The 255,000-nt window shown below is 33.5% G+C and overlaps 12 protein-coding genes and 1 long non-coding RNA gene across 19 annotated transcripts in view; 8 read left to right on the top strand and 5 right to left on the bottom strand.

Moving 5' to 3' along the window:
* Window positions 1–16,160, bottom strand: part of LOC133182012 (sodium/glucose cotransporter 4-like) — a 21,919-nt gene extending 5,759 nt beyond the window's left edge. Inside the window, exons 1-11 of the mRNA XM_061316710.1 lie at window positions 15,952–16,160; window positions 15,777–15,848; window positions 15,391–15,495; window positions 15,256–15,315; window positions 14,967–15,071; window positions 14,130–14,235; window positions 13,789–13,869; window positions 3,975–4,180; window positions 3,656–3,791; window positions 3,434–3,541; window positions 3,122–3,272 (exon numbers count right to left, since the gene is read on the bottom strand). Of these exons, the coding sequence (XP_061172694.1) occupies window positions 3,122–3,272; window positions 3,434–3,541; window positions 3,656–3,791; window positions 3,975–4,180; window positions 13,789–13,869; window positions 14,130–14,235; window positions 14,967–15,071; window positions 15,256–15,315; window positions 15,391–15,495; window positions 15,777–15,848; window positions 15,952–16,035 (1,214 nt within the window). The 5' untranslated portion in view covers window positions 16,036–16,160. The remainder of the gene's footprint in view (window positions 1–3,121; window positions 3,273–3,433; window positions 3,542–3,655; window positions 3,792–3,974; window positions 4,181–13,788; window positions 13,870–14,129; window positions 14,236–14,966; window positions 15,072–15,255; window positions 15,316–15,390; window positions 15,496–15,776; window positions 15,849–15,951) is intronic.
* Window positions 16,161–18,576: 2,416 nt separating this feature from the next.
* Window positions 18,577–29,557, top strand: LOC133182018 (uncharacterized). The gene is made up of 3 exons (XR_009720511.1): window positions 18,577–18,678; window positions 23,357–23,494; window positions 28,429–29,557. It is a non-coding gene; the product is annotated as an uncharacterized LOC133182018 (long non-coding RNA).
* Window positions 29,558–32,200: 2,643 nt separating this feature from the next.
* Window positions 32,201–43,538, top strand: LOC133183446 (uncharacterized). Of its 2 annotated transcripts, none has more exons than XM_061318405.1 (4): window positions 32,201–32,244; window positions 38,041–38,090; window positions 41,212–41,331; window positions 43,160–43,538. In XM_061318405.1, exons 2-4 carry the CDS (start codon window positions 38,073–38,075, stop codon window positions 43,343–43,345), a joined length of 324 nt encoding a protein of 107 aa, XP_061174389.1. In that variant the 5' UTR covers window positions 32,201–32,244; window positions 38,041–38,072; the 3' UTR covers window positions 43,346–43,538. The 2 variants fall into 2 exon arrangements, with proteins under 2 accessions (XP_061174389.1, XP_061174390.1); XM_061318406.1 differs by lacking the exon at window positions 32,201–32,244 and adding an exon at window positions 32,793–32,861.
* A 9,816-nt stretch (window positions 43,539–53,354) lies between these two features.
* Window positions 53,355–56,928, top strand: LOC133182531 (uncharacterized). Its single transcript, XM_061317377.1, has 7 exons — window positions 53,355–53,436; window positions 54,829–54,900; window positions 55,730–55,844; window positions 55,949–56,028; window positions 56,315–56,383; window positions 56,639–56,780; window positions 56,888–56,928. Exons 1-7 carry the CDS (start codon window positions 53,356–53,358, stop codon window positions 56,926–56,928), a joined length of 600 nt encoding a protein of 199 aa, XP_061173361.1. The 5' UTR covers window position 53,355.
* Window positions 56,929–80,354: 23,426 nt separating this feature from the next.
* LOC133182019 (26S proteasome regulatory subunit 6B) lies at window positions 80,355–89,230 on the bottom strand. Its single transcript, XM_061316717.1, has 9 exons — window positions 89,141–89,230; window positions 83,268–83,369; window positions 82,871–83,057; window positions 82,594–82,740; window positions 82,294–82,497; window positions 82,011–82,178; window positions 81,223–81,299; window positions 80,890–81,114; window positions 80,355–80,523 (listed from the first exon to the last, which is right to left on the bottom strand). The coding sequence occupies exons 1-9, from the start codon at window positions 89,171–89,173 to the stop codon at window positions 80,410–80,412; spliced, it is 1,257 nt and encodes a 418-aa protein (XP_061172701.1). The 5' UTR covers window positions 89,174–89,230; the 3' UTR covers window positions 80,355–80,409.
* Window positions 89,231–92,273: 3,043 nt separating this feature from the next.
* Window positions 92,274–99,960, top strand: LOC133182532 (clathrin heavy chain linker domain-containing protein 1-like). The gene is made up of 10 exons (XM_061317378.1): window positions 92,274–92,288; window positions 92,981–93,163; window positions 93,369–93,556; window positions 93,766–93,911; window positions 94,041–94,373; window positions 94,672–94,914; window positions 97,953–98,127; window positions 98,383–98,568; window positions 98,735–98,934; window positions 99,048–99,960. The coding sequence occupies exons 1-10, from the start codon at window positions 92,274–92,276 to the stop codon at window positions 99,263–99,265; spliced, it is 1,887 nt and encodes a 628-aa protein (XP_061173362.1). The 3' UTR covers window positions 99,266–99,960.
* A 250-nt stretch (window positions 99,961–100,210) lies between these two features.
* On the top strand, window positions 100,211–106,813 carry LOC133182021 (uncharacterized). The gene is made up of 3 exons (XM_061316718.1): window positions 100,211–100,550; window positions 101,772–101,860; window positions 104,193–106,813. The coding sequence occupies exons 1-3, from the start codon at window positions 100,379–100,381 to the stop codon at window positions 104,607–104,609; spliced, it is 678 nt and encodes a 225-aa protein (XP_061172702.1). The 5' UTR covers window positions 100,211–100,378; the 3' UTR covers window positions 104,610–106,813.
* Window positions 105,996–112,149, bottom strand: LOC133182022 (uncharacterized). The gene is made up of 3 exons (XM_061316719.1): window positions 111,442–112,149; window positions 109,403–109,616; window positions 105,996–106,378 (listed from the first exon to the last, which is right to left on the bottom strand). Exons 1-3 carry the CDS (start codon window positions 111,639–111,641, stop codon window positions 106,253–106,255), a joined length of 540 nt encoding a protein of 179 aa, XP_061172703.1. The 5' UTR covers window positions 111,642–112,149; the 3' UTR covers window positions 105,996–106,252.
* A 354-nt stretch (window positions 112,150–112,503) lies between these two features.
* On the bottom strand, window positions 112,504–210,120 carry LOC133182031 (presenilin-1-like). 2 transcript variants are annotated; one of them, XM_061316737.1, is made up of 12 exons: window positions 210,103–210,120; window positions 121,167–121,360; window positions 119,412–119,632; window positions 118,954–119,104; window positions 118,614–118,681; window positions 117,712–117,932; window positions 116,101–116,199; window positions 114,863–114,946; window positions 114,395–114,501; window positions 114,101–114,197; window positions 113,661–113,773; window positions 112,504–113,160 (listed from the first exon to the last, which is right to left on the bottom strand). In XM_061316737.1, exons 2-12 carry the CDS (start codon window positions 121,308–121,310, stop codon window positions 113,005–113,007), a joined length of 1,461 nt encoding a protein of 486 aa, XP_061172721.1. In that variant the 5' UTR covers window positions 121,311–121,360; window positions 210,103–210,120; the 3' UTR covers window positions 112,504–113,004. The 2 variants fall into 2 exon arrangements, with proteins under 2 accessions (XP_061172721.1, XP_061172720.1); XM_061316736.1 differs by lacking the exon at window positions 210,103–210,120 and having other exon boundaries at window positions 121,167–121,401.
* Window positions 121,627–183,512, top strand: LOC133182023 (ral GTPase-activating protein subunit alpha-1-like). Of its 4 annotated transcripts, XM_061316724.1 has the most exons (47): window positions 121,627–121,805; window positions 123,858–123,968; window positions 124,450–124,499; window positions 124,657–124,714; window positions 126,177–126,220; window positions 126,314–126,473; window positions 127,651–127,772; window positions 127,875–128,013; window positions 128,244–128,382; window positions 128,955–129,201; window positions 130,629–130,700; window positions 132,745–132,858; window positions 133,671–133,901; window positions 137,303–137,376; window positions 137,612–137,726; window positions 138,122–138,244; window positions 138,599–138,719; window positions 138,897–139,022; window positions 139,416–139,589; window positions 140,918–141,010; window positions 155,477–155,593; window positions 156,091–156,252; window positions 156,693–156,877; window positions 158,184–158,282; window positions 158,607–158,762; window positions 159,774–159,905; window positions 160,115–160,240; window positions 160,339–160,397; window positions 161,022–161,130; window positions 161,249–161,428; window positions 161,552–161,662; window positions 161,936–162,118; window positions 162,696–162,845; window positions 162,967–163,020; window positions 163,115–163,265; window positions 163,409–163,563; window positions 165,562–165,743; window positions 170,571–170,678; window positions 172,030–172,101; window positions 172,304–172,427; window positions 172,974–173,129; window positions 173,280–173,438; window positions 173,772–173,899; window positions 175,706–175,821; window positions 176,062–176,172; window positions 178,364–178,382; window positions 182,852–182,990. In XM_061316724.1, the coding sequence occupies exons 1-46, from the start codon at window positions 121,679–121,681 to the stop codon at window positions 178,366–178,368; spliced, it is 5,730 nt and encodes a 1,909-aa protein (XP_061172708.1). In that variant the 5' UTR covers window positions 121,627–121,678; the 3' UTR covers window positions 178,369–178,382; window positions 182,852–182,990. The 4 variants fall into 4 exon arrangements, with proteins under 4 accessions (XP_061172708.1, XP_061172704.1, XP_061172706.1 ...); XM_061316720.1 differs by lacking the exon at window positions 178,364–178,382 and having other exon boundaries at window positions 182,852–183,512; XM_061316722.1 differs by lacking the exons at window positions 140,918–141,010; window positions 178,364–178,382 and having other exon boundaries at window positions 182,852–183,512.
* LOC133182024 (ribosomal oxygenase 1-like) lies at window positions 188,320–204,805 on the bottom strand. 2 transcript variants are annotated; one of them, XM_061316726.1, is made up of 18 exons: window positions 204,698–204,805; window positions 199,766–199,882; window positions 199,050–199,200; window positions 198,505–198,875; window positions 198,240–198,376; window positions 197,757–197,856; window positions 197,328–197,441; window positions 197,028–197,134; window positions 195,767–195,874; window positions 195,581–195,615; window positions 195,174–195,268; window positions 194,984–195,067; window positions 192,322–192,426; window positions 190,890–191,031; window positions 190,336–190,459; window positions 190,095–190,194; window positions 189,851–189,937; window positions 188,320–189,707 (listed from the first exon to the last, which is right to left on the bottom strand). In XM_061316726.1, exons 1-18 carry the CDS (start codon window positions 204,746–204,748, stop codon window positions 189,624–189,626), a joined length of 2,112 nt encoding a protein of 703 aa, XP_061172710.1. In that variant the 5' UTR covers window positions 204,749–204,805; the 3' UTR covers window positions 188,320–189,623. The 2 variants fall into 2 exon arrangements, with proteins under 2 accessions (XP_061172710.1, XP_061172709.1); XM_061316725.1 differs by having other exon boundaries at window positions 188,321–189,707; window positions 198,505–198,878.
* On the top strand, window positions 205,153–212,226 carry LOC133182027 (uncharacterized). The gene is made up of 11 exons (XM_061316730.1): window positions 205,153–205,277; window positions 205,595–205,665; window positions 206,215–206,408; window positions 206,745–206,902; window positions 207,391–207,554; window positions 207,714–207,749; window positions 208,525–208,629; window positions 208,889–209,065; window positions 209,197–209,307; window positions 209,732–209,896; window positions 210,127–212,226. The coding sequence occupies exons 2-11, from the start codon at window positions 205,602–205,604 to the stop codon at window positions 211,320–211,322; spliced, it is 2,370 nt and encodes a 789-aa protein (XP_061172714.1). The 5' UTR covers window positions 205,153–205,277; window positions 205,595–205,601; the 3' UTR covers window positions 211,323–212,226.
* Window positions 212,227–239,514: 27,288 nt separating this feature from the next.
* On the top strand, window positions 239,515–253,094 carry LOC133183447 (metabotropic glycine receptor-like). The gene is made up of 12 exons (XM_061318407.1): window positions 239,515–239,585; window positions 244,188–244,659; window positions 245,036–245,206; window positions 246,463–246,589; window positions 247,973–248,308; window positions 248,565–248,633; window positions 248,949–249,058; window positions 249,901–250,115; window positions 250,240–250,378; window positions 252,428–252,533; window positions 252,620–252,772; window positions 252,958–253,094. Exons 2-12 carry the CDS (start codon window positions 244,196–244,198, stop codon window positions 253,075–253,077), a joined length of 2,010 nt encoding a protein of 669 aa, XP_061174391.1. The 5' UTR covers window positions 239,515–239,585; window positions 244,188–244,195; the 3' UTR covers window positions 253,078–253,094.
* Window positions 253,095–255,000: the final 1,906 nt, after the last annotated feature.

Raw genomic sequence — 255,000 nt, forward strand, 5'->3', positions numbered from 1 at the left:
TTTAAACAATTTTTTATCATTAATAAGGAATGGTATTGTCTACCAACAATTCAACCTTTAAGCCACGTGAACAAATCAGGAATTGACATTATGTCATTTTGTTTGTATTGGAGAGGACAATCTAAGTTGGTAAAAGTTGTGTCCAATCCTATTGATCATTTTTCAATAAAATATATTTAAATAAAAAATTAAAAATTGACATTTTCAAAATCTTGTCTGTGATTTTTTTTCTTCCATTTTCTGTCTATGGGCATTTTTCTCGGCTTAATAATTGTTCGAGACATTAGAGGTAATGTATCAGTTGGTAATTTATATCTTCTTATACGTACATAATAAGATATTCACTTAAGAAACTCCGTCCGTGCACGTTGTTCTTCTCCAAGACGCAATCGTCTGATACAATTTGAAAGGCTACTGGTATACTGTATCAAGAAAAGCCACTCACCATACATGTAACTGTGCATATTTTGCGGGAAAATGATTAGTAGTTATAAACAGGTTGGGGGGAAACGTAAATTCCGCTATAATAGTGGTATACCACTATTATAGTGAGATTCCGCTATATTTTCAGCCGTAGTTGTCCTCGATTTCATTAAATAACATACTTGCTGTTTAAAGCGCAAGTTATGATGGGAATAAAAATGAACAATAATTGGCATCCTTACATATTATGAATTTTATTTAATTTTCTGCCGATGCGTTTGATAATGCGAACACACTTTTTTAAAGCGGAAGTTACATTTTTAACATAGCAACCAGTGATTGCGGTAGTATTGAACAAAGACTGACTCATAATATCTCTCTCACATGTGCACAAATTAGTGCTTATAATAACTTTCAACCCATTTTGGAATACGTTTGTCGATTTTACAGATGAAAAAATGATTTTTGCCTGCATGGTGACGTGTACGGAGATCCGTTATGACAAATGAAAAAAAGCTCATTACATGTTTACTTTATTCTGATGAAACCGATTTGTATAGTTTTTGCAATAAATCGTAAACAATGATATAAGATGTCATTTCTGCAGGTAATTACAAATACATTATATGACGTTAGTTTCGGGAATGTTAAACAAAATTTTGTGAAATATTAATTTTTGTTTTATGACAACAAGTAAAGTTAGATTAAAAAAGAAAAATCTTTTTAAAAACTATATCAAAAATTATATGTATAAGCGATTTTTGTTGGGAATATTTGGCGTAATTTCTCAGAAGAAACATTGGTGCTTAATACATGTATTATGATTAAACCACGTAATGGCGAGACATAAATTAACTAAATGTTCATTTAGTTATGATATAGCTGCAGTTTCCAAAAACTGAAGTATGTTGAAAATTATTAATAAAAGACACCAGGGAGTATGACACAACTGCTTCATATATGGATATTTTGCTAGAGAAAGAGGTTGATGGCAAACTAATAATTAGACTTACATGGTACACGTGATAACTACTTTTTCTATCGCCAACTTTCCTTATTATGTAGCAATATACCATATTACCTGCATGTGGGATTAATGTCTTAAATTATTAATTAATTGATTCGATACACGTTACGAACAACAAGGAGTCTCGGTTTTAAGAGGGTCTTCCACCTATCCCCCCCCCCTTTTTTTTTTAAATCACAAATCCACCTATTCCCGTTTGGAAATAACAAAATGAGTTGAACGTTCATTTGTGTTTATAACAATTATGTTAATTACATCCCAACTTAGATATACCTGTGTATCTCTCTCACATGTGCACAAATTAGTGTTTGTAATAACTTTCAATTCATTTTGGAATAGGTTTGTCGAATAATAGAAGAAAAGGTGAGTTTTGCCTGCATGGTAACGGGTACGGAGCCCCGTTATGACAAACGAAAAAAAAAGCTCAGCACATGTACAATTTATTGGAACCGATTTATGTCGTCTAAATCGTAAGCAATATATATAATATGTCACTTTTCGAAGTAATCTTATGCCCTGTTCACACGGAGAGTTTAATTCGAATTAAACGTAAGTTACTGCGAATTAAATTTGATTCGCGTTCACACGGAGAATTTAATGCGAATTAGTTTAATTCGAATTAGTTTATTAGTTTGCCATCAACCTCTTTCTCTAGCAAAATATCCATATACGAAGCAGTTGTGTCATACTCCCTGGTGTCTTTTATTAATAATTTTCAACATACTTCAGTTTTTGGAAACTGCAGCTATATCATAACTAAATGAACATTTAATTAATTTATGTCTCGCCATTACGTGGTTTAATCATAATACATGTATTAAGCACCAATGTTTCTTCTGAGAAATTACGCCAAATATTCCCAACAAAAATCGCTTATACATATAATTTTTGATATAGTTTTTAAAAAGATTTTTCTTTTTTAATCTAACTTTACTTGTTGTCATAAAACAAAAATTAATATTTCACAAAATTTTGTTTAACATTCCCGAAACTAACGTCATATAATGTATTTGTAATTACCTGCAGAAATGACATCTTATATCATTGTTTACAATTTATTGCAAAAACTATACAAATCGGTTTCATCAGAATAAAGTAAACATGTAATGAGCTTTTTTTCGTTTGTAATAACGGATCTCCGTACACGTCACCATGCAGGCAAAAATCATCTTTTCATCTGTAAAATCGACAAACCTATTCCAAAATGGGTTGAAAGTTATTACAAGCACTAATTTGTGCACATGTGAGAGAGATATTAAGAGTCAGTCTTTGTTCAATACTACCGCAATCACTGGTTGCTATGTTAAAAATGTAACTTCCGCTTTAAAAAGTGTGTTCGCGTTATCAAACGCATCGGCAGAAAATTAAATAAAATTCATAATATGTAAGGATGCCAATTATTGTTCATTTTTATTCCCATCATAACTTGCGCTTTAAACAGCAAGTATGTTATTTAATGAAATCGAGGACAACTACGGCTGAAAATATAGCGGAATCTCACTATAATAGTGGTATACAACTATTATAGCGGAATTTACGTTTCCCCCCAACCTGATGAAAGTAAGCTTCTCTATCGTGAGCAGCTATCCCTTTTGTGTACAACTTATGTAAATTCTATCTTTAATGTCTGTATATACTGTTTTATATTGAGTAGAGTACATATGTACTCACCTGCCCACCAGTAGAAGTTCCCTCTGTGTTGCTTCTCTCCGGATTCTCCTCCAGATGTCCATGGTGAAGATTGTACTGGAGCTGTTAAATATGGACGTCAGCGAGCTCATAACAGCGGAGAACATCACCACCATTAACAAACCACGCAGACCTGAAATAGGTACATCTTCACCTTAAATAATTTCTATAGAACTTAAATGAGTGGACACTTCTTTATCCCAACTTCCAGGTCCACAAAGCACGATGTAGACTTCTTTGTTTTTATTTGACTCAAGTTAATCACAGCAAAGCCAATTACTAGTATCTACTTGCCGTAAGGCAGAAGCTCTAGCACCAGTTTGGGGTAGGCAATGTTGGAGCAGCCGGCTGAATTATCACACACCCTTTCACACACTGACGGCTCTGCACAAGCTACTTCATCTAAAATTAACGTAGAAAAAGAAAAAAATAACTCATTGTCCATATTGTATAATATTGAAAATAGGCTAGGAACCTGCGTCCATATATAGTGCTTTATCTGTAATATCTGTTTACCTGGATACAGAACCCTACTGATCATCCCTGGAAATACCAGTAAGAACATTGGTAAAAGCTTTATGTACCCTGTCATAATGGAGCCGCCCTTCGCATGGGATAGATTTTTGGCTGCCAGAGACCGCTGAACGATCATCTAGTAAAGAGACAGCGATACATGTATGTTTAATAGAAGAACCAATCTCTGTGAAGCAGTAATAAGAGTAGTACTTTAAATAGGTTAATTTCAAGTTCAGAAACGGGTAGGCCATTTCTGTTTCAGAGAAGATGATTGGGGAAAAACAAAGATTAAAATTTTAGTCAAGTTGTAATCACGCACCTGATCACAGCACCAATACCAAGACGCACCAAGAGTTGACATGACCAGAATTGCCGGCCAAGGGTAGTCACTATTCACTGGGTCCAGGAACAAATGGAAGGCATCTGCCTTTGGCAAACCGCAAGACGTATTCTCATTGCGAACGGAAGGGATGGCATTCATATACTTTGCCTGAAGGTTTGAAAACCCACCAACTTCTTCAAAACCTGAAAGATACCAAAATTTTATTCATATTTCAAGGGGGAAACGAATAAAGAAGGTATTAGAAAGTTTTAACAACATCTGTTTGCAATACACTTAGCCCCCCTATGGTAGCTCACAGCGAAGGTAAAAGTTTCTCAAAGTCAAACTCCGAGGTCAAGGTCAAGTCAAAAATGTTGGTATCCAAAGAAAGGTCTTGTCTCAAGTAATAAACCTGTGAAATATGAAAGCCCTAACACCAAACATTCAAACGGTATGGCTAAGATTAAAGTTTTTCAAAAGTAAATTAAACTCAAAGGTTAAGGTGAAAGGGTCAATACTGTTTGTATCCAAGGAAAGGTCTTGTCACAAGGAATACACATGTAAAATATGAAAGCCCCAGCCTGACAGTTCAAATGTTATGACCAAGGTTAAAGTTTTTCAAAAGTAGGTCAAACTCAACGGTCAAGGTTAATGGGTCAAAATTGTTGGTACTCAAGGAAAGGTCTTCTCAAAAGGAATACACTGTTAAATATGAAAGCCCTAGCACCATCCGTTCAAAAGTTATGAACAAAGTAAAGGTTTCTCAAAAGTAGTTCAAACTCAGAGGTCAAAGTCAAATGGTCAAAATTGTTGGTACCCAAGGGAAGGCCTTGTTACAAGGAATACACTTCTTTAATATGAAAGTCCTAGCTTCAACCATTCAAAACTTATGGCCAATGTTAACGTTTATTTTATAAGCGGGTCAAACTCCAACGTCAAGGTAAAAGGGTCAAAAATATTTGTACCCAAAGAAAAGTCTTATCACAAGAAATACACATGTAAAGTATGAAAGCCTTAGCACCAACCTTTCAAAAGTTATGCCCTAGGTTAAAGTTCGGTAAAATCGAAACTATGTCAAACTCCGGGGTTTGACACAGTTAGGTATCAAAATGTTTGTACCAACAAATATTTTGGAACCCAAAGAAAGGTCTTGTTACAAGGAATACACATGTGAAATATGAAGCCATAGCTCCAACCAATCAAACGTTATGAGTAAGGCTGAAGTTCTTGCGGACAGAGACATACAGATGGACAGACAGAACAAAAGCTATATGTCCCCAAATCTTCGATTATGGGGGCATAAAAATTCCCATTTTCTATGCTGTAAAACTAGAAGATGTCTATGTACTGTTAATATCTTAAAGTGGTTTGTTTTGATAAACATTTGAAAATTGTCCCCTGAAGGGCTATGGTTATTATAAAGAAACAATAACTGTTCCGATCATCATGACAGCAGCCTGGAACATTTAACAATAACTGCTCCAATTGTCGAAACTGTTGCAATCATCAGGACCGCAATCAAGAGCACTTACCGTAACCGGTATCAATAACTATATACCTCTTATGCGTTTTTATTAGCTCATTTGCATAGAAACGCCTATACCTAGCCTTAACTCACATGCGTATATCTACCATAAAACATTTTATGTTTTAAAATACTTGATGATTTTTTTTGAGATTTAATGTCAGACTGGTTTTAAGCTGCAGTTCATATTGACAAACAGACAAACCGACAAGATGATTTCGATCCCCCCCCCCCCGGGTATAATTGGTTTTCATTATATTATACAATATCAAATTAGTTTATTATACAATATCAAGTTAGTTTTAATTACTTTTCACCAAGTTCATTTTAAAAGTTAAAAGGCTAGCCAAATAGATTCATTTATTCCTTTAATCCAACGCTGATTCCTTTCCCAAATTCCTAGGAGATATAGATAACTGCTTGATCAGAAATGCTCTACAAGTATTAGCTTTCCTAAAAAGCTTGTCTGACTTGAGCAAATTTATTTTTACGCGAAGAATCAAGAAAAGTTAAATCCAGTCTGAGTAATGAAATGAATTCTTTTGCTAGAATCAAGAAAAGTTCAATTCAGTGGAATCAACATAAATTTAAAACTTGATTATGAATTTATTCTTTATACACTATATTACTTCTAATTTCTTATTCTATGGACGTAGGAACCGGCCGGGGGGGGGGGGGGTGCCCCTATAATTATGACGATTTATACATAACTATTTTATGCTTGTGTCCCCTAAATCATGTAAATATTTAACTGAAAATTTCTGAAATTTTTTCCAACGGGCCTGTTCATGGATACAAAGATATAACCAGTGCTTTTGAAAGAAAAAGCTATGTACAACACATAAAAATCTTAACATCAATTAGAGAACAATTTTGATAATAAATTTAAAAAAAATAAACGTGTTACAAAATGAGCTAACATCTTTGCATTTAGCAAAAGAATATTCAACATCTATCAATCACTTTGATATTTTTTTATCTATGTATAAAACAAACGTCTGTTATGAATATAAATATATCTGTAAATTTATAAAAATTCTAAAGGTAGAGAGACTCGGTATGCATTGAAAATAAACATCCATTAGTTAATCTGATAAGAAAATCGACAAGAGTTGACCTGACCAGCTCATTCCTTCTGTTTTGCTGGACATGAATGATGCACGGTATTCGGGAATGGTCAAATGTTAAGTAACCTGTAATGTATAATGTGATAATAATGACATTAGGTCATATGCTCTGGTTTGTTTGGATGATTAGCATGTTTCCTTTACTCCTCATTCCCTCCAATTGATAGTTAAGATAGTATGAAGTTTCCAAGATCAAGTTAACACAAGAATTCTACTGAACAACTTGACCAACATGCCTTGGCTAAATCTAGTACTGTCTGACGCCATGACGTCAGACAACCAGTTAGTTCCTCACACTAAACTCATTAATTTCTCTCTAATATGACATGTAATTTTCTGTTATCAAAAATCTCCTTGACCAGTGCTTGATGATTACACCCATGGGAGAGGTGGAATTTCTCTTATAACATTACATTTGTTATAGATTGCTGTAAAGTATATAATGAAAAAATATAAGTATTTTCTTGATTTAACATTTTTTTAATAAGGATACAGCAACATTCTTACATATTTGGGTATTGTGTAATTTGATAATATAGAGACACAGTTTTTAAAAAAAAAATTTCACTAAATTAAAGGTCACAGTGACCTTCAAATAGGTCGCGACACACCCAGGGATCGACATTAACGGTTGTCCGATTGCCCGGGACAAGTAAATTCTCAGTTCGGGCAAGTGAAATTGTCGACGTACTTGTCCGACCGGGCAAGTGAATTGTTCTCATACATTTTAATTTACATATTAATTTAGTTTACATTAATTAATAAATAAAACAATAAATGAACACTTGATTTCCGTCACGCACCTGACTGACAATGTTTTTGCATTTGAAATTCCCTGGTAGCGTTTCTGGATTATACCGTTCATTTAAAAATCGGGTTCGTTATTTTCTTTCGTAATAAATATGCTCTATGTTTAACAAAATTTTATTAACTTCTTATTAGGAAATTAGATTATTTATTTACGCACAGAATATATAAGTACAGTATAACACGATGTATTCTGATCAAGATAAGATGTATGTTTCGTAGCAAAATCTTCCTTAAGCGTTGCTTCACAGTTATCTCTGAAAATCACGAATCACAAAAGGATCCTACCGAAAATAATTCTTAAAAATATGAATTTTATTAAAAGGAAATGGAGGGTTAATGCTGCATGGCAGTACGTGTTAACAGGTTAAATTTTACGAGTACAGCGGTATACATTTATGTACAAATGCAACATCGAAATTTTTTCAGGTAGCTCAACTTGCCAAATTGACAGTTGTGTATTTGGTCACATTTTATCTTATCATAACGTCTACAGAAATTAACAATTTTCCTCTTAATTTCTTTCCTAATTTTGGGCAACCAAGTTTAGCATTCGGACAAGTCAAAGTCTAAGATCACTTGCCCGAAGGGCAAGTGGATTTGAAAGTTAATGTCTATCCCTGACACCTTCTACCTAAGATGCATAAATTGGCCAAGTTTGATGATTCTAAGTCTAATAGTTTTCTAGTTATGAGCCGGACAGGATTTTTCCATATTTGGCCATAGCATCTTAATTTTTTTTTTTTAAATGATATATTTATTTTCAATAACATACAACAAAATATTGAGGCAAAACTTCCGCAGAAGCCCTCTGTATATACTTCACCTGGGGTGCCAGGAGCTCCCTGGATCGGTATTTTTATTATAATATTTAATTTACAAAATGATATACATTAAAAAAAAAATACTTATAAGTATACATATCATTGCTGACATTTCATTTCTATACATATGCTTATATATCATTGTATAATATTATTTTTTGTAAACAAAATAAGTATCATAGATGAAATATCTATACTTAATTTATATACTTCTCAAAATACATACACAAAGAAAATCATATTTGGTCAGCTAACTTTTTTAAAAGATGGTAATTTAATTGAACACTTTTTGCATCCTTTGCTATTAAATAATACTGATATAATGATGATTTTAAAAAAGATAACATTGCATGTGCATTTACATTTTCATTTTGTAATCTATATTTCATTTTATACTTGTATATTTTGTAACCTACAATTGATATGACATTATTAAAAATTTTTGTTGTTTCGTTAAACTCATTAAAAAATCCTACAACAATATTTTTCCAGGATATATTTAATTTCAATATTTTTGATATTTTTTCCCATAATCTTTTTGAATCCGAACATTCTAAAATTAAATGTTCAATATATTCTACTTGTCCACAACTTGTACAATTTTTCCCCACCTCTTTATTCCATTTACTTACATTATAATTACAATTCAGCTGGTTATGTAAAAGTTTAAAATTGAATTCTGCTATCTGTTTATCAAATACATTTAATATCTTAGCTGTATAAATATTTTTCCATTGACCATTTGTTATATTGAATTCTTTTGACCACTTCGTTTCCATTATTGGCTTTTGCTTCTTTTTAGAAAGTAGAATTTTATAATAAAATCCTGATTTTTCAAATTCTGGGTTTCTACTTTTTCCTTGAAAATAAAAATAGGGTTTTTGTATATAAGTGTTTTTTACATTACAGTAATCTATATTTAGCTTTTTAATTGCTTTTTTCATTATTAGATATTCACATAAGTAATTACTTTTTGATTCAATGATCTCTTTTACATCCGTAATATCTTTCATACCTTCTATTGTAAACAGATCTTTTACGTATAGAACACCACTTCTTGCCCAGTTTTTTAGATATAGTGGTTTATTGTTGTGTTTAATGAAACTGTTTAACCATAAGTTTTCTGTAATTTTATTACGCGGTGATAACGATTTACATTCGTTAAAACTACAGAAAATATTCTTGTAAAATTTCGAGAATTTGTTTAAAACGTTGAAATCATTCGGATTTATAATATTACTACGTAACAGATATTCAAAGTTTATTCCATAACTTTTTAATGCGTTATCTAAAAAAATTCTAAGCGTAGAGTTTTCATTGTATAGCCTTTTGATCCATCCGGCTTTTACGCTTTTAAGTTTGCATTCGATATCTATTAAACCAAGACCACCCTCATTTATTGGCCTTATAAGTGCATTGCGTTTAATTCTCTCTCTCTTATTCCATAAAAAATTGTAAATAATTTTATTTATACTTTTAATGTATTCGATATCTGGATTTTCGAGAACTGTAAACACATATAATAATTTAGACACTATGAGTGAATTAATAACGGTACATTTTCCGAAAAAAGTTAAGCTTCTTGTTCTCCATGAATCTAATATTTTTTCAAATTCTTTAAGCTTATGCAACCAATTTTTCTCATTATTAGATATTTTGTCGTGTCCTAAGAAAATTCCGAGTGATTTAACAGGTTTATTTGTCATTTTAATTCCTTCTATATCCTCTCGTGTGTTTTTAAGGGGTCCCAAGAGAATACCCTCTGTTTTTTTCTAAATTTAACTTAGTACCAGACATTTTCCCAAAAGATTGTATAACTTTAATAGACGCTTTTAAGGATTCAGTATTTTTCATTGGCAAAGTGCAATCATCTGCATGTTGTAAACATTTTATTTCGTCTGACTGTCCAATTTTGAAACCTTGTATACTTTCAGAGGCATTTATTTTTAATACCATGATTTCAATAACAAAAAGAAAGAGCAATGCTGAGACGGGACATCCTTGCCTAATGCCTCTTGACATTGTACATTTTCTAGTTAACCAGTTATTATTTTTAACATGAAAATAAGGTTTTGTGTATAAAATTTTTATCCATCTTAGGAAATTTTCTCCAAAATTGAATTTTTTAAGAGTTTGAAACAAGAAGTTCCATTCAACTGAATCAAAAGCTTTTTGGAAATCGGCAAACAATAGTATTCCTTCTTCATTATTTTCTTCACAATAATCGTATATATCTAGTATTAACCTTGCATTTTCACCAATAAATCTTCCTTTGATATATCCAGTTTGATTTTTATTAATGAGTTTGTCCATAATCTTTGTAGTCTCTTTGCAAATACGAAGGCTATTATTTTATAGTCGCAATTTGTTAAACTAATAGGACGATAGTTGTCAAGATTTATTAAGCTCCCTTTTCTGTGTATGAGTGATAGAACAGAAGATCTCTGCGTAAATGATAATTCGCCTACCTCGAAAGATCTCAATAGGCTTTCATATAAATAAACTTTTACATATTTCCAAAACATCTTATAAAATTCCACGGGAATTCCGTCTAATCCAGGTGATTTATTCAATTTCATATTATATACAGCTTCTGCACATTCTTCAATTTCAGGAATTTTATCGTAATTTTCTCTATCTTCATCAGATAGGTAATTAGTAAGTTCCGTTTCTTGCAAATATTGATTAATATCGTTTACTGATATATTGCTAGACGAATATAGTTTTTCATAGTAGGAACTTAGTGCGTTTAAAATGTCTTGAGTTTCATAAACACAGTTATCTCCCACTGATAATTTATTTATGACATTATGTGATTGGTGTTTATTTTCTAATCTTAAGAAATAAGAGGTGTTTTTTTCTCCATCGTCAATCCAACGAGCTTTGGCTCTCACTCTGGCCCCTTTTGATTTATATGCATATAACTTATCTAGTTCTTTTTCCAAATTTCTTTTATATATCATATTTATATCATCAGACTTAGACATTTCAATTTCTTCAATTTCTTTTTCTATTCGTTTAATTCTAATTTTTACGCTTTTGTTTTTCGATTTAGAATATTCAATGCATAGCTCTTTTATTTGATATTTGATCATTTCCCATCTTATTTGTGGATCTGTTTGGTTGCTAATATTTTCAGGTAGATCTTCAAAGAAGTTTTTGATAATGTTACAAAATTCCACGTCTTGTAAAATCGACGTATTCATTTTCCAGTAACCATTACCTCTATTATTTTTCGATATAGTACAGTAAAAAATAAATGATCTATGGTCGCTCATTCTAGTATTTGAAACATCTGGAGGTTTTCTAAGTAATATCTTTTCAACCGGATAACATAAATTCTCCGAAGTGAGTATGTAATCAATTCTACTTTTAGGTTTATTACTTGAATCGCACCATGTATTTCCTTCTTTTTCAGGATTAATTTTTTCCCATATATCTATCAGCCGAAATTTAAACTTTAAATCATTAATTATTTTAGAACATTTGTTCTTTGCATTGTACAAGGAATTAAAATCCCCAGCTAAAATTATGTTTTGTTCATTTAAACAATGTTGAGAAACCCATGATGCAAGTTTTTTGAAAAATTTACATCTCTCATTTTCTGAATTTGGTGCATATATATTGACTAGAGTTATAACATTTTTTTCATACTCAATATTAATTAATATTCTCCTTCCATCGTCTGATTTGTGTACATTATGTACAATGATAGGTAAACTTTCATGAAATAAAACAGATACCCCTCTACTATGAGATGAATTAGAAAAACAATGGTAGCTTGAACCATGCCATCTAGCATTGTAAATATTTTCTTTGTCAGTTACATAATGAGTTTCTTGTAGAAAAACAATTTTGCAATTAATATCATTAAGCCAATCATATAAAGTTTGCCTCTTAGAATAGTCATTAAGCCCGCGAGCATTTAACGACAAAAACTTTAAAACTGACATATACAGAAAAGTTCAGTTTGTTCATTCATTTTAACTTATTAATTACCGTTTCTCTGTTGATCTTTTTTTTCCTGCTTTTTCTAAGATTTTCGGCGGCGCAAGCAATTATCTCCCTCATCATGTTTTTTCCTGGCCAGGCCGTTGGTGATGTTTTGATTGTTTCTTCATATGACAGGGCAGTTCCCCAGTAAGGATCATAAACTGGGTGTCCAAAGAACACAGACGGCTTAAAAGAATTCAGTGTGTCTCTCATTTTATCGCATTGTTTTACCTTTTCTGCGATGATTTGTTCCATGACTCCCTTTTCCGTTTCTTTCCATTGATCTGATTTTTGGACAAGATTGCCGATGCGTTTTGCTTCTAGGGCAGTCTTGGCATTACGAATGCGCTCCGCTGCAACAACATCGCCGGATCTTAGCGCCTTTGCTGTTTGGAAGGCTTGCTCCGCCGACTTAAAAGTCTCTCCGAAAATCTTTAACTCACATGGGAAGAAAATTGACAAGACATTGTTTTCTCCCTGAAAAGTTTCCAAATTTTTTGGTTTTACGGGAATGTAGAAATCACATGATTCACACCCTGGTTTATGTCCAGATTTTTTGCATACTGCGCAACATGGCTCGTTTTCGCAATGAAACCTATTGTGCCCACTTTGCCAACAATTAGTACACGTGAGTGCTGGTTTGTCTATGTGTTGGTCTTGGTGAAACAGCTTACATTTAAGCCCGGTACAATACACGTTTCTGGGTAAGCATGCATTAGGCGGCAAGGGTTCTATGTACAGAAAACGGTTTCCGTTTAAAACACTAGTCATTTTCTTTGTTTCCGGATTTCTAATTTTTTCATAATATATTTCAGTTTTCGGTGTGACTTTTAATTTTGAAAGCATTTCGAACACGGCACTATCATCCACTGATAGAGGGACGCCGCAAATTGTGATTTTTAAAGACTTATCATCGGGAGCTTCAAGGCCTGTTGAATAGGGATTAGAGTCATACACCCTGACATGTTGGCCCCAAATATCTAAGCCCTGCAGAAGAAGGCCATCTCTTCCCTCTTTTGTGTTCAGATAGATCCGCCACAAATCCCTATCCAATTGAATACACCGGATGGTATCACCGACAACCTTTGTAGCACACTGCACAAGTACAAAAGTACACAAGTACAAGTGCATAGCATCTTAATTAAAGGTCAGAATGACCTACTTTTAATGCACGACACACCTTCTACCCAAGACGTATCAGCTGACAAAGTTTGATAATTCTAGGCCTAATAGTATTAAAGTCATGAGCCGGACACGAAAAAGCTAACAGACGGACGGACGGACGGACATGAAGCTATAACATAATACGTCCCGTCTTAAGACGGGCCTATAAAAACTACTGCAATCATCAGGACCGCAATAATTAACACTTACCGTAACCTGTAATAATAAGTGCTGCAATCATCAGGACCGCAATAATGAACACTTACCGTAACCGGTAACAATAACTGCTCCAATCATCAGGACCGCAATAATTAACATTAACCGTAACAATAACTGCTTCAATCATCAGGACCGCAGTCATTAACACTTACCGTAACCGGTAACAATAACTGCTCCAATCATCATGACGGCAGTCTGGAAGGTGTCTGTGTACATCACAGCTGTAAGTCCCCCTAAAATTACAAATCATGTAATTATATGATAAAGTGGGATTGAAAATATCAGCATCAGAAATTCGACAACAGAATACATCTTGTTTCAACCATCAATCCCTCAGTTTACATGCAGTGATATATGGAATTGAGAAAAATGTCGAACATGTTGAAAGTTTGAGCCAGATAAAGATGCAGGACATATTCGGTTGAGTTAGATTGTCAAATCAAGATTAACATACAATAAAGGACTAAAATAGTAGAATTGCTTCAAGTTTTACCTAACATGGTAAAAACACCAGTGATTAGTAGAAGGGCAATGATGGAGGCGTACATGTTCCACCCCAAAGCCATCTGTATGAACATAGATCCAGAAAAAATGCTTACCTGTCAAAAATAAGTTTAAAAAAAGGAACTCATAAAAAAATGAAATAAAAATACCTAAACGATCAAATGTTTTTGAAACAAGTGTGTTTTTGTGGAGAGGGCTTATATAGGCTATGTCTGCTGTCCAATCCATTTATGTTTCAGTACATAATAAAATATGTTCAAAGCAAATCAAGTGTTTTTGTTTCTTTGTCATTGCTGCCAACTTCACAATAAGCACCTGGCCATATTTTTCCATGCTATTTCGAAGTTCTAGTTTTTTTTCTGTAAAATATCTTGCTTAAAATCATCCTATAAAGGATATACATTCCTGAAAACCACTGCAGAGACTTGAAAAGTTTGAGGAAGGCATTTTTAAACAATGGAATTTTGGCCCACCCCTTCTTCACAGCAGTCCTACCTCCCAGACTGCTAAAGTTACTTTTGCCTGGTGAAAAGATGACTATAACGGAATGATTGTGCATCAAAAACACAATAGAAGAGATTGTCATTCCTTACTGTAATTATATAAGTTTCTACAGGCTCTCAAAATACTGTACTCAAATTTAAGGAAAAATGAACATACAAAGAGTTTGGCTGGGTAAAAAATTGACAGGTTTGCACATATTCTCTAAAACCACTGACCAAAACTGCATATTTTCTAAAACCACCGACTTGAACTGCATATGGAGTGAGATGAGACTGAGTTTGAGAATGATTTTAAAGGGATATACAAATCGCAATGAACTGACCACAAGTTTGGAGAGAATGTACAGGACAAGCGCCAAAGAGCTGAGATAAACTCTGATCCGCCCCCGTCCATGTCTTCGATGGAGGTATTCAGGTAAAGTGAAAACCTGACAAATACAAACAGTTGTAATAATATTACTAATATATATATATATATATATATATATATATATATATATATATATATATATATATATATATATATATATATATATATATATGCCAATTAATCACTTTTTAAAATATAGATATTTTTTTTAAAATAAACATTGAGATAATACATGTACTTACCCCAGCTGAAATGTAAACGGGAAGGAATACCCATGCACAGGCCAAAATCTCGAATATAACCTTTAAAACAAAATTAATAAATTTACTTTTCTGAGTTTTAATTTGGATTTATTATATTGTTTTGAAAGGACTTACAAACCACTCGTAGAAGACGAGGACGATTCCTGACGAGGCACCGGCCCCTGCCAGACCCACGAAATGTTCACTGCCGATATTACTGGAGAAAAGGGAGGCTCCAACCTACAGTTAGAAATCACACCAAAATACAATATATATATATCAATGTAATTTATAAAGATGAATGATTATCATGTTTATTTTGGCTTAATGGGGAGTTTTAGTTCTAAAGTTAAAAAAAAATTAAAAAGATCTATAATTAATCCTTTCATATTGGATACAAGTTATTTTCCAGACGCAAAATGTCAGAAACTAAAGTACAAAGCCTTGCATTAATTATTTCACGTCATTTACTCAATGTGTCCTTGAACTAGATAAAGATTTAAAAGAAAACACCATCTTACTGCGAACCAGGGCATGGAACGCCCTGCTAGGAAATAGCTGTTTACATTCCCTCTGTTTGGTCTGCACAAAGTCTACATGTTAAGATACAAATGCATCACAGTATATAAACACACACATTTCTTTATGCATATCAATTAAAACATTTTTGTCCCATTCAACTTTATAAACACTTACCCAAATTCCAATTCCAAGAATTAAACAGAAGTAAATGACGACCACGAGTATATCTCCCCAGTGATCCAAACCTTTCGTCGACATTTTGAGGATCACTCTGACCGTTTTCTGGTGCTGAATCCCTCGGTCCTTTGGATTAAGGGTTTTATCGCAGCGTGAGCGATAAGCCGGATCAAATTACTTCAAGAGGTTGCATGCATTAGCATACCGAGTATATGTTATCTGCTTAATTTTACCTCCGCGGTCACTTCATTTTTGTCTAGTTAAGACAAAATATATAAATAATAGTAAAATAATCCACACTTACAGTATTTTTAGGTTCAATTTGTTATCGCGTCTGTGTGGGACAATGCAAATGCATATTAATCTTAGTTCATTTTTTTTTAAACAGTTCATCTTCTTGATGTATTACTGAGCGCAATCAAAGACTGTTTTGCATTCCGTTACTTTGGCCATGTGGTGACTATGAATTTGTTCGTTTGTCAGTCCGTTTACATAGGCGTCGGAAGCATATTGAAACTAGGGGGGGGGGGGGTTAAACCTACAAAAAAAGTTTGGGGGCTAAGGCCCAATTTTCAATGCCTATATTATATCTATCTTTGCAAAAAGCCCCCCCCCCCCTTGGTTCCGACGCCTATGGTTTACTAAGTCCGATAACCATATCAAAGACTATAGGGCCTGCAATAGATGTTTTTAAAAAAATCCAAAAAGTGGATCCAAGATTTTGACACTTTCAGGGGGGTATTAATTACTTGCACTCGTAAAGTCGTTTTAGAAAGTGAGTCAAGGAATGCATATATGATAGTCTGGAAGCATATAAGTGCCAGGTTGACACTTTTTATTTTATTTTCCCCACTTTTACTTGTATATTTTACACATTTACATGTATTTGTAAATTTTACACATTTATTTGTAAATTTTACACATTTATTTGTAAATTTTACACATTTATCTGTAAAATTTACACTTTAATCTGTAAAATTTACACATTAATCTTTAAATTTTACACTTTAATCCGTCAATTTTACACATTAATGTGTAAATTTTACATATTAATCTGAAAATTTTACATATTAACTGAAAAAAAAAATACTGTAATCTGTAATAATCGAACGGTCATATCATGGTATTATACCTATGATATATAAAAATTAGAATAAACCGAAATGTTAACAAGTGGTTGCTTAAAAGTTTATACATGTATGTATTATTAGTAAGGCTTGGGATTTTTTCCATGGGCCTCGTAATTTTCCCTAGCAAATTGTCGGGAATCTACTTTCAATCCAAAGTATTATCCTTTCTGACATATTTCATTTTGTCAAATAAAATCTGCAACATGACTATTTAAAAAAGTCATGTTGCAGATTTTATTTGACAAAATGAAATATGTCAGAAAGGACAGTATGTTTCTTTTATACTATAGTAAAGAGCGATGAACAGTAAAAGAATATATATCTCAAATATTTTTGCCATCGTATTTCTAGTTAATATTGATATTGCAAGTTTATTGGTCTATTATAGTATAATCATGATGTAAAATATAACAGTGAATATTACAGCAATTTCAGAACGTAATGCTGAAGAAACATAATTGATTTGCACTTTACATCAATTGAATTCTGGGGGGGGGGGGGGTTGGGTTCCACCCCTGTTCTAAAAAAAATTCAACACAAGAATTTTTTGACAAGCCAAAAATGTAAACTACTCCTTTCCAAATGTTAAAAGGGGGGGAGGGGTGTTGAGCCGCTTTCCTTCACATCTTAAGCTTCATATGTATGACTCTTGGATCCACGGTCAATTTTTAGTTGCTTTACTATGTACATTAAGTAACTCCGCAAATTCCGAAGCGGTGTGGGGTGAGGGGGTGGTTCTGGACCCCCGACTCCGCGCATGTATATCGGTCATACTAGATTTAGAGAATAACTATCTTCTAATCTGGCATTTGCAACCGTTAATGGTGATTTAACGGTTGCAACCTGAGTTTTCGGCGACGCGTAAGCGCAGCCTGTAAAACGGATGTTTGCGATTGTTAAATCAGCATTAACGGTCGCAAATACCAAATTAAAAGATAGTTGTTCCCATTCTAATGCAATATAAGCATTTTGTTTGATGTTCATGTCTTATTTTGTTGAGTTTTGTTATAAAAAATACGTTATGGAGCATTGTGTTTTCCGTCGCTCTATAATGGCGTTAGTCACGTCACAATGAAAAGCTTTCGTTCTCGTTAATGCTCGTTTTACTGCCTCAGACATCAGTGTATTAGCATATCATTCATGGTCTTATTGGTTTTAATTGTCACTTACTTGTAAATATAAGGTAATAAAAAATATAAATTTATATGCTACTTTTCATGCCACAGCACATGGTTCCAAGAACAGACTGTTCTGGTGTAAAATGCTAAGAAACTATTGATTATTAGACAGCATCAATTTTACAAAAAATGCAGTAAAATTGAGACGAAATGAGAAATCAAATTAAAAATCAGTATGTATTAAATTCTTTTGACTTTCAGCTTTAAAATGATTGCAAAGGATGACTGCACTTAAATGATTTTTATTAATTGGACATTCTTGCTGTCCTCGAATTACCTGAGGACTCACCTGCCATTGTTTGAGGTCACCTGCATTCATTAAACATGGACGACTGTGGCTGTCTGTTTTTGATTTCGACAAAATTGGAATAGTGCATGGTGCAATATCGTACTATTAGACGAAGAAAGGAAAAATGGTATGTAGGATTTATAGGCACATATATTCTCTCCCCTTTATATTTTTGTACCGTATTTTTATAATATTCAAATCATTGTAACGTACATTTCTGTGTCAAACAGTCAATGCTTGTACCTTTTATTGAACTGAAATCTCAACTTTTAAATTAATCCAGTCTTGTGATTTACTTTGATTTATAAGTCATTTAAAAGGATGGTTCAGATAAATAAATTATTGTAAATAAATAAGTAAAAATATTCCTCAAAATCGGGAAATGATTGGTGGAAATTTGAAAGTTATTTCTCTTAGGCTGACATGCCTCAAACGCACATACGGAATCATAAGGAAATTGGCAAAAGCAATATTATACTAATTAGGAAAGGGAAGAAAGTGAATATGTAAGTGTATTAACTTTCACAATTGGGGGGTCTTTTAATTATCTTATTCTGGCATTTTTATAAATTGTACATTTACAAGTGAATGTAGGTCTTTGGCCGTTTGGCCTAAATGACATGTCTGTGTAGTTAGGCATAATCCCTCCGGCAATCAATATTGTATATAAAGTTGTAAACGTACGTGCGCTATCCAACAATTTCATGGACACATGTTGTTTTTAGCTTTACATACATGACACTGCCAAGTGTGTGCGATATTTTTAAAATAAAAATCAGAGCAATACACGTAGCTATTTGGATTTGGATTTTTACAACAATATATGGTATACAATACCGGGTATGTATTTCCAAGACCATTCAGTATGAGAAAAACGTCCTTGTCTATATACGAACCCTCGTATTAGACCTCTTACTACAATACAATTCAACCCGAAATGTTTTGATGGTTTAATGCAAATTATGCCTATTTGGTAAAAGGAAATAATGTGTCCTTTTTCTGGTAACATCGGGTTTTTGGGAGTAGTGGCAGATCTGCAACTGTTTTGCTACTCGAGAAATAAAAACAGAAAGCGTCATGTTTATCAACAATTACCGTATGAATTATCAGTAGGTCTTATATCTATAATTAGCTAGGTAATATATTCCCTGAGGCTCACCATAGAGGAATAATATATTCGTCATGACGAATAATGAAAAAATAACCATATAAATATGTATTCAGGTAAATTTTATAATTTATATCAGTGTATTCAAAAATAGACTGTAAAAAGCAGATTTATTGAAGATTAAAGTAAAAAGAGAAAGAATTTGCATTACTTTAATCCTTTTAATATAGAATTTTTTGTATGATTTTCTATTTCCTTATTCAATTTAATACACAGTTTGTACAAAAAAGTTACCAAGTTTGTGTTCAATCTTTCAGCAATGAATACAAAGTAATCTTAAATTCGACCTTGCACTGAGTAGAAAAATTACACATTCAAAACTAATATATATGTAAGACTCCAAAGTCCGATGGTGACGCCAAAGTCCGATGGTCTCGCCAAACCCCGATGGTTTGTTGTCGGTACGGACGCCGAAGTCCGATGGTGCGGAGAAACAATTAGGGTTGGGACGATACAACTTTTTCTATATCGATACGTATCACGATATTTGAGCCAAGATACGATATGTATCACGATATGTTGAATTGGTTATAAAATGTTTTGTTTGTATTGAAATGAACAAAACATTTCTTCGCAAATAAGAATAATTTATTCATAGAAGTTGTATACCAGTTGTAAAACAAAATAATTTTACACAAGTGGTGTTTTATTATGTATTTCCTTTATATTCATATTTAGCATATTTATTTTATATATTTAACCCAAAAATGTTAAGTAGACAAAGTAAAACATGAGCGAGAATTTTTTGTGTGTGATATTTTGATATTTCTTCATACGTATCGATATGCGTATCCTCACAATGAATCGATATCTCGATATATCGTCCCAACCCTAGAAACAATCAACGTTTATGACGTCACAATTAATTCGTCATCACATACAATTTATTTATTTTGTTTGTTGTTTGCACATTCCAGAGGTATTAGTCCATGGCCGTAGGAACCGGGGGGGGGGGGCACGGGGGGCCGTGCCCCCCCCCCCCCAATAATTTTGCCGACATATAGAGTACTATAGAAAAAATAGATACTATATGCTTGTGCCCCCTCAATAAAAATGCCTGATGACCTTTTTTTTTTTTTGCTTGTCAAGGAATTTTTGGTAGCTGTTAGAGCCCCCTCAACTGAAAATGTATGGCTGTGCCCCCCCCCCCCCCCAAAAAAAAAAAAAAAACTGAAATTGCTTCCTACGGGCCTGATTAGTATTAGTCATCACACATCACTCGACTGATTAGGGTTAACTTAGTCCTTGTGCACTATTGGACTGATTATGGGACAGCTTCGCACCAACCCGAGAGATTTAGGGTTAGTCCTCGCACACTAGTCGAGTGATTAGGGTTAGTCTCGCACCCACCCAAGATATCTAGGTTATAGCTGTTACACACTTTTCGATCGATTAGGGTTAGTTTCGCACCTATCCGAGAGATTAGGGTTAGTTTTCGCATAATGATATTTATTCTTATTTAAGGTAGGTCGCGGGTTTACTGCATAAAAATTCTTACTAGAAAACATATCCTGAAAATTTGATATAATGTTCCTAAGAATTTGCGGCATATTATCTGAAATTTTTATTAGATTTGCCTACGTGGTTTTAATGCTATATTACTGTAAACGTGGTATAGTTTTCGGTACTATTTTTACGCTTTACTATAGAAATATATAGGAAAATGACGTTTTCAAAACAATTTTACCAAAAGAGTTTCTTTAGAAAAGGTCGGATAACTTTTTAAAGACGTAGACGAATTACTCAGAAATTTCAAAATATCAAGATGAGGTAAAATTAAAACTATTGAGGTAAAAAAATTAATATGTCTTCTCGCTATTTTTTTGCTAAATATTTTTAAGGTTTGCTTTTAAATTGGCAAAATATTGCGTTTATGGCGTTAATTTTGACTAAAACGTCATATATTGAACGTAATCGCGTTTACATATTTATAAGTATCTTTATATTTGGAATATACAAGATCTAAAAGGTGACATAGATGCACACTGTAATTTTATTCAGCATTTCACTTATTGCGGAATCATGTTAGGAAGAACAGCCACTTATCTACTCTAGTATTATGAAATTCATATTCTGCCCACGAAGTCAGAATGAACGGTATATTCACAGGCACTTGACGTTTTAAACCTTTCTCTTTATTGATAAAAAATACTTACATACTATAATAGTACGGAAGTATTTTTTATCAATAAAGAGAAAGGTTTAAAACGTCAAGTGCCTGTGGGTATATTGATATAAACATTCCTCGTGCATTAGAATTAATATGCAGCGACAACACTGCGATTGATAATAAATTAATACAATTAATGTTAGGATGTCCAAGTTCATTATTAAGATTTTAAGTATAATACGTGAATTTTATCACTTCATTCGAAATCGGTAAAGAAAGAAAAAAAACACCCCACTACTGAGGAGGGGGGGGGGGGGGTTACCGGCAATGTTCTTTTTAAATCAATCGCAATTCAGTATATAGTCCGAACTCACGAACATTTGTTCTGTCTTGTTTTGTTTTTTTTCTTTATCAATTTTTCATCGGCAATTGCAAAATGTTAAAAACTTGCATTCAGCTTCTACACATACAGCTTGATTTTGTTATAGAAAAAATTGTACTTGATACTTGTATTTCGTAATACATGTAGTAAATTAATATCTGTTTAGAGTGTCATAAAGTTCCGATATGCCGAGTGTTTGTATAAATTTATTTTAACATGTTTAATGCATTTCACTATGATAAATCAATTCCTTGCTAGCCTGCATATAGAGAACGACTTTATCAAATTTATAATAATTTTTTTAAAAAAAGTGGAAAATGCATGTAATTAAATTTCATCCGTTTTAGTGTTGAGGGTTGATTTTATCCTGAAAAAAAAACAAATTTGTTTTTTTTTCGGCTGTGATGAGCAAACATGGTACATTACGCACCTTCCCTTCGTTGCAAATTACGTGCATACATACAGCCTTTCAATTTTTCGGCTTAGCAATTTACGGTAACTTTCATTTTGCATGCCATATCTTTAATTTAACACTGACTCATTTTGATTGACCTTTAGCAGTTTAGTATCATTTACAATATAAATTATTCCTTGAATTTTGCATCGCATTTATTATGTTTTATTAGTTTGTTCTTATACATTACACATATAATCAGAGCAGAATTCAAACTTATAATACTCTAGTTTCATACATTTACGACAATACAATTACGGAAAATAACATTTACTTTCTACGCTTCGTACGGACTAGATTCTATTGCTAAAGTAATTTTCTGAGAGCGGGAAGCAATGCAACGTAGCCTTTGTGACATAACTGACGTCATAATCAAATGTGCACAAAACAACCGCTCGAATCGTCGAAATTGTGTCCTTACATCATGAGTCTAGAGCAAACGTTCTAACCACTATGAACACGCGACTATGAAAACGACATCCTATGAGCTTTATCCAGTGTATAAAGCAGAAAACACGTGATAAAAGTAATACTGATATTATATGGATGTACTCACATTTGTGTCAGCTGAGCTGAGAGCTGAGAAATCAAGATGGATAATAAGAAATTGGTTAGGACGGCGAAATGGGAATTTCGCTGAAGAGAATTTATTTGATAAAATACTTTGTTTCATAATGTTCTACTTGTACAGGTTCCCGTAGTGGTTGAGATAGAGAAAACTCGGGAGGACCATGCCGGATTGCCTTACTGCCTTACGTGTCTCGCATGCTGGGTTGGATGTTGCTGTTTATGGCCCTTATCATTATTTTCTCTCATCTTCGCATGCCTTGTAAGTATGAATTATATTGTGACAAATGTAGTGACAGCGATATTATAATCACGATGTTCTAACTTTTAACTACACGTATATCACTTATTTTGTAAATTGTGTTTTGATATGACCCCCAATTGCTGTAAGACGATGTGCATTGCCAGATAGATCTACAAGTTATTTTCTTTGCTGTTTAAGACTTTAATGTTGTTATGATGTTGAACTAATTGTTATCTATAGTTTCCTATATTGTTTACATAATCACATAATTAAAACAGTGTTTATTTAGCTATTATTCGGTAAATTGTTACCTGGTATGTCTTCGCCGCGTGGTTGTTATTCCGGAAATGCGATTTTTGTTAAGATGTGAAAAGTTGTAAAGCTATTTATTTAATTAATTGAATGTCAATATCTTTAATTATCATGAAAGTTATTTTGTTTATAAAGTAGTAATAATATTTTACTTGTTTCTTTTTTCTGGTGAAACATGTGCACACTTTTTCGTTGCCGTGGGAATTACATCTTCGCTAGCCAAGGGTTTCTGATACGCTACTCTCCTCATAAGCCCTTGGCATACGGTGTTAAAAAAAGTTGGGATTTTTTTCTCAAGTTGTGATTGGAGTTGGTCGACATCGTTTGACCAATCAGCAATTGTTTTTTGTAAATGACGATATTTGCGTTCTGGATATATCTTGACTGTTAATATCGGGAATGAAAAATGCAAGTAAACAACGATCCGTAAGATAACATGCCATTCTATGAACAGTTATATGGTGTCATCCAATCCTAATCTACGTGCAAAATATGTGATTAAGAATCTATACTGAAGGTGTAGATTTGCATTTTAACATGTTTAAATAACAAATTAACATAATTCATTACCTTCTTGTTAATTATTCTTTAAAAACATTATTTTTTTAAATACGCTTTTTATTTCTGTCGATGACGCAATCTGTGCGTACCTGGTAAGAATCGCAATCCCGTCTTTTGTCAGCACCGTATGCTAAGGGTTTATGAGGAGAGTAACGTATCAGAAACCCTTGGCTGGCGAAGATGTGGGAATTAGGGTATCGCGTATCGCCTGTGATTGGTTGATGATCAGGTGCTAGATGTAGTCTTGTCCCATGATCCCCACCACTTCGTTATTAACGAAGTTCAGGGGATCATGGGACATGTTTCTGATCGGTTAACATATTTTACGTCATTTTCGTAGTATTTAATGACGTATCTATAGTAAAAACGCATAGTTGCAGTGATTGTACAGTAGGCTACACCACTGTATCAAGGTGTGTGTTTAATTTAGCGCGAGCGTTAATTTCATTACAACGTGTATTGGTAACGATCCTCTAGTGAAACTAATGTCCAAATAACTGTATCTCACTTCCATTCTCAATGACCGTGTAGTGTAGGGCAGCGCCGCAAGAATTCCATCGGCATCGAAAGCAAGTTTTTAGCCTAGATAGCCGAGCGGTCTAGCGCGTTGTTCCTGTACTGCTAGGAGACAGATTCCGTAGGTCGAGAGTTCAACCCCGGGCTGGGGCGGAAGTGGGTATCCTTATAGTAGTGAATTTCTTTGTACTTATATATATATATATATATATATATATATATATATATATATATATATATATATATATATATATATATATTGAAAGCACTAAAAAAACCAACAACACTGTATATCCTAAGTAACGGATCTACTAAGTAGATACAAGGTCATGGATGGAAATGTATATAAAGCACTAAAAATGACCAACGACACGAACAATTAATTAAAATTGTCAAATTTTTGGGACGCCCCGTCCCTTCCTCAGGACAAAGAAAAAAAGTTAAGAAGTCATAAAATCAAAGGAAACAGAAAAACAAAAAACAAATAGCACTACTACTAAACTACCAATCACTATGTATTTACAATGTTACATGTTTAATTTGAAGTTTATAACCAGCTGTAAGGGACCAGGCAAAATTTATCACAGTGATGGGACCGGTACAAACAGGCATGGGACAATGAGTTTTTTCGTTGAAGAAAACCATGGGACAAAAACATTTATATATAATGCTAACACATTTATTATATTTAAACATATTTTATCTTTTAAAAAAATAAATTCTTCAAAAAGTCATTATATCTTTTAAAGTCAAACAAAGGATACAAAGTGCAATATAAATCTTCAAATTAATACTGCATGCAAAAATAACAAAGTATCAAACAATGTTAATAAGAGTTATGAACATGGCATTGAACAAACGAATTATTTCAATAAATCATTCAAAATATACTGCTAACAAATTCTAGAGTAACATCTCTAAAACAGCCAAAATCAATCATGTATTTTACACGAATGATCTCTGACAAGTTTCATCCATTCAGACACATTTCATAGAACGATTATAGGCATTTATGCCTGCTGTTCAATCTAGTTCATTTATAATGAAAAAAAATATATTTTAAACTAAAACTTTTTTTGAAATATCTGTAATCTGAAAGACTCCTTCAGTTAATATATAAAAGTAATTGTTAGCATTGTACTCTTTTTTCTTTTCTTTTTTTTTTTTTTTTTTTTTTTTTTTTTTGGCTTTTTTGTTTTTGTTTTTTGTTGTTGTTGTTTTTTTTTTTTTTGTTTTGAATTTTGTTTTTTTTTTGTTTTGTTTTTTTTTGTTTGTTTTTTTTTTGCAATAATGTAACATTAAAAGTTTAAATCTAAAGATTAGATAAGAGATAGTTATAGATAAGTTTAAACTTTAGATTCAAACTTTTAATGTAATAATAATCTCACATCAAGATTTAACCATGGGACAGTAACTTTTTTATAAGTCTAAAGGCATGGGAGAAATTTTTTTTTAATACGAAAGCCATGGGACATGTAATTTTTTTCTATGAGGATTTTTTTTTGTACCAGTCCCATCATGGTGATAATTTTTGCCTAGTCCCTAAAGAAAGAAATCCGGACCACTATGAAATACGTCCGGTCTGTCGGGTGTACTCTGGTGAGGTGCGATTTACATAATTGAACGAATTGATTATCGCTAGTTAATAACGACCAAGTAGTAAATCGCTAGATTAAATTTAGTGAAGAAACTATTTTTATAGTTATGATGAACAAGGGTGCCTCTTCCATAATTGTGAGTTTCATGTCTCCTGGGTCAGGGGTTCTGGTGTTAGGGTGGGGCTCTATTGATTATATAGTGAAAATACACAAATTCTTTAATAATCTTCTTCTCTGGTCTTGGGTTTTACCTAAATAAACCATGTGCATGGTTGTGATAATCAGGGTGCCTCTTCTAAAATTATGAAATTCATGGCCCAGGGTCGGGGGTTCTGATTAAAGGGGAGGGATGGTAGTGGCTCTATTGATTACATAGTGAAAAAGCATAATTTCTTTGAAAATATTCTTTTCTGTCCCTGGTTATAAAGTAAAGAAACTAAGTGTAAAGTTATGATGAGCAAGGGTGCCTCTTCCAGAATTGTGAGTTTCATGGCCTCTGGGTCAGGGGTTCTGGTGTAAGGGTGGGACACTATTGATTATATAGTAAAATGCATTAATTGTATTAATTCTATTAAATAATCCTGTCTGCCCTTTGTATTGAGCAGATAAAAAAGTGCATAGTTACATAGTTATGATGAACAAGGGTGCTTCTTACAAAATTTTTAAAACATGTGGTCCCAGGGCGAGGGGTTCTGGTGTTTCTCGAGGGGGGGGGTGCTCTATTGATAATATACTAGTAGTGAAAATGTGTTTATTCCTTTAAAAAAGGTATACAAAGTGTATAGTTATGATGATGAGGGTACCTCCTCCAACTTTGTGAAATTCGTGACCTTGAGTCATGGGTTCTGATGTTAGGGTTGGACTGTGTTGAATCTATATTGAAAATGCATTATCTTTTTTGGAAATCTTCTCTGCTTCTGTCTGGGCAAATCGGAGGCATAGTAAAACATCTTGACCGTTCTGGTCCTGGTCAGGGCTATCTTAATTTGTATTCTACTGAGAGAAGTTTTTTCCCTTTGCCATTCACTTTTTGATAATTAATCATTGTAAATAATGTATTTGAAAGGATAATTGAATAAGTGAATTATGCAAGAATTTTTATTGTATAATACAGAAAGTAATTACTTAGTTTTAATGATCAGGTAGACTTGTAAATAATAGATTTATATATTTATTTAAATAAAAATAAGACAAAAAAATAACTTGTCTTATTAAATGTTCTTCAAGGACCAAGAGAGGCCAATGTGAGATGTTATAATATGGGGTTAAAAATAGTACTGAAGCAATAAATATTTTGTTAATAGTCTACATGGTAATAGTGATAAATGGGGGACAGATTAGAAATATTTTATGAGTTGTTAGTGAATACTAGACTAATTATTTCGTTGATCCTGATCGTCCTATTTCTCTTGCTTTTGGTCAACAATGCTTCATCTCAGTTTATTTTATACTCTAAGGATCCTATAAATTGTTGTATTATACTCAGGTGACCGTTAAGGCCCTTTGGCCTCTTGTTTTAAATTTATGTACTAGCTTTAAATTTTGTCTAAGCCGTCATTTCTTTCTATCATAGATAATAAACTATCCTCAATCTCTATGTTTGACAAATGTAGGAAAGCTTTGTTATAGTAAAATAAACATGAAATTAACAGAAGGCCAATTTTGACAAAAATTCTTGAGTTAAAGAGGCAAGTAAACGATTTCCCCTTACTCACGTTGTTAAATACTTTTAAAAAAAGGTTTTAAAAATTTTGTTTGATACCTCCTTACATTATTAGACATATATATAGATCAGATCATTTGTTACGTATTGTTTTCAAAATAAAATATTTATTATGTGGAAAAGTTTTCCTGGCGATGTATATATATACAATTTTTTTTCAACTTTATTCACAAAAATGAAGAGAAGTACAATTAACAATCTTTAATGAATAGCTGTCTCACACTACAGTTTTATCTTGACAGGCGGACCGTTTCAAGCGGCGTGGGGATGACAGCTACAAAGTGTGTAGCTTGCTGTCCATCGTTATTAGTCTCGTCACCATTGTCGTTGCAGGGCTGTCCTGGGTTTTTTTCTACATCTACATTTTCCCGTTGCTTTATAGATATTATTGGAGGTGGTGACCACTGATATATAGAGTAACGGCCATTCCTTATTTAGACACCGGTCTTGTTAAACATTAGAAATATTCGTAAAATTTACACAAAATCATTTTTTTTTAAAATTTGTCTGTGGTATTTCCTATATCCAGTTAGTTTCATATGCATGTACATGTATTTTATTAATAATGTAATCACAGAATTCATCATACCTGTACCATTAACGTTTAAAGGAGCTTAATGGGATGCTAATGTCAAATTTTCTATTTTTATATGTTTGTTTGTTGAAATCATAGACTGTTCTTTTTTTTTTTTTACATGTTTAATATGTTTTTATCAATTAAGTCAACTTTTTTATATACAGTAGCGAGATTAAACAGTTCCTTTTAGGGGGTGAGGTGGGGGTTAAGCCTCTTTGTGAATATCAAAACTTTTTGGATTAAACATTATACTGGTTCAGATTTATTTGTTGTGCCATAGCTCCATCAGCCTATAAGGAATATTTTTTTTCAGGGAGAAGTAAGAGTTCATGTATAGTATTTAGAGGCATAACACTTTATTGCACTGTTTGATATACTTTTTTGAATGTTTCTGGAGAAGAGGCTGGAAATTAAAAAAAAAAGAGAGAGGTTCATGGGCTTGACGGTTACCTGAGTACCATGAGGTTCTCAGGTTCTCAGGTTTTGAACACTGTGGCTCCACCTATCTGACACTGTAACTCTATATAATTTATGTGACAATTTTTTTTTTACTGTCTGTTGAGAATTTTACAATTATTAGGCTCATAATTATAGAGCTTGTTTCCTGGAAATTGAGTAGTATAGAAAATAATAAATGTAAACGTTTACAAAAATCTCATCATGGGACCTGTTACCTGGACCATTGAGCCATGAATTTTATAATTTTTGTAAAGAACTACACACCGTAGCTGTTCATTATAAACATGCAAAAGTTATCTGTTTCATGTCGATAAGTAATAAAAAATATTTCAAAAGATGACATATACTTTTAATACATGATCTACTTGGCTCGATCCTCCCTGAAGCCCGAATCTTGGACCAAGGGCCATTAATTTGACGATTTTCATGGAGGATTTTGTGTTAATATAATCAAGCAAACAGTTTGTCTTTCGGCACTGAAAAACTGCTTCGTAATAGGAATTTGTCCGCCATATTCGATTGTTCACTCGCTATATCTGAGGGCCCCTATATAAAGCACTGTTCTGTGTAATCAGTCGTTACAGTCAAGTGTAACGAATGCGAAGGGTATACCCCGGTGCTGATATCGTAGATAGTATTATCGAAAATGGCGTATGCCTACATGTATTTACGAGTCGTGTTCAGCTGTTTAAGCTATTCTATGATAAAAAAAAAAAAAAAAAAAAAAAAAAAAAAAAAAAAAAAAAAAAACTTATAACACGTACATTTGTGGTGTCAGCTACCCTTTCTGATTACATTATCTAACTAGTTATGAAAGCTTTAATTTGATTGGTGCTTCTCAATAAGAGAAGCAAGCCCTAAAATATCGAATGAAATTGGCCAGGGGTCCCCAGGCAACATGTTGACTCAGGACCCCTGGCATTACGAGGATGATAACTCATACTTCATACCACACTTCAGAAAAGTACACCCACCATCTTGAATTACAATGTACTTCAAAATATATGCTTATGTTTTCTTCTTGGATCTTTGTGATACGGTGATTTTTACTGTTGACAACAAACTGAGAGGGAGAAAAGCAGCAGCATTCCTGTTATAGGATTCACCAATAAAATCGGTGTTTTAGTGCTAAAATGTACTTATTCTTCCATCTCCATGATAAATAGGCCTCTACATGACTGCAGGAGCTAATACTTTATCAAACAGAGTGATTCTACACACTAAAACATCTCTGTCTTACATTGCTTCCTATTACCACTATATACACAGGGTAATATCAGTATTTGACTACATCAGAGTAGAGATTTAGAGAAACAATTACTTTTGAGGGGAGGGGAGGTTAACCAGCATCTAAAGGAAAATTTACTGTAGCAAAATACTATACTTTACTCGAAAAAAGGGGGGGGGGGGCACTCCTCGCGTTCTACGGGCCTGATTGAATATACACAACTACGAAAAGGAGGTTGAATTATACAAAAATTTCAATAATATTTGCTTGTAGCTTTAGACAAGATGTGTTTGTGAAACACTGATGCCCCTGTATGGCAATTCATAGCAAAGGTTAAACTTTCTCAAATGCAAATCAAGTATGTTGGTATCTTGTCTCGAGGAATATACCTGTGAAATATGAAAACCCTAGCAGTAACCATTGAATAGATATGGAAAAGGTTAAAGTTTTTCAAACGTAAGTCAAACATCAAGGTCAAATGGTCAAAATTAATGGTGCCCAAGGAAAGGCCTTCTCACAAGGAATACACATGTGAAATATGAAAGCTGTAACACCAATAAACCAAATGTTATGGCGAAGGTTAAAGTTTTCCAAAAGTGGATCAAACTCCAAGGTCAAGGTCAATGCATTACAATTGTTGGTATCCAAGGAAAAGTCTTGTCACAAGGAATAGACATGTTAAATATGAAAGCCCTAGCACCAACTGTTCAAAAGTTGTGTTCAAGGTTAAAGTTTTCCAAAAGTAGGTTAAACTCCAAGGTCAAGGTCAAAGGATCAAAGATGTTGGTATCCAAAGAAAGGTCTTGTCACAAGGATTACATATATGAAATCTGAAAGCCCTAGCACCAACCATTCAAAAGTTATGGCCAAGGTTAAAGTTTTACAAAAGTAGGGTTAAACTCCTACGACAAGGTTAAAGGGTCAAAGTTGTTGGTATCCAAAGAAAGGTCTTATCAAAAGGATTACACATTTGAAGTATGAAAGCCCTTGCACCAACCGTTCAAAAGTTATGGCAATGGCTGAAGTTCGGTAAAATTTTGCGAAACTGGGTCAAACTCCAAGGTCAAGGTCAAATATGATAGTACCCAAAGAAGGGTCTTGTCGCAAGGAATACACTTGTGAAATATGAAAGCCTTAGCGCCAACCAGTCAAAAGTTATGGGCAATGTTAAAGTGTTTGCGGATAAGCAGACAGACAGAGACAGACGGACGGACAGGGCAAAAACTATATACCCCCGAATCTTTGATACGGAGGCATGAAAGGTATTGAAAAAACAAAGTATGAAATTCATTTTAACTTAAGTTTTATACATTTCTATTGTTATTTAACTTTCTAAAATAAAAGTTTGACCCCTCCCCTCTCTGGAAATCTGCATCCGCTCCTGGACAGACGAAAAAGAAATTTAACAGAAAATATAGCTTCTATTAGCTTCAGAGAAAATGATTCCTTTTCGTCATTTGAAACCTATGCAATTTTGATGGATTAAATGTCTACAAAAATCTTCATTTAAGACAGCAGTAAGTCATCCATGTAACTACATCAACACAACCAGAATTTACTGCATGTAGTTATAGAATCTATTATATATCAAAGAGCTATTGATGATCTGAACAGACCATCATGTCCATCTGCTATCTCAAAAACTGAAACAATTTTCTTTCTCAAAAAAATCCACCTGGACGAGTTTTGTCTGTTCAAGGTGACCTTGAGTCAAGGATAAAATGTATAAATTTAATTTTAATACCGGATACTTGCACGCTTCAGTTAAAGAGGGAAGTATGCTGTCCTATCATTGTAAGTAAAATCTTAAAGTTTGTGAGGATTTAACTAATTTGTTTTCGTTCAACACTTGTAAATATTTAATTCTAGTTAACCATTGAGCAATATAGATCTAGATAACAGTAGATTTTGTCAAAGAAGTTTCTCAAACAATAAACTATTCAAAAACTTTCTGTAATTTCTTTCTTTTTTTTCTTTTTTTTTTTTTTTTGATCAATTTCACTCTTACTCCTCATTTTTAAATTCATTTTATAAAATTTCTTAGTATAGATAGCATCAGAATAATCAAGATGTAGGAATTATTGCCACTTTTTTTTTTAACTTAATGGTCTGGTAAAATGTCTGTTGAGACTATTCCCCATAGGACGATCCCTGTAATCGAAACCATCTTACGGTTTCTGTTTAGTTAGTTTTAACACATAAAAGTTGAAAAACACGGAAATATGTTATAAAGTTTACGGAAATAATTATCTAAAGACTCCAAACGAAGCCAATTGTAGAGTTTAAAAAAAAATCTGTTTAGAAGAATATCCTTATCTAACAGGAGGGAGTTGACACCCTCAGTACCCCCTCCTCCACTCTAGTCTCTCTTCACTCCATCCCTCTGTGTTGAATATACAACCCCTGGCCAGGTAGGTATTGTTGCTTTTTGCCAACATATAATATATAATGGTTGAAAGGATCGTGGGTATATGTTCTCAGCTGTACACACTACTAAGGAAAAGCTAATAGAATGTGTTTATGTCTATACAATACGTAACATGATAGCTATGTTTAAAGTTGAACGATTTTCATTGTAAATACGTAATAAATACCATATCTGCGTTCTTAGATCGATTACAAAGTTACACCTATTGTACATATACATTTAGTAGCAATAAGTAATGTGCAATTACCAAGCAAAGTCTTCACAAATGTGTCCCCCTTTAGCATAGCGCGTGTTCAAGCAATCCCTCTCCGACAAGATATTTGAATTTGACCCTGAGGCATGAGATAAATGCACCCCTTTCTCCTTTTATTCTTTAGCAAAAAAAGTAACACATACACTCGCGTAGCCTGTTATGTTGCAGTTCTATTTTTAACACTCGGTAGGGAGTGATGCCCTTAACCTTAAGGAGGCTGGGGGGTCAACAAATTAACCACAAATTAACCACCAGATTTAACTTAATTTTTTAGATATGATATCTTAAGCTGTCAACTATCATTTGGCAGAGAAAAAATTTCAAAAATTTTAGTTTTAAAATTTGATCATTTTCTATATCTTCATATGGAGCTCTTCTTCTAAAGGAGATCAATATAGTCTAAAAATGGCCACAACCCCCTAGCCTCTTTAAACAAAGGACATAGGGTACTAAAAAATATGATATAGAAAATTAAACACATTTTGTACAGTCTTTATTATTGATTGAACGCATACTTTTCTCGACACTTTTCTTGAAGCCAGGGTGTATCAAAATCTAATTTACAATTACATATGTAGGACTTGGATAGAAGGCATACGACTCGTTGGATGAAAATACTGTCCCATTATAAAATGGGAGGACCTTATTCTACTTTATCAAAGGTTTTATGATGAAATCTGCATTATTGACGCTATTGTGTATTTACTTTTCTGGAAAATCATATTTAGCTGTCAGAAAAGCTGAAAACTCACTGGTCCCCCCCCCCCCAACTTTCCCGACCCCGTAAGAATTATAAATTTTCAACATGAAATCGGGATTTTAAGGTTGAAATCCAGACTACCCTTGATTTATTTTAAGAGCCATTCTCTGTAATGACTTTAACTTTTATATAGGAGCTGTGGCACGCATAGTCTCAGTATTTCTCCGAAATCTCTATGATAAAAGTCTTTGATACTGTAAACTCAAATTAGGCAAAAATTGGTTGCTACGTGTCATGGTTACCATAGCAACATGTTCTAAAGTTTGAAAAAATGGCATTTTTCAACATGTTCAGAGTCCCACAGTTAACGTTTGCAGCAAAGCAAACAAGTGGCAATGACTGTTTCTGAAAGTTGAAGGCCTTATGTCTTAAATGCATGATAAATATGTTTGGTAAATCAGCTATTACATACGTTACTATGGAAACAAAGTATTCAAAAGTAATAATTTTGTTCATTTAAATTTATAAAGTCATACACTTAAGAATAAAAACAATTATAGGTTGAAATGCAAGCAAATAATAGATAAGAGATCCTTTTTACATATACCAAGGACGAAATATGATATTTCTTATAGGTTGGCAATGGTTGCCATGGTTTTTATACCACAAAGTTATTTTAAATTTACTTTCTTAGTGTTTTAATCTTATCCTATCTTTTTAAAAAGCATATTTCTATATAACTGATGATCAATTTTTAAAGGCGCTAGTGTGACCCTAGTTTTCACATTTCAAAAAATTCAAATTCAATTCTTTAAATATAGCGTTGCTGTGGAAATTAGCCGAAAAAATATGCATAAAAATCTGAAAAATATTTTGTTTCCTTGGATACGTACCCTTGTATGTAGATTCCCAAAACTTTTATGATTGATATATATGAACAACTAACCTGACTTTCAATTTTGACTACCAACCAGTCTCTAACTGGATGCAAAAAGCTGGCACATAGGATTTAATATTGATATAAAATTAACAAAATCGAACATTTTCCCTTCTTGGTAACCATAGCAACAGTGTTGTATTTTTCAACAAACTTTATCAATATATGATATTCAACTTTAGTTCTACCAGATAAGTACTATTCAAGGTGAGTCAAATACTATGTTTTTTGATTAAAAGCTAGGTAAATTCCTAAAGCAGCAAAAAAATATCTCTTTAAACAACTGGTACGTTGTTTCCATGGTTACACTGCAAAGTAACAATTAATCCCAATATTTCTTATGTTGTTGGTGTTGCAAGGTCCTAAGGATGTAAATGTGCCAGTCATGAATTTTATTGTTTTTCCTCAAGATAGTAGCATTAACCCAATCTTAGCAACATATTTTGCATGGCTACACTGTGTTACCAAAGTTATATTTAGAATAATATTGCCAATACCTAATTACTTAAGGTCAAATATTTTTATTGTTTTTCTTTGGTTGTTGATTGAGTTTGATCATGTAACATCTATCATTAGTGAATATTGAGCATTTTTCAGCGTCTAAAATGTATTCCGAATGTGCCCATGGTTACCACTTACTTAGAGATAAATTCTAAATAGTTTCTTTATAGCATAAGTGGCAACAAGGTGTCATGTTTTTGTGAGAATAGTTTGTTTGTTTTTCTTAGTCTTTATTTAGGCTTAATAAAGATTCAAAGTAGCTGAAAATCTCAATTTTTTCAACTTTTCTGGCTGTTACCATGGCAATTAAGACACATAGCAACGAAATTTTATTGGATATATGTTTCTGGTGTCAAGTTGTAATAATGGGCAAAGTTTCATCAAAATCGGTGACCATGCGTGGCAAAGAAGTTTAAGTGGTTACAGAGAATCGCTATTAAATCTTCAATTTTAGCTGTTCTGGAAGTAGTAAAAGAATATGTTGGGAACACACAGCTAGTAATATTTTGAGATGGCAGCTTAATTATAATCAATTATCATGCAAACAGTATTCCTGCTAGCTGCAGATCTGTAGCTCACTCGTCTGAAAAAAAATGCAATGGACGACGAGAGAGCTAGAGTACTAGTGCCACCACTAATTTATTTTAAATCCTCAAATTTAGCTGTCAGAAAAACTGAATAATTCGTCAGCTTGTGGGGCTTCCTCAGACCCCACCAGAAGAAATTATAAAATATAAAAAAAAAAAAATAGCATTTTAAATGTTGAAATTCAGAGTAATTATTTTTCAATCTCCTTTTCTGGACACTCAAACATAGATGTCAGAAGTGTTGAAAATTCACCCACTTTCACCAGCTTCGCCCTGGACCTATTAAAGGCCCCAAGGCGGCTGTCAAACCCCTGGCTTTATTTGCTTCCACATCAAACAGCCCCTTTAACAACGCCCCTGGGAGCCATCCTTATTCTTGCATTCTCTCGAAAATATATCTACTTCCATATCTACTGGTATATTGAAATTTTAAAAAAAAATTAATGCCTCGAAATTTTATTACTTTTTCTGACTAGCGTTGAACTGCTGTTATACTTTAAAATCACATATTTTTGTCAAATTTTCATGGTTTGAGGAAAAAATACGGGTTCATGGGGTTTGATTTCATGGATGAAAAATTGTTGAATAGTTAAATATATGACATTTTACAATTCGTGGACATGAGTTCGTGGGTCTCTTTTTACCTCGAAAACAACTAAAATAAACCCCCACAAAATTAGGGCCGTCCATTCCAAATTTTTTTCCTGCAGTTAGCAAGAATACTATTTGCAGGATAATTGATTATAATTAATCCGCCATCTCAAAATATTACTAGCCGTATGTTTCTAACATATTCTTTTACTACTTCCACAACAAAACATTCCTCAAACCGTTGTTTATAGCCCTCCAGGCCTGGGTTTAAAATTGAAACAATCGAAAATTTTGCCTATTTATACTGCCATTTTGGGTCGCAAGACAATTCGGTCCAAGGTGCTTCGTGCATGACTTGTACATGCAGTTTTGTTGTAGAATTAGTAAAATAATACAGTAGTGTAGGAAAACACGGACAGTAATAGTTTAAGATGGCAGCTTGAATGTAAATAGAGAAACAGCGCATTTTTTATGCGCAATAAATATACACTTTTTTCAATGGGTGGCACTGTAGCTCTTTGGTCGTCCATCCCAATTTTTTCAGACCAGCAAGCTGCATATCTGCAGTTAGGGGACTAGGACCACGAAATTCATAAATTTATTTCCATTTACCCATAGATGCTATATGAATATATGTATACCAAAATGGGTTAAAATTGATCAAGTCATTTCAAAGAAGCAATTAAAAAACGACGCACTGATGGACAAGACTAGGGAATAATAGGTCAACTGAGTGACAAACGAGACTTTATAGATGGGACGATAAAGTAGACTCAACGGCTGTAAAGACCTTTACCTTAAAGAAATAAACTTGACTCGATTAATGTCAGGACACATTATTTCGTAAATAAGACCCGTATCTGAAATATGATCTTTTATGGGCGAGACAAAAAAGGATACAGGCTATATGAAATTGAACACACGAAATGACAAAATGGCAAATGGAATTTTATAAATTACTCTGGAATCAATTTAGTTCATGGGGTTTAATATTCGTAGAATCGTAAAATTTAACTGGTTCGTGGGGACGTAATTTTGTTGGAAATCTTATACACATTAGATTCAATGAATCGATACTTGGACAAGGTTTGTTCGTAAGGATTTAAATTCGTGGGTATGAGTGCAGACCCATGGAATTCCACGAACATAGGTCCCCCACGAACAATGATGGTTCCACATTACACCTTATAAGACTAGTATATTACAGGAAAAGCTTTGAAGATAAAAATTCAATTTAACAACGTGATATAGTCAACAGACTCGAATGCAAAATTAGGAAATGGGATGTCAAAGACCAGCGCTTATCTTCAAACTTGATACCAAAGTGAGATGTTTGTCTACAAAGCTTATTATGCTTGAATCTTGAAGAATCCCATGCATCAATATAGAGTTGAATTCTCTACTACTGATTTTCCTTCTCAAGAACATAATTCGCTCTTTTTATGATCATTGAAACTTTTATTCTCTAATCCTGCAAAGAAAAAGAAAGGCACGTCAAACAACTCCTAATCTATATTACAACCTGGCTAAATTACAACATAATACAACTATTCAGAAATATTTCTTTTCAAAAAACTGTTAATATCTTTTTAGGATATACCTAAGAGGCAACATATATAAGTGTGATGGAGGCTTCCAGAGAGGTACGTCTTATAATAAATATTGATATCAAACTTGATTATCATATATACATGTAAGAGGGGTTTTTAATAAGAAATTTACCAAATTTAAAGTGAAAAATAATCTGAAGAGATTACCTGCCTATTATCGCCAAAAGAAGCAAAAGTTTTTTCGTTGACTCGAAATGTCCAGTAATGCAGGAACCTACACCCAAAGGCAGGACTATCATTCGTAGCTTGTATGTTTCAGAAAAGCATTGAGGAAAGTTAAGCATTTCTTTTGTAAGTGACTTCCAAATACCGGTCTCCGTCAAGTTGGTTTTTAGTAGCTTTAATGTTCTTAAAATGTATGGAGGAAAGTTAGGTTTTACCAAACGTCAACATGCCCAAAAATTTATTTTTCAACAGCTCCAAAACTATGTGAGGTATAAAGTTAAAACGTTTACAGTTTATAAAAATATCATTGATTAACAGATAGAAAGTATCACTTGATAACAAATACTTAAAGAAAGTATTTAACGAGAAAAATTCTTTTTAAAAATGCATATATATATTTTTTTAAAAATACACCTAATTAATTCCGCACTTTTAGTGAAAGTCATCATTGCAGAAACAATATATGTTTATCAATGAAAGGCAAGTTGGACTTCGATAGTCTCTGGAAAGTTGTTTTCCCTGTTTATTTTGTCCAAATATTAAGATTTGAAACCGAAAGTACATTGCAAATGGCGGATTTTATAGGGTACTTGTCTTTATACATGTCATGCTTTCAATAATAGCCTTTCAGAGACCATTCACGTCCAACTTGCCCTTCATTGATAAACATATATTATTTCTTCAATGATGGTTTTCACTAAAAGTACAGAATTAAGCAGGTGCATTTTTTTAAAATGTGCAAATTTTTTGAAATTGTTTTTTCTCAAAAAATATATTTTTTTAAATATTTGTTTTTAAGTGATACTTTGTATCTGTTAATCAATGATATATTTATAAACTGTAAAAGTTTTAACTTCATACCTCACATAGTTTTGGAGCTGTTGCAAAAATAAATTTTTGGGCAGGTTGACCTTTGGTAAAACCTTAAGCATCTATTTCGTAAGTGACTTCCAAATACCGGTCTCCGTTAAGTTGGTTTTTAGCAGCTTTTATGTTTTAAAAATGTATTGAGGAAAGTTAAGCATCTCTTTTGAAAGTGACTTCCAAATACCAGTCTCTGTTAATTTGGTTTTTACCGAGTAGTAGGTTTTATGTTTTAAAAATGTACTTAGGAAAGTTCAACCTGAACACTACTCGTAAATAGGCAACACCATTTTCGATATTACTATCTATGATATCAGCACCGGGGTATACTCTTCGCATTCGTTACACCTGACTGCTTTATTGTCACGGGTATCAGCGTGGAATTGCGACCCGTGCTCATGCTGGTTATCTTGCATTACCTTTGTTTACATTTTATTGCAGTTACGCGTATATTTACAAGTGTTTGTTTGTATACTGCACTGACCTGTACAACTGTTTATAAGTTTCTTTGGTATCTTTCTCAGAATAGGTACACAGTTATATTTTGTCGCTACCGAGTGCTGTATAGCATATATCCTTCTACACAGGTGACAATTGATTACACTGAACAGTGACCAAGTCATCGGCTTTATATAGGGGCCCTCAGATATAGCGAGAATCCAATCGAATATGGCGGACACATTCCTTTTACGAATCGTGTTCAGCTTTAAGCATCTCTTTTGTTAAGTGACTTCCAAATACCGTCTCCGTCAAGTTGGTTTTTAGTAGCTTTTATGTTTTAAATATGTATTGAGGAAAGTTAAGCATCTCTTTTGTAAGTGACTTCCAAATACCTTCTCCGTCAAGTTGGTTTTTAGTAGCTTTTATGTTTTAAATATGAATTGAGGAAAGTTAAGCATCTCTTTTGTAAATGACTTCCAAATACCGTCTCCTTTAAGTTGGTTTTTAATAGCTTTTATTTTTAAAAATGTATTGAGGAAAGTTAAGCATCTCTTTTGTTAAGTGACTTCTAAATACCGTCTCCGTCAAGTTGCTGTATTTAGTTGGTTTACATGACAAGTCTGTCGCAAACAAGCAGAGATGTCAGATCTTTTGTTTTTTAAAAGAAACTCTTGTACAGAGCTTAGCCATCTCTGTATTCTCCAGATCTCAGTCCTTGTGACTTCTTTGTTTTCCCAAAAACTCAAAATTAGATTTGACGGGAAGACGCTATAATCAGATCTGCCTGGAAATTGCCATCCATCAGTGACATTTGAGGATTCCTAAAGAGAGCATGCCGAGACGTTTTAGTCATGGATAAGGAACTGTACATGTAAAACATGTAAAAGTTAATGGAGAGAACTTGAGGGTTTAAAAAATGATAAGAAACAGCTTTTCATGTTTTTCTTTTCTTTTTTAATGACCTTATGCATTGGTTATTGAATGTCCTTCTTGTACAATAATTAAGCATTGAATCATTATTTTTTGAAAGATATAGTCTCATAACTGCAACTGTGTGTGCAAACAAATTGAGTAACGCGCGTTACGCGTTATGAAAATTTGTTTGCACACACCGTTGCAGTTGTGAGACTATATCTTTCAAAAAAATAATGATTCATTGCTTATATTTACATTTTTAACTCCTAGCCTTGACTGAAAATGTGATTTAGATTTCAAAATCTCTATCATCCTTCGGGTAAGGTAAAATTAGTGGAAGAGCCATTGCAACAGCTTCTGTTCAATGTGAGCGTGAATTTTGATTTTCGCATATGACTTGCACGGCGTTCAACGTTTGTAACGTCAAATTAAAACGCATACTTTAACCTATTGACCTCATGTTTGTGTTATGGTGTTTTTAATGCCACAGCTTTCCTCACACTTTATATGTGGAATGTAAATATTAATATTAGATGAGAACCTAATGAATACAATGTATGTTGTATTTCCAAATATAAAAGGATCCTTAAAACCGCCTCACTAGGCTTGGACTAATATAATTAGTATATCGTCGGTGTTCCGTGTACCAGTTTGTTGTTTACTATCGTAAAATCAAGTATAGCAAATGGGGTAACCATTATTACTGTGAAAATCTACCAAAAATGTGAACATGCAGTAATCAATGCTTATGTACCAAGTTGTACTGTAGGTGGTGATAGAAATAGAGAGAGAGAAGGGACCTGCTGATCTTGTATATTGCCTGTCATGTCTCTCATTCTGGCTGACCAGCTGGCTGTGTGGTGCGGTGGCATACATCATGGCTTATAAGGTACTTGCTAAAGCAACACAATTTATTAGGTCACCAGAATCACTCAGGCGACCTATTGCTATCTGTTTTTGTCCGTCGTCATGGGTTGCGCATTGCGCGCGTCGTGTGTTTAAAACATTTAAACATTTTCAGCTTCTCTGGAACTGCTGAACCAGTTTCAACCAATTTTGACATATGACATCTATGGATGAAGGGAACAAAAACTTTGAAATCCATGCCCCCCCCCCTCTTGGGGCCCGAGGGGTGGACTAAAACCATCAAAATTAATACAATTTTTAAAAATAATCTTCTTTACTCCTGGAAATTAAGCAGTCAAACTGTAGCAAGATTGTAATAAGCACTGAGCCCTCTACTAACATTATAAAATTCATGGCCACATGGTCAGGGGTTCTGGAGTTAGGTGAGGATGTATTGACCAAATAGTGAAAAGTATTAATTCATTGAAAATCTTCTTCTCTGCTCCCGGGTATTAAGCAAGCAAAGTGCAATGTTTTAATAAGCATGGGTGCCCTTTTCCAAAATTATGAATGTCATGACCCCTGGGTCAGGGGTTCTGGTGTTAGGGCGGGGCTCTGTTGATTATATAGTTAAAATACATTATTTCTTTGAAAATCTACATCTCTGTTCCTGAATATTGACTATTGAGCTAACAAACTAAGTGCATGGTAATGATGGGCAAGGGTACCTCTTCCAAAATTGTGAATACGTCTTCCGGAGATTCTGGTCAGAAAAGTAACCAGTCAAAACATGTGTCTTTTGTTTGTTTTTTTAACCTAATTATAAGATGTTGTTATGATTACAAGGAAGAAAACACTAAATTAACCAAGAATATATCGAATAGGGACTTTCTTAATACTCTGAAAATCTTCTCCACTTCTGGGCATCTAGGAGGCAAACAAGTACAAAAGTTGTATCAAGCAAGGGTGTTTTTACGAGATTTGTGAAATTGTGGACAACTGGGTTAAGTGTTCTGGTACTTGGCTGGGCTCTATTGATCTTGAGGACATTTTGTACCCCACTGAGAGAAGTTATTCCCCTTTGTATTCACCTATGAAAATTAATCACTGTAAATAATGTAAATGATAGATCATTTGAATAAAAGAATTATCTAAGAATTTTTAATGTAAAATACATGAAAGTACTATCATAGTTTTAATGGTCATATAGACTTGTAAATAATACATAAATTAGAATGAGACAAAAATAACTTATCTTTGTACATTAAATATTCTTCAAAGACTATTAGAGAGGCCAATGTTAGAGAATAAATTGGGGTTATTACAAATGCTTAGGGACTATTGTAATGTCTCGTCTGTATGGTGATAGTGACAACTAGCACATGCAAGTGCAGGCAAGTAAATCTTTTGGGCAACTCATCCTCATCTACCAGTTTATTTTTGATTTATTAGTATTTTATACTCCTATGGATTCTCTACACTGTTGTACTATACTTAGGTGTATTTAGGTCCCTGGGCCTCTTGTTTTATAGTTTCTAAATATAAGACATTTATGGAAGTTTTACACCTGTGTTTCTTACAAATAAAAGTTGGGGATGGGATCAAGAAGATCCAAGTTCTGTCCTCATTTACCTTTATAAAGAGGATCACGATCCTTCGACATTTGGTCATTACTCATAAACCATATTGCCCTAATGTTCAAAATTTATGACTACGATATTTGTAACAAACATCTTCAAAAACTTAGTTGAAGTCTTTGAAGTAGTATATAGGTCTGTTCTTGTAACAAACGTCTCCAAAAACTTAGTTGAAGTCTTTGAAGTAGTATATAGCTCGTTCTTGCATTAATTCTATGTTTATTTATATTCTAGGCAGAGAAAGCTAAGAAATATGGCGACTCCCTTCGTTTTAAGTTGTTCAGCAGTGTTGGCATCAGTCTAGGAGTAATAGGCATAATTATCGGTCTGGCAGTCATCGTTCTTTTCCACAGATTCATCTACCCAGTCTGGTACCGATATCTCTATATGTCGGTGGAGCCAGAGTATGTCTGGGAGTAATGATGTGTGGGCACTTTACTTCCGGAAAATGAGAAGGAGAACGTCGTACTTCCGGGAAGGGTGAACCCTATAAGGTTCTCGTTTAATGTGTAAAGATATGAACTTTTTAAAACATATAATTGATTCATTCAGAAATTTCGAAATAATGTATAGGTTTAATTAGGAATAAACAAGATATAACAAATGACTTGAATTTGGCTTCCAACAGAATTTTATACATAGGAAAATATTAATACCTGTTTCACCCCGGCAACGCTTTCAAAAGGCAATGATATTTTCCAAACTCTAAAAATTAGCTCAATATATCTCAGTCATTGAATCCTATTAGAGTGCCATCGTGTAATATTGGAATTTCCAGGGTGGCAGTAAATACAAAAATTACAAAATGACATGTTCAATTTTTTATATATACATGTAGTTACTGCGCATGCCATTCGGAAAATTAAAAAAATACATGACGAGACTGTACAAATAAGTCACAGTATAGTTCCATTTCTTGGCTGAGGAATTTAAAAACTTCACTCTCGTGTGAATCCAAAGCCGTACCTCACATGATTTGCGTTTTCTATAATAAATACAAGAAATATATATTGGTGTGCGTGTGCGTTTTTTTTTTTAAATTTAGCTCTCATCTGTCGCGCACTGAGTTAAAATATAGGCACCAGTGTGAATGACAAGAAAGAGACATTGCAGCACACCTCCGACAAAAAATGTGGATCATTAATGATAATGCCCAATTAAATTTATACCTTTCTTAAATCTGTGAAAAATCGGTTTTTCATGAGTTTGATACGGTGGCTGGTATAGAACGTGGTATATGGGATTTTTTAGAGATTAATTTTCGGCCAAGAAATGAAAATTCATTGTCACGAAACAGAATTAGTGGCCACAAATTAAAATTTCTGGTCACAAAATAAAAGTTTCAGGGAATGACTAAATTAGTACATGTATATATTCTGTATATAAAGTAAATTTGGAAAGAGTTCTCTCAAGCAAACTGTACGTGTTTTAGTCTAAACGGCGAATTATTTCGATAGAATAAAGCAACAATGCTGTGTTGGCAGTTTTGAAACATCAGATTTAGGATAAAAAAAGAATTGCAGGACCTTCTTAATTTAATTGTTCCTTTTATCAAACTAAAAACAGACTTCTATATCTTTAACAGAGTCACAATTAATTTTAAAATTTACGTCAAATGCAGCAGCTTTCGAAGCATGGATCACTTCCGGAAGGAAGAACGTTTTGTGCATGTCTTGAGGCAGCAAGGGTTGCGGAAAGGGTTTCTTGGATTTGCTCTATTCATCTCCATAGCATGACGAATAATCGAGTTAAGTCGGATTATCATATTGCAGCAGAATTTCTCATGGACACATGAGAAATAATATGTATATTTATCATCACAAAAAGTACTCTAGAATTATAAGAAGGCAAAATGTGTTTTTAGTTGAAATAAATAACCAATCTCTCACCAGAAACGAGTGCAAATTGCAAATTTTTATATCCTAAAGACATATTAAACCTATATCAATTTAAACATTGCATCAGTGTCACAGTATTCAATCATGACAAAAATTATTTTCCTTTCAAACAATAGAAAAAATCACAACCTCGCAGTTATAATAAATCAAACACATGATTTATACAGCGAATCTTACTTCTCTAGAATTAAATGTGCAAACGTAAGTGGAATTTATGTATACGGAAGGCCCTTATATACATGTAGGTAGTTGTTTAATTGCTGTATATAGCTAAAAATCTTCTGCAATACAGATTTATAAATAAAACTTTTGTGTGCTATATCAATGCGTAAAGAATGTTTGCTATAAAATAAAGCTGATATAAATGTAATTATCAGCTTTGCACATAATAAATATTAAATTGTTGAATGTTTAATGTTTTCTTTTTTGACATTTACAATGAATCATATATTTTTAATCAAAATTTTGACCGGTTATCTTGAGTTTTATCTAATATACTGAATATATCTGCTTAAAATTTCGCAGCTTTGCATAACATTCAAATTCAGACATCTGATAAAAAATTTGTTTCATTACCTAAAATATTTAAAAAGTTATATAGATTCGAAATTTTGCGTAAGTCTGTTCTCGGTTTATGGTCGTTGAGCCAGTGTATACGTTTCCATAACGTCTTTTATTCATAATTTAATTGAAAATTAAACAAGAACAGATATGGGTTACCCCATATCCAAGATATTCGACTTTTAATTCATTCGAATTTTCATTACGCTCAGATGATTTCTAATTAAAAAAAACTATTTACTGATAAAACGTCAGAGATACTCAAGCTGTAGAAAGTCAACTATACAATGGTCATAAATATCCTAAAATGACATAATATTTAGGCTACTGAGTTTCAACATCTTTTGTTGATTAAAATATGCATGTACTAAGGAAACTGCATGTACATATATAACGTTACATGCGTGTAGTGACTTATTATCACAACGTTGCAGATGCCTAAAAAAATAGTTTTAATTTCCCATAGAACATAGACTAAATATAATTAACCGTATAATTTTAAAGATGTATTTAACAGCTCACTCATTTTCAGGAATACTTTAATCCAAATAGCATGTTACAGGCCTGTAGCAACGTTTTCAAAGTGAAAGGGGGGGGGGGCTCCGAAAAAATCCCGCGTACTATGGGCCTGTGCTACATGTGTACCATCTAACTTTCCAATGATAGAATCTTCTGTAAAAATTCGAAACAAGTCCAAGCAAAGATCAAAGATAGCCCAATTTCTTAAATAGCAAAACTATAGATCTATCAAGGGTAGATTTTAATTTATTTTTTAATTTTGTGCTATTAAAGTACTATCACTCAAAGTATAGGCAGATGTTAAAGATGGGTCAACAAGAGTAATCAATGAACTCGTCTAGAGATGCATTGACGGCCGTTGTTAAACGCAAAGTAAAGCGCGAGATCGGTTGCGGCTGTGGAGCGTCACTGAACATTCCTTCGTCATAGAATAAAATCCGACATTTAACACTTTATATAGACTTTGAATATAGAGACGTTTTGAAGATAAACTACATTTTTGTTTCTAGAAATGTTTTTATTTACAAAAATAGTATATTTTCGTGTTTATAAACTGAGTAGATCAATGACCTAGCATCGTTTTAGATAACTCAGCCCCTCTAGCCTAGTCTAAGGCTTGAGTAAAAAACCTGCACTTGTTATGAAACTGGTGTATAGTTCTTCCTCATGTCCGTAGCAAATACTGATACCCATTCTACATGATCTAAGCGTCGCTAGCGAACGGTGCACATACCTGTGCTTGCAAGACCAAATAGACTAGGTTTACACACGTGCGAAGATCCTTTCCGACGAGCTCGGCAAATCACGTTGCTTTGCCGAGAAGTTACGATTGCAGGTGTTTAACCATAGGCCTAATATCCATTCCGTTATTTAAAAAAAAAGAGAGAAAAAAAACACACACACAGTTAATGATTAACATTCTCACTCAAAAGAAAATATAGGGCAATTAACGAACAATAATCATGACAGGTATATAATTGGTGAAAAGATTTATCACTATCAATCGAAGGATGACCTATATATTTTCGTGAAAAAGACTGAGGAGGCAGCGAGCGTAGGAATATGAAAACTTTTTATTTCCTTTTCTGGGGAAAAGTGATTATCTTAAAATCATTTTACGTTAATTTTGTTTTCTTTAACGAATTAAATATACATCATTATTCTTAACATTTGTTGTAATGTTGTATCTACTGATCATGAATGGAACTATTTTCTTCGGAGCAATTGTGTGAAGAGTACCTGACTTTAGTAATATATCTTGAATAGATAATATGCACTGATCGAATATAATAATTAAAAACGTAAGCATGCATATGAGTGTAAGTACATGTATTATTAAATGTGATCCATTGCATATTTTTTTTCAAAACCTTTGAGTAGATGATATCCTTATTCATTTTCATGTGAAGTCTCAATCTTTTTCCTAAAAAAAAAAAAAAAAAAAAAAAAAATAGAACTGTAGACTTGTTTGATCGAAACAAGACCTACACTGTATTGTAACATGACGATAAAAATAGACCTGATAAGACACGAGCGCATGGCCTCCAAAAAAATACAACGGATTGGTAAGTAAAACAGTATTTTATAAAGCTGAATCTACTCTCACGAAATCAAATAAAACAATCAAATGTCATTTGCTCTGAATTCTCACAATTACCAGTAAATCTGTAGCTGAAAAACAGGAACGCCATTGTTGTTCTCTTATCAGTGTATTAAAGAATATTGAGAGTGGAAGATCATAAGTCAAAACATTGGTCTAGTTAGATCGGTCTAGCTTATTTTAAAATAAACGGGCATTCTGGGAGTATTATTGAAACAATAAATGCCCATTTTCAGTCACAACCTTTTTTTTTTAAAACAAATCATTCATTCTTGATATCTCAATTTCAACAGAATACAAGAAACCTCAGAGACATAGTGAGTCAAAATCATATATTACTTTATGATATTTCTATCATAAATCGAGAGTTTTGTTTTTAAAATTATAATCTGGGTATTATGAGCAAGGTTTTGATAAACTCAACTGCAATGTAAAGAAACAAAAGAGTGCAAAATATAAGCGCAGGAAAAGCAAAGGTTATATCTACCGCATCGCTGTTGTTATGGCGATGGTCGGGCGACCACATTTTCTCGCATTATCGGCTGAAAACTTGATCGTCCGACCCTAGTATCTGGCGACGCGGAGCAGTCATATTAATTCCTAGAAACATAGATGATTTTAATTAAACGTTTAAATATTTATAAGTCGGTCAATCGTCGTCCGATCATCGAGCGCAGAGCCGCAGTTTGATTTTCGTTTACGAAAACTCAATACGTAAACGTTGACCGACCGACGACCGACTTAACAAACTGTCTGCGGATGGTCGGGGGTTGGTCGACGGACTATTCAATGACTGCTCCAGTAGACTGATTGATTGATTGTATGTTGTTTTACGTCCCGTTCGAGAATTTTTCACTCATATAGAGACATCACCATATACCGGTGAAGGGCTTCAAATTTTGACCTTTACTCGGCACTCAGGGCCATATTGAGCAGCGAGGGATCTTTATCGTGCCAACGCCTGCCGTGACACGGGGCCTCGGTTTTTAGGGTCTCATCCGAAGGACCCGCAACTTTCACTTCAAAGTGCCGAGCGCATGGCGAAGGAACAGTTGTTACCTATCTTTTATCGACTTAGGTCAGTCGCGGTCGTACGGAAGCCCATTTAGGACCTATCAAAAAATATTTTCGAATTCGATATAACGAATTGTAGAATTTGTTATAACAAATTTAATTCGTTATAACAATTTCTTTGAATTCGTTATAACGATTTTAATCTATTATAATAAATTTGTTGAATTCGTTATAACGAATTCAAAAATTTGTTTTAACGAATTAAAAACGAATTCTAAAATTTGTTATAACAAATTTAATTCGTTATAACGAATTCGAAGATTTGTTATAACGAATTAAATTCGTTAAATCAAATTCAACATTCAGGGCCTAAAGAAAAATGTGTATGAATTCGATATAACGATTTGTCGAATTCATTTTAACGAATTTAGATCACTATAACAAATTAGAGAATTCGTTTTAACGAATTTAATTCGTTATAACAAGTTTCAGAATTCGTTATAACGAATTTAATTCGTTATAACAAAATTTTGAATTTGTTATAACGAATTCAGCAAATTTGTTATAACAGATTAAATTCGTTAAAACAAATTCAAAGAAACTGTTATAATGAATTAAATTCGTTATAACAAATTCGACAGTTCGTTATATTGAATTCAAAAACACATTTTGATAGGTCCTACATGGGCTTCCGTACTGCCGAGATTCGAACTCATGACCTTCCGATCACGGAGCGAGCGCTCTACCGACAGAGCTACCGTGAACGGTTGCTTCAATAGAAGTAATCGGCCACCGACGAAGAAAAAAATTATGCGTGGGCCTGAAGAACACAAAATTGGTCAGTCGAAGAAAAAAGAGGTCAAAATCGGACAGAACTGCTGACTGTCGCCCGATGAATCCCATTTTTGCTTCAAGAACATTTATTGGAAATATCGACCATGTCAACGTCACGTGACTTTTATTTATAGCTAAAACTCGAAAACAACATTGAATTGAAGAGTGCAAAATCTATTCGGATCGTCTTTTCCGAGGATTGTATCAAAATTCTTGGTCTATTGAACCGGAATTCCACTTCTAGGCATTGGTTCAAGAGGTAATATTTTGTGTATCATGTGTTTTTCTAGGTGTGTCTGAATAAACTTATTAAGATGAAGAATAAAAATTGCTGAAAGTAGCACGTTTTAAAAATATCTTTTTACTGTATATAAAAAGTATGAAGGTACGTCAGTTGCCATCTTGAGGTGGTGCCTCGGTTCAAACATGATTTTAATCAATAACTGCACTTTTCCTATCGCCATTTCAGCGATTTTTTAATTTTTATTTTAATGAGTGTATTCAGAAACACCTAGAAAAACACTAATACTCAAAATACACCCTCCTGAAACCAAGCGCCTATGCTTCTAGGGACTTGAGACGGTGTTTTTTTGGGTACGCGTACAATAAGGAGAAAGGAGTGAAGCAATAGAATAATAGATCTACAGTGTATTTCCGGCCTTGACAGACAGTAATTAGTTTTATCTCTGTAAAAGTAGGGTTTTTAGGTTTTGAAACCTGTAGTTTTATAAAACCTGATGGTTTCAAGAATTGAACAAAATTTGCATGGGACACACAGAAATTTTATTTAACCAATTTTCCCTTTTTGCACCACTGTGTCATTTTAAAGATTGCCCAGAAAAAAAAATCGTCGTTCATTTGTAAGGTTTGGCAATTCAATCGACATAATAGTGTTCCACAAAATATAGATATAAAAAAAACTCTACTACACACAGCAGTGTGCCAAATTTTAATCTTATGTTGAAAACTTTGATAAAACAAGATGTGTTCGTGAAACACTGATGCCCTTCGTATGGCAGGTTATGGCGAAGGTTAAAGATTCTCAAATGCAAGTCGAAATCCAGGCCAAAAGATAAAAAATGTTAAATTTGAAAGCCCTAGCTGCAACTGTTCAAAAGTTATGGCGAAGGTTAAAGTTTTTTTTAAAAGTAAATAAAACATCAAGGTCAAGGTCAAAGTTGTTGGTATCCAAAGGAAAGTCTTGTCACAAGGATTACATATGTAAAGTATGAAAGCTCTAGCACCAACCATTCAAAAATTATGGCCAAGGTTAAAGTTTTTCAAAAGTAGGTCAAACTCCTATGTCAAGGTCAAAGGGTCAAAGTGGTTGGTATTTAAAGGAAGGTGATGTCACAAGGATTACATATGTGAAGTATGAAAGCCCTAGCATCAACCATTCAAAAGTTATGGCCATGGTTAAAGTTTTTTCGAAAGTAGGTCAAACTCCTATGTCAAGGTCAAAAGGTCAAAGTGGTTGGTATCCAAAGGAAGGTCTTGTCAAAAGGATTACATATGTGAAGTATGAAAGCCCTAGCTCTAACTGTTCAAAAGTTATGGCCATGGTTAAAGTTTTTCAAAAGTACGTCAAACTCCAAGGTCAAGGTCAAAAGGTCAAAGTTGTTGTCTTCCAAAGGAAGGCCTTGTCACAAAGAATAAACATGTGGCGTTTGAAACCCCAAGCACCAACTGTTCAGAAGTTATGGCCAAGGTTAAAGTCTCATAAAATTTTGCAAAAGTGGGTCAAACTCCAAGGTCAAAAGGTCATATATGATGGTACCCAGAGAAAGGTCTTGTCACTAGGAATACACATGTGAAATATGAAAGTCATAGCTCCAACCAATCAAAAGTTATGGGCAAGGTTAAAGTTGACAACAGACAGACAGACAAACAGATAAACAGACAAACAGGTAAACAGACAGACAGGACAAAAACAATATACCCCCGGGATCTTTCGATCCAGGGGCATAAAAATAATATATACGTATCATAATTCAATATTATAATCCCCGTATTCACACCTATTTCATAGATAAGCTAGGTTTATTAAGTAAGCCAGGCTCAGATAAACTTAAATCCCACTTGAGCTGAGCTCACGTAACCCTAACCTGTGGTTTACACTAAAAATTAAACTGGTTTATATAAACTGCAGTGAATCTCATGTTTTGTCAGCATTTGATTTAAAATTACCAGAGAATTCAACAGTAAACACAGGATTAAGACAAGAATAACATATCTTTGTAGAGAAACTTTATTCCATCACTGAAAATTTCTTATTAGGAGAGTTTTCTTATTTGAACAGGTAACACTGGCTCTTATTATCATCCTCACTAAATATGACAAAGGCCAATTCCACTGCATAAATTTTACAATATAGAAAAAGACACAATTCAAGGGAGAAGATCTAGAATTTCGTATTAGTGGTGAAGGGGAGTTCTATATTCACCCATTCACCCTAAATGTTGGTTTCCTTTTTACATATACGTGTACATATATTTGCATGATTTCTCTTATAACTTAGAGAGAGGGATCTGTCTTTCCTGAGAAAGGACTCAAAGGCATTCTTGGATTAATTGACACTACATAAATTTAATAAAAACTATGTATGCAATACATGAATTTCTGACCCTGACCTTTGACCTTTTGACCTCAAAATCCATAGTTTTTTTTTCTAAATTATATTAACTAACGGTATAAAATTTCAATGCAAATCCTAAAAGAGAACGAAAGTTATCACCAGCAAACCATTTTTTGCAATATATGAATTTATGACCTTGACCTTTGACCTATTGACCTCAAAATCAATTGGGGTCCTTTTTAGGCCACAGAGAGTTGTGACATAAAATTTCATTCCAAGATCCCTAAGGCTTTTTGAGATATCGACCGGAAACGAAACTGTTAATCACAGACAGAATGTATGAATTTCTGGCCTGATCTTTGACCTTTTGGCCTCAAAATAAATAGGGATCTTTTTTAAGACATTGAGAGCTATGATATAAAATTTCATTGAAAACGATTAAAAAAAACTAAAGTTATCATCTGGAAACCATTGTTTGCAATGTGTGATTTTCTGACCTTGAACTATGACCTTTTGACCTCTAAATCAATAGGGGCCTAATTCTTTTTGCCACAAGGAGTTGATTAAAAAAAACAGCGTTTTTAGATATAGTACGGAAACGAAAGTGTTCCACACAGACAGAATATATGAATTTCTTAACTTGAACCTTTGACTTCAATGGGGTTCTTTTTTAGGCCATAGGGAGTTGTGATATAAAATTCATTGCAAAAGCTCAAAGGCTTTTTGAGATGTCTGGAAACGAAATACTTACACACAGACCAAATGATAGACGAACGGACAGACAGACCAAATTAATATCTCCCACTTTCAGTGAGAGAGGGGGACAAAAAACAAACAAAACAAACACACACACCCTCTCAAACACACTCACCCTCTCAAACACCCAACATGCACACACACACATAGAGGAAAATGGAATTTTAACTTCATTAAGGTTTTTAATGCTTTTAGTTCCATAATTTCAAAAGAAAAGGCTTATTCCATGAAACCTTAGTTTGATGTGTAATTGGCTTTGCTGCAAAGTATTGTAATTCACCAAATCTTAAACCAATATTTGTTTGTTCAACGTAAAAAAATCTGGAAAACATTATTTTCATTCATTTCCAGTCAATAAGCCATTACTTTAAATGTCAAAAGAAAAAATGCAGGCAAAGTTACCGATCATATCACTGAAGTATATTGATACTTATTATTTTTAAGGGAAATAGACGAGTGCTTCCTTTGTAACAATATATAACGATGATCCTCTTCGCCTTATTTCTTATTTTCTGGCATTTTCCGGACAAAGGTAATTGATTGAAACGTTGCTTTATGGCAATGAGTTTGATTTACTTAAATATCTCTAGGAGAGATAAGCTACCACTTCTATTTTACACTTGTGCATATGAAAATGAGAGTTTTAATTACATGTATGACTGTTTTAGCTGAGATGTCAATTTCCTGCTATTTCTGCCAAGGGCAACCAGCGTCTTTATGTTTACAGAAAAAAGTAACATGTGCGTCAGATCACGTAAGTATAGAATCGGCAACGTAATTCACTAGATAGTATGCAGTTCAAGTATATCATTGAGGGAGTCAGCAAGACTCCAGTTCCCCAAGAGCAAGTTTATTTCCACAGGCGAAGTCGATGGAAATACATGTAGGCTTGCTTGAGGGAAACTGGAATCTTGCTGACTTCCTCAGAGATATACTTCAACTGTTTCATTTTACCTATACAGAAAATTAGACCATTTAACTCGTAAAGTGTTGCATTTCTGTTTTTTACGCAATACAATTATAAGGTGTCCAATGGAAATATAGGTTACCCAGAATGTATACTAATGAAAGGCATTGCATTTGAATTAATGATCTATTAGGCCACGCCTTCTTATACTCGTATGTATCTGTAACTGAGCGGCTAATGAATATTAAGGATTTTATTTGGAACATGTCGGAACTTTTCATATGATTAAAAGAAATTGCGAGATGTTCCAAATATAGGTGAGTATCAGTTCATCAAACTTTTGTAGGAAGTCAGTCTTTTTTACGGTGATTTTCAGGGAATCAGCAAAATATACCGATTTACTCTTATTTAGTGAAAAATCAGTAGAGGTATAATAACATTGAGTATCGACTGTTGGGTTAATTTCGCAAGGACACAATTACAATATACTTTATTCTCATCATAACTGAAAATCAGAGTAGAAAAAATACATGTGTATATGGTGTACAAACGATATAATAAAAAAACAACAAAAAACATAAAATACCGAGGAAGGGATAACAGACTGTAACTAACCGAGAGAGCCAACTCTCTCAATTATATTACTTAACAATTTATAAATTTTACCAAGTTAATTCTTATTTGTTACATTGAAAAGCGTTTCAAATTTCAAAATATTTGTATTCGATTAATAATAACTCTTGAGTTCTTTATAGATACATCGGTGCATCCCCAATTTCATTGCAATTACATAATTTACACATGGTGCAATGGCAATGACGCAACGGCGCAATATTGCGATAACGATACTGCGATGGCGATAGTTTAAGACGATGGTGCGATAGCACGATGGAACAATATAGCGAGCATTGTGGCATCGTCATTGTACCATCACACCATAGCGTTATCGTCATCGTACCGTCGCTTCATAACACTACCACTCCACTGCACTCTCGTCATATCATCATCGCCCCAAAGGGTATTGTGCGTCATTGCACCATCGACCCTAACCTCGATAAAGTGAAGGTGCTATATAGTGAACTACGCCAAATCCGGATTCCATTTATAAAGGAGTTAAGAAATGGAATAAAGCTATAAATGCATAAGTAATGTAGACTAAACTATGTAAATACGTAAGTAAGGCTTTCTTCCATTGATTATACATTTCTTTGAAAATGATTTCCTATGTATGTTTCTCAGATGTGTTTTATGGAGTCGATAACTTCCAGTAGAAATGAGACTTTGTTTGTGGCGGGATGTCGAACTAGGAAAGTGAGTATTATCTAGGGAATGAAAGTAACCTTTAAATCCATGGAAAAAAGAAGGGTTTTATATTTGTAATTTCTTAAATGTGTAAATTGGAATCTGTACTATTACAATTTATTTATTATAACAATCAACTCAACTTGAAAAGTGTAGAATGTTAATGCAAGCTATGTCGATTCGTACAGTTGCAATTTGTTTGACGTACTTAACATTATCATTTATCGCCTGTCAAATTATGTAGGTTACATGTACTTACAATAAAAGATAAATTGTAAAAAAAAAAAGTACAATTTACAATCTCCAAATCAAAGGGAAAAAACAAAAACTAAATGAAAAAAAATTGGAAAAAAGTTTGGATTTCTTTTAACCCTTTGAATACATATTTGTAAATCAGGGAGTCGTAACATAAAGGGTACTTAAGTCTAAGATGCTTAATAAGGACTTTAAAAATACAATCTTAGTCTTAAGACCGTATAACTGGAAGCGTGGTAAGATTTGACAATCTTAGCAAAACTTAGGCGGCCGGTAGAGGTGACCTAAGTATGTATTAACTATCCCATGCACAAAATGTTGAATTTCGTCTTTAAAATTGGTCCTAAGAATGCGCCTATGTCATACTTATGACTCTACTTAAGTCAAAAACTTAGCAAGCTTTATGTTACGAGCCCCTGAGCAATACTTCTATAATAGTTTGTCATCAGTAGTTCGTCTTTCTTTTATGCTTTCATGCTTTTATGAAAGCACAGTTGATAAGCATAGAAAAGTGTGGTACATACTGCAGTACTAGTATGAAAAACGAAAAATGCTGATGATACAAGTTCCATCTTGTTAAAAGTTATGTTCATGGATGGTCTCCCCTGTCGGCAGACGATCAATCGTAGACCAATGTGCCCAATGCTGCGATGCTACGTCATCACCACTTTGTAATGGACGTCTATGTAAATTCAATGGTAAATCAAAATGACTCATTATTTAGATATGGCAGAATTGATATACATATTTAAATTCTAATTAATCAAGTAAGGAGAACTTCTTTCATCTTTTCTTTGATAAGAAAAAGGTAAATGCCGGGTGTGCTCTGGACTCCATTCTGATGCGCATACCTGTCCAATCTCAAAGTGTGCAGACAACGAGGTACATATAATTATGCCGTTTTTTTCTTTAAGGTTCATTGACCCTCTGATAAGAGAGATAACTCTCAGTGGAATTATTGTTCCTTCACATAATTGTCAAGTTTAATTGTCATTTCTGTCAAATTTGGCCCCACGATGTATGCTGAAATTGTAAATGGGAATTTTGAATTGATTATTAATTAAAATACTTTTTGAAAATTATTAGCTAAACTTAGCTAACAACCGTAAGACATATCATATCTATGAACTAATATTTTAATGAACACGATGCCTTTGACTTATTTTAGATGTGTTTTACTGGAACTAGATTTATAGGAGGAACCAAGTTAAGAGTGTTTGGCTGTGAAAGTACGCATGTAAGTTTATTCAAGGATTTTTATATAATTAACACGACACTTTTAACGTGTCTTATGATGGTTAATTCAGAGCTCCTTTAGACCTCTCTCCTGCTATGAATCTGAGTCAATGTTACCGACTTTTCGTTTATCCTGAATGAAAAGTATGACGGCCATCGGCATTATATCTATAATCTCTACACCACAACCACTATAAGGGTGAAAGGGGTTAATGTGTGATAGTGAATTTTATCGTTATCCTCCCTTGCAATACAGATGTGTGTAGCTCTGGCCAAAGCCATTGCTGCCGTTCCTCCTGGGCGACGTAACGTTGATGGCGACCATGGTCTACACACGTGTGATGCATGCTGCATCGGAAACGATTGTAACGTCAGAGAGTGCGAGGACCTTGCCACCGGTAGATAATTATTTTTGTTTAAGCTCAACACTTTATATCGGTACCTTTCTACAGCTTTTTGTCTATGCTTCAGTCTTTTCTTTTGATAAAAGATCTTTTTTTTTCAGAGATGCCTCTTTTACTAAATATGACTCAGGTTACTGGATAACAACTGTATACTTTAATGTTAATATACATTCATATACTTTCATTATATGGTAATAAAAAAATTAAAATCAGGATAATTTTATTGTCTATTTCATTTAATTCTATTTATATCCACAATATGCTTAGGAAATACCATTCATTTACCATTTTGATATGATGATGCCGAGTTTTTAAAATTAGTTAATCAAACAAATCAGAATATCGTAAGTGGAGATTGCGTTATAATAGATCTATGTGAGATTCATATAGTTGAACTTCCTGAAGACTGATATCTCAAATACCATAGATACGTCGAAGTCATCAAGAAATTACTTCTTCTCTTTGTATTTATCCTCAATATCTCGAACCCTTGGGGATCTGGGAGTTTTTTTTTTTCATTAAGTTCGAGATATCGAGGTTTGACTTTAAATACTACTGATGTATTGAGTCAAGCGTAAGCGTCCACTTTGGGTCGCAAACAATTCTTTGCACTAAGTATATCAGTAGTCTTAACACCGTAGAATTTTCATGGAAGAAAGACTTAGTTTACTTCATAACTTATATGATTCTTTGGAAAATGGATAACCCAGTTACACCCATACTATCAATTAGCTTTTTTTTTTTTTAGAGGAAGTGATTTCGGTTTACAACTTTGAAGGTCAAACTTATTGCAACACAGTTGATCGGACTATATATATATATATATATATATATATATATATATATATATATATATATATATATATATATATATAATTAAGAATCAATTCTTATTTAACAGAGCCAAAATTTAGGGAACCTGGTCTCTCAACTGGCTTCATAATTTCTTAAATAATATGAATTCTATGGAAGATTGTGCAAGGCGATGGACCAAACATGAAAAAGAAGATCTTGACACTTTGTCAGATTGGATTAAAAGTATCAGATGGATGTTGAGATTTCGCATTAAGGGATTTAGGGGCAATATGAAAACCATCTATCCTTCTGTCTTCAATAATTCAGAAGTGAAAAAAGAATTAGATAGATTACATGATCAACATGTACTTGTCCCTGCTGACAAAGCAGATAGCAACATTGTTTGTAAGTTCATTATTTTAACTGTATTTTAGAAAAACTGGGATTTAATTCTACAAGTGGTAATCCAACTTATATCCATAGCTCCCTTTCAAAGAAGGAAATTTTTCAAAATCATATATCAGTTTTCAATATTTTTTAATTTTCCCTACAATCAAAATGAATTGGAATTGCCATACCTATACTGGATACCCAAACTTCGTAAAAATCGTTACAAACTGAAACAAAATACATAAATACATCCAATAAATGTTCTACCAGGCCTCTTTCTTTACTCCTCACTAAAATATTAACAGCAGTGAAGGAGAAACTTTAGGGGTACTATACAACAATGTATTCGAGAAGTTGCGTAAATCAGATGCAGATAGAAACGACGTTAATGGTATCCTTAAAACAAAGCTTTGTGATAAACGTGATGACTTCAACTTTTCTATCGTCAACTTCCGTAACTTATGAAATAATATAATGTTAAATCGATAAGCAAGAACATGCTCCACGTACAAACAATTTCTAAAAAAAAGGCCAGCTATTGACAAACAAGTTGATGAAGCAAGGATATCAACAGTCTCATTTAAAGTCACCATTTCGCAAGTTCTATGGTCGATACAATGACCTTGTCAGCAAATACAATCTATATTTAAGTCGAATGCTGACTGACGTTTTTCATACTAATTGTTAGGCCATTTTTTACTCACTGAATTGTCTAAGGATTCTTCCGTTTGCCCGATCATGACAATGCACACACGGCAGGTGTGGCCGGTCGACAGGGGATGCTTACTCCTCCATGGCGCCTGATTCCACCTATGTCGGCGTTTGCTCTGCTCCCTATTTGTATTGTTTCAATGGACTTTTGAGCTTGATTGCTGTTCGTTATCTCCATATTTCATACATTATACGGAAAAGCCGTTTTGACAGAGAAAAGTTAAAGGTGTTGAGAGGAAAAAAATTGACAAATTAATTTTAAAACAAAATTGTTATATTTTTGCAAATATTTAAAAGGGTCAGATTTGAATTAAATTGAGAGAAAACAAATGCACATTTTAGTGTTCCATTTTGTATTCTTGCGCCGTAATAAGGTTTAGAGTGTGTTCAAAGGGGGTTAAATATTTCAGATTTCCAAAGAATTTAAACAAAGAAGAATATACATTGAATGTACATGTAAATATAAAAGATTGGGTAAATCAATATAGCAAGTACCTTAATTAGAGAAAATCAGTTTTATTGACTTTTTCCTAAACAAATCAATCAGGAGTTTGTTACATTGGCCAATTATTTTTTTTAAAATTTTTATTTATTTATTTATTTTTGATATTATATTTTTGAAATTTATGGTATATTTTTTGTACTTTAAGAAAGTAAATGTCAAAGGAAGTCGATTACAGACCCCTTTATATGTTTATCCCCGGTCCAACACACTTACACAGACAAACCGACAGAGAGAGAGAGAGAGAGGTAGGAAGCACCAGCCTTTTAACTCCACTGAAGAAAGAAGAGAAGGGTCTCAGTTACATTTACATCGCTTGATTTTGCTAAACCACTGTATCTAAATCAAATGCAAGTTATAATATCAGAAAATATAAGAACTCAAATGAACTGGTTATATATTGATGCATATGAAGTAGAAATGCTTTCCGTGCCATATCTGCAAGTTAAAGAAGAAGGTTTAATAAATCTTGTAGAAAAAGTAAGCTGCATAAGGCATTTCATAATCAGATTTTTTTCCACGTAATAAAATTTAATTTTTCAAATATGCGCATTGGTTTTAGATATAGTTATAGAATTATGAATTTCATATTTTATCTCAAAGATTTGATGTCAAATTGAATAGACTAAAAATATTTAGGATGACAGTTATTGTTCTCTTCAACAATTTTAAGAAGAGCTTTTATATTCTGAGAGGAGCCGACTGTTTGTGTGTCTGCGTGTGTAAACTCTACAATAGAAAAACTGTGCCAAAATTTACAAGACTTTCCTTTTTTTATGGAGTACTACAAAATATGAGAGATAATTATGGTTTACACAGAAAAAAAATAATAACTTCGAGATTTTCGTTTTTAATACCTTTTCTTTTATAACACTTTGACCCTCTCTTAAACAAAAGGCCCATTGGCCACAGAGCTCACCCAAATCACTTTAGTCCTGCTGTTTTTTTTTCTTCAGGAGAATGTTTTTTTTTTAATTTTCCTTTTTAATTTCTTAAAATTTTTGACTCCATATCTAGCTCTAAGGGAGCTATGATGTAATTAAAGTTGCCTATATTCCCTATATATTCCAATGTGAAAGTTCTATCGTCTATTGTGGCCCCACCCTACCTCTGGGTGTCATGATTTGAACAAATTTATATGAACACTACCTGAGAATTCTTATGAATTATTGTGACTATTCATGGCTTTCTGTTCTTGAGAAGAAAATATCTTAATATTTTTCACTGATCTGCAATCTTTGGAGACCATTTTACAAAAAAAAACAACAAACAAACTTGCAAGTAAGAGCAAAATGTAATTATGCAAATAGCTTTCTAGTAATTTTGCACGTAACTTTCGTTACTTTAATTTGAAAATGGTATTAATCAATTTTAAAAGAGTTTTCAAATATATAAATTTTTTTTTTATAATTTTATGCATTATTTTTAACAAAATAATTTTGCAAGATTTTACATTCAACTTCAGTTTTTGGTCTTAGATATAGTTTTTTTTTTTTTTTTTTTTTTTTTTTTTTTTTTTTTTTGTAAAACAAGGCCCAGGTCTTCCAATAATCTGTTGGAATTCTCATTGGTACTAAGAAATTCTCGGCGATACTTTTTTATGAAGAAAACTTTATTTAAAAACTTCTACTTTTCATGTCGAAGTCTTGCTCTGACTTTCATTAGATATATCAATTAATTAACAATACCCACTTTCATTCATAGGTAGATTAGATATATCCCACTACAGAGAGTCTATCAGAATATACGTGTACACTTTCTACAACTGTGTTTATGTATATTATCAATACGAAAATTAAAGTGTTTTTGGTTTTTTTTGTTTTTGTTTTTGTTTTTTTTTTTTTTATATATATACATTTTTAATCAGTTACTTTTTTTCTTATTTCTTTTCTTATTTCTTTCAGTGAAAATGATACTTTATCAAGAACATACATTTGAACTAAATCCAAAACATATTAATGTAATAAATTGTCACAAAGGAGACCATGGCAGAGATAAAGGATAGAGGTCAAAAAGGTTCCAGCTTTGATCCTCAGATTTACACAAGATTTATCGAAATTATTGCAATCTCTAATTCACAGATAAGGTTAGGATGAAATCATTGAAAATTTGAGGAAATGCCAATTTTGACTTATATTAACCTTCAGAGAGAATCTAGTGCAATTTAATGTGCACGAAACAGATGTTGTAAAAATGGATCATAATATTTTGTAGGATTTGTATTGTTTTTCTTTTAAGTTTAAAAACATTTCTAATTTTCATGAATATATTTTTTTCAATTCAGTATATAATATAATTGTTCTATATATTTTATAAATATTAATCTTATTTATTTAATTTTGATTTGATATATATAATTGTTCTATATATTTTATAAATATTAATCTCATTTATTTATTTAAATTTGATTTGATATATATAATTGTTCTATATATTCAATAATTATCAATCTTATCTATTCATTTAATTCTGATTTGATTATATTTTTGGTAACAACTCAGGGTCCTCGTGATCCTTTGTTTCACGGCGATACAATCCTCTCGGACTCGCTCCGTGGAAAATGCATTCAGTCCAGGTAAATACTCTCATAAAATGAATTTTCTCCAATTTTATTTTGCGTACTGCAGTAATTCAATTCATGAGATTTGGCGATCTGTTAGTATCGTTCGTTACAATTGTAATAATTACTGTACAAGAGAAAGGCTTTAAAGCTAATCTAACCAGTATTTTATTTACGAATTGTCAGCATTCATTAAGTACAGTGTATATGAAAATGCAAAATAGCAACCCCATTTCATAAAATTTGGAAATTCATAAAGGGATCTGAAAAAAATCTGAATGATTAGTAATTATTTTTAAAAAAAAAACTTTCAGAAGTAAAATAACCAGTGTAGTAAATACATGTATATATTGTTATGTACTGCAGTTGATTCTGGTCCTTCCAAAACATCCGAAAAGGACAAACACATCAACAAAAACAATGACATCCCCAGGCTGTTGGAGATGGAGGGAGGCGGGGTCTCAACAACGCCACCTGTAATAATTCCTATTGAATTAGAGGAATCTGGGTTAAACAGGAAGGTGCTGGGACTGCCGGGATGGGAGTACTTTATGGTTTCTCTGGTTGTAGTGGCTGCTGTTGGAGTTGGAGGAAGTGTCGCAATCGTCTGCAAAAAGTGTTGCGGGATAGCGGGCAGAGGAGTTACTGGAAAAAGTGAAAATCACGGTGAAGGACAAATTGGAACATCTTCTTAACTGTCTTATTTTAATTTGTATTATCGTTGTGTGGGGAATAAATTTGGGGAGGGGTCATATTGGTTTTAACCGCATTTGATTCTGTACAATACGATTATATATTTATATGCTATAAGTGGGCTCAAAAGGACAGTTAATCAGTTTATACAAGCGCTGAAATAGCACCAAATACTGGTTTGATTTGGACACGTTATATTTTTCATGATCAAATATGGTGTGGATTAGGATATATTTAATTTTTACTGAAAAAAATTAAGTTGACTGAAGAACTGATGTTTTTGTAAGGTCGGACTCTTTACTTTTTAATTACTTTGAAGTTTATAATGAAAAAAAAATATAGAGGAAATGAAAAAAAAGTGTTTTATCTTGTTTGATTTTCTTACTCTACATGTTTATTTATTTGAGGATTTAGAAATAAAATTAGTTTACCCCCCCCCCCAACCCGAAAAATATAGGAAATGCATAATCCTTATTGCGATTTTTGTGAATGACGAGGTCCTTGTGGAACTATTGCAAGACATGAGCTTTCTGTTAACTTCATTGTCCGAATAATACATCGGAGGGAAGGTCTAGAGAACATGCGCATTAACTTGCTCATAATGCGGTATCTGCCTTAAGGTTGATTGACCCTCTGGTAAGAAAGATGGCTCTCACAGGGGAAATTGAATGACTACAAAATGTATTCTTTTACAAATTTTTCAAGTTAAAAGGTCATTCTGTCAAATTTTGCAGGATATGCCGACTTTTTGTGAATCTTTATTCTATACTACTTCTTTTGGAAAATCATAAGCGTTAGAGCAATTTTCTATATATCAGTGAACAGAGGGGCGATAAACCCTTTACATGTACATATTCAAAAAACAAATACAAAGGAATATACACGAAATTTGATTTAGATTACTGATTTTGAGTTGTCTTTTCTTTCTTAATCAAAACCTCTTACAAATAGTGTAACAAATTTGATTGTTTAAAATGCTTAGGTAATCAGTTTAGGTGACCTGAATGAGAATAGTATTAATGATGCTAGAAAAAGACTAACTAAATGGAAAGACTTGCTTTCTAGAGTTACGAAATACATCAAAAAGCAAACAAACAAACAAAAACAAAAAACTCGACATTTTCTATAAGGACTTGGAAAAGGGGGCTGGGGCTAAAAGGGGAAAAATTTATGTTGTGATTTGTTTGGTTTATCAAAATGGCTTGAAGAGTTAACGGATTTAGAATCTAAATTAATACAAGCATCAGAACTGAAAAGCTTCTTGAATGTGAGACGACGCCAAGTAGGTGTAACTGAATGGAAGGGAAAACCAAGGTATTGAAACAAACAAAAAAATCAGCAATGAATTTTAGGACAGTTTGAATGACGAGAACTTGTGATTTTTAGGGGAGGGAGGGGGATCCAGGTTTAAGGAAAGGCTACTTGAGGTAGTGGAATGAAAGTTCTTCGTGGTCACAACCACGTCCAGTCATAATTTTTTAGGTACTTTTAGTAAAAATACCAAATAATCAATATTCAATATCTTATTAATTTCTGATTCCAATTCCGATTTTAAAAAGAAAAACTTTTCAAATCTAAATATCTAGACGTACATGTGTAAAGTGAATTTCTGAAAAATATACGTTCAATTTGATGTCATCTTTGACCTATAGAGTGACATACATTGAGAATAACTATCCGATCTTTAACTCCCAAATGAGTTTTTAAGTTTGTCTACCGTAAGTAGGGAAAAATAATGAATCACTGGGGGTTGGTGGGTGTGAGAATGTGACGAATTAAAATAGATAGAAGTCAGACTACGATCGAAGGACCTTGTAGAAACTTTGGGCCTAGATAATTAACTGTTTTCGTATTATAAAAAGAAGTATTAAAGTGTATCTAAATGAAATGCACGTTTTGAAAAAGAAAAAAATCCTGTTTATAAAGGGTTAATTGTCACCATACATATTGATCAGAGAATTTGTTGAACAAATATTAAATGTAAAATCTTTTGACACGCACAGTAACTTTGGATTAATATCTTTAAACAGGAACAGAATACAGGTATTATGAAGGATTCGTGATAACAAAGCAGTGCTTTATGCTGAGGAATCGGAGGCTTTTACCCTAATTTGATCAATACATCTTCTATAAGATTGTTTTTCACATCTTAGATTAGGAAATATATTAAAAATTTTGGAACATTATTAGTTTTTGCGTCAAAATTGTTTTTCTGCAGATCATTGCACAAGCAGTATTGTTTAGAACATTTGGCATGGACCAACACTTTTTGTACGTTTCTCTTTATTATATAGCCTTTGTGTATAATATACTAGTATTTGTGTTTTAAATTGGAAATGTCATTTTCTGGCATATCATTATTACTACATGACTGTATAATTATTCTTTAGATTTATTTTTGGCAATTCTTTATCTGACATTTTCAGTTTCATACTTGTGCGTGTTCCTGTTATGTTATTTTATTTTGTTTAATGTTTCCATTAAGACTTTGTATAATGATTGTCAATTTTCTAAATACTCCAGGTTCCTGGTTATCCTGGTTTCCATAGTTACACAATCCACCCTGGCTCGCTCCACAAAGAAGCAGCTGGATTCAGGTAAATTACGTAAAATCATTTTACATTTACATTTACACTTCTTTACAAATAATTTTAAGAAGAAGGAAAGATACCAAAGCTCACCTCTACGAATGTTGTATACCATGTAACGTGTTACACGAAATGAATGTCCAGTAAAATGCACTGGCATATTTTCTCATTAAAGGCCATTATTTAAGCTGAGTAGATTCAGATTTGTTCCCAAATCTTACGACGCAATAAAACCGGTCTTGTAGAGTAGGCTTTCCCCTCTAAAATCTAAAACCGGAAAAATGGCTCTGGAGTAGGACACCCCCCCCCCCCGACAGAAAAAAGACTCTAGAGTAAGATCCCCCCCCCCCCCGAAAAAAATTACTCTGGTGTAGGATTTCTCCTACGGAAATCCCACACCAGATTCAATTTTCCGGGGGGAAATCTTACTCCGTGTATTAGTTATATAGTGCTATTTCCCCCATTGCCAATCCACCCCATAAAATATCATAGCTGCTCTGTATGAGGGGGAAGGGGGCAACATATCGTTACAAGTGTCACTTCTTCAAAATGACGACCAGTTCCATTGAAACATACGAAGTATGAGAAATAAAAATTTTAAATCTAATTTTTCTCAGTAACCGTCCAACTAAATTTTTGAAGCATTAAAATTTTATTCTTTTCACTTGGTAAAACTAATTTCGGAAAAAATGGTCCTATGTGATCGGTTGGACAAACCATAGTTCTTAACAAAAAGAACTTATTTTAAGGATAAATAACACAAACAAACTTTTTTTTCGGAAATCAGCAATATTTCTCAAAGATTTATATTGAAATAGGTGACCTGAACAATGTTTCCAAGGTAATGTGAGAGAATTTAGTAAGATTTTGTCATAATGTTAAAAATATGTGCAAAATTTGTATAGAATTACATAGAAAACTACACAAAGTTGCATATCTAAGCACCAAAGAAAACTTATGATTTCTTAATATTTTTGACGTCGCGCACAGAATTGGGGACCATTTTGTAGCGTCATTAAAACGCTTAAAGTTTACGTCCAAGTGAAGTACTGAAACATCCCAATCGGAAATGTTGACTTTTTCTTACGATAATCTTTTTTGTATTATTATCTTGTCTTCTTTCATTCTCTTTTTTTCTTTTTTTTTTTTAACTAATTAATATTTTATTCTGTTGATGACAGATTTGCATTTCCCTTTAAAATAGCAAGTTTGCAAGTAAAACTATTTTTGACTTTACGTTGTCTAAGCACGAAAACGTTAAAAATTGAATGCGTAACAAATTAGACTAGACATCCAATTTTTGCTCCGCTTTCTTTAAAAAAGGTTTAACTTCTTTCTACTTTTTGATATAAAATTTGATTTATTGACACATTTCGAAAACAAGATTTTTATCGACAACAAGTATTCTACTTAAAACAGAAAAGAGCTCACATAGCTGAAATACGTCTCGTAAAATATCATAATACGCTTATTTGTGTCAGAGTAACAAAACCGACTAGACATCAACATCACTCTACCATCTCTTCAAATACTTGCTTATATCTTTTTAAAGAAACATGTGTCTACTTCTTGATTTGCACATTTTATTTCTCATATTAGTTTTACCAAAAAAAAAACAAAAAAAAAACAAACAAACAAACAAAAACTTGTTATATGCATATGGGAAAAATTCTTTACCAAACATTCCATTACTCCTTGTTACTTGTCAAAATCACGGCATATTACGGAATGCTATTATTCTTACGAACAGTCGGAATCGGCAAGTATTGGAAATTTATTAATGAATTTTGTATGATATCATCATAGGACATTATAGAAGCTTTGTGCAAATTGGCGAAAAGATCCATGTGGCCAAAACGAAAAACTGACTAAAAACTACTAGCGCCCGTCGTTTAGTGTTGCAAGTTTCGCAATTACGTTACTTAATACTATGCACGACGTCTTTAGGGATTTATTATTTATGTCATTTCTATTCAAAATCAGTCAAAAATATATATTAATCCATGCATAAAATTTTTGTTTGTGTTATGTACCCTTAAATGGATTTTTTTCTCAAATTGTATTTCAAACTATATGTTTATACATATAAGTGTCTCTCCAAACTTGTGGTGCTTAAATACTGTCATGGAACTAAAAAGTTTGAAATTTTGCAAATCATTTAGAGAGTATTTGCTCTCTGCTCTCAAATCCAATATTACATCGCTGAGGTCGAGGTTACATATTTATGCTTTGGCTTGCAAAAGCAGTGTTTCTTTTATTGTTGTGTTTATGGTTTTAGCATTTTTTCTCTTTCAAGAACTGTTCAAGTGACTAGTCAAATACATATGTACTCACAAAATGACACGTGGGACCCATCAATAGCATAACTTTTAGAATTTTTTTCACACACTACGTAAAAAGGAAAAAATAGAAGAAATACTGGGCGTTTAGAGGGCAAGCAAATTATCAAATTACTAAAAGCGCCCTGAATTATTTTTGTTTAAATTCGTGAGCTAATACGTTCTGCTGCGCCGGGAGAGGGTGTTGAGACATCTCGTCTTACGATTTTTGAAGTGACTAATTTATAATTTCCCGTAAGTTAAAATTTTGGGTTGACACTCAATGATTTAAACTACATATATATTTTAAAATTTCATTTCATTTCAAATTATTTAAATTTTTTTCAATACAAAAAGGTCAGTGGCTACACACGAAACACGTCTGGTAGTGTCTTCCATGCAAGTTTAGTCCAGATGGACATCATAATTACTTGGGAAAAGGAACTGCTTCAAAAACTTAAAATTAACTTGGTCACTCATCCGAAAAATATAGGCCATATACGGTATCCGTAGATGATTCATTCCAAAAGGTTTGGATCAAGCTGGATTTAAAGTTGAATACATATTGGTATTTGCACCTGCTGCAAAGATTTTAAAAGTTAAACCTGAAATGTCTAAACCAGGGATTAGTTAAAAAGAAAAGTTTCTAGTGCTAGAATAATTCTTGGTACTAAAAAAGAAAGAAAGAAAAGTAAAAGAGGCCCAAGGGCCTTAACAGTCACCTGAGTTATTCATTATCATACATGTAGGTGAATAATCAAAGGGGAATATTTTTTCTCAAAAGTACAGTAAAAATTTCCCTACATAATTATTGGAACTCTGCCCTAGAATCAGAACTCTGATCCAGTGGGTATGAATTTCAAATACCTGATAAAAACAACCTTGCTCATTACAACTACTCGTATGTACTTGCTTTGCCTGCTCTTTGCCTACAGAACAGAGAAGATTTTCAAACTAAGTCTCTAACGAGACTAGCTGTAGCTCTACTGGTTTGTACTAAAACAAAGGAAGAACAGCACTTGGACTTGAAACTTTGCAACACCAATAAACAGAAAAATGATTCTTAGTTTAGTCTCTTTTGGCAAGATTTACTGCAATCAGACTAAAACTATGTTATATTCTTTAAAGTGGAGATCAGATATGATACATTCTTGCTTATAAAATTATGATTGATTACCAACATACATTGTAGGTGTCAGTTTAAATAAAATCAGCAACCAGCAGGAACTACGTGGTTCACCTCTTACAAGCAAAGATTCCACTCCCCAGATATCAAAAGACACCAGCTACGACTTCAACGATGAAGTTATAGGACCATTTGAGATGGAAAAAGGAGGGTTATCTACGCCACCTTACATTCCTATTGAATTAGAGGAATCTGGGTTAGACAGGAAGGTGCTAGGACTGCCGGGATGGGAGTACATTATGGTTTCTCTGGTTGTAGTGGCTGCTGTTGGAGTTGGAGGAAGTGTTGCAATCGTCTGCAAAAAGTGTTGCGGAATAGCGGGTAGAAGAGCTAGTAATAAAACTGAGAAATGCTGATGTTGACAGTAAAACACTCGCGAATTGCTTGTTTTAGAGTGTGTACTAAACAAATAAGAAAAAAAAAATCTAAATTCCAAATGTTAATTTAATTTGTGTTGTGTTGCAAACTTTATATATGGATATAGCAATTAAAATTTTAGTCTTCAATCTAAATAAATGCCCATTGTTTATGGTTGACAAAACAACAAACAATTGGCATTCATTTAGCATGACCACTTGTTGTCATATTAATGATCGTACAGGTGCGCAATCTACCATTACTGAAGCGAAAGATTGCTGTTTATTTACCGGAGTGATGTTTGTTAAAATGATTGTTTTTCTCTATGATGTAAATTTTGAAATGTTAAGTTTGTCTGGATGAACATGATACGCCTGTCAAGAAAAAAGGTCACCCTTAATTATTTGAGATCCTTGGTATTTTCATGCCTGAAAACTTGTGTAACTGCATAACAAAGTTTGATAATTTACGCCTCACAATGTGGAATTTACATGTATGATCAAGCACGATTTAAATATACATAACTTATTATATATATATATATATATAACTAATGAGGCTACAGCGACCTACTTTTGGTTGTAGCGTCCCTCCCCCCCCCCTTTCCCATCATTTACACAACAAAGAAAAAAACCCCGCATCAAATAGCCATCTTTGGTGAATTAAATCTTAGTATCACACTGAGCAAAATATTATCAGGACACAGTTTAACTTATGCAGTTTATATATATATATATATATATATATATATATATATATATATATATATATATATATATATATATATATATATATATATATTAGGGATGTCAAATCGGTCAATTTTTGATAATCGGTTACTCGGACGTTTTTCCGATCGATTACCCGGGTACTCGGTAAAAATGTAAATACAAGCGTGTTAATTTTCTTGAGCCCTGTTAAGCTCTGATAAACCCAAAAGTTGTTTTTATCACGTTTATACATGTATATAAACATCGAGTTCAACGGAAATGATTTTTGGGTTCTAAATCTATTTATCAAATAAACACAAATTAAAGACACAATTAATGCATAAAAATTACAAATGGTTTACAATTCTTGTTTAGGATCTATTTCATCAACGCTAAAGGAGCTAGGACAATCTGTTACGTAGGATTGTGATGATAAGAATAGCGAAAGAGAAGGAACATACCTTGTTACATGTAGGATTGCTAGTCTAATATCATTACATTTCTTAGTTGTTTCCCCCTGTATACACTTAACTTACTACGCAAACTGACCTTCAACTTTTTTTTTTTTAAAAATCTTTAATTATTTCTAAATATTTCTTCACTTTTGAAGTGGGTTATGCATGTCGAATTTTGCTGTCGTATATTAACTAAATAATTTATAATGATTTGAAGATAATAGACCATACTTAAACGATATTCACTGAAAATAATCATTGAAGCCATCCAAAAATTAAAGACCACAATTGGTGAGATCAGCTGTGTACCAGGTGATTGGTCACTTATTACTGTATGTACACAGCCACAGGCGATAACGGGTGTTTTACAGGTGTTGATGACGACATGCTAATTACCGCGTGCATATTTAAGTTAATTTTTGAAAAGTTTTTGATAAAAATATGTACTTTGAAATAAGAAAAAATACACATCCGAGTAACCGAGTACCATTTTTAGTATTCGATACTCGGACGTTCGATCGAGTACCCGGTTAACCGGGTACACTGTACTCGTTGACATCCCTAATATATATATATATATATATATATATATATATATATATATATATATATATATATATATATATATATATATATATATATATATATATATATATATATATATAAAATGAAAAATCCAATTTTTGGTACAGTAAAGTATTGATATATCCAATGAAAAAATCAAGAATCACAAGACTCGAATAAACATTTTAACTGTAAGCGCTTTCTGCCTTTTAATGGCTCTTCAGACAGTTACACATATATATACTTTGTCAAACATATCCTGTGGTCTTTAAATGCAGCAACTGACAAAGCCTGTTCATCTTAAGCCTCTTAGTATTAAAGATATATAAGGATTTGATGATTAATAATAATAAAATCAAAAAGTAGGTCACTCTGGCCTACTTTTGTATGGACAAATGTCGGGCCATAAAATTTATCAACTTATAAGGTCTGTTGACAAATTGTCGTGTTCAGATATGTAGTTTAAAATACTTAAAATGATTTGCCATAAAATTCTGAAAGTAGGTCACAGTGACCTACTTTTTTCATTGACAAACCCTGGGGCCCCAAGATGCATCAACTGACAAGGTTTGATGATTCTAAGCCTTTAAGTATTTGAAATATTTAGATAAAATGTTTAGAAAATTAATGGCCATAAATTCACACAGTAGGTCACTGTAACCTCTTTCTTCTTTTTCAAACTCTGAGATCCCAAGATGGATCAACTGACAAAGTTTGATGATCTAAGGCCTCACCATGTCCAAGATAAGCAGCATCTAAAACAATTTGAAAATGAATAGCTGCAAGTTTCAAAAAGTAGGTCATTGTGACCTACTTTTGAGTCAACGTAACGTGAAGTCCTTAGATGCATCAACTGACAACATTTGATGACCCCAATCCTCACAGTGTGTAACATATCAAAGTTTTAACAAAATATCATTTAGTTCGACTTTGAGGCCACGCCCTTTGCTCTAGGGTGATGACTTGTACAACATATCCTCATCATTCGTCGTAAGTTTAGTGAAAATCTGCATAGTGGTTCATGAAAAGATTTTTTAAGCAATCGCTACTTTTTTTTTAATATTTCCCCAATTATCTCCCATTGTTTAAGTGTCACATCCTTAAAACTCTGAGACTTTTGATACAAATTGCTCAAGGGGTTCTTGAGATATGGCCCACATTCCAAAAAATTTACACACACTGCACGCCAGGCCATAGCATTAGCTCTTTGAGTCTAGAGAGAAGTTTCCAAGAGACCTCTCTAGACTTTCCAAATTCCGGGACGCCTCTACACTTTACATAGTTAGAAATTATCACTTCTGTTGCCTTCAGTATCAGTGCAACATTTAGGTATCGAAGACGTTTTGGTTCACTGTATGTTTTAGCAAGTGCAAATCGGCAGACGATAGAAGGGGGTCATTCAATCATTTTTTAAAGCTAGATCTTACCCAAACCGGCATGAAAAGTGTAGATATTTATTAAAATCAAGTGTGAACCAAGGCACCCCCTGCAATACGAAATGGCGAGTGCCACACCTTGCGGTTTTTTTTATATACAGAAGTATTATCTTTAAAAAATACTGATTACAACGATTTCTAAAATTTTATTTTAAAGAGCGTATTACAGACGTAGAAAAACACACATTATAGACAAAATACAAGCGTCTATGCATTAGATTGCCTCAGTGCTACACAACTTTTAGGCTAAATTTCAACAGAATAAAATTCATACAAAATAAACAATCACAGGTCCATAGCAACGGTTTCAAAAGTGGGGGACCAACTCCCCCCCCCCCCCAAAAAAAATTAAACTGACCAAAAGTGGGGGGTCAACTTCCCAAAATTATCTGACGGGCAAAAATACAAAAGGGAATTTACTGTCCAAATCCGAGAATTTGGCAGTGCTCGACCTTACAACATCAAAAGGGGGGGGGGGGGCAACCTGCATCTAAAGGAAAATTTACTATAGCAAAATACTACACTCAGAAAAAAAGTGCCCCCCCCCCTCCGCGTTCTACGGGCCTGAATAATTTGCACATTAATATATATCTACAGTGAAATAAAATATATGTATAAATTTTAGATTCAATTCTGTCCAATTAATATATCGAAAATACATGTATATATACATAATCTGTCTCGTTTTGTTGTCCACTTGTGACTTGGAATATCACTGCGCTCTGTGATTCGGTTCATAAAAATAATTCAATTTTCCTTATTGTAATGGATTTCTACGGGGAGATTGTTCATTCTCAACCAGGAACGATAATTCTTATAATTATTTTTGAATTTCCATTGTTCTATAATTTTTTATTTGTATTGTAAATTTTTTACAATACAAATGAAAAAAGTTTAGTCTAAAATTCTCCTTTTGTATTGTATAACTTTTTTATTTGTATTGTATTTTCCATTTGAATTGTATATTTTTTATTTGTATTCTACAATTTTTATTTGTATTCTATAATTTTCCATTTATTGTATTGGTTTATTAACGGATACCATTTTTGAAGAGGGGGAACGCATAAAATACAAGCCAGTTTCACTTTTCCGCGATTCGACACAGCTTTTTCACGACAAAAATCCTGCTTTTCCGCGACAAGTTTTACTGCTTTTCCGCGATTATAATTTTTAGCTTTTCCGCGATTTTTTTTTCGTACCTCTTCCGTTAGCCAGGTAACACCTGCTTCCCCCTGCTTACCACGGGCAGGTGGGAGTAGGATTTTAAGCATAATAAGTCTTGTAAAACACTAGATAAGATAATTAATTTCAAACTATTAGCACCATTCTTTAAAACATTTACTTTTCTATATGTAAATCCATCGTAGATCATTCATTTGTTCCCCCGCTTCGTTTCTGTATGAACAATTTCAATATTGTATAAAACATCTAAATCCTATCACCGCAGGCCCGTAGAACGCGGGGGGGGGGGAGGGGCGCCCCTCCACTTTTTTTTCTGAGTATAGTAAATGCTTTAGTAAATTTTCCTTTAGATGCTGGTCCCCCCCCCTCCCACTTTTTGATGTTGTAAAGTCGAGCACTTGCAAATTCCAGATTTGGACAGTAAATCCCCCCTTTTTTTCTTGTCAGATTTTTTTTTGGGAAGTCCCCCCACCACACCCACTTTTGAAACCGTTGCTACGGGCCTGCACCGACCAGTGTGAAATGCGAGATCCATGATTCAATTTTTATCACCATGTGAGTAAGTACTCACAACCGAGTAGGACGCTTTGGGGAAATACTGGTAAATACAAATAAATATCGGCAACCGTTTGATGTTAATTGTTATGCGTGACCTAAAAATCGCGGAAAGTAAGTATCAAAAAAGGAGATGACACATAACATAGTAAACACAGGTAATCAGAGATTACAGAGCTCACCACAACGAATGTTGTCTTTGAGTAAGGAAAAGTCCTACACCAAACTAATAATCTAGTAGTGTGCATCCCTAAATGCAACATTTATGCAAATTTGGTCTGATAGGGCTTGCAGTTACTTGGGAATGGACTTATCTAAAAACTTTAAACTAGTCACTCATCCAGAAAATGTAGGTCGAATCCAGCATCCGAAGCAAGTTTGAAAATGCTCGTCCCTTGATGCATCGTCCATGCAAGTTTGGTTCAGATAGGCATTATAGTTTCTTGGCAATGGACCTGCTCCAAAAACTTTAACCTGGTCACTCCTCCCAAAATGTAGGTCAAATCCAGCATCCGAAGCAAGTCCAGTAGTGTGCATCCTTAGATGTATCAGCCATGCAAGTTTGGTCAACATAGGACTTACATTTACTTAGAAATGAGATCTGCTCCAAAATCTTTAACCTGATCACTCAACCAAAAAAAGTAGGTCAGATCCAGCGTCCAAAGCAAGTCCAGTAGTGTGCATCCTTAGACGTGTCATCCATGCAAATTTGGTCATTATAGGATTTAAAGTTACTTGAAAATGAGATCTGCTCCAAAAACTTTCACCTGGTCAGTCATCCAGAAAATGTAGGTCAGATCAAGCATCTGAAGCAAGTCCAGTAGTGTGCATCCTTAGATGTATCATCCTTGCAAGTTTGGTCAACGTAAGACTTATAGTTACTCGGAAATGAGATCTGCTCCAAAAACTTTAACCTGGTCACTCCTCCGGAAAATGTAGGTCAAATCCAGCATCTGAAGCAAGCCTGGTAGTGTGCATATTTAGATGTATCATTCAGACAAGTTTGGTCAACATAGGACTTATAGTTACTTGGAAATGAGATCTGCCCAAAAACTTTAACCTGCTCCAAAAACTCTAACCTGCTCCATTAACCTGGTCATTCTTTAGCTGAAATTGCAGCATCTGAAACCTTGACTGGTACAATGAAACACACTAGAGGCATCCTCCATACACCTCTGATTGATATAGAACATAGAAGTATTTGAAAAGAAATCTGCTCCAAAAACTTAAACCTGGGACGCCGATGCCGACACCGAGGGTATTACATAAACTCCCCCAACTTCGTTGAGGTGAGCTAAAACCCAATCGCGGAAAAACAGTATACAGTAGTCGCGGAAAAGCAACAGGGTTCCGAAAATAAAATCGCGGAAAAGCAGGTCAGCCAATGCAAAAAATAAAACTCGAGAAGCGAGCAACAAAAAAACGCCGCAGTAAATCGACAGTTTTTACAATATAATGCTTAGATCTTTAGCTCTCTGGTTTATCTGTCCGAATTATCTCAAACAGAGAGCTACAGTTCTGCTGCTAATCTGTGTCACTGTTCGCATGTGCGCTGACTGAGAAAAGAAACAATGAAGGTGACAAAGAAAAGAAATATCCATTGTTAAAATTGATCGGAGTTTCTTTACGTTTAAAATTTCTTTTCGTCTCTTTAGAAAAATAGTTGTTGAAAATGTCTATACCGGTAGTTCCAGAATTTGACATTCGCCAAGTCAATTTTATCTAGTCGCCAATTAGAGCCCTGTTGCATTATTACAATACACTCGTACCAACAGTTTAACTGCTTCATGTCCAGAAGTAAAGAATATTTTTGAAGATTGCATTAATAATTTTGACGCCGGGTTTTGGTCCCACCCCTCAGGCCACATTGGGGAAGAGGCCAAGAGACTCAATTTTTTTTGTTCTCGTTTGCATATATAGATGCTATACATTAAAACTGGTTGAAACTACTGCAGCGGTTCCAGAGCAGAAGCTGAAAATGTTCAAATGTACGGTGGTACATTTAGGACACGTAATTTTTTTTTTTAAGATACCAGGAAAAAATTTATCTCGTAAGAACGATATAATCTCGTGAAAAAGACATATTATCTCGTAAAAACGACTTATTATCTCGTGAAAACGACATAATATCTCCTGAAAACGAGATAATATCTCGTGAAAATGACTTATTTTCTCATTTTCACGAAATATTATCTCGTGGAAATGAGATATTATCTAGTGAAAACGACATTTTATCTCGTAAAAACAAGATATTATATCGTGAAAACGACATTATCTCGTGAGAACGAGATATAACCTCTTGAAAACAACATATCTTGTAAAAACGACTTATTATCTCATACAAACGACTTATTATCTCGTAAAAACGACATAATATCTTGTGAAAACAAGATAATATCTCGTGAAAACGACTTATTTTCTCGTTTTCAGGAAATATTATATCGTGAAAACGACATTATCTCGTGAAAACAAGATATTATCTTGTGTGAATTAAATTTTAGAAAATCTTTTTTTCCCCCAAAATTGCTTATTTTTCCCCAATTTCACTTACATACTTATTATATATGAATCATGCTTTCTTTCATTACCAAGTACATGTAGTTTTTTGCAGATTTTAGAAACTGTTTCTACTGGTATATTGTATTGTGAGCTACATCAATTAATGATGTCATTTCAATGTTTTGGGCTAAAGTCAAGATTTTTTTTTTTTATTAAATCTCCTTCTGACAAGACAATGTGCTATCCTGAAATACTTTTTATTTCTATTTGTCAGTGACTGAGAAAGATGACAATAAATATGTTAATATAATATGATATGAGCTTAAGATACAGATCAACTTTGAGTTTCATTCCTGATGACCAAATTAAAAAGAGTTATGGCCATATTTGCCATTATGTTCAAACTGTTCTACATAACATACATGTGCTGAATATCAATGTTAGTTGGGATCTAGTCTCCTTAATACGGCAATTTTTTATCAAGCAGCTGTAGTTTTTGTATTCTGAAATTTCTAAATATTTTCTTAATGATCTCTGAAACCAAGATGAAAGCATTCCTTAATGACATCCTCTCTTGTACACTCTTCATCCATGTTTGACAACGAATAGCAAAATACTAAATCAGGTAGTTTAATGTATTTAACAAAATTAAAAGTCGAAAAAATATGTCGTTTTCACGAGATAATAAGTCGTCTTCACGAAATAATAAGTCGTTTTCACGAGATAATATATCGTTTTCACGAGACAATTATTCGTTTTCACGAGATAATATCTCGTTTTCATGAGATATTATGTCGTGAAAAACGAGATAATGTTTTCACGAGATATCTCGTTTTCACGATATTATATCGTGAAAACGAGATAATGTTTTCACGAGATATGTCGTTTTCACGAGATATGTCGTTTTCACGAAATATCTCGTTTTCATGAGATAATATCTCGTTTTCACGACATAATATGTCCTTTTCATGAGATGATAAGTCGTTTTCACATTATATATCTCGTTTACACAAGATGAATTTTTCCTGGTATCTTAAAAAAAAATAATAACTAGAACTGTCCAAAAGGGACAGATACCCCCCGCTGGGTTTTTCAGAGAAAGTACCAAATCACTAATGTTTTCTAGATGTGAGAGGTGTTCACAATTTGCTTAAACATTTACAGTGAAAATTTAATAACTCATTATATTTTTATACGCCCGTTTTAAGACGGGACGTATTATGTTATAGCGTTCATGTCCGTCCGTTAGCTTATTCGTGTCCGGCTCATAACTTTAATATTATTAGGCCTAGAATTATCAAACTTTGTCAGCTGATACATCTTGGGTAAAAGGTGTGTCCCACATTAAAACCAGGTCGCTCTGACCTTTAATAAAGATGCTATGGCCAAATATGGAAAAATCCTGTCCGGCTCATAACTAGAAAACCATTTAGACTTAGAATCATAAAACTTTGCCAGTTTATGCATCTTTGGTAGAAGGTGTGTCGCGACCCATTTCAAGGTCAACGTGACGTTTAATTTTAATTGAAATTTAAAAAAAAAACTATGTCTTCTAACCTTTTAATTATACAATCCCAAAAGATGTCAGAGTATTGCAGTATCTTTATTTAAAAAGTGTTAAATCAAGAAAATACTAGTCTTATTTTTTTCATCATGTTCTTTACAGCAATCTGTAACAAGAAAAATTCCACCTCTCCCATGGGTGTAAATATCAGGCACTGGTCAATGAAAATTTTGATAGCAGAAAATTGCATGTCAAATTAGAGATAAATTAATGAGTTTAGTGTGAGGAGATAACTGGTAGAGCATCTCTGATCAAGCAGGTATTATCTACATCTCTCGGGAATTGGGCAAAAGGAATCAGTCTCTTAATTGCTTGTGTTGCATTGAATTGTTCTGGTTGGCTAGTCTTATTTTCAAGATAAATTTGATGTAATTACAACTAATTTGATATTGTATATAATATTTAAAACTTATATGATATTGTACAATATAATTTAAACTAATTAATTATATATTTTTTTTTTTAATTTTTATATCTTTACAACAAATTGCAGACTGCCTTGTCTCGCTAAGATGTCATTCGAACAATTGAATCTAAACTATTTATGATAATATAATTTAACAATATTTGATGGGTGTATCATGCTGTGGCGGGGCACTTTATTTAATGAATGAAACTAAGGTGCAGCCTAATAAAACATCAATGCTAATAATTACAGTGTTTTTTATTACACTGAAAAAATAGTTTGCAACTATCTGCCATCTTTGTGAGACATGACCCTCTGCAAATTGATTGTTAAAAAAAAATATCATAATTAATTATACAAAATCAAATTGATCTTAATACCTTTATATCAAACTCATTTTAAAAATAAAAGGCTGGTTCCAGTAACTATGTATTTTGACAGGCATAAATTACAATTAAGAGACTTAGACAACAGAGATCTTTATTTCTTTCTGCCCAATTCCTAGGAGATATAGATAAGACCTGCTTGATCAAAGATGCCCTAACAGCTTCCCACACTGAACTCATTAATTAATCTTTAACTGGATGCATGTCCACTCATTACTCCCAAGAGGCAAATGGATTTACACTATCTGCTGTGTTATGTAAAAACTGTTTTTAATACCTTGTGATTTTTTTTTTTAGTTCTAATGAGTATTTTAAGCTGTAGTTCACATTTTTGTACAGATGTTCTAGATTCTATGTCTCAAACCTTAGACATGAACCCGAAATGACTAAGTCAATAAAAATAAAAAAAAAAAAACCACACCTGTAAAATGCAGAAAAATTACCAAATAATGTTGAAAATACCAGGTGCACATCTTCATAAAGTAAATAATAAGTGTACAAAGTTTCATACAAATCTATGCAATAGTCTCTGGGAACAGATCCGGACAAAACCACAGAATAAAAATGAAAAAAACACCTGTAAAATGCAAAAAAATTATCCAATCATAATGAAAATACCAGGTGCACACCTTCATATGGCGAATAATAAGTGTACAAATTTTCACACAAATCCTTGCAACAGTTTCCAAGAAATGGTCCGGACAAAGTCTCCACTACAGACAGACGGACATGCTGATTCCAACATAACCCCCCCCCCCTAAACTTCGTTTGCGGGGGGTATAATTACGTGTCCTAAATGTACCACCGTACAAATGGACAATGACGGACAAAAACTCATAGCCATAGGTCACCTGAGTGACTCAGATGACCTAAAAATGTTAACGGTTGTTATCTCCAAAAATGCATCATCCTCTATACTTCAGGGCAGAGGACAACCTTTGCTGATGAACCTTCCCAATGAACGACCTCTACTCGAGTTGTCATTTGCTTTCTTATATACATATCTGATATCTTTGGATGGATTGTGCAAGACAGATTCACAAATAATGTATAAGTTATCTTAATTCATTTATTCTTTATATCAAAAACAAGTTTAAATTCAAGCAGTACCTTAACTTCACCTGTTGACTCTGATATGTTTTGCTATTAATGTCGTTTATCAAGTATTCCTATGTTACGAGTATATCAAATAATTATTGTACATTTTTTCAGAGAGATTTTGAACTTGAACGGCCCATTATATATTTACACTAATACAGATTTTCATGTTGCATTACTTATCAGTAATGAACCCTGGGCTGGGCATTCACATCCTATGGACATATTTCTAGTCTGATTATGAACAAGAGGGCTGAATGTTCTCTGGCAAAGTGACATTATAAAGTGATCCCCATGTGTCTACCATACTAAGCCAGAGACACAAAATAAAATGTGGTCTTGTTTACAAACACAATGATATACAATATTAGACATAAGAACGATCCAAACACTGATTACTGAATATGTTTGGATACACCTTAGGATTTTTGTGTAAAAAAAAAACCTTGAATGTTTCCTTCTAAAAACTAGGAGCATCTTCTCTAGCCAAGTGTCTGATTGGTATCCCTTCATCTGAACTGGGAGATACAGGGAAGTTTTCAAATTTTCACCAGATTTTAAACCAGTACAATAATATTACTAATCGTTTGTTGTAAGTTTTAAAATTAAACAATACACATTGAAAATTTTATTTAATATAATACAGCAATTCTTTCCATCACACAAAGTTACTTATAGAACTCGTGTTCTGTTTCATCCTTCTTGATGTTGTTTTTGTAACCCTTTTCAAAGTCTTTTGCCAGCACTATATATCTGTTTTCTCTGACAGCCTGCATTCCTGCCTAAAGTTATAAAATAATTATATTCAAATAAAATGCATTTCTTTGGAAAATTATCATTTTGAAAAGACAAGCATATTCATTGATCAGTGTGATCTTGGCATTAAAGAACTTGATGTCTGAGCTATAAATGTTGAATTTCATATGTCATGACCCAATTTCTTTTTTGCTTAGGAAATTATTTTTTTTCTAGTTCTTCTGCATTGGTGCACTTCAATGATATTTACATAAAATTCTGAATTGATTTTCAATGATAAGGGTATAAACTAATAAATAAACATATCTTCATGCATATTTCTTCCGTTTACAATATCTACAAAAAGCAGCACTTTGATGACATAAATGAAAGGTATCGTGACACTGTCTTACCTCCTGACATATAGCATTGATATCTGCACCACTAATCTTGTCAGGTCTGGCCACATAATCTTCTAGATCCACCTCCTCACTGACATTCATTTTACTGGTAATGGTGGAGAAGATTAATCTTTTCTGTCGACGATCAGGGATAGGAAATTCAATCTTCCTATCTAATCGACCTGGTCGAAGGAGTGCAGGATCCAAAGTATCGGCTCTGTTTGTTGCCATTATAACCTATTATTAAATGAGAAATACACTTGTGTACAACTTAAACAAAAGAGAATGCTTTTTTTATTATATACATGTTTAACACATTGTACACAGTCTCGACAAACCACTCACCTTAACATTGACTGTCTGGTCAAACCCGTCCATCTGGTTGAGTAACTCTAATAAAATTCTTTGTACTTCTCTGTCAGCTATTAAAATCATAACATTTATATCATTTTCTTCAGTTTGTGAATATCTAATGCTGCAGCATATTGGTAATTAAAGACCAAATTGATAATCCACAGAATACACTTCACTTCAGCATGTAATGTACATGAATTTAGCACAGTGAAAACAATCCTCCCATTAAAAAAACAAATCTAGTGAATCTGCAGTTACATTTATGCTTAACTTTTTACAATAATATTCCATTAATGCTTTATTTTCATGTTCATTTTGTGGAATCCCCCCTTCCCTCCCCAATAAGCAAAAGCTGTTTAAGTACGGTTTCCATGAATGACATTTGCATAGTGACAGATAAAAAGTAAATACGGTAATCATAATCATACAGTACAATATTCTATTCTATGAAAAACCCACAATAAGATAAATATTTTCTATAATAAAGATCTTCTTAAAACTTCAAGTGTCTTTTCATGACAACTAATATGCATTATTCAATTCGTACGCACATTATCGGTATGTCTGATATTTTTTATGACACAATGCAATTCGCCCAATGGTATCTAAATGTTTAAATAAGCCATTATAGATATTAGAAAGTATACTGTATATACACGTAATCATTTTTTAAAATATGTTACTGACCCTTTACATTTACTGTAAAGTCTTTCAATGTACTATTCCAACGCCCTCCCCCCCACCCCTGAAAAAAAAACAAATTAATTTCATATGCATACCTCCAGTTTGAGCATCAAATCTTTTGGTTGCTATAGCATCAATTTCATCTATAAATATAATAGCAGGGGCATTTTCTTTGGCTAGCCTGAACACATCTCTGACCATACGAGGGCCCTCACCTAAGTACTTCTGCACAAATTCTGAGCCCACCACTCTTATAAAGGCAGCTAGAAAAACAAAAACAGATTGAATGTAATCAGTTCCTGGGTCAATAATGTATGAAAGAAGTTCCAATTACAGATTTTAATTCTTATAATTCTCTGCAACAGAGATCATCAGTACCTGTTGTGTGATGAGCCACAGCTTTTGCTAACATAGTTTTGCCACAGCCAGGTGGACCATACATAAGAACCCCTCTGGGTGGGTCTATACCAATCTGTTTATAGAGGTCAAAGTGAGTTAGGGGGAGCTCAACTGCTTCCCTGACTTCCTGCTTCTGGATGTCCATTCCTCCAATGTCTGAGTACTGAACATCAGGTTTCTCATCTACAGATTAATAATACATGTAACAAAAATTGAACATCAAAATGGATTGAAACAACTTTGTTGTGGTCCATCACCAACATTACCAACTATACGTACCAGCTTGTAACATAGTGATGCTGCTGTCAGCTTCAGGTGGTAATACATCTACTAGAGCATTGCTGTGTTTATGAAGAGCTACACTGGCAGATGGCTTCAACAATTCTCGATCAATAGTAGACAAAATTCTTACATAGTAATTTGATCCTATAAAGAAATAGTCAGTTTAAACAATTATGGACAGAAAAAATATTCAGTAAGAACAAAGCCTGTCTGTGCTTCCAACATAATGATGAGTGACATACTTTACATATTGTGATTAAGTTTAATTTGGTACCTGTAGTAGAACCAACAATGCCTGTGTTTTGGTCCACTGCTTCAAGGAATTGACCGATGACCAGAGGCACACTCTGGATCCTCTTCACTTCCTCCTGAGCATGCAGATATTCCTTCTTTAGATTCTTCTGTTCATCTTTGATGTATTCTTCTTGTACCTCAAGGAATTCTAATTGTCTTTGCAGTTTCTATAATAAAATGTATAAATGTTGATTCTTATTCCATAGATTTATAAATATATGTATTAACTTTGTACAAACACAATAAAAAGAGACATGGAATTAAACACATTAAAATGTTTTTACAGGTTAGCGATTTGTTTTATTTTTATCCATTCAATTTATGTAAAACACCAGAATTAAATATACTATTGCCACATTGCTGTTTTCTATACTTACTTTGTATTTGACATACAGATCTTCCACATCTGAAGCAAAAGGATCTAGATGACTTGCCGTTTGAGATGTCCCTGGACGGGACTCCACCAATATTGAATCCTCCTTAAATTAATGAGGCATAAATAATTACGATTACAATGAACCAGGGATACGATGACAAAAAAGTCAATCAATTCTAATGATCAGATTTAGAAGTTTTACCTGTAAGAGGCATTTGCACGATAATCTTTCATTCATTAACAATATCAAGCTGTACATGATAGATCAATTCACAAACTTACACAAGTAGTCATGCAAACAAAGATAATTTAGTGTAAATCTTTTTGCTTAAGTTTTACACTGACAGTTTCAAAATTAGTGTCCTCAAGTAGGACAGTTCAGAGGTAAGAAACTCCAGCCATAAAATAAAATAAAATGTTCTTGGAAGAATCCTGCTCAGTATGTAAAGAAGATAACCCCTTTGCAATAATCATCAGGTCCAATACAATCACTACATTTAGCTATATAGCTTGAATACGCGACTTCCGAGATACGTTTCCGACCCGATTTTTACATCACGCAAAAGTGAAATGTAGGGCATGTTTACTTCCGTTTTCATCGTAAACGATGGCGTCATTAGATACAGACTGCGATTACGACTATAATTTCAATTCTTGGCAAGTGCCTATGCTGAAAGACCTTTTATCCTTTAAAGGAATAGCTTTTTCAATATATTAAAATCATCATTTGATAAGACTTTGTGAACTGGGAGTTGAAATTCAGAAGTGGCAGATGATTAGGCCTACAGGGTGGTGATGTCAAACTGTTGGAGATAAAGTTTTCCGAAATATAACAAGTGTTGATAGGTGGTCTGAAGATCTCATAAAACTGCCGAACATTGAGATTTCCGATGTTTTCATAAAACTTTTGAACGATGGCTGGAGTACGTTATTCTCGGTTGAAAACATAGACAGAGACAAGACAATGGATACAGACTAAAACAACCACGTTGATAAAGTGAAAGTGTCCCCCCTGTCTGATGATTTTCAGTACATCAAGTGTGACACAGTTCCTGAGACTAGCCAGATGCAGATCCGTACAAGACCTGGATATTTGTTGAGGGCAATGAACAGATTCACTAAGGTGGATGTAGTGTAAATATTCTGGTTTTCACATTATGACTACAGATTCTCCAGTAGAATTTAAAGCAATAATTATCAAAAATGTTATTTCATAAAGATATACTAATGCTTTTTGTTCATAAAAAAAACATACACAGAGGGAGCCCTGTCTCAGCCTACAAGCATTTATGATTATGTAAATTGCTCAATACACTATTCATGTCATGGAATTTCATATTCAATACTTCATCACTTTGAACAAAAGTTCTCTTGATTTTAGAGATGATGGGTCGTGTAAGCACTGTACAGCTTCGATATTTGCTGTGGCTTCATTCTGTGAGAGGCACAAAGACTGTCACACTCAAGTCGGAACAGATATTCCATGTGTTTGGGACAATTTTTTAAGCCTCGTGTCATCTCATCTTGTATTGGCCAATTGCATAAAACTACAGGACTATACAGGAGAAGAACCTGAAGTTAGCGCTCACCATTCAATAAACAACCCATGCAAGTCCTTGAACAACAACTCTATTAAAGAAATTGAAGAAAAAAAATTGTTTCAACTCCTGTGTTTTTACACAAAATGTGGATTTTTCTGTGAGCAAATACATTATGATCCTTTGAAATTTGAGGAAATAGTACAAAAATGTGAATATCTCTTCGACAAACATTTGAAAGTTGCAATTATGTCTCTCTAAGTATAGCAGAGCAACAAATTTGTAAATGAGATAAGCATGTAATGCATAATAATTTATGGCATTCTTGATTATAACAGTGAGGAAAAACTTAAAACACTTTTGGTCTAAGGTACAGGATTCATTAATATTCATAATTTATTGATGGCAGAATACCTGAACTGATAAATATATTAATTAGGAACAAACAATAAAATATTTCAATCATCATGATCATATGATTAAATTCTTTCATAAATAAATACAATATTTACATTAGAGTTTGTATCAGACCTGGGGTAATGGTAATGCATTGTAATCATTACATTTTTTCAAAGTAATTGGATGTAATGTGTAATGGACTCATCTTTCAATGACAATTGTAATGTTTATGCATTAATTTAAAAAAAAATGTCAGTAATGACCATTGCCTTTCAATTACATTTTGGTTTTAAATCTCTCTTCATTATTGAATCTGAAACAAATAAAGGTCACTGAGAGGTTATTTTTTTTTTATTTATAATGTTAAAGTCTTAAAATTAAAATCCTATATCTTACTTTAAAAAAAAAAATGTTTATTCAGTGGTGATTGACAGACATACTACATGTAAATAATTGTTTTAATGGAAAACTTCTTGACAAGACAGTTATAAAATCAATTGAAGAAAGCCAGAATTGTTTTGAAAAAAAAAGAAGAAATCATTGGGTTTCAAAGAAGCCACAAAACAAGTGACATTAATACATTTCTTTAAAAAAAAAACGGAGGAACTAACATCAGAGACTGAACAAAACTGCAACATTAAAAGTGTTCCGATCCACTTTCTTTGTCAACTGTAGATCATGGTAGATTGGTAAACTACATGGACATGATAAATGAATACAAAATCCAAATACCACTCTGACTTACAGACATGAGGGAAAGCATATCAACCAAGCACAAAGTGTGAAAAGTATAGATATAAATTGTGTGGTCATAAAATTTGTGTTTTTCTCTTATAAAATGTAATGTGTAATGTAATTCATTACTTAAACAAAGTAATTGTAATTTAATTAATTACTTTTCTAAATGAGGGTAATGGTAAATGTAATGGTAAAAATTTCGAAGTAATTGTAATTTAATGCATTACATTTAAAGTAATTGACCCCAGGTCTGGTATGTTTTAGATGCCTTTATGGAATGAACATTCAGATACATAAAAAAGATCTTATTCTTTTGATTTAATTTACATGTAAGCACTTGTTTCAGATGTCATATTATGTGCATAGCTACTATTCATGATCATAGAGCATTCATGAACACATCTTTGGATAGTACAATTACATGCATCATATATAGATCATTATTCGTTTGTCAAGTGGTGATACAAGAGGGAGTGATTCCAACAAGGCACTTTAATGTGTTATGGCTCTTATAGTTATTGTATGTTTGATGCTGTGCTCTAGGGGTACGTGGCCGCTGAACAAACATCTCTGTTCAGTTGACTACTCTGAACTCTTGTCCAAGGAAAAGCATTCTTGAATGAGTGTGGTATGAATTTCCTTATACTTGTGCTCTTGAAGGCCATTTAATTTGAGGTCCAAATACCTATATAAAATACAGTTACTTAGTAATACTTTTCAAAGTCAAAATACTAATATTCTGTGTGAATTATATTATTTGTGAATCTAAATAAATAAATATATATATATAATATATTTACCAATTACCAGTAATTAATTTATTTAAGGAAATAAACCATTTGTAATATAATAAAAAATTAAGATATATTCATAAAATATTAACAATATTTAGATTTTTATTTGAAACTTAGACAAATTAGTGAACTTGCAGTTTGAATCTAATATTTCTTAGTAACACACCCTATATATGAGATTAATCCATGTGCTAAATATTTGGTATACCTGACTCTCGGCTACCCCAAACAAGTTAGCAAGTAAAGAGGTGTTGACACCAAGTCAAATTCTAAGGAGTGTGATCAAGAATTCTTCGAATCTAGTCAGCTTCCTGGATGGCCCTGTTTTTTTTTTTTACATTGACCCTTTTCACACTTCTTCTCTGTTGATGTAGAGGTATACATGTATATTCATAGCGGTTGTACTCGCATATGCATGCTGAGGTTTTTCAATGGAGGTGGTTTCTATTTTGGAATCTTGAAATTGTAGCGACTAAATAGGGTAGGGATAGGATTGTTTTCAGTGGGACAGCCATCTACAAAATGTAGGGAACAAACGGAGTGGTATCGTCTAGGGGAAAACTCCTCATCTCGAAAGACCTGCTGAGGCCGCTGCCTTCGTAATTTGAGTTTCCTCTTAAAATTGGACGCCTTGCATCCAAGGATAAGTGGCTCAACTGGCCTCCCGTCTGCTGCACACCCTGACAAAGAACACCAGTAGTGGCTGGGAGTATCTGTGTTCTTCCTTTTTTTCAGACGTCGAATAATTTCGTCTGCTCAATATTTCGTTGCGATGTAAACATTCGCCATTACAATGCCCTACATTTCCTTATTATCACGTGACTGCTGTGTGTAAAAGTCAGCCGTAAACCACGATTCCGGCGTATCTCGAAAGTTCCGTATTACCTACCAGTACATAGTGATATTTAGCTACTTTAAGTAGCCTTATTTAGCTATTTTAGTTTTCACAAGTTAGCTTTTTAATTAAAATATCGCATGTGACTACTAATATTTCCACTATGGTGTACGACAAAACCAGAGACCTCAGAACAAAAAAAATCGGAAGTCTCTGGTTTGGTAACGGGATGTTTCGCACCTATGCATGGTTCGCCCCAAGATGTTTCGCGCCCATTCTGTTTCGTGCTGAGATGGTTCGCCCCACGATGTTTCACTCCAAGTACATAAATGTGCTACTGAGTTTAGTTCAATTAACAAAATTTTACATTTCAAATATATGTAAATATAGATATTTTTTGAACATTTTTTTTTAATTTAAGATTATATTTGAAGCAGAGACGTAAATTATTTATGTCTGTGTTTGAAGTGTACATACATAGCATAATAACACTGTGCTAATTACGTATATATAAAGTAGATAATTATAATACCGCCATCTAATTAAGTAATTATTGCTGGCTTGGACAACCCACACATCAACTTAAATTCTCACCTTTTGATCTCCAACTTATTACAATTAAATCCTCATTCAATCACTGTTGAATTGTTGAACAGACACGCTGAGCAAACGGGCACCGTACGATCCGTTAACTATGGCAGTGCATGTCATTAAGTCATGAATTAGAGTACACAACATATTTATATCTTATATTTGATAAATAATTTAAAACAGATAAAAATGTAATGAAATATTCAAAATAAAACGTGAGGTGTTTCGCGCCGAATTCGGCGCGAATCATCCTGGCGCGAACCATCTCAGTGTGAAACGGAATCGGCGCAAAACATCCCGGATTCTCTGGTTTTATCCTACATTTATAACCCTGGGTCTTAAAATGCATTGAGGTAATTTTCTAGGAATAAATGAGTGATTAGCAATAAAGAGACTCAACCAGAGATGTCTGAAAGGATTTATATGACAAGAAAAAAGTCTCTCAAAGCAAACAATGTCATTTTAAAGTAGGTTAATGATTGATATACTAACAAAATATGAGCTTGAAGCGGGGTTGCGTGAAATTGAGTAAAATACCTTGTGGAAAGAAAGAGAAGGGGTTAATCCCTTATACGAAACAAGTGCCTGTGATTCCCAGTCAATACTTGCCCGTGGGCAACTGGCTTTTAAAAAAATTCTAGACACCTGTATCGAAACTTAATAAAATTGGTCTTTCTCTGTTAGATCCGCCTCCTATCAAACCTTAACCTGTTCCTCCTCCACCCATTGATGGAAAATCAAAATTATTCCATTTTTATGGACAATAAATTTGATACTGAAAAAAATAACATAAAAGTGGACAGAATGACAAAGCTTTTTTCAAACATGTGCATTGTTGACAGATCTGCGAGAGCTTTGTTTATCATATAAAATAATAAAACAACTGATCTTGTAGGTCTCGTAGATACTGTACAATACTTAAATGTATATACAAAGTAATATCTAACTTGAATTACGCTAAAAAAGGCAAAACCGGTACCTTCTCTTGTGGTTGCAAGCCAATCTCCTCCATCTTTTCTTGTAATAGAACCAAATAGAGAAAATCTAAATATTTTAAACCGGAAAAAAAGAAAAATAATTAAACAATTATTCGAGCAAGATTTTCAAAGACGATTTCCTTATCTATAATAAAGTTTAATATATTCACAATTTTTCAAATAAGTCCTTTTGACAGAATTTCTCAACTCACTTGAATTTTGCACTTTCCTAATCAATTTTATCCGAAAACAGTTTGCCCCTTCAGATAGAAAAATTACGTCACATCCTGCCTACCACTTGTTTAAATATGGTGGACAGCGGATAGCAGTAAACCGAAATGGTGCGTCTTTATTCATTATTACTATTTGTTCGAAATGTAAATAACTGTCGATACGATAAATCATTTTTTGTATCTTAAAATACTCAGTTCTGATAAAGTCTGTCTATTTATTGAATGCATATACTTTATCAGAACTGAGTATTTTATGAATTTTGTAGTTCTTTTCTTACCATCATTTAAAGATAGACTTCAAAACAAAACTTTAAACATTTGTAAAACTTACTTGTAGATGTGCAGTTAAAGTGTATAAATGAAATAATTATTTAAGATGTGCAATGAATCTGCTTTTTATTTATTTCATATTATTTATGTTTTATTTCGAAAACAGTCTAATTCCTAGTGATTGAAATTTCCTACTTTTACACAAAATTTAGGAACAAACTTCTTGTCCAATATATATTAAAAGTTAATATTTCAATATGATACACTCTTGAATATTGATACATATTGATATATCCATATAGTGATTCAGCCCAAATTGGTATATGGTAGCAAAAAATCAAATTAGGCCAAAAAAATAATAGTCTTGTTTCCTGCTACCAGCCTGAAAAAATGGGGTAGGTAGGTAGGAAAATTATTTTATTTTATTTTTTTATTTTATTTTTTTCCGATGGCATTTTCTGGATATGAACTAATAAAAGATCAAATTAAATATGTCACAGGTCAATATTGTCTTTTAAAATTAAATTTCATGTCCTTTTATGCACAACTCAAATGGTATTTTATGAAAGTCCATATTCAAAACAAGAATTTCATGAAATGCTTGTTTTGTGTTAACAACGGAAACCGATTACAGTGACAGAATGATGAAATTCTGGAAATTCCCAATTTCTTTTCTTCCAAAACTAAAAAAAAAACAACTTTAGGGTCGGGTGCAAAAAAATAGGGTAGGTCGGGTAGCAAGAAACAAGACTATTATTTTTTTTGGCCTTAAGAATGAATTGTAATTCTTGATGAGACTCTTTGACTTTATTTGAATTAGTATCATGGTTGCAGTGTTTTTTGGTTTTTAAATCAAGCATACAATGATTGGAGATATAATACATGTTAACTCTACCGGACTTTACACAGAAGTCTGTAACCACTTTTTTACTGGAACCATCTCTCACCATCTGCTTTTATTTTAAAAAAAAATGTACTGCTTTTCTACAAAATCCATTTCTGGTTCACTTTGGTAGCCATTTTTGATGCCACTGGGTCATAAGATCTTGTTGGCTATTAAGAATTATATTATGATTGGAACTTGGAGCATACAAATGTTGTTTTTTTTTTTTTATTTGTACCAATGTTGAGTCTCTGTGGTCACGTTAGTTAAGATAAATTTCAATGACATCCCCAACAAAAAAAAGAAAAAAAAAGAAGAAGACTGAGATAGAATTTAGAATTCTACAGTTAGAAGCTTGATTAAAACTTTTGACGTCATTCATTAAAGTAAAAATGGGAATCAGCATTCATTTGATACTTTTTTGCAACTCTACTTTTGCTTTTGGCCATTACAGAAAATAAAAGTCTTAAAGGTGCTTAGACACAGATTTGAAGTTAATATTTTCTCAAATTTTCTGTATAATATCACGACTTATATATTGCAATAGCATTTCACACGAAAATATAATTAAAAACTTATTTTATCTGGCAATTATTGGAGCTACGAATTCCTGGACGCGTTTGATTAACACATCCTTGCACTTTCACAAATTTTATGTTTATCCTTAATATTTAAGAAAAGAAGCTATTTTTTTGTGTATTAATGAAAAACATTACATCTATAATCCAGAAAATTCAGAGTAGAAATGTGCGAAAGCAACCCCCCTCACTAATATCGTCAGCCCGTGCTCAGTGTTGTGAACAGAGTTTAACAAATTGAATACACCCGTGAAACATAAACTGTTTTTGTAAACAGGGCACGAGCTCTGTTATTGTTAATGTTTACGATTCACCGGGTGTGTTCAATTGTTATAGTCTGCACACACCACTGAGCACGGACTGACAATACTGTGAGTGGATTTTGCTTTCGAACATTTCTACTCTGAATTTTTTCTGGATTATAGTTTTAATATTTTTCATTAATACACAACAAAATTGCCACTTTTTTTAAGTATTAAGAATAGAATTAAAATTTGTGAAAGTGCAAGGATGTGTCAATCAAATGCGTCCATAAATTTGAAGTTTCAATAACTTCGAGATGAAATAAGATTTTTATTATATTTTAGTATGAAATGCTATAGCAACATATAAGTCATGAAATTATGCAGAAAATTTGAGAAAATGTTAACTTCAAATCTGTGTCCAAGCACCTTTAATGTTTAAAGAAACACAAACTAGTTTTAGATCTGAATTGTTTAAAGATATTGTTTGCTCTATTTGGCAGTTAAACAAACAATGACAATTGTTGCTTCCAAGCTAGAACATTAAAGCAACCACTTCAAAAGCTTAGATGTGATGAGCATTTAAAAAAAATTCTTTGTATTATTTACTTGTATGTAAATGTTGTTTTTAATATGTCTTCTTCATTCAGTTGTTACTAATTTTAAATATTACAAATACATGTATTTCATCCTCAAGTCATTTGTTCAGATCTAATAGGTTGAGACTGCAATAGGGGATCAGAGTTTTACAAGACAGTACATCAGTGAGAAAGAAAACTTTAAAAAGTGTTGCAAGATCACACTAAATCTTACTAATAAACAAGACATATATAAGATATGTATATAATGAGCCTTGGGGTTATACTTGAGCCAGTTTCAGAGATCCAAATTTTACATAATGCATGAAGAAAAGAATTATCTAAAACAGCATGACCATGTTAATGGTATTGATATTGAAGCAATATCCCAATGTTTCGTTGATTTAACTTAGATTTTGGTCCACATCATGGAGTCAAAATATATTTTAATTACTAAATTAAAGAGGGAAATTAAAAAAAAAACCTCTTGTTTTTTTTTTTTTTTTAATTTTTAGTATTCTTGACAAATGTTCGAAAGGTTGTAGTTCAAGTTCATGATATCCCCCAAAACGCTAAGATTTTCATGACTACATTCACACTTAATAGGAAGTCTGAAGACATGTTTCTTTCTTACATTTTGTCGCTGTAGCCACATGGGCAGATCTAAACAGATATTTTACACAAGATATTAATAATATTCAATTTTATTACATGTTAACGCAACAGCATAAGGTCATGTAGTTTAATGATGATTGAAGTAAAAAGTCTAAATCAGAAAAATTTATCATTTCAAATGCCATGATTCAACACCAATTGTAATACAGTACTAATGCTTGTCAACCAGACCACAGTCTGCATGTGTCATTTTAATGATCTTGAAATTCTAGAGCATCTAACGTAGATTTTAAAATATTGGAAATTGATTTTACAGAGAATTAAAATAAATATGTAAGATTTGTAGAATGTCTTTATTTTATTTGATATAGATTATTATTTCCAGTTCAAATACATGTATTGTTTTGAATTGCTCAGGTTACTTTTGTTTGTTTCATTTGCAGAGTCAGGTATCTAGTCGTGCATCAACACCTGGGGGCTATCCCAAAATTCCTCCAATCATTACCAATGAATGTGATCGTGTTTTCCTTTCTGACTTAAATGAATATATTGAAGATGAAATAAAGAAAGTGAGCAGTGAGGAGGCAGAGCAGAGATACATCATATACAGGAATGCATTTAACAAGGTTAGAAAAATAAGCATAACTTAGAAAGAAAAAGTTTTCTGGAAAAAAAAAGGTGAAATCAAACTCATAAAGTCTCTGTTATATTTTTATAACATAATTTAATTGATTTGAGCTTTACAGTTGTGAGAAAGAGATCTTTTGTATTTTGAATATATGAGGAAATTATGGTCAAGAACTTCAGATCTGGTTTTTAAATTGTTTTCAGATAATTGAGTATGTGACAGCATATAAGCCCTTACTAACATCCATCAAGAAGGAATATGAATACACTATTGATTCAATCAGAAAGGGACAACGAGAGACTGAATATTTAAATGGCAAACTGAAAGCCATGGCCTCTGAACCATCTACCATTAGAAATTACAAAAAGAGAGCCGATGAACTTGAAGAGAGGTATCTATAGAACTTTGACCTTGAGTTTATTTGATTGTCCAAATGTAGAAAGACAAGCAATGTGAAGGTCATACTAAAGTTGTAGTAAGGGTTTGACTTGCTAACCTATTTTTAAAAATGAAGTATGAGTTTAACATTAGCATATGTGCAAGATTGTTTTGTTAAATAAATACCATTATTTATTTCTTACATTTTAATGTATTTTTTAGGATTACTATAATTGAAAAGGACAATGAAAAACTGGAACAACAATTACAGGAACTGAGATCTAAGAGACAAAAGAGAGAAGAGTTAGAAAGGGAAGTGGCAGAACCTCCTAAGAGAGAACTGAAAAAAGACAGAAGACTTATACCAGGTTAGACTGTCAGTTGTATTAGAAAACTAATTGAAATGGTTGAAAATAATCAAATTTTTAAAAAACTCTAAAATCTTTCTCACTAGAGAAACATTTATAATACTGACTTATTTCCTTTGTTTATTGTAGGATTATCATTGGAGGAAGCTACTGATTTAAATCTGCTCTATAAGAATTTGGATATATTAGATCGACAGCTAAAAGATTTAAACATAAGTTTTAGGACTAGATATGTGCCTAAATCTCAGAAAGTAGACTTTAAAAACAAGCTAGATACCAAAGTGAATACCAGAGATCAATTGTTACGTCAAGGTCTGATCTACAGAGCCAAGAGATATAGACTTAAAATAGCAGTGGAGGCTGCTCAGGCCTACAACCGCTTCAAACCACCTCATCAAACTGTTGGGGATGCTGTTACATTTGCTATTGCACAGGCTACTGGACTCCAGGTCCAAGAGAAAGGTAGTTATTTTTAAGGTTGTTTTTTCAATGTCATTTGTATATTTTGATTCATGAGAATCCCTTTTAATTATATGAACATTTTTTTTAAAATCATTACTTGAGCAATTTCCACATTCCACTGAGCAGACCTAATATGATGGGTTATTTGAACTTATTTCCTATAACAATATGGATCCAGTATAACATGATGGAGTTGTTTCCTACTGTATTTTTCAAAGATAATAATATTTTAGTGTTATCTATATCTGCTCAGAACTATTTAGAGACAAAATCATATCTTTAATTTGAATTTACACAGAAGCAGGACAAGAACAGAATCAGGGGGAGGGAGAGAAGAGAGATGGTTCTCCAAGTGCCACCACTACCACCACATTTGAAGATGATGACCCCAACAAGGAGAAAGAGGCAGAAATGATGCTTGAATATATTGAGAAATTCAATGAACTGTTTGAAGATGGGAAATATGAGGAGGCGGCTATTCATGCTGCCAACAGTCCTAAAGGAATCCTCAGGACTTCTGCCACTCTAGCCAAGTTCAGAGGTAAGGGATTTCTGGAGAAGAGCAATGTATGACCAAGTCATTTAGTAGACTTTCAATAAAAAAAAAAACACTTCAAGATCACATCATGATACTCATGCCTCTTGACAAGGTGCTTTATCTATATTTAAGTTTTGAACCACAAGCTATAAATGGTGTGAAGCTTTTAAATCATTAGATGATGGATTGGGGTCCCTAAAAGGAGATGCTGATAATTTTTATCTTAAATAGGAAATGATAACTTTTACCAGATTTTTATAGTTAGCATAAAATATCAATGAATGAGACTAAATTGAATCTCATGATGATTCAATGGTCAAAAAGTAGACATTCACATACTAAAGCTGAGCCATTTTAATACAAGTACTGTAGGAGCCTCATGAATTTTAATAAAATGATTGCCTGTGTATTAATTAAAATGCTACAAGTAATTGTACTCTTTAGTGTAATTATATTAGGATCATTTTGCAAAATTTGATACTCACAGCTATGCTTAATTGATAAATCATTATTTGTCTTATAAATTGTAGCAAAAGATAGGTAAAACTGAATCAAACAGTGTGCAATACTGCAATTCATGATCAATAAACAAGATGTTTTTTGTATAAAAATACAAATCTTTTATTTTTCTTTGATATTTGTTTTGCACCATTTAAAAGATTTCTTGAGTAAGGCCATTTAAAAAAAAAAATGTTGATTAATTTGGCTGCTCCTGACTCAGGATGAAAAAAATTGGGTAGGCAGGAAGGAGAGGGGAGGTTGAGAATTGTTCAAAATTTATTGAAATTTAAGGTATTATTCAAATTAAAGTAGTTGTTGATGGGATGAGAAAATTCTGCATGTTGTTAAAAATCACTTTGATTCAACACAAAAGTACTCTGAAGTTGATATTAAAAGGATGCTGGAGTTCCTTATTGACAAGCAAGCTGTTGGAATTCAGATGGGTACTAATTGTGTCCCTTTATTGTTTGGAATGTTACATCAAGCAGATCAATACATAGGGCTCACGGCAGACGTGACTTCTCAACAGGGGATGCTTACTCCTCTTAGGCACCTGATCCCACCTCTGGAATTTCCAGAGGTTTGTGTTTTATGTCCTGTTCACAGATTTGTATTGTTTTTTGATAATTGAGATTGATCACTGTTATCTTCACTTTTTTCATGTTGCTTATTAGTGTTGTACCGGTAATCAGAAAACATTGATTGGTGACGAAAAAATGCTACTGATTCCGATGATCGATTATAATTTTTCATAATCGATCATCGGAAACATACTTCTAATAAAATACATTCAGGATTTATCCATTTCTGGTTTAAAATTTATTTCTTCTTAATGAAAGAAAATGGCGTCTGCATCTGATACTAGCCAACTAGCACGAAGCAGAGGTGATTAAGAACCAAAAGGTGCATATATAGAAAGTGTAAAAGAAGCAGAAAAACAAAGAAAACAATATATTATATATTTTATATATTCATGTTAAAGAAAAAATATGAAATAATTGTAATAGTCTGCTTTTTATATACAAAATTATAACATCCGATTATAATCGGTAAAATCGCATCGGAAGCATTAACCGATTCCAACCGATGATCAATTGTGAAAATTAACCGATGTCCCATCACTATTGCTTATAATGCAAACTTTCAGAGCTTTTGAATGATAGTTCATATACCCTATGCTATAAAGACAAAAGAGAGGAAGAAAGAGTTCATATTGCATAACCCTAATAATTACAACAAAGTAGTTTGCTAATATATGGCATTTAATTTTGATTCAGTAATTCATCCCAGAATGCAACAGTACATTGAGAACTCCATTTAATTATTGAGCTGGGTTGGGTACAAATACACATGTATTTTACTTCATGCTATTTAAATCCACCTGATTGTTATCTGTGGATTTATAACAGCCCTTTAAATTTTAAAGAACAATAGTTAAGTAAAATGCCATATGCAACTATTGCAAATCACATTGATCTAAACTGCTCTGTGTGTGAAAAAGTACCTCTGAGATAGACCAGTTTAATTGATTGGAAAAATGCACCTTGTAGTATTGATTTCTGGGTGCATGTTTGGATTAATAGAGTAAGAGTTGCTTCAGTATTTCTCCTGTTTTATTGTTTTCAGCAGAGAAAGACGGTGGGTATTTATTCATGTTATTTAATCCTCTCAACTTTGTTTTATGTCAACCAGTTTTGAATGCACAAGCTAACTTAATAGTCACATTAAATTTCTTATCAAGGATTGTTTGCAACAACTAAGGTATGGTTTCTTAAAGACAGAATATATTTTAAAAGGGTGTTTAATTTTTTAATGAGCTAGTCAAGAAATTGTATTTAGGTGTAAAATCAAGATGATTACATATTAAAGCTTAGACGAGAGTTAAGGGTATGTATAGATATGTTTGGTTTAATGCACAAAATACCAAGTAAATGTGACATTGAATTGATAAAATTTATATGGCCTGACCTTAAAGGAGAAATACTCTTGTTTGATTGCCAAAATTAATCTTTCACTTTTCCCCTGATTTTTTATTTTGCAAAGCTTTTACACACATTCATTTCTTGTTGTTTCAAAATACTATGTACATGTACAGTTAAACTTTGATATCTTGAATACTGATGTGTGGAATGTAATGGTGTCATCTAGATGTGTTGAATATCTCACCCTGACTCCATTATAAATTCAAATCTGAATTTCAATATCTGAAACTCTCTAATGTCTTAACGTTTGTGTCAATCCCATCAAGTTCAAGATACTGAAATTTGGCTCTATGATCACACAGTGATATTTGTCTCCTGCCTTGCATCTACGTAGAAATAAGAATTATTTATGGAAAAAAAAGAAAAGTAGGCAACTATATGTTTGAAAATAGAAAATTAAGTAAGTGCTATACAGAAAATATTTGTTATCTGTCCTAGTGCTACATTTAATAAAGAAGGAAATCTTTGTTGTTTGGCAGATGAAACAATAATGCAGAATATAACTTTTGAAATGAATTAGAAATATATATGTAGATGCAATCTTGTATGTGTTTATAGATGTGAAGGTTAGACTGACCCACCGATCTCCCCTCCTGGCCTTCTGTGATGCCATCATGGCCTCTGTAGCAGCTGTTGGGACCAAGCTAGCAAGTGGACTCTCTACAGAATGTGTAGAGTGTGCCTTAAATGAAAACCGACTAGATCTTTTGTCTCATTGGATATCACAGGATAGGTATGTGGAGTTTCTTCAAAAGTTCTTCTTTTTTTTTCCTAGTATATTTCTGTAGTAATGGTGAGAACTTAAACTGGATATTTTCTAGGGACTGTAATTTGAGAATACACCATTATTATTGTAGGCTGTTTAGTATTAATTGGAAAATGTTCTAAGGTCATTGTTCCTGTTACCGGGGGTACTTAGCTATTTTATATTATATATAAATTTTAGCCTAGCTTGTTTTAAAGGACTCTTTCTTTCTTCTTTGTAAAGACTGATGTTGAGTCATCAGATCGGAGACTTGATAAGTGAACACTGTAGCTGTAAGGTACCCTGTAAGTGTGGCTGCCAGGCCCTAGCTCAGAATGTCTACACTAAACTCCACCTCCATCACCAGGCCATCATCTGTCTCCTGAAGCAGGGCAGGGTCCATGCAGGAATTGAGTATGCCAAACACAAGTAAGCAAAAGTTACCAGTACTTATTCTGCCAGGCTTATGGCAAGTCAAGTCTTTTACAGTGGAACATTTAAAAAATAATGAATTTTCAACAGTTATTTTGTTACCAGCAAGTCTAAGCGATATCTTTGCTAATTATGTAAAGTAAAATCTGATGTTTTGTTGTAGGTCTCCTTTTACAAAGGAGATGTATGTTGAGGTGTTAAGGATGTGTCCATCTTTACAACTTATGCAAGCCCTTGTGGCAGAAGATGACCAGGGATCAAGACCTTTACCTATTGGAGTGGTCATTTTGACCGTGCTAGAAAATAATAGCTTTGATTTGGTTTTACCATTTATTCAAGAATTACAGAACACAAATACAGTCGGTGAGAATTGAAATAATTCATTTTTGACTTTGCTTGCAATATTTTGCTAAGAAAACTTCTAAAAAATTTAGATGTTAATACTGTATAGAATATTTTTTTTTGCATTTGTGCAGATGATCCAAACACTAGTCTGTTTCATGCAGCAGTACTAGATGACCTTGAAACCAGTACAGATGAGTGGGACAGTTTGGTGAAGATTTTACAGGACCAGGGTTATGAAGAAACCGCCACCAATGTCTTGTCCACTGTCACTGTAATGACTGCCATGAAAACTGTTCTGTACAAGAGCCTAGCAGATGACAGACCTGATAGTGCTGCCACCCAGGGGTGAATGCAAGGTGCCTCCATCTGGTGGTACATAATCCCTACTTTCTAGCTTCCAGAAATGGACGTTTCTGTGATACTAGAAACAGTGAAAAAGTGAACTTATATGACTGGACAGTGAAATAATGAGTGCCAGGCATTCAAATTTGATTAAAGACACTGTTAAACTTTCCAACTTTGTTTATTTTAACAGATTAATTAATTTATTAATCATTACTTTGCAGTACTACCTTCATGATCTTGGTCAACCTTTATTTTGTTCCTTCTCTACATTAAATTAAGCTGGATACACTAAAAAGTTTTAATCTGTATCTTGAAACCAGTGTCATTTAATTCTAAAGTACTTAATATTTACCACTTAACTACTTACATTTGAGTTCATCATTATGCAGTCATGTCAATTACATTTCCTTAATAATGTTGTTATTTCCGTTCACTTTTTATGAAATATCAAATTGAGTAAGTATTAGTATATGATTACAATATCATGTTATAGAATGTGCTCTACAGAAAATTGAGAACATTCGGTTTAATTTACAATACAAAACTGTGCATTTATTTATTTTTTCTCTTAACGTTATGTTGCAACCATTGAGAAGCATACAGCCATTATACACGGCTGATCAGTTATCGATATTGACATGTAGGTGTGTTATTCAAAATGTGTATTCTGTCAATAAAACAACGAACTTAAACATAGAATAGCTGTATATAAACATTTTATTAGCTCGGTAAGTAAATGTGTTAAAGGAAATATGTTGTACAAGTCACGTGATTTTTTCCGGAAGTTGATAAGGATGAGACGCGGGGGTTATTTGATGGAAAACTCGGGTCATGTTCAAGTGTTCAGTCCTTAGATGAGCGCTGTAGTAAAGACGCGACAGAAGGTTTAGTGACTGTATCGCACGTCCTCCCTATTTTAGAACCTTTACAATTGTCTGGAAATAAACTGGAAAATAAACCAAACTTCTCTTTGGGATTTTTTTTTCTGGAACAAGTTTGTGATTGATACATACATATTTTAAAAGGAAATATTTGTTGATGGATAATAATTGTACGGAGTGAAAGGAAGGTATACATGGATAAGTAGGAGGAAGTGATAATCTGCTCACATCAAAACATGGCTGAAGATCCCTCAGCCACGGAGGTTAGCAAGGCCCCCCAAAAGATCAAAGTAACCGCTGTGGGCGACAGTGGCGTTGGTAAAACCTGTATGTTGATGACGTTTGCCAACAAAGAATTCCCGTCCGACGGAAGGATCCCATCTCTTTACGAAAGTGGTACTATAAAAGGTAAATAATCAAGTTTTAATTATTACCATTTATGTAGTACAAAAGAGAAAGATACCGCAAGTTTATGATCGACAAGAAATGACACATCATGGAGGAAGTGTCACGTTTTACTATATGTCACACTACCCCTCAAGCCAGCTTAGACGTCGATAGATAAAAATGTGCACATATATGTGTTCATTCTTCAGGGGTTGATATCAAGATAGTGATGGATTAAAATGTGCATGAGTTCAAAATAGTGTAAAGTTACTTCTTGAATCGTTGAAATGATGATTAAAGATGTTGACTAGGGCAATAGCCACAGTCCAAATTTTACATGCTTGAATATTTTCGTCATAACCCGCATTGGTGCAAACATATCTGTAAAGTTCATGTTTTTCAACACAACTTCAAAGGGACTTATGATTCTGATGGAATTTCTCCGATCCAGGACCCCAGTACAGGCTTTCTATTCTATTAAAAAGTAGGAGTAACCTATTCAAAATAGTGGGGGAAAGTAGGAAACTTACAAGATTAAAGCAGGGGTTTTTAGAGAGATCATTTATAACTATCCAAATACAAATCTAGTCTTGTTCTGTAAAACCACTCAGTTTGACCACTCAGAATTAATCACACAGTTTGATTTTTAATTTTCTCTGTTTTAGTTTAGTTTTGCTTTCTCCTTGGTCTTTTCAAATACAATATCTTTTACCTCTGTGATTAAAAAGTAGGAATTGTAGGAGGAATTTAAGAAAAAGTGGGGAAACTAAGGATAAAGGAAAAATAACAGGAGAAAGTGGGAACTGTAGAAAGCCTGTCGGTAAATATATGGTCATGTACTTATAATATATCTCTTCTCAATTGGTACATATATGCTAGAGTGTCAATAGATACTTTTTAGTCTGTCGATTATAAACTCGATTTTTATGTATTGTATACATTTTCATGAAATTTTGCCAGAAATAATACTAGACAATAACAGAAGACACCCATAACAGTTGGATTTCGATACGATATACTGTTTCAGACCATTCAGAAATGTTAAACTCTCATACACTGAATAACATCAGCTGTTGGTAATGACAATAACCCAATTTGTGGATATGCTTTATAAAAAAAAATTGACATTTCTTATGCAAAAAATTGCCTAAGAGATATTAAATTTCTTGTAAAGGGCAGTATGTTTTTACTGGCTACCTCTTGTTTGTATCATGTTGTCGACTTAACACTCTTCTGTTTCAGCTGGTAGGAGTGACGCATACGAAGTTCCGGTGACCATTGAGGTCTGTGATAGCTCTTATACCTTAGGATTGACCGACACAATAGGCGAGGTAAGTAAAACGGGAGAAAAATTTACAAAGTGGTTTAAAACCTTCCGCATTACATCAGCATTGAGGTGTGACGTGTAACTCTTCCATCATTGACTGATGGAAATAAAGATAGCTAATTTGCTGTGTTTTAAGAATCATCTAATGGCCAGTTATTTTGAAAAGCATTTATTGCTCACCTGAGCTGAAAGCTCAAATGAGTTTTCTCTGTCAAATCTTTTTCATCGCGTCGTTCCGAACTCTCGGGCCAACGTACGCCACTATGTATCCTTTGGTAAAGGGATACTAGTACAATCTACTTCGGTGAAGGCCTAGAAACAAAACTTAACTGAAAACATGTTTAAAGAGTTGTTTAAGGAATCAATCTATGTGTGTTCAAATTATAATTTAACAGGGATATATAGAGAGAGTTGTCTTTAAATATTCTGAGAAAATTACTGATCCAGCAGACAAATTTTACACGAAACTGCGTTATATTTATAAACTGGTTAAATTCATTGCTTCTGGGGTTAGGGTGGGTTTACATTAAATTGATATATAGATCTTTGGGGTAAAATTCTTGAATTAAAAATCTTCCCCAGAACAAAAAGGTTACAATCATGCGCGGATTAAGAGGGGGAGGGGGGACCCCCTGGGATTTTCAGAGTTATAAAATATCCATATAAATTAAGGAAAAATTACCTTGGACTTCCTATAGGACACACGGGTCCATGATAAGGAAAGTAATATACATGAAAAAAAAAGACTCTAAAAAGTGATCTGTCCTACCCTCTTTGAACATATAACACCCCCCCCCCCTCATTTCCACCACTGAAAAGATGACCAAAAATAATATATCATAGTTAGTATAATAAATAGTTGGTCAATTTTGATTGGTTGTGCACACGAAAATGACACAACTTGTTAACTGACATGACTGTGCTAGAGAAAACAATGGGAAAAGCATGTCGAATACCGTTTGCTACCTGTCATATTAACACCAGAAAATTCCAAGACAAATTTTTCATTAATTTCTTCTTATCAGAGTATTGTAGTTTAGCTATAGTTGCATCACCACCGACCTTTTATACTGAACAAAAATACACAAAACATATACCGGTATGTTACATATGTACATAACATTTTTATGTATTCTTTCAATGGATACCTCGGTATTCAATTATACTGATTTGATGAAAAATGAAATATATACAGTCCAATGTATTTGTGATGATAGGTTACTCAATAATAAATTATTTTGATATTATTTGTCATCAAAAAAACAAAACAAAACAAAAACAAAACACTTTCTCTTAAAAAATTCCTTTGCTATAGCTTAGAGCATACAGAGAAAAGTTGTAGACTAACCTATTCTATTTTACGAACAGAGAACAGAAAGCACTTTGTCGTTGTATTGTATGAACAGGATAAAGGTTACAATCCCGAATATTCTGATTTGATGCATGTGTGCTGTTGAACTGTTAATTCGGTGTATATCTATAAAACAAGAGACCTTTATAATTATTTAGATAGATATGCCGGTAGTTGTATATCACTATCCAAAAACATTTTTTGTGAACGAGAATACTTCTTCATTTTAAAGAGTTAGGGATATCTTTTTTTTTTTTAAATATAAAACACATTTTAATCTTGAAGAGATCTCGCTCTACAGAGTTAACATTTTTTTTAATGCTAATAAAATTTTATACATCCATGATTAATTTAGTTTCTTGAATTTTTGAACTTCGACATTTTCTCTCTTCGCAACTTGGTCTTCGATATGCAGGAAATGTGGGAATTTCAACATTCGCTCCGTCGCTTTTGAATAAATGATCGATGAAAGAAGAGCGGGATTTTTAAGATATAGTTTTAAACTGTGGTGCTGATTTTCTTTATTATAAAAATCTGTCTCAACGTATATCAGGGTATCACAAATCTTCTAGAGTTACTGTTTGTTGAAACCTAAAATTTGGGCAAATTTAGACACCCGTGATTAAGTGACAAAAGAAAAAAAATAAACGATTACCAATATTTGCCCCCCCCCCCTCCCCCACTACCACCACCACACCCTACTGTCATAACTTATGAAAGAAGTTGATGTCAAAATTTATTATAAGGTCCATCTTCTTTTTGTAATAAATGCAAGCTTAATCACTTTAAATAAACACGTACGTTTTTACTAAGTCTTGTATGTCGATTATTTGTATTTGTATTTGAATTGCATGGTGCCAGATGTTCATATTGATCATATGTCAATAATTTCCACCAGTTGGGAAGTTTTGAAAACATTTCTTTTTAATTTACCTGATCTCAGAAAAGACTAAACAGATTTAATACGCACTGTTGTTTTTCACAGGATGAGTACCGGAAGCTGAGAGAGTTATTCACCAGTGGAACGGATGTGTTTCTGGTGTGTTTCAGTGTAATAGAACCGGAAACACTGGAAAATGTCAAACGGAACTGGCTAACAGAAATACGGATATTATCTCCCAAGGCTTCTTATATTTTAGTAGGAACAAAAACAGACATGAGAAACAATTTAGACGTTATAAATCAACTGAAAGAGAAAAACAAACGACCAATTTCATCACAGGATGGCATCAAATTCGCAAATGCTAATGGCGCCAAAACCTACGTAGAATGTTCTGCATTGAATAAAGTTGGACTGGAAAACGTTTTCGAACAATGTGTTATGGCGGCCACGAATAGGCAACCTATCAAATTAAAAGACAAGAATAAAGATAAACACAATCAACAATGTGCAATTTCGTAACATATCATAAGTTTGTTGCAGTTGACTGTTTTTCTAGAATTCTTGTTCGTTCGTGTTCGGTATATATATTCTCGCTGTTTTGGAGGGTAATTCTCAGCAGCCATTCTTCAAGAAAAAAAAATGTTTTTGAAGAGTTTTGATTGAATGATATCAGATAACTGGATTTATCCCTAAATTCAGTTTTAGAGAAAGCCGCCCGGACTCGCGAACATATCACATCCTTAGAACTAAATGCATTAAGAAATCCACATTGCTCTGTCCTATTCATATCTTAATTTTTTTTAAATATATATATATTAAGATTTCTTAACATGTATAGATTGCGTTTTCCAGTTTTCATTTCTATGTCATATATTATTGTAAAAGTATAATTTCTAATGATGTTAGATATTCTATAGTGACTCTCCCGATTAGTTGTTAAATTTTCCATTATGAATCTTTGCAAAGCATTCTACCATGTACATTGTGCAAAAGCGATATTGCTTTTACAATAAAAAAAAGTTGATAATTCTGAAAAAGAACAAGTAAACAGAGAGCGGGATGGGTGTATAACTATTGTTACTATGTTTCCAGATTGTATTTTGTGCAGGAGTCGAGCTTGGAGGTTCATTTATTTTTAACTAGTTGTGTAAATATACTGATAATTCTAGGACTGCGTACCCCCCCCCCCTTTTTTTTTTGAATCCGCACATTTTTGCAATAGATATCTGGCCTTGTCGTAAGACTTCCTGACTCTATAGCCACATATCCTCTCAGTATAGAATTATTGTGTATTGTATTTTTTGGTTAAGTTAATCTTAACAAGGAGTATGGGACACTTACTAAATATATACAATAACTTATAATAACACTTGGCTATCACTATGATAAATATTGGTGCTGATACATTGTTACACTAGAAGAAAAAAAAAAACACTACACTCCATCAATGTTCACTGGTGCTTAAATTTAAGTTCACTGAATAAGAATACTTGTACTTCCCATGCTCACGGGAAAATTCCGTCAATTTCAGCTTTTCATTCTTAACATTATCTGATAGCTAAAAAAGCTGAATTACACATTTTTATTCTGGCTTTTCATTTAACTGCTTCATATCAAAACTTTACAATCAAATCAAAACCTTGATATCAGAACACTCTCTCTGTAGCAATACCATAAGCCAGATTTCTCCCGGAAGGAAAAAACACTATATACATTTTCCGGGCGGGCTACTATGGAACACTGATGTCGTTTTTTTTCAGTTTAAGTCCAGATAAGCTTGCTATCCATCTATATTCCCACGAGGGAACCGGAAAACATTTGTTTTAACACCTTGAAGTATATATCTGTTCTTACACTACTTTATTTTTGATGATTTGAATCATAATTTGCAGAAAATATTCGAGTACATATACACATAGTAAAATAGGTTGAGAAGAAACAGTTTCAATGCTATCATATAATGTTAAATACTCATATTAAACAAACGCCAATCTTTATTATTATATTCAGTCTTAAGAGAAATTGTTTGTAACCAAAAAGAAAAGTTCATAGTAAATATTCAACTAGAGAACGCACTTTCTATGAGAGAACGCATTGCAAATACATGTACATGTAGAGTTACTAGATGTGGTAATCGGTGCAACATTACAATATATAAGTTGTTACGTATCTTGTGGTATATTAGACTTGATGAATCCGTACAGTAGGCGGTAATTCTCTTGCAATGTCTCTGTATATCGTTCGTCTAACACAAGATGTAGGGAGTTCATAAAGCAATCCTCCAGATCCTGAAAGAGAGGAATCAAGTACACCATTAAACAATGAGGAATCGTACGCCATTAAACAGTTTGGAATTAAGTACACCATTAAACAGTGAGGAATTAAGTAAACCCGCACCATTAAATAGTGAGGAATCAGTTACACCATTAGACAGTGAGAAATCAAGTACACCATTAAACAGTGAGGAATCAAGTACACCATAAAACTATGAGGAATCAAGTACACCATTAAACAGTGAGGAATCAAGTACACCATCAAACTGTGAGGAATCACAGTGAGGAATCAAGTACACCATCAAACAGTTAGAGGAAAGTAAACACCCGTTAAAGTCCACTGAAAACACATAAGTGTATTGACAGATATAAATATAAATACGTGAAACTAAGGTAAAATAAATTAATGTTTGTTTTGTTGGTACATGCATTAAATTAGTAAAGAAAGGACATATCTCTTTAGATTAAAAAATAAATTAATGGAGTGGCTGGGTACCGTATCTTACATTCATTGAAAAAATTTATTGTGTCAGTTGTGATAAATCGCCAGTGAATTTTAAAAGCTAGAGTTTTCTCATATAGACGAACAGACCTTTCCTTCCCCTGAAATACCCCCGTGTTTACAGAACTTAAGTCAGTATATATGAAAACGTGTCTTGCGTCACGAATGATAGCCTGAAATCAGTCTGTAGCTCTAGCTGTAAAGTTAGACCTCGACTTTAGTGTTGATTTTATGACATGATTTCGCCCCGTGACCTTAATCTTGAAATGACAAAATGGTGTATGGGCAACAAAATACCAAGTCTGAATTCGTTTATGTCAAGGAGTATATTAACCTTTGTTAATGAAATGATTCATGCCAACCAAATACTCTTTTGATGTTGACCTTAAAAACAAGCATTCTGAGAGTATTGCATTAGCAATACTAGTCCCCTACTGGCAAGTGTAATCTGGTTCCCGCTAAAAATTGAAAATGCCATTATTCCATAAAAAAATCAAAGAAGCGGAGTGAAATGCAAACTTGATCTATAACTCATCAAGGTAAAGTCACATACCAAAAATCAGCTCAATATCCGCAAGAGTTTAGAAAAAAATTGCGGAAAACCCTGAAAATTGAAAAGGTCGTAATTCCGCCAAAAATCGTTAAAGCGGAACGAAATGCAAACTTGATCTGTAGCTCATCAAAATACACTCACATACCAAAAATCAGCTCAATATCTGCAAGTATTTAGAGAAAAGTGCGGAAAACCAAGTGGGACAGACTGATAGAGGGACAGCTAGACGGACGGACAGACTCAGAGGAAACCTATACATCCCCTCCGGTTTCACCGGTAGGGGACTAATTAGAGGGAAACATATACATAAGTTTAAATCAAGTCCAAAGTATAGTTGTGTAGTAAGGAAGGGTGTTTCTGAGTTTCTGCAAGCTAGATATAAAATCTACATGCATGATCGTGAGAGATTGCTTATTGCAAGAGAATCATTGTTTTTCTGCAACACTAAGGCCAAATAAAAAAATATGTGTGGTTCCGGTTACCCGACCGTCCCTATTTTATACCCCCGACCCTAAACTTTTTTTGGCAATTTTCATATTTTTTCTGGAATTTTCCCCAATTTCCATCAATGGCTCCGGTTTAAGTTTTAGTTTCAGCAATGACGGCCCCCTTGCACAACATAGTGCAAGTGTTTATTAGTGTTAAATCCAAAGCAAGGTAGCATGTAGGTGTCCCCTACCAATATTGACAAGTATATTATCACACCACTTCTAAATGTCATTTGCAAAGTAGTGATAAGTATTATTTAGAATAATTAAGAAAATCATTTTGTTATCATTTTGTTTAAAAAAAATAAAAAAAATCCCTACCTACCTACCCTAATTTTTTTGGAGGTGTAACCGGAACCACACATATTTTTTTGTTTGGCCTAATAAAAGATACCACAGAGTCTGACACATCTGTTTCATATTTGCATATTTTACTAGAAAAAGACGTTAACGGTAACCCAACAACACAACTTTATGATAAACGTGATGACCTCAACATTTCTATCGTCAACTTCCCTTACTTATTAGCAATATACCATTATCACCTGCTTATGGGGTTTATATCTCCCAGTTGATTCGATTCGCAAGAGCATACTCCAGGTACGGATAAATTCTAAAACGAGGCAAGGTATTTTACAAACAAGTTGATGAAACAAGAATATCAACAGTCTCGTTTAAAATCATCATTTCGCAAGTTATATGGTTGATACAATGACCTTGTCAGCAAATATCTACCATTAGGTCGAGTGCTGACTCACGCTTTTCATACTAATTGTCAGGCCATCATTTTCACTCTGTATTGTCAACGGATTTTTCCGTTTGCCTAATCATGACAAAGAGCACACGGCAGATGTGTGATCGGTCGACAGGGGATGCTTACTCCTCCAGAGCACCTGATCCCATCTCTATTTTTTAGAGGTCCGTGTTTGCTATGCTCTCGATTTGTATTGTTTCAATGGACTTTTAAGCTCGATTACTGTTCGTTATCTTCATATTTCATTACATACAACAGTTATTCGCATCACTGCTAAGGGAGAAACAACATATCATAAGCCAGGTTTAAGTTTAAATATTTTATATTATAACAACATTAAGTCAAGATGATAACAAAAATAATTACATGATGTAATGTTGTTATTTCATCTTATCATTTTTGTTATCACCTTGATTCATATTTAGACTAAAACCTGACTTCTATATACGAATGACTGAATGTAAGGGAATCACTGCTCCTGCGCCGAAATTGTGTCTGATCTATAATTTTATGACTTGTAGAGACTAGCTGCAATAATATAGTTCTCTCCGATATTTTTAATATGATGTTTTCGGGGGGGGGGGGGGATGGAGAGGGCTACACTATTGCAACTAGTCTCTCAAAGTCATATTATAGATCAGACAGGTACAAAGTACCATGGTAAAATGAAATTATACATGGAAACATATATGACAGTGAGTGTTACATTGTATTTTGGTTTAAAATCTGTACTCAGATTTACCGTTACTAGCTGTGGAGTAAGTTGTTTTCCGGTGTGTTCGATTTCATCAAGCGCTGCGTCTACATTTTCTAAATTTTGTATGACCTCGTCAAACATTCCAAAAATCTGCATAGCGTAGGTCTCAAACTCCAAACTCTCCCTCATTTCTTCTTCCGTGTTAAGTCCTGCTATCATGGGGTATTTTTCCTTGTATTGAGGGTGTTTTTCTAAAAGTCTGTAAAAGAAAAAAAATTCAATGTATAATTTTTTTTATGAAGGAAGGTATTTCATTTTGTGTGTGTGGGTGTGTGTGTGTGTGTTTGTATACAGAGATAAGGTTAGCTTTGCAAGTACATGTATATGATGGTATGTTCATACAAGATTCAAAACCAGTAATGATTCACTCGTCCATGTTAATTATGTGCAAGTACAATGTGCATTCCCCTGGCTTGTTCAAGGAAGGAAAAAATATAGGGTCTCATGTTTAAGGACGAATCTAAGACACTGATATCAGTTTGGACCCTATAATTACATATAGGTGAAACAATTAATATTTGACCTTTTTTTATCGGCAAAATTGTGTCAGTCTTTCCTCGACACCCTCCTGAACTCTAATCATTCGAGTTTTCTCAGAACAATTTTCGTAAATTAACTTGACACCCTCGGATGTTCACTTGAAAATGTATTTGTGTCATTTTTATTTTTTTTGGGGGGGGGGGATAAGGATTAGATACCACTCCCATCTTTAAGATTCTTTTTAGGGGATGGGTCAAAGAGGCTCGCCAAGACGATGAGGTTGGGGGGGGGATCTTTTTCAAGAAGGTATCAGATGTAGAACGCACTGTCAAACATATTCTGAAATAATGCAATAATGCATTGAATATTGCACCTGTGGTTTGGTTCAACATTAGCTTGTGATAAACTGGGATAGACTTCAACAATGCTTCTACTGACATGTCTACAGATGGTCGGACTCTTCACCTCCCAACTTCGTTGCAGGTAGGAAGAGAGAGAATACTTATGGATTTGAACTTTTGTACCACTACAAAATCTATTGGTATATTTTTGTGAGTTTTCAGTATATTTTCCAAAACTAGCATGCTTGCCTTCAAATAAGGAATCTCGAGTTGTACATTTTGTAAACTGGGCGGAATTTCCTCTCTTCTTTTTTCCCCAAGTAGGGGACAGTGGAGAAACCCGGAGAGATTTTGTATAAATTTGCCAATGTTTTGAAACTCCGCTGAAATATTGTTTTTAGCAAAGGAAAATTTAAGGAAGTGTTCAATAGCTCCGAAAAAAATCCTTTATAAAGCAATAAAACTGAAAGTTGACGCGATTTAAATTTTTTTTTAACAGCTTTCCTGGCGTTTTAAAGGAAATATGGTATAATAAAACTGCATTTTCTCTGAATGGGTAAACATAGAAAAGGTATATTTGGATATCAAAATCTTTTGAACAAACAATGATAAATTTACCACTAGAATAGATTTTAATTTATTCTATCTGCAAAATTTAAAAGGCTTGGTAATAATGGAGAACTTTAACAAATAATTTGTTTGGATTAAGTAATGAGCATAGTTGTATATACTCTGACACTATTATTCCCAGAGCCTAATATATGTAACCACTGTCAGGCCCGTAGGAAGCAATTTCAGTTTGGGGGGGGGGGCACAGCCAAACATTTTTCAGTTGAGGGGGCACTACCAAAAATTTTCTGACAAGCAAAAAAAAAAATTTAAAAAAAAAAGGTCATCAGGCGGTTTTATTGAGGGGGCACAAGCTTATAGTATCTATGTTTACTATAGTAATCTATATATCGGCAAAATTATTGGGGGGGGGCACGCCCCCCCCCTCCCCCCGGTTCCTACGGCCATGGACTGTGTCCCAAAATTGGGGGGGGGGTGTGACTTTCTTTAGCATTCATAAGTATCGCATAAAACTTGCAAGAATTTAATGGAAGTAGCCATATAGTAAGACTAAAATAGTGAAATTAAACTTCAACTATGTGCAGACTTTAACCCCCCCCCCCTCCGTTAGAATTAAAGGCCATTAGATGTTACCTGATAAGAGTCTCCTTTGCAGTATCCTCCATCACGCGGGACACAGATTTCCAACCATTACGAATATTAAAAATCTGTCGATAATTTGAAAAAGGTAGGCGAGGATCTACCGCTTTTTTAGTGGAAGTGGAGTCTGGCAGATTGGTTGATTTTTTGGATTTGCTCTTAGAGCGTTTTAGTTTAGATTTCAGATTGCCCATTTTGCTTTATCAGTCTGTCATTTCCCCCAGCAAGGTCACAGAATTGTAAACCAAAAGAGCAATGGCCTTCCAAGTATCAACAGAAAAGAGGCTTTTTACGTGTAGATATGTACGATAGAATGACGCCCTTTAATAAATATGCACATTCATTAATCACAAGGAATTGGTAATATTAATGAAACACTGCCAAATCCCGTGAATATCTTTCCAAGTTCGCCGTTTTTCTTTGCACCTTTCCCCCCTCTCAAATAGATAAGTTTCCGACACTAGTAGCAGTTTTCGGTTCTGGCCTTTCGATGACTTGCACGTCAAACAAGATTTCCAATGGCCAATTTCAGCCAGTAATCCACTAATAAGTTCTATTCAACCAAATCTGTGCCTCGTTTAATCCTTTCAGTATATATGCATTGTTACGGTTCATTCTAAAAGTGCGGCCTTTAAACGAAAAGTTTTCCAATGTAATGTATTCGTAGATGTTTACCGGTATACTAGTATATTCGGCAATTTAAACTCGACAAGTTTTGGCAGACAGAATATTCTCCTTGGATAATTTACATCAGCAAAAATGAATGTTTTAAAATCAAAGTGTATCGTTTGAATTTACCTGCTGGAAAAAAAGAAACAGTTCTGTTTAAGAAAACCTGTTGAACTTTGCGGCGGTCTGGACAGGTGTCCGTTATAATCACCTTCCTGGTGACAAATTGGGCACTTCCGTGAGACAAGGTTTAATGTTGATGTTCTCCTTAATCTACTTATCACAGGGCATGTTTCAACACTTGTCATTTCCTAATTAATCTGCTGATTATTTTTTTTTTCAGCTAATGTACTTTGAAATTCACAACCAATATCAAATGAACACTAATGGAATTTGTTGATTTATTGACGAAATCAAAACGAAGACATTAATATGAATGAACATGTGATCTTTTCAAATAACAAAGCTACAATGTACATGTTTAGTAAGACTGTAAATATACGTGTCAGATAGATATTGAACATCAAGAACTGAATATTTACTCTCATCATGTAAATGAATACAAATTTCATTCTTCGGCATTTGTAAGTACTGCTTGTACTTAAACATAAAACTAAATAATTAAAAATAGAGTGCTTTGCTTTGAAAGCAATTCATGTAACTCAACAGATGAAAATACTACAAATATTTCTCAAGAGCATTTAAACTAAATGATGGCTTGTTCAAAAAATATTAATAATGTTTATTAGTGATGATAATTGTGACAGAACAGAGTTTTTTTAAAAATAATTTATGGCATAGAGTTCTTGCCACTCGTCTAGTTTCTGACCCCTGATATCAGATGTACACTCTGACCCCTGATATCAGATGTACACCCGACCACTGATATCAGATGTACACCTGAGATGCAGACAGCCGGTCTGCAAATGGCTGCACCAGAAGACTAGTGGTAAAATTAAATATCAGTCCAAATGTAATGGAGATGGGTAAAGCTGGCAATGCTTTTCTAAAAATAGCAAGCAGCAGAAGAGTGAAACACAGGCCCTGAAAAAAAGACAAAATAGTAGTCAGTGTCAAAGACTCGTAAAGTATTGACTGTAATCAAGTCAGCAACAACAACAACAAAAAACACCTAATGTCTCCTTACAATGATAAATATATATACAAGTAGGATAGGAGTGTTTAAATTTGATATATAAATGTAACCTATAGAATTTCTCTTATCACAGTATTCCACTTAGTAAAATCATAATAGAACATAGACACTAGTACAGGCACTTCCTTCTTGTTTTCCATACAATGAACTAAATTTATATACAATAATAAACATTCAAATACTCTTGAAATGTTACTTTAAAACAAAAAAGAACTATATAACATTTGAAAATCTCATAAAAAAATTATAACAATCAAGCTAACATATGGAATGTGACAATACAGTTGTGCCAGTGAATAACATGAGCTTTAAGTGTTTTGGCACTTTACTCATGGGTTCCTCCCAAGCCATGAACTGATGTACAGATTGATATTGAAGATATACTTACAATAAGAATGGCTACAAAACAGGCAAGGGTGGTGTTCCAATCTCCGTTGGAGGAAGCCTTGCCAACAAGTACACCATAAAATATAAAGTCACCAAGCCCCAACTTAACTCCTCCTGATAAACAAACAGTTTAACTGTGTTAACTACTTACATTTATATAAGGTAACCACTATGGGAAACATGCACACTTCTACATTGAATATGAGCAATCACCTTTAAAGAATGCAATTTTAATTCTTTCTTTTTATTAAAAAAAATATGCATAGATGAAACTAATAATATATAATGCCTGAAACAAACATTTATCTATATAACAAACAGATGAAAAAAGAAACAAGATAAACAAAGAGCCTGGAATCAATCTTTGGATAAAGTATAAAATCCTACACTTCTATTCTAAACCTACTTCTGTCTACAGATATTTTTAGCTGTTGGTCTTACTTTCTTCTTCCTCCTCCTCCTCTCCTGACTGATTTCTCTCTGTACTTCGTCGCTGCCCATTTTCTGAATCTCCTAAAGTTCTTGCAGCCCGTACTGCCTGTAAAAGAAATGGTATTTTTAGCACTGATAAAAGAAATGGTATTTTCATCACTGATGTTTAAATACTAATACTACAACAATGTAAGGTACTGTGTCGCCTGAACACTTCTTTCAATGAAATAATACAAATATGAAAGCCTGCTAGACTGTACAGATTTAGTGGTACAACATAATGGGGGTTTCTGATTAACCAACCCTGGCAGTTTCTTCAGAGCTCTGAGACAAATGTCTGGGAGGTCTTTCCTCTGAAAATCCACCATCGTCTTCTTCTGAGTGATTGGGATCAGCTGTGGCTGCTGGAGCTGCAGTATAAAGTATTTCACATTTGTAACCATCATGAAAATAAAATAGTCTCAATAACTTTACATCTACTTTTTAAGAAATGTTTACCTCTTGTGCTACTTTTGCCAAAACACATAAAAAAACTGTTTCTGTCTAATCACCAAAAGTTATTTTATCACTTGAAAGATATTCATTTTAACCTATTGGGGAAGATGATCAAGTAAGCAAAAATTAAATGTGGCTCAAAACTTAGTGGAACCTAGTTGCTTAATAATCTGCCTAATCCTGTTTTCAAAGAAACAAATTTTCTTAAGAACATACATGTTTACTGTCTAAATAAAATGAAACTTTTAGGGTTTAAATGAGTTAAAAAGGGGTCACCTTGAGTTTTGGATTTCTTTTTGTTTTTCTTCTTTTTGTCAGATCCATCCTTAGCCATTCCAACAACAGACCAAACCACAGTAGCTTAAAAACAAAATATCAATCGTTTTAAAAATTCACACTGAAAGGGATATTCAAGATAAAATACCTCTGTTTATGTAATTTTTTTTTTAAAAATCAGGATTCCTATTTTTTTAAGATTGTTTCAATTGCAAGACCTAATTCAATTTAAGTTATCTCATGACTATCTAGGACTTATATACTGAAACACAAAAGAAATGCAACATCCTATTTTAGAGGGGAAAATTATATAAAGGATATAATTTTGTATCTAAAAAGTACGGATATCTTCAACTTTTTAAGTATCGATAATTTAACGGTTGAATGATTTTCATGCCATAAACGGCAGTTGAGTTTGAGCCCGCTTAACAGAATTCAAAAATTGCATGTTTAACAAAACATTTGACAAAAATATGGGGTTTTAAAGGTTTGTATCTGTTAATCATAAGTAATGCAGCAAATATTCTGCAAAATAAATTCTTCTTTCGTTTCCGGAAGAGATGCCAAGGCTTCCTGAAAATGACTTAAGTACGCATTTCAAATGCTCTAGCTGGAAAATCTGAAAATAAAGGTGATGGAGAATTGCAGATGCAAAAATGCACGACAACACGCCTCAACAGGCTCATACGTATCATTAGCACAAATGATAGTCTGTGGACCGGAAGTCCAAGTGTTGCTACACTGCGCTATGTTAGAGAAAATTCGACTTCGTCATCTGAAAAACGGACTTTTAAAAATGGCGAAGAATATTTTTTTTCTCTCAGATCTTGAGATTGATGAATCTATTGCATCCTGGAAATCAAGCTGCAATTGTTGTGCATGGCAGTCTTCCACGTTAGAATGGAATGGCTGAGAAGGGGGGTGTTTTAGCAGTCATGTGTTACTTTCTAAAGTTAAAAGATAATCATTTAACATTGTTATCAAATCTCTGATGTTTATAAATCGAGTTTAACTCAACTGTAATCAGTTTTAAAAATCATTAGTTAAAAGGTTCAAATATTTGTAGATTACTTCTTGTTGCGTTTCTTTTGCATTTCAGTATATTATACATTAAAGTGCAAGGTATAGAACATAAGGCTAAACATAACTGTTTAAATACAAGTGTATTGTGTTTGTTCAAGACACATGTGTAAAATCAGACACATACCAGGTATTTGTCATCTTATATTTTTACTTACACGAATAAATAAGTGCTGGAAATATTGGTTCATTTCTCTCTTGTGCTGTTTCTACTAAAATTCTAAGAGGGCCCTTTGGACAAAGCACTGCTACTAAATCTGAAGAGGAAATACTTCCATAAGTTTGTATCTTCTTGTGTTTAAAGGACAGAAATGAACAATCGTTCAAATGCAAAAAAAAAAAAAAAAAAAAAAAAAAAAAAAAGATTGTTGGACTTACTTAACACATTATTACATGTACTGATTTTGTTTGCGGAATTGTTTAACTGTTCTTATTTTCACCTTTTTCATTTAAGGAAGCTCTAAACAAATTTAAAAGTTTTTCTGGACTTTGATAAAATTGTATCTTTTAAAGGTGTACATATTTAGTTTATCTTGTTGATTTTTAACATTGGGTACCTAACATATTTCCTCAGAAAATATGTTCCAAGTTAATGAAGTATTAGTGAACAGAAATTACTGGTGTTTACTTATAGTAAAGACATAAACAGATCACCATTGTGAGAATGCATAGGCAAATTTATTTTGTTGACCAATTATGGAGAGAGGAGGGATTATCATAACCGTTATGAATTTTCTATGGGTATTTCTTCTTATCCTTTGATGCTTTTGTTGATTTTTTCTGGATTTTATTGTTGTTCATTGAGGCTGGAATTGTGGCCTATAAATTGTTAATATGTTACATTTCATTAGTGTTTTCTTTGTTTTTTTAAGGTGTGCTTCTTCCCAGTTTAGGAGAAATATAGCAATGAGGTCTAGGATTTGAGGGGTGATTTTGGCTCATAATTTTTTTGATATGAGGTCCTTCTGTTAGCATTTATTCAGGTATGCATCATGGTTTTTTTTTGTCCTGTGGAGTTTAATATGGAGTTTTCTAAGTGTAAAAATGTCTGCATTTTTTCTGATATTTTTTGTTTCTTGGAAGACACGCCTGGATCAGGCATGGTTGCAGACTGGGATTCGATGGAGGTTTCTTTTCCTGCAGTCTCTGTTGAGATTTGTTTGGTGTTTCTGGATATTCTATATTTGTGTCAGATTGAAATGAGTTGCAGAATCTTTTTTGGGGGTTACTGATGTCTTTCTTGGACTTTTCATTCACTTTCTGTTAAAGGATTCTTGAAACTTTGGATTAGAGTTGGTGGCCATAATGTATAGCAGTGATCAGAATGGTGGACACCTAATGGTATGCAGGGGTCCCAGTAACAATGTAAAATCTTTGTTTTGTATTTACTTACTTAAAATACATGCAAATAATGTTTTCAATTACGTTTTCTTGGTTAAATATAATGTAAAGAATTTTTAAATGTATTTCAAATTGCATCATTTACTGTAGATTTCTATTTATGTCATTTTCTATCAAAGGGCAGATCACTCTAACTGCAAAAAAAAACCAAAAAACCAAAAAAAAAAAACCCACCATGAAATTAGAACTCTTCAGTGAGCAGTGTTTAGAGCTTCCTTTAAATTGAATGTAATGTTTTTTGAATTATAGTCAATTAGGGAAACTTGTTCTTATTTTTAAATCAATTTTAACTTTAATATACAACTTAAATGAACAATAAAGAGCAGGAAAATAGAATTTTTTTTATAATTTTTACAATTACCACCTACCCCACACAACCATGACTCCAAGCACGACCCAAGTCGTCCAGTCAGGTAGATATTTAATGAAGATGAGGGCCATCAGTGCAGAAATGACAATGAGATAGGCCTGCTGTAGAAATAAGGGTCCCTTCCAGTGGATACAAATCATGCCCACCACCCCAAAATTCCACATCAATAGAGCTACAGTGATGTAATCCATGGCAACATTATAGGCCTGTAGCACCACCCTAAAAAACAACAAGAATATTACATTTCACATTATTTTCCACTATTTTTATCACACCACAATGACATTGTGTAAAGGACAAATGTGATTATGATTCACCCAAATCACCATTAGTTATTTTGTCTTTCCCTTTTCATAGAACTTAAAATACTGAAGGGAAAAAAACTAAAACAAAATCACACAGGGAATAAAAAAACCAAAATCACGGGAAAAAAAACAACACCCCCCCCCCCCCCCCCCACTGCCTCCCTAAAACAATATTTCACTGTTTCTCATAACATTTTTTCTAAGGACCTTGAGTGTGTGAAATTATAATTATATGCTGGCACTTTTTAAATTTTACTCTGGAGAAGAAAAATTTAAATGAATTTCCTACCTACTAATTTAAAAAGTGAGTTACAGAGAGGGCAGAGAGGAAACAAATAAAATTTTAATTATAGCCTTACATAACCATTAGTGTGAATACCTTATCATAACAAAGTAATGGCATTTCAAAGGAAAGCAAAAAATTGAGCATATAACTAAGTGATTCTTCCCTTATTTTTAATAACAAAATTGTATGTACAAGCATCAATCTGATGAGTGATGAAGCTAGTTGTCTTCTTCGGCTTATCAATTCATATAGCAATTCTGATTAAATAATCTCTGATGAATAAAAATCAGGAAAATGAGTAAAACTTACCCCAGATAGATGTAGGAAAATAAAAACAGAAGCATAAGTGATGATGTAATCAACCAGCCATGAATTACCTACAAAATAGATATTCAACACAGAGTCAACACTGATACAATAAATATCATTAATATTATACAGTGTTAATAAAATTCTCAAGAACTTATGTTAAACAGTAGAGTTATTGAAACCAGAAATACCTTTTTTTAGTACAATGTTTTTGATGCATCTGTTTATAAATAACATTTCTGATAATTTGATGGCTCATGCATTATACTTCCTTAATAGCTAATTCTATTAGCATTTATTCTCTTATAGTATAATCTAAACTTCTATCCATTGATCTCACCTTATAACATCTGAATTTGTACAGCAAAAGGAGTACAATGGTCATAACACATATAACTGCCAGTAGAATGAGGGCGTTGGCCACCGACTGCCAGACTTTGGTTCCAGTGTCAGCATCAGCTTTGTCTCCATCATGGAATGGTGTATACACTCTGAAATATTGTCAATGACACTTGTTTTCATTCTCTTCTTGTAAAATATTTAAGATTCTTCAGATATGTGCAAAGATAATGATCACATTATTATATTAGCTTAGTTAATTATGAAACATCAGTTCACAATCTAAGAGAAAAAAATCAAATGCAAAGAAACTACATCTGAATGCTATGTTACCACTAACTACAACATACAGATTCTCAACTAAAATTTAGCAAAGCAGTATACAGTAACAGAAGTCTTAGAATATATAGATTCTGAACTAATTTTTATCAAAGTTGTGTACAGTAACACAAGTCTTACAAGTAACCTCCTTTATCTGTGTAGAATGTTATGGAGCTGATGGTAGCTACAACTACTGCCATACAGAGAGTCACAGGTACAAACAACATAATGACATGTTTGGCACCATAGAGTAATGTATCTTCCTCTTCATCATCATTAGACCTTGCTGACCGCCTTTGGACAGTGCCCCCATCTCGTGTCGGGCGAGAGGTCACTTGTCTGTCATGGTTTTCCTCTGCCTATAACAATAAGAAAATCAAAGTAAAATATGATTTGTCATCAACTGTCTTAAACATAAACCAAAATCACTACTAAAAGATTCTATAAACATAGAAAATGGTATACTGGTATCTCCATATATCACAGTACTTATTTCTTTTGCATAAAAAAGTTATTCTAAATATTTACTTTTCATCGAATGCTATTCAGAAAACCTTACAATGAGCCAACTTTCTTTTTAGTGGCATAATATGTTGACAGTGCAACCGTTGGGGCGAGCGCATTGTTCACTTAGATCCGCCTCTTCAAACCGCACGAGATATTTGGAATGTCTAGACTTAGACGTCACATCATGTCATATGTTAGCTGCATTTCCAAAAATGAAGTTTGAAAAATGCCAAAATTTTAACAAATTTTAACAAAGAACGTTTAATCTACTATCTGTATGCAAAATCCTATGTATCCTAATTCTTGGAAAAAAACCATGATACAATGGAACCCACAATATAATGAGAATGGAGTATACAAGGTGACCAGGTCTTTACATACATACATGTATAACAACTCTTGCATACAAAGAGAAAAGGAAACTGGAAATTTGTTTAATAATCAAGACAATGTACTCTCCCATCCTATCTATTGCTGTTCATTTATTTAAACTTTACAAATTATCCTTAACTAAGTCAAATCTGTTACTTCATATTAATAAAATAGATTATTAGGACACAGGAAAAAGAGCGGCTATCTGTCACATGTTTCTTTACTCTCTTTTATACACAAATTATCCTTAACTCATCTTCGCTAGCCAAGGGTTTCTGATCCGCTACTCTTCTCACAAACCCTTGGCCTATGGTGCTATCAAAAGACGGAAATGTTTATGTCACATGATCTCGAATCTTACCACATACGCACAGATTGCGTCACCGACAGAAATAAAAAGCAAATTTAAACATTAAAGTTTTGAGAGAATAATTAGCTAGAAGGTATTGAGCGATTTTTTTTTTTGTTATTTAGGGTGCAAATCTACATCTGTAATATAGATTCCTGATCACATTATTTGCACATCAACTTAATTATGATTAGATGACACCATAGCTATTTATAGAATGGCATGTTATCTTATGGATCATTGTATACTTGTTTTTCATTCCCAAGACTAAAGAGTCAAGATACATCCCGAACGCAAATATTGTCATTTACAAAAAGCAATTGCTGAATGATCGAACTGTATCAATCAACTCCAATCACAACTCGAGAAAAAAATCCCTACTTTTGACAGCACCGTAGGCCAAGGGATTATGAGAAGAGTAGCAGATCAGAAACCCTTGCCTAGCGGAGATGTCCTTAACTAAGTCAAATCTGTTACTTCATATTAATAAAATAGATTTCACATTTTGATGATTCATGTTTTCCTTTTGCTTTCAATTACTAAATTAGGTCACAGGAAAAAGAGCGGCCATCTGTCAATACGTTCAGTTTTTCTTTAACGTGTTCCTTACTCTCTATTATACACAGTCATTATTATTATTATTTGAGTCAAACGTTTTTAACAACCTGATCAGTTCCAGTTGCTGCTGTGTCATTAGATCTAATATCTTCGTACAAATGCCTCCGAGTTGAGTCCACACATCCATCCATTAGTGGTTTGGTTTCCGAGGCCCTGTCGGACTCTGCTGAAGAATTATCGTTCCAGCTCATTCAAACCTCATCTGTCAAAATTAGAACAACATTCAACTACTCGTCTCTTCCTTCTTAAATCGATCTCAGTTATTTCCCCTATTATTTCCGCTTTCGGTTGACAGAAAGTTGTTCACTGACTTAGTCGCTTTTAGGAAAAAATAAAATAGAGCACATGTTTATTGAATATTACAATTGATATACACATCTATCTTTTTACAATATCTTCTTTCTTCCACATAATATGCATTAGCTCAACAAGTTAATTTTTTTTCCCTCTTCATTTTTTTTTTACATCGGGTTTGGTATGCTAAATTTATTTATACGCATGCGCAAGTAAACAGACGAAAATGTCAGAAATTGCAGAAATTTACTTAAAAATATTTTAAATGTCTAGTGTTTTGGACATGTTTAGGAAAGGCACCAAAGATGGGGACTTAAAGAAATCCGTACAAAAAGTATCGGACCCGAAGAAAGATGCTCTAACGAGATTGAAACACCTTCGACATGTACTTGGTAATGTTGCAAATATGTAAATATTCAAGGTGGTGCCATGATATATCCGAAAGATGTGAATACCCTAAAATCTTTATTATGAGAAGAAAGAATACACGGCAGTGTCTCTAGGTCTATTGAAAATTCTGAAATAAATAAGAATCCATTAGTTAGTCGTATTTTACATTGCAGTATACTTGTAAGTAGTTGAGTATTTCAAAAAACATTCACACTGTATGAAGTAACTTCTCCATGAAGAGTATATAAGGTCATTAGCTAATAAGTTCATTGATTACAGCAGTGAGATCACTGGTATGGGTGCAACAGTCAGTATTTGATATCTCCTCATCTTCCTCCTCTAGTTTACTAAAGGTCAAAGGTCAGCAGTGTTCACATCACACTAATGTTCATCATACTGAAGTTCAGTTCTTATTTTACCGGTAGATAGTAAATGAAATTTTCAAAAAACAGGAAATTATTGTAAATGGTTTTGGAAAGAATTTTTGTTCTTGTTTGTTTGTTTGTTTTTTTTTGTGGATAATTTTTCAAACAGAGAACATTGGTACTGTACATTGGTTTTACATACATGTAAATATAGAAGATTGAGTATGATAAAAGGGCTGAGATAAAAACAGCAAAACAAACTCAAATAGTTAACATACTCAAAGTATTTATTACTGCTGTTACATGTAATACAACACAGAGTATAATGTGTATTACTGTTGTATAATTTAATAGTGATTAGCGAGGGAAAAAACTATACACACACACACACACACACACATATATATATATATATATATATATATATATATATATATATATATATATATATATAGGGGTATACTGCGCTGTACCTGTACTGCTAGGAGACAGATTCCGTAGGTCAAGAGTTCAACCCTGGGTTGGGGCAGAAGTGGGTATCCTTATAAAAATGAATTTCTTTGTGCGTTCTATATATATATATATATATATATATATATATATATATATATATATATATATATATATATATATATATATATATAATATTGTGATTTTATATGATAATTTGAATTAGATTTTGCGTCAGGATACTGTAAGTTGTTTTCTTTCCATGCATCTAAAATTTCACAATATTTTACAAAGGTACCAATTGCAATGGTTTTAATTTCAGGACAAGCATGTGCCTTGTGACATATACTGGCACTTTATTGTGTGATCTATTAACCTTATTCACTAGTTTAATTTCCAGGAAAAGCGATAAATATAAAACCATTGTATTTATCTCCCAATCTACAGTATGATATTTTTCATTCTTATCAAGACTATGTGTTCAAATAGTTATGCATACTGTGTATGATAGGGAATAAGTCAGTGAGTAAATCTCCACATGCTCATGAATGAGAGCTTATACTGCTTTATGAAGGTCATTTAACTTTTTTGCTTTTAAAAAAATTACATGTAGTTTCATTTCCGGTAAAATGCCAAGGAAGGAAACAGGAAAACAAATGACCTTGCATGGATCAGCTGAATTTAGTGTGTAGTTTTGTGTATGTGTATATAAATGAAAATAAACAGATAAAATCTTGTTGAATACATGTATTTAGATGACAGTTTCTTTAAGAACCATGAGGACTTCCTGAAAGGAATATATATAAATATTTATGTCAAGTGATGTTCGTTAAAATAAAACCAACTTTTGGGAAGTACAGCAGGATGAATAGAATATATGTATATGTGGATATCAATCAAGGCTTATTTGACCTTTTTTTGGTACAGGGTCTTGTTCTCTTTAAATTTAAATTGAAAACATGAAAAAATGGAAGATATTGATGAATTGTATAATGTTTTACTACAAAATAAAGACAGTTAAATTGTAAGCTTATCCTCTCTTCACATAGTCGTGAACTATTATAATTTGAAAATCAATAAAAATCACTGAAAAATTCAATTTGCTTGTTTTTTGGAAATTTTTACCTCAATTTTGGGGGAAACAAGAGTCTAATTAATTGTGACTGGGTCTTTTTACGAGACCAGCATGTAATGGTATTAGAGCTTGTCAATATATATTTAAAACTTTTTTCATTTCAGATAATTACAACATATCAGAGGCAAAGAGTTTCTTTGAAGCCAATTACTCACATATCTACTTCATATTTAATGACAATTTTTCAACAGTAGAGGCAGATCTGAAACAAAGAGGTATTTAACTGCAAATGTGAACTTAATTTAGAGGAGGTTAAAAAAAAATCAGGTTATGAAGATACTGTATTACTTAAAGCATATAATATGAGCTGCATTTTTGAGAATTCAATTTTGTTGTTAAAATGTGCTATTTTGATAAAGTTTTATGTAATTTGAACCTCTTTGATCAATTTGACTTAAATGAAGTATTAAACTGTTTCAGAAGAAAGACTTATGTACAATCAAATATATAGTACATGTGTATTATATAAGAAATCAATACTGTACAGGATGACAATCGTGTAATTTTGCTTCAACCAAAGCTTAAAAATAGTTCTTCCATCGCAAATATGAACAACAGAAGTTTATAAACATTCTTTTTTCTGTCATTGAAATAGTTAATTTCAGTTTTGCAACAAAAATTCCGACATCAAAGTTGCAGCTCATATTGCTTTAATGTTAGGTGTTTTATTGAGTTTTATGTCTGTATCATTCACAGCCAACAGAGCCCATCGAGAGGAACTAGATGGAATTCTGTTTGTCTTTGAGGTAGGTTAATGTATTTGATATATTCAATATGTACATTGAAAGTCTATGCTGGAGGAATTCTTGGCTTATATAAAAAAGGAGAGATTTGACTCGGGTGAAAGTTGTAAACCTTTTGTTTCTCTTCAATTTATACCGGTATATTTATAATTTTTTTTAGAAAATACTCACACTCTTACCTGAACTGATACACAAAAGATGGATGTTTCACAGCATTGGTAAGATATCATATTGAATTTTCATTTTTTAGGTCACCTTAGTCACTCAGGTGACCTTTTGTTATCTGTTGTTGTCCATCATTATGTGGGTGTTTGTGATGCATGATCTTTTCACATTTTCAACTTCTTCTCAAGAACCACTGGACTAATTTCAATTAACTTGCCACAAAGTATTCTTGGATGAATGGATTCAAGTTTGTTCAAATGAAGGGCAGTGCCCCTTCTAAGGGAAGATAATCAAGAAAAGGCAAAAATATACAGTGGGAACATATCAATAGCTTCTTCTCAAGAACCACTGGGCCAGATGAGTTGAAACTTATATGAAAGCTTCCTGACATAGTGTACATTCAAGATTGTTGAAATTATGGCTCCCCGGGAGTAGGATGGGTTCTCAGTGGGGGATGAAAGTTTTACATAGGAATATATAGGAGATTTAACAATCTTCTTCTCAAGAACAGCAAAGCCATGATTAGTTATATTTCTATGGAAGCATCCTCAGAAAGTGTGGATTCAAGTTTGTTCATATCATTACCCCCAGGGTAGGATTGGACCACAATGGGTGATCAAAGTTTTACATAGGAATATATAGAAAAAATCTTTTAAAAATCTTCTTCTCAAGAACAGCAAAACCATGATTGGTCATATTGATATGGAAACATCTTCAGATAGTGTACATTCAAGTTATTCAAATCATGACCCCTGGGGGTAGGGCGGGGACACAATGGACAATGAAAATTTTACATAAGAATGTATATAATTAGGAAAAATCTTCTTCTCAAGAACAGCAAACCCATGATTAGTCATATTGATATGGAAGCATCCTCAGATAGTGTAGATTTAAATTTGTTCCAATTATGACCCCTGGGGATCAAAGGTTTGCATAGGGATATATAGGAAAAAAATCTTTAAAATTCTTCTTATCCAGAACAGTAGGATCTGCCAGCATCCTCAAGTGATGCAGATTTAAGTTTTTTCCATGCAATCTTGGTCGGGGGTGGGGGTGGTAATTAGGGATCTACTGGTAAGTAGGAATTGAAAACAATCTTTAAAAATTGTTTGTATGTTGGTGGTATTGGGGGTGGGGGTGGGGGGTTGTCATATATTGAAATATACTATTCAATGTACCTTATTTCATTTACTAATGAATTTATGAGGGCAAGCTGCTCAAGTATGATTATGAGTAAAGAGTTCTCATGAAACTGGAAAATGTATGTGATACAAGTGTAAACCATTCCAAGTGGGTCCAAATTAATCATAGCCTGACAAACTCATGATACTCAGGTGACCATTAAGGCCATGGGCCTCACTTTTGTTTTTTGGTTTTTTTTTTGGGGGGGGGGGGTAAGGATTATAACATGCAGACTCAAATTCCATAATGAAAAGAATATTACAATTAATGAATTCATGTATAATAATACATGTATTAAAAAAAAAACCTATTGTATTCATGTTATTTTCTTAGGGAGAATACTAAAGAAATTATTGCATCCAGGAAATGGTTTAAAGGTATGTATTAAATTTATTTATCTTCAAATGACATCTAATTCTTATTTATGCAGCATGTAAGTCGAGACTTTTAACTGGTTAATAATATTATAGATTAGAAAAGATGGCATCAGACTGTTCCTGCTCTGGTATCAGATATTAAATGAGAATGCTTCAGAGGAATGCCATGATATATTCCTGCAGCTAGTGCCGGGCCTGGGAAATGGCATCCACCAGGATGTTTTATATGGAAGATCCCCTTCAGCATCAGAAAGTAAAGATTATTTGCTAGTTTGGTTGAAAGACAATGTAGGAAATGTATTCACTGACTTTTTATTGATGTAACGAAATGGTAACTTTTGATTCTGTCGACATGCTAATTCAGCTGCCATACAATGTTACTTTTTATTTAAGCAAAAGACACAAGTATAGATAAATATTATAAAAGTGTTTGAAATAACCATCTGCCCACCTGAGACTCACAAATTTCGCTGTGGGCGAACAAATTTGCTTGTAGTAATGGTTGACTGGATGTTTTAAAATTTACAATGATAAATCTGTCTTAAATGGAGAGATTGTATCAGGAGTGAAGGGTAACAAACCATGTGACAGAACTTGTCAGTCTGTATAATCGGGATCTAAGTTATGCTAACTGGGACATAGTCAAATAATCACACTTTCTACCATCAGCTCATGCCTTCACCTCTGTTGCTGGCTTGCGTATATCACAGTAATAAGCACGATAAATGATGCATTTGTTTTACCGGTAATTCATTATATTTAAATGTGTGCGCAAATGTAAATGTAGATATTTTCTAAGTTGATTTAGAACTATAAGTTAAATTTAAAATAATCCTTGGAATATCGTATTTTTTATTTTGTGTCAAAAATCTTGACCTGAGACCATTGCAGAGGTGTATGAACAAACAACAACTCTGCAAAGGAGATTGACATAATCGCACAGTTGCATGGAGGATGACTTAACAACTTGGATGGTTTTTCTTTTGTAATCAATATAATTTTTGAAAAGACAATTACTTTCTTGAGATAGTAGATTTTTGACAGGGCTGGTAACTTTGATTAACAGTCAGTCCTGCATTTAATGGTGAAGTTTATGGTGAATTTCAAAAATTGATTATAAATATACTTTGAAAACTGTCTTATCTGACACCTGTGCTATTGGTGTCACTGTGAATTCTGACTCTTATTTCCCATTTTAGTGTTTTCTATGTTCTTTACAGTGTGTAATCCGACACTTGCCTATTCTGACTCAAAATTTGTCTCCCAGTGCATTTTGGATTAGACAGGTTCTCTGTATTAAACATTTGTTAGATATGTGGTATAAGTACATTTGTAATACATTTATTAAAAGAAGTGAGTTTTTTAATTTCATGAAAAGTGTATTTGTATTATCTGCAAGTAATATTGTGAGAAAAATGATGTAATTGCAGGTTGCAGTGGGATGATTATGTCAGGGGACATAACTCCAATTTTACCTGGTAGTGGAGAAAAGTTGCCAGAAAATATAACAAAACATTATTTTGATGCTGTACTTTACTACATGGTTTCTGAGGTAAAAGTCCTTAAATCATAGAACAGAATTGACAAAACGTTGAAATGATAAAGGGTTTAAATGATCAGTGGTGAAAAAGATAAAATTTCCTCTTTTTTTCAGGTGATCAAAATTGAGTGGGAAAATAAAGGCATGAGGGAGACCTGCTTTGTATTTCTATTTGATAATTTTAAGTCCTCCTATTTAATGTGGCTACTACCAACCTTTGATAAAGGTGGAGATATTTATAATCCCAAATTAGGTAGGTAATGCTTTGGTATATGACACTTGTAAAGTGAGTAATGAACTTAGTTCTTATACAAACAAATGGCATGCTGTATTTAGGATCGAAATCTTCTTGTAAAATATATCAGATGTACTTTGACTTTAAAGTATTTTCATAAAAAAATTGAGTTTTTACACATAAATTTAAGCTGGATACCATGTTAATGTTAAATGTCAATGTAAGTTGTGTACTGTTTGTGCCTGTAGATTTGCCTGAGTCTAGGAGAGTATCAGAGCTGGAAAGCCATGATATGCCTGGTAATGTATCAGACTGTCGCTACTCATTCATCAAGTGGTTGGCTCACTTTGTCTTCATCTCCAAGCAAAATGACAAAGCCATAGAGAGGTATGAACTGAGTTCAATATTTGTATTGAGCTAAGAATCCAATGATTTTTAGACAAGAGTTCTTATTCTGTTTCTGAGGATTTCAGTCTATGCGAAAGTCACATGTTTTTTACTGGTAAAATTTGGTTTAGGTTGGTAAAAAGTGTCAGGATTCAGGACTGATTGTCTGATAAAAAAATAAGGCAAAAAATATCTGAATTTACATGTGCACATGGTCTTATTTTCCACAGATATCCTTTATTTGACCTATTTAACAGTAATACATAATCAATGATGTATGAATTCGATGAAAAAAGGTCGATCTGGTAAGTAAATGCTTGGTCTGGTAAAACAATATTTTAGCCAGACCTTATGTCCTGTAAAAATTTAAGACTTTCACGTAGACTGGGATTTACATGCACTTACCTTGTTCTCAGCTTTATTTCAGTAAATACTAAAACTTTGCAGCTTATTCCATTAATTAGCATAAAATGGGAATATACTGTAAAATTTTTTACTGTTCGAAAAAGATGTATGTATTATTTTCTTTTTATAAGTTGTGTAGTACATTTGCTGCCTTTTATACTCAATAGTCAGGTTCCTGAGACAGTTGGTTCAGAGGAGGACATAACAGCCACTGACCAACCAATGGTGACAACAGCAGAAAACATGCCAGGAAGTAACGCAAGCACACTGTCCACGGGTTCACATCACTCTGAGCTCGATTCCATGACATCTAGTCTCTGCTATGAGGAGTGGGAAGATGAAAATGAGATTGTTCGATCAGTTTTATTTTCCAGTCGGGAGAACATTAATATTATTCATGAATCCTTTAGACAGGTACACAGACAAGACAAGCACCACATAAAAGATTTTAAAAATTGACATATGATGATAATTATTACTTATTTACTTACTTTGCCTTTATTTTACATATTTTAAGAAACGATAGTTTTATTTTGTCTTAATTATGTATAATTGAAGAAATTTGAGTAATGTTACATTTACATGTAATTAGTTTGATAGTAATATTGAAATGGCATTATTCACACAACGACTTCCAAACCTCTCTATGTAAAAAATATATGTGTGTACCAAAAACAACCCCCGATAATTGCAAATACTAGAAGTTGCAAACTTTCAGGCACATGCTAACTATTGTGACATTGAAGTGAACATTTGTGTACATAATATGACCGCTTAGGTACTGTAAACATATTACATTTGGCTGTGTATTCTTTTTAGTGGTTTTGGAGGAAAGCAGCATCCGCTTAATCAAGTACAAAGCTTAATGTTTTTATAGGTAGATTTATACATGTATATCTAGCACATTCAGAAATGCCCTAAATCAAAACTATGCCAATTTGTTGAATAATCAATTTCCACCAAATATCATACATGCTAAATATAATACATTTACAGTATTTGATTATCACCAAAAGATTTAAAATGTGGGTTTTAAATTATTTAACCCATTTTATTTATCTATTACAGTGAAAATGCAGGTGTTCTTAGAATAATCCTGGTCAGCTTAGGCCATAATAAAAAGATTTCTAGATTCTCATCCAAATTTTTTTGTTTTATATTTTTTATTTCTTTCATTGTAAAGATTTTTTGTTGACGTGATCAGTCAGTGCAGATTTATCTATTATGCCCAAATAAAAGTCATAGTAGAGGTCCATTTACATATACATATCTCTTACTACACATCCTCATCAATCTTTCACACTGATCCTTCTTTAATACATATTACAGCAATTACCACTTTATCAGCTGTCAAAATCACGCTGAAATTCATGGAATATAAAATAAAAGTTGAATGGTAAATGGACTACCGATCCCGATCAAAACTAAGATGAAGAAAAACACAAATAAAAAAAAATCGAGGTTGGGGTAAAAAATTGGGGCGGGCAGGGATGAGAATTAAGGAATTTGTTTATTATGGCATTAATCTGGTGTTTGAAACTTCAGGCCAACATACAGGATGTTGACATTCGATCAATCTAATCATGTTTTGCAATTTATAACGTATTAAGTTGTTTTGTACAAAAATTGACCTTGCAGTTTTGTTTTCATTATAATTATAGGTATGCGCTCCATCTCTCATGTAATTTCACCATATTCTTAGTTTCATGGTTTTAATATGCAGCAAAACAAGTGGAGGTTAAACTATGAAAAAAAGATACATGGCTTTCAGAACTTGAATCAGTCTTTAGTTTGTTAAGCATTCATAATCTTATTAAAAATGGCCATTTTTCTACTTCCAGGCATTTTTGTTTTCCTTGAACCAGTCTAAATCAATCAAAACAGTCATCAGTGTTTACAAGGACTGGTTTCAGGTAATGTATAGGCTGTGTAGTGTGGAATGCTAATGATCAGGCATGTGTTTGGAATGGGATGATTATTTCATATGTGTGTTTAAACAAGAGAAGAGTGTCAATATTGTCTTACATTGACTCATTTCTGGCTCTAATTTTTTTTTTAGGAATAGAATATTATTCTGATTGAGAACAATTTTATAAATCCATTCAAAGGCTTTAGTTTTGTTAAATTTATTAAAAAAACGGATATACGGAGGGGCATTTCAAAAGTTCTGGCAACTGGTATATAAAATTTTAACTACGTAACGGATTAAAATGACTCTGATACCACTGTAAAGCTTTGCATATATGCATTAGTAGTGACGTCATTTTACATTCAAAATGACGTATAGGTCTGCTAAAATGACGTCATAATTAGGTATACTCTGTATACTGGGCGTAAAATTGACTGATAAGGAGAACAATTTTTTTGTTGAGCAAAGAGTGTATTGCAAAATTCGCTCATTGCTTGGCTTTACGGCAACAGAAATAAAAGCCGATTTAGATGTAGTATATAGAGAGCATGCTCTTTCATATCGAGCAATAGCAAGATGGGTAGTTCAATTTAAAGAGGGTAGAAAATCAATTGAAGATGACCCCCGTTCGGGGCGTCCAGTTTGTGCATATGGCGAAAAAGAAATCGTCGCTGTTCAAAATACGATAGCTGATGATGCTAGATATACAGTTGAGGAAATAGCAGACTTAACTGACATTAATTCGTCAGCAGTTTTTCGTATTTTAAAGGAAAACTTAAAGCTTAGGAAAGTCTGTGCTAGATGGGTGCCGCATCTTCTCTCGGAAGAGCAAAAGCGCATCCGGGTAGAAATGGCTTCACAGTTACTAACAATTTATGAAGATTGTGACCAAAGGCGAATAAATGAGATTGTAACTGGTGATGAAACATGGATATATTTTTTTGAAGCGGAACCTAAGCTCAATAATAAAGTTTGGATCGGTGAAAATGATACAAGGCCTCAAATTGCACGCAGAAACCGGTCTGTCCGGAGAGTAATGTACGCCTTATTTTTTGATTCTAAAGGCCCTGTTACTCAAGTTCCAGTTCCAGAACACAGCAGTGTTACTGGTCAATTTTATGCAGAGAATGTCTTGTCTAAGGTTGTAGAGCACTATAAAACGACCTGACCAACAACCAGCACTAGAGGAGTAAAGCTCCTCCATGACAACGCACCTGCCCATAGATCAGAGGTAGTAACCAAATATTTAAAGGAAAATGGTATTGCCGTTTTACCACATCCACCCTACAGTCCTGACCTAGCTCCATGCGATTTTTGGTTGAATGCCGTTATCAAAGAAGCCCTCCGAGGACGGCGATTTGAAAGTCGTCATGCAGTCGGAAGTGTCGTATTCCAGTGTATGAAGCGTATACCGAAAGAGGACTATAGGGCAGCATTTTCCATGTGGATTTCAAGACTGAAAAAGTGTGTCCAGGTCAACGGAGACTATTTTGAGGGATTGATATAATTTAATTTATGATAATGACGCTCATTAATTTACCGCACACCAGTTGCCAGAACTTTTGAAATGCCCCTCGCATGTGTATGTAATTTAAATAAATTATGATTTGTTTTTTTTTTAATGAAAGATGACATGTATGGGTATTTCATTGTTCCCATTTAGAACATAACATTGAAATATATATCATGAAAAATAGAAAACAAGGTCAATGACATTTTCCTCTTCTTTGACAGAGCTTAATTATTGTGTCAGAATAAATTATTTTGAACTGTTGCCAGAGGAAAGGGAGATGGTTGAATGGCAATGTGTGTAAAATTATACATTTGTAAATGTATAGCATGATTTATTGGAATGTTAGAAATAACTGCATTTTACTTACAAAATATATTGCACGGATGTTGTAAATTTAGAAATATTTAGTCTAATGCAAGTACCTTTCACTTTAACATGATAGATCATTGGACACTATTTACTAACATTTATCAGCTCTTAGTCTTTTTTAATGAACCTCTTGTGCATAAAATGAATGCTGTTTTTCCTTACATAGCATGCTGACCAAAAACCTATCTTCATGCAAGAACCCTCCGATATAGGCTTTGGTCATGCACCAGAATATCACCATAGCAGCTTATCTGATATCTTGGAGGAGGATTCTTCAGATGTATGTATGATGATCATTGCCTTGTAGAGAATGCTGTTTCCTATTTCATTTAACATCATTCATGTTTCTTTATAATGTGATACTTTTTTGTCCAACAAGAATTTTTGAATGTTGAATCATTTTGATTTAAACCTTGTGAACTTCCTATCTATAACATACATGTATATAATACATCTATAGTATCTGGTCAACTGAAAACAGTCATAAAATTATGGAAGGGGGAGGGGGTCGTGAAAAAATACTGCTACTAAAAAAAATTTGGCAAATTTAGATATGTATGAGATAGAGTTTCAAATTTTAAAAATGTTCAACCCAGAAGAAATACCCAGTAGTGAAAAACTGTAACAAAGTACAGTCATATCTCTTTATCTCGAACTTGATGGGACCAAGAAAATACTTCAAGATATCTGAGGATTCAAGGAATCCAAGGTAAAATACTTTAAGAAATAAGTGTTTGGGACCTCAACATATCCATGGTATTCGAGATAGTGGTGTTAGAGATATCCAAGTTCAACTGTATCAAAAGTGTACATTAAGAACTCAGTGCTAAACATTTATACTGTAGGTTTACAATAGTCTAGAGGTGACCGTGTAATAACTGAGAAAATATTGTATAACACTATTTTACCAGCTACTGTTCACAAGTTTTGTAATCAAGAAACATTGCCTTCACAGAAATTATATCAATAATTGCAGACTTATTAAATCCATGGTGGAGTGAATTAGCCAATATGTAGTTTAACTTATAGACTTTCTTGCAATGTGATAAAAGTAATTATGGTAAGTATCTGTAGCTTATCTCTTTTTTTCAGGAATCTGCTCCTCAGACTAAAGATCTCTCCAAGTCCCTACCATCACTAGATTCCATTAACAACTCTCGTATCCGGAATGCCTCTTATCTTGGGGCCATCTGCGACCTTGCAGATGGAGGAAGGTTAAATGATGTCAGAGCAGGAATACAGAAAGTCCTGCAAGTCTTCATTGTTAATTCAGCCAATGTGTTTCTACTGCAAACTGATGACAAGAATGCAATGTCAGAACAGGTGAAAAAAGTTTTTACACTTCCTTGGGTACATTTTTGTAATATAAAGAGATAGTGCATGGAAAAGAACATTTTCAAAAATATCTATTTTGTATGAATTTCATACATACATAAACTTGTGCAAGTCAATTTTTTAGGTCACCTGAGTCACTCAGGTGACCTATTGCTATCTGTTTTCGTCCGTCGTCGTCCGTCGTGTGTCGTGTGTTAACATTTGAACATTTTCAGCTTCTTCTCTGAAACCGCAGAACCAATTTCAGCCAATTTTAGCATATGGCATCTATGTATGAAGGGGAACAAAATTTTTGAATATCATGGTCCCTGCCCCCCTGGGGCCTGAGGGGTGGGGCTAAAACCACCAAAATTAATGCAATCTTTAAAAATCTTCTTCTTTACTCCTGGACATCAAGCAGTCAAACTGTTGGCATGATTGTAATAAGCATTGAGCCCTCTACCAAAATTGTGAAATTCATGGCCCCAGGGTCAGGGGTTCTGGTGCTAGGGCGGGGCTATATAGATCATATAGTGAAAGTGCATTATTTCTTTGAAAATCTTCTTCTCTACTCCTGGGTATTATTGAAACAAATTAAATACATAGTTATGTTAAGCAAGAGTGACTCTACCAAAATTGTGAAATTCATGGCCCCAGGGTCATGGGTTCTGTTGCGAGGGCGGGGATATATATATCATTTGGTGAAAGTGCATTATTTCTTTGAAAATCTTCTTCTCTACTCCTGGGTATTATTGAAACAAATTAAATACATAGTTATGATAAGCAAGAGTGACTCTACCAAAATTGTGAAATTCATGGCCCCAGGGTCAGGGGTTCTGGTGCTGGGGGGGGGGGGCTATATAGATCATATGGTGAAAGTGCATTATTTCTTTGAAAATCTTCTTCTCTACTCCTGGGTATTATTGGAACAAATTGAATACATAGTTATGATAAGCAAGGGTGACTCTACCAAATTGTGAAATTCATGGCCCCAGGGTCAGGGGTTCTGTTGCTGGGGGGGAGGGGGCTATATAGATCATATAGTGAAAGTGTATTATTTCTTTGAAAATCTTCTTCTCTACTCCTGGGTATTATTGAAACAAATTGAATACATACTTATGATAAGTAAGGGTCACTCTACCAAAATTGTGAAATTCATGGCCCTAGGGTCAGGGGTTCTGGTTCTAGGGTAGGGCTGTATAGATCATATAGTGAAAGTGCATTATTTCTTTGAAAATCTTCTTCTCTACTCCTGGGTATTATTGAAACAAATTAAATACATAGTTATGATAAGCAAGGGTGACTCTACCAAAATTGTGAAATTCATGGCCCCAGGGTCAGGGGTTCTGTTGCTGGGGGGGAGGGGGCTATATAGATCATATAGTGAAAGTGTATTATTTCTTTGAAAATCTTCTTCTCTACTCCTGGGTATTTTGAAACAAATTGAATACATACTTATGATAAGTAAGGGTCACTCTACCAAAATTGTGAAATTCATGGCCCTAGGGTCAGGGGTTCTGGTTCTAGGGTGGGGCTGTATAGATCATATAGTGAATGTGCATTATTTCTTTGAAAATCTTTTTCTCTACTCCTGGGTATTATTGAAACAAATTAAATACATAGTTATGATAAGCAAGGGTGACTCTACCAAAATTGTGAAATTCATGGCCCCAGGGTCAGGGGTTCTGGTGCTAGGGCGGGGCTATAAAGATCATATAGTGAATGTGCATTATTTCTTTGAAAATCTTCTTCTCTACTCCTGGGTATTATTGAAACAAATTAAATACATAGTTATGATAAGCAAGGGTGACTCTACCAAATTGTGAAATTCATGGCCCCAGGGTTAGGGGTTCTAGTGCTTGGGCGGGGCTATAAAGATCATATAGTGAATGTGCATTATTTCTTTGAAAATCTTCTTTTCTACTCCTGGGTATTATTGAAACAAATTAAATACATAGTTATGATATTAGCAAGGGTGACTCTTCCAAAAATAGTGATTTTCATGACCCTTGGATCAGGGGTTCTGATGTTAGGGCCGGGCTCTATTTATTATATAGTGAAAATGCATTAATGCTTTAAAAATCTTCTTCTCTGCTCCTGGGTATTTTTGAAACAAACTAAGTACAATGTTATGATAAGCAATGATGCCTCTTCCAAAATTGTGAAATTCATGGCCCCAGGGACAGGGGTTCTGGTTCTAGGATGGGGCTTTTATAGATCCTATAGTGAAGGTGAATTTTTTCTTTGAAAATGTTCTTCTCTGCCCCTGGGTACTATTTAAACAAACTAAATACATTGTTATGATACACAAGGATGCCTTTTCCAAATTTGTGAATTTCATGGCCCCAGGGTCAAGGGTTCTAGTGAAAAGGTTTTGGAGGGGGGGGGCTCTTTTCAATATATAGTGAAAAAGCAAAATTTCTTTGAAAATATTCTTTTCTGCTTCTGGTTAAAAAGCAAAGAAGCTAAGTATATAGTTATGGTGAGCAAGAGTGCTTCTTCAAGAGTAGTGAATTGCATGACCCGGGTCAGATGTGCTGGTATAAGGGTGGGGCTCTTGATAATATAGTGAAAATGCATTAATTCTATTAAATAATCCTGTCTGCTCCTTAGTGTTAAGCAGATAAACAAAGTGATTACTTATGAGCAAACTTCTGGTCCCAGGGTGAGAGACTCTAGTGTTCCTTGGTGGGGAGGGGGCTCTATTGATAATATAGTGAATCTGTAGTAAAAATGCATTATTTCTTTAAAAATTTTCTCTGCACTTGGGCATATCAGAGGCAAAAAGATTAAAAGTTTTAACAAGGAAGGGTATTTTTACCTGATTTTTTAACATCTGGACCATTTGTTCAAGTGTTCTGGTCCTGGCCAGGGCTCTATTAATTTGTATTCTGAGAGGAGTTATTCCCCTTTGCCATTTACTTTTGATAATTAATCACTGTAAACAATGTACTTGAAAGGTTAATAGAATAAGAGAATTATGCAAGAATTTTTATTGTATAATACAGAAAGTATTTTCATAGTTTTAATGATCAGGTAGACTTGTAAGTAACAGATAAATAAAAATGGAACAAAAATAACTTGTCTTATTAAATGTTCATCAAAGATCAAGAGAGGCCAATGTAAGAGATTGCAACAAGAAATTAAATAGTACAGAAGCACTGATAGGTTTTTAATATACTGTATAGTGATAGTGATAAATGGGGAACAGATTAGAACCTAATTTATAAACTATCAATGAATACTAGCTTAATTATTTTGTTGATCCTGATCATCCTATTTTTCTTGCTTTTGGGCAACAAAGCTTCACCTTTCAGTTCATTTTATACTCTATGGATCCTCTAAATTGTTGTATTATACTCAGGTGACCGTTAAGGCCCTTGGGCCTCTTGTTTGGTATTTCTTTCCAGGTTGATTTATGCAAGAAAATTATAAACATCTACAGATATCTAGTCATGAATATTAAGATGGAACAGAAAACATGGTAAATTATTGGAACAAATAGAATACTTTGAATTTTTATAGTGAATGAGTGATTTGAATTTATGTTACTGAGTAAGTGTATATGTACAGAATTTATTGTATATTAATCAAATTTCTTCTATGATATGCAGAAAAAAAATATGCCTACATGTACCTGTATATAGTTTTTTTTCTTTAAAGTTAGTTCAAATTTTGAGAGGGAATGCCAATTTTATCCTTTATTTTTTTTTAATTAGGGAGAAGATGCTACAGGTGCTGCTGTGTATAACTACAGGGGTTTTGGGAGATGTTCCTATCTTTGACAAGAGGGCCACTGATCTTCAAAAAAGACTGGCAACACCAATATTTCAGGTATCTTTTTGAAGATCAAGATAATAGCAAGTATGCTTTATATCTATTACATACATGCTCTATGTATTGTGGTTTCATCTGTTCAAAAGAAGGTAGAGGAATTCTTCTTTTGAACTGATTTTAAACCTAGAAAAATGTGGGGTAGCCTCAGTGCTTTGAAAAGACACACTAAGTACTGGCCGAGAACCCATACAATTCTAAAGGAAATACATATCCATGTGCATCTCCTTTCACATGCAGTTCTTTCATTGAATACAAACTTTCTTCCAGACTTTGTTTAGCTTAGTCAATTGATAAAAGATTTACCGGTATGTAATATTATGCCAATGTTGAACCTCATTTGAAAAAAAAATGTTTTTAAATGACCAGAAATAACGTAATGTAAAATATTTCAGACAATCATTGTGACATGGATAAGAGCCAATCTGAATGTGTGTGTGAGTGGTCAGTTGTGGGACCAGTTCCTGGAAGTATTGTCCTCTCTATCTGGCTGGTCGGAACTCATCAGACAATGGGCGGTTAGTGTCATTATATCATACTTCCTGTACTGATAACAGTGTTGTAAAATCATTATATATAATGTTGCATCTCAAATTCTTTTTTTTTTAATATTCATGATGAAAAAGAGGTTTGCATAGGTAAAATTTGGATTTTCTCAAAGAAAAAGACATAATAAATGTGTCATTTTATAAAACAGTACCAGAACATTCATCCTGTTGAAAATGAGTGAAAATTGCAAAAAAATTTTGGAGTAAGATGCAGAGGATTATATATTTAGAGAGTAGTGAAGTTTGAATTTATAGCATAAACATATACCGGTACATGAAGTTGAAGGAAATGAAGAATATCAGATAAATTGCATTCATCAACAGAACACTATGGACACGCTGACCAAAGTTTTGGCCAAGCAGGTGTATGGACTTGATCTGACAGATCTGCCACTGCAGCGACTGACGGAACAAAAAGAGAAGAGACGGAGAGGAAAGAGTCAAGGTGCATAACATGAAAATATTATCATAAATTGTATCTGTCCTTTTTTCATTTTTTGGATTGGGTATATATAAACTTGCCCTGATTTTTTTATGTATTGAATGTCAATATATACATCACAACTCTATTCTTTCAGAATACATTTCCTGAAATTCAATATTTTTATATAATTTGAAATAGATATGCCAAGGAACAAGAACAATGATAAAAGTTTTTCTCGCTCGTGGGGTAAAAATGAACCTCCCAGTGACAAGGCTTTTACCAATACTGCTGTCCCATTTGAAAGGGGAAAATACAAAAGTGATGGTTAGTATTATATCAAACTTAGCAAACAACTGTCCGATCTTATAAAACAGTAATCCAATATTGGTAATGCTGCTTACACATTTTCTACATCCTTGATATTTTATTTAAAGAAAAATTGAAAATAAAAAGACTTGAACTAGATTGATTTTTCTTGAAGTCAATTTTAATGTCATGGAATATATATATAGTAAGTATTTTCATTTGGTTTCTCTCAAATATGCAAAACATATACAGTTGAACTTCCATATCTCAAACATTGATATCTTGAATGCCATTGATATGTTGAAGTGATTTGGAAGTCCAAGCTTTATTTTACTATATAAAAAAGAGAGATTCATCAGGAAAATATTAACAGATAATAAATGAATACAGAATTACCTTGCTTGTGTTAAGGTGCTGGTGGTAGTAAGGCTAGGCCTGATTTAAGTAAGCAGCGTTCCCTGAGTGGGGAGCCCTCCCCCTCCCACTCCCGCCAGCCCTCCAATGCCTCAGACTCAGCACTCTATATAAAGAGCAGCAGTGATGGAAACCTGGCTGATCCCAAAGATCTGGTGGAGAGACTCAAAGGTACAAAACAAGTCTCGCTCTCTGGGTTTATTTCACAACATAGTATTTCTAGCATTTACATGTACTTGTTGGTTCAAAATCTCTTTTTTTCCTCGGAGGAGTTTACATCTTTATACTTATTGTAATTTTTCACAAAATGCTGTAATAAATTTTGCTCTCTTAAAAGCTTTCTTGAACCAAAAGGGTTTCTCTGATCAAAATTTGGCTAGATTTTGGCTAGATTTGGGTGCAGTAGGGAATCAACATTTTACTAAAAGAACATATAAAATCTTTCAAAATCCTCTACAAGAATATTGGGGCCTTGATGAGTCATGTTTATATGCAAGCATTCCTTCTTATTGCAAATCTCGCTTGAAAGTATATTCTACGACCAAAATAGTGATGCTTTGAGTGACAACACTATTAGATTTGAAATTTGAATCAAGGGTTACATTCTATAAAACATGCTTAATTGCTTAATTGGAGCCTGCCCACTCTCTTATGGTATACTTTGCCTATTTATACATGTAGTTTGAAAGTGTCTACCGGCCTAGCCATATTTGATGGTTGTAAACTATGTCAAATTTTTGAATAAACAAAAACAAAAAAACACAAAATCGTATTTCAGCATGTGATATTCTTTTCACAGATGATACTTGTAAATTGTTATATGGTACAAACTGTTCATCAAACTATATTTCTGCTGAGTTTCTATGCAATAAATTGACAGCATTTTCCATTTTTGGTGTTAAATTGAATAGTCTGTGCGACTTGTCAGTGCTCTCAAAATTGTTTTCTCTGTTTCAGTCCCAAGTGAATGTAGACAAGTAATTTATTAAACTGGATAGGCAAATTGAAAATTTGGGTATTATTATAAAGCATATTTGAAGCACTTTTCATTAAAAATATTATTCATAGCCAGTAACTACAATGTGAAACATCAGAATAATTCAAAAGTTTATTGGTTAATTGCCACAATTGTCAAAAATACCATAAAACCTTAAAATGTGTGTTTGCTACTGCATACCCATTTTACTAGCCATCATGGCAATAAACAAGCTACAAGGAAATCAAAATCCTTGAGTTTTTCAGTGAAATTTTTATAGTGAATAAATTATTAATCTATAACGAATATAAATATAAGAAATTTCAATTTTATTGATGAGTACTGAAGAAGAAAATTGAGTGAAAAACAGGTGTGTTTTTCAATCGCAGAAATATGCCTTGGCATAGCTTTGCAAATTAAATAATGTGTTTATTTCAGTATACTGGCTTTTTTCATTCTGTTTAGTACAGGAATAATATGTTTTATTTGATAGTTAGAAAATGAATTGACCTGTTTATGTCAGGTGTGACCTCAGCTGAGATGAGAGAGAAGCATGATATGATCACAAATATACCTGCATGTACAGTCTCTGTATCCAGCACATCTGAAAGCATAGGTATGCACTTTATCACTGGCATTTTGTAGAAGTGTATTTATTACTGGCACTACTAGATTCCAAGTGTGATATTTATTTATATGAAGTATGGATTTGCATTCATAGGCAATTTTATTATCACATTTCATAATAAAGTCATCTTTTGACATTAAAGGTGCTAAGACACAGATTTGAAGTTAATGTTTTCTCAAATTTTCTGTATAATATCTCGACTTATATATTGCAATAGCATTTCACATGAAAATATAATTAAAAACTTATTTTATCTGGAAATTATTTAAACTACGAATTCCTGGACGCGTTTGATTAACACATTCTTGCACTTTCACAAATTTTATCTTTATCCTTAATATTTAAGAAAAGAAGCGATTTTGTTGTGTATTAATGAAAAACATTACATCTATAATCCAGAAAATTCAGAGTAGAAATGTGCGAAAGCAAATCCCCTCACTTATATCATCAGCCCGTGCTCAGTGTTGTGTACAGAGTTTAACAAATTGAATACACCCGTGAAACGTAAACTGTTTTTGTAAACAGGGCACGAGCTCTGTTATTGTTAATGTTTACGATCCACCGGGTGTGTTCAATTGTTAAAGTCTGCACACACCACTGAGCACGGACTGACAATACTGTGAGTGGGGTTTGCTTTCGAACATTTCTACTCTGAATTTTCTGGATTATAGTTTTAATATTTTTCATCAATACACAACAAAATTGCCACTTTTCTTAAGTATTAAGAATAAAATTAAAATTTGTGAAAGTGCAAGGATGTGTCAATCAAACGCGTCCAGAAATTTGAAGTTTCAATAACTTCGAGATGAAATAAGATTTTTATTATATTTTAGTATGAAATGCTATAGCAACATATAAATCATGAAATTATACAGAAAATTTGAGAAAATATTAACATCAAATCTGTGTCCAAGCACCTTTAAGATAAGCTGCTTTACCACAGACTGCAAACACTATTGATACTGGTAAAATAGTTTTTTCCCCTAACATGTTTATGTAATTGTGCATGCCTCAAGATGCCTGGATGAACATCTGTTGGCAGGATTATCAGAAAATGCTGAGAAATCCAGGTTGTTGAGATTTCACAATTGAGTACCTGTATTTGCATCCAAGGTTTCACAAAGTAAATTTTGCTCTTAAAAGTGTTAATACATGTCAAGATAAAAGGGGGGGGGGGGTTACAGGGGTGGGGGTGGGTGTAGCTGGTATTGGATGGTTAACAAATCCAAGTTTCTATATAGTATTGAAATACTATTACAACCACTTTCAGATTTTAACATATCCAGGTTGTAGACATAAACAATTTTGAGATACCAAAATTTACCTCTATGGGTATCTTGATAAACATATCATATTCATTTGTAGTCGACACATATTATAGTTATTGATTTAGTGCACTCCAGAGCAAGGAGCTCACCTACTGCATTTAGATTTTGTAGTAGGCCATTCTATAGTAATTTCAAGAAATATATAGAATGATTTGTGATATCAGTCATGCTTTGGAAACTGTATATATATATCACCTAAATATTCTGAGTGGATATCAAGTTTTTTGGGCCCATTCTTTTTTCACTAGAATCCTGCATTGATCAAGCATATAAAGTTTATTGTTTCAGGACTGTTCATATATGTAAAAGTATCAATTTACTGTGGGATAGTATATGCATGTACATTTTCATGCCAATCTATGGATGGCTTCTTGTGAATTTCTGAAAAAGTGAAACTGCTTAGTTTAAGTTGACAATGCATTAAGTATCATTTAGACCATTGGTGATTGTGTATCTATCAAAAATGATGTAATTTTCTGGCTAGTGATTGCATTATGACGTCATGAATTGCTTCATTTTCATCATATCCTAAAAAAATCTACAAAAACAGACAATCTTTTAAGCTATTTATCAATATTTCATATAGAGTGCAACCTCTGATCTAAAATATGCAATTATAAAATGATAGAACTATTTCTGAGGATTATTAAACATGATTTATTTTTTAGATCAAGGAGTGCGCTCATATTATTTTTAGCTCACTTCGACGAAGTCGAGATGAGCTTAGGCTATACCGTCGGTGTTAGCGTTGGCGTCCCAGTTAAAGTTTTATGAGCAAGTCCCATTCCCAAGTAACTATTAGCCCTACCTGGACCAAACTTGCATGGATGATGCATCTAGGGATGGACACTACCACACTTGCTTGGATTGCTGGATCTGAGCTAGATTTTCCAGATGAGTGACCAGGTTCAAGTTTTTGGAGCAGGTCCATTCCCAAGTAACTATAAGCCCTACCTTGACCAAACTTGCATGGATGATGCATCTAAAGGATGGACACTACCACACTTGCTTCGATTGCTTGATCTGAGCTAGATTTTCCAGATGAGTGACCAGGTTCAAGTTTTTGGAGCAGGTCCATTCCCAAGTAACTATAAGCCCTACCTTGACAAAACTTGCATGGATGATGCATCCAAAGGATAGACACTACCACACTTGCTTTGGATGCTGGATCTGAGCTAGATTTTCCAGATGAGTGACCAGGTTCAAGTTTTTGGAGCAGGTCCATTCCCAAGTAACTATAAGCCCTACCTTGACCAAACTTGCATGGATGATGCATCCAAAGTATGGACACTACCACACTTGCTTCAGATGCTGAATCTGAGCTAGATTTTCCAGATGAGTGACCAGGTTCAAGTTTTTGGAGCAGGTCCATTCCCAAGTAACTATAAGCCCTACCTTGACCAAACTTGCATGGATGATGCATCTAAAGGATGGACACTACCACACTTGCTTCGATTGCTGGATCTGAGCTAGATTTTCCAGATGAGTGACCAGGTTCAAGTTTTTGGAGCAGGTCCATTCCCAAGTTACTATAAGCCCTACCTTGACAAAACTTGCATGGATGATGCATCCAAAGGATAGACACTACCACACTTGCTTTGGATGCTGGATCTGAGCTAGATTTTCCAGATGAGTGACCAGGTTCAAGTTTTTGGAGCAGGTCCATTCCCAAGTAACTATAAGCCCTACCTTGACCAAACTTGCATGGATGATGCATCCAAAGTATGGACACTACCACACTTGCTTCAGATGCTGAATCTGAGCTAGATTTTCCAGATGAGTGACCAGGTTCAAGTTTTTGGAGCAGGTCCATTCCCAAGTAACTATAAGCCCTACCTTGACCAAACTTGCATGGATGATGCATCCAAAGGATGGACACTACCACACTTGCTTCGATTGCTGGATCTGAGCTAGATTTTCCAGATGAGTGACCAGGTTCAAGTTTTTGGAGCAGGTCCATTCCCAAGTTACTATAAGCCCTACCTTGACCAAACTTGCATGGATGATGCATCCAAAGTATGGACACTACCACACTTGCTTCAGATGCTGAATCTGAGCTAGATTTTCCAGATGAGTGACCAGGTTCAAGTTTTTGGAGCAGGTCCATTCCCAAGTAACTATAAGCCCTACCTTGACCAAACTTACATGGATGACATCCAAATGAAGGACACTACCACACTTGCTTTGGATGCTGGATCTGAGCTAGATTTTCCAGATGAGTGACCAGGTTCAAGTTTTTGGAGCAGGTCCATTCCCAAGTAACTATAAGCCCTACCTTGACCAAACTTGCATGGATGATGCATCCAAAGTATGGACACTACCACACTTGCTTCAGATGCTGAATCTGAGCTAGATTTTCCAGATGAGTGACCAGGTTCAAGTTTTTGGAGCAGGTCCATTCCCAAGTAACTATAAGCCCTACCTTGACCAAACTTGCATGGATGATGCATCTAAAGGATGGACACTACCACACTTGCTTCGGATGCTGGATCTGAGCTAGATTTTCCAGATGAGTGACCAGGTTCAAGTTTTTGGAGCAGGTCCATTCCCAAGTAACTATAAGCCCTACCTGGACCAAACTTTCATGGATGATGCATCTAGGGATGGACACTAACCAACCTGCTTTGGATGCTGGATCTGACCTAGATTTTCAACATGAGTGAATTTAGCCATATTTTAACCAAATTAGCATGGATGATGTATCTAGGGATGGACACTACCAGACTTGCTTTGGATTCTGAATCTGACCTACTTTATCCAGATGAGTGACCAGGGTAATTTTTTGGTGTAGCTATATAATATTATGGCCTGTTATGATTAACTTGCATAGATGGTGCATCTAAGGATGAAAACTTCCAGACTTGCTTTGGATGTTGGAACTGACCAAAATTTTCTTGATTAAACAGGTTAAAAGTTTTTTTAGCAGGTCTATTTCCAAGTAACTACAAGTCCTACTTAAATCAAACTTGCAAGGATATTGATCTTGGGATGTTCCCTAACTAGAAAAAAATATGATGTGAAATTTGCCTTACTTATTGATAACATTCGTCGAGGTGAGCTTCGTAATCTATGATTACTTATGTTTTTTCTCTGAAAGTACTCAAATATACCTGTTTTCCATAAAATTCAAGAACATTGCAATGTCATAAAGCCTGTTTTCCAATACCCGACTTTCTGGAGAAAAATTTTTAATAGGAAATGAAGCACTAAGTCTCTACTTTATCTTGATGTTTGAAATGGAACATAGAATGTTAGTCAATGAATTAGCATTTCTACAGGGCCATTTTAAGCATAAAGTAAACCTAGCTCTTTTTAGCTCACCTGAGCTGAAAGCTCAAGTGAGCTTTTCTGATCACCCGTTGTCCGTCCTTCTGTCTGTCTAGCTGTTCGTCCATCCATCTGTAAATTTTTCACTTTTTAGCTCACCTGAGCCGAAGGCTCAAGTGAGCTTTTCTGATCACTTTTTGTCCATCGTCCGTCTGTCCGTCTGTAAACTTTTCACATTTTCAACTTCTTCTCAAGAACCACTGGGCCATTGAATTCAACCAAACTTGCCACAAAGTATCCTTGGGTGAAGGGGATTCAAGTTTATTCAAATGAAGGGCCACGCCCTCTTTCAAGGGGAGATAATTAGGAATTAGTGAAAAAATAATGGCATCATTTAAAAATCTTCTTCTCAAGAACCACTGGGCCAGGAAAGATGAAACTTATGTGGAAACATCCTCAGATAGTGTAGATTCAAGTTTGTACAAATCATGACCCCCCGGGGGTAGGGTGGGGCCACAATGGGGGATCAAAGTTTTACATAGAAATATATAGGAAAATATCTTTAAAAATCTTCTTCTTAAGAACAGCAAAGCCATGATTGGTCATAATTATATGGAAGCATCCTCAGGTAGTGTAGATTCAAGTTTGTTCAAATCATGACCCCCGGGGGTAGGGTGGGGCCACAATGGGGGATCAAAGTTTTACATAGAAATATATAGGAAAATATCTTAAAAAATCTTCTTCTGAAGAACAGCAAAGCCATGTTTGGTCATATTTATATGGAAGCATCCTCTGGTAGTGTAGATTCAAGTTTGTTCAAATCATGACCCCTGGGAATAGGGTGGGGCCACAATGGGGGATCAAACTTTTACATAGAAATATACAGGAAAAAATCTTTTTCTCAGGAACAGAAAAGCCTGCATTAGTAAATTTGATATGGAGGCATCCTTGGGTAGTGTAGAATGAAATTTGTTCAAATCATGACCCCTGGGGGTAGGGTGGGGCCACAATGGGGGTTCAAAGTTTTACATAGAAATATATAGGAAAATATTTTAAAAAATCTTCTTCTGAAGAACAACAAAACCATGATCGATCATATTTATATGGAAGCATCCTCAGGTAGTGTAGATTCAAGTTTGTTCAAATCATGACCCCCGGGGGTTGGGTGGGGCCACAATGGGGGATCAAAGTTTTACATAGAAATATATAGGAAAATATTTTTAAAAATCTTCTTCTTAAGAACAGCAAAGCCATGATTGGTCATATTTATATGGAAGCATCCTCAGATAGTGTAGATTCAAGTTTGTTCAAATCATGACCCCTGGGGATAGGGTGGGGCCACAATGGGGGATCAAACTTTTACATAGAAATATACAGGAAAAAATCTTTTTCTCAGGAACAGAAAAGCCTGCATTAGTATATTTGATATGGAGGCATCCTTGGGTAGTGTAGAATGAAATTTGTTCAAATCATGACCCCTGGGGGTAGGGTGGGGCCACAATGGGGGATCAAAGTTTTACATAGAAATATATAGGAAAATATTTTAAAAAATCTTCTTCTGAAGAACAACAAAACCATGATCGGTCATATTTATATGGAAGCATCCTCAGGTAGTGTAGATTCAAGTTTGTTCAAATCATGACCCCCGGGGGTAGGGTGGGGCCACAATGGGGGATCAAAGTTTTAAATAGAAATATATAGGAAAATATTTTTAAAAATCTTCTTCTTAAGAACAGCAAAGCCATGATTGGTCATAATTATATGGAAGCATCCTCAGGTAGTGTAGATTCAAGTTTGTTCAAATCATGACCCCCGGGGGTAGGGTGGGGCCACAATGGGGGATCAAAGTTTTACATAGAAATACATAGGAAAATATCTTTTTAAAAATCTTCTTCTTAAGAACAGCAAAGCCATGATTGGTCATATTTATATGGAAGCATCCTCAGATAGTGTAGATTCAAGTTTATTTAAATCATGATCCCTGGGGATAGGGTGGGGCCACAATGGGGGATCAAAGTTTTACATAGAAATATATAGGAAAATATCTTTAAAAATCTTCTACTTAAGAACAGCAAAGCCATGATGTCATATTTATATGGAAGCATCCTCTGGTAGTGTAGATTCAAATTTGTTCAAATCATGACCCCCGGGGGTAGGGTGGGGCCACAATGGGGGATCAAAGTTTTACATAGAAATACATAGGAAAATATCTTTTTAAAAATCTTCTTCTTAAGAACAGCAAAGCCATAATTAGTCATATTTATATGGAAGCATCCTCAGATAGTGTAGATTCAAGTTTGTTTAAATCATGATCCCTGGGGATAGGGTGGGGCCACAATGGGGGATCAAAGTTTTACATAGAAATATATAGGAAAATATCTTTAAAAATCTTCTACTTAAGAACAGCAAAGCCATGATGTCATATTTATATGGAAGCATCCTCTGGTAGTGTAGATTCAAATTTGTTCAAATCATGACCCCCGGGGGTAGGGTGGGGCCACAATGGGGGATCAAAGTTTTACATAGAAATATACAGGAAAAAAATTTTTCCTCAAGAACAGAAAAGCCATGATTAGTAAAATTGATATGGAGGCATCCTTGGGTAGTGTGGAATGAAATTTGTTCAAATGAGGGACCCCGGGGGTAGGGTGGGGCCACAATGGGGGATCAAATTTTTACAATTGAATATATGGGAAAAAATCTTCTGCTCAAGAACAGCAATGCCATTTGTTATATTGATATGAAAGCATCATCAGGTAGTTTAAAATTCAACCCCCCCCCCTTAACTTTTCAATACTTAACTGATTTTTGCTTTTTTTTTCCCTAGCCAATCTGTTCAGGTGAGCGATGTGGCCCATGGGCCTCTTGTTTTACTTCTTCTCAAGAACCACTGGGCCAATTTTAACCAAAGTTGGTACAAAGCATCCTTGGGTAAAGGGGAAGTTAAATTGTTAAAATGAAGGGCCAAGCCCCTTTACAAGGGGAGATAATCAAGAAAAGGCAAAAATAGGGTGGGGTCATTAAAAAATCTGCTCTTCGAGAACCAGTGGGCCAGAAAAGCTGAAACTTAGGTGGACGCATTCTGGAGTAGTATAGAATCTAAATTGTTAAAATCATGACCCCAAGGGTAGTGTGGGGCCACAATAGGGAATCCAAGTTTACCATTGAAATATATAGAAAAAATCTTCTTCTCAAGAACCAGTGGGCCAGAAAAGCTGAAACTTACGTGGAAGCATCCTGGGGTAGTGTAGATTCTAAATTGTTAAAATCATGACCCCCAGGAGTGGGGGGGGGGGGCACAATAGGGAATCAAAGTTTTAAATTGAAATATATAGAAAAAATCTTTAAAAATTTTCTTCTCAAGAACCAGTAGGCCAGGGAAGCTGAAACTTACGTGGAAGTTTCCAGGGGTAGTGTAGATTACTAATTGTTAGAACCATGAACCCTTGGGGTAGGATGGGGCCATAATAGGTATTACATGGGGAAAGTCTGGTGAAGAACAGCAGGGCCAAAATTACTCAGGTGAGCGTCATGGCCCATGGGCCTCTCGTTAAAAAATTCTCACTGCAAATTCTTGCAATTTCACACTTTTAAAAATATCTATAATTATTAATATTAGACATCTGCACATTTTATACAAACACACAGAATGAGGGGTATTGTCATGCATTTTTAAAATAAAATCAATTACTGGTGTAATAGGAGTTTCACATTCTACTTAGAAATGTTTAATGTGTGTAAATGTTAAAGTTTAACATTTGAAATAGCTTTGCAGCATGTAGAATCTTTATTTAGAAATAACAATTATATTTGCGCTATGATTAAAAACAAATCTGTGTGGAAGAAGAAATTTACACACCAAAACTTGGCTTAATTTAAACATACATGTACTGGTACATTCTCAAACAACCAAGTTTGTAAGCTTCAAATATAGATATCATTGATTATGATTGTGAATGATAGAATCTTTGGCTATTATAGGGCCTTATTAAGCTACTAATTCATTGTATTTCAGTGTATATTTGTAATAACCTTTCTACTTGAATTTTAAATTTCTACTTCATGCTTAGCAGGTGGTAGAATACATGTCGTAGTTGTGCACTATTATTGTAGGGAGAATTGCTATGAATTGGTATATCCTGTATAACTATGAGGTACACATGTTGGTCTTCAGTGTACTAAAATCTGCACATATACAATGTAGTGGTCAGTGTTTTGGGTTTTCACTAAGTTACAGTCATCATTTAAATGTGATTTAAATATTACAGGTAACAAAATTTGGTTTCTTTAGCTTTGACAACTAGGGGTCAGTGAAGTTAAATCTGTAGGCATTGTAGCTATAGATTAAATTTGAAGTTCAATACTTTAAGCCAATTCTTTGTTTATATTTTTAGCTCTGCTGGAACTTATGCAATACTAAGGTGTCTGTCTTCCATCCATCTGTTTGTTTGTCTGTATGCATTTTTTTCAATATGCTACTCCTCCAACAGTTGTGGTCCAGTTTCAATATAACTTGGTACACAAGTAGACTACCTTAAGATACATTTTTTTTTAGCCTTTTTATCTGTTTTTGATATCAATAAACAGTGTTTCCATGGTTATTAAAAATGGAATTTCTATGAAATTCTTGCAAAATGCTACTTCTCTTACAGTTTTGCTCTGATCTCAACAAAACTTTATATGCAAATAGGCTACACTAAGATATATAATTCTTATATCAGTTTGTGATTTTGACAAACTTTTGTGCCATGGTGACTGAAAAATGAAAAAAGGAATCTATGTGAAATTCTCCCAAAATGCTACTCCTTCTACAGTTTTCATCTTGACTTCAATATAACTGGGTACATGTATAACAAGTAGGTTTATGCTAAGGTACATGATTCTATATATGGTTTGTGATTTCAATGAACGGTTTTGCCATTGCTACTAAAAATAAAATTTTCTGTTTAAGGAGGTTGGATCCTGTCATCAAAAGTAATGAGAATTTTTTATCAAGTGTATTTTTGGAATCTACACACATAGCTTAATTAAAAATCAAAACCAAAAATGGGGGGTAATGCGCTTCTTTTGGTGCTACAGAGCATTTAGTTTGACCTTTTTGCACTTTAAATACATCTTACACATGATTCAATTTTCAAAGTTTTTCTTCCAATATTTTATTCAAATAAATTATGGGAACAAACACAGTCTTATTTCATCTTGAATAGATACATTAAAATTTGTGACAACAAAAATTTTTAATTACTTTGCATGTTTAATTATTTGACCTTTTTGCACTCAAAAATATAATTTTTCTGGAATTAAAAATTATAACAAGCAATAAAATAATTTGAAAGTAATGACATTTTACTGAATTTAAGAGGAATGGTTAAAAGTATCTTAAAAAAGTATCAGAAAAGAAAATAAAAAGTGGGGGTCTGTGATGTTAATTTTTAGATAATACTAAAATAGTGCTAATTTTAAGCAAAAGTTAGGGCTATTTTTTCTGGATTTTCACAATATATTTCCTATATTTATCAAATATGATGATAGAATTCATGATAGTGTATTTAATATATAATTTAGATATAATTTAGGACCAGCATGAAATTGTTCGCGGCACAGAATAACTCTGTGTGCAGGCTGTATGTAAAAATAGGAATCCAAACTTAACATATTTTAAATACTTCGAAAGAGAAAAAAAAAATGATCATTTTCTTCTAAAAATCCATCTGCCACAAAATATAGTTCCTCACTTAATGCTTTTGGTATGGAATTTAATCATGGAGTTTAAACTGGATATAGTTTAATTGGTATGGTAGAATCCAAATTTATTGTAAGAACTAAAATATTATGCAGAATTTTTGAAATATAGGATAAGACAAAAATCTGCTCAAAAGCTCAGGAGCGAACCTCGTTAATTCTTTCAAAAAGACTACTCTTCCTACAGAAGTAACCTTTTTGAAAGTAGATACACTATACAAGTTTCCTTTTTTAATTTTTGATTTTGATGAAAGGTTTTGCCATGATTACTAAAAATAGAAATTTGTGTGAAATTCATTCAAAATGCTTTGCCACAGTTCTGGTTTAATTTCAGATCAAACTTGCCACAAAGATAGACTAAACCAAGGATCATTATTTTATTTATTGCCATTGCCATAGTTTGAAGTCCAAGTGCTTTTTTTCTCTTCTTAAAAATGTTATGTATTAAGAACAAACCAATAGAGCTATAGTCTTGTCAGAGACTTCTGGTTGTAAAATCATATTTTTATGCTGCACAGATAATTTTATAAATGTTTACTAAAATGACAATTTTTTTTTATTCATTCTTTTCAAGTTATGAACTTTGGAGATGCTGCATATATAAGAAATCGGTCAGGCGACGTGTTCCTCGAAAATATATAATTTTTCCCAAGAATTTGTCATTGAAGTATAGCTATTTAAACAAGTTTCCTCACCAAAAATTCAGGTACCTTACCAGGCATTTTGGCAAGATACCAGAGGGTGATATTTCTTATATAATAATTATGGATAATCTTTTGAATTGTCACTGTCACAATTTTTGGTGTACTTATTTTTTAAAACATACTGAAAACAATTTAGAAATCACAAGGGAATGACAATTATGAATAATTTTTGATATACATGTAATACATGTACTAGTGTATACAAAACATATACTTGTATGTGAGGAATGTGTCGTCTGACCTTAACTTTATTAGATTTCAGGGATTAATTGTATTTTGAATTGATTTTATTTTGCTCTCTGCATTTACTCACAAAACTCACTGTATGTAGATACTTGAAGGCATATGTCCATCACCACATGAAGAGTAATACAGAGTAGTTATGAATACTTATTTCAGTTTCTTACGTAATTATATAGGATATGATGGTAATAAACATGATATATAGATACTAATTTATAACCAATTTATATCTAACCATGACTGTTGGTCAGTTACTTAAAGGAAGGAAATGATGCATAATATTGTGTGTAAATTTGGTTTCAGTTAAACATGTATTCAATAATTAAGAGTGACATTTCCAAAGAAGATTTTATATTTTTGTCCTTAGTTGTGAATGAGATAGTGTTGGGATATTTTTTTTCTGTGTGTATGTGTGTGTTGGGAAGTTAATGACAAGTCACAGGATGTAATCTTACACTGAACACTAAGTAATAGAGGAAACACTACAGTACGAGCCAAATGACATGTCTTAAGGGACAGATTCTGTGTTGCTGGTCTTTTTTAAGATGTAGGTAAAAAAAAACAACAACAGATAAATGAACACTCTTTTTACCATATTGTCAAAATATTAGTATGAATTAAAAAAAATTAGTATTAAGTCTAATTCTCTTATTGAGATGGGACAAAAGAGAGAGAGAGTTTTAAAATATATCTTAAAAATTGGGGGGGGGGGGGGGGGGAGTGAATGTAAATATTTAATATGCACTGAAACAGATTAAAATTTGTTTTGATTGGCTTAATTATGTTTAATCAAGGATATCCAAATTAATATAGTATACCTATGTCAGATTTATTCTTTTTTTAAAATAAGAAATTTATAATGTCCTCACTTGTGTACTTACATAGGGACACACATTGATACAGTAGCTTGCTTCTATGCATGTCTCTGTGTTCATGAATTTTGTTATAAATGTTTTGTTTGTTTACAAAGACATAATATAAACTCTGAATTGGTATAGTTTTATATATGGAGTTTTGAAACTGGATTAATTTAATTCTTAATTTAGTTAATTTAATTCTTAATTTATAGAACAGTTTAATTGTAATTGGAAGTTTGAAAAAGAAGCTGGATTCTGAAACCTTGAGTCTGCCTCCATAGATGGTATCATTTCTTAAAATTCATGGGGGCCAAATTTTGTGGATTGCCTAAATTTCACAGGTTTGAGGGGACCTTTTCGTGCCTTCACTCATTTCTACAAAAGGAAAGATGACTCTTAAAACCCCAGTTATTAATTTGTTGAGGATGTGAATTTGTGGATGCAGGGTATACCCATGAATTCCATGAATATTGAGCCACCACGAAATCTAATGATTCCACAGTAGTAGAAACTTCATGACCAAGTACCGGTATCTATAGGCAGGAATTCTTTTATCTATTAGGTGAACAAATAAAAAGAAATTCTGAATCACTGTGATCCTATAGATATGTAAGTTGTAAAGTGCAGATTTGTGAATCAGGAGTTTTTAATCTTGATCAGTTTTTATTGTAATGAAGCACGTCGTTGTTGTAGACACGACTGAAATAATACCATTGTTGGCCCTTTCAGACTTATACCTTCCTCCATTGATGGTCAGAGAAACATCTACCGAGTATTCATTTATATGTCAAAAGATCAGATTTTTAGAACAGAATTATTTAGAATTTTGACATTGGTTTTGTCAGTGTTGTTGAGACAGTATATAATAATAAATTACCATGCTATAGAGATGTACAGTGGTCAGAAGATGAAGGTTATTGATCAAAGGGTCATAAACATCAAATCGCAGACTAAGGAAATGATGTGAACACAATTTGAAAAAAAAAAAGTTTGACCATTCTGTTTGGAAGAAAATGTTGTATTTGGATCAGAAATTCTCATTTCAGTATACTGGTCATGGTAGCCTTGTGGTAGGACATTTGCTTCCTGATCGGGAGGCCTGGGTTTGATTCTCATTTGCGGCATCAAACCTAAGACATAAACATAATTAGTAAGTGTTCCTTTGCTGAATGCCTGGATGAGAAGTGAAAGTCACAGGTCTTTTGAATGAGACCTTAAAATCGGAAGTCCTGTTTCACAGTAGGCATTGGCAGGATAAAGAACCCACACTGCTCAATGGCCCTGAGTGCCGATTATAGGTTTAAATATGAAGCCCTTAATCGGCATACAGTGACATCTCTATATGTGTGAAAAATTCTCGAATGGGATTTAAAACAACATACAATCAATCATTTAATATCAGTTGTAGAATTTGAAGATGTTGAGGACGCTATTTTTTTTAGATGTGGCAGTCTCATGCTTGCTATAGGGATACTTAGTGTCTAGTTTAAGAAGGCCATTGATATAGAGGTCAGAAATTCAAGATCAAGGCAAAATTGGTGAAATATTTTGATTTTATTCTTAATCTTTATCAAAGGTTAAATTAGTATGTCTGAAGGCTACATGTTCAGTTGTAAATTAATGCATATTGTGAGTTTGTTTCTCTTCTTTTCAGTAAATGTACCTTGATTATCGGATGTTTCATCAAAAATACATTTGTTTTGAGCTATGTAAATTTCAGTGTAAATACACATTGTTTAAAATTTTAAACTTTGCACAACAGGTATACATATATATTATCTCTTATTTTTATGTTCTTTTCATAAGCATTTGTTTTAAACATTTACTTCCTAGCCTGAGAAAAATGTATGAAGTATACAGATAGATAGAAACCAATTTGAAAAAAAAAGTTTTAAATAAACCACAACCTCTAAAGGGAATTTAAGGACAATAGTAAATTAAATAAGAAAAAAGGAATATACAATGTAGGTAATAAAGTGTAATATTACAGGACCGTTAGCTCACTGTGTGCTGCTTGGTGTAGTTATTGACTTTAAATTGAAGGTGATACTTTTGTATAACACTGTATTTAAAACATTCAAAGCTTGCACTGTTAGGTGTTTAATAAGAGTTTCAGTGGTCATTCAAGTAACATCCTTTTTTTAAGAGAAAAGAAATGTGGAAAAGAAAAGTGTTTCGAAGGCTTCAGTCTTTGCGATGTAGGGCTTATCATTTTATAGTTTTGTATTTTATGAACAAATTGTTCAACTTTTATGGCTATATACTTTTAGAAAATATATGTTTTATAAATATTCATAAATGTTCTATTTTTAGATTCCCCTGCCCCTGAGGACCTGGAGGTGGCGAAGTTGAGTATGCAGAATCTCCAGAATGAGGCAGACATTGACAGTATCAGTCTAGAGCGCTCAGAACAAGATGTCTCCTTTAGATGTAGGACAGCTTCTATTGTTTCTAGTGAAATCAAGTCTATTTATTTGATGCCCATTTTTTCAAGCAATGTGTATGAAATAAATTTCTTTTGAGTATGGCACTTTTTGAGCTCTTTGTAAAATCTGAGAATTTTTATTACAGTTAGTTGATTAAATATAAAAACTAGCTGCAGATATTCAGAATGAAAGGGGAACACTACAGTTAAATGATATTTATTTAGTGTTTTTGGGCATTCATGATTTCTGTGGAAAAACTTTGAAGAAAATTTCATTTTACAGATTTTTTTTAGGGAGGGGGGATTTTTGTTAACAAATTTTGTTTGAGAAAGGAGAATATTTTCAAATAAGTCATTTTGTTTCAAGTTAAACATTGATAGGAAATGGTTATTTAAATGACTATTTCAACGGATAAAATCTGGCTAATTATCACTCTTTGTGTATTTATGATGGTCTTTATTTGATGCCAGTTTGTCTGATGATAACTGATTTATCCAACAGATTCTAGATCTCCCTCCCCAGCCTCCATCCACTCAGACAGTCCCTCCCCCATAAGTGAGCTGACTGTACACCAACAACAGAAGGACTGCCCCACCCCAGATAGGGACAGTCTACACATTGAGATGGCAGCTACCACCACAGATGGTTCTATAGAATCCAAAGGTGAGGGAATAATTTTTTTAATTTTAGGAATGATGAACTGCTTTTCAGAGGTTGTTCACTACTCTTGTACTTTTAATTAGTAGAGTGAAGAGTTTAAATTAGCAAAATTGAAAGATGAGGAAAACTTCCAGGTGTATCAATGATATTATACAAACTAAAATCAAAGTCCAAAGTATGCAGTATATAGGATTACGTTAGACAAGTGATATTTGTTTGCATGATGTCTGTCATAAACAACAATACTAATTTGTGTTAGGAACATTAAGGAAGAAAATTAGATGTTTGAATTTTGAACATACAGCAAATATCACATTTATCTTTTCTAAATCATTTTTATATCATGAGCAAAGTGCAGTGTGTTAAAAACTAGTGTCGTAAAAAAAAATTTTCATTTGTTAAAAAAGAGTAATATATGACAAAGAGCTTGTCCACTTTCATAGAATGTACAGATGACATGAGAAGTGTGTTAGCTGGAGGGACAGTGCAGGGCTGGCTACCAGATAATTCTGTAGTTCTGTGGAGGAGAATGCTAGGAATTCTGGGAGATGTGAACCAGATTACAGACTCTGAGAACCATGTCATGGTGTTTGAAGAACTCAGTAAAATTTTAGACACACTTCATAAGGTAACCTAGTCCTCTCTGTTGAATGTATAAAATTAATGTTTATATGAAAACACTGAGGGTGAATGACCCTGCATTTTATTTTTATGATGCAGAAAAGAAAGATTTTATTCTTTATGTGTAATGCAAATGTTTTGTGTGAATAGCCAGAACCGGATGCCCATTTGGAGGAGACTTTTTCAATAGGCAGAAAACTAGGCATAGGTTGTAAAAATGGTAACCACAGGGTATGTGTTTATAGTGTAACTACTACAAATTATCTTCATATATGTGGCGTTATCCTGTGTTCAGATATTTATCATATAGCATTACAGTTGTACCGTTTCCATGTATATACTTTTTTCTGTCACTTGGGTGGCAGATAGATTGGGATCACTTTGTCTTAGGTGTTGTTATGTCTGTCTGTTGTGCTGGAGTGATAATTTCATACAGAATATCCATCTTATTCCATAATGTTCATACATTTCCTTAAAATTTAATGGAAATATTTAAGATCTTATTGGATAAAAACCATTTTAGCTGCATATTCTTTGAACACACTTCGTGTTCTACAGAATAAGTATGCATACACATTTACATGTACCTTAATATTATCAAAATTTTGCAATATCATTCACTGCAGTAAATAGGTTAAAAAGCAACCATTGTAAACTTTTGATGAAGACATTAATTTTTCTTGGGTATAATAGGCCAAAAAATTTCCTGATAAAAGACGAGAGATTAAAAAAAAGAATGTGACATGTGAAGTTTTGTTACCCTGAAATCAAACATAGTGTATATATATGTGTAAAGTGCGGGCACATTTTGAGAAAGATGAAAAATAACTGAAGGGTTTCTATTATGGGCAGAGTGGTTTTAAGGCAGTTGTGTTGCATCTTTTTGTCATACAGGACTTAAATGTACATAAGAGCTCTCAAGTACATTGTATAAAAACTTACTACATATATCATATTAGTATGCATGATTGAAAATGAGTTGAGAAACTATCAGTCTCAATCTGTTAAATGATATTTAAATTCCATAGCCATTTCAATTAAAACAATTATAGACACATAATGTTTTTGATGACAGCTGCACTTTAAAGAACTGATAAAATCTTATTCATAGCTCATCATTTGACAGTTACTGTTCATAACAATTTTTTTTTCATATTTATTCATATTCATATAATTATAAATATGTCACATTTCCAGTTGTGGATGAATTATTATTTTGGATCTTGGTTATATTTTTTAACAATCAATACTTTATGCTTTTAAGGAATATATAATACTCTGTCAATATTTACATCATTTTGTTTTGGTTGTAGATTCGGAATAACTTAGGTGTGTCAGAGGATAACACATTTTCTCCCCCGACCCCTGAATACATCCCTCCCACCACGACGATCACACCTTGGGAGTTTGAGGTCTGTATTTAGTGTTTACATTTGGAGAATTCTTAAGTAATGGGGCAAGTAGAATAAAGTATATGGGATAATCATAAATCAAGTTCATATACATCTAAATGAAGTAGGATATGCACTTTTAGAATTTATAAACTCTGTCGTATTTACCAATTTATTGATTTTTTCTGTTTGCTGATTCTTTTTGCTGAACAATGCTGAGCAATGAAGTGCAGAACAGCTTTTTGGATAAAAAAAAATGACAAGCTAAAAGAGAAGATTTTTCTTTTGTAATATTCCAACACATTGAACTAAATGCACTGGTATATTGTGACTTTTCCTTTTCAGTGTTTGACATTATCAGATGACTTTAAGAAAGGTAAACTCCTAGCTTATCAGCTTCTGTGTCAGACAGTGGTCAGAAGACATGACCTCCCCCTCCCTCCAGAATTACTTTCCCAGTTCTACATGTGCCTCCACAAAGGGATTGGTTCAACAGACCAGGTAGGTGTCAGATGTAGTTAATAGGGCTTAGTATAAAAGGTGGGTAAATTGTGATACAGAAAAACTGTGCAAGAATTACCTGGATGAGATAAGATTCAAAGAGAAATAATTGATTTTTAGTTGACTGTGAATTGTATTTGACATGGGTATTGGTAGTATCGTTGACTGCAAATTCTATTTGACAGGAGATTGTTAATGTATTGTTAGTTTCATTGACTGTGAATTCTATTTGACAGGGTCGCCCATGTGGCGCAGTGGTTAGAGCATCTGCTCTAGAGTCGCGGAGTAAGGAGTTGATCCTTACGTCGCGGGTTCAATTCCCACTGTGGGATGTGGAGACCGGTCCTTCGGATGAGACTGTATAAACAGAGATCCCGTGTTGCAGTAGGTGCTGGTACGAAAAAGATCGCTCACTGCTCAATGGCCCTGAGTGCCGAGTATAGGTCAAATTTTGTAGCCCTCCACCAGCAAGTGGTGGCGTCTCCATATGAGTGAAAAATTCTCGAAAGGGACATTAAACAACAAACAATCAATCAATCTATTTGACAGGAGATTGTTAATGTATTGGTAATTTCATTGACTGTGAATTCCATGACAGGAGATTGTTAATGTATTGGTAGTATCATTGACTGTGAATTCTATTTGACAGGAGATTGTTAATGTATTGGTAGTATCATTGACTGTGAATTCTATTTGACTGGAGATTGATAATGTATTGGTAGTATCATTGACTGTGAATTCTATTTGACTGGAGATTAATAATGTATTGGTAGTATCATTGACTGTGAATTCTATTTGACTGGAGATTGATAAATAAATGTATTGGTAGTATCATTGACTGTGAATTCTATTTGACAGGAGATTGTTAATGTATTGGTAGTTTCATTGACTGTGAATTCTATTTGACAGGAGATTGTTAATGTATTGGTAGTATCATTGACCGTGAATTCTAATTAACAGGAGATTGTTGATGTATTGGTAGTATTATTGACTGTGAATTCTATTTGACAGGAGATTGTTAATGTATTGGTAAGACACTGTGGGCCCCGATTCTTCTCGATGCCATTACAGAGCTCCACCTTACTTATAAAAAACTTCATCCAGGCAGCTGGAGTGGTTCTGTCATCTCCAGATCTCAGACAGGTTTGTCATCAAACAAAAGCAGAATCAGTAGTATAAGTATTCCCATTAATAGATCTATATTTATCTTTTGGGCATAATTTTCAAGGTTTGGATTTTTATTATAAATTCACAAAATGAGCTTTCAGTACAACTTGATACTTGCTAGTTGCCATGATATTTTTCTGATTAGAGATTTAACCTGACATTTTTAAACCACTTCTTGTTTTCAGACTCCTAGATCAGAGGCCCTTTCTTTAATAGGGAGTTTAATGTGTTTCCCTAACCACTACCAGGACATACAAGTACTGAATGTTGGGGATCTGTCTGTAGAGTCTTTGTCCTGTAACACATTCAAGGTAAGCCTTCATTAAAGAAACAAAAGAATAATGGTGACAAATTATAAATACAATGTTCTTCAAGAAACCTTAATACTGAATTTTTTTCTCTTTGATAGGAATCCATAATTAATCAACTTTTACACAGTGGAAAGAAAGAATCAGCAGAAACTGCCAGGTATGAATTGAATGTTGTCAGGTTATCATAAATATAATATATACTTTGTGCATGTCTGTCCATCTGTCTGTCTCTCTGTCTACGCCTTTGTGACACAATAAACAGCATCACTCAACTTTTAGACTTTTTTCTTATTTACTATATATGGACTGTGTTAAGAGGAAGATTTTGGGAGCTGTTGGTCAAAGTTCAGAATCATGATACATGTAATTGGATGTGATGATATCACATTTTTGAGACATTTTGGAGTCACCTGATCCAAGGTCAAGGGTTAAGATTATTGAAATGACTATTGGGATGCAATAATTAGAATGTTTTTTAAGCTATAAATTTCATATTTACTACTTAATTTGGGATTCTTTGCTCTAAGGTCAAAGTTTAAAGATAGTTTATTCATATTAAGCAACCACTGAGCCCCTTTAAACGTTGTCCATGTTAAAACAAATATTTGAGGTGAAATGTTCTTGGCGACATTAGTAGATTCTGGACATACCGGTAAATGTTTAGATATGACTTCAGTAACAAGTTTCTGCTTACATGAACAGAAAGGTTTTTGAAAGTTAAGTTTTCTTAAGAAATTCTGGAAAATGTTACTCTTTCAACAGATGATATGTAATGTTTCAGGTGTATAGCTTTAAGCAGTATTGGTATATATTTATATGAAGAGTTGTGTCATCAGACCCTTCATGCCAAACTTCACGAGGCTGTGATTGTATTACTTGGAAACCTTAGGGTATGACACTGAATAAAAGTTAATAATTTTTCCAGATATTAAGGAAACTTGAATTTTTTTTTATTATCAAGTCACAATTTTATTGTTATTATCATAGTATTATTCTTTACTGTTTCAGTGCAAAAACAAAGTAGTTGCTAAAACAGCAACTGATGTGCTATCAATGTTGTGTGATCATACCGAACAGTTGTTAAACTACCATGCAGCTTTACCAAAGCATATAATAGAGGTTGTGACTGCTACAGTGTCTGCCTTAATCCCCCTGACAGGACTGGAGGTGTCCCAGGATGAGAGGAGGGTAAGTTGTGAGACAGTAGCAGATTCATACAATGGTGGAATTTCTTCACATGTTACAAGACATAAAAACATGCCTTTGGTGATGGTGTGCTTGCTTTTTTACATTATTTACTTTGGATTTCAGCTGATAGTTGGCATGTTATTCTGTGTTGTGGAGTGGTGTATGAAGATGCCAATCTCTCTTGTTCTTGAAACAACAGATACAGACAGAAGTTGTGTATACAAAGTGTTCCAGGTTTGTGACAACAATCAGTTTTTAATGTGAAAAATTTTATATATGTAGCTTTTGCTTTAAGTTTAATAACGATCAACTGAAACATGACATTAAAAAACACAGGTATAGTTTGTTTGCATAAATGTGCTTTGTTTCCACATACTGATAATTAATAAATTTAACCCAGAAGTAAAATACATGTATAATAATAAGAATGGAATTCTAAGGACTCTTGTAATCTGTAGCAGTTCAGCTTCATACAATGTTGAGCTAGATTTTGAACTGATTCTCCAGGTGCTGGATGTGGCCGTGAAGGGCCATAGTACCGAGTCCTTATCCCAGGCCAGACAGGTCCTTGCAGGGATGATACAGGATGCAGATTTTGATCACTTGAGGGAGCTTCAGAGTCCAGTAGGGGATTATAAATCAGACAGGAAACCCTCTGACTGTGACTCCATACAGTGTGCTGCTAAACTGGTTAGTGTCTTTAGTAGCTTCATTTTGGTAGGAAACCAGCAATATTACTCTTGAAATGAAACATGGTAGGATAGGATACACAGAAAATAAGAAGTTATGAGGATACATGCATAATGCCATAGGATGAATGCACTTCACATTAAAAGCAAAATATAATACTGTAGTTTCTCAAATATACACGAAGAACCTATTATCTTGTTATTTCATGAGAAGCACCTCTCACCAAATAAAATTACTTGCCTTTATTCTTATAATGCTGAAATACATGTAAAAACTATCTTCAGTAAACTCATGAATTTATGTTATCGCGATTTGACATCTATGATTCATTTCATGATATTGATTATAGACAACTTATTCCAGAAAACATGCATGTCAGTGGGGGCATTTGTGTCACCCTGACACGTCTAATTTTTATATACATGTAGATGCACATATATATTTATTGTTGTTTATATTACAATAAATGAATAACCTGTATATCAAAATTGGTCCAGAAAAGTGTTATAGTTTATCAATGTATTATCTTATAGTTAATCAATGATTCTTACTTTGATTTTTCTCCTGTTTCTTTCAGTTAATCAATCACATGGTGAATCACATGTGTCATTTCCCCATGGGGTCTGGAGCATCACGTCTGTCATCCTCCATACAAGAACATCACGATCTGGAGGAAGTAGAAGTTAATGATCTAAAACAGGACATCTTCTATTCCTCCAACATACAGGTCTGTTATTAATCAGCTGTTCATAAGTTTGGGCACAGTTATACTTTAAGAAATACATTTTTTTTAAAATTTCTGCCAGATCTACTTGTAGGGATTAAATCATGTAATTTTATTATTTCAGTTCTTTGTGCAGAATAAGAAAACCTTGATATCATTCATTGAGTTACCTGCCTTGGTAAGTTCCTCTACATCTATATGTTTATTAGGTTATTCATGACAACATTTTATGGACTTGATTCTGGTAGTCACCTGCTCTTTATTTTCTATAGGTGGACTTACCTGGGGGTGGTGTAACTGTGGGACTGACCACAGCTCGTACTGTGTGTAGAGTATTGCTGAGGGACCTGACGGGGAAATATGCCTGGGAATCTTCTATGTTGTATGCACCTCCTTGGTGTCAGGAGGGATCCTCTGTTAAAAGTAGGTTGTCACCAGAGACATGTTTTAAAAACACTTCTCACTCTCTGAACTTTGTTATAACTTTTGCTCATATGTCAAGTGTAAACGGAATATTTGTTCAGATACATATATGTCAAATGTGAATATTTGAGGTTCCTTTACAGATGCCAAAGCTTTGTTAGATATGTCAAGTGCAGGTGAACTTGAACCTTTGTTGCTGCATGATGACCAGGATATTGCCCACAATGAGACAGAGAGACCTAGTTCTGAGATGCCTCTGTATAACCTTTCACTGCCTCATCAGGACAACCTGAATGATGTAAGTCAGCATGTTATGAACTACAGGTGACTCTCATTGGTTCAAACTTTGATCTCTCAAATTTCTTGATCTCTCAATCTCTCTCTCTCTATACCTGTGATACCTCAAAGTAGATATGGGTAAGCAAGCTAGACCTAATTAGCACTTTTAACTGGACATTTAAGTAGTTGAAAACCTGGAAAACTTAAACTCTTGATCATTTGAAGTACTTTGAGTTATCAAAAGTCACCTGTATTACAGTATATACTGAAAGGAAAAAGAAATGCATATTTTTCATTGATATACTACAGTTGTGTCTATTCATGTTTCAAATACTAGTTTTGAATTTATCCCGAAAGGAAAAAGAAACCCAGGGTAACCTAATAAGCGCAAATTTTTGGACTGCCTAGCCAAAAATTATAAAAACTGGTCTGATGAGTACCTTGGTTACTGAGCACTAAAATCGGTGTTCAAAATTACTCAACAATGAAATGTTTGATGTCATGTAGGAAAAGTGGTAAAAAGCAAAAAAAACGTGTGCATATTGATGATGACAAATTTGTCAGCACAATTTTTAATACCATTTGATGCATTAGGTGTATACATATCATTTTTTCAATATTCATAGACAATTTGAATTTCTTACAATCATGGTACAGCTGACGGAAGTTCCATTGGGTCTGCCTATTGCATTGCCAGAATAAAGGAAATGCAACAACAGGTTGCTGTGCAGTTTGAGGTAACTTTTCCACCATAGAACAACTTATCCATCATTAGAGAGGAACTGGAAGGGTTTCCAACCAACCATGATGATGTAACAAAGCCACATAAGATTGGGCTATTCATCCTGCCACCTGTGTAACCGCCACCTCACCACCACTGAAACTGCTTTTAATACAGGAGACAGTCATAATCATTACATTCACCAAAAGACTGAAAGAAACGTATTGTGCAATTTTAGTTTGTGAGCTCACCAATATTATGTCAGTATTCCTCTCACTCGCGCACACATGCGATGTATGTCTAATTTAAGCACGTTTGCCTCCAGCTCAATGTAACCAGAGTTTGTCAAAACTCTCTTGTGAACAATCATATTTACCCACTCAACTGGCCTTACAACCATGTTCCAAGGGTATGCTGGGATTTCCATGTGACCAACAATGTACGGGCACAGAATGGTCGCCATGTATTCCCGAATTGTCTCCAACTGGGCATTTATAGGATGAAATGAATTGAGGTATTTGATTCCCATATCTCATTTCAAATGCCACCAATGAGCTGAAGCAAGCATTAAAGGAGGAGTGAAATCTCATCCCTGTTGAAAGAATCAACCATCTGATCGATTTTATGCTCAAATTGATACCAGCTGCTGTAAATACGGGATGAGGACACACACACAATATTGACTTTTGAAATATTGAATTATAAAACTGATCCATACTATAACACAATAACAATACCCCCTATACTTGATAACTGCGGTGCTAAAATGTCATTTGATTCAATTATGCCTTGATTAATGACAATTATGAATGAAATATTACGTAAAAATGTATTTGGTTATCATTGTGTCATATAGTAATAAATTCTAACCTTTTATATTTAGGTATGCATTTCTTTTTCCTTTCAGTAAAGTATATCTGCCAGATCTGTGCATGCTGTATTACTGTAAAGAGGGTTATTTTCACCCTGGGTTATTTTTGCCCTTTCACACATGTAAACAATTTTGTTTAGTTTTAAATTTGCCCAATCACAATTCTGTTTAAGAAATTATACAGTGTTCTTTGAATTTGCCCCATTTTAAATTCACCCAACTGAGAGTAGGGCAAAAGGGGCAAAAAAAAAAAACAGGGGCAAAAATTTCCTTGTATACTGTAATAAAGTATTTTCTTTGTTCTGAAACAATGTTGAAGAGGGCAGAAACAAGGAATGACTGACTGGCTGACTCTTCAGCATACATTTTTATCCAATTGTTAAATTTACTTAGTGTGTGAATATTTCCCTAATCACCTTTTGCAGATGTTGAGGTATATAGGTCACACCAGTCCTGAATGTCATTTAATACCTGGGGAGCCACTGAACCTGGAGGCATCCACACCTGAAGGATTTAGTAGAGAGAGTGAAGAAGCCATAAAGAGGATGGTTCTACATCAGAAAAACAATGAACTGCAGTACTACAGCAAACATAAGGCAGACAGAGGGTGAGTGATTCCTGATAAGACACCATTACAGTATATATACTAGGTTTAAAACAGACACAAGACTTAAGAACTTTTCCAACTAAAGTAATTTAATGCTGGAATTAGTCACTACCATTTCAAACAAAGGAAATATTGGAAAAAAAGAAAAAAGTATAAAACTTTAAGATGTATGTATGTATGCAAACTTAAATATATATATACATATATATATACATATAAAGTGTATGTGTGGTTATCAATATCAAATAACATTCCAAGAGTTATTTAGTTGGTCGGCATGTGCTATTTTGAAATAGTTTTTGAGCACATATGAAGATATTTTTTAGCATTAATTAATTATGCCCATTTATAGTTAAAATTTAATACAGCTTTTTTGCATGATTTTATTTTATTTGACTTTTTCCTGTGGATTGCCAGAGGTGTGGAATTGCAGAAGTAAGTGTGTGTTGTTTTAGGGCCAGGTCTGTAGTTGTTGTACAGTTGTTTCTGTAGAACTCTCAATACCTCTATCAAATTATAGCTGTTTTAAGAAAAATCACATTCATCAATTTTTCTTTACCTCAATTTCTCAATAATAAAAGCTTTTTTTTAAAAAAATCATTTAATTTTTATTGCTTCTACATGTAGTTCAAAGCACCACCATTTTTTTCCCTCTGAAATTCTGACAATAAAATGTATACACTTATCTATTTTACACAGAAGAGTACTTTCTCAGAAAATCGCTTTTTGAAAAAATCATTTGTTATATATTTCTTTTCATTCATAGCACCATAATTTTTTTTAAATTTCAGTCTGAAATTAAATATACATGTCTACAACCCAATATTTTGTAGCACAATGTGACCTCTTATAGAGTAGATGTAATCATCATACATGCAATGACAACCAATCATTTGCTTGTTATGGTTTCTAAAAGTTAATTAAAAAAAATCACTGTATTGGAGTGTGAAACATATAGCACTGCAGTGGGAGGAATTTATTTAAGGCGAAGCCTGTTATGTTTAAATTATCCCACATTTCCAACTATTGTTGATGTCCCTGGCATACTCTACTAACTAGACAGTGATTCCTTATATTTCCATTTCAATGTGAAATAAAATTGTAAATTTAGAATTTAAAAATGTAGTCTAATAGATTTAAATTACACAAGGCCTCCCATGTCAATTTCAATAGTCCCCGCCCACTGACGTCAAACACAAAGACAGCCACACGAGATTTACATGCATATTAGGCCTCCTTAGCGCCAGACACAAAGACAGTCGCACGAGAATTACATGCATATAAGGCCTTGTTAGATCCTGACCTTTCGCTTGGCGAAATTTACATTCCGGTAGAATTATCAAGAAATCAACTCAACTAACTTTCAGAGAGTTATCACAGAGAAAACAAATAGAAATGGAAATATATGTATATAAAAAACTATATATTCATCTGATTTACACATAGGGCACCTCTTTTCTTATCACATTTATTACGATTTATGACTCTTTTTTTTTTCCTTTTTTTTTTTACTTTCAATTTATGCTTAACAGGTCTCACATTCCTATTTGTCAAGATAATTGGTAATTTAATGCAATTTGCTTTTGTTTAATTTATATGTAGATTAATATTAAATGCTATTTTAAAATGCACACTAACTTGAGCTTTTTCGAATTTTCTCGAATTTTTTCAGAATAATTACTTTACTTTGAAAGAGAACTTTAAATTATTTCATTGTAGAGCAGTAGTTTTTTTTTTTATTTATTATTTTGCTACATCTCTTTGAAACTCATGTAAAGGACAAGAATGTCAATTTTGATTGAGTTTTAAACTTATAATTTAACATCACATATGTAGTAAGTAATTAAACTGTTCTGTAGAGATTTAAATAAAGAGTACATATAATATGCACTAAAGAGAAAAAATGCACAAAACAAACCATACAACTGTTATTCCCAGAGCTACCAGTGCATATGCAAGGTGTGTCCCTGTAAATTGTAGAATTCTGTAATTAATATTTTTATTTTTATTAAGTAAAATATGTGACATTCTGTTGATACAGTTTGTGTACAGTTAAATTGTTTTACTGCAAGCTGAAAACATCCACCAGTGTAAACATAGACCACCATTAACCCCTCCACTTTTTTAATGTTTTTTTGTTGATATGATTGAAGTCATGGCTTATCCATGTGTAATCCCTTTAACTTTGATCAAGTTGGTGTCTTTTATCAAACATTCAACATTACAGGGGGATGCACACACATTTTGTTATTTTTCTTGATGTCCTAAAGTATGGAAACTTTTATAAAGGCATCTTAGAGGATTTATGAGGAAAAACAGCCATCCCATGTTACTGTAAATCTGGAAATTTTTGCTGTAGATAAATTTTTAGCAAATTTGCTCATGCATTACATTTGCAAAAATATTTTTCTTAAAAATAAATCAACAACAAAAAATGTTTTTATCTAAAGATTACTTTAAGATTACACTGTACATCTTTATGTATATTTTATGTACATGTGTGATTTATGAAAATGTTATGAAAACTTTCAACACTTTGGATGATTTATCTTTTCTAATATTTTTATCTGATTATTGAACGTTGGCGTAGTTTAATATTGTATGTTTTTTCGTAATTTATTGTATGTACATGCATAACTTACAAACGTTTAAGAAAATTTTAAGAGCTTTTTATATTTTAGTTCAAATGACGATTCGCAAAAATTTTAAACATAAAAATAAATCAACAGACTTTTGACCCAGATTCGCAAAAATAAATCAACGTAAAAATTTCCAGATCTACGGTAATCACTAATATCCTATTTTAAGCAATGTCAAGTGGAAAGATAATGCAAAGTCTACTAAAAACAAAATAAAACAAAACTAATACTCCTACAATTCAAAAATTTCTTTCAATGAATTTTCAGTTGAAAGAGATCATTCATATAAACAATACCTCCATATTGCTGAATTATTTGTCACTGATGAACATTACAAAGCATTGTTGCAAGCCACGGGTTTTGTGTCCATTCTGTTTTTGGAAGTAGAATGGACACAAAACCTGTGGCTTGGGACAATGATTACAAAAGCCCCCCCCCCCCCCCCCTCAAAAAATAATAATAATAAAAAAGCAACAGAAATGAAACAAAGAAAAGGGATTAAAATACACAATACAATCTGCAGTTAGGTATGATTTTGTGATGTTTATGTTAGTTAAGTTGGCCACTGATCTGGATATACGGCGTGTACTAAGGGAAGGTATAAATTTTGTTAGATGCACATGCTAGTTCAATGTTCAAAGGAATAGTACATTGTCCTGTTTTTTATTTTTTTTAAATTTATTTATATATTTATTAATTTTTTTTTTTTTGCATTATTACTGATGGTAAAGAGTCCATTTTCTGGGATATTTTAAAGCAATTGAAGCAAAATTGGAAATGAAGTTAATGCAGTTTTCATATTCTACAATTTATTAGGAACCCCACATAAATGCTTTGAAATGAATTTTTTAATCTGTTTCTTAACAAGACTTACAATGTAAAAGAAAGAGTTGCTTGTGTGTGTGTGTGAAACAGAGACTAATTTTCTACTTTTTATGAAAGTTTTGACAAAATGTGATATGAATAGTCAGAGAAAATTAATCTATTCAACCTCAATATCTATACTATTTGTTGTGGGAAATTTGTGTTTACCATATATTGGTGGTGGTTTGAAGAATAAAGTGATGATTCTCTTAAATATCGAGATTGTTTTTTAATTTCAAACAAATTATAAAATTTAGTTATATCATCAACATTGTCAAAAGATATTAGCTGTTATCAGCATGTGTTAACTATGACCATCCCTCAACAAGGAAGAATATAACTCTGAAATTTTCAGAAGCTTTTAATGTGACTAGAAATAAAATAGGCTAAATCTTTTTTGTAACAGTTTAATTTGATGCTTCTGAATATACTGTAATTCATAATATATTTGAATCCCATTGTAAAAAGATTAAATGAAAAGATAATTTTTGCTCCTTTATAAATGCATATAAGTTGATATTTGAAAAGAAAACATTTTCTTTTTCAAACGTATTCAAGGTTCATTTCCGAAAGATTTGTTAGCAAGTGAAATAGCATATAAGGCAAAGATTCCATAGGCAATGTAGATTACTTGAATACATGAATTAGGTTCATGCACAAAATATGCAAATAAAACTACTACTTTCCAATATGTAGCTAATAAGTACGATTCATATAGTGTGATTAATACCTGTCTGTTTTTATGATATTTGGATTTTTGGTATTACCATAAAAGCCCTTTTAACCACCCTGGGCACTTAGAAAATTGAGAATGGGGGCGATTATTTTGGTATCTTTAAAAAAAATAAATAAATCAGAGAACCACTAAATAATGTCTTACTTTAATTTACCATAAGTTATGCTCAGTGATTTATTTTTCCACTGAAAAAAGGGAGAAAACACAAGGAGAACAAATCATAGGTAAATTTCACTTTCAGAAATACATAATGATTAGGTAGTTCTAAGAATCTTTCACTTTCAGGAATACTTTATGTAAGAATTACCCAGTAACCAAGTTTCATTTTTACTTCAAATTATGGCGGACTTTCGATACGATTCTTGTATAATCATTTTCATTTTTACAAAGATATATGTAATCACAGGGGGCCCTTATTGCCTGACAATTGAAAAAGGCCTTAGGGGCAAGGGCAGTTAAAAGGGATTTTACGGTTATTAGTTTATCATAAAAATTCAAAGACAAAAAGTGTTTATTAATTAAATACTCATTTTGAAGAATAAAATATGGGGATTTTTTTGTATGTAATAGTTTTTTACCTACTTGTAGTATGTTGGCCAAACCTCAGGTTCCCAGTGAAGCTGAAGAGACAATGCCTCCATTCCAGATGTGTAGGATGCTGCTGGACCAATTAGGACTGCTTGCATGGGAACAGAGGTATGACATACAAGTTCTTCAACATTGGTAACTGAAAGATTTGTAATAGTATCAAAATGCTGGTAACCATATAGTTACGACTGTCTTTTGGCATTAACATATTTTATGCAACAATAATTGACTACATTTTGAGGAATCAAGTACAGACTTCATATTAATTACTTTTTTAGCTCACCTTAGCCGAAGGCTCAAGTGAGCTTTTCTGATTTAAGTTTGTCCGTTGTCTGTCATTGTAATCATTGCTGTGGTCATTGTAAACTTTTCACGTTTTCGACTTTTTCTCCAGAACCAATGGGCCAATTTCAATCAACTTTGCCACAAAGCATCCTCGGGTGAAGAGGATTCAAGTTGGTTCAAATAAAGGGCCATGCCTTATTTTCAGGGGAGATAATTAAGAATTGGTGAAAAGTTGAGAACATCATCTTCTGAAGAACCACTGTGGCAGAAAAGATGAAACTTATATGAAAGATTCATTACATAGTGTAGATTCAAGTTTATTCAAATCATGACGACCCATACATAGTGTGGGGCCAAAGTAGGTGACCAAGTTTTACACTGAAATATGTAGGGATTAATCTTTGAAAATATAGTGTAGATTCAGATTTGTTTAAATCTTTACCCCGGGGGATAGGGTAGGGCCACAATAGGCGATCAAAATTTTACTTAGGAATACATTGGAGAGTATCTTTAAAAAAATCTTCTCAAGAACATCAAAGCCTTGATTGGTCTTATCAATACAGAAGCATCCTCAATTAGCGTAGATTCAAATTTAGTCAAATCATGGTCTCCAGGGGTAAGGTTGAGCCACAATAGAAAATCATACTTTTACACAGAAAAAAAATTTGAAAAAAAAATCTAATGCTGAAGAACAGTGGGCCAATGTGACTCAGGTGAGCAGTGTGGCCTATGGGCCTCTAGTTTTAGATGTTTTACCCGGTAATCAATATTAACTGATATGAACATTATACATTTGCATGAGATGAGATAACTTGCAATTTGTGACAAGCAGATTTCACACTTACTATAGAGATGGGGAAGGGTTAACTGAAGACAACTCTAGGTTTTGGGATTAAAATCAATGCATTGAGAAAATATATCACATATTAATATGATACAAAAAATGAATATTTTTGACTAGCATAATGTATAGGCTTTATTTTCACTATGTAAGTGTAAAACAGGTTATTTTAACCCAGATTCATTTTCATTATATATTGTATGTAGAGGAATACTAGATAGAGATCTATAGATGTTTTATTTATCTAGATTTTGCTTTCAGTTGCTCATAGGAAAAGGTCAAAGTTTGTATGTATGATGTTTCAGTTCTATACAGTGTTAGTTGTATTTGCAGATGCCACTTTGACCTTTTGAGGAAGAGTGATAAACTTTTGAGAGAACTGAAAAATCTGGACAATCAAAAATGGTATGTAACCAGTTGATTTCTAAATGTGTGTGTTAAGGAATAAAAACAAATGTAAAGAATTTCAGATTTAAGATTAAAAAAGGTAACGCATTGCATTAAGGAAAAAATATATACATGTATTATTTTTTAATGATATGTATTGTATATAAATGAAATCTTTTCTTGCATCAGATCTTTATTGCATAAGAGTTGTTATTTTCAGTCGTGAAACACATAAGTTTGCTGTGATATATGTGGCTGAGGGCCAAGAAGACAAGAATTCTATCCTCTCAAATTGTGGAGCAAGTAAAGCATTTGAAGACTTTGTAGCAGGGCTAGGATGGGAGGTAACTCCTGGTGACATTTTATGTAAAAGTTTTGATGTGTTCAGTGTAGGTCTCAACTTCATCTTGTCATTACAAATGTTGTGGAGCTTTTATAATTCCTTTGGTGGCAGTCATGGTATCTAAGAACAGCAGGTTTATTAAATTTAAGTCACAAAGTTCTTATATTGACAAGGCATGTTTTTTTTTTTAATTTGAAGGAAGTTTTTCTTTTTATTAATTCATCTGCAAATCAGGCTGAAACCTTTTAAGAGTATTTCTAGCTATTTGTATACACAATATAAAACAATTTATACAAGTGAAGTGTATCAAGCTGATCCACAATATTTGAAATTAACTTGAAGTTGGATGTAGTGTCAATAATCCCAACTTCTTTTCAAACTGAAAGAAATGATGGTAAACAATTTTTTTTTGGTAACAAGATGGATATATATGTATGTACATGTTTTTCTGTTTTATTATATATATATATATCTATATATATATATATATATATATATATATATATATATATATATAGATATAGATATAGATATTTCTTGAATTCAGGTGGACTTAGAGACTCATCAGGGTTTTTTAGGAGGACTCCAGCAAAACAGGACCACTGGAGATACAGCACCATACTACGCCACGTCACTCACAGAGTGTATATTTCATGTCTCTACAAGGATGCCTTCAGGCTCTGATGATGCAATGCATATAAAGGTATTTAACTAATTATATAAAGGTATGAAACCAATTACAGATATTTAGGGAAATATGAAAGCCATTGAGCAAAATGCATGAATTTCTTGATATTGTTTCTAATACTGTGTGCTTTTATTATGCATTCATGAAGAGGGGTTTTTTTTGCAGATGAGACATTTAGGAAATGATGAGATTCACATTGTCTGGTCAGAGCATACCCGCGATTACAGACGAGGAATTATTCCGACAGAGTTTGGGGATGTCCTCATTATCATTTATCCACTACCCTCAGGGTTGTACAGAATTGAGATTAACAAAAAAGCAGAGGTAATAATTTATCTATATAAACTGTTAATGACTTCTTTAAAAAAACATCTTACAGGACTTCATTTCTAAGCCAATCCAAAATTTTGAAATTTTATCTCTGAATCTATAGAATTTCAAACTCTTTTCAATGGTGGAATATATTTGTCCTATTCATGTTCATGTATTTATGCTAGAGTGATAAGACCCTGTATTTAATATCCATCCATGTCCTTTTTTTTAAGCTCAGTATGCACTTTATTGCTGATTTTATTTGTTGTTCCCTGATATTCTGTATACTCTATTTGACATTTTTTTAAGCACTGTTCCTCTCACACTGTTGGATATTTTGACTAGGTTCCTTTCTTTGGACCTCTGTTTGATGGTGCAATATTAGACAGGAAGGTTCTACCAGGTCTAGTCAGGGCTACAGCAATCAACGCTAGTCGTGTCAAGCGATCCTTGCTGCCATTTTATCATTCATTGTATCCTTGTTTATTGCTTTTTAAATTCATACATGTTTATAGCAAATATGTTAATCAGATTTTGTGATCAAGTAACATAAAATCATGAATATTAATTAGATACAACAAATCACATGTTCTGTAGAGCAATCCCTGATGATGTACCAGTAGTCTTGTTCTACCAGACACTTGGCTGTCTCTGTAGACTCCGATGAGCAGAGAGTCTGGTGACGAGTCACAGTAGTGTTTGTAACTGATAGAGGGCATTACCTTGTTTTAATTTTGATGACCCATTTGAAAAGGAATGTTATATATATGATTTTTCTGTTGGATTGTGATTTTTATATTAATAAACTGACCCTTCTTCAGGGATCCAAAGGATAATTATTATACCTCTATTAAGAATACTCAAGTTTGATTGGCTTGTTGGAAGGCTTTTAAACTCAATAATGACTCCAAAAAGTACCGTTTACAGCAATAATGACCTAGGAATCATTGCACGTGGGGTATAATGACCCGGTCATTATAAATAATGACCGCTAAAAATGACCTGTTAATCCAAATTCCATTCAAAAATTTAAAAAAAATTATGCATACAGTAATGATTGTACATTACAAAAAATGTCGTTATAAAAATATGTATAGTATTTTTAGGATACGGAGCACGATTGGCCTTTAGATGCGTCATAACCTGATAACATTTATCATGTTTATTGTTTTCATTGAAACAATGTCAAATTCAACGAATGCAGACTCGGCTCTCTTGTACAGTAAAAGTCTGCACCAGATTGTCATTGTACTCGGGAATGGTATTTGTGAATTTATAAAAATGCATGTTACTGACAATCACAGAGTGTTTTAATAAATCCGCGGTGCAAAAACTTACAAGACTTCCAGGCGAAAAGTAAACAACTTCACTATCGAATCCCGATCCTGATGGAACACGATAATAACAGTTCGTACGTCTAATACACAATTGATTATTTTTGTAATTAAGCCTACAAAAATTGCATTAACTTATATCGATATAATAAAACAATTGATTACCCGTTATGAGTTCAACATGGTGAAATAAGGACCCTCGACCTGGCCCACTCGCTGACCTGATCTGACCTCAGCCGCTACGTGGCCTCGGTCAGGTCAGGTCACCTTGTGGGCCAGGTCTCGGGTCCTTATTTCACCATGTTGACCTCATAAGGGGTAATTAATTGTATAATAACAATAACAATCGACAAAATAGTACATGTAGTAGCATACACTATAGAAAGTAGTGCGACAGTAGAGTACAGGTACACTACTTTTACTTTTGCTTCTGACAATAATTTTTGCAAAACAAGTGTATAAAACACTCACCCATAACCTGTGGGCAATACCGCAAACAATTCCTTCCTAAATGCTACAACTAGTAGACATTCAACTTTTACATTTTTAAGTTGCTTTTCTGCCAATTTATATCACCTATTTTTTTTAAATTTTGAGGTGCGTTCTTTTCAACCAATCAAAAATTTTTACAAGAATTTTGGTAAGCCTTGTTTTGGTATTATAAACGTGATCACGGGTCTTTACCAGACTCTCTGCTCATCAAAGTTAAGGGACACAGCCAAGTGTCTGGTTGAACGAGACTACTGATTACGTGATGCATACATGTACTCCTTAATTTGTACATATGCATTAATGTGTTTAAAAAAAGTCATTTACTGGAATAAATGATATAAATTTCTCTTAGTATATTTCAACAGTGAAAATGTACATATGATTATTAGCATCTGTTGATAAAGGTGTACAGCTTCAAATGGGTTTACTACTAGCTTACTTAATTCTGCACAGTTATGAAGAACGAGCCAAGAACTTTGAGACAGTCATACAGCAGCATGTTGCTTTCACAATGTTTGAAGACTTTGCTGCAAATGTGTTCGCACCTGTCCTCCCTCAGAATGCCATGAGTAAGTTTTACATTTACCTCAGTAATGTGTGCTGCACTGTCCATTTTTGTATCACATTGCATTGTACATAATTATGATATGTTAGATAATGTAGTATTGTTTAAATTATAAAAAAAAATTCCATCTAATTTTATTAAATATTCGTCACAACTCATTTCTGTCAATTTGAACATACATTATGGGAAATATACAAGTATGAATTTTTTATGTTAGCAAGATCAATTTTTTTCCATTTGACAGTTATGGACCAATCCCAGGACCTAAGTATCACTGCCAGCATGACATCAGTCGATCAGTCACAAAACAGCATCGGGGAGCAGGTGTCCCCTGCCCTGCCCAGACAAAGCAGAGGTAGGAAAGCCCAATCAGCCCTCTGGCATAAGGGCAAGGAGAATCTGGTTTTCTACTGAGTTACCTCCCTTTGTTTGTAGCTTGTTATGTTAAAAGACATCTATACACAGGCTGTTGATCAGCAACATGGATTGTTACAAAGACTAATAGTTCATTAAATTCAAACTAACATGTTGTGGTTTCTTAGTCTGTTTATGAAGATTGAAGTATCGTAATTAAGACTGAGTTTGGAGTTTGAATGTGAAGATGTGGATAAATCTCCAAACTCAGGACTTAGTGCTTTCCAGTCAGACTGATAGTCAGATACTGGTGGTAATCATTAAGCATGATGTGTGCCTAACCAGATTGTTTTGCATTCAATTTTAAGATCTCAGTGATTTCTTCTTTTTTTTTCAAATGATTGCTAATAAGAAGTAAGAAAAACAAATGCCTTTGACTTTTGTCCAACAGAAAACTTAATTTATGGCAGATCAAGTTTGCTTTTGATGTAAACACACACTCAAAGAATAGTGATAATGTGTGTGCATTTGTAATACCACTTTTGAGAAAGTTATTTGGGTTCATCAGAAGCTGTTACTTATAATTTTTTTAGTTGGAAAATTAATGGAGATAGTTTTATACACAATTAATTGGTTCAAGTTTTATATGGAATGGAAATGCCTTGATGTGCTTATTTTCTGATTGGGTGTATGCTTTCTGTGGTATCAATTTCTGTACACACTATTGTGATTTGATTGGATGCTCACTGACCAAGGCCAGCCAATGGTGAGAGGTATTAGTTACTCCAGAGTGGTGGTAAGTATGGCATGAAGATTGCATGAGATGTTGTGGCTGGAAGAATCAGAGTGCTAATTTTGCGATTTCCCTACTAACTAGTGATTGTTACTGTTAGACTGTAGCATCTGAGTTCTTGCTTGTTACTTAGAGTACTGTTTATTTTACTGTACTGAGTTGTGTGGCTTGTTAGAGATTGTTGAACTTCATTCAGAGCATGAACAATGACCACTCCCTAGCATCAGAAAATTTCAGATTCTCCAGACTGGGGGCCCTTTCAAAAGTAATTGTTATCTTGAAATTCAATGTAGAATGTGATTGAATGTGAAAAACACTATTATATAGCTTACCATTATCTCACAATATTCACAATTAAGATATGACTGTCTCTTGAATAACTATCATGATGAATATGTATAAAGTTCTTATCAGGTATAACTTCTGAAACATTACCATTGTAATCCTGATTGCTGGTATAGTCTTCATTTTAAAACAAATACATGTACATAGACTTGTTTTTGGTATTGATTTCCCCTGCTATCTTGTGAACAAACATATCACCATTGTAAGCATGTAGCAGTTTTATATTATGTGAAATTCAAAAACTTCACATATGTATCTTTGTATGATCTCAGCTCAGTAAGGTGTAAATGTTTTTTTTTTTTTTTTTTACCCATTGTTCTGTCTCCTCCATAAACAAAGGAGAAATAAGCAATTAAATGGTACATTGAGCTCACCTGCATAATGGCCATTAAAAACAAAGCAGGTGTCTTGGCAATCTGCTTGTTTATAATAAATAAATTTGCTCCTTATCTGATTTCTTGCTTTCAGATTTTTCAACTAGCACTATTCTAGGCTTAAAAAATTAACAAGTGCCGGTATCACACAACTAAGGGGTGTTAACCCATGATTTCACTAAAAACTATTCATTTGCTGGGTTTTTTTTAACCTACATGTAATATTTGACAGTTGAACATAATTTAAGCTCATCTGTCTATATTCTCATCCTTTGTAATCCTGCTAATAAAAGTGATTCTATTCTACAGTGTTGATGTAAAATGAACATTTTTCATCCCAAATTGAACATATCAGATACATGTATGCTTATAATCACTCTCTGTTCCCTCCTTTTGTGACCAGGAATCCAGATACACAAATGACATCATCTAGTTTTTGTGACGAGGTTTGAAAGCACTGGTCCGTGTTGTTATGAATGCATTAATGTATCACTGGTGTTGTATGTGTATATGATGTCCTAATCACACTGCTATTGTGATAGATCTGTACTTAGTTGTACATGTACTGTTTTTTTTTTTTAAATCTGCACATAATATCGGTAAACAGCTTGTACAAGGATGTACACGTTTTATGTTTTCTGTTTCATCATCATGTGTAACATAATCTGCCTGTTTCTTAGCCTGACAGGACACATCTTGGTGAGTCAAACTGCATGTTTTAGGCTCATTGTTTGTTTATTTTCCTTTCTTATTTTTGTGTTTGTTAAATGTTTATATTTTTCACATTTGGTTTTAAAGTTCACTGTTTATACTCATGAGAATGACGTCTTTTGCTGGGTTTGTCTTTATCCATATGTACCTAAAACAGTAAGTTCTGGTAAAAAGATTACAAGTTTCTTGCATCAAGGGAAATGTCAGTTAAATTTTTAGCTCACCTCAGCTGAAAGCTCAAGTGAGCTTTTCTGATCACATTTTGTTCAGCATCTGTCTGTAAACTTTTAACATTTTCAACTTCTTCTCAAGGATACTTGCATGGCCAATTTCAATCAAACTTGCCACAAAACATCCTTTGATGAAGAGGATTCAAGTTTGTTCAAATGAAGGACCACACCCTCTTTCAAGGAGAGATAAAAATTTAAAAATTCTTTGAAAATCTTCTCAAGAACCACATGGCCAAAAAAGATGAAACTCTTTGAAAATTTTCTTTTCAAGAAGCACAGGACCAAAAAAGATAAAACTTAGGTAAAAGCTTTATTACATAAAAGATCGTTCAAATCATGACCCTGGGGCTAGGGTGGGGCCACAATGGGCCATCTTTTACATAGGATTAATTAGGAAAAAATCTCCTCAAGACAAGCAAAGCCATGATTGGTCATATTATTTATACACAAGCATCCTCAGGTAGTGTAGATTCATACTTGTTCAAATCATTAACCCCCCCCCCCCCCTCCCTACATAGGGTGGAACCACAACTGGCAATCAAAGTTTAACATAGGATTATATAGGAAATATCTATTAAAAATCTGCTTCTCAAGAACAGCAAAGCCATGATTAGTCATATTTATATGGAAGCATCTTCAGGTAGTGAAGGTTCAAGTTCCTTCAAATTATGACCCTTGGGGTTAAGATGGGGCCACAATGGTTGATCAAATATATAGGAAAAATCTTTAAAAATTGTCTTCTCAAGAACAGCAAAACCATGATGAATCATATTCATATGAAAGAATCCTCAGGTGGAGAAGATTCAAATTTATTTAAATCATGGCTACCAGGGATAATGTGGGGCCACAATGGGCAATCAAATTTTTACATAGGCAAATACAGGAATAATCTTGTAAAAATTTCTTCTCAGGAACAGCTAAGCCATAAGTCATTTTTTTAGGGAAGCATCATCAGATAGTGAAGATTCAAGTATGTTCACATCGTGATCCCTGGGGCTAGTGTGGGACCACATTAATTTTAAAGGATAAAAGCTTTACATAGGTATATATAGGAAAAATCTTTAAAAGTCTTCTCCCTAAGAACAGCTAAGGCATGACTATTTAAATTCATGAGGAAGCATCCTATGGTAGTGTAAATTTAAGTTCCCTAGTGAGGGGTGGGGGATAACAATCAGCAATCATATTTTTTACATAGGAAAATATATACATGTAAATAATCTTAAAAAATCTTCTCAAGAACAATATAGCCATGGTAGTCTTGTTTAATTTGTAACACCCATAGGTACTGAAGATTCAAGTTCAAATCATGACCCCCAGAGATAGGGTGTGGCCACAATGGGCGATCAAAGTTTTAAATAGGAATATGTATCATCATCATTGTCCTTTACACCCTGTGGTGTGTAGGGCAGCAACAAACTTCCTCCACTCTTGTCTATCCTTGGCCAGCCTCGTCAATGATCCCCAGGTCTGGTGCATAGCTTTCATCTTGCTAGGAATATACATATATAGGGGAAAAAATCTGATGATGAAGAACAGAAGGGCCATTGTGACTCAGGTGAGCATTGTGGCATATGGGCCTCGTGTTAAAGGGTTGCAGGTTTCATTAGGGTCAGTATACCAGCAGTTTTGATGGTAAATATATACATAACAAAACTGTTCTTGTAACGTGCCTTAAGGAAATTCCACCCTCCTGTGATGTCATAGGTTTCAGCAAAAACTGTTATTAATTGAAATCCATACCCAATAGAAAAATATCTTTCGAAAGAATGTTTTTCAATAAGTGAAATGGAAAATATTGTAAAGTAAAAGAGTTAAAAAAAATTAAATATTTTCCTTATTTAATCAGTTATTTCATCCTTAAAAAATGTTGCTAAGGGCAGTAACTCCTGCTGATTTATCTTCATTCAGGTATTTTCTATATTGTACTTCTAATGTAAAATGGTTTCCCCGATATTCACAATTCAAACATATTTATAAAGTAACAATTATTTTGGAACTTTCAGCATCAGAATTATGTATTTGAAGCAGTTTTACATAATTTTTGTTATACTGCTTACTAAAATGTGCAATTTTTATGCTGACATATACTTCTTGTGTATGTATGTCTTACGTCTTAAAAATATGGCAACCTACACATTTTTGGTGATTATTAATTAATTTAAACCATATTCAGTGAAAATAAATGCAGTTTTCCTATTTTGAACCCATAAATTCATGAGGGTGGAAATACCTTAATTTGTTAGCTGTTGCAATTAATTAACCCAATTGGCCGAGGCATTAATACACACCTGACTAAATTTTACCTGAACTCTTTCATACTATTTTGTTTGTTTATTGATGTATCTAAAAAGATATCAGTATAGATTCAATTTATATAAGATAGAAATTAATACTTGACTTGTATATTTATGCCCCCCTTCATAGAAGGGAGGGCATATTGCTTTGCAGCTGGCTGTCTGTCGTTCTGTTGGTCCACCAACAGTTTCCGTTCATTTTCTTCGCAGAGGTTGCACATACTGAAATGAAATTTGGTATACAGGTTTATCATAAGAATATCTAAGTCAACTTCAGTTTTGGGTACTATCAAGCAATTTTTGACAGAGTTATGCCCCCTTGAACTTTGAAAAATTCCAATTATTTGCAGTTTCTGTTCATTTTCTTTGCAGAGGTTGCACATAGTGAAATGAAATTTAGTATACATATTTATCAGAAGAATATCTAGGTTAAGTTCTTTTTTGGGTACAATCGAGCAATTTTTGACAGAGTCATGTCCCTTGGACTTGGAAAAATTCCATTTATGGGGGGGGGGGGGGGGGCATAAGTGTTTCATACACATCTCTTGTTTTATTTTGTAAACTATCAGGAAGCAAAGATTGCCATATGTTTTAAGTGTTTTGAAATGAGAATAAAGCAGACAAAATTACTGGATTCCTTTTAATTGTTCCTATATAATAAATCTTTTGTTTTTGGAAGAATGCATGGGATCATATTCTTATAGCATGATCATATTCACTTTTTTCCTTTTTATAAAGTTACTATTTACATGATTTTTTTTTAAATTCTCTATGATAATATCTTGGATCCTGTTATTTTCAAAGAAATAAGCAAATATTACAATTTGCATATTAAATTTATCACAGTAGAGTAAAACTCAGTTATAGCAACATCCTAGGGACCTGTTCATTCACTTCACTATATCTGTAATTTGTTATATCTGCATAACAAAGTTGTTAAAGTATATATAAAGAAATTTACAATATACAAAGTTTCCTTTAAGTGTGACTACCCAATTTAAATTCAGAATTTACCTTGGAGAACTGAAATTTTCTGTTGAATTAAATTTCAAACATAATTACTTATGAAAAAATAATGCCATAAGTATTTATGACATTCAATATTTAGAATTTTGAGATCTTAAAGAAATCGCTTAAAAGATGTTAATTTTACTTTTTTAAACTTCTGTGGGACACAAAATCCATTCACTCTATACATGTATTTTTAACTTACATAAGAGTTCATTCTAACCCTAAAATTTTACAACAAATTGTCAAGAATTTTGCCAGGGATCCCCCCTATACTTTGTTATATCTGTAAATTCACTATATCTTTGTTCATACTAAACTAGTTTTACTGTACCATATACATTGTAGATATGTTGATTAATTTTTAAAAGCTTGTTATAAATCAGAACATTTAACTTTTGAATGAAAACAATTCTGTAGATTTCAACCAAATTATCAAAGAGGAAATTCTGGAAATAATTACAGTAGAAATGTCACGTAATGTCTACTTGATACTAACTAATATTTTGTACATTAATGAATACAAGTGAATCATACAATTCTTTCATAATTTTAATAAATAAGGTTTTATATAGATAAGATACATTTATATATATAATTCATCTACATGTTCCTGAATTTGTCCACTATTTGTCCTCAATCTAGTCTGTCAACTTTATCACTGTGGTTTTAAAGACAGTGTACAAATATAACAGGTGTTTGGGAAAAAAACATATACATTTGTATATCAATCATTTTTTTTTTTTTATCCTGACCCTGTATTGAGTTTGTCAAAGAATGTAGGAAAAATAATACTAACATTGGAGTATAATTTTCTTCATATGTTGTAAGATGTCTCACGGAATTGTGAATGTCCATTATATTGTCTTGTGTTAAAATGAACACTGATACTGATAATCTAATATTGCATTGATTATTTTAATAGCTGGGTCGAGTGATACAGGAATATTTGAGAGAACAGCCAGAAGATTGTCCCTAAATCGGAGGAAAGCCTCAAAGACTAGTCAGCACCAAACCCCTCCAGAGAGTCCCGAGGCCCGTATTAAAAAGTCCTGACACCACAAGGCATCACTAGTTCTACATACGCCTAAGCAAGACCACAACAGAAGTCCAGGAACATTTCAAGAAAAAAACTGTGATATTCCTGATTTTACTCGTGACCCACATGTGCCAAAGATTTAAACTCAGTGCTCGAAATGGCTTGTTTATTTTTTTTTTTTTTTAACTTTTCTTGTTATGGATCATTTATTTGATTTTTCATTGAAAAATAATGTATTAATCTTCTATTGTTTTCATGGAGTATTAGAGAACTTGAATGTCCCATTCTCTATTCAGGCAATAATCATTAACATAATTTTAATAAATGCATATTTTATTTATTATATTATATAAGAAATAATAAAAATTTGATGTGTGGAACAAGCCTACATACACATTTTATTGTTGTCATGGCAGCAAGCATTCATATTGTTATCTGTGTTTGTGTATCTGTGTTTGTGTATGTATGACTAGGAACAAATAATCAAACTTGATGTGCAATAATTATTTCTGTAATTTACTTATGAATAAAGTGTCTTTGCCACAGAGCTGTTTACTTTGAATACTTTGCCACACAATTGTTAAATGATGCAGTTTTTATATCATCTGAGCCAGTAGGTTAAAAGACTTAATGCTATGGCCTTTTGTGCAGTGAGCATAAACTTTTTAGCTCACCTGAGCAGAAGACTCAAGTGAGCTTTTCTGATCAAAATTTGTCCGTTGTCTGTCATCATCAGTTGTTATAATTTTTTTACAATAACATCTCCTTCTCCAGAACCACAAGGCCAATTTCAACCAAACTATCACAGGATATCCTTAGGTGAAGGGCATTTAGTTTTCTTCAAATGAAGGGCCACACCCTCTTCCAAGGGGAGATAATTAAGAAATGTTTAAATTGGGTGGGGTCATTTAAAAATCTCCCTCTCAAGAAAATATGTCTTATGTGAAAGCTTTCTGACATAGTGTAGTTTTAAATTTGTTCAAATCAGGACCCCTAGGGGTAGGGTGGGGCCACAACAGGGGATCAAAGTTATACATGGGAATTAATACACAGGAAATATCTTGAACAATCTTCTCAAGAACAGCAAAGTCATGATTAGTCATATTTAATTCATGTTGAAGGATCCACAGGTAGTGTAGATTCAAGTTTATTCAAATCATGACCCCAAGGGGTAGGATGAAGCCACAACAGGGATTCAAAGTTAAACATAGGAATATAGGGCCACAATAGAAGATAAACATTTATGTAGAAATGTATAGGAAAAAGTTTTTTTAAATCTTCTAAAGCCATTAGTCAAAAAAAATATGGATGCATACAAGTTAGTGTAGATTCAGGTTTGTTCAAAATGTGCTGGCTGGGTGGTTGGTTGGGACCAGTTATAAATCAGGGATGTAGCATCATTTTTGAAAGTGGGGGGGGGGGGGCGGCCAGAGAAAAAAATTTCAACTTGCCTGAAAAAAAACTTGACAAGCAAAAAAAAAAAATTCTCCGAACTTGGGGGGGGGGGGGGGGGGGCTGTTGCTATGTGCCTGTATACTTAAACATTTCAAATTCCTAGCCAAAGTGCTCAGATGAGCATTGTGGCCCATGGATCTCTTGATGGTATTAGGGCCATATCTTACAAACCTTTAAATTAAATTTGTTGTAGAGTATCCTTTGGCCAAGGGTATTCATTCATACTAAATACAGGGATGTGACCCTTAAACAAGGGAAGGTAATTAGGGAAATATAAGAAAAAGTAGTGGTTGCTAAAAAAAAATCCCCTCCTCAAGAGCCACAGGGCAGATTATCGAAAACTTGTACATGACAATTAGAATAGTACAGTTAAAAAATTCAAGGCATCATCCTAGGTCAAAGGGGTCTTGAGATACTTTGTTAAAATTCTAACATTTTGCCTGCTATGAGGCATAGGATCATCAAATGTTGTTGGTTGATGCATCTTAGGACCTCAGAATAGGTTTACACAAAAGTAGGTCACTGTGGATACCATGAAGCCTAGGGTCAGTTGATCAACTTTGGGTTTTTCAAATCAAAAGTAGGTCTCGATGATTACCTTTCTGAATTTGATGGCATTCTTTTTCAAAACTATTTAGCTAAATATCTCTGATACCAAGATACTTAATCATCAAACTTTTGTCAGTTGATGAATTTTGACGCACATTGCATTGTGTTGACTTTAAATTACGTCACATTGAAGTATTCTGATTTTTTATTGCTTAATAATTTTTGAAATCAATTTTGAGTGAATTAAGTTTACCCAAAAGTAGAGCACTGTGACCTGCTTTATGAATTTTGTATCTATACATTTTCAAATTGTTTTAGATGCATATCTTGGATGCTGTGAAGCCTTGGATAATATGAGATTTATAATCATCAGAACTTGTCAATTGATGCAACTGAAGACTTTAGTGTTTATCTACTCTCTGAATTTTATGACTTTTTGTTACAACCTAAAACTAGGGCACAGTGACCTATTTTTCTACATTTCATCATAATTCAATTCCATTTCATTTTAGCTTGGATACTAAGGATCATCAATCCCTGTCTATTGATACAGTGAAACTTGTCTAATCGAGATATTTTGTATTCAGAAATCTTGCCTAATGCAGCGTAAACTTGAGGTCCCTTTCAGTAAATTCAATTGTTTAAAATGTTGTCTAATCTGGAATGTCTAATCTTGCCAATTTCTTTGGAACCAGTGGTCTCTGGATAGACATGTTTTATAGTATATCTTTGGACCTAGGGATATGTTGACCCAAAAGTATGCCATAATGACAGTGTTGTAGAATTTATCAGAAGAGCAATTTTAAGCTGTTGGGCCTTTTGTCATAGAGTATCCTCAGTATCCTTTCATTTATATTCACATGATGTGTTTGTGAAACATTGATGCCCCTATAGCAACCTTTTCAAAAGTAGGTCAAATTCAAAGGTCAGGGGGTCATAAATGATGGTACCCAAAGAAAGGTCTTGTCACAAGGCGTACACAAGTGTAATTAGAAAAGCCCTAGCACTAACTATTCAAAAGTTATGGCCAAGGCCAAAGTTTTACAAAAGGAGGTCAAAATCCAAGGTCAAGGACAGAAATTTTGGTACCCAGAGAAAGGTTTCTGCACAAGGAATAAACAAGCGAAAGATGAAAGCGTTCAAAAGTTGAGGTCAAGTTTAACGTTTTACAAAAGTAACTGAAACTTTAAGGTCAAGGTCATGAGGTGAGAAATCTTGTCACCCAAAGAGGTCTTGTCGCAAGGAATACACGAAATATCAAAGCCCTAGCACCAACCATTCAGATGTTATGGTCAAGGTTAAAATTGCTTTTAAAAGTACATCAATACTTCAAGGTCAAGGTCTTCCGGTCAAAAGTGTTGTTACTTAAAAAAAAATCTTCTCACAAGAAATGTACCTGTGAAAAATGAAGGCTCTCGCACAAACCATTCAAAAGTTATGGCCAAGGTTAAAGTTTTACAATAGTAGGACAAATTCCATGGTCATGAGGACAGAAATGTTAATAAGAGAGATCTTGTCACACGGAATTTACAAGTAAAATATGAGAGCCCTCTAGCACTAACAGTTAAAAAGTTATAGCTAAGGTTAAAATGTTTGCAGACAAAAGTACAGATGGACAGACTAAAAATTATATGCCCTGAATCTTTGATTATGGGAGCATAAACAATTTAACAAATTAACATTTTTACTGTTTTTTGTCTGTATGTTCTTCTATGAAAATTCATATAAATATCTATATAAATGCATTTTTACATGTTGTACCTCAACATGCCAAAAAATTTTACCCCAAAATTCAGGAAACAAGACTCCATACTGTTCCAGTGGTCAGGTCATTTGCTTTGCTAAAGCTAATGTGAACACGAGTCTCCCGAGTATATCAGTTTGACACCTCAAACTCCTCATACTCCACGAGTCCAGGAGCATGCCAGCTAGCTCTCCACCGACATGACCAGACCTATTTCTCAAATCAACTTCCGGTTACCGCAGCACTGTTTGGCACCTCAAACATCACAAACCGAGCTGTTGAGCTCTTCATCAGAACATGCAGCAGACTACCACTTGACAGAATAGCACACCTCACTGTTTTGCTTCAGGTGGACCTCTAGTCTGCCACATGGTTCTGATGCCTCTGTGTATCTTGCATAGCTGGGTTTGCCCCTTTGCCAAGTATATTTGTTTTAATTGTCAGTTGTATATAATCTGTGATATGTTTGTATATATGTTTTTATATTGCATAATATACTTTAAAACTCAAACTGTCTCAGTTGTTTGTAGACACAAATCTATATAAATACATATGTACAAACAAGAGGCCCATGGGTCACATCGGCCATGCTGTTCTTTACCAGATTTCCCCCCTTTTAATATACCTATTGTGGCCCCGCCCTACCCCCGGGGGTCATGATTTGAACAATTTAGAATCTACATTACCTCAGGATGCTTCCAAATAAGTTTCAACTTTATTGGTCCAGTGGTTCTTGAGAAGAAGATTTTTAAAGATTTTTCTTATATATTTCAATGTAAAACTTGGATTCCCTATTGTGTCCCGCCCTACCCCCGGGGGTCATGATTTGAACAATGGATGCTTCCACTTAAGTTTCAGCTTTTCTGGCCCAGTGGTTCTTTAGAGAAAGATTTTAAAAGTTTTTCCTATATATTTCAATGTAAAAGTTGGATTCCCTATTGTGGCCCCGCCCTACCCCAGGGGACATGATTTGAATAATTTAGATTCTACCCTACCCCAGGATGCTTCCATATAAGTTTCAGTATTTCTGGCCCAGTGGTTCTTGAGAAGAAGATTTTTTTTATATATTTCAATGTAAAACTTGGATTCCCTATTGTGGCCCCGCCCTACCCCCGGGGGTCATGATTTGAACAATTTAGAATCTACACTACCCCAGGATGCTTCCACATAAGTTTCAGCTTTTCTGGCCCAGTGGTTCTTGAGAAGAAGATTTTTTAATGACCCCACCCTATTTTTGTCTTTTCTTGATCATCTCCCCTTGTAAGGGGACTTGGCCCTTTATTTTAACAATTTACACTTCCCTTCACCCAACGATACTTTGTTCCAAGTTTGGTTAAAATTGGCCCAGTGGTTTTTGAGAAGAAGTTGAAAATGTGAAAAGTTTACAGACGGACGGACAACGGGTGATCAGAAAAGCTCACTTGAGCTTTCAGCTCAGGTGAGCTAAAAATCATTCAAATGTGTTAGTTTTGAAAATTGACTTTGAAGTAGGCGGGAGAACAATACTATCATTCACAGTTCTTTAAAGTTTCTGCTGCTAATTCAACAACTCAGTACATGTGAATTCTTTATTTCATTCATGAAAATTTATAGGAAGCATACTACACAAGCATACTGACATAAGTCATTTGAAAAAGAATAAGATCCATGACCAATATTAAATAATACACATGAAATTTTATTTTCACTTTTCAATAAACAAAGTCTTGATTTTCACTTAGAAAATTTTGAAAAGGGCTTCTTTTTCTAAATTGATTATTCACTGCATCCATTGTATTGTGAAAAAGAAAAATGAAAAGCACAATATTGAGCTATCTGCTCTGTGTAGAAATAAATATAACTATGGTACAAATGCATGTATTGATGTATACAGGATCATGTCTGAGAAAAAAAATGTTTATTTGAAAAAATAATTCTGCAGCCTGAACATAGAATGCATAAAGTGTGATGCCATAAATTTACAGATTTTTCCCCCTAATGTATTGGTACATGCTATCGTATAGTACAGAATAATCTGGACAGAGTCTGATCAACTCACAACACACTTATTGGATCAGTCTAAAAATTATACAGTATGGAAAGATTGCTCCAAATGAAGTAAATTTAATGAAAACTTCTACACTCAATATAACTTCAAGCATCTGAGGATAGATTGGAATACTTTATGTTGTCCACAACAAATTTTTAATTATTTTGTTTCAATTTTTTAAAGTTTCACTGAATTGTTAATTCTGATTATTGGAATAATTTTAATGTATGTAAAACCACATAAGCAAGCCTTTGGAGCAACATAAATACCCAATAAGAAACCATTAATGAAAACAGTTTCAAAATGGGATCTGGTCAGCAATCATTGGTTTAATATCCATGACTGTCATGACCTACAAAGCACAAAAATGGCCTCATTCTAATATTTAAATCCATCCTACTACATTGAAGTGCTCTTACCATTGTACATATCATTTTCACAAACAAATCATTCATTTTTTTAATAAGATAGGCCAGTTTTGAATTTTTCTACAATTATCTTAATCACTTTATTAAATCATGTCTCCTTAAATGACCGAGATATGAATGTTTATTGAAATGTTGATTAAAAACTGTCAGAAATTTTTTAAAAAGCATATATGACATACACAGTATTGCAATTTCCAGACTAAAAAATATTTTAAATCCACAATCATAAAACCATAATATACTATTATGCACCTGTTTTTACAAACATAATTAGAAAAAAAAATTATCTACAAATTTCTCATATTTGCAAGTGAACATTTTTTAAGCATCTGCAAAGTGAGACTGGGACATATATAAATAAAGTAATATTACACAGCTTCTGAAACCTTTAAAGTTGGCATAAAGGAAATCCTGCTGGAGTACAATACGTTGATTCCTTGAGATGTACTGTATTTAGCTGGAGTCTTCATCTGTTGCAAGAAGTGGCTCTCCTGTAATCAGCAAACCTTTCTCGTACATCATGCTGGCTACGTCAATCTGAGAAATAAATGAAATTTCTGTAAAAATTTGTACATTTACATGTCCTTTTTTCAGCTGCAGAATAGATCTCTAACTTTTCATTATTACATTCTCAACAATATTTAAAATCAAGAAACAGCAGTACATTTTAAATGACTTACTCTTTGATCCAGGGTAGGTAATGGCAAGCTATCCACTGGGACATACTTCGGGTATGAATGAATCAAATATTCTACTGCTGGAGCGGCCTAAAAAAAACATCATTCTGACAAATAATGGTGCAACAACTGCTGAAATTGATATTTCTCCAAAAATTACAAAGAAACAGATTTTAAATGCTCTCTATTTTACAAGATACAATTTGAGAGAAAATAAGAACCACTGATAGACAACAATCATATTTACTTCTGCAGAGATCTGTATAAAAGTGGGCTCCACTTCGTGGTACAGTCTTGTGTTCTCTAGGGAGTGGTAGATGCGCACCTCATCTTCTTCTGTTAAAAGCCTGCATTAAAATAAGAAAATGTCTAAAACAAAGTGGAGTCCTTTGAATGCACTGAGCATTCAGGTCTCTAAAATCCAGAGTCTTAATGGTAAAAAATTTCCATTTCTTCTTCAATGAGATTGGAACTGGTGAGAATTTAACCTTAAGATGCCTTTGCGGATAATTTTGACGGTGGTATCTGGTTCAATCTCCGCTGTACCCGCCACACACATCTTCTCCTTGTCCCAATGCTCTCCACTACCATGAACACTAAATGCTTTCTCAGCTACATGTATGTAAAATATGTTAAAGAAGCCATCTCTTTTGTAAATCTCATTTAACATAAGTTATTAAAAATCACCATCACACCAATGATATGATATGATATGGCATTATTAGTGATACAGGTGCATGTTCAAATAGAAATTTATATATAACAAAAGATTAAATAGTTTATGACAAATTTATTACTGAAACATTCCATACTGGACACTGGGGACTGACAACATTTACAGCTAATGAATAATCGGCTAAAATGAAACATACTGAAAAGATAACACACCCAAAAACCAGGGTGAAATAAACTTAAGCTGAATTTGAAACATACTGTAAAAGACATAAAAGAACACTCAGAACGAGTGTCAACAGTAACTACACGGATTACTATTCCCCTCAAGAAAACATAGGGGAAGTTCAAACAGAAATAAGATCTGTACCATCAGAGAGAACAGGAGGCAGGCTGTCGTGTATAAATGACTTTGCCATTTGATCACAGGCTGAGTCTACAGGTAAATGCTGCACCATACGAATCATCAGCTGCTCAACCTTCTTAAGGAACAAGTTTCTGGGGGAACTCTCCTGTGCAAAGATATTGTATCTCATCTTATATGTGAATAAAACTGTGAATAAAACTTTAATAAGGTGCAAGGCCTTAACGGTCACATGAGTATAATATCACACTGTAAAGAAAATAAAACAAAATAATGCATTCACAACAGATTCAACACAACCCAACCCTAACACTAGACCCACGGGCCTTGAGTTCACGATTTTGGACTTAGCACCCATGTTCATCATAACCATGCAATTAGAACGTTTGCTAAATACCCAGGGGCAGAGAAGATTTTCAAAGAAATGATGCTTTTTCACTTGGGATGGCAATGGTAACCAGTTAACAGATTACTTGGGTCAAAACAATAGTAAATGGTAAGAAAATCTGTAATCAATTAGTCAAAAAAAAATGGAATATGTGTAAATTTCTATAAAAAATTCTTTAAAATTTGATTTTAAAAACCAAGGTTTTCACAGAAATAATGCATTTGCATTATATACAATGTAATCAAAAGAGCCGCCCTCCCCCAACATAAAAGCTCCTGACCCTAAGGCCAAAATTTCAAAATTTTGGAAGAGGTATTGTGCTTACCATAACCAAGTGCTTAGTTGATCTGCTAAATACTCAGGGACAGAAAAGATTTTCAAGGAAATAATGCATTTTAACTACCGGTATAGATTCAACACAGCCCCACTACAATACAAGAACCTCTCTCTCAGGGCCCATGAAATTCACAATTTTGGAAGAGACAACCTTTTCCTGTCAAGAAATCTTTGCTTGGTAGTGCCCACCCAAACTAAAAATGCCCCCCCCCCCCCCCAAAAAAAAAAAAACTGCTGAAATTGCTTTCTACGGGCCTGCAGATCATTTTTTATTGGACAAAACTTTCTGAAATAAAAGCATCTGATCATTATTCTGTTGGTTGAATGTGTATCATTAATATTTATGAGAATAACTGAATCTTGCAGCCACAGGTTTGTGGAAATAGGATGAACACAAATCCTGGGGCTTGTAACGATGCGGTATTAAGTCTGTAGTGAGAGTAAATGGAATGTTCCTATACAATTCAGTTACCGTATATATTCGCCTATAAGTTGGTTTTTTGGGAGTTAAACTTTGGTCCAAAACTCTTTATCCGACTTATACGCGAGTTATAAAAAGATTGGTATTTTAGCAGGTCAATCCCTCTTATTTAAACTTTAAAAATACACAACCAACTTATGGGTGGACCGACTTATATGTGAGTATATACGGTACTTCACATATGCCTCTGAATCCCACATTACATTACTGAAGGAGGGTCTTATTGTACCTACCATATCAGAGTGAGCTATTCCCATGTATGATGAATACTCTCTAGGAAGTCCTCTTCTGAACTCCACATCTTCATCAATAGCAATCTGAAGAGCTCTGGGAACCAACTGAAATACATGTAGATAGTAGTGTGGGTATCTTTTGTATTTATAAAGCATTGTGATGGTTTTTTCTTTTCATTTATAATTTCATTATGTCATTTCAAAATGTAGGTCACACTCCAAGTTAAAGGTCATTAGGCCAAAATGTTGGTACCCATAGAAAGATTTTGTCACAATGAAAACACAGGTGAAATATGAAAGCCCTGGCACCAACTGTTCAGAAGTTATGGCCAAGGTTAACTTTTTGGAAAGTAGGTCAAACTTCAAGGTCATGAGGTCAACAATTTTGATACCCAAAAAAAGGACTTGTCAGAAATCCAGCATCAAGGTCAGGAGGTAAAAAATGCTGATACCTAAAGCTCTTGTCACAAGAAATACACAGGTGAAATATGAAAGCCCTGGTGTCAACTGCTCAGAGGTTACGACCAAGGATAAAGTCTTTCAAAAGAAGGTCAAACTCCAAGGTCAAGGTCATGAGATCTAACATAGGTAATCAAAAAATACAGAACTTACCTCAATGAATATATCTTTAAGTAGTGCAAAGTTCCCAAACTAAACTAATAATCTAGTAACATGAATCCCATTTATGCAATTTTGGTCCAGGTAGGGCTTTCAGTTACTTGGAAATGGACTTGGTTTTAAAAACTTTAAACTATTCACTCAGCTAGAAAATGCATTTCAGATCTACCATACAAAGCAAGCCTGTTAGTGTGCATCTCTTGATGCATCATCCATACATATTTGGTCCATGTAAACCTTAAAGTTACTTGGGAATGGACCTACTCAAAAACTTTAACCTAGTCATTCATTCGGAGAGTATAGGTCAGATCCAGCATATGAAGCAAGTCTAGTAGCTTGCATCCCTATATGTATCATCAATGCAAGTTTGCTCTATGAAGGGCTTAAAATTAAACTGGAATGAACCTGCTCAAAAACCTTTACATGTAATTTGATTACTTATTCAGAAAATGTAGTCAAATCCAGCATCCAAAAGAAGACTTCCTAGGTGCACCATTAATCACAGTTTCGTCATGGTAAGACTTGAATTTATACTGGATTGTACCTGCTCAAAAAATTTAAACTGGTCACTCATGATCAACTGGAAAATGTAGGTCAAATCCAGCATCCGAAGCAAGTCTGAATGGGTGCATCCTTAGATGCAAAATCCACACAAATTTGGTAAACATAGGGCTTGAGGTCACACTGAAATGAGCCTGCTCCAAAAATGTTAACCTGGTCACTGATCCAGAAATTCCAGGTCTCATGCAGCATCAGATGGAGGCCTGATAGTATGCATCCCTAGATGTAAATTCCATGCAAGTTTGGTCAAGATGGGGCTTGAAGTTAGGCTGGAATGAGTCTGCTCTAAAAGCTTTAAGCTGGTCACTCATCTGAACAATGTACATCAAATCCAGCATCCAAAATGTCTCTAGTAGTGTGCATTTCTTATACATCATCCATGCAAGTTTGATCCCGGTAGGGCTTGTAGTTACTTGGTAAAGGACCTGATCCAAACATTTTAACCTGGTCACTCATCCGGAAAAAGTAGGTCAGAGCCAGCATCTGAAGCAGTAGTATGCATCAATAAATGTATCATCAGTGCAAACTTGGTCAGCATAAGGTTTATTGTTCCTTAAGAATGAACCTGCATCCAAAGCAACTCTGGTAGTGTGCATCCCTAGATTATCATCCATGCAAGTCTGGTCAATATAAGGCTTTAAGTTACTTTAGAATGAGACCTGCTCCAAAAAAATTCACCTGGTCACTCATCTGGAAAATGTAGGTCAGATCCAGCATTTGAAGGAAGTCTGGTAGGGTGCATCCTTAGATTATCATCTCCGCAAGTTTGGTCAATAAGTGGCTTACAGTTACTTGGAAATGAGACTTACTCCAAAAACTTTAACCTGCTCCAAAAACCTGGTCATACTTTGGCTGAAATTGCAGCATCTGAAACCTGACAGGTGCAATGAAACATACTAGAAGCATCGTACATTCATCTCTGATCAATATAGGCACAGGAGTAATTGAAAAGAAATCTGCTCTAAAAACTTTAACCTGGGACATTGACACCGTGAGTATAACATAAGTTCCCCCAACGCCCTTAAGGTGAGCTACAAATGTTGGTACTCAAAGAAAGGTCTGTCACAAGGAATACAGGTGAACTATGAAAGCACTAGGACAACCATTCAGAAGTTAATGACCGAAGGTTAAAGTCTGATTACAGTTTTTTAATGAAGGTTAAGCTCCAAGGTCATGGGGTAAAATATGTTGGTACCCAAAAAAAGACTTGTCACAAGGAATACAAATGTGAAATATGAAAGCCTCAACACCCACTAATCACAAGTTATGGCGAAGGTTTAAGTTTTCTTTTGTGGACAAACAGACAGAAGAAGGATAGACCAAAAACTATATTCCCCCATATCTTCGATTACGGAGGCATAAAAAGATGCTCTTTTCAAAGTCAAAAATTTTGTGGTGGTACATGTACAAAGTAATCTCAATTAAAGCTATAATGTGATCTTTAAATTGTGAATATGTTCCACCACCGTGGAATACAACTTACCTTTTCAAACAGATCCCCCCAAGTATTCTTCTGATAACAGGACACTGTTATGTGTAGCGAATGTGTATCCTCCATACAGTTACCCTACATAGAACACAGCAATTTAAGACATCCAAAAATCATTGCCATAGTTATCTAAAAATGTTTCACGTAGTAAGAGTCTTACTTATCTGAAAAAAGTTAATGTTACCTGATGGATTGTCCCTCTGGGAAAATACAACAGATCCCCCGGATCCAGTACTGTGTCCAAAATTGGCTTCCCTAGATCTTTTTCTGTAAAATTCCCTGTGAATACACACAAAATGGGATCAAAACAAAGATTCTAAACAATTACATGTACAGTGAAATTTTTCTAATCCAGATGTTGTGTATTCCGAAATCTCGTCTAATACTATGTAAACTTTAAGTCTTTTCCAGTAAATTCAATTGTCAAAAATGTTATTTAAAATGGAATGTTGTTTAATCCAGCAAATTCCCATGGAACCAGTGGAGTCCGGATTAGACAAGTTTTACTGACCTTATGTAACTCAACAATTCAGATACCACACCAGTTATTTTTATGTGTCAAACAAAACTTCACTTTCTAAAAATGCTTACCACTGGAAAACCGTGGGAGAACTTCATTGTCTGTCCTAGAACATAATATTTTTAAAAAGTAATAAGTTTGTTACCATTGTCTATAAATTTTTTTACAAATATGTCAAACAGGGCAAAATCTAGAAAACTCTACATTGATAAAGATATGCTGGTTAATATAACTCATAATATTAGTTAAAATCCTACCTAGGGCTGTATAATCTCCAATGCTTCCTGCCCTCCAACTGCAGAATGAAAGCCTCGATATCATCATAATGTGGAGCAAACCCTTGTGTGCCAGGTGGAGTTAAGTATCTGAGACAGAAAAATATATATTCTAAAATCAATGAAAGAGGATGAACTGATCTATAATTAATAAAAGAGGCCCAAGGGTCTAGAATCACTCTTCTGGTAAATTGTACAACACTGTCACCTACTTTTGTTTCAACATATCCCGAGACCCCTAGACAAATCAACTGACAAGGTTTATTGATCCTCGGCCTATTAGTATCCAGGCTAATAAGATTTGACAAGATTCTAAGCCCTTTAGTACCCTAAATATCAAGATATAGCTAAATTTCAAAAGTAGGTAACTGTGATGACCTACTTTTTGGTTAACACACCCCTAGGATCCAAGATGCACCAACTAACAAAGTTGGTGATTCTAAGCCTTTCAGTATCCTAAATATTTAGATATAGTCATGAAATTCCAAAACTAGGTCACTGTAACATACTTTGAGGCCTTAAAATGCATGAACTGAAAAAAAGGTTTGATCCTAGACCTCTTAGCATTCAAGATATAATGATATGACTCTGAATAATGATAAAATTAAAAAGTAGGTTGCTGTAACCTACTTTTGACAAGACATATTTTAGACCCTTTGACGTATTTAAGTCAGATTTTTTTTTTTGGCATTAAATTTTGATCCAAAATTCTATGTCTGACTGTCCTAGAAAATTTGATTTCTTCCTGGAAAAGGAATTGATAATTTTGTAAAAATTGCTAATATAATCTAATGCAGGAAAGGAAGATCTAGAGTTACCATATAAGCATACGCATATAACACAATTGCTTAAAGATTTTAATGATCTTATACTTTTGAGGGTCACATCCCCATTTTTCATATAAAAGAAAGTGCTTGGGCCTATGGTACTTTGTGACAAATTTGATAAAAATTGGCCAAGTGGTTCTTGAGATATGGCCCACATTCCAAAAAGTTGATGCACACTGCACACCTGCACAAATGGCCATAGCATTAGCACTTTGAGACTTTGGCTAAGAAGAACTAAAAAATCAGGTATTTTGTCTTGTAAATGACTCATCTATCAAGAATTTTGAGAGGAAATTCTGAAAAAGTGCAATAAAAATTTTAAATGTTGTTAATACAAAACATGTTAAATTAACAATAAATAATGACATTTTTTGCAATTTCAGTGTTTCACTGCATGTAGCCTTAGGGTTGCTTACATATTGGCTCCAACACAACAATTAAAGTACTCCTGAAGCACAGAGAGAAGTTTCCAAACATTCCTGGAGTAGGTCTGTGGATTTAAAAGTCTTACAGAACAACCAGTCTGAAATTGTAGTAAAACAATTAAACAAAATATGCATTGTACAGTACATAAAACAAATTTAACCTCCATATAATTTGACAAAGACACAGCAATAGAAGGTTCTCTAAATAACTATGTGATTACAACAGGTCAAGAACCAACATACAATTTACTAATGTCTACAAATTAATATCAAGTGCACTTATCAGTTCACCTGATAGAAATCCCAAACAGTAGAAGGATAGGCCCTGCCCACTGGGTTATGAGTTTCTCTTTGTCCATTAGTAAATGTTGTCACGTCTAAATTGGTTGTAAACTGTATGTTTTCCTGAAAAAAAAATTACACACATGTAAATAGCTTTGATATCTTTTTATACTGGTTCCCAAAAACTTTTTAATAAAAGAAATTACATGATTAAAAAAAAAAATGAAACATTGGCACGTACATAAACAACAAGTATAGAGTCACATCAGTTCTATGTACAGTAAAATACAATTACAGCAAACACGCTTGCAATAAATAGATTTTCATTCCCCATAGTCTTAAAATGTATGATGATATTACAAGACATGACAAATTTTATAATAAATCTATTCTTCATCCCTGGCACTTTGCTATAAGAGTGTTTTACTGTATAGTTACCTCTCGAAGGATCCTGTCTAACTCTGACGTGCTGAACCAGCCATCATTGTACTGAATCATGTGTCTCTGTACCAACAAAGGCTTCCTCTCCCATAACTCTCTGAAATGTCAGAACTAGAACCTCTAATGTATCTAGACACAGATACAATACACTTCAACCCTTAGTGTTTCTATGCACAGAATTTTTTATAAACATTTTGAAGGAATAAAACCATTTTGAGGTGTTATTTCCGATACAAATGCACTAGAACCCCTAATGGATCTATATGCAAATTAATTTTTTTTTAACATATTGAAATAACTGTAGAGCCGTTTAAATTTATAGGGGATTTTTTGTAATACATACATTTATACTTTAGAACTCTGAATGTATCTACATGCAGATTCAATCTTTTTTAAAATATTGAAATAATTGAAACATTTTGTGATGGATTTTTGCTACATCATAGAATGAGATTGCCACACAAACAAAATAGTTCTCACTTGAAGAATTTGTCTGGTTTTACAGGGTGAATGAGGCATTCAAAGATTTTTCTGGCTTCTTCTCCACTGTTAAACATGTAGGGCAGCTGGGAACTAGACACTGACTCCTCCTCAAATGACAGGGCATGTTCCATTTCCTGTTCAATATACATGTAATTCTGTAATGCTGTAATTCAGCACATGAATGCTGCATTTTAATTGACTCAGCCTGCCTATTTAACACAATTTAGAGGTACACCCAGTGAAATCCTTTGTTGATACATACCTCAGTACTACAGTCCTGTGTCTGAACTTCAGAGTTGTCCCTCCTTTTCTTTTTAGCTGGTTTACTGTCCTCATCATTCTCCAGTCTTTTGTTCTTTCCTGATTGTCTCCTCTCGCTGTCTGACACCCGTGGACTGGGTGTCTTCTTGGTTTTTGTGGGCTTCAGGATTGATTTCGGTTTGTTGCCAGCCTCTGCCAAAGGCGTGGCAGTTTCAATGGAAGATCTGTCTGACTGCTTTCCAGGAGATTCTTTGTCAGAAGGAGGGGGGTTTGGTGTATGTTTACCAGAGGGAGGAATGTTTTGGTTCCTAGTTGGGCGAACAGCAGAGATCTGTTTAGGTATAACTGGTGTGGACAATGGCTTCCCTCTATCTACTGATTATTATATATTGTACATCAAAGAAACACAAAATAGAACTTACTGATGCAATGGACACAAGTAAATTAAAACTATCATGCACTGCACTAAAAAAAAATAGATGCGCATTTCATATGTCAAGAGAAATCCCAGACTATTTTGATCTACAGAATACCAGTATTCCTCACCTTGTGCTGAGTTTTGTTCTTCTAAGTCTGAGGTGGATCTGACACTCTTCAGGCTTACAGGTTCTGCCTTCTCTGTTTCAGGTAAAATTGTGGGTCTTGCTTTGGGGGTACTTCTCAGGCTGGATCTCAGACTTCCCCCTTTTAATGCTTTCTGTTAAAAACAAAAATAAATTTTGAAAAAAGAATATTCTGGTCTTGACAAATGAGTGATCCTCTTGTCATAAGTAAGTTCAATAAGAATTATTTGTATGAAGCAATATCAGTCTACAATATAAATTCAGTGCTGATATCATCAGTTAATTGTGATCTTCTCCAATGGCATGTCTTGCTCTGGATTATCATAAAACAAATCACAGTTTAAAATAAATAAAATAATGCTTCCCAACAACAAATAGCGATGTCATTTAATGAAATCACAATTGATTCACACAATTGTAGACCTACTCTAGGTTTTATCAAAATCAGAGAATAAAATGATACGCCTGTCAAGAACTACACAAAGCATTGATAAATGAACCTCATCAATATGAAAATCAATTCAAAGAATTGTTGCATAAGTATTTCTTCATTCTTTCTTTTCCCTATGGATTTATTTCTATCTCTGTAGAATTAAGTAACCATAATCCATTAAAAGAACTAAAATTCTAGTTCAAATGAAATATATAAAACATTCATAAATTTGAAGTATCCCAGGTCATCTGCTATTTCTTCCTCACCATAAGCTTCTTCCCTTTTCCATCCAAAGCCTTTTTAACATCTTCTCTGATAGACTGGGAACTTGATGCTTTACGCATGCTGGCTCTGCTGTCCAGGCTTGACACACTCTCTCTGTCCTGCCAAAAAAAAAAAAAACTTATATTACAGCAGAGACATAAAAACAGAGATTCCCAACTCTGTAATTAACAGGTTTGCATGATAAAGTAATATATATATATATATATAAATATATATATATTTTTATATATATATATATAAAATTTTTAAAATATTGATTGATAATAGCAAACTGCTCATATTAAAGTGGTCAATGAATGGCAGAAGTTGTCGAAATTTGGAGATACAGGCATTGTATAAGGCCATAATAAAAAAATTCCTAGATTCTCATCCCCACCCGCCCCAATTTTTTACCTCTGCCTAGATTTTTTTAATTTCAGTTTTTTTTCCGTCTTGATTCTGATCGAGATCAGTATTCAACTACCATTCAACTTTCGTTTTAAATCCCGCGAATCAATCTCCTATGCAGAGTTGTCGTTCGTTCCTCTCTCAAACACCTCTGCAATGGGCTTTCGTCAGGATTTTTGACATAACGTGAAAAACATAATATTTCAAGGATTATTTTAAATTAAACTAATATTTCTAGATCTACTTACTGGGTAGTAAATATCTAACCTTAAAAGACAAACATTAGTGAAGAACTTTAATTACAATGAGTTAAAACAAATGCACTTTCTTATGCTTAACACTGTGATATATGTGAGCCAACGACAGAGGTGAATGTATGAGCCGATGGTAGAGAGTTCCCACAAATGTCGGCATGAATTTGACAGCTGACAAGATGGTTATTGCTGTAATATGTATTTAACAAGGATCACTGGTTGTGAAAGACTGGTGATGATGAGTAGTAAGAGATGTGCATATTTAAATGCACCTAGAATCTACTATGACTTTTATATGGGCATTATAGGTAAATCTGCACCGAATGATCAGGTCAATATACAATCTGCAGAATGGAAAAAATGAAAAATATAAAATAAAATCCGCCCGCCCGCCTCGATTTTTAAAAAAAAAAAATGGATGAGAATCTAGGAATTCTTTCTATTATGGCCTAACACTGTGTAAAACAAGGAATAGCTTTGTGTGAAACATGTGATAAAAATAATCTCCTAAGGTTTGTGGTTAGATATGATTTTATATTATAAATAAATATATATATATATATATATATATATATATATATATATATATATATATAGATAGAGAGAGAGTCAAACCTTGTTACCTCGAACTCGATGGGACCGAGAAAAAACTTCGAGATATCCGAATGTTTGAGATATCAGGGGTAAAATACTTCAGGAATAAGGAATTTATATATATATAAAATTTAAATAGTGCTCAATTTGAACAAAGTACCCCGGGTAAACAATAGGGCATGCGAGAAATCATGATATTTCAAAAAGTTGCAATTTTCTGTTAGTCATATCTCTGATTAGAGCCAATCATTTTCTTCCAAACATTTTATCATATGCCATATATGTGAATTCTGGACTTTTAGGCACAGCAGTTTTCTGGCATCCGGACGGTTTGGCACCCAATGTATGACATTTCAGCATCTATCTAAATATGGAGTTTTATTATGGAGACTAATATATTAATTTAACATCATCTAACTTGTGGTTATATGTTACTGTAGGAATAGGTAAGGTTTATTTACATATCTTAGATCATTCTTCAGGTTTGCTATGTATTTAACAGCATAACAGAGGAAAATCGAGCTAAAAGATTAATATCACATTTTGCTACTAAATGAGAAACATAGGTAATCAGAGATTACAGAGCTCACCTCAACGAATGTTGTCTTTAAGTAAGGCAAAGTCCCACACTAAACTAATAATCTAGGAGTGTGCATCCCTAGATGCAACATTTATGCAATTTTGGTCTGATAGGGCTTGCAGTTACTTGGGAATAGACTTATCTGAAAACTTAAAACTAGTCACTCATCCAGAAAATGTAAGTCAAATCCAGCATCCAAAGCAAGTTTTGAGATTGTTCGTCCCTTGATGCATCATCCATGCAAGTTTGGTTCAGATAGGCCTTATAGTTACTTGGAAATGAGATCTGCTCCAAAAACTTTAATCTGGTCACTCATCCAGAAAATGTAAATCAAACCCAGCATCCGAAGCAAGTCCAGTAGTGTGCATCCTTAGATGTATCATCCATGCAAGTTTAGTCAATATAAGGCTTATAGTTACTTGGAAATGACATCTGCTCCAAAAACCTTAACCTGGTCACTTATCCATAAAATATAGATCAGATTCAGCATCCGAAGCAAGTCCAGTAGTGTGCATCCTTAGATGTATCATCCATGCAAGTTTGGTCAATATAGGGCTGATAATTACTTGGAAATGAGATCTGCTCCAAAAACCTTAACCTGGTTACTCATCCGGAAAATATAGGTCAGATCCAGCATCTGAAGCAAGTCCAGTAGTGTGCACCCTTAGATGTATCATCCATGCAAGTTTGGTCAATATAGGGCTTATAGTTACTTTGATATGAGATCTACTCCAAAAACTTTAACCTAGTCACTCATCCTGAAAATGTAGGTCAGATCCAGCATCCGAAGCAAGTCCAGTAGTGTGCATCCTTAGATGTATCATCCATGCAAGTTTGGTCAATATAGGGCTTATAGTTACTTGGAAATGAGACCTGCTCCAAAAACTTTAACCTGCTCCAAAAACATTAACCTGGTCATTCTTTAGCTTAAATTGCAGCATCTGAAACCTTGACTGGTACAATAAAACACACTAGAAGCATCTTCCATGCATCTCTGACTAATATAGGCCATAGAAGTACTTGAAAAGAAAACTGCTCCAAAAACCTTAACCTGGGACGCCGACGCTGAGGGTATTACATAAGCTCCCCCAACTTCGTTGAGGTGAGCTAAAACATGGGTATCTAGTATAATAAATTATATAACCTTGTTTCCTGATTTTCTGTAACACTTTTGATTAAAAATATATATTTAACAAATGAGATCAAAGGTCTTTATAAATATAATAAACTTCAGAATTTCCTCCTAAACATAAAGATCTATTGAAAATATATATATTTAACAAAGGAGATCAAAGGTCTTTATAAATATAATAAACTTCAGAATTTCCTCCTAAACATAAAGATCTATTAATAGAAAGTGCAGTGAATGGCGCAATGAGACACCTGGGCGAAGAGAAAATTCAGACTTTGCACATTGATCCTAATGAATTTTTTTTCGCAGTAACCTCTGGACCCATAATCCTTTGCAAACTGCATCTCACCATAACCTATGTTTTCACGGTAACAACAAAAGCTCACCAAAAAATAAACTCACCTTGATTTAATGGATATTGCAGATAAATAGAAGATTGCATGTTCTTCGTTAAAATTTGCACTTTTCAGACTTGTGGTAATGCAACTAACATACAACATCATGTGAAGTCAGAGTCTAGACATTCCAAATGTCACGAACAATTTGAAAAGGCAGATCTAATTTAAAACTGAATACGTATCTGTGCTCGCCCTAACAGTCACATTGTCAACACATTAGAAGCCTTATAATTAATCTAGATATCTTAACAATTATAAAATTATAGCATATTTTAAAATGTTTCAGAGGACTTGAAAATGTGCAAACTTTGCATAATGTGCATAATTTTAAATATCTTTAAGACATTAAGTAGATGCAAGTGTAAATCATATGTATATATGTAAATCATATATATTACACGTTATTTATACATACCAATAAAAATTAATGCATACCAGGTTTAATTAGATTTTTTTCTGCAAAAATCTGAGATGCAGAAACTATCTATATCTAGAATGCCAACTGTTGTGGTGCCGAAACATTAGGGTGCCGAACCATCATGATACTGAAGTGCTGAACAATCAACTTGAAGGTGCTGAAACATCATGCACCCTGTTCTCTTTAGAGAAACAGACAGGTTTTTTTGCTTTCATCCACCAGAAGATGGATCAAGGTTACAGTCTGTCCACTTCTCTACAGCTCTAAAGAGAATACATCAGGTCTGGTACAATCACTAGATTTAGCTATGTAGCTTGAATTACCTACATAGCTTTATCTACCTACCTGAAGTAGCTTTATTTAGCTACTAAATCAAACTTATTTCTTAAATTAGCAATTTTCCAAGAAAGTGCAGAAAATTGCAATTTGATGCAGTGATAATTTTCAACTTTGAACTCATCTGAAAACAATTCATGAAAAAATAACCCTTGGAGATGTGTCTTTTTCTGCACAATTGCAATCAAAGTTCTAGAAGTTTTGGGGCTATATCCAACGGTTAATTTGTGACCTAACAGTTACTTCTTGAGTGAAAAAACAAAGAAAACCAGTTTTGGTTAACATAAGCACAATGTGAAGTAATCATACTTATCCACGCCTCATCGCACACAAGGTGGTGTACAGTTACTCAGACAATGGAAATACATATTTTCCTTACAAGTGTTCAAACGCAGCAATATTAAAACTATCCCTGCTTTAGATTGCTTTTCAAATAACACCTAGAATAAATATTAGTTGTCATTCACTTGCAACATTTTGTCTTTTTAAAATAAAAAGCAAAATCATGAAAAGTTGCCTTGAAATAGCTAAATAAAGCTACCTGAGGTAGGTAAATAAAGCTACAGTAGGTAATTTTAGCTACGTAGCTGTATGTACTGATTGTACTGGACCTGTACATGCACTCCCAAAAGAGAATACATGCACCCCTACTATACAACAGTGTTAAAACTTTAAACTGCTGTTTGTGATAGCAAAATAGTTACAATTCGGAGACTATTTCCCCAAAGTTTTTCCAAATCCTTAGTTGTTGAATTCAATCATCATCAGCATACTAACCAGAAAAATGCAGTAACATTAAACACTTCAAAATTACCCTTTTTCCTTTAAAGACTGAAAATGCTGAAACTTTCTTAGAATGGCTCATTTTATATATCAAAAGCTATGTCGACACTTATTCAGATGTATATCATCCCTTTGCATTTAAATATTTCATATGTTTTCCTTTGAACGCGCCTCACACATGGATAGGAAACAGCCACAGCGCAGTAAATTAGAAAACGAAAACGTGCACTCATTGTAATCCGGAATGAGATGTAACTTTTTACACTAAGATTTATATTTTAACTTTACAAAAACTTTGACCCATTCTTACCCAACTGATAGAAACATTTTTGGGGGAGTATGAATTCTGTAGATAGAGCAAAAATACGAAGCTATTCATTTATATCCTCAGAGGAGTGGAATATTTATCCCATGGGAGCCCCTCAGGTAAGACAGAGGAAATACACAATTGACGTTTTGAATGCGGAAGACAAGAGGATATTTCAGACTTTCACAATGGATAAAAATCACCGTTGAGTAATAAATGGAGAAATATGTTGTTTTTCTATACAAAATTTAAAAACAGTAATTGTGAATTGTGAAGGGATTGCATGTTTTGGGTCCAACTTCAGGTAGGACAATTACTGAATAAGCTACCGTGCACCTGTACGCGGTAACATTCACCTGATAAACCATGAAAATTTATCCTATATCTCATTTTACTTGATTAAACAACGTTTATCAAAATTTATATTTCTATAAAAGTTTGGTTAAATATTCATGATTTAAAAGACACCGTTATGTGTTTTCTTTCTATTCGGTAGTATTACGTCACGATTGGGGGTCAATTTAGGTGTGATTACATGACTCATGGGGATATTTCATGAAAATGTTATAACATATAAGCATTTATAATGTCTCATAACGCATGTTGTTGGTTTTTTTTCAGAAGAAAAATGCAGTCAACCTCTTTTCTACAGATACTTCTTGCATTTGCGTTGATAGTGCATGAAACAAAATGTAGGTTGTAATTTTTAGGTAAAATTGTGTAGTTTTAATATCTTGACTGAATGAATATAATAATAGTAATAAAACAGTGTTCAGTAATCGAATTCTGTTCCTATATTAGGTATGGTGTAATCATGGGCTGAACCAGGAATTTTTTCCCTAAAAAAAGGGGGGGTTCAACCCATTCCAAAAGAATCGACTCAGATTTTTTGACAAGCAAAAAAAAAACCAAACAAACAAACAAAAACAAAATAAAAACTTTTAATTTTACACGAAAAAGTCTTCAAACGCAAAAAAAAAAAATCATATTGGGAGTGGGTGTGGGGTGTGGACGGGGTTTAGCAATTTTCATAGGGACCCTCTGACCCCCACCACCACCAGGATGATTCTTCTTCTGGTGTTTTGATCTCCAAACATCTCATAGTTCTTGCAAACAAGGATTAGGAGAGGGGCACCATCTAAATTATATATTTGTAATTTTATTCAAAAGACGTATATAACGCACTGTCTCGTAATATTCCAATACACAATATTGTTTCTTTTCCAAAATTTGAATTTTAGCTTGGAGAGTGGTTCTGAAGGTAGGGAATGGGAAGACTATTTCACCCGCCACTAGTATCGAGAATCTCTGGCTATCTAACGTCACTGTCAATGATGACCGAAGCACATACGTCTACACACGTGACACAGTTGTGAGTAGGTATGAACCTACTTACAAATCTCACTTCATCAACAGCTGGTATGGGATCAAGCAGGTAGGCATTATTGTACATCTGATACCATCGTTATATTTCTTATTTATTCCCCCACCTCACCCCCCCCCAAAAAAATAAACTGAACAACAAAAACAAAACAATAATCAAAAAAATCAAATACAATTATAGGGTAAAGCCATAGAAAAATTACACATTCTGATAAAATAAGTGAAAGTTTTAAAGTTTTGTAATAATTGTGAATTTAATGTATATACATGTATACTGTATTTGGATGTAACTTCAATGTATACAATAAATGAAGGAAAGATTAACATAAAGCATACACTAATATTTTAAGTGAAACAGTAAATTTAGCCACAAACTGTATCCTTTCAGGTTAAGATTGCTATGTATAAAGATGGCAAAGAGGGGATGTTCCTTATCTTCAATACAACTGGACACAACCGCGGAAACTTCTTCAAAGTATCCAACATCATCAAAAGTTCATTCACAGATTTAACAGAGTCTACCAACTATAATATGTCAATATCTGGGTAATTTGTTTCCCACTACCCGAAATCTTTATTCCCTTTTCACCAAGTAAAAGGAATTTTTGAAATGCGTAGAGAGACGTGAAACAAGTTAAAATGGAGCCTTTTGAATTATAAAAAATAAGGTTTTTCAAGAATAATATATTATAGCAAACCTTTAAAAAACATATTATCAAGAAATTCCATTGTATTTTATAACAATATCTTCATGGACGGTGTACTGCCAAAAAAATCGAGACTATTCATATCCAAACTCATTTTCTGAGCTTTTACTTATTGTGTGCTCAATTAAAGTACATGTAATTCAACGACATCATCTTTCTTAACAGAGGGACCTCCAGCCTTAAACTTTTGGAGGCTTTTACTGATTTCTGGCAAATTCCTTCAACAAGATTTTCCTAGGAACCAATCTTTCTTTCTTTCTTTAATTTTATTTTATTTTATTTTATTCCATAGAGGGATACAGTGTAGTTTTACTTTTTACATTATAGACACCGGAATCGTAGTTTTGAAATCGTATCAGCTGATGGCGGTTATTGTACCAATACCACTGGATGGACGGCAGCCATGAACAATGTTGGAATGAGCAGCTGTTTCACCAAGGAATCCGCCCCTTACTTCCTGTTTGCAAAGAAAACTAAAACTATGTTTAATAGTAAGTTTCATATCTGCGTTTTAATTTTTATATACATTGTATTTGTGCAAATATTGACAGTTTTTTTGTTATCTTTTTCTTTTATGTAGATTTCAAACTCTACACGCTTTTTTTTCAGAATGTCCTTACTCTTAAATTCTTTTTTTTTTTCTATTATAGATATGACCGTTGCAGATGCATTCGCAGTTTTTGTGGGTAATTTTTTTTAACCAAATTATGTTAATGTGCTCAAAACCTTTTTTGTTGTTTTATAACATTGTCATGGTAACAGTTTTAGCCTTAATAAACGAAGGATATCTGACTAAACAATAGAAAATTTGCTTGTGTTACGTTACGTGCTGTTTCTGTATTACGAGTTAACTTTATCATCCGTCAGTATTTGAAATTTTATTCGATTATATAGTTGGTAATTGTAAATTAGTTCCTTTACAACATAAAAAAACCCCACATCGACACGTAGCATATAGTGTTTCAAGGTTAGGGAGGGAGGGATAACTTAAAAAAAAACATTGACAAGCAAAAGGAAAGTATTGCAAAAACTCAAAACTATCTTAACTGCAGCAAAAAAAAAAAAGGGGGGGGGGGGGTAAATGACATTTTCCATATAAAACTTACAGCAAAAGACTATTGTAAAAAAAAAAAATGGCATAATAATCTTGAAGAATTTGACCGTAACTGAGGGGGAGGGGGACAAGGGGCATTGAAGAACAATTTTTATAGAACTTTAGCAGTAAAAGACTATCCTCATTTTAGGCAGAAAAATTTGATGACGATGAAGATACGGGGGGGGGGGCAGAATTTTCGTACAATATTAAAGCAAAGGACTTCTTGGAAAAGGGGGAGCTTCTCTCCCAATACTACAGACCTTAGACCTTAACTAAGAAAATCTGAGTAGTAACTAAACTTTCTCTGGATTATGAAGTTTCAAATTAAATAAATATACCATCATCAAAATCGTTTTCCGATATAGGTGACTGCATTGATCAGCCCTGTAACTACGGAGGGGTGTGTATAGAACATCTGGAGGATTTTACCTGCCAATGCCCATCACAGTATTACGGCAAAACGTGTGATAGTAAGTATCCGTCATTCTGATAGTAAGCATCCGTCATTCTGTCAAATTTACGAAGGCAAGTTGTATTTTGGTAAAATGTTTGTTTTTATTCTACAAATTGTTTCACGTTTCTTCAAAAATGTTTTGATAAACGTTTTACGCAACCCAGCAATAAACAAAGTTTTAAAAAAATCCAGAAGTATGCTTGTGGTTGTAATGCCCTGCATTGTATATTAAGTAGTTCTTCCAAAAAAAGTATTAAAAACTTAATTTTATTTAGTTGACTGTCCATGTGCATATGGAACATGTCACGAAGTAACCGAAGATGACGTCACACCCTCTGGTATTATCATCAACGGGACGTTTATAAATAACTCCAGCTTTACCCTGGACAATGGACGTGTTCGGTTGGCATGCCAGTGTGTACGGGGTTATGAAGGTGTTAACTGCGATAAAAGTAGGTCACTTAAAAAATAATAAAATTACATAAATTATAAAATCTTTTTTCAAAGAACAAAATTTTGATTTAGCATCAAATACATGTAGTTATTGTAATAGATTAAAATATTTGTTGATTTTTTTTCACAGACGTTGATGACTGTATCGGTAATCCTTGCCAAAATGGAGGAGTGTGTGTGGACAAATTGAATGGTTACACGTGTGACTGCCCACTGACGGCACACGGTCCCACTTGTCAGTGTAAGGGTTGTGTAATAATGTTATTTTTTAATCCGCAGAAATTTTATGATCTACTAGTATTTGATTTTGTTGTTTTAAGTTTAGGATTAAATGACCGAATTGGAATTTGTGAAAATTGGTTGTCTTCGTAGAATCAGTAATTGAAAACTTACATATCACATCTGTAGTGTTTGTAAAATAAATCCATACAGCCCTCCCTAACCCAACAAGGATAGAAAATATAATAAAGCAATTTTTGATTGTTATTGGATTTTTACTTTGTTCGATTGCTTTTTTTCAATTCTAGAAATGGTCTTATCAACTTAAAATATCCTCTGTAATACTTTGTTATGAATTATGACACAATGACGACATGAAAACTATATATGTGCACACATTGTAGGACTTATCTATCGCATAATGTTGTTATTATCCCTAAATGCAGACATAAATCCGGAGCAGGACAGTACTATGAAGACTGGCGGGGTAGTCGCCGTTGCCGTCACGGTGCCCTTGGTACTGATCCTGCTTGGCGCCATGATTGGTTACGGTGTATACATTTACAAAAACCCTGAGGGATTCGGGCGATCTACCACATATAAGCAGTTTGGTGAGTTACACAGTTGATGCATATGTTAGAATATATAGTATGTAATCAGCAGTATACAAGAGTTTTATACAAATTTAATTATAAGTTGCAAGGTAAATACTCTTCAAATTTTGGGGATTTATTTTTTTGCAACAAAACTATCAAACACAGGGGGGAAAATGAATTATTTGAATTATGGTTGATATCGATAGAAAATCAGTTATCACATTGTTCTTTTATTTCCCTCGCAGCCATGGCCAGAGATTTTGTACGACGAAGTTTCCGACGAATGTCGGGACGTAGACCGAAACCTCCAAGAATTCTCCGGGAGAATTCCAATGGTCAGGAGGGATCTGGTAAGAAGGATGAAAAATCCGGCTTCGATAATCTAGGGTTTAATGAACCTACTGGAACTGGTGGCTCCGTCCCTGTTTATCGCAGAGAAAATTCGGAGATGTACGAGCTATCAGCAAACGATCAGTCAGTGGTCACAGGACCTAATGCGTCATATGAAAAGTTAAATATTAACAAGGGACGATCGGAAAACCAATACCAACAATTAAACCAGGCCAAAGAAATAGGTGGTCGTGAACGTCCCCGTCAGACGGGTCGGCAGGGTAGGGAAAAATATGATGACTTACCGCCAAAATACGACGAAATAAAAGATCAATCAAGATACGAGTCCTCCAATACTGGATTTATGGAAAGAAGTCCCCAAATACAACAGCAAAATATTCCGCCACCTAGTAAGCCTAAATACCAACCGCGAAATATGGAAAATACGAATTCAAATAATGTCACAATTAACCAGAACCGATCACAGCAGCTAAACACACCTGGACGACACGAAGCCTATGAACCGCGTAGCCAACGCTTAGGCAGCAACAACTCGGCCAATAAAAACATTCCCTACGATAGGTTTAGGAGTGGTCAATCCTCTTCCGCGCAATATGAACAAAGGCAGGAACAAAGTGCCCATATAAATGAGGGAAACCGGGACTCGTATGATGGATACAGAGGCGATGTTTCTCCGTCCTCAGCTTATGGACAGAAACATGGACAAAAAGTCTACGGCAGTTCACAAGTTGTTGACAACCAAACGACAGAAGACATTCCGTATGACAGATATCCGAATGATCGCTCCCCCTCGTCACCTCATGGACGGCAAGAATATAGCGCAAAAGGCCCTCACTTTGGCAATGTCAATAAGGCAGTTGATAATACTCCATACGATAGATACAAAGATGGCATTTCTCCCACATCTCCCTACGGACAGAACCAACGATTCCGAGACTGGGGAGGTCATGATCCACAGGACCGGTATAATGACGCCCCCTCTCCAGGTTACAGAGGGGTGAATCATAATGCACACGATACTTCCGGAGTCAGTAGTCCCGAACAGGTTGTGTTTGTTTCCAAAGACCACATGAAAGAGGTCTCAATTTAAGGAGATAAAGTGCATGTTGCATTTAAGAAGATGAGATATATTCAGATACTCAGATACTTTTTCTGAAAAAGTCCAATTAGTTATACAACTCTTGCCCAAGAATGATTTCAAAAGGCTCAATGACCTGAAATCCTGATTGAACCTGGTACATAGTACGTATGGTAGCTTCTATACCTATGTATAGGAGTAATGATATGAAATGTGATCAAGATGGGTTATGATTTTTTATATACAGTGTACATGTATTTTCTCGTCTATGCAATTGTAAATTTAGTTTGCGAATTAATTCATATGTAGTTAGTGATCTCATTTTTGCAAACCAGTAAGATTTCTGAATTCCATAATGAAAAATAATATTCCTGTAAATAAACTCGTATTCCTTAAAACACTTTTTCCAAGGTGCCACATACTAGTACATGTATATGATCATGTAGTAAAGGAAATCGCCACAATTGTCTTTTAAACACGTTATCCAGATTAATCAAAATTTGAATTAACTTGATGAAAATTAAATGCAATATTTACAACATTTGGCCAGTGAATTCAACATTTGCACTCTAATATTAGATCTAATTTCAAACCTTGTTAAATTGCAGTTACCACAATAAATTTTGTAATGAAATTTTATATAAAATTGATGCTTAAAACGGTTGTACAACACATACTGATATATATCTCGTCTGTACAAAGACTGAATAAAACAACACAGCTTTACAGTACTTTATGAATTCACTGTTTTGATACTTGTACGAGGTCGTTCAACACGACGGTCACTGGCAGTAACCTTTGCTCCCCTCCAACTGTTCCACCCTCACTGTTATGGTGTTAAAGGAGAATTTCCATCGTAAATGTATGTGTTGCAATCTTAGTATTTTTATACTTTAGCAATGAATGTTGAAATCCACTTATTTTTGTTTTTGTTTCTTAAACTGTAATAATTGGAAAGATAATTAAAGGGGGGGGGGGGTAAAAAAAACTCATACTGGAAAGGATGTATTCACTATTACAAAAGAATTGACCTATAGGAGAGAACAATTTCCCGGAAAAAGTGACATTTAAAAATCAATCTTTATTTGTTGTTTTTTACCGTATATATGTCTAGATTTTTCAAATTTGTATTTTACAACTAAAATTTATTATTTACAACTTTACAATAAACCTCCAAAGTTGGCCGAAACACCATTTTGTCCGTTAAAGCGTTGATTTTTGCATGAATTTTGGCCTAGAAGTCCTTCAGGGCAAGCCTGCCCCCAAATGAAATTGTTATATTTTGATAGGTTGGGATGTAAGGAATAATTTAAGATAGGATTTTTTTAGGGGCACCCCTGCCCTAGGGTCGAAATCCACAAAAACCTACAAAAAATAAGTAAACTTGATTTTGACAATCTGCTTCAAATTTATACCTTTCGATCTTATAGTCAGAATAGCTCAGTTGATATATGAACTGACTATAAAATCGGTGGTACTTTCTTTTTAAAGTCGGGGGTTCGAATCCACCTGGTGCCACACTTTTATAGTTTTAAATTTTCACCTTTTCAAAGACTATTTTAAATTTTTTATAGGCTTGTTTATTTTCCTTCAATTATCTATCCTTTATGCATTTCCATTCTTGATATAAGAAACACTAGAGAGAGATCAAATCGTAACATTCCAATGTACAGTTGTCAGTCAGGTGGAACAAATCTCAGTATAAGCACACTTTCTCCGAGGACAAGAATAACTCACTCTGTGTTACTCGATACAAGTATTCTCGGCAGCATTGAGCTGCGATGAATTTCAATTGTATACATGTATATTCCTTAGCATTTAATCACATTGCTTTTATTCTTTCTGTGCTACTAGTGCTTGTCTGGGTTACATGTAATATGTTATGTATTGCTTGAATTATTTGAGCTTAATACATGCATATTTAGAATAACATACATGTACTTTTCTTTTCAGTCAATGTTCTAAGATCTTAAGTTTTGAAACAGTAGGGCTACATATATCAGTAACTGTACTCCCTAGGATTTCATTTAGGCCTGTATAATTTGCACACATTAATGGCATGTTTTATTATATCCAGCGGAAATGTGTTGTAAAATAAATAGCCTAGACATAAAGAATAGAATTCCAGAGACAGTAGACATTACCATTATGGACAATGAGAAGTAAAGAAAAATATCAATTATTACATTTGGAGATAACAAACTCAGAATATCAAGTGTTCCTCCTACCTCTACTCAGTGAAATAAAGATTTATGAAAAACAAATTGTTACATGTATTCAGCCTAATGTCATTAATCGGAACGGAAATCAACAAGCTTTTTGTAGAGAAAAAAAACCAAGCCCGGCCCTATAGGTCAGTTCCCTATTTATATAGAAGTGAACCTTTTAGTTTGTATATTTATATCTACATGGCTCGATATTAAATATATATTATCCTGAAAAATGTGTTCTTATTTTTTAATTTTTATCGTGATGAACCGTGATTACCCTCTAAGATCTATACGCAACGTACATGTACTTTGCAACGTACCTTTTCCACTGATAATATTCTGATATTCATATAAAATCATAATACCATACAAATGTTCTTGGACAAGAAATCAGCATACATTATGATATCAAAAGATGAAAATCCTTGTGTTTTTAGGTCACCAGAGTCACTCAGGTGACCTATTGCAATTGTCCGTCGTCGTGCGATGTGCGTCCTCCGTAAACATTTGAACATTTTCAGCTTCTTCTCTGGAACTGTTTAATCAATTAATTTCAAGCAATTTCGGCGTCTATGAGTGAAGAGAAAAACAATTTCCCCCGTGGGGAGCCTGAGGTATGGGGTCAAAACTATCAAAATTAGAGCAATCTTCAAAAATCTTCTTTACTCCTGGATATCAAGCATTGAACTGTTGCCATGATTGTAATAAGCAGTGAGCGCTCTACCATAATTCATGGTCCCAGGATTGGGGGTTCTGGCATTAGAATGGGGCTCTTAAATCATACAGTGAAAATGCATAAATTCTTTAGAAATCTCCTCATCTCCCCCTGTATATTTTAGCAGATAAACCAAGTACATGGTTATGATGAACAAGGGAACCTTTACCAATATTGTGAATTAGTGGGTCCATGGTCAGGGATTCTCTTAAAAGGGGGACTCTATTTGATTATATTGTGAAAATGCATCAATTCTTTGAAAATCTTGTTCTCTGCACCTGGGTATTAAGCAAGTGCATAGTTATAATGAACAAGGGTACTTCTTCAAAAATTCTGTATTTCGTGGACCCTGGATCAGGAGTTTTGGTGTTGGGGGAGGGGGCTCTATTTATTATATATTGAAAATGCATCAATTATTTGAAAATCATCTTCTCTGTTCCAGGGTATTTAGCAGTTAAACTAAGTACTAGTTTTGATAAGCAAGGGTGCTTCTTCTAAAATTGGGAATTTGATGACCACTGGGTCAGGGGCTCTGGTGTTGGAGGTTTCTTTTGATTACATATAGTGAAAAAGCATATCAGCAGCCTCGTTTAAAGTCATTTCGTAAGTTCTATGGTCGATACAATGACCTTGTCAGCAAATACATTTATCATTGAGTCAAATGCTGACTGACGTTTTTCATACTAATTGTTAAGCCATTATTTACACACTGAATTGTCGACGGATTTTTCCGTTATTTCCCGATCATGACAAGGAGCACACGGCGGGTGTGACCGGTCGGCAGGGGATGCTCACTCCTCCATTGCTCCTGATCCCACATCTGATGTTTTGGAGGTCCGTGTTTGCTCTGTTCCTATTTTGTAATGTTTTCTGGACTTTTGAGCTTGAATACTGTTCGTTATCTCCATTTATTTCATTCTATGAAAATCTTTTCTGCTTTTGTATATTAAGCAGATAAATTAAGTGCAGGTGCCTCTTTCGAATTTTTTGACATTTGTTGCCCTAGGGATAGGGGTTCCTGAGTTAGGATGGGGCTCTAATTATAATACAGTGAAAATGCAAAAATTCGTTAAAAATCTTCCCCGCTTCCCCTGTATATTTAGCAGATAAATTAAGTGCATGGTTATGTGAATTTTAAGGCCCCAGGAACAGGGTTTCTGGTGTTAAGACGGGGCTCTATTGATTATAGTGAAAATGCATCAATTTCCTAGAAGGAGGCTCTATTGAGTATATAGTTGAAAAATCTTCTCTGCCCCTGAGCATTTAGCAAACAAACTAAATTCATGGTTATGATATTCAATGATGCCTCTTCCAAAATTGTGAATTTCATGGTCCCAGGGTAAGGTGTTAAGGTGAAAGGTTGGGGCTCTATTATTATATATTAAAAATGCACTTCTTCTTTTAAAATCTTCTCTGCTCCTTAGTAGTAAGCATAGTTCTGATAAGCATGCATTTTTTCCCAAAATTTTTAAATTGGGGCCCCAGGGTCAGGGGTTCAGGGGCGGGAGGCTCTATTGTTTTTATAGTAAAAATGCATGAATTCTTTGAAAATCTACTCTGCATATGGGTATTTAGCAAAAAAGAATTTTTTTTAAAAATAGGACAAAATTATGATGAGGAAGGATGCCTTTTCCAAAATTGTGCATTTGATGACCCCTGGATCAGGGATCCTGGGGTTATTCTGGGGCTCTGTTTAGTATCTAGTGAAAATGTTTTTTTTTAAGGATCAAGGAGACATGTGAATAATAGATAAATAAAAATGAGACAAAATATATAATCTTGGTACATTAAATGTTTTTCAAAGACCAAGAGAGGTCAGAGGGAATGAGATGGGTTTAAGGTAGTCCGATCTTCAGGTTCTGAAAATCAGCTTTTAAGTTTTAAGTAATTGAAAATGCTCACAAAAATGTCTCTGATTTCACATAGTAACGTGAATTTACCCATGATATTTCTTCAAAGTTCATCATTATAGTTAATCATATTATACAGGGAAAATTATCAAATCTCAAATATATTTTCAGGAAATGCGAATAAGAACATCAGCTGTGCATTTTCTAATTGAAAATTGATCGACTAATATAATTTAGGATTTTAAAAAATATAGGTATCCAGGCATTTGGGAAAAAATGCATCTTTTTTATGCTTACACAGTATTGTAGTTCTTCTCTTTACTTCAAGTGCTATATAGAGAATGTAAAAAGCTTGTGCTATCATCAGATCATTGCTAGACATCACATATCACGTCTAATTTCATATCATGCTAATAAGCATTGGTATCTAATGCTAAATTAAAGGAAATTCGATTTCTTTAAAAATGATTTTTTTTTCTTTTATGGAGTACAAATGTCAAATTTTTACATGACCGTTTCTAAGACTTCAAAGAACCTTGAATCATATTGAGATGCGTAAAATGAAAATTGCTGCAAGAGAAGATCTCAATTTCAAGCTTCATTTTGAGACTTTTTAAATAAAATTATATATTTAAAAGTTATCCTTCCTGACTGAGGATCGGATATACTTAATATAGTGCTTAAGAACTACTATATTGTTTAGCTTACATGGTGATAGTGACATATAGGGGCAAGTACAGGCAAGTAAATGTATCTACTTTAGGATTTGTTACGGAGTACTAGAATAATTATTTTGTTGATCTCTGATCATCCTCTTGCTTTTGGGCAACATTGTCTTTATCTTTTAGTTTATGTTGATTTATTTTATACTGTGGATCCTTTACGGTGTTGTATTATACTCAGGTAACCGTTAAGGCCATTGGGCCTCTTATTTGAGGTAAAATTAACCAAAAAAGTTATAGCAGGTATTTCCTCATTTGATTCAGAAAATGTAAAAACATTACCAAACATAAAGTTCTTCCATTATTGTAACTTTTAGATTTTACAGGGAATAAGAAAATAAAGTTCAAAACTACGTTGCATTTGTCATTGGTACCAATTGCGCCCCTTCATTAACATACCTATTTTTATATTCATATGAAGCAGAATTTATTCAGAAACTTATACATGTGAAGAAGAAAACACTTGCTGTGGCCTTCATCTCGACATTTAGATATATCGACGACGTATTATCTATTAACAATAGTTACCTCCTTTCATATGTCGACTCGATATATCCCAGTGAACTTGAAATAAAAGATACCACAGAGTCAGACACATCTGTTTTATATTTGGATATTTTACTAGAAAAAAAACGTTAATGATAAACTTACAACAGGCATTATGAAAAACGTGATGACTTCAACTCTTCAATCGTCGACTTCCCTTATTTATGTGGCTATATACCTTTATCACCTGCATATGGAGTTTATGTCTCCCAGTTGATCCGATATGCAATAGCTTGACCTGCGATCGAATAATTTCTAAAACGAAGAAAGCTATTGACAAACAAGTTGATGAAACAAGGATATATAGTATCTTTGATGTTTCACGAGTTTATGGTCGAAACAATGACCTTGCCATCAAATACAATCTATCGTTTAGTCGAATGCTGACTGAAGTTTTTTATATTAAGTGTCAGGCCATTATTTAAACACTAAATTGTCCACGAATTTTTCCATTTGCCGAATCATGAGCATTCGGCGGGTATGACCGGTCGACGAGTGCTTACTTCTCCATGATACCTGATCCCACCTCTGATGCTTTTGGAGGTCCTTGTTTGCTCTGCTCCTGGTTTGTAATGCTTCAATCATTATGGACTTTGTGTTTGCATGACTGATGTTCCTTATCTCCCTATTTCATGCCCTTTTAGCTGTGACATCTTTGTATAAGAAAATGATCTGGCTTGGAGATTGAGATGATCAAGGAGGAGAAAGATCAGATAGATTTACTTGCTGCATAAAACATATATTGATAATAAAATCCTATTTTACTAGTAAATATCTTCTTCATCATTATTCTTTGCTTTTTAAATATTCGCTCGATTTATTGGTTACCTGAACAATGTCCGATGAATGTTTCCTCAAATTTTAATTAAGCTTACATTATCAGGAATGACATAAAAGTTTTGATAGTATAGATACAGAGAATAATTTCAAGAATTTCAATTTTTAATTAAGTTTTGTTTTAACTTCACCAATCTAGAAAAGTCCCAAAGTAATATTACGTTGAAGCATAATTAGCACATGCCTCATTACATAATTATCTGCTTACCATCTCTACTTGAATTTAATTTCATTCAACTAAGGGGAGAAAGTCCGATGTCGATATAATTCTTCATCAAATAACCTTCTTATTACTTAGCTCATTTAATGAACCAAAAATACATTGTAATTATTTCAAGAAAAATGTTAGGGAAAATTTTGATTATAACGGTTCATCATAGTGCTAATCAAATCGAAGCAGTAAAAATGGGTATAAAACGTGATCAGAGAAGCGTCATTATTCAAAATTTATTTAATGTGCTCAAACAATACTGAAATTATTGTAAACTATGAATGAAATTGCTATCTAACGTATTTGCATGTGTGTTCTAGCAACAAGTGTGCGTGTTACTTAGTATAGCTAAAAGTGTATGTGTGGTGTGTGTGTGTGTGTGTTTGTGTTCAGCTCTATGTGTGCGTGTTCTAGCTGTATGTTTATATAGAGGGGGATCGGAAGCAAATAGAAAATAACTTTGGACCCCCCCCCCCCAAAAAAAAAAAAACCTGGACCCTACCACCACCACAAGAAAATATGTTTTTATTTATTTATTTTTTAATTTTCTTTATCTATTTATTATTATTATTATTGATTTTTTTTATTTTTTGCTTGTCAAGAAATTTTCTGGGTTTGATACTTTTGTGAAAAGAGTTACAGTATTTTTTTCTAGCATGCCAACTTCCCAAAATAATCTGACAAGCAAGAAAAAATGTTTGCATATCAATATGATTCATCAATGCCCTCCTGTTCTTGAGAAGAATGTTAGAGAAATTTTCCCCTATATGTTCCAGTAAAACTTATCTATCTCCAGTTGTTGCCCCCTCCTATTCTTGGGGCCATGATTTGAACAAACTTGAATGTACAGTACCTGAGAATATTTGCATATTATATGACTAAACATGGCCTTGCTCTTCTTGAGAAGAAGATTTCATTTTTTATATATATATATATATATCCCATTGTAATATTTGGCTCTACCCTATCCCGGGTGGTCATGCTTTGAACAAACTTGAATCTACACTATGCCAGGATAAGTTTCATCTTTTCTGGCCCAGTGATTCTAAATTTTTTAATTGACACCACCTATTTTTGTATTTTCTTGATAACTTTCTCTTGAAGGTGGGCTTAGCCATTCATATTTGAACAAAGTTGAATCCCTTTTACACAAGGAAACTCTATGCCGGTTAGGTTAAAATTGGTCAAGTTGCTCTGAAGAAATTGAAATTAAGAAAAGTTTACTACGACAACAACGACTACAGGCAATGAAAGAGGGTGTGCAAGGCGAGGATAACCCCCCTCCGAGACAATATATTTCTCAATTTGCAAAGTTCCTAGAAAAAAATTTTTTTTTCAAAAATTATATTGCCAGTAACGTTGTCTTTAACACACTTGATTCATTTATTAAATTTACTTATTTATTGATTGATGATATGGTTTAAAAATTGACAGTTAAGCATATTTATAGAAAATGGGTTTATTGGAGACATAAAAATGATTTTAAATACATGTATGAAGAGTCAAGTCTCCATTCTACATTAACGTTTAAATGACGGAATAATGAATGTAAAATCATTTTTAGGTTTAAAAAAAATGGAGTCTGAACCCATTCTGCATGAAAATCGACCATTTCTGAAAAAAAAATATATGCTTCAACAAATTTGTTTATTTAAAAGACTGACACACTTCAAAAACAAGAGGACTTCATAGGGTAGCAGATAACGCGTTTAGTCATACGCCTAACCCTGGACTTTGGAAAGAGTTCGATCCGCGAACCATATGAAGCTCTTTTGTTTTCTTTTCACATACCTTTAAACACATCTAAAAATAAATAACTTATCAATAAGTTATTCAATAAAATAAAGGAATCAAATGTGCAAAAGATGATATTGACAATACAATTTTTGACTTTTCACGAACTTTCAGAATTGAGAAATGTCTTTTCTTAGAGTGGGGGTTGTCCTTTCCTTGTACGTCCCATTCTTTTTATCAAAGAAGTTCACTTGAACCTTTGACTCAGATGACTTAAAAAGGAATTATATAAATAAAACAGCAGGTGTAGATGTGTATTTCCTTTGTCAGGCCCTATCGAAGGTTTTTACATTGGATGGATCTGTTGCTCTCTGATATGTCTGTCCGAATTTTCTGTCCAAGAGAGCTGTAGAAAAGATGAATATATGAGTAACGACGACAATACAAACAACGAACCTATTTCGATCAGAAAGCTTTAGTTCAGGCGAGTCTAAAAGCACAATCTAAGTATCTCTTCTTGTTTCATTATGTAGTGTGTTTTAGTACTGAACCGAAAAGCAAAAGAATTAGTTCAACCGGTCATGAAGACTTTAGTTAATTCTTTCTAACTGAATTTTTGTTTACTTCTAACATCATTAAGCATAATTTGATACTTTTAAAATAACGTCAGATGATTGTTTTGTTAGACAATTAATTTATATTAAAAGAGAAATTATATTTTATGCTCTAATAATACTGCATGAATGCAGGCCCGTAGAACGGGAGGGAGGAGGGGCGCCCCCACTTTTTTCTGACTATAAATATTTTGCTACAGTAAATTTTCATTTAGATGCTGTCCCCCAACTTTTTATTGTTTTAAGTTCGAGGACTGGCAGAATCAAGGATTGGAAAAAATGTACCAAAAAGTAAGTGAAAGGTCCAACGGTTCAACATCCCTCCCCCTTGAAATAGTTTGTTTTTGGCTTATCAGATTTTTTAGGAGGTTTTCCTCCCTTCTTATTTATTTTTTTTTGCTTTGTCAGATTTTTTTCGGAGGTTGCCCCCCCCCCCTTTTAAAACTGGACTGGAATGAAATGTAGGGATAGAAAAAACACAACTAATAGAAGGCACACATATATTTCTTTGTTTAAAAGGGAATAAAACTCACATTTCCAGATATGTTGACGATAAGCAAACAAGTTTTTTTTTATATTACATGTAAGTCATAGTCTAAAACGACTATTTGTAGAAGTCCCCAAAAGAAAAAAAAGTACTAGGACATTCCTCTTACTCTCTTCCATACCTCACTGACAGTTCTGTACGCCCATGTTCTTGTATAAACTTTCACCAGCTTACTTAAATTCTAAACTGAGGATGAATATGTAATTGACGAATAATTGAAAATCCCCTTTACAACAGATTTCCACATGTTTTGACTGTGTTTAAAGATTGATATCGAATCTGGATATGAATCGCTTTTCAGTTTCAATGAAAAATGTGAAGATACCGAGCAGTGATCTTTCTAAAAAGAAATCCGTTAACGGGGAATAAAATACAAACCCACGAAATTTCCAGAAGTGGGATCAGGTGTCTAGGAGGAGTAAGTATCCCCTGTCGACCAGACGCACCCGCCGGGAGCCCTAGGTATTGACCAGATAAGTATCCTTATTCCCTGTAACAAGAACATATCCCTGAGCCAAGCCACACTGCATGTTAACGAGATTTCGCATTCTGCCAATATTTCTGTCTTTGTATATCTCAGCATTCTGCCAATATTTCTGCCTTTGTATATCTCAGTTTGTATTTGGTGACAGGAAAAGTGTAAAGGAAATGAAAACAAGATCTGATTTCCCTCAGCCATTGAAATTAAATATTAAAAATCTAGTATATGTGGTCTTTGATCTGCAGGTCCGCTCTTGGTATCCACCATGTTAATCTTAATTAATATTGCAAGATATGTCAGTACGACACACTGGAGGCTATCGGTAAACTATTTCATCAATTCAAGTTTCAGATCTGATATCGACAAATCATGTTATTTTTTTTATGAATACACAAGATACATTAAACATTCTTGACAAGTGAAAATCATTTGTGAGTTTTAATCTATTGAACAAAAAACGGATCTGGTGGTTTAAGAATAATTTAATTAAAGCAATATGAGCTACATTTTTGAGCATTTTACTTTGCTGTTAAAATGTACTGTTGTGATAAATCTATATGTAATTCAAACATTTATGATAAATAGGACTAAAATAAAGTCGTTGTTTTTTTTTTTTTTTCAGAAGAAAGATTTCTGAACAATGGGATGTATAGTATTATGTAAGAAATCAATATTGTGCAGGACGACAACAATGTAATTTTGCTTTAATTAAAGCTCATAAAAAGTTCTTCGCAAATATGAACAACAGAAGTTTATAAAGGTATTTTTTCTGCCATTGAATTAGTTAATTACAATACTGCAATAAAGATTTCCGACATCAAAGTTGAAGCTCATATTGCTTTAAGTGAAAAGAAATTCTTATAGCACAAAAATACTAGAACAATCATATGAGGTCTCAAGTGTCATAGTAAGTGTGAATAGGCTTGTGTTATTTAAGAAAGGTTGTGACTGTCGTCATGTTTACCTTAGTTTATACTATTATACAATAATTTAAATGTGGATGTTCTAAATTGTGAATAGAGAACAATCATATTCCAAAAAGTAGTTCAATCTGTATATGGGAGAATTAAAAAAAAAAATGACCGGACACTTATTTATTAATCTGCTAAAAAATACAGACAATGTGAATAAATTTCTATGGCTCAGCATATGTCTTTTTATATTGTCTAAATACCTGCCAAACATCTCATGGATATCCCTGGTCACAAAAGAGTTATGCCTCAAAATTATGTAAAAAATGTCAGGAGGGCAGCACACATAAAATGTAATATTTTTCAAAGATCTGTGATATTAAATAATAATTTTAATGGTTTATGTTGGAAATAAAGAATTCCTGATAAAAGTCAATGTTTGTTTTTATTGTTTAACGTCCCTCTCGAGAATTTTTCCACTCATATGGAGACGCTACCACTTGCCGGTGGAGAGCTGCAAATTTTGACCTATACTCGGCACTTAGGGCCATTGAGCAGTGAGGGATCTTTTTCGTGCCAGCACCTACTGCGACACGGGACCTCGGTTTATACGGTCTCATCCGAAGGGCCGGTCTCCACGTCCCACAGTGGGATTCGAACCCGCGACGTAAGGATCGATCCCTTACTCCGCGACTCTAGAGAGAAAGCTCTAACCACTGCGCCACACGGGCGACAATTCAATCTTTAAATTTATACTGAAGTAACTCTTTTTTTCCAAGTTATGATTATGGCTGATGCTGAAAAAAAATGTTATTCCATATCAGGAGTGTAACAGAAAAAAATGTAATGTTGCCAAACAATCACTGATCTTAAAAAATCTATGACAATTCAGCCAAAAAAGAATTTTCAAAGTGTACATTAATAACTATAATTAATAACTAATATCATTTAAAAGTGAAAAAAGATTATTTGAATCATAAGCAGCATTAATGAGAGTCAAGTATCTATACATACCCATTTATGTCAGCAGTGTAGCATTTGATCTTTCGCTCCCTAGCATGGAAAAAACTTTTACCAGTGTATGATTCTTTGCAATCTATTTTGGAAAATAAAGACACAGAGAACATTTTTTTTTTGGCCAAATAAATATATCAATTACAGGATCTGCTTCTGTTTCAGATCCATAATTCTAAGTTCAGAAGTGCAACACATTTTCAGATCCAATTTCAATGATGAAATGACTTCTATTCATACTAATAAGAATTCTGTGATAAATAAGCATCTATTTGAATCGTTTAGTATTAAATTATTGACAGTTTTATTTTTGAAATCTGTATCTTTTTCAGTGTTATCAATCCAGATGTGTTTTATCTTTTCTTTTAACTTTTTTTTTTATAAAATTAAAAATGACAATGAAAAATTGTTATAAAATTCAAGTAATTCAAACGCAACTTCACTGAAACAACAGAACACGTTCTAATGCAATTCCTGCTTCACAATTCCGCTAAAAAGACTCCTATGCTCTTGGCGATGAGTGCAACAAAAATGTTAAAAATTATCGTTGATCAAATATAAATAACTATAAAGGGAAAACATGAGTAGAATATTTCTGGTTGATCTCAATTGCTTACAATGTTTGTCACATGAAGTAAAATGTCCTAAAAATATACTTTGATTTTCTACACATATTTTTAGCTAGTTTTGTGACATTTATAGGGAAAAATTCAAGATATAAAGCCAAGTTTAAACATTTTCATACATGTTAACCAACTGGGACTATAAATATTGAACAATTTCATCACCACTTGATGTTGCCATAAATTTTGAATTTTTTGTGTTCTAGGGTCTTAATTTAAAATTTTACTGCAGTTAGGAGTGCAACAAAACTGTTTTACAATTATCAATAAACATCTATCTTTACTAAAAAATAAATTTCAGAAAATGTTTGATACTATTTAAAAGATACAATAACAATTAAAACATGGCGCATTAGACAATGCAGTCATGTACCAAATGTTGAACGTAACCAGAAACTGAAGGCTTTTTTCCCTTTTTTTGCAAAAATGTGGAGTTGTGATAGTCCCATGACAAGAGTTTGGATTGTCCAACAACAAGAGTTTGGATTGTCCAAACAACAAGAGTCTGGGTTGTCATTTTAACCGCCATAGAATGAAAAACACACTTCTGCTTAATCATCTTCTGATTATATGAAACAGAACTTAATTCTGCATTTATTTTCCAAATGTAAATTTTTTTTAAGACCTTAATATTTCAGTCAAAGATTTGTGTGCAAATATGTATATTCACTAGTGAAAATCTTACTTTTATTCAAAGGATAAATCAAAGGATAAATTGCAGTATTTCAGTATTCCATTTCTGAAAATGTAATAAATGACATTATCAGGGGAATAAATTGTACATTTATATATATGAACATTTATTTTCCTAGGTGAACAATATAAACTAATTGCTGCATTCTGATTTTCTTCTGATACGTAACATTTTTTGCCACTAACTTTTGACACTAACACTGACTACAATCTATCATTAAGTCTAATGATAACAAAGACAGCAATGGTTGCAACCTTAATCTTCCTGCATCATTAAGTCAAGCATCCGTTGATCCTAGTTTTGATTCTATAAATGAGTTGGATACCTTAATCAAATGTATTTACATTATGAAAGTTTTCTTCCAGAAAAAAAGAAGAATGGGTGCAATCGACTGCCATATAATATAAAATATTTTTCCACTTAGATGCAATAGCGCATAAAACAACATTGTAGTTAAGAATAAATAGTTAATGGCAAACAAAGTCAATTATATTTCTGGCTGTGCTTAGCGGGTTTCTTTATAGATTTAATTTCTGCTAGAAAGAAAATCTTCTATACATGAATAAACCTAATATATCAAATTTTCTGAACTTTTAAGCATATCACACTCAGATTTCCGAATTTGATATCTTGTTATTGAGGGATTAGCGTTCATTACCTGAAATGTCGCCATTTTGTTGATAAGCACTAATGAGTTAAAAAAAAATGTTTATCTTATCTCGTGTCTTAACGTTTCAAAATAATATTTCAATGTTCATCAAAACATAACAAAAATACAATGTAAGTGTTAAGTTCATCATCCCTTTGTTTATTCATATAGAACTTTATTTAGAAAGGAAATCGGATTCATAATCAGTGGACCTTTGTTTATTCATATAGAACTTTGTTTAGAAAGGAAATCGGATTCATAATCAGTGGACCTTTGTTTATTCATATAGAACTTTGTTTAGAAAAGAAATCGGATTCATAATCAGTGGACCTTTGTTTATTCATATAGAACTTTGTTTAGAAAGGAAATCGGATTCATAATCAGTGGACCTTTGTTTATTCATATAGAACTTTGTTTAGAAAAGAAATCGGATTCATAATCAGTGGACCTTTGTTTATTCATATAGAACTTTGTTTAGAAAAGAAATCGGATTCATAATCAGTGGACCTTTGTTTATTCATATAGAACTTTGTTTAGAAAGGAAATCGGATTCATAATCAGTGGACCTTTGTTTATTCATATAGAACTTTGTTTAGAAAGGAAATCGGATTCATAATCAGTGGACCTTTGTTTATTCATATAGAACTTTGTTTAGAAAAGAAATCGGATTCATAATCAGTGGACCTTTGTTTATTCATATAGAACTTTGTTTAGAAAAGAAATCGGATTCATAATCAGTGGACCTTTGTTTATTCATATAGAACTTTGTTTAGAAAGGAAATCGGATTCATAATCAGTGGACCTTTGTTTATTCATATAGAACTTTGTTTAGAAAGGAAATCGGATTCATAATCAGTGGACCTTTGTTTATTCATATAGAACTTTGTTTAGAAAAGAAATCGGATTCATAATCAGTGGACCTTTGTTTATTCATATAGAACTTTGTTTAGAAAGGAAATCGGATTCATAATCAGTGGACCTTTGTTTATTCATATAGAACTTTGTTTAGAAAAGAAATCGGATTCATAATCAGTGGACCTTTGTTTATTCATATAGAACTTTGTTTAGAAAGGAAATCGGATTCATAATCAGTGGACCTTTGTTTATTCATATAGAACTTTGTTTAGAAAGGAAATCGGATTCATAATCAGTGGACCTTTGTTTATTCATATAGAACTTTGTTTAGAAAAGAAATCGGATTCATAATCAGTGGACCTTTGTTTATTCATATAGAACTTTGTTTAGAAAGGAAATCGGATTCATAATCAGTGGACCTTTGTTTATTCATATAGAACTTTGTTTAGAAAGGAAATCGGATTCATAATCAGTGGAGCTTTTCACAAAATATTTTACGACTGAGACAAAAATTATCCCAATTATCCAAAAAGTATCTAAACTACAGTCACAAAAACATATTTCTATTACAAATAAAAATTACAATATATCGTGAACGATCATTTAGGGAGAATAAATAACTTAAGTGAACGAAGAAATTACGGAGTTGTCAATTTTAAATCTTTGTCGTAAGATTTCTTGTGAAATGAGGTACAGATTCCGGGCAAAATTTGAGAGAAATGGCCTGTTAACTTTACAATTCTATTTTAGGAATGACTCTAATTCTTGGCCAAATTATTCGAGGATAACCTGGTTTGGGTCAGTTTACGCTTTATAATCCGCGAAGCGGATTATAAAACAGCGTAAACTGACCCAAACCAGGTTATCCTCGAATAATTTGGCCAAGAATTAGAGTCATTCCTTATAATTTAATTCTAAAATCATGAAACAACTCTGGGTGTAAAATTTCGTTGCTTTTTATTAGTTCAAATTTGCCGCTCAATAATACAACCCTAGTAACGGAAGTGATGGGAAGCAAGGGGAGGTAAAAACTGATACATAGTCCTAGCAGCCATGTTTTTTGTTTACATGTGGTAAGATCCGAGTTACTGTTTGAAGTTAAAGGTACATTTATTAAATCTGGAATTTTCCATGAATCCCGAGGACTGGAAATGAGAGGATTGCATGGATACAGACGATTCAGCTGGTTGTCAGGGGGGTGTGTCCCTATACCAAACCAGGTTATACAGAAATAATTTGTGTTCCTTTTTGGATATTAACCAATCAGAGGCTAGAATACAAACAAAATTAAATTATAAAGGAATAATAGTCATTTATCCCATTGAGAGTTATCTGTCTTATCAAAGTATCGATGAACCTTAAATTAAAATGCTTCAGAACAATGTGTTGCTTTCATCTTAGTATCATGTTGTAAATTTTGAATTTACTAGGGGGCCCTAGTAAATTCAAAATTTACAACATGATATTAGTATCATTGCATTATACAGAATAATCATGTAAACCGAAACGATAGCTTTATTTTCTTACAACTGGTGGGTTTCCCCCCTTTACACTTTTCCCTCTTCTTTGATGGAATACTTGGTATTTAGATTTAAAAAAAAAACAACCTTAAAGTATGTTACTCGTCAGCTTTTGAGAAAAGTTTGGTCAGAACCTCTTACTTCAAAATTATTTATTTCAATTCAATTTTTATGACAACTTGAATTAAACAATGCAAACTATGCAATATTCAATTTAAAAACTGCTCACAAATTTGTAAAGAAACAAGATTTATGGAGGTCTTTTTCTTGTAATGGAAGGATATTTCGAAGAAAATTCTACAAATCTATACATTTGTTTGATTTATTATCTTGAAACTTTAGCCCTACATATTTTTACCCGGAGAATTTTCTTCGTTATTATATGCTAGGAGTATTAAATATTTGTTCCCATTAATATTTTTAAAACAAGTTTTACACATTCACTCAACAGACTGTGCCAAAAAATGAAGATATATTAAAGAAGTCTGGATAAAATTTACAGTTTTTTTAGCCTGAAAATCGCATATTTCTCAAAATTTACATCATGGTCCCCAACCTTTTCTTTCATTATTTGAAATTACACGATACTTTCAACCGATCAGCACTAAAGTCATGAAAAGCTTGATATAAGAACAATATTTTATTGCCTATTTAGATTTTTAATACCGAAAATATGATATTTTTTAGTGCACAATAATTCACAAGCATTAATTTGCAGGATTTTTATGCCCCGGTATCGAAGATTCGGGGGTATATAGTTTTCCCCTTGTCCGTCCGTCTGTCTGTCTAGCTGTCTGTCTGTTTGTCCGCAAAAACTTTAACCTTGCCCATAAATTTTGAATGAGCTATGGCTTTCATATTTCACATCTGTATTCCTTGTGACAAGACCTTTCTTTGGGTACCACCATATTTAACCTTTTGATCCTGACCTTGGAGTTTGACCTACTTTTGGAAAACTTTAACCTTAGCCATAACTTTTTAACAATTGGTGCTAGGGCTTTCATGTTTCACATGTGTAATCCTTGTGACAAGACCTTCCTTTAGATACCAACAACTTTGACCCTTTGAGCTTAACCTTGGAGTTTGAACTACTTTTGGAAAACTTACACTTTGGCCATAACTTTTGAACGGTTGGTGCTAGGGCTTTCATACTTCTCATATGTAATCCTTGTGACAAGACCTTCCTTTGGATACCAACAACTTTGACCCTTTGAACTTGGAGTTTGACCTACTTTTGGAAAACTTTAACCTTGGCCATATCTATTCTATGGTTGCTGCTAGGGCTTTCATATTTCACAGGTTTATTCCTCGAGACAAGACCTTACTTTGGGTACCAACATATTTCATTTGCGTTTGAGAAAGTTTAACCTTTGCTATAAGTTGCCATACGGGGGCATCAGTGTTTCACAAACACATCTTGTTTCAATGATAACTATTTTACATGAAATAGAAATATACAGTATAAGCAGAATTTTTAGCGAGGATTCAATTTTGGCATTATTACTGAGGGTGTAGAGCTCGCTAAAATTGCATATGGGTAACAATTCATTCAGCACTCAGGAGGTAAGGCTATCTTGCAAGATATCGTCAAATCGCTAAAATTACTTCTCGCGAGTTTTTTATGGCGAAATCACTAAAATTCCGTCTTACTAAAAATTCAGCATATACGGTATTTATTGCCCTAATTACATTTGATAAAATACGATAAATGTTAAAGTGATGGATCTTAAACTTACAATTTAACTGCAAAAAGGTCAAGTTAAATGTATCGTAGCTCAGTAAGATGCACACTGACTCCCAATTTTCTTTGCGATTTTTAGTCGTTATCTAAAATATGCTTCTCAAAAAATCCTTGATATAACTCGTGTCACGAGAAACATACCTTAAGCAATACCAGATTGTCCATTTATACTGAACAATACTATATAATATCAATATAGTATATTGATATACATGTATACTATATATTTACAATATAATTCCAACAACGGAGCAATAAAAATGGACTGATATTTTGTAACATTTTGTCATGACAACGGACATAATATAAAGTAAAGCAAAATGTTCAGTTTTTATCTCACCTGAGCAGAAGGCTCAAGTGAGCTTTTCTGATCCCATTTTGTGTGCGGTGTCCGTCTGTCTGTCTGTAAACTTTTCACATTTTCGAGTTCCTCTCAAGAACCACTGGGCCAATTTCAACCAAAGTTGCAACAATGTATCCTGGGGTAAAGATCTAGGGGATTAAATTTTATTCAAATGAAGGGCTACGCCTTCTTCCAAGGGGAGATATTATAAATTCACCTAATTTGGTTGTGCTACATTATTGTTACAAAAACATAGAGAAATAAGCAAGTCCAAATGTTTTTTTAAAGGATTTATTATTGCCAACGCAAAGTATTCTTTATATTCTGCTTTAACCTGCGATTAATGAAGCAACAAAAATAATGTCAGTCCTGTTTCCAATTGCAATTCGAGAGATTGTAAAAATGTAATAACTGAATTCGATTGACAACTGAAATAAAACTCATTATTAGTTTTCTCCACCATGATACCGGACGGATGTTGTCTTTAAAACCCCCGTGTGGCCAAAACAACGAACCAGTTGTAGTGTTTTAACTTTAAAGGCCTCCGACAACGATCCTGAAAAGGAGTTTGATGTTTTCCTGGCTGTAGTCTACATTAATTTTTTATGACTTTACAATGATTTGGTCATGTGACGAAGAGCAATTTTACAGTGATAGATATACGTACATTACTTAAATAGTGTTCTATAATTGAAAACATTTGCATATGTAAATATTAGCTGACATCTAACATCCATTAAAGGTAACTTTCTTCAGTTGACATTAGAACATTAGGTATATTTAAAAACAGTTTGGACTATTTACTTTTTGAAAAATGAGACTGCCTATTAAGGACCTTCTATCAGATATTTTATATACCACTCAGCATTCCTGGTTGTGGCGATACCGTGAGTCTTACATGCTATGAAATGTTACCCTGAATATGGAGGTTGGAACTGTCAACGTACACTAGAAAAGATAACTACAGAATTATGTTAGATCAATTTTTAGTACTGAACTGATAAACAAAAGGATTAATATGGTCGAGCTGTTATTTACAAGGAGATTTTTTTTTTACAACCTGATTTAATTTTTTTATTACTCTTACATTTTTTAGCATCAATTGATTATGAAGCGACAGATGATTTCCGAATTTGCTACATGTACGTGAAACCATATTTACTGATCCAAAATAGTACTAAAAATTTATTTAGCACTTTTGACAAAACTGCATTTGTGTTTTGGTTGAAAACTTAAAATCTACTAATACACCCCCTTAACAAAAACTTAAGGTCACAAGCTCGAACCAAAGACATATGCAGAATGAAAATGTTCCTTTACATGAGACAATTATATATACTGTAAATATGCCATGCCATAAAAATACAGTTTGAATGAATTGTAGAGGAGAAAAAAACTTGAAACCTATAAAATGGTTTATCGGTTTTTTTTTTTCAAAAGGGGATAAAACTCGGTCTTTGAATGTCAGATTACCATTAAAAGTTGGAAGAATTTTTCGATAACAAAATTAAGACATAGTCTGCTATAGTTATTGGTAACAATAAGTAAAAGAAAAAGTTATAGAACACTGCCCCCTCTTGGCTTCTACTATTCATCACTGACAGTTTTGTGTGGCTATATAATACAAGCATGTCGACCACTTACTTAAAGTCTAAGAAATTGTAGAGAAGTAAAAATCACTTTTATAACAGATTCCTATGTTTTGCTGTTTGATATAAAATCTGGGTATAATCCTTTTTCCTGAGTGAGTAGGTTTCAAACTATCCTTGTACTGTGTAATAAAAATACTTCCGGCCATGAGCTAAGTCACATTGAGTGTTAACGAGATTTTGCATTCTGCCAACATTTCTATCTTTGTATATCTCGGTGTGTATTTGGTGAAGGAGGAATTGTAACGAAGGTTATAACAAGATCTGATTTTCATAGCCATTGATGTCTGATATTAAAAATCTAGTATATGGGGTCTTTGATCTGAAAGTCTGTTCTTGTTATCGACAATAGAAATCTTAATATTACGACATTTATCAGCACATGACACACTGGAGGAAATCAATAGACTTTTTCATCAATCACTTTATTTGCATATAAAAAGTTTTTTTCAATCATATCGACAAGCATTTCATCTTTTTTTTTTTAATTATGAATATACATGTATAAGACACTTTTAGGAATCTGGACTTATTATGGACATTTTAAAGCTTAATCTGTTACTTATTGGTCAAAAAGCAGGTCTGAGGTTTTAAGAATAGTTTACTGAAAGGAAAAGACGAAATTCTTATAGCATAAAAATACTTGAACAATCGTTTCAGGTCTCAATCGTTTCAGGTCTCAAGTGTCGCAATGTGCACAGCTGTATGTTAATAACTTGTAATTTAAGAATGGTAATTATTGTTGTCATTTTTCTCAGAGTTTGTTTAAAATATGGAATAAACAATGTGTATGCTTAAATCGTGTGCATAAAACAATTATGATCCAAAGGACGGTGCATGTTTCTGATACTGACAGAAAAATTGCAAATTTGTGAGCCAAAATCTACTTATTTACGGGCTATACATAGGATTATTTGAAATTCTTTTTATTGGCAATTTTAATCAATGAATGTCCAAATAATTTACTAACTATTCATCAAAATGGATATAGAAATAATGGACGAAATCTAAAAAGAAACCATCATGTAAGAAGCAGAGGTTGAAAAGAATATGAAATTGAAAAAAAACACTTGTTTGAAACAAATTGGAGACTGGGTACGAAGAAATGAGTTCGATCTACCCTACCTATACTGGATTCCTGAACTTTATGAAAATCCTTACAAAGATACATTGCCAGGTCCAGTTAATGCTCTACCAAGCCCCTATCTTTACTCCTCACAAACATATTAACTGCTGTAGAGGAGAAACTTCAGAAGTACTCTGCTACAGCATATTCGAAAAACGGTGTAAATTAAATGTGGATTCTCAAAAATTCCAATTAACTTTTAGAAAATCTAAAATCGCAAATCTTTTTTAAAAAAATCAGTGACATCAAAACATATAACTATTAGACACTTTATACAACTTTTCCTCGTGATTAAAAACTAGGCTTTTTTATCATAGATAACTGCTTCTTCATTAAAAATGGAACTAGGAAATTTTCTTATCTTGTGAAAAATTACTTTGTAAAAAATCACTCTGATTCTATATATGAGATTTCTGAGATTAATATTAAAAGGATGCTTGATTTTGATCATTGATAACATCTATGTAGTCTTTGGAGAAGAGGTCTTCCAACAATCTGTTGGAATTTTGATGGACACTAATTGAACTCCTTTATTAGATGACATGTTTTATAATCATATGAGGTAGGATTTATTCAAAAATTTCTATATGAGAAGAAGAAAACCCTTGATGTGGCCTTCAACTCGACATTCAAGATATATCGACGACGTTTTTATCAATGAACAATAGTTACGTCCATTCAAATGTCGACTCGATATATCCTAGTGAACTCGAAATAAGAGACAGCACAGAGTCTGCCACATCTGTTTCATACACGTATTTGGATGTTTTACTTACTATAGACGATAAGGGCCAACGAACTGTATAACAAACAAGATAAATTCAGCTTTTCCATCGTCAACTTTCCTTGTTTATGTAGTAATTCCACAATCACCTTCTTATAGTGTTTATGTCTCCCAACTTATTCGATACTCAAAAGCATGCTCTGAATACGAACATTTTTTAAACCCAAATAGGCTACTGACAAATAAGTTGATGTTACAGGGATTTCAACAACTGTTTAAAGTCAGCATTTCTTAAATTCTATGCTCTTGTTATAATGATCTTGTTAGCAAATATAACCTATCATTGGACCGTATTTTATACCAATTGTTAGGCCTTTGTTTTTACACTAGATTTTACTACGGATTATTCCGTCTACCTAATCAATATTTAGGGCTCACGGCGGGTGTGACTGGTCGACAGGGGATGCTTACTTCTCCTAGACACGTCCATGTTTTATTCCCCTTTTAGCAGGTTTATATTGTTTCTTTTAGGGTTTTTTTTTTAGACCGAGCACTGCTTGAATTCTTCACTTAATTTATGGCCACTTTGCATTGTAACTTTTACATATACAGACGATGTAAATATTCCATAGGTTGTTCAGAAGATTGGCTTTGGGGCGCAATAAAGACATTTTTATAAGTTGTGGTTAAGAAATGTAAGGCCTTGGTCAGAGTGAAGGCTGTAAGTCTTGTTTTTTCTGTAATAACAATAATAATATTTGTTTGTTTGTTTGTTTGTTTTTTGGTAAAAGGAGCTGTACAAAAAATGAAGCAAATGACAAACGTGCTGAAGCCAGATAAAAAGTTTCCATATTTTAATTTTTGTTTAAATAGAAAAAGAACATATTCCTTAAGGACTCAATGTTCTATAATACTACCATAGTCAGACTCATTAATGAATGATAAGTTGAAACTGTCCCAGTCCTGTTTAAATGAAATTTCATTTGTTTGATGTTCGTATGATGTTGACTTTTTTATTCTGTATCTGTGATTATAATACCAGATTTAATATATGTTGATTAAGATATTGGAATCCATTTTTATGCTGTTTTAGTATTCTCTTTGAGTGGATAGGTTCAAATGAAGGGGTAGTTCCATCAATTTTTTTTCCAGATGAACGGATTATGAAACAGTTTGCTACATGTACATTACAGTTCAAATTCTCTGCTTATTGACCTGTTTATTTTAAATGAAAGAACAGCCTAAATCTTCAAACTGGGAGGTTTGTGAATTAATGTAGGATATTTATTGACATGAAAACTAAAATTTAGAATACTTTGTTATTTCTCAAAAAAAAAAAGTGAACGGGTTGTAAATTCTGAGAACAATATGTTCGTTGTTAAGTTTTTTTTTCCCTTTGGACATTTTATTATTGGTCAATTCAGGCATTCCATTTACTGTGTGGTTTGAATATAAGCGATAGTTATTTTTTCAAAGATCTACATATTCTGATAAAGGTATTTCTGAATTAATAAATACTTAAACAGCTAAATCGTTAAAGCACCAAATGAAAGCAGTAAATTTGGTACAATTGTATATTTCTCTGATAAGCAGTAAGTATATTTCTCTGATATTTGTTTCATAAATTATGTGCTCTATTGGGGAAATGAAATATCGTCCTTTAAATTGTGCAGATTAATTATACATTTCACATATTTAAGATTGTAAATTAATATTCCTTCTTGTACAAAATTGTTGTCAGTATGGAGAAAATCGGTTTTCTACCATAGATACTTAGGCCATACACCAATCACACAGCACAAACTAAAGTTTATATTAAGTAAATATCTCAATATATATTGATATCTGACTCATAGCGGTCGACAGATTGGTGTTTTACTATTGTAGGAAAGCTTTAAAAAATATCCTTGATTAAATGAATAGTGTATGCTTTTAAAAAAATTATTGAGTTTTGTTAGAAATTTTGGAGAATAACTTAAAGGTTGTGATATTTTTGTTGTAAATATCAGAAATTAGTCCGAATTCAGGGAGATCCATATTAAAATCTGATAGCATTTTTGTAGAGCTATAGAATTATATATCTCACATCAATTTCACGGGCTTTCTGTTAAGTAATGATTGATAAATCGAAACATTCCCGTTCCTGTAATGAAATTCCTTTTGATTAGGGATTGAAATTGATTTTTTTTTATGTGTGATCACTTTACTGAGGTTATTATATTTTGTATCAAATATTGGAATTCACTTTTATGCTAATTGCGCATCCACTTTGAGCTCGATACATTAGAACGCATGGGAAGTTTCATTCATTAATTTAATGTCTTCAAATATTTAATTTAATTTCTTTTCTATATACTACACATAAAAATACAGCTCGCGTCTCCAAACCGGGTGGGAATCTTACGGATTCTAAAATTTAAGTCGTATATCATTTTTTTTAAAATGAAAACTGAAATTTTTGAATAATTAAATGTGTATTTGGTCCAAAATGTAAACAGAATGTGAATTATTACAATTCTAAATCAAGCTTTATATTCCGGGCTAACTAAATTGTCGTAAAAGGATAATTCAACCATTATTCTATAAGAAAAGGAACATTTGAATGACTATTTGTTTTTCATTTGATTGACATTTTTATATAAAAAAAAATCGTTAAGATTTTTATTTTAAAAATCGTTAAGATACTTCCAAACCCAAGGTATTTTATGCAAATTTTGATTTAGCGATGATTTGTGACTTTATGTCAATCGGGTGTTTCCAGATCAGTAAAATTCTATGTCTAGCATTGATAAAGTTTTTGTAATGATAAACGTTTGTTGCTGTATGAAGCAAAATGTGTGATATTCAGAATTCATTAATTTCAAACATTCAATCACTTTATGGTTCGATTATTGCAACAAAAAAAAAAAAAAAAAAAAAAAAAAAAAAAAATGATGATAATAAAAAAAATAAGTGAAAAGTTCATGCTTTGATTGCAAATACAACCTATCGTTGGGTCGGATTTTGACTGACATGTTTTTAAACCATTTTGATTACAGATCACTCAATAAACTTCATCAATACAGGGGAATTACGGGGCGGGTGTGACCCATCGACAGGAGATGTTTACTCCCCCTAGGCACGTGATCCCACCTCTGGAGTGTTTCTGCCCTATTCACGATTTGTATTCTTCACTGGACTACAGAGGTTGATAACTGCCTTGTACATGTTGTATACATCCAAATACATGTAGTTACAATTACATGTTTTCAAGATTAGAGATTTTTGAAAAGAAATAGAGACCTTCTCTTGGAAAATAGATATTCAGAAAAAGAATTTAAAAAATAAACTGTTGGAGAAAAGAAGGGTTGTATTTTCATAAACTAAACCTGGTCTCAAGATATTAAGGTTCATTTGCTGATTCTTATGTATACATACAAAGTACACAAGTGATACAAAAATCATGACAATTTATTGTTTTAGCTGCATTTTATAGTGGAATCTCTATAGATGGTGTGTGTACTTGAAATACTCGTAGTCTAGACATGTTGGATGCAAGTTTCATTAAACTTAAATCTAAAATCTTGAGCCCCCTTTCTTTAGGAAAATTGGCGCCCTTCTAAGCATGTAAGTATTTTTTAAAATTCCTTTCACTTGCGTGTTTCTCTGAGAATTGAGGTCTTTCTTAAACTTATAAATAAAATTTTTCGTCATTGTGTTCGACTTCTTTTATCTTTCCTTTTTATAATAAAGATCTTGAAAGGAACACCAACTTTTTCACGTGATATGGTCTCCCGTCCCCCTACAACAAAATTCTTCATCTGCCAAACATTTTCTTTGGCATTAACTCCTTTTGGTCTTGATAGCACTTAAAGACAGGAAATGTAACAATAGCATATATTAAGTTTCTCCAATATAGCAGCTTATATATTAGTAAAGCAAAATGACAATAGTTTATTGTACAAGGAAAATACATTACACGAAGGGAAAAAAATGATTATAACGAACAATGGTCGATTTCAAAAAATCTATAAACAATACAATTCTGTGAAGAGGGCATAAAACACGGACCAAAACAAGAGAGTGAGGTGTTTACCTCTCCACCCCACTGCCTGACATTCTGGCATCTTCGTGTTCCCTCACGCTGCCCCCTCCCCCCGAGGGATTCTTGTTCCCTTGTCCTAAGGATGAGCGGGCATTTGTATCATTTGATTATTGATATTGAATATGTAAGTTTCCTTCTCAAGAGATTTAACGGAAATCTGAGACTGTTTAAAGTAAGATACCTTAAGTATTTGCTCTACTCTCATTTTCGCACATTATGGATTCACTAATGAGTTTGGCTTACTTAGATGTATACGTAACACGTGTACGTACCGTCTACTTTAATCTGTAAGAACTAGTCGGAACTCATTTTGATAATCGATATGCTTTCGCTGATACAGTATTAAGTTTCTAAACATCAGGGACGTTGTCTCCGATGAACTAATTGACCATTAAAAAGTCATTTGTTTCTTCTGATATTGAAAAAAGGCCTCTCGATTCATTCTCACCTTGCTATGTCACAGATCAGAACAGAGTGCGTATTATGTTTTGGACATTAATTACTTTTAGGTTTGGTGTTGTTCGTTTGTCAACTGATAACAGAATCTTAGATAATTTTTTCACCGACATACAGTACATAGTAAAACCGTTATAAACAAATCACTAAGGTACTAATTAATGTACTTTTTTGTCTAGATAATGAAAAATAAGGTTCTTTACAGTGCTTTTCCTTTATGTGAACATATTAATTAGACCTACTTCTTCGTAGCTTGTGATATTTAATCAAATGGATTAATTAAGATTAATAATATTGAATATTCTGATTTATTATAAACATGAAAAATGCAATTCCGTTTGATTAATGAATTCCGACGAAGAAATTAGACCTTTATAATCCGTCTTACCTGTGTAAAAAAAATATAATTTGTCAAGTGACCCTCAAATTATCAGAAAAAAGAACCATCTCTTATAATGGGAAATACATATATTCGTTTCAGCGCCCCAGAGTAATTTTGAATTAAGGCTAACAATGTTTCAAAACTCAATGCATGCCTGCTATTTTGCCTTGTAGTGTAATGATGAAGATAAACACATATCTACGGAAAGTAAACAATTCACCTTTGCCAGAGGACCAGTAATACTGTTTGTGCTATTGATGCACACAGGAGACAGTTCAATGGAAAATTCAGCCTGCATAATGACCGAAAAGTAATATCACTAACGATAATTGAAGTCAAGATAAAATTTGAAAATTTTTTAATTTCCTCCTGTGTGTAAAGACGGGAGATCATAGTCATTCTAGAATTCAACTTCCATAAGCATCAGTGAAACTGGGTCTTCAAGTTCCCGGGATTGAACTCTATTTGAAATGTATAGACTGTAGGGCAAGGATACAAGCAATTCAAAGCAATTTTCCTGAAAATTCTGGGTCACCTTGTGTACTCTACACTAAATATTGTGTTCTTAGCATATAACATAAAACATATATAACATAAAAAACTGCAGGAATTCGATGGGTTACATCAAGTCAACGATTTTATCCTAGTGGTCAATTGTGTTGTAATAAAAGAGTCAGTTGTATTGAATTTTCCACTACCGATGTGAACAATATTAGACTTGATTTGGTGTAGGTAATGCTATACTGTTTACAATTGTACCTATAAATGACATGAAAAAGCGATGGATTTACCTTTGTTCAAAAATTAATTTATCGCCATCCACCGGTAGAAAATTTTGAACCAATTACCGCGCTGCTGTAGTAGTAGCAGAATCGATAAGGGAGTGACAGAAGTCTAGATGTGTATAGATGGGGACGCCGACGATACGACAGACGATCACACTAAAATGGTGCGAGCTAGACTTCTGAAATTTCCTGTGCTTCTTGTTTTACAGGTGCTTCTTATATTGCAGGATAAATATGCTCTGATTTATGCAGGTAAAGAGTTTAACATTTTCCTATATCACAGTAACCTTATGCAATGTATTGCAATTCATATTCAAACACTCTGGTACGAACACTCTTGTTTGATCGAATTTTGGACTCAATATTCATAGTATGTAAAAGTTCAAATAGACACATCTTAATTATGAAAAGGTTTCTGTTAAGCTTGTTTATTAATTGCAAACAACCAGTTGTTAATTAGAACAGAACTATGTTTTATGCTGCAAAAACATTTTATATTCAATGTTAATGATTAAAATAATGTCTACAACAGTTACATGTAATTCTAAAAGAAGAATCTTCTTCGAGTTCTAAATTCTGCGGAGAGAGGAATGTCTAAGATAGTTCAACGGTAGGAATTTTAAGTTTAACATTAGCTTGTAAATATGGAAATTAATATTTAAAAAAATTACAAGCATGATAATTGAACTTGTGAGAATTGAAATGATGCAGGTTGTCCATAAATACATTCATGGATAGCGCCATTCGGACTTATAAAACTGTGTGTTAGGAATTCTTTTTGGAAGTCGCAACGCATTGGCCCTTTTCACAAACAATCTTAAAATTTGACAACTCTGTAATTCTTTGTTTAATGAAGATATTTATTTTTTCTAAAATATTGACAGTGTAATCTAATAAAATAGAAATATAGGCTTTTTGTGACATACTACAACTTAGATGCTTGTTGGAGATTTTGAAAAATTTTGTCTTAGTGGTAAAATTTATTTTTTTGAAAAGGGCCACAGATTTTTTTTTAATGAAAAATAGACAGGTGTTTGAAGAAATTGCAGATATTCTATTTTATATGCTTATTTTCATAAGAAATGTTGAAAATTAAACTTAACCTAAAACTTGTTTGGTAAATTAAATTACAAAATTTTGATATTAAGGTTAAAATCTGCTTAAAATTTAATTCACGCATAAGCTATATCCTTAAGTTACCGTCTTTCAAGCTGCCAATATAGTGGTAATTCATTATGAGCACTAAAATATGACTTTAACATCGACAGCGCTGATTACTAGTAATTCACGACCTACAAAAATACACGCTAAGCTTTGAATATGTAAAAGTAAATACGCATTCAGTAGCCTTTCAGAAAAATTAACTCATTTGCCACGGGTACCAAAGAAAAAAAAGCCTGCTTCATCGAAGTTTACTATATATTTCATTTATTTAAATGAGTTTTCTTTCAAGGTCTATTCTGCTTATGAATGTAACTGATATCGAACTGTTTTCTTGTTTTACAATTTCAATCAATTGAATCCAGACAAGTTATTGTCGTTCACTTCGATGTATCTAAAGGTTCAGAGTAATTTGATTCTCACTCTGGACGTGGATATAATGCATCTCATGTTTATAATGTTACGGTTTGTTCAATTGTAGATGGTTTCTATCTTTTTTTGTTTTTGGTATCTGTATATAGTCAGTATATACCTTTACCATAATGAAATGGTACAATCTATTTTATTATATACTTGTGTATATTGTTATCATCCTGGTCGGCCGTCCGTCTCCTCCTTTATCTCCTTCCTCTTACATTTTACGCAGTAGCCAAATCATCTTTTGAAATATGTTTGATGATGTCCTGTACATAATGTTTCGGAATTTTCGTTACCATAACCGCTAATCGGGGGTCGACGTTTTTCAGCGAAACCTATGTTCCCAAAAACGCTTCTTACATTTTAAAAAGTAGCCAAATCATCTTTCGAAATATTTGGTGGTGTCTGTATATGTGCAATAAAGTTTCGGATTTTTCGTTACCCGGGGAGAGGGGGGGGGGGGGCGAAAATGACTTTTTTTTTGCTACGAAAACCATGTTCTAAAAACTCCTCTTACGTTTTACGCCGTAGCTAAATCATCTTTTGGTATAGAATTGGTGTTTGCCCTGTAGTACATGTGCAATAAAGTTTCGGAATTTTCAGTTTGACCCTTGGGACTAATTAGGGGCCAAAACAACGTTTTTTCTACGAAAACTATGTTCCCAAAACTCATCTTACATTTTACACAGAAGCCAAATCATCTTTTGGAATAGAATTGGTGTTGCCCTTTAGTACAAGTGCAATTAGGTTTCGGAATTTTCAGTTTGACCCTTGGGAGTAATTATAATTAGTAGCCAAAAATAACGTTTTTTCTACGAAAAACTCATCTTACATTTTACGCAGTAGCCAGATCATCTTTTTGAAAGTGATTGGTGGTCATACTCTTGTGACCTCCGATTGGTGGTCACACTCTGGTGACCACCAGTACACACTGGTGGTGTACTGAAGGTTTTGAAAATTTTCATTTTTATCCAAAGCATTCTCATGAGACTGATATATTCTGTGTCTTTTTATGATATTCTTTTTATAATATTCAAATTGATTAGGCAATATATGATCTTTGGAGTGTATGTATGTTGATAAGGAAAAATGACTACAACATATGGTGTCCGATCTCTTTTTATCTGCTTTGTGACAGCCATTCAAAATCCTGAATTCTACATAAACACATTTCAAACATAAACTTCATAGCAATCAATAAATATGAGAGAACAAAGTCAGCATATGTTTCCTCATAAAGGAGAAATGCCCATTTTCTTTTATAACAGACTTTGCTTCATTTGAGGAGGGAAAAAAATCTTTCAATTCACATGCCATAAACCATTCGAATGATAATCGTTTCACTGGAAGAATAAAGTATCATAATGATGGATATTCTGGCTAGTGTCTCATTCTATGTGCTTTAGAAAAGAACCACATAAATCCATACAATAATACCCTCCAATTTATCTTCCCCGAATCAAATCTGTCCAAGCAACACGCTGTTAATATGACTGACATACATTTTTGTAAATGGACATCGCTGAAAATTACCTTTAAGACTAATAATTCATGTGAATTATTCCATAGATCCTGGAACATGTATTTGTGTAAGGGTGTATATTAACAATGGTTTTTCTTGATAATCCCTGGAAAACTCTCCCGTCGTAGTCATTTACTAAGTTAATCAATGTTATTAAGATACAATTATTTACATTAACGATTATTAATACCAGTACTCTCAATTCTGAAATCCACACTGTAATTAATGAGTGGTCCATTAAGATTTTTTTAAAAAATAATATGTATCGTTAATCCATTTTCAATCTAAAGTTGAGAAATCATTTCATGAAAAGATTTTCAACTTCAGATTTGAAATGAATAAACGACACACATTTAAAACCTTTTCAACAGTATTTAAAGTTGTATTAAATATCAATGATATTCCAATTTTATCATGGAAGAAAATATTTTGTTTTCTTCACAGCAAAAAAATATATACCCACTATAAATGTTACAAATTCGTAATCAGTGGGCAGAAACGAACAACAAATAAACATTGTAAATCTATCTACTGCACACGAGGGAATAATGTGATGTTTGATTGATTAAAAAAAATCAGTCAAGGTTCATCATTATTCTTCTAGGTACATGCTAAATGAAGCTTTACAAACCTTCCGAGATTACTGGTATCAACCCAGGTCTGAAATATCCAATCATTATAAATAACTGATTTAATGTTATAGAGTGATAATATATGTTGAAAAAACTGCTAATAAGTTTGACAAAATATCCTTATGAAAGCAAAGTACTTCTACCGTTATGCTTAGGGAAAAAAAATTCTTCTTCTATTCTGGCAACAGTACCTCAAATACTGACACTGGGAGAATAAATACTATTGTTTATAATAATAATAATAAACAGTACTGTGATGTAAACAAATCGTCAATAAAAACATTGAGATACCACCTTGTGATATAATCATTAGATGAAGGCAGTTTTGATGTGGCACGCAGTTTTGATGTGTTCAGGGGATGGCACTAGTGAAGGTGATAAGTTGTTTTTTTTCTTGATGACGTGCAGAATATCAGTCAGTTAATGACAGGTCCAATAAATACAATTTATGTTATTTAATAGAAATATATGTTTAGTCAACGAGCTAATAACTTGAAGAGATTAAGAATTCAACACCAGATGTTGCTGTAAATTTTGAATTTACTGGGTGGAGGTGATTACAAAATTTACATATAATTGTAAGAACATGCAATGTTTACAAGACTGGATATCGACCCAGTAGAATGTATGTATCACATACGAAGATGTCCCTATACTAATAATAAATATTTATTCAACTATGTAAAAAGACAATTAAAAATGCTGTTTGAAATTTCTAAGAGAAATATACATGATGATAAGGGAATGATTGTGACTATAATTCATTTGTAAATAATTGTTAAATAAATCAATCAACCTTTATTCAAAAGGTGACGTACTTCAAATATATCAACCGTGGCACATTACTCTTAATTAATTTAGACTTACTGAAAGGAACGATTCTTGTCTTTCGCACCCGTTATTCCTTTATTCTCTAATGTCTATGAAGACGTGAGAATTCTTTCGTCATATTTTAGAATCGAAATTAAAACACTAACTATGTTCTGAGGTCCCCACTAGGGGGTGGATCAAAAACATTTTGCTAACGAAGATGGTACTTGGTAATCTATTTCTAGGAAATACAATGACTTTAAAACTTAAAATGAAATTGCCTGCATGTTATATTTTATTTTTTTTTTTCAGAAAAACAAATGACAGCCCGACAGGCATTGGAGTACGTAGCCTTTGTAGAAAGCCATAACTGCACCGTAGGAACAGGAAATTCTCTCCAGCTCCAGTTCGACGCAACAGCGTGGAGCACATATGCCCTTGCTGCAGTGCGAACCGCCAATTTTCTTTCAAAACTTATTACTTATAACAACAACACAATGTCCGCACTTTCTGACAATATTCTATACTCTCTTGTGAGGAACAATGTCCATTTGAAGTCTGTGATATTTGGATCTGCCATTGCCTTTGAACCGGACCTCTCACTTTCCTATCCTCTCTACTGTCCTTATGCATACAAACAAATAGACAACTCCACGGTAACTGTCAATGCCATGGATCTCTCTGTCAATTATAACTACACCGACCCTGACACTGAGTGGTACCACACCCTCCGATTTTTAGACTATTCCAATATTTCCATAGTGACTGACCAAGTTCAATTTAGGTATATCTACTAGTATTGCATGTAATTCAATTCACAGTTTGGGAGGCTATTTTTTCAGCCTTCCATATAATATTTTCTGTAATTTGGCAGACATTTCATTCTGCGATGTTCATTTTTTTTAAAAAGTGATGTTCTTATATAGTTCATCCATTCATATGAATAAAAAGATAATTTAAAACCAGTATTAACTTAATAAGATTCTCTGTACCAAATTCTAAAACAATCAAGAAAAGCAATGCAAAGATCAGTTTGGAAAGTTATTTGTTTACCCCTTTCCCTAGAAAATGAAACGCAGGATCTGGCAGGATTATTTTTTCTAGGGTTAATTTGATTTTCAGTATGAAACCCAGTTATTTCTATGTACAATTATTTACAGGAAAGGAAACGCTCTACAACCCGCTATTGACGTCATTCAACCAGTGGCGGATCTAGGTGACGGACGATGGACCAAACCCTATTATGATTGTGGAGGGGGGAACATTTGGATGGTGACTTATTCTTCCCCATTCTTTGGACTAACATCGAACCAACAGTCTGTAATATTTAGGTAATTCCTATCTTCCTTGGGAATATTTCATTAGCACTAGCTGCTTCCTCATTTCGGCCTTTTCTCTCAAATTATTAAAGCTATTTTTGATAATTATGACAGCATAGAGGAAAAATGACTTTTGATTGATGGAGGACTAATGAAGTATAGAAGACTACACAAGCTTTTTAATTTCCTCGTTTAGTATTAACAATGGGTTAAATTACGCATACGTCTGTTGTATAATCGGCAGTCGTGTTTTATTTAGCATCTCTTCAGTGAGTTATCTACATCTTAAACTAAGACAAATTTAAATTTATGGCTTGTATTTCATTTTCTACTTTTAAAGGAGAAGGCTTGTAAAAATACCACGAATTAAAGTATTTTCAACAGAAAAGCAAATTAATTCAAGGTTTATAGATCTTGCCAATTTGAAATGATATGAACTTAAAATTTAAAAAATATATATATACAAGCAAATCTATCTTATGTGAAATGTGGTTCCCTTTAGTTTACCCCCTTAAAATTGTTTCTATGAGCGTTACTGGTCTTTGTTATCCCTTGACTACAAGTGGACTTCTCAGAAGGATTATTTTCATGCAGGTTTTATTATGACGGAACAAAGTTATTCTAATTCATACAAGTTAAACTCATTAAAGAAACCTGTGAGGTTCGTGTCAACTTCTAGCTGTTTTGGACAGCGGTCTTGTTGAACTTAATCTTTCAGTAATCTGGGTTTGTCTGAGTTTCATACTAATTGTAAAAATGTTACAAAATGTTATCAATTTTTAGCATCTCGCGGAAAAACATCAATATAATATGCTCTGAAATCCTGTAATTCTCTCCTATTACAAAACGCAGACTAGAAAAGAAGCTGGTGCCTTAATAGGAAGTCAGAGGACGGGGGAAGGCATAAATCGTGCAGCGTAGTCATTAAAATGTTCAAAATGGAAATAAATAGCCTATTAAAAAAGAAAGAAAAGAAGACTTTCATAAACATTACAGAGTATTTAGAGGATTTAATGGGTATTGTAATTGAAAATAACATTATAATCATAAAATATCTGTATTAAAAAACATGTTGTTCGATCACTGAAGTTCATTCCATTATCCCTATTATGAACCTCCAATTTTTTATCCTCATTAAGGACATAACCAACAAAGGATGATTAGTAATTAAAAAAATATCCAGCGGTAAATCTTAATGAAGAGATTCACGTTTCGAAATAAAAAATGATGTGAACAATGTAATAGCACAAACCATATTCTAATTTTAGAGGCGTGGCTACCATTGATATCGAACTCACCCACATTGACATCAACCAATGTGATGCGGATCTCTCTTCTTCTGGGGGTGCCCTGGACATCTTCAGAGGAACGCACAACTGTCAGTCAACAACTGTAGTATGTAAAATAACTGTCAGTCAAAAAATGTAACAACCTGCCAATAAATGTAATCAGTTAACACTTTCCAAATGATAAATACTTGCCAACAACTTTAATATGAAAATCAACCGCAGTTAGTAAATGGCGAATGCCTGCTAATCAACAACTGTGATTATAAGAACTTTTCAATCATTACTGTAGTAAGTAAATGTCAGTCAACAACAACTGGGGTACAGCGACAATTATTTATAAATATCCGTTAATCAAAATCAGTAATTAGTAAATACCTGTCACTTAATAGCTACAGCAAGTAAATTCTCTCAAACTACAAGTGTTAAGCAAACAAATGCCAGTCAACAACCCCAATAAGTAAGCACACTCTGCAGCTGTTATTAGCAGATAACTGTAATAAGTAAAATCTTGTCAACCAAGATCTGTGGTTAGCAATTATGGACAATCAAAACTGCAGATAAACAATTATAATAACTTATTGCTGTAAGGAAAGAGCATTCATAAGCATAGATATGACATATTATCCAAACCAATTCTATTGATTTAATTAACGTAACCGTCTGTAGAAAGTAAGCTAGGAGTAGATACAAAACAACGTTTACAAATAGTGACAAGGCCTTTGTTCATTTACAAACAGGGAAAGGCCTTTGTTAAATATACATAAATGTATCTGTGACAAAAAAGTACCTTGTTACTATCTTGATATCTTGCAGGAAAAGTGAAGTTTGTGTGACTTTAACATATTTTGTTGCAAATAAATATATATAATGGGATTGGGCTAAAACTTTAATTTGCCGTCCACCTACATAACATGTCACAAAAATCAAAACACATGTTGCCACAGTTTGCACAGAATAAAATTAAGTTAAATCAGCACAAAACATGAATATATATATATATATATATATAGATAGATAGATAGATAGATAGATATACAGCTAAGGTATGGCTGATACACAATATTAAACAAAAAGATTCAATCGAAACTACCAGAATATTGAATATACGAATACGAATGTTCAATAGCAAAAAATGTTCATTTTCAACAGAAGTGAGTGAAGTATCTCCCAAGAGTAAAGTATGGGTATCAACAATATAAACTTTATCATCAAAGTTCCAAAAAATATTGAAAAACTCTTGTTCTGAAGTTTGTCGTTTCCATTTTTTTGTCTCTCGATTTTTTTTTATAAAGACAAGCAAAAGCGTATACATAGAGTTGATCTAGAACATTGTTTTTGACCAGTCTGTCAAAAATGAGTTAGAGATTTGTGCATCAATAGTTGAACTATGATAATATTTTATTGTGAATTAAACATATTTTAAAAGAGTAAAAATGTGATAATGTATATTTTGTAGCATTTCGTGTGATAAAACTAAATTTTGTTTCAGTGCGTTTTCACGGCAGGTAAAGGTTTTACTCGTGGAGCCTACAGATGTGAGTGTGCTCCGGGTTACTTCTTTCCGGATGTTCACGCCAAAGAGAAATATTATGACGGCAGCGTAATCGAAGATGACATCACGAAGAACAATGTGACGTTTCTGGATTCATCCACACGCTACAGATGCAGTCGTTGCGCACCTGGGTGTGAGAAATGTGTAGACGCGTCCCCTTGTCTATTTACAAGGAATATTTACATAAAAGCTGTTGTTCTCGTCTTGACAATCCTCACTATTATTATAATTATCATCGTTTCAGCGATGATATTTCATCTGAGAGAAAGCAAGGTAGCACCAAAATGTTTCTTTTTAATGTGATGAGCCATGAGTCAAACTGAATAATTATAATTTTAAAAAGTTCTAAGGATGCGGACTAGCCTTCTTAATAGAAAATTCTGCGCCATTTTAACGATATTCGGTTCATGCCTGTGATATAACATTACATCTGTTTAACATAAATGGATCTGTGTTGACAATCGTTACCTGTAACCGCGAACAGCACCAGTGACAGATATTTGTAATGTAATGTAATTGTCCATTTCAGGTAATTAAAAGCGGAAGTCCAATTTTCCTGCTACTAATGTGCGCCGGAAGTGCGTTGATGTGCCTTCAGGTAACATGGAATCATTTGGATGCTGGTATTGTTCTTATATAGTTGTCTCACGCTTTAAATCATGCTTCGTCCATTTCTCGGATTGGTTGTTAGGGAAAAAAATATTACTGCTTGATATTTCACATTTAGCCTAGTAAGGGAAATATGACAAAGTAGTTTTGTTAGGTCTAATCGACAATGGATCTTGGATTGTACTTAGAGGTTATTAAATTCAGTCTCTATAATTATCATTGTGTATTATTCAGATCAATATGTTTGTTTTTAATCTATGTGTCTTCTAAAGCATCAACTATAGCAGTTGTATTGTCTTTTCAGCTGTTTGTCATGTTTCCTGATGCAGACGATATTTTATGTATGGTATTGCCATGGCCTTATCATTTGGGATTCGTCTTACTATATGGATCCCTTCTCCTCAAAACTTGGAGGTCAGTTTACTGAGGATGTACCAATCAGTGGTTAGATTTTCAAAATCTTAAACAGAGTATATTACAACCTAACTCGTTATGAAAGAACTCAAAGTCACTTTACTGTATCATTAAACAACTGTTATGATTTCTTTTGGGTAAACTTTGAACTGTAATATTTTGGCAAATAGACCATGTAATTAAAATATTACACATTTCATAAAACATTGCCTGAAATATTGAATCTACAAACATCACTGGCTTTGTCTTTGCTCAAATAATGGAGAGTCACATACGTTTTTAGAGCCTTCTAGTGATTATTTGTGAATGTTCTGTCAATATTTGTTTTTCTCCTGTGATCTTCATAAAGGGGTTTACATACTTTTATTTCTTAGCAATAGAACATAATTTAATGTACTTTCATTTTGATGTGAGTTTTAAAGGTACGATGAAGTTAGGCTGTATATTTATTCAAGCTTAAGAGTATTCATGTCATTCACTTTGTAGTGGACATTTTTGTTCTTTGTTAATTGTTAACATCAAAATGTTTTAATTAAAGTATCATTTTACACACGCAAACATCACTTTAATGATGTACTTGTAGAGCTCTTGTAAAGCACATTTCTAGAAAACATTTAACACAACCAACAGTATTTACAGTCTAGGAATCTGTACACATTAAGATTTAGTTAAATACTACGAAATATCGAATATTAAACGGTACTTTTGTTAATTAAAGAAATAGCTCTTTTATGTTAGTGTCCTAATTGTCCATTAAATACTGATGTCAACTGCGTATCATTCAAATTTTTAAAACATGTAACGCTATTTCTTCATTTCTTCATTTTTTTTTTTTTGGACAGGATATCTGTAATATTTAGACAGGGTCAGTTTAAACGAGTCCATTTGCCAGACAAAACTCTCATTCGTCGATTCGTCCCCATCGTGGCCATAGCAATAGGGTACTTGGTGGCATGGTCCTCTGCCAATAGGCAAACAACACAAACTCGAGAAACCAATTCCGGGTTAAAGTTCACTATGTGCACAGAAAATTGGTGGTCATATTCCGCCTATGGAAGTAAGAGTATTCACTAAACAGTGTTGATATTTGTTAGCCTTACTCAGTGAGATAATAATAGAAACTTCCTAGCATAGTCCACTTGTTATACTCATTTGATTTCTTCTTCTTTTTTTACCTTCAGTGGAGGTACTAATGCTTTTATTCGGAGTCTACTTGTGTTTTACTGTGCGGAAAGCTCCAGCTTCATTCAACGAAAGTAAACACATCACGTGGTCCATATACAACGCCATCATTCTCAGTACATTCATCTTAATCATTGTGTACGTATTTTTAACATAGACTGTAAAATTAAATGTGGATGCGTGAAATTTCTCATTTACTGCTCGAATTTCGTTCCCTGTGCTATCGCGATGCTCTGTCTTTGTAGATATACCGATTCTTACTCTTTTGCAGGTTTTAACCTTTGCACTTTTCATATATTCAATGAAAAAAATGAAAAAAAGAATTGAAATGCTAGTCTTTTTCAATGGAACTTGCATACACCTACATACCAGTCTTTCCTTGATTAGTTCATCATAATATGAACAAGAAAAGAGAATTAAATGCAAATAAAAAATTCCAGGTTATAGTAAAGTGATATTTCGGGAAAACTATCGATATACGTTTAAACTATTTGAAGAAACCTCCAAAAAATAACTCCACAACTGAGGTGGGGGAAAGACTAATACCTGGTATTTGTACCTCGAGATACTCGTATCTAGAGGCAAGACAATAGAAATCTGTTTTAATCTGGATATCCGTTGACAACACTCAAAGGTTTTCCAATCAACAAATATTCCTTATATCTGTATAATATTTGTATTTACTAGACTGATCAACAAAAACTTGAGTTAACGAATCTGGAGAGCATCAGTTTGGCTGTGTTGCACGTTATACATGTAGTTTGTTTTCATTAAAATCACAAAAAATATTCACTATTTGAAAACTGATTATTTCATTGGTGAAATACATTTAGGACTAAACATAAGCAAGAAGGTAAATGTTCAGTATTAGCAAATAAGGGCGCATGTCCTTGTGGGAATGAAATTCATCTATATATATAAAAATTGAACTATTTAGGCTCTTCATTTAAAATTAACCCTTTGTCCTCATTTTCCAGCACATTGACAAATACCATTTGTTATTTAAAAAAAAAAGAAGGAAAAATCTATTTTTTTTTATATGACAATTTATTTTGTTGCAGCTTTTAAACATCTAAATCATCTGTTCCCTTTTTATTTGTTATATTATTTTTATTTGTATTTTTATGTTTTATACTTTGTTTCGATTGTGTTCTTTATTATGGCTTCGAGCTTTAGTTCGGCGAGCGTCATGTATTCATGTAGAAATAGTTCCTTTACTTCAGCACTCGGTTATTTAGGCAATTTCCTCCGCTAGGCTAAAAAGTCCATCATAGCATTTTCAATAAAACTTAGAGGAAATGTTTATTGAAGCCTTTTAAGTCGACTTAAAAATGTGGGAGATTTTACACCCTGACCAGTTGTTCGTTTCAGATTCGGTTCCCCAGTCAAAATTTTGAAATTTTTATCACAGTTTAGTCTTATTTGACATTGTTAGCAAATATAACATATCATTGGGTCGTATTTTGACTAACATATTTTATACCAATTGTTAGGTCTTTGTTTTTATACTAAATTTGACTCTGATCAATACATAGGGCTCATGGCGGGTGTGACCTGTCGACAGGGGATGCTTACTCCTCCTAGGCACTGATCCCACCTTTGGAATTTCCGAGGGTCCATGTTTTATGCCCTGATCACAAATTTGTATTATTTGATTTTTTTTTTTTTATCGATCACTGTTTGTTATTTTTGTTATTTTCACCTTTTACATTGTATATTCACAAGATCAGACTTTACATAAATTTGTAAAAAAAATTCTCTCACGTGAGACGCCATTGAAGTCATTTAGGTTAGGCTACTTTTGTTCTTTATTTTGAAGTGAGAAAAACGTATGATTCACTTTATTTGCGATTGTACAATATCACCTGATCAAATCATCTGCCCTCAATTCAATGTCCTTCCTGTTGTCAATCTTCAATCTCTCTCTGATCACTCTTTATGCGCATATTTCCTTTGAACGCATCTTCATCAATATTTTAATGGACCTTTCTATATCATTGCAAATGTAATTATCTCAGACATCAAATTAACCTCTTTTGATAAAATTAATTTTATCAAAGTTCTTGATATATTTGCTTCTTTAATCAAACAGTTTTCATGAATACTAATTTTCCTGCCAATTATATTTTTTTTCATTTTTTCTTTTAATCAACTCGCTTTTCCAAAAGTCGTCATTTGTTTTTGCAGGCAATTTGTAGCTGAAACTTCCGGTCCTGATTTAATCTACATCCTGTATTTTTTGAATTGTCAAGTAGTTGTAACAATTACAATGGTGCTAATACTCGCTCCAAAGGTAAACGGCTTTATAAAAGAATCTTATAATTTTTTCAATATCAATAAGTAACGATGTACTTAATATTTTTTTTGTCTGTTTCGCAGTTTTATGCCGTCCACATGAACATAGAGGTGCGACGCCGTGACAGTCTGCCAACCATTAGTGGACAAGTGACGTCATATATTCAAAGGCAACAACGGTCCATTGGAATTCAAACATCATTGAGAGAAGATGATTGTTTTGACAATGATGTTGCTGTAAGTTTAGTAATTCTACATCCACCTAGAGAGAGAGAAATAAAAATGCGACCATCTAGAGGTCTCCAATCAATTTTGTCGATTTCTGCCCTGAAATGACTTAAAAGTATTTCTAGATGAAAAAAAATATCCACACATCACCTATTTAAATACTTTACTTCATATCTGTTGTATTTTTTTTCCAGAAATCAAATGGCACAACATGGCTTCCATTCCATAAGCGTTCCAGGGTTAGACCTATTGTTCCGTCCAGTAATAAATACGAAAACACCTTGACAATAGACTCAATCAAAAGCACAGTTTGACAACACAGATACAATCTCTCGTCAGAAGACAATAAGTAACGATCAATTCATTTCTTCACATATTTAGTGATTTCGTTACTTAAGCATACATGTACATATAATGCATGTAAAGTAAAACAAAATCTTCTCCCTGTCTGAGCAAAAACTAACTTAAAGATGTTCTGAAATTTGCGGATTTTAATATATCGAGGCTATATTTTGTCGCCAAAAATTTAAACAGTGCCTAAATATGTCGTTTTACGACATAAAAATAAAAATTATTTCAATATGGTTGTTCGCTTCAGAGCGGTGTTACCTGTGATCATTTGAAGTAAATTGGTTATGATAAATTTTATGATATCAGCGTATACATAACGTACTAGTATTTTCGAAAAAATGCGCTATATGCGAAAAGCCCAACGAAATAGATAAAATATTTTATTATATAGCTAATAAAAAAAGTACTAAAGTGTAGAGAATTTTAGCCGTTTTATTGAACGCTGAGTTTGTATGACGTATATGAGTATGCCCGAAACATTCCGAATACGAGCGTTCAATATCGAACGCCCCATTGTAAAAAAAAATGTCGTCTGGCAGTCACCGTCTGGTCAACCTTGCAAAGGCAAATTTACGATAGGTAGTGTAGTGGCAGCTAGGTAAGATGTGTTTATTTTCACACAAAATTGAAATTATTAATTGATATACTAATACGTATTGGTCTCTATAAAACCTCAGTAAACAAATTATAACGCTTTGTAGGGTCATTGGAATGATGCGATATTGAACACTTACAGGACAGATATTGAAAAAAAATTCTTATTAATTTGAGCTATTTAATTGAAATAATTAATATATATCAATGGGGGATTTTTAGCTATATAATAAAGGAGTTATTGAACTTATATTGGTGAATATATTGGCACGAGTTGGCTATACATATGCACGAGCTTGCGAGTGCATTTGTACAGCCAACGAGCCAATAACCCCAATAGAACAGGAAACTTCGTTTTTTATGAAAAGTGAATTTTGATGTTATCTTAAATCCATAATGATGAGGTAATAAGAATCTCAAACACTGGATCAGCATTGTGAAGTTTTGAGTCTTGCCAAATAGAAATTGTGAATTTGACTACTCTAAAGTCATCTTTACGACTTTCATATTTCTAGTTGACGAAGTAAACGAAAGGACATATGCTTTACTTGCTTTTCGTATTTTGTGAAATTCATATGTAGTTGAAAATATATCATTAGATGAGACACATATGTAACGGCCAAAACATGTATATGTTCTTCTATTCTGTTTACTTTACTGTTTGTAATCATCAACGAATAGATGTTTACACTGAGTTCCTTTATATTGATTTTTTTTTCATATTAATTAGGTGTATTTTACCTATTGAAAAATATCTTCTTTTACGATGTTCCTTTTTTCATGATGTGTATAAAATATGTGCTGTAGTAATATTTATTGTATTTTTATACAAATTTGACCAAGAGATCTACAATAAAAAAAACTGAAAAAGTCTCTGAGACTGTTTATTTACTAAACATGTTTTATTTTTCTTGTACGTTCTGTCCACATCTGCGTGTCTTTTGATGTCCTTCTTTGTTTTGCTACGTTTGTGGTTTCCACCTGCATGAAAAGCGAACCTTACATTTGTTGGTTTCTCCGGCTTATATCCCTTTCATTCTAAAGAAAAGCTTATATAATTCCATGTGTTAAAAATGTTTTTCGTTTAGATTTGTAATTTTTAAAAAGTGGAACAGTTAAATGTTTTTATCAAAATTTCTGATTTTTCCCCAACCTTTCAAGTCTCTCTGATCCCAGATCTCCACTAATTTTCTTGGTTGGTATAAACATAGACTAACTCCAGTAAAAAGACTTTTAAAGACGCAATATTCAGAAAAAGAACTTTTTTTCACATTCTAGTAGAATATACACTT

The sequence above is a fragment of the Saccostrea echinata genome, unplaced genomic scaffold (assembly GCF_033153115.1).
Source record: "Saccostrea echinata isolate AGI-Se365-2 ecotype Australia unplaced genomic scaffold, CSIRO_AGI_Sech_v1 ptg000009l, whole genome shotgun sequence".
Classification (NCBI taxonomy): Eukaryota; Metazoa; Mollusca; class Bivalvia; order Ostreida; family Ostreidae; genus Saccostrea; species Saccostrea echinata.

What these genes read in the sequence shown, in the direction of transcription:
- LOC133182019 (XM_061316717.1), bottom strand. Translation starts at nt 89,173, where the DNA reads ATGGAGGAGATTGGCTTGCAACCACAAGAGAAG. An exon ending in GCTTGCAACCACAAGAGAAG is followed by an intron (nt 83,370 to 89,140) that starts GTACCGGTTTTG and finishes CATTAATTTAAG; the next exon opens with GAGGATTCAATATTGGTGGA. An exon ending in ATCTGTATGTCAAATACAAA is followed by an intron (nt 83,058 to 83,267) that starts GTAAGTATAGAA and finishes ATTTTATTATAG; the next exon opens with AAACTGCAAAGACAATTAGA.
- LOC133183447 (XM_061318407.1), top strand. Translation starts at nt 244,196, where the DNA reads ATGACAGCCCGACAGGCATTGGAGTACGTAGCCTTTGTAGAAAGCCAT. An exon ending in CAACAGTCTGTAATATTTAG is followed by an intron (nt 245,207 to 246,462) that starts GTAATTCCTATC and finishes TTCTAATTTTAG; the next exon opens with AGGCGTGGCTACCATTGATA. An exon ending in GTTTTGACAATGATGTTGCT is followed by an intron (nt 252,773 to 252,957) that starts GTAAGTTTAGTA and finishes TTTTTTTTCCAG; the next exon opens with AAATCAAATGGCACAACATG.
- LOC133182024 (XM_061316725.1), bottom strand. Translation starts at nt 204,748, where the DNA reads ATGAGCCATTCTAAGAAAGTTTCAGCATTTTCAGTCTTTAAAGGAAAA. An exon ending in CAGTCTTTAAAGGAAAAAGG is followed by an intron (nt 199,883 to 204,697) that starts GTAATTTTGAAG and finishes TTTTTTTGGCAG; the next exon opens with GACAGAGAGAGTGTGTCAAG. An exon ending in TGTTGTGTTGGAGCCAATAT is followed by an intron (nt 195,875 to 197,027) that starts GTAAGCAACCCT and finishes TTTCTGTCTCAG; the next exon opens with ATACTTAACTCCACCTGGCA.
- LOC133182027 (XM_061316730.1), top strand. Translation starts at nt 205,602, where the DNA reads ATGCAGTCAACCTCTTTTCTACAGATACTTCTTGCATTTGCGTTGATA. An exon ending in TATAATATGTCAATATCTGG is followed by an intron (nt 206,903 to 207,390) that starts GTAATTTGTTTC and finishes TTTACATTATAG; the next exon opens with ACACCGGAATCGTAGTTTTG. An exon ending in TACCACATATAAGCAGTTTG is followed by an intron (nt 209,897 to 210,126) that starts GTGAGTTACACA and finishes TTTCCCTCGCAG; the next exon opens with CCATGGCCAGAGATTTTGTA.
- LOC133182023 (XM_061316720.1), top strand. Translation starts at nt 121,679, where the DNA reads ATGTCTAGTGTTTTGGACATGTTTAGGAAAGGCACCAAAGATGGGGAC. An exon ending in ACACCTTCGACATGTACTTG is followed by an intron (nt 121,806 to 123,857) that starts GTAATGTTGCAA and finishes TTTTCATTTCAG; the next exon opens with ATAATTACAACATATCAGAG. An exon ending in TGGAGGAGGATTCTTCAGAT is followed by an intron (nt 132,859 to 133,670) that starts GTATGTATGATG and finishes TCTTTTTTTCAG; the next exon opens with GAATCTGCTCCTCAGACTAA.
- LOC133182021 (XM_061316718.1), top strand. Translation starts at nt 100,379, where the DNA reads ATGGCTGAAGATCCCTCAGCCACGGAGGTTAGCAAGGCCCCCCAAAAG. An exon ending in CGAAAGTGGTACTATAAAAG is followed by an intron (nt 100,551 to 101,771) that starts GTAAATAATCAA and finishes CTTCTGTTTCAG; the next exon opens with CTGGTAGGAGTGACGCATAC. An exon ending in TGACCGACACAATAGGCGAG is followed by an intron (nt 101,861 to 104,192) that starts GTAAGTAAAACG and finishes TGTTTTTCACAG; the next exon opens with GATGAGTACCGGAAGCTGAG.
- LOC133183446 (XM_061318405.1), top strand. An exon ending in CATACATCATGGCTTATAAG is followed by an intron (nt 41,332 to 43,159) that starts GTACTTGCTAAA and finishes TTTATATTCTAG; the next exon opens with GCAGAGAAAGCTAAGAAATA.
- LOC133182022 (XM_061316719.1), bottom strand. Translation starts at nt 111,641, where the DNA reads ATGGGCAATCTGAAATCTAAACTAAAACGCTCTAAGAGCAAATCCAAA. An exon ending in GCAAAGGAGACTCTTATCAG is followed by an intron (nt 109,617 to 111,441) that starts GTAACATCTAAT and finishes TTTCTTTTACAG; the next exon opens with ACTTTTAGAAAAACACCCTC. An exon ending in TTACTCCACAGCTAGTAACG is followed by an intron (nt 106,379 to 109,402) that starts GTAAATCTGAGT and finishes CCTCTCTTTCAG; the next exon opens with GATCTGGAGGATTGCTTTAT.
- LOC133182531 (XM_061317377.1), top strand. Translation starts at nt 53,356, where the DNA reads ATGTCAATTTCCTGCTATTTCTGCCAAGGGCAACCAGCGTCTTTATGT. An exon ending in ACGTCTATGTAAATTCAATG is followed by an intron (nt 55,845 to 55,948) that starts GTAAATCAAAAT and finishes TTCTTTGATAAG; the next exon opens with AAAAAGGTAAATGCCGGGTG. An exon ending in GTGCGAGGACCTTGCCACCG is followed by an intron (nt 56,781 to 56,887) that starts GTAGATAATTAT and finishes TTTTTTTTTCAG; the next exon opens with AGATGCCTCTTTTACTAAAT.
- LOC133182532 (XM_061317378.1), top strand. An exon ending in ACAGGAATGCATTTAACAAG is followed by an intron (nt 93,164 to 93,368) that starts GTTAGAAAAATA and finishes AATTGTTTTCAG; the next exon opens with ATAATTGAGTATGTGACAGC. An exon ending in CATTGGATATCACAGGATAG is followed by an intron (nt 98,128 to 98,382) that starts GTATGTGGAGTT and finishes TTCTTTGTAAAG; the next exon opens with ACTGATGTTGAGTCATCAGA.
- LOC133182031 (XM_061316737.1), bottom strand. Translation starts at nt 121,310, where the DNA reads ATGAGCTGGAACGATAATTCTTCAGCAGAGTCCGACAGGGCCTCGGAA. An exon ending in CAGCAACTGGAACTGATCAG is followed by an intron (nt 119,633 to 121,166) that starts GTTGTTAAAAAC and finishes TTATTGTTATAG; the next exon opens with GCAGAGGAAAACCATGACAG. An exon ending in TGGAGTCATGGTTGTGTGGG is followed by an intron (nt 116,200 to 117,711) that starts GTAGGTGGTAAT and finishes TTTCCTCTTCAG; the next exon opens with ATTTAGTAGCAGTGCTTTGT.